We start from the raw sequence: 243207 nt of genomic DNA, 5'->3' as shown, positions 1-243207 counted from the left end.
AGGTTGTTTCAACTTTGGAAAAAGGTTGAAGTCTGGTGGACTCATGTCTGGACTGTAGGGAGCATGAGGTAACACCTCCCAGCTGTGTTTGTGTAGTTTTTCAATGACGAGTGGAGAGTTCCATCTTCTCCATGACCAAAAAAATTTCAATGAGCTCAATCAAAAGTCAAAAAATGATGATTTTTTACTTACAATCATGAAGGCATCATCATCACAGATAAAGTTCCATGTAGAAGAAGTGTCACAGCAGTGTATTATCGTAATTTCTTTTGCAAAAAATGCGCAGAAAAATGCACAAAGCTCGACCTTAGTTGCTCTTGGCTGGGCCACTCATTCGTAACATCAATACTTACCCTCACATAGGGAATGTTGTCATTGAAAAACTATGCAAATACGACTGGGGAGGATGTTATCGCATGCTCCCTACAGTCCAGACATGAGCCCACCAGACTTTGACCTTTTTCCAAAATTGGAACAACCTATGCGTGGACATCGTTTTGCATCTCTGGAAGAGCTTTCTTCCATCGGTACCCAAGCCATTTGGCAACTGAACAAAAGTGGTGTCTTGGCTGGAATAATGAAGCTTCCTGGACGTTGGGACTCAAGTCATTGCAAAGCAGGGAGATTATAATGCAGGATTGTAAAGAAATACTTGAAAAAAAATAAAACATATAAATTAAAAAAATTAGTGGGCATTATTTATGAAATGACCCTCGTAATATACAACACTTCCAAATGGACAGTGCAAGGTAAAGAGAAAAACACAGGCCAAAAATGATAAACTCAGGGGAAGAAAAAGCATCAGAAACAAACCCTCCCACCCCACAAAAGTGGTTCAAGGTGTTCTGGCAAAAACCTCATTGGCATAAAAAACCTCCCCTGGGAAAGGAAAAGGCTCGGTGCGGTGCAATCATCATGACAGAAAAGGAAATTTTTAACTTATCTCAAACAAACGATCGGTACATTAACGATGACCAGCGTTTCACAATTCTGCTGCCTCAGGGTGTGACTAATCCGATCACAAACTTTTAACGTGGGACTCATGAACGTGTCTCCCTGCTCATTTCCCCCTCCTCCCCTTACAAAACTGTAGTGTGGTTTTTAGTGCTAGCTGCGGCAGTAACAGCTCTGACGTTCTTAGGAATTCTATGAGTATTGGGGCTGTAACTGCCAGGGCCGGCGCTAAAAACCGCACTACAGTTTTGTAAAAGGAGGGGGTTAAAGAGGTCTCAAATGGCAGTGCTGAAAAAGTTTTGTATGGAAGAAAGGCCAAAAATTCTGCAAGGGTGGTGTAAGGCCTGATCAAGGAGGTGCCAACAATTATTGAATGAATGGTTTATCTACTTTTTCACACAAGGATGCTTACTGTTGAATAAATAATTAAAATATATCCTTTTTTTCTAGAGTTATGTTTTTTCTCCTATCAAGGTTTACACAGAAATGAAAAATGACAGCAAAGAAAATTTTGATTCTGACTGAGGGTACTACAGGGATAGAAAACTCATAGAGGACATTTGCATAGCTGCACTGTGTTCCTACTTCTACACCAGGGGTGTCCAACCTTTTAGCTTCTCTGGGCCGCATTGGCCGAAAAAAATGTTTCTGGGGCCGAGCAAACGCTGCAGCAAGACAGAGGAGGGAGCAGGCAAGACAGTAAACACCCGGGGGCAGCAGAGGAAAACACTGCATCACCCTCGACCAGGGCCGCACAAAATACTTCACTGGGCCACAGGTTGGACACCCCTGTTCTACACATTCACATATCATTATGGTTTGGAACAGGACCTTCTACTGCAACAATTTGGCCAGACAGCACTTTAGGATCCAGTTGGCTTCTAAACTCCAGCTCCTCTAACACATTCCCCTCTCTCTCTGGCCCATTTACTTTAGTTCAGTTCCAAGCTTTTCTTTTTTTTATTGTTTGTTAGTGTTGGCTCTTTAGCTCCCTTTTATTTTAGGCAGCTAGTTAGCTAGGATGACCCATATATGGCTGAGGATTCAAAGAAAGTACTTAACTGTAGCAGGCACTCTCCAAGGACAGCACAGCTCATAGTCTTACATACCGGTATGTCCTGCCTCTCCCCTAGTCATTTTATTTTTTTAACACCCCTCCTTTTTTTTTTTTTTTTCACAAAGCCAAAGTGCGGTAACAGCTTCAGCACTCGTAGAATTCCTATGAGCATCAGAGCTGTTACCACCATGGCTGGTGCAAAAACTGCGCCACAGTTTTGTAAAAACAAAAAAAGTTTGGGGTAAGCTAGTAACTTAACTGGCTAAGTCCCACATGATAGTGGCAGTTGGGAAGATGTGTGTGTATAAAGCACAGTGCAACATTCCCAAAAGTTTGTGTAAACAAACTTGAGGGTATTGCTCTCACAGACTGTTGTCATGCCATCACCTATAAGTAAAACTATGTAGCCTGTTGTCCTTGGAGAATGCCTGCCCCAGATCAATGATTTTGCTTCCCCCAATACTGATTGCTTGATATCGCACCTTGCAGACATATCTACAACGCATGATGCAAAACATCCACTGATTCAATTTCACTGCATAATACATAATCTGCGCCAAAGAAAGCAGCAAAAAACTTGACGATGTCCTCAAAGATGTAACAAAAATGGTGAACTTCATCATGGCGCGTGCTCTTAATTTTCGACAATTTCAAGCCCTTCTTGATGAGGCACAATATAACACTTTACTGATGTACAATAATGTCCGGTGGCTGAGCAGAGGACGAGTGTTAGAGAGATTTGTGGCCTGCTTGGAAGAAGTTAGGCTATTTATAAACGAAAAGGGGGAAGACTATCTTCAACTCACCAACATGGCCTGGCTTACCAACCTCATGTTCTTTACAGATTTTATTAACCACTTTAATGTACTAAACAAAAAATTACAAGGCATGGGAAAAACAGCAGAAAGCATGTTTAGTGACATCAAAGCTTTTGAGAGAAAATTGCATGTTTTTGAAAAAGACCTTGAGAGTGGACAGCTAAAATATTTTCCCAACCTAAAAATACATTTGGATAATTCTACAACATTTGTGGACAGTCATAAAAAACACCAAGAAATCCACAAAGCATATTCCACCATTGTAGCCGAAGCAAAGGAGAATTTTAGTAAAAGATTTTCTCAGTTCCGTAAGATGGAGACAACCCTTTCATTTATAACTTCCCCAGAAAAGTCCACATTTGAAGATCTTGATCTTTCCTGCTTACAGTGGTTGGATATTCAAAATTTGGAAATGGAGCTACTGGAATTTCAAGAAAGCTCTATCTGGAAAAGTAAATTCAATGACCTGCGGGCGGCTCTTGAACGTATTGAGTGTGAAAGGGTGACAAATGAAATCACCGCTAGCAGTTCTGAAAATGAAATCCTAAAAGCGTGGAATTCTCTGCCAGACAATTTTAAGTCCATGAAAGCACTTGGGATTGCTCTTCTTACTTTGTTTGGGTCATCCTATGCTTGTGAGCAGCTGTTTTGGGCTTTGAATCATACAAAATCTGATGCTAGAAACAGATTAACGGATGACATGAGTGCTGCATGTGTTGCTCTGAAATTAACGCACTATGAGCCAAGGATTGACAAGTTATCAGCATGTATGCAACAACAAAAATCACATTAATTTTTTTCAGAGCATGCCCAATTCATATGTTTACATGAAGCAGTGTTTTCAGTTTGCAGTTAAGATACTTTCTAAGTTATTTAAATATTATTTAAAGATGTTATTTAAAAAAGGGACTTTACATGGCCCTGTTGTATTCCAATCTGGAATTTCCAATAAAAACGGTTGGTTTAATTGAAAGCTCTTTTGTTTTCTTTACATCATATTATTAGAAATGTAATGATTTAACTATTTTCTAATTTGATTATAAATTTTACAAAAAAACATGTATAGACTCTTTGGGAATACACACCGAGTCTTGACACAGTTAACAGTTTTAAGAAGTTTATCTTTTTTTTTTACTCAGGATACATTTGACATGTTATGTGAATAATACATTTAAAATATATTGTGTAACTGAATCAAATTCTTCCTAAATTCATTAAATTGAATGAAATCATTAAAACATTATAAATTGCCAATAAATTGAAATGAAAACCAAAGGATTGTGAATCAAATTGATTCTCTGACAATACAAAGATTCCAACCATTAAAAATTATGTTACATAGTTCAGGCAACTTTATAAAGAGTTTTTAGATACTAAAATCTTGTTATTAAGGTTTAATTGACGTGCTGGCACTTTGAGGAAATTCTTTGGTTTTGTGCGGCAGTTTGGGCACTCGGGCTCAAAAAGGTTAGCCATCACTGTACTAGATGGAAGGGTTGGAGAAAGAGGGTACATGATGGAAGGAGAGGATAAACAAAAGGAGGGCACATGATGGGGAGAAAAGGATTGAGTTAGGGAAACACTGGAGGGGTGAGGGAAAGAGGTGGCAAGCCTTAGGTAGACAGTAAAAAAGGACACTGATGAGAGGGTAGTAAGAACGTAATCTAGACAGATGCAGTAAATAAATTAAAAAGGAATGCTCGGTCTTCATTTTTAAGTTCAGTCATAACATCTTTTTTTCAAACAAATGTTAGAATGAAGAAATCTTTAACAGTGAACTAACATTGGGACTCATACATCAGCCTTTCAAATTACATTCACTTCTCAATAATAACTCATAACATCGTTCAGTTGGGCAATTATTGGCCGCAGCTTTATTTCATATTGCAAACATTAAATTTGAAACTTTTATAAACATAAACAAACTCAGCATTTAACCATTTAAGATTTACTTCTAAGAGCTGCTCGGTACCGACACTAGCTCCCTTATCCAAACTTTCGTTTAACTCCCGGTGACTTACGGTGTCGTCAAGCCACCTCCACTCGTGGCGGTGTCGCCCACGAGGACATATTTACAATTCACCATCATAGGTCTTCAATTAAATTCGCCTCTAATAAAGGCTCTACCCTTAGGCCCCCCAAACCTAATGGCTGCGACCGACACCCCCCCCCCATCTTCACCCCATTCCAATACATCCCCTAGCGGTGGGAGGGAGGGAAACTCAAATCCCTATACTCTCCCCTTTTCTCTGTTAACTCTATAACTTTGGCCGCCAATTTCTTTCTCTCTTCACCTAGGGAAACTCCACCCCTTTCTTTCTTTCCCCCAATCCCCTCACTCCTATTACCCTCCAATCAAAACGATCCCTTGTTGCTATCCCTTTGACTCCTATACCTTTTACCCATCCTAAATAACAAAAACCCCCTTGCAGGCTTTGATGTCGCCCACTGTTAGTGGCCACCCAGTTTAACTGCGTGGCCTTTTTAACATTGGGACTCATACATCAGCCTTTCAAATTACATTCACTTCTCAATAATAACTCATAACATCGTTCAGTTGGGCAATTATTGGCCGCAGCTTTATTTCATATTGCAAACATTAAATTTGAAACTTTTATAAACATAAACAAACTCAGCATTTAACCATTTAAGATTTACTTCTAAGAGCTGCTCGGTACCGACACTAGCTCCCTTATCCAAACTTTCGTTTAACTCCCGGTGACTTACGGTGTCGTCAAGCCACCTCCACTCGTGGCGGTGTCGCCCACGAGGACATATTTACAATTCACCATCATAGGTCTTCAATTAAATTCGCCTCTAATAAAGGCTCTACCCTTAGGCCACTAGCAGTGACAGAACTTCTTGTTACTGCTCCCCCCCTACAGCTGCAGCCATCTAGCCCACTAAACAATGTTGTAACAAATCTTGAATCTCACTGAGAAAAATATTAACCCCAATTACAGATAAATGCACCCCATCTGGGCGAAATAAGCCCGGGCAATCCACAGAAATGAGGTCATGGACCAATACCAGACCCCCCATCATAGCTACAAATTTAGAAACTTCTGTATTCACTCGCCTGCGAAGGCGCTCAATCGCAGCAGGCTTCCTTGCTCCCTTCCAGCAACGACGAGGAAGAATATGTGACCAAACAACACGCACTGCTGGGAAGGAGCAAGCAACAGACAGTAAATCTTGTTTTATCTGCCGAATTAATGCCACTCCAGTTAAAGAGCATAGGTCATTACCACCCAAATGCACCAAAATAAGCACTGGAGATGAGAAACGATGAGCTTGATGCAAGGTAGGCAAGAGTTGCTCCCAAATCATTCCTCGAATGGCAAGCCAGCGAATTCGTATGCCAGCCTCAGCCAGTCCCAGATTGTGGCCCCATCTGGATTCACGGGCATGCTTATGAGCCCAAAACATGTGAGAATGTCCACAAAGCCAAACGCATATATCCTTAGACAAAGGTAGAAGTGGTCGAGGATCTGCAAAAAATAAAACCACACTAAAAACATCAGCATCACACCACTCTATTACAATGCGTCCCTCACATAACCCTTATATTGGCTGGAACGCCACCTTCCCACTCTTTGAATCAGTTCCGCAGAGGCCCCAGCAAGCGCTGCTGAAGTGGCTGCTCCAATGCGAAATGAATGTGTTCCAAATTCGCAAGGATCATAACCCAAGGCTGCCACACTCTTCTTTACTAGGGCTGCAAACTGATAACGAGTCAAAGGTAACCTATTCAAGTGCACCAACCAATAAAGACCCCCAGAAGGCCGTATTGCCCTGTACAGGTGAGCCAATCGAATTGGGCATATCACTAGATTATGCGATCTCCTCAATACAGACCATACTCCTCTACCTTCCTGATCCGTTTTAGACCTCCTGAAATATAACCGCAAGTAAGATTCTTCCAGCATGACATCTTGCAAAAGCATCCCAGTTTCACCCCTGGCTCGTTGCGATGGCGCTACTAACTCACCAACTCTACACGCCGCAAAAAATGCCACTACAAAAGCCAATTGAAACAATATGGCCTCATACTCAGAGTAGCAAATGGTTGAAAGCTGACTACACAGCGAAACCAAAATGTCAGAAGTAATAGGACGGCGGCATAAGCGCGGACGGTACACCACTCCCGCTCGCGCATAACCCTTCAACATCTGTTTGACTATAAATGTGCCAGTGACCTGAGGCCACTTATAAAGACGAGACACAAAAGCCAAACTTGCCAAAGTTTGAGACACCATCGCAAAAGACCAACCCTGCCGTGCACTATAAGCAATAAATTGCACAAGTGCCTGTTCTGATACAGGGAACTGCCAACTGTCTGGTCCTTGGTCCAAAAAGAACATCAAACGCCTCCATCCAGCTGCATAAGATTTCCAGGTATTCGGGGCTAATGATCGATGCAAGAGCTGCCAACTGCCTGCTGGAAGATCTCCCATAATTCCTCCCGCATGGGCGTCGGGAAGCCATCCGCTGCAGGAGCCAGCGCCCTGAAACGTGACCACTGCAAACGAGAAAGGGCATCAGCGATTTCATTGCACACCCCTGGCACATGCCGTGCCGATAAACAGACATTCAGCCGCAGGCAAGCCAACACAATCATTCTCAACAATGCCACCAATCTGGCGCATTTAGCCGACTGGCGATTAAGCGCCGAGACCACCGCCATATTGTCGGAATAGATGACTACTTTTTTGTTGGCCAACCTAACACCCCAAGTATCCAACGCTACCCATACCGGAAACAGTTCAAGTAACGCAATATTGTCACATAATCCCAAGGATTGCCACCACAGGGGCCATGGATGAGCACACCATGCCCCGCCGAAAAACACACCAAATCCTATCTCCCCTGAGGCATCCGTAAACAATTGCAGATCAGAATTAGATACCGCCGAAGCTTGCCAAATAGATACCCCATTGAAGGACAACAAAAATGAATGCCAAAGTCTCAAATCGTCCCGAACAGCCCGAGTCAAACGAACTTTATGATGCGGCTTCTTCAAACCCACCGACAATAATGCCAATCGCCGCGAAAATACTCTCCCCATCGGAATGACTCGAACAGCAAAATTGAAATGGCCTACCAATGTTTGAATGTCTCGTAAACTCAATTTCTTCCGTACACAGGCAGAGCCAATAACTTCCACCAAAGCTTGCACTTTTCCCCAAGGAAGACGGGATTCCATCCGAATGGAATCCAGTTCAATCCCTAAAAATATTAAAGTTGTCACAGGCCCTTCACACTTCGTGTGAGCCAATGGAATCCCTAATGCTTCTGCTACAGCTTGAAAAGCGGACATCAAAACAGCACATTCCTTGGAAGCCGGAGCTCCAACAAATAAAAAATCGTCCAAATAATGGACAATGGAACTCATCCCACTCACTTGCCTGACCACCCAATGAACAAAAGTGGAAAATGCCTCAAAGTAATTACATGAGATAGAACATCCCATTGGCATACATTTGTCGAAATAATATGCACCCTCAAATTGAAATCCTAATAAGTGAAATGCAGTAGGATGGACTGGCAACAAACGGAATGCTGATTCGATGTCGGCCTTAGCCATCAAGGACCCCTGACCAAATGTCCGCACCAATGCCACCGCCTCATCAAAAGAAGCATATTGTACTCTACAGAAAAGCGGATCAATGAAATCATTAACACTAGAACCCGCTGGGTAAGACAAATTGTGTATAAGCCGAAAACTACCGGGTTCCTTTTTTGGGATAATACCTAACGGGGATATTACAAACTCCTGGAACGGCGGAACCCGAAAAGGCCCCGCAATCCTACCCAAACTCAGTTCCTTCTGTAGCTTAGCACCAACCACATCAGCATGCAAAGCGACAGAGGGAGCATTCCGGGCGCGATGTTGCAAGTGCGGTCCCTCAAATGGTATTGGAAAACCCTCAGTAAATCCAACCCCCAAAAGATATGCATCCCCCCTATTGGGATACACATTCAACCATAACCGTAAAACCAAATTATTGATGGGGGAAGGAGCTTTGTCCACCACTCCGTGCCGCAAAAGGTCTGGAAGTTCCTGAAAACTGTCCACGACTGAATTGCATGTCTCCCGAACAACGAAAGGCAGGGTGACCTCCCGCACATTGACTACAACAGTGTCGGAAACGACAGGTAGTACGGGTACATCGTCCCGCATTAAACTGAAAACATGCTGGTGGCAAATTTCCCCCTTTTCCACTAACACCTCTCCCAGCTCCCAACTCTGCCCCGACACCCACTGCTGGCGGAGCCCAACGAGGACCTCCCGCTCCCGACCCTCCAGGAATATTTCCCCCCCCAAACTGTCCCTCCACAGAACCCTGTGCCCGAAAGGACGCACCCCGGGAAGGAGTCATTTCCACCAGCCACAGATCAACGTCCCGTACTCCCCAACAATCCGCTTTATCCCGGACCATACTTTTCCGAAACTGCTCGTCATAATTGAGCCAAAACCATCCCCCATACGTCCTGTAAGCCCTCAATATGAGATCTGCATAGCGCAATAACCCTGAATACAATTCCGGACGAGCCTCACCTAAAACACTAGCAAAAACATTAAATCCAAGTAACCAATTAAAGATATTCTTTGCTACCCGTCCCCCTTTTCTTTTTTCGTCTGTTTTACTGCCATCTTTATTCTGCACCCCCGTATTATCACGTGCTAAAAGTGTAAAGAAATCAATAAACTTTCCCTTTAAAATTTTACGCTTCCACTTCGGAGAAATATGACAATCCAAGGGGGCAATAGAACACAATGTGTGACCCTTCCTAGATAATCCCGGCACTCCACCCTCACTCGGACGAGACCCCCCAACACTTGGCAGCCCCGAACTAATTAACACATCCTCCTCCGAAGAAGAGGAGGAAGAATCCGAAGACCCCGACGTGTCCGTAGACTCCCACACCGACAACGGATCTGTCCCAACCAAACGCCGCTGACGCTTCTCCGAATCCATACGTTTAACTACATGTCTCAAACGTTTTAAAAATTTTTTATCCCTTAAACTTTTACGCAGCGCTTTTTTACCAGAATGCTTTAAACCCAAAGATTGCCCCTCTCTAGCCGAGTCCCCCTCCTCGCCTGCCCGAACCTCCCCTAAAGCAGTAAGTAATGAATGCACCAACTCACCAGATGTCCGCGGTATCGCTGCAACACTGGTACTAGCCACTGCCACTTCAGGAGTCCCCAAACAGACATTGGATGGTCCAGGAACTGGAGCCTCATCACCCACCGAAGCTTCAGCCACCTGCCCCCCGGTAACCATAACCGGGTGCATAGCTGCTCCGGGGCCTGTACCACCAGTCTTGCTTCCTTTAGTCTGTTGCTTCCGAGGAGCCTGCTGTTTCCTAGGAGTCTTACCGGCACTCAATGAAACCCCACTCCCCGCCCCTTTTGTAGCCTTCTTTCCTCCTTTCCCACTCTGGGCACCCTTATTACCAGTGTTCCGTGCCCCACCCATACCTCCTCCCCCCCTACCGTGCAAACAAATTGCTTCTCTAGTCCCCCAACACACACCTCTCACCCTGCCGCTGTAAACCACACAATCACTGCTCCCAAGGACCTGCCCCCCCTCAGGAAACACCAGCCACAGCAGAAGTCCTAGCACACCAAGCCCGTTTTTTTTTTTTTTTTTTTTTTACTGAAACTACTTGCCTAAATCCTCTGCAGTCCCCAACAACTCCCCCCCCCCCCTCCCAAACAGACAGCTCTTGACTCACCAACGCCGTCTCACCGGCAAACTAAATACTTAAGTTGACCCTCCGAAGAATAATGTAACTCCCGCCGTCTCAAACCACGAACTCCGACGACGCCACACAGAATCTGACGCTCCTCCCTCCTATCTCACTCGCGGTACACCACTGCCCGTTTTTTTTTTTTTTTGAAATTACTGCAAGCCACACGCTGCAAAGACCCGAACGGCAAGCTTAGATAAATGGGACCGCGAAAGCGAGGACTTACCCGACGGGGCCCAACAGACCACGAAGAGCAAATTACACTCTCCTCACCGAAACTGCCGCTACCAACCGCACTCCTCGACAAGTAAGGGCCAAAACGTAAGGAAAAAACCCCCAAGTAAATAAATGTCCCCCCCCCCCCAAACCTCCCAAAAACCTAAATATAATTAATTAAACAAACTCAAATCCCTATACTCTCCCCTTTTCTCTGTTGACTCTATAACTTTGGCCGCCAATTTCTTTCTCTCTTCACCTAGGGAAACTCCACCCCTTTCTTTCTTTCCCCCAATCCCCTCACTCCTATTACCCTCCAATCAAAACGATCCCTTGTTGCTATCCCTTTGACTCCTATACCTTTTACCCATCCTAAATAACAAAAACCCCCTTGCAGGCTTTGATGTCGCCCACTGTTAGTGGCCACCCAGTTTAACTGCGTGGCCTTTTTTAATGTATCATCTTCTTATTGACAAATTCTGTGTTTCTTTAGGGGACAAATATTCTTTGTGTAGTTTCTTCAACTTCTTAATGATGGCTCGATGCCATACTGCCATCTCTGAATCGCATGCCAACTTATAGCTTGCCAATAAAGGTTTTCCTATGGCATAGTGATGAAAACTGACCAGTTGAATATCCAATCCTCATGGCAGTCTAGCAGTTGACAGCTAACAGACTTGACTTCCCAAGCATTCAAGTTTGTAAAGATCTGGAATGAACTCCCTGACTCCATTAGGCTTATAGGCCAGCTATAATTATTTCATAAATCCCTGAAAAATTTGTTCTCGCAATTTTTAAATGGTTTAACTACAGTCTCGATGAAATGATAATACTATAGTTCTTATTTCTCTCATGTTTTTTTGCTATAGTCTTAATTATATGTGAACCGAGTCGAGCTCCATTGGGAGATGACCCGGTATATAAACCGAAGATTAGATTAGATTTTGGGCTCCAGCCCCTCCCCCCAAATCAGCTTTATGGCTACACCTCTGAATACAGTACAAAAATATATGTGATGCACATATACTACTACTACTACTTATCACATATAGCATTGAAAGGTGTACGCAGTGCTGTACATTTTGACATTTAATAGACGGTCCCTGCTAGGCACAGCTTACAATCTAACTTGGTGGACCACGGCAGAAAGAAAGCAGGGAGAGGAGTTGCAGGCAGCGGTTCAGAATAGATGAAGGAAAACGTGCCAGTCCACAGGGGCCCCCCTAGAGCCTTGGGACCCAGAGCAGTTGCCCTTTTACTCCCCATGGCTACATTCTACTGCACTGTTTAAAAGACAGTAACAGTGGCCTAGCAATGGTAGGAAGCACTCAGGGCAGTGGTACCCCCTGCTCCCTCCTCTGCACCCCTTGCTCCTTCTTCCTTGTGCCTCCCTCCCCTCCCCCAAACCTCTTTAAATCTTCACCAACGTGAGCAGCTTCTCTGGCCTGTTGCTCGTGCTGGTGTTGGCTTTCCTTCTGCTGTCACTTCCTGGCCCCACCACCTGGAAGTGATTTCAGAGGGGAGCCAGGCGGGCATGAGCAATTGGCTGGAAAAGTTGCTTGTGCTGGAAAAGATTTAAATCAGTGGGGGCTGGGGAAGGGAGGGTTCAAGTGTGGCGTGGAGGGGGTGAAGAGGTGCTGGCACCCCCCCAAGATGGTGTCTGGGGCGGTCCACTCCCCCCCCTTTATTATGCCACTGGAGAGTAAGTCACTTGCCTAGTAATCAGTTTAAATAAGTTGACCTGTTTACTAAAAATCACCTTTTATTTAAATTATTTATTTATTAAACAAATTTTATATATCGTTTAAAAACTAAACGATTTACATAATTTATATACACAGTATTTAAAATGAAGCCATAATAAAAGCAAATACATGATAAAATAGACAAGTAATAAAATAAACATTCATACAATCTTCTGGGAAATGACAAAGGGCTCCTTTTATCAAGGCGCACTACGGGGGTTAGCGTGTCGGACATTTCATCACACGCTAACCCCCGGGGCAGCCTAAAATCCTAACACCTTGTCAATGGAGGCGTTAGGTACTAGCCAGCAGGCGGTTTAATGCGCGGTATTCCATGTGTTAAACCGCTACCGCGCCTTTGTAAAAGGACCCCAAAGTGTTGCTGTTTCTTTTATCCACTGCCTGGATAAGCTACAGCTGGGGTTTTTTTTTTTCCTTAGCTATTTATGCAATTTTAAATATCTTACATATTTTTTTTTCCAATTCTTTATTCATTTTCCAAATTACAATAAGTGCAACAATATATTCAAACAAATTAACAATAATTATGTCACTTAACAATCTTCAATGGTACAAATGATATGCTCTTATCTCCCACCCCTCCCACCCTTTCTTATCCTAGAAACAATACTCAGGGATCTCAAAGTCCCTCCTTGAGGGCCAGCAATCCAGTCGGGTTTTCAGGATTTCCTCAATGAATATGCATTGAAAGCAGTGCATGCACATAGATCTCATGCATATTCATTGGGGAAATCCTGAAAATCTGACTGGATTGTGGCCCTCAAGGAGGGACTTTGAGATCCTGCCTTATACCATATATAAAATAAATTTACCCTTCATCCCTCACTCCTTACATATCTACATATCTTACATATTTTTAAATTTTTTTTTATTGTAAACCGACCACATACTTGTGATGGTCGGTAATGGTATATCAAATTACAAATAAACTTGAAACTTCTGATGGAATGAAGATGTCAGCAAGGACCTCCCTGTAGTGTAAACGGATAGCAGTTGTGGCAAAAAAAAGAAAAAAGAGGTCTGCTTGTAAAGGTAGTCCAGGATCCGTGCGATCCTGGGAACTTCTGCACATTCTTCTGCTTTGCTTTTTTTTTTTTTTTTTAAACAGTTCTGTAAAATGAGAATCCTGGATCATAGTCCTGCTATCCTGGTTTTACCTTGTTCCGGCAAACCCAGCAGCTGAGCGTTGCGAGGTGTCATATGACTTGCGAGGGACAGATCAGCTGACACAGACTCGAAGATGCGTTTGGTCCTGTGCACCCGGGGGCCGCTGATTTCCGGGGCTGCGGAGGACTGAAGGTTCTCTGGCCGGCTCTTTCCTGCGAGCGATCCGGGTCTTGGCGATGACTTGCCGCCGCCATGCACGACGCCTTCGATCCGGTGCCGATCCTGGAGAAGCTGCCGCTGCAGATCGAGTGCATGGCGGCTTGGGGTAAGCGCGGCCCGCAGGGGCCAGGGAGCGCTGGGGGAGCTGTGTTGAGGCCTGCTTGGAGGAGCAGAAAACACGCTTAGGAGGTCTTGAAGGGCTGGCTCTTATTTTTTCACGTCTAGCAAATAAAGCCGGATGTGTTTTTTAAACAGTTTTTCTGTGATCCAAGCAATTGAGCTTGACTTCCATAACACACAGATGTTGACAGTGCTGGGGAAAACAGGACATTTGACCCCCCCCCCCCTTTGCTTAGATTTTAATATTTATATGTTTTTGTAGTTATTTTCTATGATTTTGGTTTTATACACCCTATCTTGTTGCCCCTACCTCATCTCATCCTGGAAATCTTTGTGTGTCACTGTTACATTCCAACCAAGCTGTTTGGCGGTGTAAGGAATAGAGGTCTGCATAGGAACAGGGATCGCGGGGGTCCTGCGGGAATCCCACCCTTAACCCATGGGACTCCCACAGGGACCCCCCTCTGGCCAACGGGACTCCCACAGGGATGGAAGGCTTTGGAAGCAGGGTTCGTCCATATAATATAATGGACATGTCAGCCTTAGTAAAAGACGGAGTTTATAAGTTAATTATCTGAACAGAAAACAAAAAAAGGGTTCCACCAAAGAGATTCTTCAAGGAAAACAGCAGCGCAAACACAAAAGAAACTGTGGAATTGATGATCCTGTCGGAAGTAATTGCTGCTTTTTATGGGGACGGGCAGGGATGGAGGTAATTCCTTGCGGGGATGGGTGGAGACTGAGAGGATCCTGGCGGGGACGGAGAGGATCCTGGTGGGGATGGGTGGGGACTGAGAGGATCCTGGCGGGGATGGGCAGGGATGGGTGGGATTTCTGTCCCTGTGCAGCTCTCTAGTAAAGAAGGGAATGGGACTTGTATACTGCATTTTGTGGTTACACATTCAAAGTGGTTTGCATACATACAGGTACCAGGACAATGGAGGATTAAGTGGCTTGCCCAGGGTCATAAGGAGCAGACCCTACAACCTTTGGGTGCAGAAGCAGCAGCTCTATAGATACCCAAAGATGAAGTATGGCTTATGAAATTATTTGTGCTCTGTCTACCTTTGCTGGTTTTCCTATATTCTTACTATGACTATTAATTATTTTTATAGCTTTACATTAGGAATTACATGTAGTTTGCCAGATTTAGGGGTGGGGACCAATTTATTATTAGCATTCACAAAACTAGTAAAAGGTATGGAAAATTTGAGCTACAAAGAACGACTAGGAAGACTGGGACTGTTCACCCTCGAGAGGAGGAGACTGCGAGGGGATATGATTGAGACTTTTAAAATACCGAAAGGATTCGACAAAATAGAGCAAGAATCATCGTTGTTCATATTGTCAAAAGTGAAACGGACAAGAGGTCATGGACTAAAGCTGAGGGACAGCAGGCTCAGGACAAATGTCAGGAAGTTCTGTTTCACACAGCGGGTGGTGGACGCTTGGAATGCTCTCCCGGAGGAGGTGGTGACGGAGACTCTGGGTTTCAACACATCGATGGATACGGGTGACCAGGGTCTCCATCTGGGAGCACCTGGCTTGGCCTCCGCGTGTGCCGGTTGCCGGAATAGATGGACCTAGGGTCTGATCCAGCGAAGGCGTTTCTTATGTTCTTATATTCTTATTCATGACAATTAAGGAGGCTGCTATCTCTTCAAGCCCAACACAACTTAAGCCTATGCTTTTTGTTCCTTTTGTGATCACTGTTTTTTGGGAGTTTGTTTTTTTTTGGCACTGGTATTGGAATCAAATCTTGCATGCAGTTTCAGGTTTTATTAATGGTACAGAGATGGTATGGAGCATTATACACCTGAAGAGGCCTCAGCCCAGTCCTTGGGGCACACCATCCGGATTTTCAGGATATCCTCATTTGACATACATTTCTTTCTTGGTATGCAAGTCTATCTCATGCATATTCATTGTGGATTTGGTGTGCCCGAAAGACTGAGTTGAGAAGGCCTGCACTACAGTTTGGTGCAATGATTCCCAAACCTGTCCTGGTAGAATAATAACAGTTTATATACCGCAATACCGTGAAGTTCTATGCGGTTTACAAAAGATTAGAAAGGTACAGAATAGTTGGACTTAAGTGGGGAAAGAGGGAGTGAGTAAGAGGTCAGGAGGACCGTTATTGAGAGGAGAGAGAAGAATGGGTCAGTTGTCTAGGTATTTCAAGAACATGTATGTTTTTAGGCGCTTCCTGAATTCCTTGTAAGTAGTGGGCGAAAGCATTTGGTCTAGGTCTTTACCCCATAAGGCTGCTTGGTGTGAGAGAAGGTGTTCATGGTGTTTTTTCAGTTTGCAACCTCTAACCCACGGGTCTCAAAGTCCCTCCTCGAGGGCCGCAATCCAGTCGGGTTTTCAGGATTTCTCCAATGAATATGCATGAGATCTATGTGCATGCACTGCTTTCAATGCCTATTCATTGGGGAAATCCTGAAAACCCGACTGGATTGCGGCCCTCGAGGAGGGACTTTGAGATCCCTGCTCTAACCGGAGGGGAAACGAAGATTGAATGTGTGCTTCTCTTGTGTCTATTGGTGGAAAAGGAGAAAAGCTCCTCTCCAATCCATCCAGAATTCAGCTGCACAACTCATATTCGGAGAGAACCTCTTACTCAGCTGGTCAGGTTTTCAGGATATCCATTATGAATATTAAAGAGATAGATTTGCATACACTGCCTTCTTGGTATGGCAATCTATCTTGCATATTCACTATCTTATTCATAACACTACTACTTGTTATTTATATAGTGTTGCTAGACGTACACAGTGCTGTATATTAAACACGTAAGAGCTGTGTACTAAAAAAAGAGCTGTAGATATTCTGAAAACCTAGGGTTCCCTCCTACGACAGGTTTGAGAACTGGTTTAGTGTATTCTCAAAACTGAACTTCTCACTTTCTTTGGTGTGTTGTGGAGAGGCTTTTCTTGCAAAGTGGAATCTGTGGCTTATGGTTTTTTTAAACGTTAGTGTGTGTAGAAACCCTCTAGATTCCCTACTAAGTAATATGTTTCTGTTAAACAGGACACATTTCATGTCGTAAGGAGACATAAGAACAGCCCTTGGGGGAGGGAGTATTTACCAATATATATAATGCAGTAAGATATGTAGAGACCCTTAAAGCATCTGGAGAGATCAGCTTGTGCAGTGTATGGTTCTGTCCTTTTATGCCTTTAGACAGCATGGGAGTTGTTGCATGCAGGGACCTTCTGTTCATCCATCCATGCAGGGTCTGTGGGTTCTCTCCCTTTGGTTTGTCTGGGAAAGCAAGCCTGAAACTTTGTATTCTCACTTTCTTCTGAAGGCATTGCGAGTTACCCGTTTCCCAGAGGAAGATTTCTAGGACCGTCTTGGATTTCAGGCAACCTTATTTTGATATATTATGGGACCTGTAGTACTAATTTTAGAGGGTAGAATCAAGGTCTACATACCTCACTACTTTGGGATGTAAGCTCAAAACCAGGACTAGCTAAAAAGTTTCCTTCTTGGACATGGGTAACTTGGTAGCACTTTTTAAGGTCATGAACCAGCAGAAGTGAGTGTTTCCCAGGAAAAAATGAGAGCAGTTGATCACAGGATTTGTTACAGGAGAGCTTCCTTTCCATGAGGGTGGCCCTGTTGCTCAAAAGCTTTCCATGACAGTAAAACTCATTAAAGCAGTCTTACTGGCACGGAAAGCTGTTCTCCATGACTGCTAATGATCCTCGTAGCATCCACCGAGAATCCTGTGTTAATGCATTACAAGGAGCTTATTAGTATTAAAATGAGCTGTATGTGTAATGCACAGCAAGGAGTGCCTATATTTAGCATACAAACTTTAATGACAGGTCTTGAGTTCTTGTAGCCTTACTTTCCTGTCAGTGCTTGAGTGCTGATTGGCTCAGACACTGACAGTAAAGTAAGGCTAGAGCTCAATCCATGCCGATCCCCCACTTTTATCTTCTGCAGAAATCTCCTATACCCCCTCCCACCACCACTGCCATTGCTGAGCTCTCTGACCCACTCTCCTGCTGCTGCCGATGAGCTCCCGTCAAGCCCCCAAAACCTCCTAAAAGCCTGGTGGTCTAGTGGGCAGGGCTGGACCCTCCAGCTCAGAGGTCTGCTCCCTGGGCCTCTCAACCCCCCCCCCCACCTGGCTGTACAAGCCGGGACCCCCTGACTCCCACCTGCCTGTACGGAAGGTCACACCCTCTTGCCTCAAGGCCAACCTCTTCAAAATGGCAGCTCTGCCCCTGCCCGGATCATCCTGGGATGAATTGAGAAGGGCCTAAATACCCCTTATATGGTATTTAAGTCCCTTCCAGTGCATCCCAAGATGCACCAGGCAGGACTGCCATTTTAAAGAGGAAGGAGGGAGTGGGCATCCCTCCTGCCACTCTTCAATAGAAGGTTTGGGGATTGAGGGGTGTCAGGGGAGTCCCAACCCATTAGGCCAGGTAGGGGAATGGATGGGCAGACCCTTGAGCTGGGGGGTTGCTCAGCCCACTAGATAGTGAGAGGGGGGAGTTCATCAGTGGTAGCAGCAGGATAAGGGTTTGGAGGGCTTGCTAATGGCTGTGGTGGAGGCAGGAAGGAGCGTTGGAAGGCTCTGTGGAAGTGGCTCAGCTGATTGGGGCTTCCCCTGTTACACATGCACAACAGCTGTGCCCATTAAAAAACAAAATAAACCCCAGCTGATCGGGGCTTCTCCAGTGCCAGCAGGGGAAGCCCCAATCAGCTGAGCTAGCAGCTGCCGCTCTCCCTTTGCCAGCTTGCTGCCATCTGGGCAGAGGAGGAGAGCAGCGACTGTAGGCAGGAGGAGGAGCTGTGCCCAGTAATTGCTCTTCTGAGCAAGCGCCAGGCACAGTTCCTCCCCTCTTTTACAGGGCTATTCTGACCAAATAGCATGCATATGATTTGCATGCTATTTGTTTGTGCGTAGGATGGTCTCAGGACTCAAGGATCTCCTGTATGAGGAATGACTGGGTAAGTTGCAGCTGTACTCACTCGAGGAACGCAGAGAGAGGGGAGACATGATCGAGACGTTCAAATATGTCACGGGCCGTATCGAGGTGGAAGAGGATCTCTTTTTCCTTAAAGGACCCACGGCAACAAGAGGGCATCCGTTGAAAATCAGGGGCGGGAAATTTCATGGCGACACCAGAAAATATTTCTTCACCGAAAGGGTGGTTGACCGCTGGAATAATCTTCCACAACAGGTAATTGAGGCCAGCAGCGTGCCAGATTTTAAGAAAAGATGGGATTGGCATGTGGGATCTCTTCATGGAGGTAGTTAGGGGGTGGGCCATTAGTGTGGGCAGACTAGATGGGCCGTGGCCCTTTTCTGCCCTTCATTTTCTATGTTTCTATATTTTTTCTATGTTTCTATGTAGCCCTGTAAAAGAAAATCACTCTTACCACAGTATTTTTTTAACATGGTATCAGAGCATTATGCATCTGGCCCATGAGTTTAAACAAGCTCAAGGTGTCACTAATGGTGTCCGCTTGCCCCCTAAGAGGTCAAGAATATTAAGGAGCAGAATATTAATACCCAACTTGTAACAAAACTGTGAAAGAGAACCAAAAGCGTGAGCACATCTGGGCCTGACAATAAAAATAGTCAAAAACTCAAAGAAGTTCATAGATGAGGAATTTCCAACAGCAAAAGCTGCTGTGTCATTAAAGTCTTCTAACATAGATCTCAACACCAAAATAGGGCCTGGGTCCTCTGAGTCAGGGCGGAGTGGGACCAGCACCCAGAGTATTTAGAAAGTCCTGAGCCTGACGGGTGGTTTAAAAAAAACAAGTCACATCCCTCAGAATGCACTCGCTGCCTCGCAGGGACTAACAGTGAAAAGCGAATCTTCTTGGTCACCAGGACAGAATAAATAGGCACACATTCCCACCTGGCCATGGCCACTTTAGCAGAGTAATCCTAGAAACAAAGAATCTTGTGGCCTTCATAAGTAAGCTCTGTGCCTGAGCGAAGTGGCCCATGAGTTTAATTAAGAAAAATCCAGTTCTGGGTTTCCAGATAGAGATCTGAAATCCTAAGAACATAAGAATTACCGCTGCTGGGTCAGACCAGTGGTCCATCGTGCCCAGCAGTCTGCTCCTGCGGCGGCCCTTAGGTCAAAGCCCAGTGCCCTGAGTCTAGCCTTACCTGTGTACGTTCTGGTTTAGCAGGAACTTGTCTAACTTTGTCTTGAATTCCTGGAGGGTGTTTTCCCCTGCTATATTTTCATTTAATATAGTCACTCGGTGTTTATGGTGCCAACATGGCACTACACCTCAGGAGAGAAAAGGAGCTGTTGTGAACCAGGTACCATGAAGAAAAGGAAAATTTTCTGCTAAAGAGAGCTGAATCATTGAAGTTCAGATACACCATATGAGTTATCAAAGCTCTGGAATGTATTGTTAATCTGTGGAACTCATTGCCAGAGCAAGTAGTAAAAGCATTCCATGTAGCTGGGTTTTAAAACAGGTTTGGACAAATTCCTGGAGGAAAAGTCCATAAACAGTTAAGGAAGACCTGGGTAAAGCTACTGCTTATCCCTGGGATTGGTAGCATGGAATCTTAGTACTTTTTGAGACTCTGCCAGGAATTTGGACCTGTCCTGGCAACTGTTGTTAATAGGTTACTGGGCCAGATGGTCTGACCCAGTAAGGCAGGGTAGATTTGGTTTAAATGATTCAACTCTTTGATAGGTTGGTATCTTAATGCATTCTGCTTCATTTTTTCATAAGAACATAAGAAGCGCCATCTCCAGAACAGACCCTAGGTCCATCAAGTCCGGCGATCCGCACACGCGGAGGCCCCGCCAGGTGTACCCTGGTATAGTTTTGGTTCTCATATCGCTCCAAGCTTCTCGTAAAGAGAAGTGCATCTAGCCTACCCCTACCCATGTCACTTCATGCCACTCATAAGGAGATGTACATCTAACTTACCCTTTCAATCAAGTTCCTTATATTCAACTTGATATATTTTATCTGTTCTATGTATTACTTCTTTCCCTGCCATGCCAGTATTTTCTGCATTATATTGTAAATGCTTTCCGTCTTTATCTGTTTTTAAGTCCATTATTCTAATTTGTATTTTATCTGTATCCCAAGTATTAGCTCACCTTGTTGTGAACCGCCTAGAACTTTTTTGGTATGGCGGTATATAAGAATAAAATTATTATTAGTCAGAAAGACACGATTTATATCATGGTTTTTCTAAAGAAGGATTTTTGCTGTGAAGAAGCAGCATATTATTTCTGCAGACACAAGTTCACAGATTTGAGTCATGCAGAACCAAGCATCTCTGATAATACCTTCTAGAAAGAAAAATTGCCCTAGATATTATGAACAGATTAATGGAATTCATTTACCCAGAAATTTATGCCCCTTTTATGAAGCCACATTAGGCTTTATCACTGGCTGTGGTGGTATTAACTTCAACGCTCATAGGGATTCCTGTGAGTGTCGGAGCTTTTACTGCCGTGGCTGGCATTAAAAAAGCCTAATACGGCTTCATAAAGGGGGGGCATGGTTAAACATTACATGAATATACAGCCTCATGCTACATAATTCAAAACTAATTCATATTTCATGATGAATAACTTTTGGACTATAATGTATCTTAAATAGAAACGATCTTTAGATAGATTTTTTTTCCTCAAAACAGCATTTTATTTAAAATAATCCAATTTACATTTTTTAAAAAAATCAATTTTCCCTTTTTTAAAACATTGATTTTTTTTCCTTTTTCCTACCCTGCAGTTGGGCAATTCTCCCAAAGCTCATCCATGAGCAAGGAGATCCTGATTGTGTGCCTTGTACTTGTGCACATAGAAGAAACAAACGTAGCATTAAATACAAGTACATTTTCCAGATTGTCATAATACTACTACTAATCACTTATATAGGGCTGAAAAGTGTATGCAGCGCTGTACATTTTTACATTTATAGAAGATCCCTGCTCGGAAGAGCTTACAATCTAATTTGGACAGACAGATATGATATATAGGTATGGGGGTGTCGAACCCAAGGTGAGAGGAGTTAGGAGTCAAAAGCACTCTCAAAGAGGTGGGCTTTTAACTGTGCCTTGAACACTGCCAGAGACGGAGCCCGCTGTAGGGATTTGGGCTGATTGTTCCAAGCATACGGTGCAGCAAGATAGCATGGACGGAGTCTGGAGTTGGCAGAGGAGGAAAAGGGCACAGATAGGAGGGACTTACCAGGGGGAGATAAGTGAAGAGAGATAGTGAGGGGCAGCTGAGTGAGTGCACTTGTAGGTCAGTAAGAGGAGTTTGAATTGTATTCGGAAATAATAGAGAAAATCATCTGTGCTGTGAGAAATAAAGGTACCGGCATTGATGCCCTGGAATCTGTGTTGTATTTGGGTTTATGCTCATGAGGGACTACAGCAGTGATCTCCGGCCTTTTTCATATTAAAGGCCGCAGTGTGAATACGAGAAAGTTCTGAGGGCCACCAAAAGATTTCAAGCTTACACATACCACTAATTTTTGTAAACTGCTTTGACCTGCTTGTTCAGACTTGGCATTACTGTATTTCCCCGCATATAAGCCACACCCATGTATGTATAGGCTGCAGAAAAGGGCGGCCTATGTTTTTTAAAACTGGAAGATAAGCAGCCCCATGGTATTAGCCGCGGCTTATCTTCCGGTACCTCCCCTGCCTTTTTCATTCATGCCCCCCACCCCCCAGTACCTTTTTTGGAAGCCACCCCACCCCCTCTACCTTTTTCGGAAGCCCCCTCATTGGCACGCGACTCGGGTCTCCAGTGGTACAGAGCAGCCGCAATCTCTTTGGCATCCGGCCTGCCCCTGCACCGTCCGCTGAATGGCTGACGTCAGCTCTTGCAGGACTCGCAAGACTCGTGAGAACTGACCTCAGCCACTCAGCAAGCAGTGTGGGTGCAGGCTGGATGCCAAAGAGATCATGGCTGCCCTGCACTGCTGGAGACCCGAGCCACGTGCCAGCTAGGGGGCTTCCAAAAAAGGTACTGGGGGGTGGATGGGATGACTTAAAATTTTTATATAGGCCACCCCATATAACTAGGCTGCGCCCCATACATGGGTTTATAAAACCCATGTTTAGGCTGCGGCCTATATATGGGGAAATAAGGTAAACATTAATAATACTAATATAGATTCTACAACACTGCAAGGATGTGTTTTAAAAACTCCCTTTATTTTGGATTGTCAACAGTAGCAAATTCCTTAAATGTCATCCCTGAGTGACACACTTTGAGATTGTTTGCAGTTACTATATCAAGTGGGCAAGGTTGAAATGAACACATTTGCAGTATTTGAAGAGCATTTCAGGCAACTTTGAGGGCTGCAATAGAGGACTTTGGAGGCTATGGAGACCACTGGGCTATACTTTTTCTAGTTACTTGAACCACCAGTCCATGCATGGAGACTGTGAAGTCAAGTGCAAAAGAATAAACCCAAAATGCCCAGAAAACAATCCATTCTCTTTGGATTGGAACAAACCTATATGTGGAACCCCCTTTTAAGAGAAGACCAGGGTGGGGTGGGGTGGGGCAGGGGACGTATGCATAATGCGTTTGATGCTATTTCCCATGTTTTGCAACTGAATTATTGCTGCTTGGTGGATGTTTCATGTTGGATGTCGCTACAACTGCTCCTTATACAGTATATTTATAACACATTCAACAGAGTATTTTTGACTCCTGAGGTGGGCTGTTCCTCCACCAAAACAAGGCCCTGTGTTGAGTCTTTTTAAAGTGGGTACTTTATCATTTAAAAATAGTTTTTATCCTCAAATGCTGGAAATTCTTTGGTCCACTCTTTTTTTCTTCCTAGTTTTCTTCTGTAGGGTTTCTATTTCCTACCTTTCGTTCGTAGCAGAAGAGCTCAACTATCAGAAGATATGCCCTTCAGCCTCTTCCATGGATGGTTTTACAGACTTTGAAGATTGAGTACTTTCAGAGTGTAGCTTCTAGTAAAGTTTGAGTCTTGCCACTTCTGACGTTCTCCTGTTGGTATTCTTTGTGCTCTTTCAGGATGAGTTCATGTCCTTTTTTTTTTTTTTTTTTGTCTGTTTGTGGCAGGTGAGAGAAACGCAACAAACCTTAGCTCTGTAGTGCTTCATTAGTAAATTGTAATGATCTCCAACTGTATACAGTGGTGCCTCGCATAACGGACGCCTCGCACAGCGAACGCTGCGCACAACGAACTTTATGTCTTGATCCGTACAACGAACTTCGTTTCACACAACGAAGTCGCCCGAGCTGCATCCTTCCGCGCAGGCACTGCGCTTAACTGCCCTCTCTCCGCCTGGTTCCCTCTTGCCCCCCCGACTCCCCGACACGATCGGGGCAAAAAGGAGCCCAAGCCCTCTTGCCCCGCCGATTCCCCAACTCCCCACACAATATCGGGCCAGGAGGGAGCCCAAGTCCTCCTGGCCACGGCGACCCCCTAACCCCACCCTGCACTACATTACGGGCAGGAGGGATCCCAGGCCCTCCTGCCCTCGACGCAAACCCCCCCTCCCCCCAACGACCGCCCCCCCCCCAAGAACCTCCGACCGCCCCCCCAGCCGACCCGCGACCCCCCTGGCCGACCCCCACGACACCCCCAACCCCCTTCCCCGTACCTTTCTGTAGTTGGCCGGACAGACGGGAGCCAAACCCGCCTGTCCGGCAGGCAGCCAACGACGGAATGAGGCCGGATTGGCCCATCCGTCCCAAAGCTCCGCCTACTGGTGGGGCCTAAGGCACCTGGGCCAATCAGAATAGGCCCGGGAGCCTTAGGTCCCTCCTGGGGGCGGGGCCTGAGGCACATGGGCCCAACCCGACCATGTGCCTCAGGCCCTGCCCCCAGGAGGGACCTAAGGCTCCCGGGCCTATTCTGATTGGCCCAGGCGCCTTAGGCCCCACCAGTAGGCGGAGCTTTGGGACGGATGGGCCAATCCGGCCTCATTCCGTCGATGGCTGCCTGCCGGACAGGCGGGTTTGGCTACCGTCTGTCCGGCCAACTACAGAAAGGTACGGGGAAGGGGGTTGGGGGTGTCGTGGGGGTCGGCCCGGGGGGTCGCGGGTCGGCTGGGGGGGCGGTCGGAGGTTCTTGGGGGGGGGCGGTCGTTGGGGGGGGGGGGGGTTTGCGTCGAGGGCAGGAGGGCCTGGGATCCCTCCTGCCCGTAATGTAGTGCAGGGTGGGGTTAGGGGGTCGCCGTGGCCAGGAGGACTTGGGCTCCCTCCTGGCCCGATATTGTCGGGGAGTTGGGGAATTGGCGGGGCAAGAGGGCTTGGGCTCCCTTTTGCCCCGATCGTGTCGGGGAGTCGGGGGGGCAAGAGGGCTTGAGCTCCCTTTTGCCCCGATCGTGTCGGGGAGTCGGGGGGCAAGAGGGCTTGAGCTCCCTCTTGCCCCGATCGTGTCGGGGAGTCGGGGGGGCAAGAGGGCTTGAGCTCCCTCTTGCCCCGATCGTGTCGGGGGTGCCAGGGACCACACGGAGTCACCCACCGTACCACCCGATTCGGGTAAGCGCAGGTATCGGTGGGTGGCTTATTTGCGGGGGGGTGCCTTATTTTACATTTTTTTCTAAAAAGGGGGGGCTGTCTTATTTGATGGCCCTGCCTTATCATCGGGGAAACACGGTAGAAAAAAAAAAAAAAATGAACAGTTAAGTCCCAGTTTTTGCCGCTGAGACTCTGCCCTCTCACTGTAAAATTAGACTCTACTTAGTCTGTCTTTAAATTTAAAAAATGTGTGTTGTTTTAAAAAACAATTATGTTTTTAGATGTATCTAAATAAAAATAATAACCAAAAATTTATCTTTTTTTATGTCATCTTAGCATATTTTATGCTACAGAACGAATTATTTTTTTTAACATGTATTGTTATGGGAAAACGCGTTTCACATAACGAACTTTTCGCATAACAAACTTGCTCCTGGAACGAATTAAGTTCGTTGTGTGAGGCACCACTGTAGTTTTTGCTGCTGCTGCTGCTACTTGTAAGTATTCTGCTGTATGTGTATGAGATATAAATTATTTCAGCAAGAAAGACATTCCCTTCTTCTGTTCTTATAGAAACATACAAAAGAATCATTGTGGACATTACTCCAACCATCAAAACTTAGGTTAACAATTTCACCCTCTAAACCTGTTGTACAGTGCTTCTTTTCTCTGTCATACCCTTTATCTTGCAGTTTCCCTGCAACATTTGCTCTGCTTGATGGACTGTATCCTGGTCTCAGTAACTGAACTATATTAATGAAGTGTGGGTTTTCAGTCAGGTGGAAAGAAGAGTTTGATGAAAAAATTGCCCAGTTTGTTTGTACAACAATACCTCTTTTTCTAACCTGCGGATTTTATCACTAATTTGTCTATGGTGGTTCCTGGATGGTCAGACTTTTTTTTCTTTCTTTTAGGTGATGTACTTTGGATATGTGATGTATATTATGTGACTAAATCCACTCACACAATTGCTTATTCACAAAAATGTGTTAGATTAATTGAAAAAAACTTTTAAGGACCGTCGGAGGTGACGCTCTCAAAGCAATGTCTGTAGAAGTGTATAATCACCGTATCTCTTCATTAGTCCATATGTGATAGCATATTCAACTTTTTAGATATATCCTTTTAGCCATATTCCATCTTTTTAGCTTTTTGTATTTTATATTTACTATATGTGCTTTTTAAAGAGAAAAGAGGGCACTTATCTGCATTCGTATTGGGGGCCTATTTCTGCTGACATGAATCCATGTTTTGCCAAAGAGCTTGTTTCAAGGTCAACTCTCCCCACTAGAGTGTGCTTCATTCAAAAATGCTTGAGACTTCTGAGGTAGTTTGGATTGAGGGGGAGCCAATTAAATTTTAGTTAAAGTGGTCTTTTATCTGTTTTGTTACAGAAGAATGGCTTCTTGTTGGCACCAGACAGGGGCATCTGCTTCTGTACCAGATTAAGAAAGTCCCAGGTGAGTTATAACACAAGACCGGGCTGGGAAAGAAAATGATCAGTGATGTTAAGTTGATTTGAATGTGTAATTTTAGATAATATCTTTCATGTAGCCTAGTTTATAACTTTAGTAATTCATAAGGATGGGCAAAGGTGTTGAAGGACCTAGCTTGCTGTAACTTTACTGTCAGTAGCAGCAGTAAGGATGTACTGGCAAGCAAAATGGCAGTCATCGTGGGGGTGGGGTGAGATGGGGAGCGAGAGACAAATACTGGTTAACAGTGCCAGTCACCAAGGAAGGGTATAGGAGAGAGAATTGACTTTTAAACCAACAAGATCCCGATTTTTATCTTTTGGGGGGGGGGGAAGGATAAAATATATCGGCTTATAGTCAAATATATGTGGTAAGATTTAAAACAGTATCTTTTAAGTGTGGCTGCGACAGGGGCTAAAGATTTCTTAACTACAGTTTCTCCTTGCTTGACAGGCTGTAATCAATTTGAAGTTACATTGGAGAAATCCAACAAGAATTTCTCTAAGAAGATTCAGCAGGTAGGTCATGATGTTTGAGCTGAAATACTTTACAGGGTTTTTTTAAAAACATATATTTCAAGAATAGTCTATGGCGATGACAAGAGTTGGTGATAAGTCTCCACACCATGGGTCACTTAAACTTCTGCAGAGTAAAGCTGGATAGTCATTTTGCATTATTCTTATTCTGAGAAATGTGAGTAAATGTCTTAGACTTAGCAAATGGGCTTTGTACTTATTTGAGAAAGTAATAAGGGCTTTTCAGACAAGTTGTATGATCCAGTACAGCAGTACCAGGTTGGGTCTGTTCAGCTCAGTTTTCTTTGAAAAAAAGAGGTCTACAAGTATAGGCCCAAATCCATTTGTGATCTAACTTGAGAACTAGGCAAGGCAAAGAACAGATCAATATAAATTATATAAGTGACTTTTCTCGTAGGTGTAATTGTGGTGATGGGTCAAATGAGACTGGAGCTTCACTGGTTCTTTATTTTACTTCTGTATATTTCTTTTTACCTTTATTATGTATTGTTTTTGGTTTTATTCCATTGTCTGTGTTGTTTTTGTGTATTTTATTTTTAAAAATGATTTTGATTCTCATCAAAATAGTGTACAATGAATATAAACAAATAATCTAGCAGGGCAGGCAAACTATTTTTTCTTGGACTTAGCCTGAAACTTGTTTGTTTAGATTAACTGGAAAGTCTTGGTGTGGAAAATAGATAAAAGCAGTTTCTTGTAACAAAGAACTCCTACGAATGGAGGTTTCTCTGTTGTGAAAAGTTAAAGGAGAAATCGCTGTGCTTTTATTGGGTGTCTTAAACGGATTCGAGTTGAAAAATTTGACTTGTGTGTACGAGCAAAAAGATATTTCAGTACAGCTTCAGGGATCTCAAAGTCCCTCCTTGAGGGCCGCAATCCAGTCGGGTTTTCAGGATTTCCCCAATGAATATGCATTGAAAGCAGTGCAAGCACATAGATCTCGTGCATATTCATTGGGGAAATCCTGAAAACCCGACTGGATTGCGGCCCTCAAGGAGGGACTTTGAGATCCCTAGCTTAGATGGTATTTTTGTTGTGCAGACTGCTAGAGCCTTCAGAAGGATTGATGGACTTTTCTTTTCAAATTGGAAATCCATTTTAGTGTTCTGTATCCCTTTATCAGTTCTCTATGCATTGCAATCTAAAATGCCAGGCTTTTAACATAATGAAATGCCTTGCCCTGGATCGGTAGCATGGAATGTTGCTACTCTTTGGGATTTGGCCAGGTACCAGTGACCTGGATTGGCCACTGTGAGAATGGGCTACTGAACTTGATGGACCATTGATCTGACCCAGTAAGGCTGTTCTTATGTTCTTTTGTTTTTCAGATCCATGTTGTTCCTCAGTTTAAAATCCTTGTCAGTTTGTTAGGTAAGTACAGAAGTGTCTTATCATTTTGTAGTTGTGAAACAGAGTTGCGCTCCAGTTTTGTGGTTTTTTCTGCTTCTCATGGACTTGCATCTGTTCGATACTTAATCTCCTTTACCTTATCTTCTCTCCCTTTCCCATCCTCCTCTCTCCCCTCTTTTTCTCTCCCCTTCCTCTCCCTCTTACCTCTCTTTACAGTCGCCTTGAGCCTGTATAGGTATGAGTGACGCACAAATAGAAGATTAGATTACAGTGTAAACGTCCAGTAATAAAATAAAGTATGGATTGGGGGATTGTTGGTCTGTAGTACCTAAAAGTGTAACAAACTTTCTACTTACAGCTTGCACAAGTGTAAAATAGTGTTTATGTACTTTTTTTAATGTAGTTAAAGGCTAGGTTCAGACTCAGTGGTGTAGCGAGGGTGAGAGGCACCTGGGACAGTGGCGCCTCTCCCCCACCCTTGTCTTGGCCCACCCCCCGCTCCATCTTTTATCCTGCCTGCCACACGTATCCCCCTCCTTCCCTTCCTCTGTACCTGTAGTCTAAGTTGTTTGCGGCGGTCAACAACATGCTCCTCGCGACCCCGTCGGCTGTCCCTCTGATGTCACTTCCTATGCATGGCCCTCGGAAGTGACATCAGCAGGAGAGCTGATATTTATTTATTATCTGCCTAAAATCTAGGTGACTTACAAAAAAACATTCATAATCCAGTTGAACATTAAACAAATGCCACATCGTTTACATCGCCCATAAGCTGTAATAATGATACGGGAAACTCACCAAGTTCATGTTTGGTTTTTTTTCCCAGTTAAATCCCTTGGCAAAAAAATAAGTTTTAACAATTTCCTAAACCTCAAAACATTATTACATAAATGTAAATTCCCAGGCATATAATTTCACATAACTAGGCCAGCCACGGAAAAGGATTTTGCTGTATCAACATACCGTACCTCTTTGCGTCTTTCCACATCTAACAACATTCATCCAGATCACAATGTACATCCTGGCTTGTATTATATGTAAGATTTCAATAAAGTATCTGGACATAAAATCTGCAACAAATCAAACAATAGGATCCAACTTTTCAAAATGATTGGGGTTATTAAACCCCAAAAATTACTTTTCCCTGGACTTAATCAGGAAATATTTTTAGTATTGGGGGTGCTTAAGCATCCACAGAACTGGCATCCATGAATCAAACCCAGATTTCCCAACAGTACATGAGAAAACTCTGTTATGTTGCATGAGCTATGTAGATTCATATATCATTTAATGTCAAAAATAAAATAAAAGCAGCTTGTGAATGCTCATGCTATAGGCTCAAAAGGCCGACTCGTAAAGTATGGCAGCGGATTCTACACAATCAAGTAATCAGTTTCGAACTTTGCACCTGCCAAAATGTTTTGCTTCAAGACCCTCATATCCTTCTGACTCTAAGAGAAGCTGAGCTTTACAGGGTTCTCATAGATTTTGACCCGCTTTCTTCTGTATTTAACTTTCATTCTTGGACATACTCTAGTACAGTGGTCTCAAACTCAAACCCTTTGCAGGGCCACATTTTGGATTTGTAGGTACTTGAAGGGCCGCAGAAAAATTAGTTAATGTCTTATTAAAGAAATGACAATTTTGCATGAGGTAAGACTTTATAGTTTATAAATCTTTCCTTTTGTCTAAGTCTTAATAATAATATTGTAACTTGTAGCTAAAGAGACATATGATCAAGAAACTGTTTTATTTTACTTTTGTGATTATGATAAATATACCGAGGGTCTCAAAATAGTACCTGGCGGGCCACATGTGGCCCCCAGGCCGCGAGTTTGAGACCACTGCTCTACTAATTGTGCGATCTCTTCCCAATGCAGATAGTAATGTCCACGTCCATGACCTGCTGACATTTCAGCAAATTACTGCAATCTCCAAAGCAAAAGGGGCAACTCTGTTTACATGCGACCTGCAGGTAAGCTGGATCTTTGTTCTTTCAACCTTCTGGCACAGAGAGAATAGTAACTATTCTCATTACTGTCACCTTGTCCTTCCATACTGAACTTCAAGATATGTTTTATTCCAAAGTTAAATACAACTCATACTGCAAGCAGCCTGGGCTGTGTATTCTGTGCTTTAGTATTGCTAGACATCGGATTTCAAAAATGCCTCTGTACTTAAATTTTAGACATCCAGTTCTAGAGGTCTTTGGCCAAACTTGAAAGCAGGACTATGACCAACCTAACAAGTGCCCTAGATAGTGAAATATGGTGGGAGGGAGGGTGGGGATTGTTTCTCTACTTGTCCTTCAGTTTATCTGGTATTGCTTGGGAGATCCTTCCTCCCCCCCAAAAAACAGTCAGCTGATGTCTTGTTCCAAAAATGTGCTCAAGTGTATAGCGTGCTTTGGCCACATCAGTCCTAGCAAAAAGCTGGTGGTCTTACGACAGCCTTGCATCGTTCACTCTCCCCAGCATGGTGTCTAGGGAGAGTGTCTTCCTTCTCTACTTTTTTCGATACCCCTAATTTGTATCATGCATTTTTGACTGCAAATTTAACCTAAACTTAGGCAGCTAAAACTTTAAGAGGCCTACGTTTAGACTTGCAGTTCATTTGTCCAGACTTAGACTCCTATTTAAGTGCTTAGTACTGAAAATGAGTTTTAAGCACCTAACCTTTTCCCCCCTGCCTTAAATCTTTCCCCATACCTATCCCTCTTTTTGAGTGCCAGACATAGGAGATAAGTCAAACTGTGATCCTAAATTTAAGGCTCAACCATAGTCCGTTTTCATACTGGCCAATTTAGGCTACTGACCGCCATATTTAGGCACCTATTGTCTGTGAAAATTGACCCCCCTCCTTACTGTTTAGGGGCTGACTAATCAGTTGTTTTGAGGAATAGTCCTACACTTCTCCCTCTGAATCCGCAGATTCAGTTATTTGTGATTTTGGGGGACGAAAAGAAAAGAAACGCTCTATCCCGGACCTCCCCAGACCTTACCTGGTGATCTAGCGGGCTTTCGGAGCAGGGGCGATCTTCCTACGCTCCTGCCCTGTGCAGATCACTCCTACAAAATGGCTGCGGGGTGTTCCCGTCGTAGTCTCAAGAGACCTTTTTTAATCCCCCTATACTGTTTTAGAACACCCCCCGTAGTAGCTTTTTAAAACGACCCCCATCCCCTCCCCCCCGGTCATACCTTTTTATGTTCAAACAATTTTTAGTGATGACAACCAAGTGTAATAGAAAAAAAACAGCAAAAAAGAACAGGCATCATAGGCAACAAACCAAACACCTCCAAAGTGCAAATAGTCCAGGAACTATAGCCATAAAATGCATTTTTATGGAACAGCACAACACCTGCCCCCCCCCCAAAAAAAAAAAGCCTCCCACCCGATCGAACCACAACTACCCATACCAGCAACTCTCTTCGTCATCCCTCCCCAACAAGATATTAAAGTCGTAAATGAGCATTGTCTACACAGTCGGAGAGACCGTGCATGCAGATAGATGTGGGAGATAGTAACCCAACTATAAACAACCAGAAAGAAGTATAATACACCTCTGTCGTACATTTTAAAATGCCCCTTATGGCCTGGTGGTCTAGCGGTGTATCGACTGGCAGAAGCAAGCTTTCTGCGCTCCTGCCTGGGCCCTTTCCGCGTTCTGAATGGCTGCCTTCAGTTCTCGCGAGTCCTGCAAGAACTGACGGCAACCATTCAGAATGTGGCGCAGGCCCAAGCAGGAGCGCAGAAAGCTTGCTTCTGCCAGCCGATACATCTATGAGTAATCTGCTCATGGCAGGAGCGTAGGAAGATCGCTCCTGCCCCGAAAGCCCGCTAGACTACCAGGTAAGGTCTGGGATGCCAGGGGAAGGCGGGGGGTGGGTGGGTCAGAGCCGGCCCAAATGTTACTTGTGAATTTTTTTTTTTTTTTTTTTTTTTTTTTTTTTTTATAGTTTAAAATTTTATTAAACAAAATGAAAACAGTACACAGGCAGTATGCCAACAGCAAAAGTACATTGCCCATACGAAACAACAGAACCCCCCCACCCCCCCCACCGAGTGATACAATATAAGCCTAAAACAAAGGAAGATGCAAAAGGAAAAATAAGAAAAGTTTCAAAGTAGACCTCGCCAGGAGCTATAACGAGACCACTGTCGATGAAACGTTCCACAGGAATCATTATTTAAAGCAGTCAATTTGGACATCAAGTAAATTTGATCAACCTTATGTAACAGTTCAGTCCGAGAAGGCAAAGAGTCCCGCTTCCAATATGTAGCCACTAAAAGTCTGGCTGCCGTAGCAACCAGGGCCACAAAATGATTCTGATCCACATCCAAACTTCCCAAAGGATAGTTAAGTAAAAATGTGTCCATACGCAATATGATGGGTAAGCGTAACACATCAATCAGCAGTCGTTGAACCATCTTCCAAAAAGGTACAATCTTAATACAATCCCACCACACATGCCCAAAGGAGCCCAGACACCCACAATTGCGCCAACAGTGCCCGTTCCCACAGTGATAGAAACGATGCACCTTTTCTGGCGTGAGGTACCACTGAAATAGCATCTTATACCCCTGCTCCACTAAGGGAGATGCCAAGGAGACTCTCAGCAGTGTACCATAAAGACAGTCCCATTGCCGATAATCCAAAACCCTTCCCAGCAAGAGTTCCCAACGATGTTCATATGTGTGGGCCTGTGGTCGAGTGTATAAAAGAGCCCTATAAAGACGGGAAATAAGGCCCACCCCAGATCCCATCCTAAAAACTTGTAAGAAAGCAGAGTCTGCCCCTTCCCACTCCGGGACCACCCTCTTCACCATAAAATCTCGAAGTTGGACATAGGCGAAAAAATCAGTCGAGGGGAGATCATATATAGATTGTAAGGCAGCAAAGGGTACCAGTTGTCCACCCACTACCAGCTGACCTAGGACCCTAAGACCCTCCATTTCCCAACGCCGAAAAATCCCAGTATCTTTAGCAGGCAGAAAATCAGGGGCAAATCTAATGGGAGTAGCATAAAAATAGCGCTGACGTGGGAACCAAGCTCGTCGAACCCGGCTCCACGCATGCAGAGTACATTCCATCCCATAAGATGTCTCAGTTTGCAGATCCCGAAGGATATCAAAAGACAGCCAGGGCACTGCTGCCAAAGGGTAAGTAGGTTGTAAGGCCTGTTCAAGTGAGACCCAGCGCTGGGAGGGATATGCCCAATGAAACAGTCCCTGCAGTTGGGATGCATAATAATATGTAGAAAAATCAGGAACACCCATTCCCCCATGTAATCTGTCCCAGTACATACGTTCCCTCCGCACCCTAGGGGGTTTACGTGTCCAGATATAAGCAAAGGCCCGCCTTTGTAGCCTAAGCAAGAACCGTTTAGGAATTGAGAGAGGTAGGCAGGAGAACAGATACAAAAAACGAGGCAATACATTCATACGCAACGCACTAATCCTACCCATCCAAGACAATCTCAATCCCTCCCATCGGTCCAGATCAGCAAATACAGTTCTTAGCAACGGGGGGTAATTCAATTCAAAAAGGTCAGAAAGTCTTCGAGATATACGCACACCAAGGTATTTAATGGATTTAGCCGCCCATCGAAACGAGAACCTAGCACGTAGGTCCGTCACCAACAAGTCCGGAAGGGAAACGTTAAGCAATTCAGATTTTTCGATGTTGATTTTAAAGCCAGCCACCGCCCCAAATGTAGCCATAACACGAAGCGCCTCTGTCAGAGAGCGAAGTGGGTGGGTCAAGGTAAACAAAATATCATCGGCATACAATAAAATCTTATGCTCTTCACCACCCACCACAATTCCCTGAATGGCAGCATTCGCACGTATAGAGGCTGCTAAAGGTTCCATGACCAGCGCGAAAATCAGTGGTGACAAAGGGCACCCTTGCCTAGTCCCTCTACGGATCATAAAATTAGCAGTATATCTTCCATTAACTCTTAAACAAGCCTCCGGGGCAGCATATAATAAAGTCACCCAGTGTAGAAAAGCACCCGAAATGCCCATTTTCTTCAAGGCCGCTAACATAAACGGCCAATAAACCCTATCAAAGGCTTTTTCAGCGTCAACTGATAACAGGACTGCCGGAACAGAATTTTGATGGGCCACTCCAATAAGATCTAACACTCTTCGGATGTTGTCACCAGGTTGCCTCCCTGAAATAAAGCCACATTGATCTCCATGCACTAGGTAAGGCAGAAAACGTTGCAACCGGACTGCCAAAATACGGGTAAACAGCTTATAATCCACTCCTAACAATGAAATAGGGCGGTAAGACCCACAAAGGAGGGGATCTTTCCCAGGTTTAGGAAGAAGGGAAACCGCTGCTTGACGAAACGAATACGGCAGACAATCCCCCTCCAAAAAAGAATTAAACAATCTAGTCAGAGGATTGACTATATGGGCCTCCATTTTCTTATAAAACAGGGGGGAAAAGCCATCAACACCCGGTGCCTTGGAAGCAGCCAGATGACGTATAGCCGCTACCACCTCAGCGGGTTGAATAGGGGAAGAAAGCCACTCCGCATCCACTTCCGCCAAACAAGGCAAGGTGACGTTAGATAGAAAAGCATCAATCTCCCCCTCCGTGGATTCAGTTTCCGGAGTGTACAGAGTCTGATAGAAGGATAAAAAAGCCTGATGGATGTCCCCATCATCTACACAAAGCTGACCCGAAGCATTACGAATCCGAGTTATGGAGTGTTGTGCTTGGATTTGCTTAATCTGTGCCGCTAACAAGCGGCCTGCCCTACCACCCCATTCAAAAAACCGCTGTTTCCGCCTCTGCAGGGCCCAAGCCATGCCCTCTAAATCAAGTTCTTGTAAATCTCTCCGGCACTCCGTCAACGCAACCCTCCCAGCCACCGACGGGGCTCTCTTGTGAGCATTCTCTAGGCGTCGAAGGCGAGACACCAGTTCTAATCTGCGTGCCACTCGACATTGATTTCTGTACGACCCTCTCGAAATGCAACAACCCCTAAGGGTAGCTTTAAAACTTTCCCAAAGAATTGCAACATTAATGTCAGCTATGTCGTTGAATACAAAAAACTCCTCGACATCAGTCTCTAAAAGAGTCAAGGTAGTGGGATCTTTTAACAAAGAGTCATTCATACGCCACAAGCGACGGCCGCCTCTAACCTGTCCAACCTGTAGCTCCAGAGTCAAAGGAGCATGATCCGACCACACCCGGGGCTCAATACTGGAGGCTAGGGCTCGAGGCAAAGCAATACGAGGTAGCATCCACATATCAATTCTAGTATATGAATTATGTTTTGATGAATAAAATGTGTAATCTCGCGTGTCTGGATGTAAATAACGCCACACATCTATCAAATCATGCCTACGCAGGAAGCGCAGCAATGCTCTTCTGTCGCTTCTAGCGTAGCGGATGGAAGAATTTGAATTATCCTCCTGAGGATAGCAAGTAAGGTTAAAATCCCCACCCACAAGGAGTGTACCTTCTACATGATCTAACAGCATACGCTCTAACAACGTAAAGAAGGCCCCCTGACCAGCGTTTGGGGCATAGACATTCAGCAAGCTATACAAATTCCCATCCAGCTCAGCCTTGACCAATATGTAGCGGCCCTCAACATCCCGCACCACCTCTCTCAATACCACCTGGACACGTTTATGTATTAAGATGCCCACCCCCTGGGTCTTTTTCCGGACCTTATTAGAAGAAAGGAAAACGTGTGGATAGTTGTGGTGTGTAAGCAATTTCTCATAGTGAGATTGAAAATGGGTCTCCTGAATAAATCCAACCGCACTATTCAGGCGGCTCAGTTCCTTAAATAACAAGCGTCGTTTTTGTGGAGAATTCAGACCATGTACATTATAAGATAGCAAAGTGAGTTTATCCATTTGTACCAGAAAAGAAAAAGCACATTATTACCAAATCAACCAATAGTTCCAAAGCAGCCAAATCATCCAACCCCTGCAATCGCAACCTGAAAAAAAACATTATACAAACACACTTCCATACAATCATACAAGAAAGCACTCGGTTACTACTTTTCCCAGCACCAACACCCCCCCCTCCCCCCAACCCCCCAACAATACCCCACATGGTCCAGCCACCAAAGCACCTGGTAACCACGGTACAGGAAGTGTAGAGAGACAGTTCACAAAGGGACCCCCAGAACAAGCCTTATAAACAGTCTTCGCGACAGATGCCGCTCAGCAAAGAGAAGAGAAAACAGCCACAGCACAAAATTTCTTAATCACATTGCACAAATACAAATGTTCAAGTGGGTGAGGGTGCGGCCGCCTCCAAAGGGCGACGAGCTGTAGCCGATCTAGCCACTCTCTGCCATCCCAGCCCTCTTCCTGATTTGGGCACAGGTGACCTCTGCGGAAGCGGAGCCATTTCTGAAGCCGCCATCAAACCTGCTTCCACCAGTCGAGCCTGAACATCCACCACAGTTATTGCAGTGTAGGTCTTGCCCGCATGTGTAAAAGCCAGTCCAATGGGATAAATCCATCTATATCGAACACTGTGCTCCTGCAGTATACGGGTGCAATCTCTATACGTGCGACGGCGGGCCAGGGTTGCTGGAGCTATATCAGGATAGATATCAATGTCCGCTTCTTCCCATTTAACGGTTCCTCCCGAGCGCCTCACCGCCCTAAGCACATGCTCCTTATCCATATAGCGATGGAAACAGGCCACAACATCACGAGGGCGGTTCACATCTCGAGGGCCAGGGATGCGATGAGCCCTATCAAGCAATGGCTTTCCCACTTCCACAGGTAAGCCAGCAGTCTCTAGTGCCTGAATACAGATATGATCAATCACCTCCATACAGCGAGAATCGGAGACAGTGTCCGGCACACCCCGAAAGCGAAGGTTGCATCTCCTAGAGCGATTCTCCAAGTCCTCCATTTTTAGGGTGCTCACTTCAGCTCTCTCCTCCAGCGTTGCAATCTTGCCCTTCAGCTGGGCCAATTCAGAGCTGTGAGCCTCCACAGTAACCTCAGTTTCTCCCACTCTACTTCCGATCTCACCCACCTCACGTTTCAGTTCAGCCACAACTGTGTGTATATCAGCCCGAACCGCTGCAATTTCTGTTTTTAGGTCTTGAAACCAGCCGCGCATCTCCCGATGAAATGTCGGCAACTCTGCCTCCGACAGCGAGACCTCCACAGCTGCAGTCGGGTCGGGCGCCATTTTGGAGCTAGCTTTAGTCGGCCCATGCGGGAGCGGCGAGGAAAATGTCTTGATGTCCGTTTGTTTCTTTCGAGTTGCCATCAGAGTGCAGCAGACAGCTTTACAAGTGTGCTGAAGGAAAGAAGAGGTGCAGGCACGCAAAATCGCGCGAAGGCAGCGAAAAACAGCACCGGGGTCCGCGGAGCTATCGCTCTAGGCTGCCATGAGCCACGATGACGTCACTTCCTCCAGTTACTTGTGAATTTTCAATATTCGCGGGCCGGCTCTGCCCCTTGCCCCCACAAATATTGAGGGAGAAGTGTAATTGTTAAGCTAATGTCTTGAGAAATGATACCTTCTGTTGGGCTGAATTGCAAATGTCCAGGAGACTATTTCCTCTGAATTGTGTTTTGCTGCATGTGTGTGTGTCTCTCTCTCTCTGTAGCACTCAACCACAGGTGAGGAGGAGCTGAGGATGTGTGTCGCAGTGAAGAAGAAGCTGCAGCTTTTCTTCTGGAAGGATAGGGAGTTCTATGAACTGCAGGTAAATTGGTACCCTGTGCTTTTCTACCAAGCTAAGCTTGTTCTCTGTAAGAAAGCTGAATCATGGCTCTCTTTTCTATATTTCACCTCTGTAAGATTGCAATTAATGAATGCACTGAAGAGTGCTGCATTAGTTTTGGTAATACAGAGATTATAAACTTCTGTTTTGTAGAGAGATACATTTTTATTAGGAAAAGGTTTTTTTTACAATAATGAATACACCGTATGGTATAAAGCACACTATTTGTACCCTATGAAAGTCATGTAAAGGCACATGTATAAGAGGATCTGGTGAACTGACTTTATTATAAGTCTTATGTGAAGGATTGTTCAGATATTACTCCCCTCCCTTTAACATAAACTTTTCCTCTGTTCCTGTAGATAAGCTCTCCGCCTGTGTAAAAGGTATGACTTTGGTCCAGCAGCAGCTCACTTTCTCCTTCTTTCTCCTCTCTTTCAGGGGGACCTCAGTGTTCCAGATGTGCCAAAGTCCATGGCATGGTGTGAGAACTCAATCTGTGTGGGCTTCAAGAGGGATTATTATCTGATTAGGGTGAGGACCTGCTGTTTGGTTTGTAAGAAGGGGAGTTGTTAGAATTCTGTCTGTTGTCCAGAATCTGGGTTGGGTTTCAGATGAAAATGATAATGCAGTTTTGGCTGAAACTGGAATTGTCACTCGCTGTTACCCCCCTTTGGGTTGCTTGACCACCCATAAGCCCTCCCCATAAGCCCTGCCTTAAGAAGCTGTAGAGATTTAGTGGCCTCTTTGGAGGCAGGAACAAAACCCAGTTGAAATGGCTGCCGAGTCTTCCCACAGCAACCTTACAAGACTATCATGGAGGTCCTGGTGGCTATTTTGAGATTGGAACTGGCATAAGCAAGACTGATTAGATATAAACTCCTGCTTATGCCAGTTCCAATCTCAGAATTGCTGCTGGGACTTCCCACAGCAGTTTCGGCAGCCATTTTCACTGAACAGTGACATTGGGCAGGAATGAGTGTGGTTTGTTCCTGCCCCCAAAGAGGCCACTAGACCACCAGATCTTTTTAATATAGGCCTGAGGTGGATCTAAGGGTAGTTGGGTGGCTAGGGTTCTGCCGGGGGAAGGGGACACATGTTCTGGCAAGGCAGAGTGGGCATGACAGTTTCAACTGCGGATTTGGTTCCGTTCAAAGCCAAAACCACAAGTTGGCTTCTACGTTAAGTCAAGGCCTTTCTTTTCTTTAAAAAGTTTTTATTCTTTATCGTAAATTTTCTAGACAGAGCGCAATTCGACAGACATAAAACAAAAATCAAGACGGAACCAGTAAGAATAGCAGCTAGAATTCATAGAATCAAGTAAAGACTTTATAGGGAGTTTGTCAAGAAAAAGAAAGTGTGGAAAGCTGTAAACCTGGCTTGTCCAAGTTCAGTTCTTGAAAGCTGCAAACAGGTCATATTTTTGGGGTATCACTAATGAATTGATAGATTTGCATACATATTACTTCTATTATATGCAAATGTATCTCGTGCTTATTTTAGAAATCCTGCAGATCTGATCGGCTGGATGTTTCTTGAAGACTGAACATAAGAACATAAGAAGTTGCCTCCACTGGGTCAGACCAGAGGTCCATCCTGCCCAGCGGTCCGCTCCCGCGGCGGCCCATCAGGTCCGCGACCTGTGAAGTGGTTTCTGACCATTTCTATAACCTACCTCCAGTTCTATCTGTACCCCTCTATCCCCTTATCCTCCAGGAACCTATCCAAACCTTCCTTGAACCCCTGTACAGAATTCTGGCTTATCACCTCCTCCGGAAGCTTGTTCCATGTGTCCACCACCCTCTGGGTAAAAAAGAACTTCCTAGCATTTGTTCTAAACCTGTCCCCTTTCAATTTCTCCGAGTGACCCCTAGTGCTTGTGGCTCCCCACAGTTTGAAGAATCTGTTCTTATTCACTTTCTCTATGCCCTTTAGGATTTTGAAGGTTTCTATCATGTCCCCTCTAAGTCTCCTCTTCTCCAGAGAGAACAGCCCCAGCGTTTTTAACCTGTCAGCGTATGAGAAATTTTCCATACCTTTTATCAGTTTAGTCGCCCTCCTCTGCACTCCCTCGAGTACCGCCATGTCCTTTTTGAGGTACGGCGACCAGTATTGAACACAGTACTCCAGGTGCGGGCGCACCATTGCGCGATACAGCAGCATGATGACTTCCTTCGTCCTGGTTGTGATACCCTTTTTGATGATGCCCAGCATTCTGTTTGCTTTCTTTAAGGCTGTCGCACACTGCGCTGATGGTTTCAGTGATGTGTCGACCATCACCCCCAGATCCCTTTCAAGGTTACTCACCCCTAGCCATGTTCCCCCCATTTTGTAGCTGAACATCGGGTTCTTTTTCCCTACATGCATGACCTTGCATTTCTCTACGTTAAAACTCATTTGCTACTTTTTTGCCCATTCTTCCAGTCTCGTTAGGTCCCTTTGCAGGTTTTCACAGTCTTCCGTGTTCCTAACCCTGCTGCAGAGTTTGGTGTCATCAGCAAATTTGATAACCTCACATTTTGTCCCCGACTCCAGATCGTCAATAAATATATTGAACAATAGAGGTCACAGCACCGACCCCTGTGGAACTCCGCTCGTGACCCATTGCCAGTCTGAGTATTGGCCCTTTACTCCAACCCTCTGTTTCCTGCCTGCCAACCAGTGTTTGATCCATCGGTAGATATCCCCTTGCACCCCGTGGTTCCACAGCTTTTTTAGTAGCCGTTCGTGAGGTACCTTGTCGAAGGCTTTTTGGAAGTCAAGGTAAATGATGTCTATGGATTCCCCCTTATCCATCTGGCTGTTTATTCCCTTGAAGAAGTACAGCAAGTTCGTCAGGCACGACCTTCCCTTGCAGAAGCCATGCTGGCTCGCCTTCAGTTGTCCATTGTTTTCTATGTGTTCGCTGATTGTGTCCTTTACCATTGCTTCCATCATCTTTCCCGGAACCGAAGTCAAGCTCACAGGCCTGTAGTTTCCAGGGTCACCCCTCCTGGGTTGATGTTGGTTAAGGCTACAGCCTCTGCACCCTGAAATTGTGGGTTCAAACCCTGCTGCTTCTTGTAACCTTGGGCAAGTCGCTTAATCCCCCCCCAATTGTCCTAGGTACATTAGACAAATTGTGAGCCCACCGGGACAGACAGGGAATAAATTCATGTAAACTGTTCTGAGCTCACTTGGGAGAATGGTATAGAAAAATGAATGAATGAATCAAATATGAAGTGAGCTGCTTAATCCAGGCTTGTTAGAATTTAAGTCTTCAAGGACTAAACAAAGTCAGATTTTTAGGATATTACTAATGAAAAGGCATATGAGAGATTTGTATGTATACTACATTATGTGCAAAATATCTTGTTTATACTCAGTTATCCTGGACCTGTTTGTGGCTTTTGAGGACTGAAATTGGACAAGCCTGCTGTAAACCAATGCTGAGAAAGGGTTGAACTACAGGGGGCGATAAAAACTTAAGAAGATAACAACATTTATTTTTTTTTAAAAATGCAGTACCCCAGCTCTATGGCCCTTATGCATGATCCTTGTGGGTATCCTGAAAAGTTGACTGGCTGAGTGTCCTAAGGACTGGGCTGAAGGCTATTATAGACTAATCATCTGAGCCATACACTTTTAAGCTAGCAGCCAAATAACTTTTTTGCATGATTTTTATTGCATTAGCTCTTTACCGGAGGGGAAAACATACATGTAATCCCAAAATTATTTTATTTATTTAAAAATGTACCGTATTTTCACGCATATAACGCGCGCGTTATACACGATTTTACAAACCGTGCATAACCTTGCGCATTATACGCGTGAGCGCGTTGTACAAAATTTTTTTTATATAGTTCCCCCCCCGACGTCCGATTCACCCCCCCCCGCAGGACCGCTCGCACCCCCACCCCGAAGGACCGCTCGTACGCACCCGCACGCACCCGCACCCCCACCCCGAAGGACCGATGGGGCAAGAGGGAGCTCAAGCCCTCTTGCCCCCCCGACTCCCCGACACGATCGGGGCAAAAGGGAGCCCAAGCCCTCTTGCCCACCGACTCCCCAACTCCCCGACAATATCGGGCCAGGAGGGCGCCCAAGCCCTCCTGGCTCTGGCGACCCCCCCCCCCCCCCGCTAGTTGTTCGGACCAGGAGGGAGCCCAAACCCTCCTGGCCATGGCGACCCCCTACCCCCACCCCTTACTACATTACGGGCAGGAGGGATCCCAGGCCCTCCTGCCCTCGAAGCAAACCCCCCTCCCCCCAACGACCGCCCCCCCCCAAGAACCTCCGACCGCCCCCCCAGCCGACCCGCGACCCCCCTGGCCGACCCCCACGACACCCCCACCCCCCTTCCCCGTACCTTTGTGAAGTTGGCCAGACAGACGGGAGCCAAACCTGCCTGTCCGGCAGGCAGCCAACGACGGAATGAGACCGGATTGGCCCATCCGTCCCAAAGCTCCGCCTACTGGTGGGGCCTAAGGCGCCTGGGCCAATTAGAATAGGCCTGGAAGCCTTAAGTCCCTCCTGGGGGCGGGGCCTTGGGCACATGGTCACGTTGGGCCCATGTGCCTCAGGCCCCGCCCCCAGGAGGGGCCTAAGGCTCCCGGGCCTATTCTGATTGGCCCAGGCGCCTTAGGCCCCACCAGTAGGCGGAGCTTTGGGACGGATGGGCCAATCCGGCCTCATTCCGTCGTTGGCTGCCTGCCGGACAGGCGGGTTTGGCTCCTGTCTGTCCGGCCAACAACACAAAGGTATGGGGAAGGGGGGTGGGGGTCGGCCAGGGGGGTCGCGGGTCGGCTGGGGGAGCGGTCGGAGGTTCTTTGGGGGGGCGGTCGTTGGGGGGAGGGGGGTTTGCTTCGAGGGCAGTTGGGCCTGGGATCCCTCCTGCCCGTAATGTAGTGTGGGGTAGGGGTAGGGGGTCGCCGTGGCCAGGAGGATTTGGGCTCCTTCCTGGCCCGAACAACTAGCGGGGGGGGGGGGGTCGCCAGAGCCAGGAGGGCTTGGGCTCCCTCCTGGCCCGATATTGTTGGGGAGTTGGGGAGTCGGCGTGGCAAGAGGGCTTGGGCTCCCTTTTGCCCCGATCATGTCGGGGAGTCGGGGGGGGCAAGAGGGCTTGAGCTCCCTCTTGCCCCGATCGTGTCGGGGATGCCGCGGTTGGCTGGGGCAAGAAGGCTTGAGATCCCTCTTGCCCCGATCATGTCGGGGAGTCGGGTACGTGCGAGTGGTCCTTCAGGGTGGGGGTGCGAGCGGTCCTGCGGGGGGGGGGGTTGAATCGGACGTCGGGGGGGCATCAGGCTTTCAGAGTGGGGATAGGACTTCAAGGGGGAGAGGAGAGTCGGGGCGGACGAAAGGAGAGTTGGGCGGCGACGGGAGAGTCGGGCAGCATGCGCGGTATACGGGTGTGCGCGGTATACAAAATTTTTTTTACATATATTTGGGTTTCCCGCGCGCTATACCCGTGTGCGCGTTTTACACGGGTGCGCGTTATCTACGTGAAAATATGGTATATACTGCTTTAAACCAAAACAGTGTATAAAGAACATACAAAATAAGCAAATACATTTACACATCATACATGAATTTCAAACAAAATACAAGGCATAAAAACCTCTCTGGGTCAGCAATCTCACAATCAAACAACATTTGAGGTAAAAAAAGAACAACAACAAACCTCTCTCCTAGAAACATATAAATGCTGACAAATATCAGGAAGTTCTGTTTCATGCAACAAGTGGTGGAAACCTGGAATGCTTTCCCAGAAGAGGTAATTGTGGAATCCACCGTTCTAGGGTTTAAGGGTAAGTTAGATGTACACCTCCTTATGAGTGGCTTAAGGTGACATAGGTAAGGGTAAGCTAGATGCGCATCTCTTATGAGAAGCTTGGAGTGATATGGGGACTAATATTATGCCAGGGTACACCAGGCGGGGCCTCCGCGTGTGCGGATCGCCGGACTTGATGGACCTAGGGCAGCGATGGCGAACCTATGGCACGCGTGCCAACTGTGGCACGCGAAGACCTTGCAGCTGGCACGCGCAGGGCTGTCATCAGGGCAGTACTACCAGGGGGTGCACAGGAGAGAGAGCTGAACGGGGATGATGGGGGACCCGCGGGGTTAAATATAACTCGAGCCGCGAGGCTCGTCTTCTACTCCGACTGCCCTGCCGCTTACACAGCCGATCGGAAATCTTCACCGACGTCAGCGCTGAAGTCAGGGAAGATTTCCGATCGGCTATGTGTGCGCGGCAGGACAGGCAGGAAATAGAAGACAAGCCTATGCAGCTCGAGCTACATTTTGCTGAGAAAGTTGCTAAGATGGGATGGGAGGCAAACGGGGAACACAAAAGGGGGAGGGAGTGCGTTTTGGATACAAGGCATGAACTTGGGAGAAAGGAAGGGAGGGAAAGAGATGCTGAGGTGGGGGAGGGAATGGGTTTTTGGACAAGGCATGAACTTGGGAGAGAGGAAGGGAGGGAAAGAGATGCTGAGGTGGGGGAGGGAATGGGTTTTTGGACACAAGGCATGAACTTGGGAGAGAGGAAGGGAGGGAAAGAGATGCTAAGGTGGGGGAGGGAATGGGTTTTTGGACACAGAAGGCATGGACTTGGGAGAGAGGAAGGGAGGGAAATAGATGCTGAGGTGGGGGAGGGAATGGGTTTTTGGACACAAGGCATGAACTTGGGAGAGAGGAAGGGAGGGAAAGAGATGCTGAGGTGGGGGAGGGAATGGGTTTTTGGACACATAAGGCAAGGACTTGGGAGAGAGGAAGGGAGGGAAAGAGATGGTTGTGTATACGGGGAATAGAAGAAAGGAGAATTTTTGGTCATAGGGAGGGAGTGAGGTACAGACAGTGGCATACATAGTTCAGGCAACTTTATAAAGAGTTTTTAGATACTAAAATCTTGTTATTAAGGTTTAATTGACGTGCTGGCACTTTGAGAAAATTCTTTGGTTTTGTGCGGCAGTTTGGGCACTCGGGCTCAAAAAGGTTAGCCATCACTGACCTAGGGTCTGTTCCGGAGAGGGCACTTCTTATGTTCTTATGTTCTGATAACCTATAAGTATGTTTTCAGAAGTTTTCAAAATCTCACACTCAAGATGAAATCTAAACATGGAACCTCTCATGGATTCACATAAATGCTGACACATATAAGTATGTTTTCAGAAGGTTTAAAAAAAACCAAAAAAACATTTCTAGGCTTACACAGGCACAATTGTCCTGTCAAAGCATTCCAGGACTGCATAGCTGCTACTGAGAACACCGATATCCCAATCCTTGCATGAAAATTGTTACATACCCTATCTAGGGCCCTTCGCAGAGCATGTTCAGTTCATAACTGCCTAGTAAGACAGTATATTCTCAACATATCTTGAAAACAATCAAGGATCCTTATGGTATAGAGTCTGGTGTACAATGGACAAGGTTGGTTTGGGCCATATTGTCCAAATCTGTACCGAGTGACAATTTGTGCTCTCCTCTGTTCACAGGTAGATGGAAAAGGGTCAATCAAAGAACTGTTCCCCACAGGGAAGCAGCTGGAGCCCTTGGTGACTCCTTTAGAAGACAAGAAAGTCGCAGTTGGCCAGGACGACCTCACTGTAGTCCTGAATGAAGAGGGAACCTGTACCCAGAAATGTGCTCTGAACTGGACTGACATCCCCATGGCCATGGGTGAGAGCAGGAAGCTTTCTCATTATCTAGAAGTGTTAATCAAAACTGCACCATATACCTTTTACTTTGTATGAGAACTGTTTTTTGGTTGGTTTGGTTTTTAATCCTTTGAACTTCCAATTCAGTTGGAACCAAACTTTTTACCTGATAATAATCTTTTATCTTGATTTATAATCCCAATGAACCTAATCCAGTTGTGCCAGCCCTATTCTGTGCTCCATCTTCCCCACAGAGAGGGCGGCCTTTTTGAAGAAGGAGAAGAGAGGAAACGAATAGCTGATTGCTTGATTGGGAACCTGCACAGAGCATGTTCTCTTCCTTAGGCTGCCACCATGTCCTATATAATTTTTTTTTAATTTTTTTAACTAGACTACTTTAATTCTTTAGTAGCTAGCTCTGGAAAGCGGCACTCCCTTCATCAACTCAAAGCAAAATGCCTGTGTCTTTTACTACTACAAAAACAACCACCAGTAACTCAAACCTGTTTTTCCCTGTTGCAGCTATTGCCTATGCTCATAATCAAATTCACATAAAACATTAAAAAAAAAAAAAATTCATCACAGGGAGAAAAAGAGGCTGCTACTTTAGAGCACCAAGGCATGTTCATTCCTAACTGGTTTTCCCCAAAGACCAACTGAAATAAACAAGCTTTCACACCCCTATTCAATAAAAAAATATATATATTTATTGATGAAAGTTCAATGGAAGAGCATTCCAAAGAGAAGGAGCCATGCACATGAAAACTGCCTAGTAAATACACTCAGAGTGAACTTTAAAGGAATGTATTTTATTTATTTATTTTTTATTTATTCAATTTTCTATACTGTTCTCCCAGGAGAGCTCAGAACGGTTTACATGGGTTTATTCAGATACTCAAGCATTTTTCCTTGTCTGTCCTGGTGGGCTCACAATCTATCTAATGACTTGCCCAGGATCACAAGGAGCAACATGGGTTGTAAACTTTCTGAGGGGGGACTAAGGGTTAAAACAGCCAAGTATAAGAGTGTATCTTAAACCTGATCCAGTATTAATGGGAGCCAATAATGACCAGGTCATTTCCTAACAATTAATAATATAACTGTTGCATTAAGACTAGTTGCAAGTAATCTGCTGTATAATAGAAACATAGAAGCATGACGGCAGATAAAGGCCAATTGGCCCATCCATGATCTGTTACTCTCCCTAAGAAATCCCATGTGCCTGTCCCACGCTGTCTTGAATTCAGACACAGTCTGTATCCACCGCCTCTACCGGGAGACTTCCACACATCCACAACCCTTTCTGTATAAAAATATTTCCTTAGATTACTTCTGAGTCTTCATTCTATGCCCTCTCATTCTGGAGTATCCTTTCATATGAAAGAGACTCCTCCTTCCAGCCACTAATCAACATGGAGGGGAACTGAAACGCGCTGGCAGTTAGCTGCTGCCTGTCTGATCAGGCTTGGCCCTCCGTCCTCTGTGGCAATTCTCTTTGGGGACTGTAAGAGACCGGGGACTGTGATTGTTATAGTGAGTGTTAAGTTAACATTGTTTCTTTAGCACTCTCCAGACCAGTAGACGTTAATCTTTACGAATGGTCTCCAGCAGGTGTTGAGTGATCTGTACCCATCTCCCTTGGTAGGGCTGTTGGAATTTGTTTAGGGGGTTCCTAGTCCCTGTTTTTGGCCAGACAGAGCTTGAGCGGGCCCTGTTTGGGGGTCCTTCTGACCTTGGGAGTGTCAAACCCGGCGGGTCTCGAGCGGGGTCCCTCCCCCCCACTTCCTCCACCTCCCCACATTTTTTTAGAGGAGCCTCAGCAATAAGCCTTGCCCCCTAAATCAAGCAAGGCATATTGCTTTGAGAGCCAGTGGAGTCTGTTCTGAAAATAAAAAAAAATCCTGAGGTAGTGCTGGTCTGCAGGGTTGCTTCCCTGTCAGTTTACTGTATTTTTGCACTAACCGGCACTTTTTCTCCTAGCTAGGTCGTGTATGGAGCAATTGTGCCCTTCTCCAGGGGAGTGTGACACAATTTGGTCCAGCCGTGAGGCACTCGCGGCCGGCCTGAACTCGGCGGTTTGGGCCGGTGAGGTCATGGAGCTCTGTCGGCAGCGGCTGCAGGCATCCAGAGCTCCCCGGCCTTAGTGCCTCGCAAGCCAGCTGAAGGCAGTGAGGCAGCCCAGTCTGCTCTCATTACCTCCGGATGGATTCCCCGAACTGCCAACGGTAGGGGAAAAAGGATTCCCTCTCAGCTGATTTTTCAACAGCTGATGCCGGCTTGCCTGCTTTAGCGTCTGGGACAGTTTAGGTTTCCCAGCCACTACAGGCCCTGAAGGGGTTATTTTTGGCGGGATCTTCACTATTTTGACACAGTTCCCTCCATTTTGTCTGCAACCTCAGGTGACCTTCCCCCTGTATTGCAAACACAGGGGCAGGTTTCAGCAGGGACCTCGGGGGTTTTTTGCCCCCAATTTAATTTCTTTATTTGTGCAGACAATTGGGGGTCCCACATGCACCTGGGGGTTTCGGGGGTGGTTTTCCCTCCGCGCCCCCTGTGGCTTTGCCTCCCTCTTTTCATTTAGTGTCCCCTCTTCCTCCTCCCTCATCGGATTGCAAATTGGTGGTCGGAGGAGCGTGTTGGCGTGGATGAGGATCTGGCCGCTATGGCGGGCTTCCAGGATCCTCTAGAGGGGATGGCCACTGGCAGCAGGGCGTCGAGTTTTCCGTCTTTCGGCACAGATGCGTCCGTGGTGCGCTTTTTATTCAGAGGGATGTTCTTTTAGATCTGATTTAGCAGGTCTCCTCGGTGCTGCATTTTTGAAGTTGCGCCACCGGAGACCCCGCGTATGGGGGCCCCTCTGCTTCAGGGGGTCTGTCCTGTTTCCTGTTCTTTTCCTGTGCGTCAGGATTTTGGGAGATGGGTACAGATCACTCACCACCTGCTGGAGACCATTCGTAAAGATTAACTTCTACTGGTCTGAAGAAGCTAAAAGAAAGTAAATTAGCAGGTAAGAACCTAATTTCTCCTTATTGATTATCTGTGAAAACAGAGTCAAACAGAGTGTAGGGTCTCCTCATCAACTCAATCCTACCCCTTATCAATGCCTTACTATGCAAGGGAGAGGTACCAACTTCCTGGACATCATCCTGGACAAACCTCTACTGAAGAAGTCAACCTTGGATCCATCGGTCCCTAGCAGCTATAGACCAGTTTCCAACCTTCCATTTGTGTCAAACCTCTTGGAGAAGATAGTCCTAAATCAACTAACCACATTCATAGAGAACCAAAACATCCTAGCCACACAACAGTCAGGTTTCAGGAACTATCATAGCACCAAAACAGTTTTGCTCGACATAATAGATAACTGCTGGAACTACATTGACAAAGGCACAGATGTGCTGCTCGTCCTATTAGACCTGAGCGCAGCCTTTGACACACTGGATCACAACTTCCTGTTATCTAGACTAATGGAGAATTGGATCAGCAACACAGCACTATTGTGTTTTAAGGTCTAGATGCACTAACAGGATTTGTAAGACGGTGTGAGTCTGCTCTGATCCGATTTTTTGGGCCGATTCAAAAAGAGCTATTGATGCACTAAAAGGTTTGCATGCAAATGATTCACGTGGAGGTTAGTTGTAATCCCTTACTCTCCCATCCGATTGATGGCTGTGAGGACGACTCTCGCACATGCACAGAGCCGGCAAGGGAAAGCCTCCTCCCCCTCAGCTGTTCAGGGCAGGAAACCTTTTTTTTTTTAATGGGCACAGAGTTTGTGTGTGTTAAGCACGCACAATATCTTCCCCATTAAAAAAAAAGAAAAAAAGCACCCTTCCCCCTGCTGATGATGGCCCTCCCTGATGCACCATTAACTGCCACCTCCCCCCCACGGTAGCAAAAATGGCAGGAGGAATGCCCACTCCCTTCTGCCATCAGATTCAACCCGGGAACCCCCCCCCTCAATACCTTTCTCTGTTGGAATGAAGAGGGAAGCACGGTCCCTCCTCCTTCAAGGCCTAAGTGATGCATGGGGAGGGGCCTAAGGCCCTGATTGACTTAAACGCCTAAGGCCCCTCTCAAGTGGAGGGGCCTTAGGCATCTGATCCAATCAGGGCCTTGAGTCAGGCCTTAAAGGAGGAGGGACTGTGCTTCTCTCCTCCTTCCACTGGACAAAGGTACTGAGGGGGGGGGGGTGTTGGTTCGGGGGAACATTTGGTGACAGGAGGGAGTGGGCATTCCTCCTGCCTTTTTTTTTTTGGGGGGGGGAAGGGTAGGGGTTGATTTGGGGGGAGGGAAGTGTACGGGATGGTTCAGGTGTTCTCATCCTATTTATTTATTTAAAAAACTAAGTGGATAGCAATGAAACATACATATAATGTACACCAACTGAAACATATTCGGCAACACTTCTTCAACACATTCTTCACTCAACTGCTTATACGCCTTTGTGCTGTGTTCACGTGGACTAATGTAATGGCTTGTATGCTGGCCTTCCTACAAAGGATTAACATCAACTACAAAAGTCCAGAATGCCGTAGTTAGGCTGCTAAATAAACATCCCTGGTTCTTTTGATCCCTTTACCCCAGCACTGAATGACGTACACTAGCTACCTGTAAGGAGGCGAACCATTTTCAAGCAACTGACTATCGCCTTTAAAAGCTTCCACAGCATGACCCCCCCCCCCAACACACACACTATATGGCGGAAAAGTTCTCCCATCTACCCACCCAACCAGACCACTCAGATCCCGGCTGGAACACCAACTATGCATCTCACTGGCGCACCAGCTCCAACTGGTAACCGCTTGGAAATGATCCTTTTCTCATATTATGGTAAAACTGTGGAACCAGCTTTCCCCAGACATCCAAGCTATAGATAGCATGCTACCTTTCCGGAAAGCAGTAAAAACCATGTTCTGAAACCATCACATACCTGCCTTGAGACCCTAACGGCCAGGCTATAGCAGACCTTAACTGCAATCTACCATCAGAGACTCATTACTATGTGCGGTGTATTGCTCCAACTCCTGCTATGATCCCATTGGTCTAATGCAGTGTCTCTCAAACTGTGTGCCCAGGCACAGTGGTACGCCCCAAAGAGATTCTAGAATTTTACTTTATTTTAAAAAATTCCCTTCATAAGTATATACTAGAATAGATGACATATACATCACGTCTGTCAGTGTTATGAGCATCAGGGTGTGTAAGGATATAATTGCCCAGACAAGTGCATTCAAAAACAAGCACATCCATTGCATTGATTAGCAATTCTGTCTACTTTAGTTTCACCATTATTACAATTACCCAAACATAGCTTAAAGAACTTTAAATAGCTCTGAAATTAAATTTTTTGTTGGTTTTGCAATTTTATAATTTCAATTATAGTGTGCCTTGAAAAACATTTGCTCTGTTTAATATGCCAGGGCCAAAAAAGTTTGAGAGCCACTGGTCTAATGCCTCCAGTATATTGTGAATGCACCTCTGTAACCCTTAGTCCAATGCCTCCAGTATAGTATGAATGCACCTCTGTAACCCTTAGTCCAATGCATCCAGTATAGTGTGAATGTACCTCTGTAACCATTAGTCCAATGCCTCCAGTATAGTGTGAATGCACCTCTGTAACCCTTAGTCCAATGCCTCCAGTATAGTGTGAATGCACCTCTGTAACCCTTAGTCCAATGCCTCCAATATAGTGTGAATGCTCCTCTGTAACCCTTAGTCCAATGCCTCCAGTATAGTGTGAATGCTCCTCTGTAACCCTTAGTCCAATGCCTCCAGTATAGTGTGAATGCACCTCTGTAACCCTTAGTCCAATGCATCCAGTATAGTGTGAATGCACCTCTGTAACCCTTAGTCCAATGCCTCCAGTATAGTGTGAATGCACCTCTGTAACCCTTAGTCCAATGCCTCCAGTATAGTGTGAATGCACCTCTGTAACCCTTAGTCCAATGCCTCCAGTATAGTGTGAATGCACCTCTGTAACCCTTAGTCCAATGCCTCCAGTATAGTGTGAATGCTCCTCTGTAACCCTTAGTCCAATGCCTCCAGTATAGTGTGAATGCACCTCTGTAACCCTTAGTCCAATGCCTCCAGTATAGTGTGAATGCACCTCTGTAACCCTTAGTCCAATGCCTCCAGTATAGTGTGAATGCACCTCTGTAACCCTTAGTCCAATGCCTCCAGTATAGTGTGAATGCACCTCTGTAACCCTTAGTCCAATGCCTCCAGTATAGTGTGAATGCACCTCTGTAACCCTTAGTCCAATGCCTCCAGTATAGTGTGAATGTACCTCTGTAACCCTTAGTCCAATGCCTCCAGTATAGTGTGAATGCACCTCTGTAACCCTTAGTCCAATGCCTCCAGTATAGTGTGAATGCACCTCTGTAACCCTTAGTCCAATGCATCCAGTATAGTGTGAATGCACCTCTGTAACCCGTTCTGGGCTCCTGGGGAGGAAGGGCTATAAAACTTAACTAACTAAGTAAACAAACAGTCTCTTTGGAGTCCTCTAAAACAGTGGTATTCAATCCAGTCCTCAGGGACCACCTGGCCAGTCGGGTTTTCAGGATATCCACAATGAATATGGATGACAGAGATTTTGAAAAACCCAACTGGCCAGATGATCCCTGAGGACTGGGTTGAATGCCACTGCTCTAAAATGTGTTTATCGTGATCTTTAATAAGAACTTGGTAGAAGACGGTATATAACTGATACTCAGTGCATTGGATTAATACGTCCTGCCATGAGAGTTTAATCTTGTTAAAGCCAAATATCTGATTTAACCTCATCAGGCTATAATTGATTTGAACTTAGTTTTGAAAAATGCAGTGACCTGTTATGTCACATGGCTATGCATGTGCATGCTATATATATATATATATATATATATATATATATATATATACCTTTGTTTGTTCTGAGTGGTAATCTTGTGTTTTTGGCCCTTGCTCTCTGTCTTCTACAGAACATCAACCTCCATACATCATTGCGGTACTGCCAAGATATGTTGAGATCCGAACGTTTGAGCCGAGACTATTGGTACAAAGCATTGAGCTGCAGAGGCCTCGGTTCATTACATGTGGAGGGTATGAGAATTTCCAGCTTCTCTCAAGCCTTTTCTTCCATTTTTCTTAGAAACTTTTTATTTTTCTGTCGCAGAATACAGGGGGAGCAGGGAAGAGGTGCTGCTGGACAGGGGAGAGGTTAAAGGAAGGGAGAAGGCCTACTGCTGGACAGGGGGAGCAGGGAAGAGGTGCTGCTGGACATGGGGGAGGTAAAAGGAAGGGAGAAGGCCTTCTTCTGGACAAGGGGGAGCAGGGAAGAGGTGCTGCTGGACAGGGGGAGCAGGGGTGGAGGTGGACAGCCGAGGAAAGAGAGAGACAGAAAGAAAGACACACACACATCTATTCTAGCACCCGTTAATGTAACGGGCTTAAAGACTTGTATGCATATATTAACTATTGCAGTCATTGAATTATATTTAGCAGTGCAGAAATATAGTTTTAAAATTCCTATTGAGAAATAGTTATATTATTACTATATTCAGATGTAATCAGTAAATTTCTGTTGATTGCATAGAGCAGGGGTAGGGAACTCCAGTCCTCGAGAGCCATATTCCAGTTGGGTTTTCAGGATTTCCCCAACGAATATGCATGAGATCTATTTGCATGCATTGCTTTCAATGCATATTCATTGGGGAAATCCTGAAAACCCGACTGGAATACGGCTCTCGAGGACCTGAGTTCCCTACCCCTGGCATAGAGCAAGCTAAGTGAACCCCCAACTAAGGCCTCTATGAACCCTCTCAATATGCCCAGATCACTATATAAGACCACATAAATGCCTTGTTCCCACATTTTAGCCAGCATCTACCTAAGTATTGAGTTATAAACCCACGTGAACTTCTTTTTTGATGTGGAATCTGTTAATACGAATTAAGTATGCAGAAAGCTGATGCTAAGAAATAACACATTTTTCAAGTTTCTGTTTGTAGCCTCCCCTGATTTGTTGCTTTTTTATGGGGATAAAAGAGAACAGACAGAATAACTATCATGCTACATTATCCCTTCCTCTGTCTTGAAATCTTTTCTATACTGAAAAGTTTGTCATCAGCTCATTTCCCAGAGAAAAATGGGCAAAGAATGTGGGTTCCTGGTTTTCTGTTGGCATTTTATTGTTTAGGTGGTACGGTAACAGCTGTGGAGTGAGAGTGGAATCTTGAAAGTGCTGTAAAGAGCTCCTTATCAAATAAAATGGTTGAGACTTGAAGGTGAGAGGTCTGTCTGAAGCTAATACACTTCTCCCTCTGTATTTGCGGGGGATGCAGGCGGACCATAGGCGCGAATACGGAAAAACCGCGAGTAACTTTTTAAATGATGTTTGCGGTTTTTAGAAAAAGCCTTCCATTTTTATTATTGGAACCGCAAATAACTTTTCTACAGCGATTTTTGGGCAGGCAGGTAAGCAGCGATTTTTGGGCAGGCAGGTAAGCAGCGATTTCTGAGCAGGCAGGTAAGCAGCGATTTCTGGGCAGGCATGCTGGGAACAAGCCTTTCTCTCTATGGATGCTGCGAAGCAGTATTTTTCTCAGTGCACACTGGAAGCATGGAAGCAGCGAATTTGTGGGAGAAAGCATGGTAGCAGCGATTTTCAGAGTGAATGGTAAGCAATACACTTTTTTATCAGTACAGTAAAAGGAAAAAGAACTTTAATGATGATGTAATTTGGGGGGGGGCGGAGTCAGCTTCCGAAAAATTGCAAATAAGCGAATCCGCAGATACGGAAACCATAAATACGGAGGGAGAAGTGTACTCATTTTGATGGGATGGCCTGGCATATAAATGTGTTCATTTTGTTGCAGAAAACGTTACATTTCAAGTTTACTAGGGGCTGCTGAAAAGTTCTCAGTCCAAGCAAGAAGAGAATGATGTAGATTGTAGAGCCATGAAACTTACAAATTATTCCACACTTTTCTTGACACTTTTTGTTTCAATGATATGAAATGAAAAGTATCAAGAAAAAATGTGGAATAACTTGTAAGCTTCATGGCTCTACATCATTCTCTTCTTGGTTGGGCTGAGAACTTTTTATCTTATATTTGTATCACACAACCAAAAAGTGTGTTTTGTGATTATACGGTAGTTTAATTTGATCCTTGAGTCACCTAGCAAAGTTTTTTGCTTGGGGGCTCTTGGTGTCCTCTGTTAACATAACATAACCAATCTTTTTTCTTTCTTTCAAGCAACAACATTGTGTATGTGGCCAGCAACCATTTTGTTTGGCGGCTAGTTCCAGTCTCTATAGCAATCCAAATTCAGCAACTCCTTCAAGATAAACAGTTTGAACTGGCCCTTCAGCTCGCAGTAAGTATCCTGAACGTTCAGTAAAATTCCATCCACCCAGGAGTCTATAGCTGTGCAAGCCAAAGGATACAGTCAAATCAGCACCCAAAAATATTTCATCCTTAGTCCCTTGTGATTTAGTCACACCATCTATCTGTTCATCAGCACACAAAACAAATATGTATTCATCGATCATTTTGAGATTCCTTTCCCCTCCCTTCCCTGCTGTTTTATAGAACTCCCCAGAACTCCCCAGTACAAGCTTGCACCTCTTTTTCTATAAAGGCTGTGACAGAGAGCCCTTCTCAGGTGCTCTGAGTGTGTCTTTGGTGTCTTGGTCTCAGCATAGCCCTGTCTATCTGTGTAGAAAATGAAGGATGATTCGGACACAGAGAAACGCCAACAGATTCACCACATCCAGAACCTCTACGCTTTCAACCTTTTCTGCCAGAAGCGCTTTGATGAATCTATGCAGGTCTTTGCCAAGCTTGGGACAGGTAATCTACTGGAATAGAGGGTGAGGAATTGAAGGAAGATGAGCATTAGGAAATATAGAGCAAGGACAGGGAATACTGGGTGTTAGAGGGCATTAAGTGACAGAAGTGTGCTTGTAATGCTAGTGGCATATAGCTCTCTCTTCCATCTTGTAGACATGGATTTGTAAATACAATTTTCTCTTTTTATTAGTTTAAAATATTGTTCTTGAGCTTCTAAATTTAGGAACCTAAGTTAGCTGTTTAGACTTGGGAGTGAAAGTTTGCTGAAAATAAGTTAGGATAAAAACTTGTATTGAAAATCTTCTACTGTAACTATGACATATTTAACCTGTAACTGTACATTATGTATTAGATCCCTAATGTGTGTCTTGTTAGGATAAAAACTTGTTTTGAAAAAACTTGCACTGTTAAAGATAACTATGGCAAATTGTAACCTATAAACTTTATATTATGTTTATTGGTATTAGACCCCTAGTATGTATGGAATTAGGACGCAACCTTGTTCTGTAATTGTCATATTGTAACCTTTAACTGTATTTTATGTATGTTTAACCTGTAATCCGTTCTGAGCTCTTTGGGGAAACTGGGATAGAAAATGAAATAAATAAACAAAATATTTAGGCCTGCTATAACTTTAGGCAGGAAGTCAATGTTGAATGCTTAAATTCATCCTTACAACCTGACTCTTCTACTGGCTCCACCACTTTTCAGGACCTTGAATTTATGTACTCAGATGGAGAGAAGTTTCAATTTGCCAGATCTAAGTGCCGGAGTTCTTAAATTAGCTGCCTAACCCCTCCCACCCCTTTAGGATGCCGCGTTAGACTTTTTTTATCGCCAGCCGCGGTGGTAATACTGCCACAGCCGGCGATTTAAAAAAAAAAAAAAAAAAAAAAAAGCCTAAGGGGGCCTGAATCTTTTCAATATCAACCTGCTTATCCTGCATCTGACTTGTGAGTTTCTGTGCAACTTCCTGTCTTTTTTTTTTTTTTTAACCTACCTTTTAGATCTTCACTTAGTTTAAGATTTGCTCAGTTAGAGCATATGCCTATTACAGTAAGGAGCAGGAGATATGTGAAGCTTAATCCAGATCCACTTGGTTAACTTAGTATTACGCTAAATATCTTTAACATGAAATAAAATAGCAATTTTGCAAATGGAATACTATAAAAGAAACTTGTATGACTTGCTCTCATGTTTTAGATCCTACACATGTAATTGGTCTCTATCCTGATCTGTTGCCCTCTGAGTACAAGAAGCAGCTTCAGTACCCCAACCCTGTGCCTGTACTTTCAGGAGTGGAGCTGGAAAAAGCACATCTTGCACTTATAGACTATCTGACACAGGTAAATATGGCAGCTCAAAGCTGGATGGTGTGGTTTCTCTTAGGACCATTTGATCTGACATCTTTTGGTTTGTTTGTTTTTTTTGTATTGGTGAATTTTGTTTTTGACTTGATATACTGATATTTTATTGTGGGGGGATGTTATGTTTTATGTGGACGTCGCAGGGAAATAAGATTTTATGTATATGATATGGAAACCGCATAGTTGTATGCGGTATATAAATTTTTTAAAAATAAATAATGTTTCCAAATAGGTTTGTTTGCATATACCCAGACAGGAATGAATTTCACCCCTACGTCAAGATTTCTGCTTGTACTTGCCTCATGCATTTTTCCATGTTTTTTTTGAGAGTCTAGATCAATGGAGTTCTGAAAATGCTATATTTTATTAGTTTAACAAAATTAAACGTCGAGCAATAATATTTTGCATCAGTAATAGGTACAAAAATACAAAAAAGGGAAACAATTCCTACAGAAGGCCCAGTCAAAAGACCATCCAAGAGTACATCTAGTATCCCACAATGATAGAAGAGACCATTCTATTGTAGGAGAGGGTGTGAAGAATGGGAAAGCAACTCCAAAACAGGAAAAGATTTCCATGCAGAGCTAATGGAACTACAGGGGGAAACATGGCTAGTTACTGTGATGTTTTATCTGGGAAATATCTTACGTTGCTTAGAATTATAAAAAATGTGTCACACCGGCATATTTACGCAAACAAGATGGAAGAAAGAGGAAAAATTTTGCATCCAAATTAAGTTTCCTCCACATCTGCAGAAAGACCTTATGTCTATTTTGCATCTATCCATAAAAGTTGGAAAATACATGCAAAGGTTGATTCACAAAATGCAGTTTCTTTATCTATTTTAAACACAGAGGCAAGATGTGACATCCCCTCTCCTGATCTTTCCAACATTGCTGTGAGGTCCAAATATCCAAGGTCACTTGAAGTCCAGGGAGGATCTTTTGGCCTCTTCCAATTTAAGGGTTGATGCTTCATTGTCAAATAAAGCATGTTGTGTAAAAATGGAATAGCCTCAGATAGAATCTTGGTAGTTTCTCTTAAATATTCTTTAAATAAGTCCATTGGTGGCATAGTGGCAAACATGGAAAGTTGAACACACATGGATTCAGTTGTCTTCATTCTGTTCTCACAAGCTTCAAATTTCCTATGGATCACCCAGTATTATGTAACCAAGCAGAATTAACTTCTGAATCTGCAACTGATCCTCAACTTTAGTCTCCAAAGCCACCAGAGAGCCCTGTAGGTTTGAATATCTCAATTTGTGAGCACGCCACTTCCTCCAATGAAGTGATTAGAAGCCACATTGATGTCAGTGTGATGTTCTTCTGTGCAAACAAGGTAAGATGATGATGATGATATCAAGGAGCCACTTCATTCCAAGTCTGAGACTCCTCGATTCCGGATCCCTCCTACTGGGTTGGGCTTCTTTGGGCAGTACCCTAGCTTCAGGGCTGAGGGTTGGGCTTCTTTGGGCAGTACCCTAGCTTCAGGGCTGAGGGTAACCTTGCCTTCAAAGTGCTATGAGGCTCTCTCTTTCCCAGTCCATGAGGAAGATAATGCCCTGAAGTCACACTAGCAAGCACAAAATGAAGATAATGTGTGAATGAGATAATGTGTGAAACTACTCTGGCTTGGCCCAAAATTAGATCAGTTACCCACGGCTCATTCCACTACCTTCTGGTCCCTCACTGCAGATCGAATTCTCAAGGAAAGTTTTGGGCATCATTATTGACTCTACACTTTCCTTTAATGATCATCTCAACTCTCTGGTAAAAAAAAAAATGTTTTTTTAGTCTTCACATGCTGAGGAAAGTGAGATCCTGCTTCCGCCAACAACATTTTGCTGTCCTTGTACAATCAATCATTCTTTCCAGACTGGACTATTGTAATTCCATCTATTTAAGTCTAACCAAGAAAAATCTTCATAGACTTCAGCGGATCCAGAATACTGCGGCGAGGTTGATCTTCGCAAAAAGCAAATTCAGTCATGTTTCCCCGCTTCTGTCAAAACTTCACTGGCTTCCGGTGATTTCTAGGATTCACTTTAAATGTACCTGCCTAATAGTCAATATCCTACATGGCATTCTTCCTCCCCTAATTCCACTATCCTAGAATTCTTCGAGACCTGACACTACAAGATCCGCCCACATACTCAAACTCTCTTTCCCCTTGTTAAAAGGTGTCATGTATGCAGGTAAATTAGGAAAATCCCTTTTCTTCAAATTCATTGAGCTTTGGAATAACATCCCTGCCCTGCTGCGGAACCTAGGCGCATTACAATTATTCCAAAAGCATCTGAAAACCTGGCTTTTCTCCAAAATGTAAAGCTATGTATTTAAAATGTAAAACTAGCTATCCTCTTCATAACCTCTAATTTCTTATTATGTCCTTCCCTCATTTATTGAATTACCTGAAAACCATGTCAAGCTCTATCTTTATGGAGATGATGCGGTACACAAACTTAAGGTTTAGTTTAGTTTAGTGTGCTGGGCAGTGGGGACTTCAGATGGAGGAAAAACCTTCATCTTAGCTTTCTATCTGCCTATTATAAAAATTAAAAGTAAAAATGGCCTGGAGAGCCTGCTTTTGCACATCTGTTCACCAGATGCCATCATGGTCTGATCAGTGGTGTTTAAAACTTGCCCTGGGGGAGCATCAAGTTTTCAGGATATCCACAATGAGTGTACATGAAATAGATTTACATATAATGGAGGTAGTAGGCATACTAATATCTTTCATGCATATTCATTACGGATATTCTGAAAACCTGCTTGACTAGTGTTCTCCACAGACAGGTTCAAAAAACACTGATTAGAAAATTCTTACAGTCAATGTTAGCCTCAGGCTTGGGCTTAGTGAGTTCTGATCTTTTCTCAGTCTCAAACAAGGAAGTGTAAACTAGTTACAAAATATATTGAATTAGGATAATGCCAAAAAGGGTCTCTCATTTCTGATATCCTGAAAGTAGGAAAGTCCAGTATACCAACATGCTAATCCCATATGAATCAACTTCATTTCCTCTTCTTTTGAAAGGCAGATAGGTGGGTGAGAGGAAATTTAAGAAACATCTGTTTTATTATCTATCATCCCTTTTTCTATTGCAGAAGAGAAGTCACTTGGTGAAGCAGCTGAATGACTCTGACCACCAATCAAGCACATCTCCGCTCATGGAGGGAACACCCACCATTAAATCCAAAAAGAAGCTACTACAGATCATTGATACCACTTTACTCAAGTGCTACCTGCATGTGAGTACCCCAGTACTGACATTGCTATGCTGGAGCATTATCCTTCCAGACATAGAGTCCTGCTTGTAAGTTGTATACCCAGAAATAACTTAAAAGCTGACACTACCTTTCTTGAGCGTTATTTTTGGTTTGTGGTATAAGTTTTGATTTGGCTGCTTGAATCAGCTTTGCATGGATACATGTTTAAATTCTCAAGCCTCTGTTTTAAGTCAGTCTGGGGATTGGCACCTGCTATCCCATTGCGTGCTATATAATCTTGTGAGGATAACCAGGAATTGCAACTTATTTGCTTACCTGAAGATTTTAGGCTGCAAACTCTGGTCTTATTTAGACAGGCTGCTTGCTTTTCAAGCAAGCAAACAGTCCTGGTTGGGTAATTATATCAGTGGAGCCATGCTGTCCTATGGTGCTTTTAGAAAAGAAATCAAGACAATATTATTTGACAAATTTATCTCTTAATCTGTGCTTTCATTTTATTCCATTAATTTAAAATTTTTAATGTCTTTTTTTAATACAATAGGTTGTATTCATTTTTTACTATTTTGTATTTCACTGATTGTCCAGTTTTTTCTCTTTTGTGGAAACCGCCTAGAATTCTTTTGATTGGGGCGATATAGAAAAATAAAGTTATGTTATGTAATTGCCTATACCCTAGTGACGGCACATCTGCATATTGGAATCCTAGAACTGAAACCACACCGACATAATGTGATCTGTGTGTCAGTGACTGATTTGACATTGTCTGGCTTTATCAACAGTACGAGTTGACGTGTTCAGTACCTCAGTGTATCGCAAACTGTGTGCTGTGGCGAGATTCCGGGTATCGGAAGACAAACGGGAGAAACTGCCTTGACAACAGTGAGGGGCATGAAAACAACAACGAAGGAGACCAGATAGTGCTCAATCTGGTGTCCTTCGTTGTTGTTTTTTGTGCCCTCACTGTTGTGAAGGCAGTTTCTCCCGTTTGTCTTCTAAACAGTCTGTTTAAAACAAACAAAAAAAAAAGGATTGAGCACCATCTGGTCTCCTGTTGTTTTCGTGAGATTCCGGGTATGCCACGAGAGACATATTGTTTAGGCGAGTCAGCTGGCGCCTCTCCTGCTTTCCGCACCGCCCCACCGGCAGTCATTTCAGGATCAACCAACTCAGGGCCCAATCTGGAGGGCCTTTGCGCATGCATGGACATCGACGTGATGAAGTTGCACGTGACATCATCACGTTGACGTCTGCGCTTGTGCGGAGACTCTCACTAATGACATTCCGGAAAATGGTAAAGACCCTCCTCTTCAACTAAAGGTCACCCTCAGTCTACACCCAACCCCTTAAACCCCACTTCTACCCTTCTTTCTCTATTCTAATCTTCTGCCTAAATTTCTGTATAGTCTACTCTCAGCCTATACTCAAATAACTTGTATCTAAACTAAACTACTGTTCTTAATTTGCTGTATAGTCCCTATATTTACACTGCTGCACAGTCTCGTATGTCCAAGTATTTAAATCTACTGTATAATCTTGTATGTCCAATTCACTCCATTGTGAATGTTTACTTGTAAACCATTCTGAGCTACTAGGAGGACGGGATAAAAATCTAAATAAATAAATAAATAAGTTTAGTGTGCCATTACTTGGAAAAGTTTGCGAGACACTTCAATAACTCTTAGGTCTTGCTGGAATCAAGGACACTTAATGAGACTGCAAATTTTCTGTCTTCTCTGGTTGATTGTAGACTAACGTGGCTTTAGTGGCTCCATTGTTGCGATTGGAAAACAATCACTGCCACATTGAGGAGAGTGAGCACGTACTGAAGAAGGCACACAAGTATAGTGAGCTGATCATCCTCTATGAGAAAAAGGGTTTGCATGAAAAAGGTAATGGAGAAACTGTAAATGACCTACACCAATCCTAAACCTCTTAAGAGAGAATTGGTGAACCTCAAGAGAGGGGAAAATGGGACGTGATGGAAGGATGCTACTATTGATTCCAAGTCAAACTTATTTTTACCTGAAAGGAAAACCAAACTAAAGGGTGGGGGAGAGTACTTTGTTACACCAAATAAAATATAAAAATTAACCCCATCCCTACTCACAGGATGAAAGGTTTATTCTCCTCTCATCTTTCAAGCATTTATAAGGTAGTAAATTGGTAAGCTAGCTGTAATGCATCCTGGGAATGGAATAGAAGATATTTTTCTGAATCATTTTCACTTCAAGAAAAGGCAGTTTTTCTGTTTAAATAGATGTTCTCTTGAGAGTTTGGGGAGAAGAACATTCTCTCAAATGCATTATTTTTGTTGTTCTTGAAAGCTCTGCAGGTGTTGGTGGATCAGTCAAAGAAAGCTAATTCACCACTGAAAGGCCATGAGAGGACAGTGCAGTATCTACAGCGTCTGGGTGAGCTAAGTCAAAGAAGGGAAAGGTCGGATTTGATTTGTTCTTGAACTTGGCATGGTTTAAGCCTGCAATGATTGTTTTGAGAAACGTGTTAAATGACCTTGTAAAAACCTTTTGTTTTCATGTAACATTAATACTCTGCTTAGCTACTGGGTTGGTATACTTTCACTTTTTCTTATTAGTGCTTTTGTTTACACTGAATGGCAACTGGGACTGTTGTCATCTTCCACCGGGAGATGAAGTCCTTTGCCATCACATGCAGCCTTCTTAGTTGCCGTGATGGGGACACCCTTTTCTTTTTGGTTTGTGGTATAAGCAATACTTGGGCATTGAAATGATTTGGCTTTTAGGACAGTGTGAATCTGTAGATCAAGAAAAAAGAGTGTATCTGTTCTGTGCACCCTGTGAAAAACATGAATCGGACAAGCATCCACTCTTTGTGTGATCTGTTGAAAGCTTAGAGGGGCATAATCGAAAGTGTTCCTAAGTCTGAGGTTGGACATTTTGTGCAAGATGTCCACAAACCCAGTAGGAAAAATGTCCATTTTCAAAGCTGCCAAACGTCTATCTTTTATTTTTGAAAATGAGCCAGGTATATGTTTTGGTCCTTAGGACTTCTACCTTTTTTGCCCATTTTCAAAAATAAAAACGTCCACATGAAATACGTATAAAAGAAGTTTTCTAGACGTACCCACCAACTACCTTGTCTAATTGTAGCAGAAGAAATTCCCATCAGCTGAACCAATTTTGGGGATTCCTGGCAGCTCAGATGATGGGGATCCCCCCCCCCCCCCGCCAGGATCAGCTGAGCCTTGGAGCCCTATACCCCTTCCCCTGAACATTCCTGGGCCCTCTCCCATATCCCCGGATCCCCCTGTACCTTCAAATGAGAAAATGGCAAGAGGGAAGCTCACTCCCTCCTGCCTACAGGGGCGTGTGCTGCAAATAATGGGGTTCTCCTTCCCAATGCATCTTGGGATGCAGTGGAAGGGGCCAAAGGCCCTGATTGGCTCAAAATCGTCATTTTGAGCCAGTCAGGGCCTTTGGCCCCTCCCACTGCATTCCAAGATTTATTGGGAGGGAAAAGCCCCGTCTTTTGCAGCATGCGACTCTGTAGGCAGGAGGGAGTGAGCTTCCCTCCTGCCGTTTTCTCATCTGAAGGTATGGAGGGATCCGGGAATGTGGGAGGGGGGCCCAGGAATGTTAAGGGAGATGCCGCGGGAGGAGGTGTAGATGTCAGGAGATTTCAGGGGGATGTCGGGGATTTCAGGGGGAGGAGTGGAGGGCTTCGTAGCTCAGCTGATCCACCAGGAATCCCTGAAACCAGCTCAGCTGATGGGGATTCCTCTGCTGCGATCAGCTGATGGGAAGCCTATGGATTATTTTTTTGGGGGGGGTGGGTTGCTCTTTGGGAGGAGTAAGGGGGGGGGGGTCATGCCTTAAATCCTCCAGTGGTGGTCTTGTCAGTTTGGGCCCGTTTGTGGAACTTAGAAGCAACTCAAACAGGTCTAACTGTTGGCGTCCAAGTTCCCTCTAGGAAAGCTTTGATTATGGCTGGGGTATGTCCAGATTGAAGCCCCCCAATTCCTGTCTATAACACACCTCCCTACATGCCCCTTTGCTGCTGCACATCCTGAAAGTTAGTTTTGATCATCTGCACTTGGACATCCCTACTATTAGGATGTCCAAGTGCCAACTTAAGCTGCTTTTTGGACATTTTAAAGTTTTAATTATAAGCCCCATACTTTCTGCAGCCTGGAAAAATGATAAACTAGGAATCAGGATGACAAATGTCGTCATGGGGACTTCTGAAACCCTTGACACTTTTGCAGTATGAGTAAAAGATTCTTGTCTTATCTCAGGAACAGAGAATCTACAGTTGGTGTTCCCTTACTCCATGTGGGTTTTGCGAGACTATCCAGAGGATGGACTAAAGGTACAAATATTTGATTTCTTTGTCTCCTTTCTTGTTGTTGTCAGTGTCAGCAGTGTACAAGTGCTTTTTATCCGTATCCTGAATCCGTTTCTAATTATCAGTAAAATTGCTAAAAAAGAATATAGACAAAGGTAAAGATAAATCATTTAAAACAAAAGTTTTCAACATACTCTTGCCAGGCCATTGCTATCTTTGCCGTCATTGTGTGTGGTGTGCAAGCACACTTAGGGTCTTTTATATGCTTCCAAAGACCGAGGGAAAGAAGAACAACATCTGAAGGTCACACTGGTAGTGAGAGATGGACAAGCAAAAATCAGCTTTATAAAATGTGTGGGAGAATCATATTGATTTTTTTTAAATTACTTTACAGAGTAGATGTAAAAGTGGATAACACTAAAAAAAAAATTGAGTCAAGAAAGAAATGATGCTAGATAAAATTTCTATTACAGAATAAAAGCTCCACATTTTTGCATTTTAAATGTAGCTCTGTGAAGTTAAGAACCCATGGAGATTAATCTGCAACTTTGTATAGGTAATACTCATTCCAAGTCTTCTGTCCTAGTGTTCCTGAGGGGATACTATTTTGGCTGGAGTTCTTACATGCATCATCCTATCATCTTCTACTCCCCCTCCCCCCCTCACACAAACACTTTTACTAAGCTGCGGCTCGGAGTGCTAAATGCTCCGACGTTCATGGAATTCTATAAGCATTGGAGCATTTAGCCTTCCGGGCTGCAGTAGAAACCTCTATTGCAGCTTAGTAAAAGGGGCGGTGGTAATTATTTAATGATCATTTTGTCTTCTGTAGATATTTACTGAAGATCTCCCTGAGGTGGAGTCTCTGCCTCGAGACCAAGTATTAAATTTTTTAATGGAGAACTTCAGAGACCTTGTTATTCCTTATCTGGTAAGAAAAACCTATTGTTTCTCTGTTTCATGTGCTGCTATCATTCTAGATGTTTTGGGAGTGCGATTGGGAGGTTGGGAAGAGTTAATGAAAATCTGCACTAAGCAATTATGCTGGACTCCAGAGGTCCTTAAAATAAAACAAATAACAGCTATAAGAAAAGATAACGCTTGTGGCTGTGTCTAATTGTTAAAGCTACACACTGACTGCAGCAGTAGTAACAGTGAAATAATAAAATCCAACGCTCTTGAAATTTTATTTCTTTTTCTAACCCCCTATGTTTGATCATGAACACCAAAACCATTTCTAGTTGGGCTGTTAATTGTTTTGTCTTGCATTTACCCCAGGAAATATAGAAGAAAAAAAAAAAAAATCAATAGACGATACGTGTGGAGGGGATATTATCTGGGGAAAGAAATGAGGATAGTGGAGATGAGATTTATGGGTGAGGGTTCTGGATGAAAGTGTGTGCCTGATGATTCCCCAAAAAAGGATAAAGGAATCTTGAGTCTCACATCTTGGACCTTTTTCATGCGCAGGAACATATCATCCTCATGTGGGAAGAGACTGGCCCACAGTTCCACAACTGCTTGATCAAACTATATTGTGAGAGAGTACAAGCCTTAATGAAGAAATATCTGCCCTCCTTATCTGAAGGTAGAGTGTTGGCTGTGACCTAGTTATTTTTAGAAAGTTATAGATGTTAATGAAGGCACTGCTCTCCTCTTTAGCTGCATGGATTTCCTCAAGACTGCTCTTAACAATTCCTTTCCTCCCTCTCATGTTGGAAATTTTCCAGAAAGGACTCTTGAAGAGTTCTAAAGAAAGAATACAGTAGTATTTTAGAAAAAAAATATCAACTTTTTGATCAGCTAGTATACAAGAGTTCTTTATGAGTAGTGCAGTGTATCATGTGTCCCACTTCATGCTAAGAGAGAGAGTCCCTACAAAGCTAAGGCCCATGCTGCAGCATGAATTGAATTGCAGGTAGCATTTTGAACCTGCTTATTTGCTGTCCTTCCTAGGTACAAAATCCATTTGATTGGGTGTGCTGTTTGTTCATTCCTCATATAGAATATTGGAGCCACAGATTCTTGCTGAATTTAATGATATTTGTTTCCTAGAAAGCTTGTGGTAACTATCTCATTTCCAGATTGTTGTCCCATAGGTACACCGCTAGCCCCTGCTGGACAGGAAGGAGGAGAGCTAGGAACATACCGCTGCAAACTTCTTGGTTTCCTGGAGATTTCAGTTGACTATGAGCCTGAGCACCTTATCAGTGACTTCCCTTTTGATGGTGAGAGATGAAGACACAGGCTACTCGCAAGTTTCTATGGAACTATCAACGTATCTGAGTTTTATTAGTTTACACCCTTCTAGTGTTTCATTCTGTCTTTCTTCAACTATATCCATGCTATTCTTCTAGTTTTCTCACTAATTTCTTTTTTTGTCTCCTTCATAGAGAGGGAAAGTATAGTAAAACTCCCTGTTTCTCTTTCATGTTGGCTTCTTTTCTTGTAGGCCTGCTGGAGGAACGTGCCCTACTGTTGGGCCGAATGGGGAAGCATGAACAAGCCCTTTTCATTTATGTTCACATTTTGAAGGACACCAAAATGGCTGAAGAGTAAGTCTTGCTCTTCAAAGGAATATTTAATTTTTTCCCTTTCTTTCCAGTGTCCTTGCAAGCAATTTAAAGAATCATTACTAAATGTATTTCAGAAGATGCAAAGATGTTAGCCTGACAAAAATGCTAAAATGACTTAAAAGAGAAATGACAAATTAGGTGGGTGCATTTTATTAGGTGAAAAAATGTTTAATAATTCCCTGCATGAGGAAAAGGTATCACTGGGACTAAAAGCTTTCACCTTTAAGCCCAGTAAACTTAACTTACAGAAGGACTTTTCTGATGGTGGTGTAAGCAAACATATTATCTTAAATGCAAAGTGCATTCAGACTCCAGAAAGCAGCTTGGATTTTTAGGTGTCTGTCACTTAGAACAAATACCGAGACAACTGAAACACATCCAGGTATGGAAGATTATCTTGTTGTTCTGTTTCAGGTATTGCCACAAACACTATGACAGAAAAAGAGAAGGTAACAAAGATGTAAGTAACTCCATGCCCACAGCTTTGTGTGGTTTTCATTTTTCAGGGATGTTTTGTTTTTGCAGAGAATAGTTTGTGTGGCATTTTCTCATCAGATATTATGCATGTTAAAGAGGAGCATAGGTGTTATGTTTATTGTGGTAAAGCTGTGACTAAACGGTTTGTAAGCTTCAGAGATTGGCCATTTTTAACTTTGTATGAACAGAGAATCATCTATGATATTGAAATTATGAATAATTTAAAAATGCCTGGACCTAGTGCTACCAAACTTTGTGATGAGGCAGTTTTAGGGGGGATATCAAATTTCTCCACTTTCCAATGAATAGCAAAACAGATAAATAAAACATTATACAACCTATAATAACAACCCCCCCCCCAATATCAACCCCTTCAACTCCTGCTTCCCTTGCACCCTGTGTGGCTACACTGCCATATCACTTGCTATGGCTCTGGGCTCTAGCTTCAATTATAAATAGAAAAAAGTGGAGCAGAGATACATTCCAGAGATCTCTGAGTTCCCTGTCTTGCCCCCTTCTCTTTCGAGGTCTATTGAAGCCTCATTTAGAAGACAGAATTGTGAGTTTATGCTATGATATTTTCTGGCATTTTTCTTTTTTCCCCCAGTGTCGGTACTCTGCCACTGTGAGGGTGTATGTGTGCCTCTGCCCTCTTTGAAATATGGGAAGAACAATTTGTTTTACCTTTTCTTGTGGCAGACTAGAATAAGGACAGGATAGTTCAAATCTTCCTCTCCTTTGACTGTGGTAAGATGTATTTTTCTTTGCATTTTAAAACTCTGCAGAAGTAAGCAGCAGTTCTTCTGCTTTATTCAACTATGCAGCGTTTGGTACCGTTGAAGTGGGTGCATGGATCTGTAGAATTTTAAGATTTTCCCTCAACTTAGAGTGCATAGCACATGAAACTGTAGTAAATTGTACTTTCTCTGAGAACTACAGGCATAATATTCTCACATGTTTCTGATGTCATTCACAGAACCTGGTATGGACACTACCAAGTGCACTGTCTCTTAAAATTTTAAGACAGTGCCCATACAACTTGCATGCCTGTGCCTTCCCACCTGACATTGGCTTTCAGGACCTGCAGTTCTTAGTTTTCTGTGGAGCTGAGAATCTTGTCTTCATTGTTCTCTTCAGCATGTCAGACCTTTTGGGGGGGGGAGGGGGTTTATGCTTTCCCATCATTTATTTCTCATTCTTTTTGTCATACTTTTTTACCATTTCCTTTTAATTTTACTGAGTTTGGTTTAATTTGGTCAATTTTTATTTTTTTGGGCCACTTTAAGCACTTTTTTCTTTCCAGGAGCATCAATTATTTTCAGATTCGTTTTTACTCAAGCTCCTTGGGTCATTGAGCCCTTTCACTTGGCATCGGCCGTGTTCCCTTCTATGTCAAAATTGGTACTGAGTGGCTTTAAGAAATGCTCTCGATCTAACCTGACCATTTCAGGCTCTGATCCACACAAGAGGTGCATTCAGTGCCTGGGTCCTGAACATTGGGACATTAACTGTCCTCTGTCTCCATATGCAAAAGAGGCTACTTAAAGCCCACAAACTACATTTTGAAAAGCTTTTTAGTACCACATCAGCATCAACATCGAACATGGCTGGGGATTTGGAACCTGATGCTCAGCCTCTTGTGGCTCCAGCATCTGCATTGACACCATATTGTGAATGTCAAGCATTGGACTCCCTTCAGCGCCAGGACTCTACTTCATCTTCATTGATGCCTCAGGTGTCGTAGGACATAGCACTTAAGAAAGCTAAGAACCACAAACATTGTTCCCCTTCTAGGCATACCACTGCAGTCTTCCTCTTCTAGGCAATAACTTCATTCACGTTTGGTAAGCATTGATGCTTGGATCACCATTCTCCATACATCCAGATGGTGTTTTCACAGAGGCATATATCAACATTGAGGTCTCCCACCAAACGGTACAGCAGACTGCTTCCATGCCGCTGTCTCTTTTGGTACTGGCACAAGTCTCTCCAGGAGGAAATCTGGGCTGTGCTCAATCAATAATAATAATAATAATAACAGCTTATATACCGCAATACCGTGAAGTTCTATGCGGTTTACAAAAGATTAAGCAAAGGTACAAATTGACTGACTTCAAGAGGGGAAGAAGAAAGAGAAATAATTAGACAGGAAATTCATTGTTGAGGAGAAAAGTGATCAAAAGGACAGTAGGTCGCTATTGAGAGGAAAGAGATAAGTGGATCAGTTGTCAAGATGTTTTAGGAACAGGTGTGTTTTTAGACATTTCCTAAATTCCTCATAAGTAGAGGGCGAAAGTAATTGTTCTAGGTCTTTACCCCATGATGCTGCTTGGTGTGAGAGAAAGAATTCATGGTGTTTTTTCAGTTTGCAACCTCTCACTGGGGGAGAAACGAAGTTGGAATGTGAACTTCTCTTTGTCTGTTGGTTGAGAAGGAGAAAAAGTCAGTAATGTATTTGGGGGCAAGTCCATGTAATGCTTTAAAGCAGAAACAGGCAAATTTGAACTTTACGCGTGCCTTCATCGGCAGCCAATGTAGCTGCCGGTAGTAGGGTGTCACGTGGTCAAATTTTTTTAGTCCAAAGATTAGTCTGACTGCCGCATTCTGCAACAGTTGTAGGCGTCGCATATTTTTTGGGGAAATTGCCAAATAGGCGATGTTACAGTAGTCAAGCAGGCTTAGTACGAGGGATTGGACTAGGATTCTAAAAACCGATGTAACAAAATAAGCTTTAAGGCATCTGAGTTTCCAGAGAGTGAAAAATCCCTTTCTGATTAAGGAATCTACTTGGTCTTTCATGGTTAGGCATTGATCCAGAGTTACACCTAGTATCTTTATGGAGGGCTGGATAGGGTAACTAAGGTTATTGATACAGAGGGGTGATTTAATGTCAAGTGGATGTGGTGAAGCAATGAAAAAAGTCGTTTTATCTGAATTAAGTTTGAGCCTAAAGTTTGTCATCCATTGTTCCATCATGTTTATAGCTTCTGAAGCTTTGGGAATAGTTTCATAGCTACTGCAGACATAGCCCATGGGCTTTAAAGGCTTCCATACCTACCTCAGCCCAGCCTGAGGATACATTGAAGTGTCGATCGAGGACAAGGTCACGCACTCCTGCTCAATGTTAAGCATCGGAGTCTGAACGGGTATAGAATGACACGGGGACAAATTTTTCCCCATCACTGCGAGAACGCATTTTCCTGTCTTGTCCCAGCAAGTTCTTTTCCTGCCCTGCCCCATTTCTGCAAGCTCTGTCCTCATCTGCACAAGCCTCGAATACTTTAAAATCATAAGTGTTTGAGGCTTGTGCGATTAAGGCAGAGCTTACAGGACTGGGACAGCGACAAAACTCACAGGGACGGGATGGAGAAATTAAGTTCCTGTGGGGACAGGGACAAATTTGTCCCCCGTGTCATTATGTATGGGTTCACTCGATGCATGCACCATCAATGGAAGAATTATCTCCTGCATCACCTCGATGCAATGTTGGCACACTCCCTGATTTCATCTAGAAAGGAGCACTTTGAGGAGTCTGACTCGGAAATCTCCATCCACTCAGGTGATGAGTTACCAGAATACTCAGCAGAAGAGTCCTATGAGATACCTTTTGATCCTTCACCTCAATGATGCACATCTCAGCCTGAGAGTGTTTGTTTTATTGGATGGGGCAGGCATTGCCCACTGAAATGGAAACCGAGGAAGCATTTCATTCTGAACATTTTGAACTCCTTGACTTTGAAACACCACCAAATGAGTACATTAAAGTACCCTTACACAAAATCTTGAAAGATACTTTATTTAAAAACTGTGAAACTCCCTTAGCAGTACAAGTAGCTCCTAGAAAGATAGACACAATGTACAGAATACAGACGTCCTGAATTTGACAGAACTCAGCTTGAACAGTTGTTGAATCTGCCCTTAAGTATTCATACAGTTTATGATCTTATGCTTCTGCTTCTCAAGGCAGAGGAGCCAGAATCTCGCCGAGAATCTCGGCGAGAGGGAGAATTAGAAGGGCTTGAGCATGCGCAGATGCATGCTCAAAGCCGGCAGAGACTGGGAAGAAGATCTACAAGCGGAACCAGCACTTGTGGGCTGCGTACTGGTGCCAAAGGGGGGGTGAGTTAAAGTTGGTCGGGCGGGGGTTCCTGTTCTCGTGGGGGGGGGGTGCCGATTCGAGCGGGGGGGGGGGGCCTTTGCGAGCGGGGGGGGGGGAGCGGTTCTCGTGCCGGTGCCAGACGGGGGGGTGAGTTAAAGTTGGTCGGGCGGGGGGTGCCTGTTCTCACGGGGGGTGTCGGATCACGCGGGGGGGGGTGGTCTTTGTGAGCGGGGGAGGAGCAGCGCCCTGGCCTCGGAGGGGGGGGGAAACGTATCAAAGCGAGTTTCCATTATTTCCTATGGGGAAACTCGCTTTGATAAACGAGCATTTTGGATTACGAGCATGCTCCTGGAACGGATTATGCTCGTAATCCAAGGTACCACTGTATTCAGTTTCAAAACAAATTCTGATGAAATCTTGTGCCTGTGAAAATCATATTTGAGAAGGAAAATTTTGTTTCATGAAATGAAGCATCAGCAAAACGGACTGTCGTCTAGGTGTATTATCTGTGGCACATAAGCTCCTCTTGTGTAGATATAAATAATCTTGATGTATGTTTTCAGTTTCAGGACATTAAAAGAATATACAGGGGATCAAACTGTTTTACATAAAAAGGTCTTAGATCACATTTATGTGAAAGAAGGTCACATAAAACTGAATCTCCATTCCCCCTAACCTGCTTTCTTATAATAAACCTTGCCAATCTCTCTCTCTCTCTCTTTTTTTTTTGGTGCAGACTTTTGGGTTTGTTTTGTTTTTAACATTTGCTGTATTTTTTTTATCTGACCTTGATGAGGAATTGAGACATATTTCACGATTTGCAGAGATCCACAAGCCCTCTGCAGCTTTGATTATTTACTACTTTTTCTATTGTGTTGGTTTGCTCCAGGTTTACCTCTCCCTGCTTCGTATGTACCTGTGTCCTCCTGATGTTCACTGCTTGGGCCCAATTAAAATGAAACTGGTGGAACCTCATGCAAATCTGCAGGCAGCACTGAATGTTCTAGAACTGCACCATGGGAAACTTGATACCACCAAGGTAGGTGGGCTTTATATGAAAGAACAACTTAGAGGCAGTCAATAGAAGCAGTTATAGAATGGACCTTATAGAAGTAGAAGATAGAATCGTATACAGTGCTGAAAAAGATGGTGAACCTCGTGTATTAATAAGAATTACAAGTTCTTACTATGATTCTTTTGCTAACTTTATAATCCTTTTATTGTATAAGAAAAGATTAATTTCAATTAAACAATTTCCAAATTTCTTGAGTGACAGTAATGTAGAACTTATGAATGGCAAGACTAATTCAGAACCAGTGTGTGTGAAATAATTAGTGAGTATCCTACTTTACCTTAGCACAGTTATTTGACTAATTAAAATCAAGTGCTTAAGTAAATGGATAACTAGCAAACTACCCTGCAAAATAAATCTGCTGTAACTGCATTTGGACAATCTAACCTAAAGGTCCAAAAGGTTCTGAGTTTGGCTTTCATGATAAGTTAGCAGAAACTCATGATGCCACGATCAAAAAACATTTAGAGGACCTTTGGAAATAAGTAGTTGTTACTTAGCTATCTCGGCAACATTAGGATAATTTCTAAACATTTGAGGCTCCATCCTTCTACTGTCAGACAGTCTACAAATGGAGAAAAAAGTTGAAGACCGCAGTAACTCTACTGAGGGAGTGGTTGTCCTGCCAAGATACTCTAAAAACAAATTGGGAAATGACCCATGAAGTCACAAAATAACATCTGGGTGTCCCCCCACCATGGTCGGTGAAGGGAGATGTGGTCAGGGATGGCAGGCCATTGCATTTCTGTGCAGCTGTTATTTTGGAATGCTTTTCTGGTCCTGGTGCTTTCTCCCTTTCCTGGTCTCCCTGGACAGGAGCTTGATTGTGCAGTTTCTCCATGCTTGTGGAATGAAGCTGGTTTGTTCTCTCTGGGGGATGGTTCCAGCTGCTGTGTGGGGTTCTGGTGCTCTTTGCATTCAGAGCTCACTGTTTTTTATTCGTTGTTTGTACAGGCTTCCTGATACATTATCTATCGATAACAACAATAAAATAAATAAAACTTTTGGTGATTTATCCAGCATCCTCCTTTCCAGCCTCCAGCTTGCACTTGGGATGCAGTCTGCCATTCGGCTGTTTGGGCAGTATGTTTTGGAGATTGATCAGGCTCCTTCTTCCTTCCCTGTTTCTCCTCACTTTGTGCTGCCTGCCACACCATTCAGGTACTAGGAGTCGCAGTTCTTTAGCTCTCCTGATGCAAGTAGCTATTAAAAAACACGAGTAGTTCTCTTGTGGTGTGCTTCTTAGGAGTGGGGTCTTTGTCATGGCCTTTTCTGGCAGTTGGTGGCAGTCTGTCTCTGGGTGATAGGGTCAGCTATGACACCAGCAGAATGCAGGCAGATACATCCCTTCTCCAGTGGACTCCATTTTGAGGCCTTTGGCACATAGTAGTAGAACACACATGCATGTCTGTAGGGGGAGCTTGGTTCTTGGGGGCTGGCACTCATCTCTGCCTCTATTGATAGAGTACAGTTTTTCTTCTGCTACTTGGGCAGCACTCATGTCACATGGGCTGCTTTGGCAGACTTCGGATGTTGCAGTGGCTGATCTGACTGCGCACTCTTGTCACAGATGCTGCCCTAACACAGGAGGTGGCTCTGGCGGTACTCTTCCTGTTTTGGCTGCTGATTGTTTGGCACTTTTGTCTCAGTTACTGCGTTGCACAATTCCTCTGTCAAGGCTGCTCAGCTTCATATAGGTATATAGTGCAGGTCTCAAGGCTCTACAGCTTCATATAGGGACATAACACATGTCTCTATCTCTCTTGGTCCAGTACAGCTCTCTTTCCAAAGGTACAGTGTGACTCTGATTTGCCTGAGCAGTGTCCATCTTCCTCTGTTTATGGAGCACAAATTCATCTCTTACTGTGGAGCAGTATGTCTGTGTAGCTTAGCTTCATCATTGAGTCTGAGGTTCCTCTCCATTCTTTCTCTGCTGGCTCCCTCTCTGAGTGCGCAGTCTGTTTTACCTCTGCTTAGATGGCTTGCCTCCATCTTTGTATATGGGGCACATCTTCTGCTCTGTCAGGATAGCACACATCCATCTTTAATGGGGAGTATGACTTCTTCTATGTCCGTTCAGTCTAGTATGGCTTTGCTTCTGAGGGTGGGGAGCTATGCTTCTGGCGCAGCTCTATATCTGCTTGTAGAGGCTGCTCCACCTATCTGTCTGGTACATCTCTGTTTCAGGAGGGGTCAGTACGGTGCAGCTTCATTTTTGGATGTAGAGTGCTTCTCCTCATTCCTGTACAACAAAGCTTCCTCTCTGGCTGTTAGGTGCTGCTTCACCGTTACCTGGCTATACAACACGGTCCCAACACGGAATATAGGGCACAATACTTGTCTGTACGGCATGCTCCATCCCTGCAAGTTAAGTGTGACTGCTCTTGTGTGCACCACACGTCTCCGTTGTAGTTTCAAGTTTATTTAAAATTTCTTATACCGCCTAATCAGACTCTCTAAGGATGATGACAACATCCAGAGATATTTAAACCATGACAAACGGGAACAGAAGGTAAAAAGGCAAGAGCTACAATGTTCAAGGTAAAAGATAACATTTAGGGGAAAAACAATAAGGGGAGATACTGAGAGTATAATCATTCTAGATTGCCCTTACAAGGGCAGTTAGGTCTCAAAAGTGTCAAAAAATAGAAAAGTCTTAAGCTTTGTCTTAAATTGATTAAGGATAGATTCATCCTATAAATAAGCCAGGATACTATTCCATAAAGAGGGAGCATTCACGGAAAAAATGGAAGACCTCATTGCGTTAATGTATTTTAATGACGGAATAGAAAGGAGAGTCTTAAAAGGGCTGTATGGGACAAGAAGATTATTAATGAATTCTGGCTGATTATTTTGTCGGGTTTTGAATGTTGACAGAAGGATTTTATAGGTGATCCTATGTTCAACTGGTAGCATTTTTTTGCATTAAATATAATTTTTACTGCAGTATTCTGTACTTTCTGTAGTCTTATTTCTTTTTTTGTTATGCTCTTGTAGAGGGCATTGCAGTAATCTATACAGGAAATCACAAGAGAGTGGATTAGGACGTTCAAAGAGGCGGGTTCTAGCAATTTGGAGATAGATCTAATCATACGCAGCCAATAAAAGCAACGCTGGACTACTGTACTAATATAAAGATGATACTGTAGTTGAATTTGCTGTCAAAAGTGACTCCAAGTAATTTTAATGAAGGTACAACATTGATGGGGAGAGATTTGAGTTTGAGTGGCATCTGGGTATCTTTGATGGGAAAGATAATTAATTTGGACTTTTCTATGTTCAAGGAAAGCATATTAGGATCGAGCCAAAAGTTAGTCTTTTCTAATTTTTGGTTTATGGTTCTTACTTCATTTGGATTATTTATGTCTATTGGATGAACTAGTTGGACATCATCCGCATAAGCAAACATCGTAAAACCAATAGATTGACCTAGTAGGGGAGCCAAGAAGATATTAAAAAGTAGAGGAGATAAAATTGAACCCTGTGGGATGCCGTATTCAGTCGAGAAAGAGTCTGAGGATGTTGCATTAAAGACTACCTTGGATGACCGTTCTGTAAAGAAGGGCGAGAACCAGTCCATGACCTGGTCTGTGATTCCAATTTCAATAAGACGCGACAGAAGGAGTTTGTGATCTATCGTGTCAAATGCTGAGGAAAGGTCTAAGGAGATGAGCAAGACTGACTGATGGTGATCAAGATGATAAAATATTTTTGTGGTTCATCCAATAAGTGAAAGTTCAGTAGAGTGGTGTTGACGGAATCCAGTCTGATTTGGGCGTAAAACTTTAATTTGCTTGGTGAAATCAGAGATTTGGTGAAAGACGATTTTCTCCATAATCTTTGCCAAGAAAGCAATATTAGCTATGGGATGGTAATTAGAAACTTCTTTCACGCTGATTTTGTGGTCCTTGATTATTGGGTGGACGATTGCCTCTTTCCAAAGATAGAAAAAAAGCGTTTCAGAAGAAATGGTGGCATAATTTCTTATGTGGAACCTTTTATGTTTAGTGAGTTCAAAACATCTCTGGATGCCTTGAAGAGTGGGTAGAGTAAATCTCGAACATTTGGATAGAGGAAGATTTGTGAATGTAGTCGTGTTGTAGGATGTAGAGCGCAACTCTAGTCTGCTCAGCGTGGCTCCAGCACTGGATATAGAGGACAGCTTCTCTTGTCAGAGCAGCACGTCTTCATCTCTGGATGTACAGATCAACCCCATGTACCACCTCTTTATGTAGTGCATCTCCACCTCTCTGCGCATTCTAAGTTCTCTTGATGTAGAATGTTTGGTGACCTGAGCTTCACTTTGCCCTTGGAAGCAAGGCTTTGAATCAGTCTGTGGGACTTGATTTGGTGCTACTCAGGCATGCAATTCTTTTTGGAAGTCACATGCTGTGAGGTTACATGGTGTCTCTGGGTGAAGCTTACTGCTACCCTTGGATTCTTTGCTCCAGCTCACTTGATCCAGTCTCCTCTGTTCACAGTGGAACTGGAGTGGGGCGGACTTTCACTGTTTACTCTCTCTGCTTCGGTGGAGGTGGTGGTGTATTATAAAGAATGACACGGGGACAGATTTTTCCCCATCCCTGCAGGAACTCATTTTCCTATCCTGGTGAGTTCTTTTCCTGTCCCTGCCCCATTCCTGCAAACTCTGTCCTCACCTGCACAAGCCTCAAACACTTTAAAATCATAAGTATCCGAGGCTTGTGCAGTTAAGGCAGAGCTTACAGGAATGGGACATTCTCTAGTGTATTAACTCTTCCAGGGTTTTGGGGGCAGCGGTTTCCTGTTCTCTGGTTAGGCTGGCCTTTGGTTTCTAGGGTTTTCAATCTCTGGGTGCCGGCTGGTTTGCTATCAGGTCATTGCTTTCTCTGTATTTCATTTGCTATCTCGTCCTTCTAAGGTCTGACTGCTTTGCTACATTCCACACATCTCTGGATTCATCTGTTGTTCATGAAAGAGAAGGAAAAATTATGTCTTACCTGATGATTTTCTTCCTTTAGTCACAGCAGATGAATCCAAAGGCCTACACTTTCTAATTGGTTTGATTTCTCCTATCTTTCATAGGTGATGGGCCGTTTGGCTGCTTTGCATTGGACTACTTTTAAGTTTTTCGTCTCTGCCTTCTGTCTTTGGACTATGAAGAGGAAGTTCTATGAGGAGGGAGTTTTATGCTTCTTTGGGCTAAGTGATGGTCCTTTGCTTTATGTGGCGGGCTGACCGTGGAGCTTACCATCCTATAAGGCAGAGCTCAGTTTGGTTCTCTCTATCTCTATCTGCTGGTAGATGGTCATAACCCACACATCTCTGGATTCATCTGCTGTGACTAAAAGAAAGAAAATGATCAGGTAAGAGATTTTTTTTTTCCTTTTTGAGGTTGCTTTTTAATCTTAAACCTTGATTTTGGCATATGAGAGTATAGTCTCACATTGCTGATATTATACTTGATGTTTTCTATTTGATTTTTATGAGTGTTTTTATGTACTCTGCCTTAGGGATTTTCAAAAGGACAGGTTAAATATTGAAAGAAATGGGATTCTTAGTGGCATTACAGAAAAAGTAATGATAGCAATATCACATTATCATCACAAATGTACTAGATTAAATATTGATACTGTTTCTTTGAATAGTACTTTCATCTGAAATGACCTGTCATTTCATATCATTTTTAATCCAAAACAAGAATACCCTGAAAATTTCAGGGTTTCTCCTTTGTTGTCAAGAGTATGCACTGTTGCACAATAGCATATCTAGTATGATTTATTGTTCAAATAGTATACACAATTTATCAATAGGGTGTGATATTGACTTCCCTCCCACCCCTAAAACCCCCCCTGAATAAAATGAAAAATTCCATAAATGTAGGAAACTAAAGAAAGTGAACATTTGGTCTTGCATACTCCTAGTCTTTCCATTTCTAGTCTCCCAATTTATCTCCCTTCTCTCCGTAGGCGATAAGTCTTCTTCCAGCGAACACACAAATTGGGGAGATCCGAATCTTCCTGGAAAAGGTCTTGGAGGAAAACTCCCAAAAGAAACGATTTAATCAGGTGCTGAAGAACCTTTTACATGCAGAGTTCTTGAGGGTGTGTATTCAGTAATTCAGAGTTCACAAAGACATTGCTTCTTATACTTGTTCAGATTTCCTGAAGACTGTAAAGAATATGTCACTGGTGAAATAAGTATCTGTTGTTTACAGCACTACAAACTGACCTAGTTTACTATTTAAAGGAGAGAGCATTTATTCCCCCTACGATATCTCTGTAGAACACTGTCTCTATTTGGCTTCTTACTTTTTGGTATATTCAAATTTATTTTAAGAGAGTTTTGTTCTTCCTTGCATCTGTGAGATTCTGCCCTGATCTCTTCCTTTAAGTGACACCCTCCCTCTCTTTCCCTCTCCTAAAAATATTTAGTCTTTTTAACCTTGTGTGATCTGCTAAAGTGGAGAATAGCAAATCATGTTTCTGAGATGGGCATTTCAAAGTCTAGCCAATTCCTCTAATGTGATTTTTTTTGAATGCATCATCTTCCCATTTGCTTAGGTGCAGGAAGAGCGGATATCACACCAGCAGGTGAAGTGTGTCATCACAGAAGAGAAGATATGCAAGATGTGCAAGAAGAAGATTGGAAACAGGTGAATTAATAAGATTGTTGTTTATTTCCCTCTAAACATAAGTTTATCCCAGGACAAGCAGGCATGATATTCTCACATGTGGGTGACGTCATCTACGGAGCCCCGGCGCGGACAGCTTTTCAAGCAAACTTGATAGAAGTTTCAAGTTTGCACACTGCACCACGCATGTGCGTGCCTTCTCGCCCACTAGAGGGCGCATCCCACCTCGTGGTCCTCAGTTCAAATTTTTCCGCGGAGCAAGAAAGCCCTGTGGATCTGAGCTCCAGTGTTTTTGCCTTCTAGCTGCCGCGTTTAGTTTATTTTTCCATCGAATTAGTTCGCGGTACTGCTTTTTTCCTTTCGGTTCTTTTCAAAAAAAAAAAAAAAAAAGTATTTCGTTTTCGTCTGGCTCCGGGGGCTCCCGGAAGCCGTGGCCGGGGACGTCGGTACGTTCCCGGCCTTCTTCTTTTTCTTCGTGGATGTCCCGTCCTGTTACGGGATTCAAAAAGTGCAGCCGGTGCGAGAGGTTGCTTTCCATCACTGACCCTCACCGGTGGTGCATTGTCTGTCTGGGGCCCGAACATCCGACAGAGTCGTGTGATCGCTGCTCTACCTTCCAAAACAGGGCCCTACGTCGCCGCAAGGCCAGAATGGCGGATTTGTTCGCCGTCGACGCGCCGCCTAAGGCCTCGACGTCGGCCCCGGCTTCGGCCCCGGCCTTGACCTCGGCCTCGGCGTCTTCAGGGGCCTCGGCCTCGCCCCGACCCTCATCCTCGAAGGCGTCGTCAGTGAAGCAAGCTTCGGGTAAGTCCTCTGTTCCATCCCCTTCAGCAAAGAAGCCATCCTCGAGTCAGGCCAAAGCGGGTGGGTCGACCCCGGCCCCGCATCGGACCTCGACTCCGCACACCCCGAGGGAATACTCGAGACCGAGGTCGCCCTCCAGGGAGTGTGCCCCGGACTCGGAACTCCCCACCTTCGTGGGGATTCCGGCCTTCCAGGATCTCCTCCGAGCTCTGATCTCATCGGAACTATCGGGAGCCCTGGAAGTGTTGCAGCGTGCTGCGGTCCCGGCGGCATCGACCTCGGCCGGAGCGCCTTCGGTCTCGGAGGCCCCGGCCTCGGCCCCCTCGACCGCGGGAGCCCCGGCCTCGGCGACCTCGGTCTCGGGTACAGTGACCCCGTTCACCTCGGTCTCGGCCCCGCCCCGGACCTCGACCTCGGGGGAACCCCCTGAGCGGAGTGTAAGGCCCAAAGAAAAGTTGCGCAGAGTGCGCCGTCTTTCCTCCTCTTCCTCCGGGTCTTCCAGACACGCCTCGCCCTCGACGCGACCTCGAACAGGGCGTCGATCGAGGAAGTCTAAGCGACCTCGAGGCTCGCCTCGGCGCGACCGTTCCTCGTCGTTCGGGGGCGAGGCGCTGCAGGTGTCGGAGTTGCGCCTCAACAATCCGAGGCTCCTCCGCTCACCTCGTGGGAAGTCTTCCCGGGCCGCCTCGCCGAGGAAACGGGAAAGTGTCCCACGAACCCCGGGGTCCTCACCCAAGGGCTCTGCGAGGAGGACAACTTCCCCTTCCCCCTCGAGGGTCCTCGAGAGGGGATCCTGGGATTCGGGATCGGTTAGGGATCCTCATTATTCCCATGAGGCCTCCCCCCTCTCCTCGTTGGGGCGGTCGAGAACCCCGTCTCCCCAGGCTAGGCCGTCCTCATTTTCATCCTTCGTTCAGGACATGGCCCAAGCCCTGGGGATTGACCAGATGGTATGTTCTCGGTATTCCAAAGAATTTTTGGAGGAACAGGACCTCCCCACTCCTCCTAGAGAGGTGCCTAGACTCCCTCTCAACAGCGTCCTTCTGCAGACCTGGCTGAAGAACTTGTCAAACCCTCTTACAGTCACGTCTGTACCTTCAAAAATGGAATCGAAGTATAGAACGATTCCTCCTAAAGGGTTCGATAAGGCGCAGCTCTCACACCAGTCCCTTCTGGTGGAGTCAGCTCTTAAAAAATCACAGCCCTCACGGGTTTCTGCGACGGTTCCACCAGGCAGGGAAGGGCGGACCCTGGACAAGTTTGGCCGTCGCCTCTATTCAAATTCCCTGATGGCCACCAGGGTTCTAAATTACGCCTTCACCTTTTCCTCCTATTTGCGGGGTATGGTGAAGGATCTTCCTCAATATCGAAACTCGTTACCGGACTCCCAAAGAGCAGGATTCGACAAGTTTATGTCCAACCTGTCTCAATTGCGGTTGTACCTATTCCATGCAGTGTACGACGCCTTTGAGCTGGTTTCGAGGGTGTCGGCCCTCGCGGTGGCCATGCGCCGCTTGGCCTGGCTTCGCACCCTCGACATGGACCCAAACCTGCAGGAACGCCTGGCAGACTTGCCTTGTGTGGGGTCCGAGTTATTCGACGAGTCGTTGGATGCGGCGACCAAACGCTTGTCGGAACAGGAGCGCTCTCTAGCATCCCTGGTCCGCCCCAAACCTAGGCCCCCGCCTCAGAAACCCTTTCGGCCTCCGCCGCGCCGATACCCTCAGAAGTCGACCCCGGCTTTCTCGAGACCGCCTCCGAGACGTCCGCCTCAACGAGGCAGAGGGGGACAAACCCAAGCCCCGGCGCAGGGCCCTTCTAAGCCAGCGCCTTCCTTTTGACGGGCTGAGCGGACGGGGCGGGTTCCCCTCCGCACTTTCACAGGAACCCCTTCCTATCGGGGGCCGTCTCCGGTCCTTCCGGGAGGCATGGACCGGGATTACCTCAGACGCTTGGGTGCTCCGGATCGTCTCCGAGGGCTACTCGCTCAACTTTGTGTCCTCGCCACCGGACAGTCCCCCGAGTTTAGTCCCCTGCAACCGTTCGCAGCTGCCGACCCTTATAACCGAAGCCAAAGCCCTCTTGAAGCTTCGGGCGGTCGAGCCGGTCCCCAAGGACCAGTGGGGTACGGGGTTTTACTCCCGCTACTTTTTGGTCCCAAAAAAGACCGGGGACCTGCGCCCCATATTGGACCTCAGGAAGCTCAACAAATTCCTGGCCCGGGAGAAGTTTCGAATGCTATCTCTCCCGGTTCTGTATCCCCTCTTGGAGGAAGGGGACTGGATGTGCTCCCTCGACCTGAAGGAAGCATACACCCATGTTCCGGTGCACCCCGCCTGTCGAAGATTCTTACGATTCCAGGTGGGGGACCTCCACCTCCAGTACAGGGTACTGCCCTTCGGCCTGGCCGCGTCCCCACGAGTATTCACGAAGTGCATGGTGGTGGTTGCAGCAGCCCTCAGGTCACGGGGACTCCACGTGTTCCCTTACCTGGACGATTGGCTCATCAAAGCCCCGACCAGGGAGGGGGTTATCTCAGCGACCCGACAGTCTATTACCTTCCTGCAAACTCTCGGGTTCGAGATAAACTTTCCAAAGTCTCAGTTGAGGCCGTCGCAGTCTCTTCAATTCATAGGTGCGGTGCTGGACACGGTGCGCCTACGCTCCTACCTGCCGACCCAGCGGTTGGAAGCCTTGGTACGGATGAGCCGCCAGGTCTCTCAACTATCGAGGGTGTCGGCCAAGCGCATGATGATGCTGCTGGGCCATATGGCCTCGACGGTACATGTCACGCCGTTTGCGAGGCTACATCTGAGGATCCCTCAGTGGACCCTCGCGTCCCAGTGGCGTCAGGAGTGCGACCCGGTGTCTCGCCTCATTTCGGTAACTCCGCCCTTGCGGAAATCGCTGCGTTGGTGGACAGACTCTTCAAATCTGTCCATGGGGCTATTGTTCCGCACTCCGCCTTTTCGCAAGGTCCTGACCACGGACTCCTCGGAGTACGCGTGGGGAGCCCATCTCGACGGTCTTCGCACGCAGGGCCTGTGGTCGGCAGAAGACCGTCAGTGTCATATCAACGTGTTAGAGCTGCGGGCCATCTTCCTAGCACTTCGAGCCTTCGTTCACATATTGCAGGACCAGGTGGTCCTCGTCCGCACGGACAATCAGGTGGCAATGTATTATGTGAACAAGCAGGGAGGAACGGGGTCATGGCCCCTCTGCTCCGAGGCTCTTCGCCTCTGGGAGTGGGCGGCCTCCCGGAACATCTTCCTCCGGGCGGTCTACATCCAAGGAGAACGGAATTGCCTGGCGGACAAACTGAGTCGACTTCTGCAACCGCACGAGTGGACTCTACACTCAGCAGTTCTACGCGAGGTTTTCGCTCGCTGGGGAACGCCACAGGTGGATCTGTTTGCCTCTCCGGAGACACACAAACTACCACTATATTGTTCTCGGATGTACTCGCAGGACCGTCTGGAAGCGGATGCCTTCCTACTCGACTGGGAAGGGAGGTTCCTGTATGCATTCCCTCCGTTCCCTCTGATCATGCGAACGTTGGTACACCTAAAATCGTCCTCGGCCACGATGATTCTCATAGCACCTCGGTGGCCGCGTCAGCACTGGTTCTCCCTGCTGCTCCAACTCAGTGCCAGGGAGCCTCTCCCCCTGCCTGTCTCTCCTTCTCTGCTGTCTCAGAGTCAAGGATCCATGTTACATCCCAATCTGCAGTCATTGCACCTGACAGCCTGGTTTCTGGTTCCCTGACTCCTCCGGACCTGTCTCAATCGGTGAAGGAGGTGTTGGAAGCCTCCCGCAAGATCTCGACGAGGCTTTGCTATGCGCAGAAATGGACCAGGTTTTCCACCTGGTGCTCGTCTTTTCACCTGGATCCGGTATCAGTGCCGGTATCCTCGGTTTTAGAATATTTGTTTCATTTGTCGCGCTCCGGCTTGAAACCACTTCGGTGCGGGTTCATCTCAGTGCGATTTCTGCTTTCCACCAACCTCTGGAGGGACGCCCTCTGTCACTCCATCCCTTGGTGACACGCTTCATGAAGGGGTTACTCAGGGTTTGTCCCCCTCTTAAGCCTCCGCCCGTCGTGTGGAACTTGAATGTGGTCCTGGCTCAACTGATGAAACCCCCCTTTGAGCCACTTAACAAGTCCCTCTTGAAATTTCTGACTTGGAAGGCGGTGTTTCTAATTGCCCTCACCTCCGCCAGGCGGATTGGGGAGTTGCAAGCCTTGGTTGCGGACCCTCCTTTCACTGTCTTTCATCACGACAAGGTGGTCCTCCGCACCCATCCTAAGTTTGTACCTAAAGTTGTTTCTGACTTCCACCTCAATCAGTCCATTGTCCTTCCTGTGTTCTTCCCGAAGCCCCACTCCCATCCAGGCGAGACGGCGCTTCACACGCTTGACTGTAAGAGGGCGTTGGCATTTTATCTTCAACGCACCAGGCCTCATCGGAAGGTTCCTCAATTGTTTTTGTCCTTCGATCAAAATCGATTAGGGCACCCAGTTTCCAAGCGCACTCTGTCTAACTGGTTGGCCGCTTGCATTTCCTTTTGCTACGCTCAGGCTGGCCTTCCTCCCCCGGGTCGAGTCACGGGGCACAAGGTCCGAGCGATGGCAGCTTCGATAGCTTTCCTCCGATCCACCCCGATGGAGGACATATGTAAGGCTGCCACTTGGTCTTCGGTTCATACATTCACCTCTCATTACTGTCTGGACACCTTGTCCAGAAACGATGGCCGGTTTGGCCAGTCGGTGTTACGTAACCTGTTTTCATAAATTGCCATCCTCCCACCTACCCTTTTTTGGTTGGCTTGGAGGTCACCCACATGTGAGAATATCATGCCTGCTTGTCCTGGGATAAAGCACAGTTACTTACCGTAACAGGTGTTATCCAGGGACAGCAGGCATATATTCTCACAACCCGCCCACCTCCCCGGGGATGGCTTCCTTGCTAGTTATGGAACTGAGGACCACGAGGTGGGATGCGCCCTCTAGTGGGCGAGAAGGCACGCACATGCGTGGTGCAGTGTGCAAACTTGAAACTTCTATCAAGTTTGCTTGAAAAGCTGTCCGCGCCGGGGCTCCGTAGATGACGTCACCCACATGTGAGAATATATGCCTGCTGTCCCTGGATAACACCTGTTACGGTAAGTAACTGTGCTTTTTATTCTAGGATATTTCCTCCATCAGCCCACTTATCCCAAGGCTTCAGAACCTCTCCAGAACATATTACCTTCTTGATCAGTGCTGTCAGTCAAAAGAAATTTTTCATTGGACAGGCAGGAGAGATCTAATCTTTCTGGAGCTCATGTATATACTAGAGTAGATAATGGTAAATAAAAGACCAGCTGACCCATTCAGGGGCCAGTGTAATGAACCGCTGTAGCCTTTGTGCACAGCTTTATGTAGCTTTCGTGTACAATTTTGTGTACAACCATGAGTTTTGTGCATGAGTTCACTGCGAAAAGACTTGCAGTGACATTAATGCATAGCTCATTTAAATCCCATGCTAATGAAGCTATTAGGTATTAAACTCAAATACAGAGAAGTGTCTTATATGAGTCCCAGCTAAATATTGTCTGGCATCTGCATAAGGTCTGGAGGCTGAGTGGAGACAAGTGTGGTGCAGTGGTTAAAGCTACAGCCTCGACCCCCTGAGGTTGTGGCTTCAAACCCACACTGCTCCTTGTGACCCTGGGCAAGTCACTTAATCCTCCCATTACCCTAAGTACATTAGCTAGATTGTGAGCCCACCAGGATAGATAGGGGGAAAATGCTTGCGTACCTAAATAAATTCATGTAACCCGTTCTGAGCTCCCCTGGGAGAATGGTATAGAAAATAATCCTGTATATTTAGTACCGGTGCCTGCACATGGCCCAGCACTGACTATCCGGGGCTAATGTCATTGCTGACCACCGCCGGTTGAATTTTGGCCATTATATTTGTACACACAATAGCATTCTGGCATTTGTACATGCAACTTCAATTGTCAATACAATTGTTTTGCAGATTATAGTTGCTGCTAGCGAAAACCAGTGTGTGGATGGTTTTGGCATGCTGTCCCATGTTGGTGCACATTGCATACAACACATTTGTATACTGTTTGGTTACTCCATTTAGAAGAAAGAGTTTTCCTGTACACTTATATGGATACCTTGTGCTGAGCTTTAGTGCATGACTAAAACAAGACTATTACATCGGTCTTTCAGTGTAACAAGTTAATTCTGGTCTATGCTGCTAAGGATCTATCTTGGCTTTCAAGACTAGAAGGTTAATTGTCTTCCTCATTAGGTTTCTTATCTGTGCTACTTGCTTGTGAGTTGGCATAATGTCTCTAGTTATTGGGCAAGTTGAATTTTGTAGCTTTGAATATAACTCATTTAGTATTTGTTTTCTGGATTTTGGAAAGCAGATTCTGGCGTCCTGAGTATTTAAGCAAGCACCTACAGTGTGAACTGAAGAATTTTGAGATGGAGCTAGGTTTGATTTGGAATTGTTGATGACAAAGCCAAGAATTGGAGAGTGTTGTAGGCAATGTGTACAACGCTGGAAGACTCATACTTTGACTTGGATTAATAGAATTTCAGCTATTAGAATAAATGTATTATCTGGATTGCTTTATCTGTTTTAGGTTCTACTGGTGCCAGTCCCTCATCAAATGCTTTCTTCTTTTCACTGCCCCCCCACCCCATCCTACCTCTTAAAACACCCTTATATCCTGGTGGTCCAGCGTGTATCGGAACGGACAGGAGCCAGCTTTCCGCGCTGCTGTCTGGCCCGTGCCACTTCCTGAATGGCTGCCATCAGTTGAAGCTGGCTTCTGCCCGTTCCAATACACGCTGGACCACCAGGCTACAAGGGTGTCTTTAAAAGGTATTATGGGATGGGAGGGGTGTTTTAAAAAAGTATGAGGGGAGACAGGTTGCAGAGCCTGGCAAGGAGTGTAGGGTTGGGTGCAGAGCATGGATTCAGAATGGTTTTTTTTCTTGTCTTCCTCCTCTAAATCTAGGGTGCATCTTATGGTCAGGTGCACCTTATGGAGCGAAAAATACGATAATCAGCATTAGCCAGCGTAACAGTGGATTACATAGGTGCATTCCCTCTGTTGCAACCACAAAATTTAATAATTTTTTAGGGTCCAAAAAGATATACAAGATCCATGCAATACTACCAAATTTCTGCAAGGAAATTCTAAGCAAAATGTACCTCCCAGTGTAAGAACCCTGGTCCTCAGCACAAAGAAATCCATGTGTCTCTTCTAGGTTTCTCTAGACAAATCAGGAAAAACTTGAATTATTTAACACAAAACCAAATTATTCATAAAGGAGAAATATAATCAATATTATCTCTATCCAATTCTAGGCAAAAGACTCAATAAGGGTTGTTCCTTCAGAAACAACTTTTAAGGAATTCTCTAGAAAGTCAGTAAGGTTCATAATTTGCTGTACATTCGATGACTCTCCTCCAACCCTAGCCCCCTCTTTCTTATGCCAGTCAAATATTGTGCCTGTACTATAGTGTTAGATGAAATTTTTAACCCCTCCTGGAAGTACTTTTGAGCTTTTGTTGCTGGAACCAATGGGAACTTAAGAAAGTTCAAAAACCTTAAGTTATTTTTCTTGGTCTGATTTTCCAAACATTTCATTCTTTGCATAATTACATCCTTTTCTTTTATAGTTGATACTTGAAGTCCTGAAAACTTTTTAAGGATTCTTCAATTGATGATACCCTAAAAGCTTGTTGGTCAATAGCTCGATGTAATTGCTCCTCTTGAACTTGCAAAACTTTTAAATCCACATTAAATGTAATTGTTAAATGCATGAGAGAGATTTGTACTCTCTGGATTGCTTCCCATGCTGACTCTAAAGTCACTATGGCCAGTTTTTTCCAACTTGTTTCGACTCTTTATTGCACTATCACCTCCACCACTCAATGCAAGATCGTCTCTTGGCAGCATGCATGATGATCCAACAATGGGGGGGGGGGGAAATCACTGATATGGCTCTTCCAGGCCAAAGTGCTGCTGAGGCTCAGCAGGACTGCTTTAACCAGAGGGCTCAACGAAGCTGCACAAATTTATAGAATTAGGGGGAATGCCCTTTGTTTGCGAATTTTCTCTTTTGTAGGAACTTCTCTTTTTCTATGAGGAGCGGGAGAGGGTGCTGCCAGGTAGCTAAGTAGAAGAACATAAGAATTGCCACACTGGCATGGAAATTCTGGGGGGGGGGAGGGAGGGAGGGATTGCTTGTACTGTCTGATATGCCTTGTTTCTAAGAGTTATTTTACAACATTGTGTTACAGTGCTTGTTGTGTTTATATAGTTTAGAAAAATTTTAAATAAAACAAATTATAAAAAAAAGAATTGCTACACTGGAACAGACCAAAGGTCCATCAAGCCCAGTATCCTGCTTCCAATGGTGGCCAATCCAGGTTCCAAGAACCTAACTAGATCCAAAGTTGTAAACAGATTTTATGCAGCTTATCCTAGGAATAAGTAGTGTATTTCCCCAAGCCAATAATGGTCTATGGCCTTTTCTCTTTTACAAAATTATCCAAACCGTTTTTAAACCCAGCTAAGCTAACTGATTTCACCACATTCTCCGGCAACGAATTCCAGAGTTTAATTACACATTGTGTGAAGAAATATTTTTCTCCGGGTTGTTTTAAATTTACTCCTCTACCTCTAGTCCTTTATATTTCCTCACCTAAGTAACATATATAAGCTTTTGTTCTACATCCCTCTTAATTGGATTGTAAGTAGGGACCGTCTTGTGTGTTTGTTGTACAGCGCTGTATGCGTCTGGTAGTGCTTTATAAATAAATAGTGTTTAAGCCCATTAGATTAACGGGTGCTAGATGTGAAATGTGAAGCCTGCGGCACACTTGGCTGAGCCTGCCAGTACCTGCGAGTCGAGGTAAGAGAATATGAGGAGGAGGATTTCTTCGGGCAGGCCCAGGCCCAGAAGAGAGAACATGTCTGGCCCGCCAGCCTCCAGCGGTTACCTCTGCCTCCGGGCGTCTGTATCCTAAAGCTTGTGGGCAGCCGACCTTCCTTCCCATGGTGTTTTCTGAAACGGCAAGTCAGAAGTAGCTTGGAGCGGAAGCCATCATAATCGGAGCGTCTGAGAGTCCATGGCCTGGCAGCTGCCTGTCAATCAATGGTGCCTCTGCGCACAGGAGAACTGGAGCGGATCGCGCGTGGGGCCGTAGTAAGCGCACATGCGTACTCTTGCCGGCCACAGACCTACGGATCATGGAAGCACGCCGATAAGAGTGCGCATGCGCCGCTTAGGGTTTTATTATAAGAGATAAGTAGTAGTAGCAGCAGTGGTAATATTCATTAGGACCAAATGTTTGGGGGGAGAGGGGTGACCTATCAAATGCATTAATTCAGTGGTTCCCACTGTAGAATTTTGATCTGGTCAATCACCTGCTGCCTCCTCCTTTGCTGTTTTCTGCTGCAGTCAGTAGCCAGGGAATCTTGTAGTCTTGCAGGAGCCACCAGACCTACTTGTAGCAGCAGGTAAGAAATGCTGCTCACTGTTTTATGCCAGTAGGATGGGCTGAGGTTTGAACGCAACAAGATTGGTATTACTGGGGTATAAGCTAAGGGCTCCTTTTACAAAAGCGAGCTAAACCGCCGGACGCGCTAATCTCTACCGCCTCCTCTTGAGCAGGCGGTAGTTTTTGGCCAGCACGGGGGTTAACCCCGCTAGCATGCCTTTGTAAAAAGAGCCCTAAGTGTTTTGGGACATTTCAAAATGTATATTTACACTATCTTGGGGGGGGGGGGGGGTGAGGGAATACAGTTGTTTGCCTAAAGCCCATCAAAGAGTTAGCCTGACTTGCATTAACCACGATCAGGTAGGACATCGGGCATGATGGTCTGACACAGTATAGCTTTTTTTTGCGTGTGTTCCTTTTGTAATTCCAGGGTAGATGTTGAAAGTAACAAAAAGTACACTCTTTCCAGATTTTCTTAATCTTACGAGTTGCTTTCTCTCTGACTTCAACTCTAGTGCCTTTGCCCGGTATCCTAATGCTGTGGTTGTACATTATTACTGTGCCAAGGATGTGTGTACAGCGGACACTTGAACACCTTGAAAAGTGGTGCGAAAGGACTCGAGTACCAGCAACATCCACACGAAGTAAGATCTGGAGCAGGCATCCCAAGGAAGTGAGAGGTCTTTGCTGCCACAACATGTTCTGAGATGGATACTATTCAGATTCTTCTTACTCGACCTCTGGATGCTGTTCTGGCTACTATTGCAGCTTTTACCTGGCAATATCTGCATCTTAATGGGAAAACCAACTTATTCAGCTGCACTGTCCTGCACACCTTGCAACTGCATCTACCTTGTTTCTATTGCATTGTCAAAACACGAGAATGAAGTCTTTGTTAATGTATCGTGGCCTTTTTTTGTCTCCATCCAAATTTTTAATCTGTCTGGTCATAAGGGCCAGTTTACTTATAGCAAAGCTACCTTAATATCCATACATTATGGTATGTGGCTTACTGCAATATAGTCATTGAGGGGCTATCATTAGAATTATTTTTGCTTACCAGTGACAAGCAAAGTCCTTCCAAGTGACTCCATGTCTTACACACTGTATGGACCTTTCCTTCAACATCTCAGTTTTCTGTAATGATTCCAGTATATAATGGACAATTGCAATCCACTCCCAAGTGTACTGAGGTTCCGTGGACAGCTGTTGCCATAAGGGAATAGCATATGGTTCCAAAAGCAGCCATAGGCGCAGATAACAAGGTAAGAGGGAATAGCTGGAATTCAGTTCACCTATAGGTGAACCTATATCCTCTATATGACACATGACATGGAGGCACCATCCACTTTTAAGAAGGTCATAGAAGTTCGACTGGAAGTTAACATAAGGTCAGAGCATGCTTCCTTTTAGCTGCTGAGATTTTGTACCATTTTCTTGATAGGCCAGAGAAGTCTATAAATTTCCTGGGGAGGGGTGAAATACTTATTCTTTTTTGAAAGGTAGTGGGGAGATTTCATGTAGATAAACCTGGCATTCCATTAAAATCTACAGTTATTTATCAGAGGTGGCAGGGAGTAAACTCAAACCAGTAGCAGGAAATCCACTTTTGGTTTCAGTGGAAAGATAAACAATCCCCCTCTGGCTTAGGCATGGTGGGCTTCGCTGCTGATTTTACTTGCAACAGGTTTAAATTGGTATTTCAGGTTTCTTCCAGACTCTTATAGATACATTTCTTGCAACAGAATTAATTCTAAAACTAAACTAGTTTGCCTAATGTTTAAAGACATTAATGCTGGCTTTTACAAAGCCGAGGTAGAGGCTTCTACTGCGGACCAGGTGAGGTAAATGTTCTAATGCTCATAGGAATTCTATGAGCATCAGAGCATTTACTTTGCCGGCCTGTGGTAAAAACCTCTTACTGCAGCTTGGTAAAAGCCAATGTAAAATTTTATGTAAGACTACTACTTTTTTCAGACACACTGTTATCATTGTGTAACTATTATGCAAAGTCCATGGGACCTGCAGCCAGAAGATATTCACACACGGATGATCAAAATCATTTTGGGAAATTAGAGATTAGTAGTTTAAGAAGTTAGCACTGGTAAAAAATGGCCAGAAATCACAGTACCATGTTTCTCTTATACAGTTTCACTCATTTACAGACATTTTTTTATTCAAATCAAACAAAAATCTGGCTACAAATTTGTTGTTGAGTCAAGGTTTGAGAATTTTTGATAAAAATGAATTATCTTGAATATTAACGGTTGTTTTCTGAAGTTTGCTAAGGGTGGCTGTTCCTCTTTAGTTTACCCCATGGAAAGCTTAGCAAAGGATATTTGTCAAAAACAAACACAAAAAAATCTAGGGTGTAGATCCCCCCCCCCCCCCAGATATCACACTAAGTAGCAGAGTGGATGAATGCTCTAAGTCTAACCAGTTTTTATCTTCTTGACTTAGATTTGTCTTGCATGCTGCAGAATTAGCAACATTGTACAAGTCTGGGGATTTCACCTTGCATCTGCAACATTTCTTGGACCTTTGGGGTCTCATATGAATCCAGATCATCTGTGTGTCTGTCACTGACATTAAACAGTTATTAAATGTCTTATTCTCAATTTGACAAAAAAACAAAAGAACTGCAGACAAAATGTACAAGATGCAGGCTATGTTTATTATATCAGATATAGATGCGGTCAATGTTACCACCCTTCAAACAAACCTAAGGACCCAACACGGTCCGTGTTTCGGTAAACACGCCTTCCTCAGGGGTCCAGGGTTGATAAGGTTTGAAATAAACCGCAATATAAAATGGTAGTAAACATAGGCCTTGAATAATTGCGCACCAACACGCTGGGCAAAAAAACTTCCACCGAAGTAGTAGCAATCTGCTTTCAAGCTACAAATGGAAACCTTTTTATTCCCCTGCCATCTCCTGCAAACATTTTTTCCATTTGTTTGGCATTCTAATGCTGAGGACTTACAACCTTCTCTTGTTCTGTGTCTAGGGGTAGAGGAGAAGTTTATGTAAGGCCTCTAGGACCCTTTCCTATAATGAAGGCCAGATATTGCAATAACCATATGTGCTGAAGACCACTGAATCTTATGTAATTGTTCCCAGTTGTTTAGCCTATAGCTACTGCAGTATTGCTTTTGTGGGTGGCAGATTCTGTGGTCTTCAAATACTTACCTCTCCTCACATGGAAAAAGTTTCCGAAAGTTAGATTTATGAAGAGGTGAAGTTAGAGAGGGTAGTTTTGAGTCCCTGGACATACAAGAGAGGGGTAAAGCCACTATCCACTTTAGAATTGCTGGAACTGCTTTGTGTTCACTGTTTGCTGTGGAAGCAAAGTCTGAAACTCTTATGTTTTGTTCATACTGCTAGCTGTGTGGATTCAGCATTAACAGACCAAAGAGGAAATCTCAAGAGGTGATTAAGGAAGGCAATGTAAAAATAAAATAAATTATCTTTAGTAGTAGTGGCAGCAAGGTGTACTAGGTTCACAAGAGAGTGGCTCCCAAGGAAAGCAATGCAATATCAAATAAAATATTTGTTAGTGCTGGAATGGCTCAGCTCTTAAGTTTGAGACAGAGCCTGTTACAGTAGCCTTCTTCCTTCTTCTGTTAGGAGCAGTTGAAGATAAATCGTGGGCATCTTTCCTTATAACTTTAGAGCTGGTTCTAGAGGATCTAGGGCAGTGACTCTTAAACAGTGTGCCACGGCACAGTGGTGTGCCCTGAAGAGATTCCGGGTGTGCCATGAGAGATTCAGAAATTTATTTTTAAAAATTCCCTTCATAAGTGTATAATCAGAAGAGATAACATGTATGTCATGATTGCAAGAGTCTATCAATGTTATGAGCATCTGTGTGTGTAAGGATACAACCGCCCAGATGAGCATCATTCTTTGACGTGACTGGTCCTTGAAAACAAACTGCAGGTGATTTTAGTTTTATTTTTTATGCAGTAGTTGTACTATCTTGAGCAGCAAAACAGTCAAGGTTTTGTTAGCGTTTGGATCTTCTTATCTTTGCAAATTTGGATTTTCAGCTCTAACAGAAATTCAACCGAAAAAAGAGAATGACTGCAAATGGTCGACTATTGAGCTGCGTTTTGAGTTAATTTGCACTAAAAAAAACAAGCACATATATCGCATTGATTAGCAATTCTATGTACTTTAGTTTCACTGTTGTTACAATTACCCATATATAGCTTAAAAAACTATATATGGGTAACTCAGATTTAATTTTTGTTGGTTTTGCAATTTTATAATTTCAATTATAGTGTGCCGTGAAAAATATTTGCTCTGTTTAGTGTGCCAGAGCTAAAAAATTTGAGACACTGATGTAGGGGATCCAGAGGATATCCTTTGTTTCTTATTGTAATATTACATTGAAAGGTATGCCGTGTCTCTGAATTTCAAACGCACAGGAAAGCTACCAGTGATTACTAGTTTCACTGGCAAGAGCCTGGGCACATATTGGAAGGATGTATTTTATTTTGCATTGCTTTCCTTTGTCATGTATTGAGATTTCCTGGTTCTCGGTAAAAGCCAGATCTGCATAGTTGACAGTGAAAACAAAGCAGATGCAGAGTTGGTGGATAGTATATATTCCAGAGGATCTAGCTTCTACCCAGATCCCAAGAGAGGTTGCTGAGTTTCCCTTCAACACCTTGTTACTTTACTCATTTGTAAGGGTATGAGTTGATTTAGGGAGAGTATTCTGTACTGCAGTTTCATGTGCTTTTTGTTTTTGCAGAATAAATAATTTTAACAAATTTATTGTGTTTAATAAATTAATATAATAACAATAGAGTGATTTCCCATTATTGAAGTATGATGACTGATGCATGATATTCTTGCTATTGTCTATTTGGAGATGAAACTATTCATTCTAGTCTTTTCTCTTAGCAGCATTGACAGATCCCTGTGCACAAAAGAGAAAAAAGAACCTTGAAAAGCTAGAGTATTTGCACTTTATTCCAAGACTACAGAGAGGTTAAAAATGGACAGAGTTGGGTAGTACAGTTCTTGGGTCTGAAGGAGTCTTTAAACTTTAGTTTCTATCCCATATCAGCACCTAGTGTAAAGCTGAAGTAAGTCACTTTGAACCTAGGGCAGGCTGGCAACCTTTAAACAGGTTCCCTCTTGGTAAAGTTGAGGGAATGTCTGAGCCATTGAGCTGACTACTCAAATGCATGGGTTTGCTAAGTCTATCTTCCCTTTACTACAAAACTCTAATCCTAAAGTATTAAATCCCAGTTGGCCTTGCCTAGACTGTACAGTCCTGTAAAATAAAGATAGAACAAAAAGTCCAGATTAGAAATGATCTGCAAACACGAGGCCTCTGTGAGTCAACTCCTATTAACCAGCCTTGCAATGGTTTTGTACTCTGTGGCCAAAAGTCTGGATACCGGCACATAAGAAGAAGATTCAGCACAAAATAAAACTGTAAAATAGCGTTTATGTAAATGTGTGAAAGCGTAGTTGTGACTCCTGCATTTTTTCCTGCAGGACTCGTAACATTATAGAGGTGGGCACAGGAAAAGATAGTTGGAAAGGGTCTCATAAATCACAATAACTATTTTTAATACATTTGGTAGTTAGAATAAAAAGTGAGACCTGATTTTTTTTTTTTTAATTTTATTTTGAAAGAAAGAAGATTTTGTAACCTCTAGTAACTATTGACTGTTATAATTTTAAGGAACGGAGGTACTGTTGCGCTGATGAGGGTATTTTATTATTACAGGTCAAATATCAATATTGCATGGCCATGTACTTGGAACACTATTATAACCTTAAAATGCAGAGGATTGCTATTGATTGATTCTTGGGGAAGTGTAACTTTCACTAGATTACCGTAATAGCAGTCTTTTTCCTTCCAAATATGAGTATCTGCTTTCATGGAAAGGGAATATTTGACCAGGCTTGCATTTTGAGGAGCTCCAAAATGTATTTTGAAGGTCCTGAAATAAACAAATAAATTTTAAAAAATCATATACAATTAATTAATTAATTAATTAAATTCAAGACTAAGGGCTCCTTTTACTAAGGTGCACTAGTGTTTTTAGCGCACGCAGGATTTTAGCACACGCTAAACCCGCGCTATGCTTCTAGAACTAACACCAGTTCAATGCTGGTGTTAAGATCTAGCGCATGTGGCAATTTAGCACGTGCTATTCCACACGTTAAGGCCCTAACTCACCTTTGTAAAAGAAGCCCTAAGTAGCCTATAATAACTGTTTTCTCTATGTAGAGTCTTATTTTAATTGATGTAACAGGACCTCACACAAAGTATCTCTCTTATTTTCAGTAGTACAGTCAAGGTTTGTGCATCTTATCATATATCTAATTCTGTATATTCATTGTTTAAAATATAAAAAAATGAAGTCACCCCACACTTCATGCATGGATTGGGGTGCTAAATACAGCAAAAATTACACTTTACATTCCTTGGACATAAGGAAGGGGCTTGCTCAATATTTGGGATGCTAGCCCACATCTAATTTTTTTTAAAATAAAATCTAAATAGCAATAGGAAATGAAGCATGCTGTGGTCTATGATTGTTTAAAGATGAGAATTAGGAAAGAAATATTTTACAAACAATCAAGGAATTGGGCTGCAGCACTTGGAAACTGAAGTAAAAAAAAAAAATTGATAAGAATACCTTACTGAGTCACACCAAATGGTCAATCAAGTCCAGTAGCCCATTCTGACAGTGGCAAAACCAGGTCCCTAGTACCTGGCCAAAACCCAACAAGTAATAACATTCCATGCTATTGATCCAGGGTAAGCAGTTGCTTCCCCCATGTCTTTCTCAATAACATACTATGGACTTTTCCTCCAGGAAATTGTCCAAGCCTTTCTTAAAGCTCTTATTACATCCTCTGGCAATGCGTTCCAGAGCTTAACTATTCTGTGAGTGAAATATTATTTGCTCCTATTGGTTTTAAAAATATTTCCCTGTAACTTTGCATGTTCCCATAGTCTTTGTAATTTTTGATGGAGTGAAAAATTGATCCACTTGTACCCGTTCTATTCCACTCAGAATTTTGTAGACTTCAATCATATCTCCCCATTAGCTATCTCTTCCAATCTGAAGATCCCTAACCTTTTTAGTCTCTTCTCATACGAGAGGAGTTCTGTCCCCTTTATCATCTTGGTTGCTCTTTGAACCTTTTCTAATGCCACTCTATCTTTCTTGAGATAGGCAGACCAAAATTGAATGCAGTACTCTAGATGAGGTCGCACCATTGAGCGATACAGGAGCATTATAACATTCTTAGGCTTGTTAACCATCATTTTTAAAACTAATTCCTAGCATCCTGTTTGCATTTTTGGCCGCAGCCGCACATTGGGAGGTAAACATATGAATCATCAATCTACTGGAGTATAAATAGGGCATGATTAATTTTTCTGTGGGCCCTGGTACCCAAGTACACTAGGTCCCCTGTACCTGCCTCTCCATGGCCCTGGCTCCTGCCCACCTCTGCCTCCATTCTCTCTTCCTGTGAGAGTGTACCTCCAGGCCCAGCTCCAAAGGTCCAAGTAGCACCTTCTCCTTCCTTCATTATTCAGTGCAGACAAACTTGCAGTCTTCAAAAGGCTGTGGGCAGCGGTTTCTACATGCTGACCCAACAGCCTTCCGTCTGACGTGTAGGGATGTCACACAGGAAACACACACATGCAGTCTTAGAGTCAGGATGGAGGCGCTGCCAGGGGCTAGCTCTGAGTCCCTTTTATTGAGTTTTTTTATGCTAATTACATCAAAGTAACTCCCTCGATTACATATCTAATGATTGGAGGATACAAAGTCCATGCCTTTACAGCGGGGATACAAAGAAAGGTACATGCTTTTACCTTGTGATCATCCTCCAACTCAGCACTTATGCAGGGGCCTGATTAACACGTGGACAGAACCCGAGCGTCCTTAATGCCTGTCAGCTGATGGCCTTTCCAAATAAGGACTGCTTGATTAAGATAAGGGTTAATATGTGACAGGGGTCTTGTGACAAGAAGGGAGGAGAGAGGGAATGAGGAATGATTCAGTATTCTTACACAAGGCCTTAGATCAGTGTGCTGACCTTGCCTTGATTCAGAACTACATTCCTTCATTGACGTAGAATCCCAGTATCAGAGGAAAGGCTTCCAAGTCAACCGTGGGCAGTATGTAGGAATTGCTGCCTGTGGGCCTTTTGAAAACTGCGAGTTCAGCTGCACTGAATAATGAAAGAGGCAGAACTTTGACGTTGGGCCTGGAGGCAGGTACACATTCTGGCAGCAGGCAGCATTCCGGGCCTAAGCCTACCCTTTAATCCTGCCCTAGGTATAAAAATTAAGAGATTGAGCTCTCCAGAAACAGGTAAATATTTAATATACCTGAGCATGCGAGGGGCTGCTGAAAAGTTCTCAGCCCAACTAAGAAGGGAATGACATGGAATCATGAAACTTACAAGTTATTCCACATATTCACCCCCCTACTACGTGAAGTTGATGTCTTGGTCACTGAAATACTGCTCTGGTGCTGCAATTGCTTTCAAATCACTTGCAAATGGTCACCCTTTCAAATTCAAAATTTTTAAGGTTTGGAAACAGGAAATAGATGGAGCATGATCTGGTGAGTGGTCAATGCACTAAAACCCCAACTGTCAAAAACATACATTGTTTTACCAGCCTTGTGAGCAGGTGCATTGCAATAAGAGAACTCCTTTCTGCAGCTTCCCTCTCCCTTTTTTCTTTCCATGCCTCCTCTACTTGGCACAGCAAGTTACAGTAGTATTCTGCATTGTTTGGCCCTTTGGAAGACGGTCATAATAACACCTTGTGGCCATGACCTTTGAATTTCCTGGGCTTGGAGAACCTGAGTGCTGCCATTGCATGGTCTGTGTTTTGTCTCAGGATCATAGTAATGTAAGCATGTTTCATCAACAGTAATGAGTTGGTCCAAAATGTTGCACCAGCTCGCTGAAAATGCTGCAAAATCAACTTGGAAGTGTCCACTAGATGTCATTTCTTGCCAGCATTCAAACAGTTGGGTACCCACTTGGCTGACAGCTTCTGCATACCCAGCTGCTCATGGGTTATACACCCAACACATTCCCTGGATAGCTGTAGTGTCTCAGCAATTGTGTTAGCTGATATTTGCTGATCAGCCAAAATCAGGTCATGGACATTGTTAACAATTTCAGGTGCTGACATCATTTGAGACTTCCCAAATAGTGCTGCGTTTTCAGTCTCAAAATCTCCATGTTGAAAGTTTACACACCACTTCTTCATTGTGAAATATGATGGATATTTGTTACTCAATATTTGCATCTTACATTCACTGATTTCCTTTGGAGTTTTCTTCTGGAACTTTATGATGGCTGGGAGTTCCACACTTGAAAAGTCCATGCTTTTTGTTGACATGGTTCAATCAATGATCTGAAACAATGTCAAAAAAACATAGCAATATGATTCTGTAAAATTGGCACTTTGAAAAATAACACTTTTTCACCTACAGTGGCAAAATGCTCAAAATTTAGGAAGTTGGTTGGGCTGAGAACTTTTCAACATCCCCTAGCTCAGCTTGAGCTACTACTGAAAAAAAGATGTGAGCAAAATCCCCAATTAACTAAAACTAAATGCTATTGTATTATTGAGAAGGAAAGACTAGTACTGGAAAGGGGCTAAGCTAGTCACTGTGTTGTCCGCTTTTCTCCTGTGGTGGCGCTCTACAGCATCGGCAGGGCCGAGCATAGCATAGGACTTGGAGTCTTGGACAGAATACGGCTTCCCTAGGGGTCCGTGACTGAAAAGAAGCGCGCTGCCCTCATGCTCGGTCGGATGTCCTTCTGTCCCCGAGCGCTACCCGTGCTCGCCGCGGTGCTCTTTCAGCGCAAAGAGCGCAAAAAGGCAGCCGGTGGACGCCGCCCCCCTACCTGGAAGGTAAATGCGAGAAAGTGCGCGTGCGGCGCTGGCAGCTCGAGGACGCCTCCCACCAAGGGCTCGCACGGGCTGGTGGGGGGAGGGGGCTTTGTCTCTTTCCGCTATTAAGGGACAGAGAGGAAGGGGAGCAGGTGGCTATCGTTTCCCCTGTAGGCTTTCAGCAAAGTGAAGCGTGGCTAGAAAAGGACATACCTGTGCCATTATGTTGACTTTCTATAGTGGAAAGATTTTAGCACAGTAGAGAAATGAGAACGCACCTATAGAACTGGCCTTCTCTCCTACAAAATGGGTTTTCTTCAAGTGTTTGTATGTATTTATAAGAGAGCTGTAAAGGTTCTGGGATTCGGACGACTGGCAGTGCATAGGTCAAATGTTGGACTCTGCATAGTTTTCATAGAGATACTTCCTGGATGTCGGTATTCTGCGCAAACGACTTTACTCTTGCCGTTTGATTGGCTTAAGTGGAGAACAGGGAAGGGGGTAAAACGCGGACCTGACGGACCTTTTTAAGGACGTGCGGTTGTAGATCCGCGAGGTCCGTCAGGTCCGCGTTTTACCAGAGCACAATTTAATAAAAATAGCAACACTGATATGCAGTAAGCCGAAAGAAAGATCTCATTTTACAGAGTCCGTGATCTAAGTGAGGAGCTGTCAGCCACAGTCAACTGTGGAATTAAAAATCTTATATGGCTTTATTCCAGGGGTCTCAAAGTCCTTCCTTGAGGGCCGCAATCCATTCGGGTTTTCAGGATTTTCCCAATGAATATGCAATGAAGCAGTGCATACACATAGATCTCATGCAGTGGCGAACCAAGGGGGGGGGGGGGGGGGCGGGAGGGGCGGTCCGCCCCGGGTACCAAGCCCTGAGGGGGTGCTCCCGGTCCGGTCCAGTTCCCCCCCTCCTGCGCCGGGTGTCGCGTCTGGAAACAGCCTGCAGCAAGATCGCGATGCCAGAGATCTTTGCCTGCTTCGACTGTTTCCTCCGCCACGGTCCTGCCCCTCCTCTGATGTCAGAGGAGGGGCGGGACCGCGGCGGAGGAAACAGCCGAAGCAGGCAAAGATCTCTGGCATCGCGCGATCTTGTTGCAGGCTGTTTCCCCAGGGCAGTAGCGTACCAAGGGGGGCGAGGGGGAGGTCCATCCCGGGTGCCGCCTTAGGGGGGGGGTGCACAGCTGGCCCGGTCCCTATCGCGCTCCTTCCCTCCCAGCGAAAGCAGCATCGGCGCCATTATCGAAAAAGGTAATGGCGCCAGGCCTTGGAGCACCAAGGCAGACCGCTTCTCCCCCCTCCCAGCCGAAACCCCGCTGACCATCCTATCTCTCCTCCCCCAAGTGAACCTTTCCGACCCTCCCAGCGAAAGCAGCAAACCTCCCTCCAGTAGCGTCGGCTTTATCCTCCCTCTGCCGCATCACTGATGACGTCATCAGTAACGCGGCAGAGGGAGGAGAAAGCCGCGAAGGAGGTTTGCTGCTCTCGCTGGGAAGGTCGGAAAGGTTCACGGAGGGGGGGGGGAGATAGGAGGGTCAGCGGGGGTTCGGCTGGGAGGGGGGAGAAGCGGACTGCCTCGGTGCTCCATTACCTTCTTCGGGCAGCAGCAGCGTTTACAATTCGCTGCTGTTGCCGGCTTCAGGCCTTGTTCTCTGCCTGGTCCTGCCTACTTCCAGTTTTCATGAAGACAGGACCCGACAGAGAGGAAGGCCTGAAGCGGGCAACAGCAGTGAATTGTGAATGCTGCTGCTGCCCGATGAAGTTCAGGACATCAGGACATCGGGGAAGGAGCAGGAAGAAATCGGCTGCTGGCTTTGTGCGGGCTAGGGGGAGAGAGAAAGAAAGGAAAAAATAAAGAGAGGGGGCCAGGGGGAGAGAGAAAGAAAGGCAGAAAGAAAGAGGGGGACCAAGGGGAGAGAAAGAAAGGCAGAAATAAAGAGGGGGTCAAGGGGGAGAGAAAGAAAGGCAGAAAGAAAGAGGAGGGCCAGGGGGAGAGAGAAAGAAAGGCAGAAAGAAAGAGGGGGACCAAGGGGAGAGAAAGAAAGGCAGAAATAAAGAGGGGGGCCAGGAGGAGAGAGAAAGAAAGGCAGAAATAAAGAGGGGAGCCAGGGGGAGAGAGAAAGAAGAAGGACCAGAAGAAGGACCAGAGACTCATGAAATCACCAGACAAAAAAGTAGGAAAAATGATTTTATTTTCAACTTAGTGATCAAAATGTGTCCGTTTTGAAAATTTATATCTGCTGTCTATATTTTGCACTATGGCCCCCTTTTACTAAACCGCAATAGAGTTTTTTAGCGCAGGGAGCCTATGAGCGTCGAGAGCAGCGTGGGGCATTCAGCGCAGCTCCCTACGCTAAAAACCGCTATCGCAGTTTAGTAAAAAGGGAGGGGGAATATTTGTCTATTTTTGTATAGTTGTTACTGAGGTGACATTGCATAAAGTCATCTGCCTTGACCTCTTTGAAAACCCGCGGAATATAAATGATAATTAACATTTTCTCTGCGTACAGCGTGCTTTGTGTTTTTAAAATTTTATTGTTGGTAGATCATTTTGACTTGGCCACAAAGGTAAGGGGGAGGGAGGGAGGGGAACTGCTGAAAGACATCTAGTAATCCTTGTAGGCTTGACTGCAGGGAATTATTTTTGTAAAATCATGTTTTGTTATGTGACTGGCATTATCTAGACTTTAATTTCTATGAATGAATAGAATGAAAATGATATAAAATTACTTGCTTGTTTTTATGTGCGTGCGCTGAAGGAAAGTGGAGAGAGAGTGGGCTGAGGATGCTGAAGGGAAATGGGGAAGAGAGTGGGGAGAAGACGCTGATTTATAAATTGACAATTGTACAGAATATTGTTTCTTTTTATACTTTAATATAAACAATTCAAGGCTTGTGTGGATGGAATCAGGTGGTTTGCGGGGATGGGGACCGAGCTTACGGGGATTAGTCCAATAAAATGGTATTTTTTTATTTCTCATTATTTGTTTTATTTTTATTTGTTAATTTATAAAGTGGTGATTGTTATGTATCAGGTTTTTCAAATTTACATCTACTGTCTTTATATTTTGCACTGTATTAGAGGACATGTGTTACTGTTTTTTGTGGTGTTGCATTGTATCCAGGGTCTGGTTTCTTGGCGGATCAGTTTAACTTTTGTCTACATATTTCTATTTTTAGTTTGTGATTATTCCATTTTGGGCGAGGGTGTATCTCTGTTCTGTGTGTTCTGAAAAAGACATAGATTTCAGTTGGCATTGACTACAGGACCAATTGACTGTGCGGGATCTGGCTTGTTTAGTTTTACAATGTATGTGTTGGTGTTCTAGTGCTCACTGCAATGTTTAAGATGCAGCCTTTTCCTAGGTACACTCTTGTGGTGCGATATGTAGATTGGTACTAAAAATCATATTTTTCATATAGATGGGGGGGGGGGTGTCAAAAAATGATGGGCCCCGGGTGCCACATACCCTAGATCTCATGCATATTCATTGGGGAAATCCTGAAAATCCGACTGGATTGCGGCCCTCAAGGAGGGACTTTGAGACCCCTGCTTTATTCTGTTGAGTTGTTTTTGCCTTTTGTGAGGGCCTGTTACTGCTTTGGGAAATAGTTGTTCAAGTGCACCACATCAACTACTTTAAGTAGAAAAATAGTGGGAATGCATATTTTTGTTAGATATATTTAGAGGGAATTTAAAAGGAACATATAGAATAGGTACAGGAACTACAAGGTGGGAAGAAAAGATATTAAGAGCAGCAGCATTAAAAGAAAAATTTCACATAACAGAATATTTCATTGAAGAATATACTTTCATTGATTATTTTTCATAAGAACATAAGAATTGTCGCTGCTGGGTCAGACCAATGGTCCATCCTGCCCAGCAGTCTGCTCACGCGACAGCCCCAAGGTCAAGACCAGTGCTCTAAATGAGTCCAGTCTCATCAGTTTAGGATGAACTTGTCCAACTTTGTCTTGAAATCATGGAGGCTGTTTTCCCCTATAACAGACTCCGGAAGAGCGTTCCAGTTTTCTACCACTCTCTGGGTGAAGAAGAATTTCCTTACGTTTGTACGGAATCTATCCCCTTTCAACTTTAGTGAGTGCCCTCTCGTTCTCCCTACCTTGGAGAGAGTGAACAGTCTGTCTTTCTTCAGGGATATTGACAGGCTTTGGAATTACATATATAGTATATGAAGTACAGTTTCTTATATAAAGCCATCTTATGTAATTTCTTCATGTAGTACATATCTGATGATTTTGAGCCTAGTAAAACAAATAAATTGTAGGATTCCATTGTGTTTTCTGCTAAGATAAATACAGATTTGTCACAAAGGGTCATATGTAGTAAATATTTACTTATTTACAGTGTATATTCTGATGTGTTTTTCCCATTTAAGGAGTAATTTTATAAAATAGGCATGAGCATTTTCACACCAATTATGCATATAAATGATTAAAATAATGGCATATATTCACACGTGTACATACTGTATTGGCCTGGGCTATTATTAAGAAACATTAGTTTTTCTGAAGTCTATGGTGGGCTATTATTGGAGACACTTTAGTTTCTCCTTGCCTTTTTCTCAATACAGCACTGCTTTCATGCATTATCCCCCCTTATTCCAGTGTTTCTTTCCCTCTCCCTGCCCCCCTTGTAGCATCTCTCTCTCCTTGCCCCCACCCCCTCCATGCAGCAACTCTCTCCATCCTTGCATTCCTGAATCCAGTGATTAATGGATTACCTGGTCTCCCGCTCCCGTGTCAGGCCCGCTGCTTCTCCAGGTCTGAAAAAGTGGCTGCGATGTTGGCATCAGAGTGTGCTGACGCTGACACTGCAGCCACTTTTTCAGACCTGGAGAAGCAATTGTTCCAACACAGGAGCAGACGACCAGGTAATTGTATTAACTGCAATTAAAATTTTTAACAAATGTTAAACATTTAGGACTTCTTTTACTAAGGTGTGCTAGTGTTTTTAGCACACGCAGCAGATTAGCGCACGCTAACCCTGCACTACACGGCTAGAACTAACGCCAGCTCAATGCTGGTGTTAGCGTCTAGCCCGTGCGGCATTGTAGCACGCACTATTCCGCTTGTTAATGCCCTAACGCAGCTTAGTAAAAGGAGCTCTTAGTGCGTTAAACACATTATTACTGAGCTAAATCTGAAGCCCTAGTAAGGAAAAATTTGTTTATCTTATGGGAGGGGTGGAGGAGAGCAATGATAGGGATGGGATGTTTCAGCGCAGCCCTTTCAGTGTGGGACGTTTCAGTGCAGGATGTTTAATCATAGCCATTCATTGCAGCCCTTTAAGAAGAGGCTGTTTCATCACACTGAGTCGGCCCCCACCCAGCTCACCTGAACGGGCAGCTCGTGAGGAGTCTGACAGATGCTATGCCAGGTTGACCTCATCATGCTGAGTTGCCGTCCCCCAACCCAGCTCTCCTGAAGAGCTGAGGAGTTTGACAGATGCTGCCCCATTCTGAATCTGATAGGCAGGGAGGGGGGGGGGGGTGGAGGGCATTGTCCCCTTTCAAATCTTGAAGTAATTGGGCCTGAAGCACCGTTTGGGGAGGAGGTTGCAATGCCCCCTCTTTCACCTGTTCAATTGGGCATGAAGCATTAGTGGGGGGCAATGTCCAATTGGGACTTAAGCACACAATATTTGTCCAATGGAACGGCAGCTTCAGCATGGTACGTGCTTGCCAGCGATGAAACGGCCATGGTGAAACTGCTGCACTCAACTGTCCTTGAGTCATGACAGGTTAACATGGATTTGGGGGGATGGGCAATTATTCGAGTAATTAAAAGTTGGATGTTAGACTCAATTTAAAAGGGGGGAGAGGGATTATTAGAGTGAATACAATATATGCTCTTTAAAAGACAAAATTCCACCTAAGTGCTTTGCTGTATATCTAACATAGTGTGTATTTGATAGATGTATTTACACATAGATTACTGTAAGTTATGTGCATATTTCTGGCATTTAGGTGTAATCACTTATACCTACTCTACACCTGTTATGCTTATATACTAGAAAGGAAAATAGATGCCCCATAGGTCCGGTGACCAAGATGATAAAGGGAATGGAACTCCTCTCATATGAGGAAAGACTAAAAAGGTTAGGATTCTTCAGCTTGGAAAAGAGACAGCTGAGGGGAGATATGATTGAAGTCTACAAAATCCTGAGTGGAGTAGAACGGGTACAAGTGGATTGATTATTCACTCCGTCAAAAATTACAAAGACTAGAGGACACTTGAAGTTACAGGGAAATACTTTTAAAGCCAACAGGAGGAAATATTTTTTTCACTCAGAGAATAGACAGAGGGGCATAATCAAAAGAAACATCTAAGTCCGTTTTGGGCCTAAGTAGCTAGTCGCCCAAAGTTGTTAGTGTCTAAAATCCATTCCCCAAAAATATGTCCAAAATAATTGGTTTTTGAAAATCGTTTAAGTATACATCCAGTCGTTTGGTCGGCCAGGTCACTAAGTCATCTATCTTTATACTCCATTCTCGTCCAAAAATTCATGCAAATCAAAAACGCATAGAATAAAACCTTTTGGACATGGGAGGGGCCAGCAAAGTAATGGACTGGACACCCAGACTTGGCAACACAGTCGTGGGGCACCTTACAGAGCAGTGCTATGAACTTCACAAAAAGGGTGCCATATACATATCTCACCACAACTCCCTTATAGGTCATGGTAAGCCCCCAAATCATACTAGACCCACCTGTCTACAACCCCAATAGTACCAGACTACTTAAGCCACCTCCGTGCTGTTCTACTAGGCTTTCGTATGCCAGGTGCTGATGTTCCGGAGGCAGATATGTAAAGTTTTTATTACGATTTTTATGGTTGGAGGGGGGGGGTCAGTGATCACTGGGAGAATGTGTGGGGGACTGTACTTTGTGTTTGCATATCTGGTCACTTTGGAGACCTTCTGGGCACTTAGACCTGGTTTTCAATTGCCTAAGTTGCTACATATAAGTTCCTTCTGGGCAGCCTCGTTAAACTTTTGGTTATACTTACAGTATGATTAAGTCTAGGTCGGCCCACATCCCACCCAAATCCCACCCTCACCAGTCCTCCTAAAACGCCCCTTTTAGCTCTGGGCATACAGCAGCACTGAAAAGGCCTAAGTCGTTTTAAGATACGTCTAAAACCTGATTTGATTATCGGCACTTGGACGACTTGTTTTACTGATCATCCAAGTGCCGATTTAGGCCGGTTTTTAGACGTATTTCTGTTTCGATTATGAGCCCTTAAGCTCTGGAACGCATTGCCAGAGGTTGTGGTAAGAGCGGAAAGCATAGCTGGTTTTAAGAAAAGTTTGAACAATTTCCTAGTCTGTTATTGACAAAGACAGGGGGGAAACCACTGCTTGCCCTGGATCGGTAGCAAGGAATGTTGCTACTCCTTGGGTTTTGGCCAGGTACTAGGGACCTGGATTGGCCACTGTGAGAACGGGCTACTGGGCTTGATGGACCATTGGTCTGACCCAGTAAGGCTATTCTTATGTTTTATGCAGATGCCTAAATACAGGCATACTGTTATAGAATTACCCCCTTTGTGTATTTGGATGTGCAAACCTTTCTAACCAGTGATTCAGGCTTCTTGGATTGCTTGAATCACTAAAGGCATCCATCCTTGAATGAACTGCTAGGAAAAGTATGTAACCTGGGCAGTGATTGGTAAGGTACCAGAACAGGCTATAATATAAATGTCTGTAAGGCTAGATTTACTTGCATACCTATAGGTGTAGGGAAGGTCCTCTTTAAAGCTGCAAAGAGGTACCCCTTGTAAGGTGTATGATCAGAGCCAAGGAAGGGGACCATAAGATACATCATGATTGATGGCTGATCATGTGATATGTTATTTACCAAATATAGGTCTCTAGCTTCTCCATTCATTCAGAAACACTTCATGAAGTCTGCAAACCTTAATTCTCTTTGTAATATGTAAATCCATATTCAGCTACCTGATTTAAATAGTCTCTCATGCCGAACCATACTTAGTTGTTTATGAATACTCTAAGTTACTTTGCTCTGCTTAAACTATATCATGTTTATTTCTTAGTATTGTATACCATCTGGCCAACAGCTGGTGTCATTGTGTAGATAAGACAGAGCTACTTGCTGATACATGAGCGGACTGTTGGGCATGATGGACCACTGGTCTGACCCAGCATATGTTGTTATGTTCTTAGCGCCTAACACGACATAGTAAAAGGACCCTTATTACTGTACCTGAATGATAGAGGTTTGTAAAATCCTGAGTGGGGTAGAATAAGTAATAAGGAAAGACAAGTTACATTCAGGTACAGTAATAAGGGTCCTTTTACTATGTTGTGTTAGGCGCTAAGAACATAACAACATAAGAATTGCCGCTGCTGGGTCAGACCAGTGGTCCATCATGCCCAACAGTCCGCTCATGTGGCGGCCCTCTGGTCAAAGACCAGCGCCCTAACTGAGACTAGCCCTATCAGTGTACATCCTTGTTTAGCAGGAACTTGTCTAACTTTGTCTTGAATCCCTGGAGGGTTTTTCCCCCTATAACAGCCTCTGGAAGAGCGTTCCAGTTTTCTACCACTCTCTGGGTGAAGAAGAACTTCCTTAAATTTGTACGAAATCTATCCCCTTTTAACTTTAGATAGTGCCCTCTTGTTCTCCCTATCTTGGAGAGGGTGAACAACCTGTCTTTATCTACTAAGTACTTCATTATCTTGAATGTTTCGATCATGTCCCCTCTCTGTCTCCTCTTTTCAAGGGAGAAGAGGCCCAGTTTCTCTAATCTCTCACTGTACGGCAACTCCTCCAGCCCCTTAACTATTTTAGTTGCTCTTCTCTGGACCCTTTCGAGTAGTACTGTGTACTTCTTCATGTACGGGGACCAGTGCTGGATGCAGTATTCCAGGTGGGGGGCGTACCATGGCCTGGTACAGCAGCATGATAACCTCTAGTCTGTTTGTGATCCCCTTCTTAATCATTCCTAGCATTCTGTTTGCCCTTTTTGCCACTGCCACGCATTGTGCGGACGACTTCATCGACTTATCAATCAGTACTCCCAAGTCTTGTTCCTGGGGGGTCTTCCAAATACTGCACCGGACATCCTGTATACGTGTATAAGATTTTTGTTACCGACATGCATCACCTTACACTTATCCACTTAAACCTCATTTGCCATATCGCAGCCCATTTCTCGAACGTGTTTATGTCACGTTACAGATATTCGCAATCCTTCTGTGTCTTCACTACTCTGAATAACTTTGTATCGTCTGAAAATTTTATCACCTCGCTCGTTGTACCAATTTCCAGGTCGTTTATAAATATGTTGAAGAGCACAGATATAAGCACCGAACCCTGCAGCACTCTACTCGTGACGCTTTTACAGTCCAAGTATTGTCCATTACCCCCACTCTCTGTTTCCTATCTGCCAACCAGTTTTTAACCCACTTGAGTATTTCACCCTCGATTCTATGGCTCGCAATTTTTCGAAGTAGTTGTTCATGCGGGACCTTGTTGAATGCCTTCTGAAAATCCAGTTATATAATGTCGACTGGGTCACCCTTGTTTATCAGCCTGTTAACTCCCTTGAAGAAGTGCAGCAAGTTCGTCAAGCAAGATCTTCCTTTGCTGAAGCCGTGCTGGCTGGTCCTCATCAGATTGTGTCCATCAAGGTGGTCAATGATGCGGTCCTTTATCAGTGCCTCTACCATCTTTCCCGGTACTGAGGTCAGACTCACCAGTCTGTAGTTTCCTGGATCTCCCCTCGAACCTTTCTTGAAGATCGGTGTAACATTCGCCACTTTCCAGTCTTCCGGAATCCTTCCTGATTTGATTGACAGATTGTTTATTAGTTGAAGCAGTTCAGCTATAACCCCTTTTACTAGAGTAGATCAAATTGGAGGAGGGGTATGTTGAGTTATATGTTAAAGAGGGAATTGAATCATGACATAGACAGCTGTGTGGAATCCTTATGGATAGAAATTCCATGTGTGAAGGGAAGGAATATACAGGTGGGGCTATACTAATCTAATCTAATCCTTAGGTTTGTATACCGCATCATCTCCACATTTGTAGAGCTCGACGCGGTTTACAGTAGGAGAAATAGGAAGGAACTACAACAGAGGGTTAGAGGTAGAAGTGTGAAGAAAATTCCCAGGACAGGATGAGCACATACAGATGAAGAAATGTATGCAGAGATTAGGAAAGCTGGCAAATTGGGCAACAGTATAATAATGGGTGATTTCAATTACCACTTTATCTTAGGAGAATAAGCACATTCAATCCAACATTCTATTAAGCAATATCAATACACTCCAGTTTGGTTATAGAAGCCAACTCCCTGGCCCAATCTTAAAATTCTCACCCCAAATCTATGAAAAGTGGAGAAAAAGACCTCAGTTCTGCTTCATAGATCAGACCAAAGCTTAATGAAATGTTGGAATGATTTCAGTTACCCCAATATTGACTGGATAAATATTACATTAGGGAGGTAAAATTCCTAGACATTATAAATGACTGCTTTTTGAAGCAACTGGTCCAGGAAGCAACAAGAGGTGGGAGCTGTTTTAGATTTGGTCCTTAGTGGAATGCAGGGCATACCATGAGAGGTAACAGTGTTGGGTCTGCTTGGAAACAGTGATCATAACATGATCAAATTTAAGCTGATACCTGGAGTGAAGGCTCTAAAGAAATCTACTGTAGCAGCATTTAATTTTCAAAAGGGCAACTATGATGAAGACTCCCTTTTATCAAGCTATGTTAGGGTTTTTTTAAATCACAGGTAAAAGCTCCAACGTTCTTAGAATTCCTATGAGCGTCAGAGCTTTTATCGTAGCAACTCGTGATAAAAAACTAATGCAGCTTGATAAAAGGGCAAAATGAGGAAAATGATTAAAAAGAAGCTAGCAAAAGTTAGGACTATAAATCAGGCATGGACATTATTTAAAAATACCATCATGGAGGCCCAGACAAGATGTATTCCTCGTATTAACAAAGGTAGAAAGATGAGCAAATGACAGCCGGCATGATTCAAAGGTGAAGTGAAAGAGGCTTTAAAGAATGGCTAAATGATTCAAATGAAGAAACTAAGAAGCAACAGAAGCAGAAAACCTGTGAGGAAGTCCAGGGGACTGTTGGATCATCAAGGAGCAAACGGAACACTCAGGGAAGATAAAACAATAGCAGAGAGACTGAATGAGTTCTTTGCTCTGGTCTTTACAGAAGATTTAAGAGATCTTGTCTGACATTGCTGCTTGGATGTCCTGCCATCGCTTAAAACTAAACATGGCCAAGACTAAACTACTTATCCTTCTGCCCAAACCGACATCTCCTCTTTCCCCACTCACTATCTCAATGAATAACACTCTCATCCTCCCTATCTCGTCAGCTTGCAACCTTGGTATCATCTTTGATTCCTCTCTCTCCTTCTCTGTGCAGATCCATCAGATTGTTAAAACCTGTTGTTTCTTTCTGTATAACATCACCAAAAAGCACAGTTACTTACCGTAACAGGTGTTATCCAGGGACAGCAGGCAGATATTCCCACACATGGGTGACGTCACCAACGGAGCCCCGCAGCGGACAGCCTCGAAAGCATCTCGCTTGAAGATCTCGAGCTCTCGATTGCTGCATCGCGCATGCGCGCGTGCCTTCCCGCCCAAACTAGGGGGCGCATCTCCTGAGAGGATCCTCAGTTCAGATACCAAGCTAAGAAGCCAACCAGGGGAGGTGGGAGGGTTGTGGGAATATCTGCCTGCTGTCCCTGGATAACACCTGTTACGGTAAGTAACTGTGCTTTATCCCAGGACAAGCAGGCAGCATATTCCCACACATGGGTGACCTCCAAGCTAAATCAAAAGGGAGGGGGGAAGTTGGCAATTCAAGAAAAAAGATTCTGTAACACAGATTGGCCAAAGTGGCCATCCCTCCTGGATAAAGTATCCAGACAATAATGAGAAGTAAAAGTGTGAACCGAGGACCAAGTGGCAGCTTTACAAATTTCCTCAATAGGAGTTGATCTGAGGAAAGCAACCGAAGCCGCCATAGCCCTGACTTTATGGCCCGTTACTCGACTCTGTAGAGGAAGACCAGCCTGAGCATAACAGAAAGAAATACACGCAGCCAACCAGTTGGAGATAGTACGCTTCGAAACGGGATGACCCAATCTATTTGGATCAAAAGAAATAAAAAGTTGAGGAGAACTTCTGTGAGGTTGAGTACGTTGAAGATAGAAAGCCAACGCACGTTTACAATCCAAAGTATGCAAAGCCGCCTCACCAGGGTGAGAATGTGGCTTAGGAAAAAATACGGGAAGAACAATAGATTGATTGATATGAAAATCAGACACTACCTTAGGTAAGAATTTGGGATGTGTACGGAGTACCACCTTGTCATGGTGAAAAACAGTAAAAGGTGGATCCGAGACCAAAGCTTGTAACTCACTAACTCGACGAGCTGAAGTGAGAGCAATCAAGAAAACAGTTTTCCAAGTAAGATATCGAAAATGAGCCAAGTCAATAGGTTCAAAGGGAGGCTTCATCAGTTGAGCCAAGACCACATTAAGATCCCATACCACAGGAGGAGGTTTGATCGGTGGATGGATATTAAAAAGACCTTTCATAAAGCGAGAAACTAGAGGATGTGCCGAGAGTGATTTCCCCTCTAAAGGCTGATGAAAAGCAGCAATTGCACTAAGATGAACTCTAATAGATGTGGATTGGAGACCCGACTGGGATAGATGAAGTAAATAATCCAAAACAGAAGCCAAAGAAGAAGAAGTTGGCTGAAGATTATGAGTGGAACACCAAGAAGAAAATCTGGTCCACTTTTGTCTATAACATTGACGAGTGGACAGTTTCCTGGAAGCCAGAAAAACATCCTGAACAGACTGAGAAAATTCAGCAGAATCCATCAGGTGGAAAGGAACCATGCTGTCAAATGAAGAGACTGCAGGTTTGGATGAAGTAAGGATCCCTGACTCTGAGTGAGCAGAGAAGGAAAAACTGGCAGAAGAAGAGGTTCCTTGATGCTGAGTTGCAGGAGAAGAGAGAACCAATGTTGTCGGGGCCACCGAGGAGCTATGAGAATCATTGTGGCATGATCCGACTTTAACTTGACCAGAGTTTTGAGAATCAGAGGAAAAGGAGGAAAGGCGTAAAGGAACTGATTCCTCCAGTCTAGTAGAAACGCATCCGCCTCGAGACGAAGAGGGGAGAAGATGCGGGAACAAAACAGAGGAAGTTTGAAGTTGTTGGGTGACGCAAAAAGATCCACCCGAGGAGTCCCCCATCGGTTGAATACTTGACGAAGTGTGGGGGAGTTGATCGTCCATTCGTGAGGTTGAAGCAGACGACTCAATTTGTCTGCAAGGCAATTCTGAATACCCTGAATATAAACGGCTCGAAGAAAGATGTTGTGTGAAATCGCCCAATGCCACAACTTCAGAGCTTCCTGACACAGAGGAAGGGAACCCGTTCCCCCCTGTTTGTTGACATAATACATTGCTACTTGATTGTCCGTCCGAACAAGAACTACTTGGTCGTGAAGGATGTGAAGAAAAGCTTTGAGAGCCAGAAATATCGCTCTGAGTTCCAACAGATTGATATGACATCGACGATCTGTGGCCGTCCATAATCCTTGCGTACGGAGACCATCTACGTGGGCTCCCCATGCGTACTCGGATGAATCTGTTGTGAGAACTTTCTGATGAGGAAGATGGTGAAACAGCAAACCTCTGGAAAGATTTGAAGAGAGCATCCACCATCGGAGAGACTTCTTTAAAGAAGGCGTCACCGTTATATGGCGAGAAGGTGGATCTAGAGCTTGCTGCCATTGGGATGCCAGAGTCCACTGAGGGATGCGAAGATGTAGTCTTGCTAAAGGAGTCACATGTACTGTAGATGCCATGTGACCGAGAAGGACCATCATTTGACGCGCTCTGATAGTTGATAGGGAAGTTACATGATGACAAAGGTTTAAGAGAGTATTCTGTCGATTGAGAGGAAGAAAAGCTCTCATGTGGATGGAATCCAACACCGCCCCAATAAATTGAATCGATTGAGTTGGAACTAACTGAGATTTTGGGAAGTTGATATGAAACCCCAGACTTTGAAGAAAAGAAATAGTCTGAAGGGTCGCTTGCGTAACCCCTGAAAGAGAAGGGGCTTTTATAAGCCAATCGTCGAGGTAAGGAAAAACTTGTAACCCTTGGGCTCGAAGAGCCGCGGCTACCACAACCAGACACTTGGTGAAGACCCGAGGAGAGGTTGCTAGGCCAAAAGGAAGAACCTTGTATTGAAGGTGAAGGTTCCCCACCTTGAACCTGAGATATTTGCGAAAATTTGGATGAATAGGAATGTGAGTATAAGCCTCTTTGAGATCCAGTGAGCACATCCAATCCCCTTGATCCATGAGGGAGTACAGAATCGGGAGAGAAAGCATGCAAAATTTTTCTTTGACTAGAAATTTGTTGAGAGCTCGTAGATCCAGTATGGGTCGCAAATCCCCCGTCTTCTTTGGAACCAGGAAATATCTGGAATAAAACCCCTGGTTGCGTTCGTGAGGAGGAATTTCCTCCACTGCTCGAAGGTGAAGAAGAGCTTGAGCCTCCCGAAGAAGAAGAGGGAGTTGCGAGGAACTGGAAAGACACTCTCTTGGAGGGTGATCTGGAGGCACCTGAAGCAGGCGCAGAGAGTATCCCTCTCGGATGATCGTAAGGACCCAAAGGTCCGATGTAATGGTTTCCCAGACAGATGAAAAAAGGGAAAGACGACCTCCGATTGGTAGGGAGGAATTTGGATGTAAAGAGGTTGGAATGCTCATCACTGGACCGTCAAAAAGACGGAGCTGTTTTGGTTGGAGCAGGTGTCTGAGGCTTTTGAGGACGTTGCTGCTGTGGCCGTCTAGGTGGAGGCCTAGAAAAAGCCGGTGTAGACTTCATGGGGTAACGACGAGCTGGAGGTCTGTAAGCTCTAGTCAGAGAAGGTTTTGGTTTCGGACGAATCAGAGAGGCGAAGGAACGCTCATGCTCAGAAAGCCTTTTAGTAGCTGCTTCAATAGAGTCATCAAAGAGCTCAGAACCTTGACACGGCAGGTTTGCTAAACGATCTTGTAAATTGGGATCCATGTCTACAATCCTGAGCCATGCAAGACGTCTCATGGCCACTGCAAATGCCGAGACTCTGGAGGATAGCTCAAAAGCATCATAAGATGCTTGCAACATGAATAGACGTAACTGAGACAGAGATTGAATAATGTTTTTATATTCAGAAAGGCGTTCTTTGGGCCAGTCTGGGCAAAAAGATGACAACTGCTTCAAAAAATGATTAAAATATGAAGTAAAGACATAGTTATAATTCAAAATTCTATTTGTCATCATAGAATTTTGATAAAGTCTGCGCCCAAACTTGTCCATAGTACGCCCTTCGCGTCCTGGTGGAACTGTTGCAGACACCTTAGATGGGTGAGCCTTCTTCAGGGAAGATTCCACCACTAGGGATTGATGAGAAAGTTGGGATTTCTCAAACCCCTTACATGGAACAGTACGATACCTAGACTCCAGCTTTGATGGAATAGCTGTCACAGAATAAGGAGTCTCCATGTTACGTAGAAACGTCTGCTTCAGCACCGGTGTCATGGGAAGACGTAAAGTCTCCTTAGGAGGATGAGAAAGTTCCATATCCGCAAGGTATTCAGGCGTGTATTTTGAATCAGAATGTAAATCAATATTAAGAGCCTGTCCCATGTCAAAGACAAATTTAGCAAAAGAAGCAGATTTCGAGGTCGAGGCTTCCTCAGGAGAAAGAGAACGAGAACGATGTGTCACTGAAAAAGATGGAGAAGCCTCGCGTGAATACTGAGATAGAGGCTCAGATTCAAGATGTAAAGTGATGGAAGATGTTCCACTGCCTGTCAGAGGAGGAGTGGCTGAATGTTTCCGCTTAAGGCTCCGAGTCGGAGAAGTGCGCGGAGTACGAGGTTTAGTAAGAGGAGATTTTTCTCGAGACAAATGCCTCGAAGGTGGTGTCCTCGACCTCGAATGCCTCGACGATATTGAAGAGGCAATGGTAGTATGAGCTTTAGAAGTAATATCAGAATGCTTCGAGCTCTTTGTGGAGGTAAGCTTCGAAGATCGAGACCTGTGCTTCGATCGAGGCAATGCTTGTTTAGCTCCATGTTCAGACGAGGAGTCTGACGAGGAAACCCTGGATCGAGACCTGTGACGAGGAGATCGCCGAGAGGGTGCCGATTTATGCTCAGGCTGGTGTTGCGCAGACAGAGTCGAGATCGGTACCAACTGAGCCACTATTGAGGAAATTTGCGTAGTCAGAATTGACTTCAGCATATCCTCAAACATGGGGACGGAGACCAAAGGACTCGGAGTCACAGGAGGTCTCGTGCGTTCCAAGGAGGGCGACCTCGATCGAGAGTATTCCCTGGACTTGGAAGCACGTTTTGAAGGTCTGGAAGACGGAGTCAAACCTGGGGCCCCAGGTTGAATGGAGGTAGACTCTGTCGGCTTCTTAGAGATGGTACCTGAAAAGGAAGCAGGAGACTTACCCCCCAATCCAGGCTTCGAGGACATCGTCGAGGCCTTCGAGGCCGAGGACCCGGAGGTCTTCGAGGCCGAGGCCTGTCGAGGAGGCGAGGTCGAGGCTTTAGTACTCGAGGTTGGACCCGGAGTCGAGGATTTTACAGATGCCTCGACCGAGGCCACAGCTTTTTCGGGCTCCATACGAGGAAAAAGCTCCAAAAATCTGTCGCAGCGGCGTTTAAAAGCACGAGGTTGAAGAGTGAGACAGCGAATACAATCTTCGGGGCGATGAGTCGACCCAAGACAGATCATACACCGACTATGTGGATCAGTGATGGAAATAGTTCTACCACACTGATAACACCTTTTAAACCCGGTAACAGGCCGGGACATAGATAGGACAAAGTCCGTGTCGAGAACGGAGAAGAGAGGCCTAGGCCTCAATCTACTAATCCGACGCTAAAGAAAACAAAAAGATGTATCTTTTTTTTTTTTTTTTTTAGAAATAAAATATAAGGAATACAATTACGAACACAGCGACCGAAAACAATAAAAAGTACTCAGCCGCGGTGAAGAGAAGGCACAACGCTACGGGAACCAAGTCGACAAGTCTTCTCGGCTCCGCGGAAAACGTTGAACTGAGGATCCTCTCAGGAGATGCGCCCCCTAGTTTGGGCGGGAAGGCACGCGCGCATGCGCGATGCAGCAATCGAGAGCTCGAGATCTTCAAGCGAGATGCTTTCGAGGCTGTCCGCTGCGGGGCTCCGTTGGTGACGTCACCCATGTGTGGGAATATGCTGCCTGCTTGTCCTGGGATAATCTGACCTTTCCTCTCTGAGCACACTTCTAAAACCCTTATCCACTCCCTCATCAACTCTCGCCTAGACTTTTGCAACCTGCTTCTCACTGGCCTCCCGTGTAACCATCTCTCTCCCCTTCTGTCCATTCAAAATGATGCTGCAGTACTTATATTTCACCAGAGTCACTCTGCTCGCATCACCCCTCTCCTCGAGTGACTTCACTGTCTCCCCATCCACTTCCACATACAGTTCAACTCCTCTTATAACCTACAAGTATATTCACTCTTTAGCACCTCAATATCTCTCCTCTCCCTATGCTCCTCCCTAGAAACTCTTCATCATACACTGTCGGTGGTTGTCGCTTTCTTCAGCGTCACGGCAGGAGATTGCTTCTGTACCAACTGGTAAGCTGCTGACTGGAGGGGGGTGGATATGCAGGATAATGGTGCCAGTATTCATTGGGAAAGGGCCTGTACCAACCGGTAAGTGCTCTTTTCCAGTGATCTTGTAAATCGAGGCTATGTGAGCACTAGAAAATGTTTATTTCTTTTAAAGAATCCGACTTTTCTCATAAGGTTCTTTAAGTGAACTATGAGTCAACAGGTCTGTGATGCACAGAAATTTTGACCCATTTTCTTTTAATGGAAACATTTTAATATATTTAAAAATCACTGAGATACGAGAGGACTATTGCTGTATTGTACTGCCTGTTCTTGATTTATGATTTAAATCTCATTTAAATTAAAAAAAAACTGTCTAGAACTCAGTCATGGAAAGTAAAGAAGATTATTCAGACTAGACTACAGTGTTTTGCTTGAAGATTTTATGTTTTGGGCCTTTTTACCTGTCCTGAAGAATAGACTTGAATAAATGGTGTATTTGTTTCTAATAAAAAATATTTAAAGTTTAAAAAGTTGTGTTAAAACTTATGGCAAGGAAGTCTAGTCTTTGTAGACTTTCTCACCAGGATCACCTAAATTTCTAATCTCATTTTATATTTGAGTCAACCTTTTTCCTCTTTTTTTGGGGGGAGAGGGGTGGGGAGAAGTCACCTTGGTTTGTGTTTGGATGCATTTATATTCGAATATATACAGTAAATTGTTTCATCAAAAGAAAAAATCCAGAATGTATTCTCTCCATACCATTTTACCACTTTAGCTCAAAACAGCTGGATAACATCTCTGGATCTCAAAGAGGCTTGCACTCATATTTCACCTTTCAAAACGACCACTTTCAATAACGAAATCCTACCATTTAGCCTTTCTTCAGCGCCCAGAGTCTTTAAACAGCACCCAGATGGTGCCTGACTTAAGTTGAAAACACTTTTTAAAAAGAAAAAAAAGGACATTTAAAAGAAAAATATAGGCACCTGCAGGTGACTAAAAAAACAGCACCAGAATTGCTTCTATGGAGGTGCTTTATGATGCCTAGCCACTGTAGACTTGGCATTAGGGAATGGGGACTTGTATGCTGCCTTTGGCATTTCAAAGTGGTGGGCACTGGAGGATTAAGTGACTTATCCAGGGTCACAAGGAGCAGCACCAGGATTTGATCTCAACCTCTGAGTTCAGAGGCAGCATCTCAACCAATGAGCCACAGCTCTTCCTTGTAAATAGGGTTATCAGATTTTACTTTAGTAAAATCTGGATCCCCCTAGACCCGGCCCGCCCAGTTCCACCCATGCCCGCCCTGTTATGCCCTAGCTGTGCATCCAATCCTGCCCTAGCCCTGTTCTCGCTGCCTGCTCTTGTCGGGCAGGAGGGCATCCATGCATGTGCGGATGCCCCCCTGCCCGACACAATTTCAAGGAACCTTTTCAAAATCCGGACAAATTGCCGGGTTTTGAAAAGCCATCCAGACCCCCGGACATGTCCTTGAAAAGGAGAACATGTCTGGAAAAATCCAGACATCTGATAACTCTACTTGTAAAGTGCCTCCGTAGGTGCGATTCACATAAAAGGTGAAACATAGAAACATAGAAAATGACGGCAGAAAAGGGCTATAGCCCACCAAGTCTGCCCATTTCAAGTATCCGCCCCCCTGAATTCACTCCCTTAGCGATCCCACGTGAGTATCCCATTTTCTCTTAAAATCTGTCACGCTGCTGGCCTCAATCACCTCCAGTGGGAGTTTGTTCCAATGATCCACCACTCTTTCGGTGAAGAAGTACTTTCTGGAGTCGCTATGAAACTTCCCTCCCCTGATTTTCAGCGGATGCCCTGGTGGTCGAGGGTCCCATGAGACAGAAGATATCATCTTCCGACTCGATACGTCCCGTGATGTACTTAAACGTTTCAATCATGTCTCCCCTCTCTCTTCGTTCCTCCAGTGAGTACAGCCGCAATTTTTTCACTCTTTCTTCATACGTGAGATCCTTGAGCCCCAAGACCATCCTGGTGGCCATTCGCTGAACCGACTCGATCCTCAGCATGTCCTTCCGGTAGTGTGATCTCCAGAATTGAACGCAATATTCCAAATGAGGCCTCACCATGGATCTGTATAACGGCATCATGACTTCAGGTCTCCTGCTGACAAAACCTCTACGGATACAACCCATCATTTGTCTTGCCCTGGAGGAAGCCTTCTCCATTTGATTGGCAGCCTTCATGTCATCACTAATGATCACCCCTAGATCACGTTCCGCCGTGATCCTGATCAAGGTCTCACCATTTAATACATAAGTTCTGCACGGGTTTCTCTTACCCAGGTGCATTACTTACACTTTTTAGCATTGAAGCCTAGCTGCCAAGTTGCTGACCATCGTTCCAATAGCAGTAGGTCCTGCATCATATTATCAGGTAAAATGCTTTTACCTACTATGTTGCAAAGTTTGGTGTCATCGGCGAACAGTGATACCCTTCCACTAAGTCCTTGCGTCATATCTCTTATGAATAAATTGAATAGAATCGGGCCCAAGACCGAGCCCTGCGGCACTCCACTGATCACTTCTGAAGTTTTGGATGGGGTACTGAAAACCATGGCCTAAATTTCCGGTGCCTATCTTTCCTGAAAGTGCAATTCTATAAATGGCACCATCACATGATAGACAAGAGATCGATTGCAGTTTATAAGGCAGCCGCCGACACCATTTATAGAATCCTGGCCAAAGTGCTTAGCGGTTGTCACATCCTACTATATCTAAGAAGAAAGGAACCTTTGTATTTCTTCATTTAGATAACTAATTCATCTCTGCACCATCAAAGCAAGACTTATTAACCCTCCATTAAATTCAAATGACAACTCTCTCTTCCCTTAGTTTAATTTCCAATCTGGAAACAACACATCTCCAGCTTATATGGGCAGTTTATATGGGCACAAATAGATATTCTACAAGCAAACGCTTTCCTTCATCAGAAACGCTGCATCACAATTCAACATCTCTCATCTTGCTTTCTTCAAACTTCTTGGTTATTATACGGCAGCTTGCTCTGCAGTTCCCTCTGTTTCAGTTGTAGCAGAGAACGCCTTAAGTATACACTGTAGAAGATTACACCAGGAACAGAAGCATGACACGCCCTGGTCAGTTTAGGGTCACTACTAGCTCCAGGTTATCAGAATCAGTTGAGTCAGATCTGGTTTTTCAACTTTAGTTTCAAAGACATGTATATGGAGAAATTCCAGGAATACATTAAAAGAAGTGTTGACAAACCACTCTTGACTGTTCTGCTCCTTTGGTATGGGAGGAGGGAGCAATGCAACAGATTTTATCAACAAGATTTTTTCTTTATTCCCAGTGGGAGTCACACCCATTCTACAACCTGAGTGTAAAAATCCTGAGAGCCAGGAACATCAGGACCACAGACCTATGTAAGTCACTCATTGTCCTGTTGCCTGTTTAAAAAAACATAAGGTATGGCATGTTAAAAGCGATCACTTTTTTTGTGCATTGGGAAGCCGTGTTAGAGCATCAATTGCTCTACTACCGGTAGTTAACATTGCATTTCAGGAGTAATAACCTTATTTGCATGGCTGGATTGGAGAATGGGCGATTGTGCACAAAACCACACAGTGAGCCGTTTTGTGCATAAGGTCAGAAATCCAATCGTCGCTAAACCAGTCTAAACTGGTTTTGTATTTTATATTTTGTTCTGGTACCTAAAGACTTCTGCTAAAATGCCTCTATTTACCCATCACTTACCACTGTAAGATCTCGACAACTCTTTGGTAATTCTTATTAACCAACATTTATCACCTTAAGATAACGACAACTCTTTGATAATTCTTATGTAACTCTTATGACATCTCTTATGCTATTCCTGTAAATTTTTATGTAAACTTTTTATGTAGTCTCTGAAAACTTTTATGTAATCCGCCTTGAACCGCAAGGTATTGGCGGAATAGAAATCACTAATGTAATGTAATGTAAACATTTCATGCATATAAATCTTTTCCCAAAATCCCAAAAATCTTTACAGAAATTATTCCTAGAAAAAGAGTTCCAAGGCAGTTTCACAACTTTGCTTCACTAATAGTCTCTCACAACATTCCACAGAAATCTGTCATAGGACATCTCATTAACTTCTCCAGAAATCAGCACCACAGACTTATTACACAGAGACTGAAAATTTCTCCAGAAATCAGGTTTCAAAAGCAGTTCACAAACTTGCTTCACCAATATTTCTCTCACAACATTACACAGGAATCTCACACAGGATCTCTCATATAATCTTCTCCAAAAAAATCAGAACCACAGATTTGTTACTCAGAGAATCTCTCAAAACACTTTCCAGAAGATTCTCACAAGATTCTCACAGACTATTTCTAGCATCAAATAGTTTCACAGATTAAACTATTCTTCACATCAGCCAGAAAGAAATGTTTCACCCTTGGATAAATACCAGAATCTATATATCAAACCTCAACTTCAACCAAAACCTCCAATTCCTATTCAAAATTCAATAAAACCAGCTATAATTACCTTCTCACAAGGCACAAAAACCAAACTACCTGCACACAGATCCAAGTCATCCTCCCAACTGTCAAATCTGACAGAATGTTCAGACAGCTGATCTCTGCACTAAGGGCTATATTCACTAAGCAAACCAATCGTGTACCGATCAGTTTGCGACCATTTAACTATCAAATTTCCCTCTGGCCTGATTCACTTACCTCTCCTGCAATCCGCTTGGAATCCTTGCATGCAAATGAGGTGAAATGCATGCAAATTGGACAGCAACCCAATTCACTACCCAAAATTTCGGATTCGACTGGGCTGGCCGCTCAACCCAAGAAGCGACTGTTGGAGACCAATCGAAAACGTCTTTCCGACTTTCCTGCTCCATAGAAGCCCTGCTCTGCCCCATGTCTCCTGCCTGCTCGCAGGAGGCTGCTTCTCCTGTCACTACTGTAAGGGTGTGCGCATGAGCGTGGATTGCTCTGGCTGTGGGTAGGGGGCATGCTATCGATCGTCCCCATTTGCATGCAGGCCTTTACTGAATCAGTCGCCCGGCATACAATAGGAAACGGATCGTGCACGGTTTGGATGTTTAGTGAATCCTGCCTTAGGACAGCAAACCTGTGCAGGAGATCAGCAAAAGAATACCAAAATTGCACCAATACAAAAAAAAATACACAAATCAAACTTCTCAAAATAGGAAAAAACACAGTTCTTACATTCCATATCCTCTCTGCTTCAAAAACCCTTCAAAATCTTCTTTAAACCCTGTTTTTCACACTCAAGTAACTTTTAAACTTTTATCCCTGGTTATACTATGTCTACCCTTTATTTTCCCTGCTTCCCTATCAATTTCTCATTCCTTTCCCAGTAAAGTCTCCTCCTCTCTAACAGTGTTGCCAGATACTTTTTTATAATTCCACCCAATTACCTTGAAAAAGAAGCCCCAAAACAGTCCAATGTATGAAGGGGTGTTGAAAAGTTCTCAGCTGAGCTAACCTCAGTTGGGACAGTCTCCATCGAGGGCTATACACTTTGTCCAGCGAGTTTCCACTTTTTTCATTCTGTCAGAAAAGTATTGAACAAAAAAAGTGGAAACTCGCTGGACAAAGTGTATAGCCCTCGATGGAGACTGCCCCATCTTTGTTGGATGGGCTGAGAACTTATCAGCACAACACAAATACTTTCAGAGACGTACTGTACATGTCCCAAAATAAACAGAAAACATCCAAGCCCCCCCCCCCCCAAAATGAGCTTGTGGACTTACATGCTCATTTTGAAAGAGAAACTGCACATGTAGAACAAAAACACTCGATCACTTTGTACTTGACTTAACTAAGGTAAGAGCTGTATTTATCTGCAAATCAAAGGGGAGAATGTGACAGTGGTTAAAGCTACAGCCTCAGCACCCTGGGGTTGTGGGTTTAAACTATGGAGTCCAATGATCTTGACATGATGTTTATTAAGATACAATAAAGTATTCAAATTTGATCAAATCTTCCACTAAATAGAGTGACTGATGCAACAGATGGTGGTCCCCTCCCCTCTCCTTCCCCCCCCTGCAGGTCTAGCATCCATGTCCCCTCCTCTCGCCCTCCCACTTTCAGTCCAAGTTCCATGTCCCCTCCTTTCCCTTCCCTGTTTGCAGTCCAGCATCCATATCCCCTCTACCCCCCTCGGGCCTAGCATTCATGTTCTCTCCTTTGCCCCCCCTCCAAATTGTGGCCCAACATCCATGCTCCCATCCCCTCCCCTTCCCCATATGGATCTCGCTTCTCTCTGACTGATCAACTACCCCCGTGAGATCAGATACTGTGAACAGGCTTCTTGTGGCCGGCCCTGACGGGGTCTTCTCTCTGCTGCATCATCTATCTGTCTACAGGAAGTGAAGCGGCAGAGGGAAGGCCCTAGTGTGACCTTCCACAAGCAGCCTGTTCACAGCGCTGCCTTTGCCAGACAGCTGCAGCGCTGTGGGAGGTCGGTTGGAGGTAAGGAGGGAGGCCAGGCCCACGTGGGGTAGAAGGAGGAAGAGGGGATGGGAACAGAAAGTTTGTGCAAAATTCTGCATGGATGGGGAATTCTGCGTAAATTCTGTGCTGCGCAGAATTCCACCAGGGGTAACCTTGTAAACCTCTCTCTTCCAATTGGCATATCCTGATACATGATTCATTCCTGGCGCACTTCCTATCTATATATTGCTCTTTAACAACCCTGAATTTTTTCTTACTGTGAGACACCCTGTTATCAGAACTACAAATAAATGAAAGAGGAGTTTAATCAGTTACATCAAAAGTTAGGGTGACCTTACCAAAACAAAGTCCTAATCACTAGATCAAAGAATAATGGGTGGGAACAGTTTTTTTTTTTTTTTTTTTTAGCACACATAATGTTCTACAGCTGCCCATCTCAGTGAGCCAAGTCTTTACAAACAGAGAACATGAGATGAAGGCTCTCCATTTTTGTAGCTGATGGTTATAAGACACCATTCAGTATCCCAAGATGGATTTGAATGATGGAAAATAATATTTATTCTTTTCTTTGCATGAACTTTGAGGACCTGGAGGATTAAAATGACATATACTATTCCCCTATACTTGTGACATATGCTTGTAACATATACTATTCTTGTGACATATACTTGTAACATATACTATTCCCTTATACTTGTGACATATACTATTCCCCTATACTAAAAATGACATATACTATTCCCCTATACTTGTATTGATACCTGTACCCATGGTATCCACATTGTACCTCTCCTTTACTGTACACCGTCTTGAACTGAAAAGGTATGATGGGATATAAATAAAGCTATTATTATTATAGTACATACATAGAAGCCATCAAAATGAGCATTTCCTAATGTTTAGGAGAGTGAACATTGATTCCTTGACAATCCTTTTAATACCGCTATGGCCCAAGAGTTGAATATTCAGAAAGATTTAAATGAATAGAAGAGAATAGTATGATTAGGGTAATAGATTTTATTTAACTAGAATGGAAATTCTTGAAACACGTAAAAGTTCCCTGCAGTTTTTTCATTGTTCCAGTTGGAGCATTTCTTGAATGCAAAGGAGAAATTATTTCTGAGGCAATTATATCCTTTTGGAAAAAGAGGAGGGGGGGTCTTATGGGGGAAGCATACAAAATAAGCATTCATAAAAATATTTGGATCAATGCTCAAAGTGATTTAACCAGCCAGAAATGGCTCTTGACCAGTTAAATTGTCTGTTCTGTTCTGTTCTTGATATTTATATCCTGCCTATATCAACAAGGATTCCAAGCAGGTCACAATGATATGAAATACAAAAACATTTAGGCCAGGTTTCTACAAGAGCCACCCTATCGCCACCTAACTTAATTGATTTAATTGCCATTAATCAACACGATAATTGAATGCATTGTTTAAAAGTAAACAGTCGTAAAAAAATAAAAAAAGATGGTACCTCCACAAACAGAAACAGAACCATGACTACAGAAGTGCCTACCAGTGCCTAAGGGTAAAATAGGCTTGGTTAACACCAGAAGGGCCCTTAGGTGTTGGTAGGGCCTTCGTATGTAGTTGCAATTCTTGTCACAGATAGGCACTGGAAATGTAGGCCTTGAAAACCTTGACCTACGTTTCCAATGCCTATCTGTGACATGGTTGTGATTCTATAAACAGCACTGTTGCATGATTTGCATATGATAGGCACGGCTTTTGTGAGTGGCTGCTGATCCCGGCACCTCTTATAGAATCGGGGCCTTAGTTCATTTGTAAAATCACAATCTGTAGAAACATAGAAAGATGACGGCAGAAAAGGGCTATAGCCCATCAAGTCTGCCCACTCTACTGACCCACATATCAAAGAAGTACATTTTCTAAGCATTGCGAATCATGAAATATTCTGGAAGAGTTCGAGTTTGCTCAGGAATAGAATTACAAATTTTACTAGACCGATAAATAAATGAACTGTAATTCGAATTGTAAGCCGCCCAGAATGGTAGATGGTGCAGGATAGAAGTTATTTTTTAAATAAATAAAACTGTCTAAAATTCTTCTATAACAAACCTTCTTAATATTTGGAATAGGATAGAAATATTTTTTAAATAAATAACCCCCACCCCTTTTACAAAACCGTAGCGTGGTTTTTTGCTCCAGCTGCAGCGGTAACAGCACACAACACTCATAGGAATTCTCTCTTGATTTGATGGCCCATGATTTTTGGTTAAGATTTACATAATCATGATATCACTATAAATTATCATTGTGATTTTTCTGGGTGCATTGAGAAAGAAGAATTAAGAATTTTTGAACTCGACTTCAGATATTGATCTAGAAATATGGAACAACACCAGGAAAATTACTACTTGCTTAACACACCTATACAAGCAATATAGAATTCTTTTCAGGATGTTTCTCACACCGTCCTAACTTCACATATTCAGTAAACACTATTCTTGCTGACGAGAACATGAGGAAAAGGGAACTATTAAACATATGGGACTGTGTTAGATTGAGACCATTTTGGGAGGAGGTGATTAAGGAAAGTCATAAACTGACAAAACCTTTAATGCCTATTAATTGGATGCTGATGGTAATCTACAGAGTACTTGTTTGAAAAGATACGAGTTATCTAATTACCTCTTCTTAGCTGTAAAATTGTGTATTTTGGTCAAATGGAAAGATGCCCTTCCCTCAATGAAATAGGAATGGATCATGAAAACTGGCTCAGCTTATCAACATGAAACAGTTCATGGCAAGAATTTAAAGAACTTTTCAGAACTTTGAACAAATTTGGCAGCCTGTACAAACATATTACATTACATTAGTGATTTCTATTCCACCATTACCTTGCGGTTCAAGGCGGATTACATCCAAACTAAAACAAGAATTACATTCAAAATTTGAAGGAATAGAATAATATATCTGGAAGAGAGTGCGGAAAAATGGCTGACCTGTTTAGAATAAAGTAATTTGTAACTGTTGGGTTTTTCCTCAGTGTGTGTGAGATTTAGACAGGAGGATTGTATAGCCTCAGTGGTGTAATAGGGGAGGGGGGTGGAGTGGACAGCCCCAGGCGCCATCTTTGCAGGGGACATTGGCGTCTCTCCTCCTCTCACCCCCCTCACCCCCGCCCATGTACTTCTTTAAACGTTCACTGGTGCGAGCAGCATCTTCCACTTGCTGCTCGTGCCAACCTTTGCTCCCTTCTGACGTCACTTCCTGGTTGCGGGACCAGAACGTGAAGTCAGAAGGGTGCTGATGTTGGTGTGAACAGCAGGTGGAACATTTCAGCGAACTGAGTTCTCGCGGGAAGTGGCACAGGACCAGGCAGGCAACCTGATGCGCCGCTACGCGAGAGAACGGAAGAGGAATCAGCCGGCAGTTCTCAGAGGAAGCGGTGGGAATCAGGCAGCCAGCCTGGTGCGCCGCTCTCAGCGAGGCGCCGCGTCCAGAAGTTTTTTTTAAAAAAAAGGTACGCGCAGGAGGCGTCAGGGAGGAGGAAGAATGTCAGGGCCTGCCTTGTGCACCGCTTCCAGCGAGGGAGGGCGGCCGCATTAGAATAAGGTAAGGGGGGGGGGTCGCACTTTGGGTATTCGCTCTATAAGATGCACCCTAATTTCCACCCACTTTTTTTGGGAAAAAAGTGTGTCTAATTGAGCGAAAAATACGGTGTGTGAGTTGTCCAGGGTCAGAAGGAGCAGCATGGAATTTGAACCTACAACCTCAGGGTGCTGAGGCTGTAGCTGTAACCACTGTGCCACACATTCCCACTAGTTGTTATTATCATTCTTTTCCTCCATATAATTTCCAAACATTTCAAGTCTTCAAAATGCTTTACAAAATGTTTCAATTTTCAAAACCTATCTGACTGCCAGGCAGTCAGAGGCACAATTTTGAATTCAGGCACCATCAGGGCAGGAATGTCCTGAATCATTCCTGTCCCTAACTAGTGCCCATGGAAAACAGGTGGGGAATTTTATACTGGATGCTGGGGAGGAGGGGTGAATGGTGATCTTTACACAGTCCGGAGGAAAGGTGATATTGTGCTGAGAAGAGATTAGGGGGCTAGGGTGGGTTGCTTTATCCCACACTGGCCCCTATAAGAGATGGAGGACCTGATTTGGAACCCTCTATCGAGCATGATGAATTAGTGACAGTAGCACACTTTTTAGGGCTCCTTTTACTAAGCTGTGATAGTGGTTCTAGCGCGCGCTGAATTGCCACGCGCACTAGACCCTAACGCCAGCATTGAGCTGGCGTTAGTTCTAGCCACGTAGCACAGGTTTAGTGCGTGCTAAAATTCTGCATGCGCTAAAAACGCTATCGCAGCTTAGTAAAAGGAGGCCTTAGTGTGCTTATTTTTAAAATCACTCTTCTTGCTGGATAGCTACCGAATGCCTTTATGCTTGTCAACACCCTTTACTATTTTACAGAGACTCCATATTCAGCAGAGCCTTTTGTAAAATTCAGGGAGAATTGAGCAAACCCCTACCTAGATAACTGAATTCCAATTTCAGTGATCTAAAATGGGCCTTCACATTTACTTAATATTTTCTCATAGACATAAATTGGAATAACCTTTTAGTATATGTGGCCCTAATGATATGTGTGCATGTATTCAAAAATATATGTTTACCGGTTATTTCACTGTATATTTGCAAAACTTATACAGATGGCAGTGGGCTGAAAACCAGTCTTTATGGTTTGATACTATCTCTATAATAAAGAAAGGGAGAATAGGTATGTGAGCAAAAAAATGTCATAAATTAAAGTTTACCCAAACCATAAGGTATTGTAGACAGGACTTATTGGTACAACCTCTGGCTCTTTTCCTCACAACTTGTTCAAGTGTAGAAACCGTTTAAGAGGTCATTTTGAAAGCAATTTACCCATATAGATTAGCTATCTGAAAATTGCTCTCTGCAAATCTGACTAGAGAGGTTTCCATTACATGTATACTTGTGACTCGATTTGGGGTGAGGCATTGCATGGGAGCATGTTTTCAAAATAATGCCTGTAGACCAGTGGTCTCAAACTCAAACCATTTGCAGGGCCACATTTTGGATTTGTAGGTACTTGGAGGGCCACAGAAAAAATAGTTAATGTCTTATTAAAGAAATGACAATTTTGCATGAGGTAAAACTCTTTATAGTTTATAAATCTTTCCTTTTGGCTAAGTCTTAATAATAATTTTGTAATTTATAGCTAAAGAGATATATGATCAAGAAACTGTTTTATTTTACTTTGTGATTATAATAAATATACCGAGGGCCTCAAAATAGTACCTGGCGGGCCGCAAGTTTGAGACCACTGCTGTAGACTTAATTTTCAAATCTATGTGTGCTATTTTGCAGCAGAATTGTGCCTAACTGATACTGGTGTTCATGGCAGTTTGCAAGGTGAGACTCTATAGGTGCATCTCTTGTGAATTTTGGTGCAGAGTGCCAGGACCAACTCAACCTGTGCCCCAGATGGCACACTGACTAAGGGTGCTGGTGATAAAGGGTGCCAAAATCTCAGACTCCTAGAAGGATAAATGCTGGACTAGGATTTTGGTGCCCTTTATCACCAGAACCCTGAGCCAGTGCTCTACCTGGTCTAGCAGGAGGGAGGGGGAGGCACTGGATCAGAACCAGGAGGGGGTGTGGAGGGAGAGAGAACCAGATTCCAGGTTGGGGGCACTAATGAAAAAGTTGGCTCAGGGTTCCAGTTCCTTGAGCCAGCTCTGCAAAGTACCTGTGGACTTTACAGCAATGTAGGCATTTTGAACATTACCCCCTAAAATGTCTTTAACCCTCTCAAGTGACAAAGAATTCCGTTGAACTGCCCTTGCTAGTGATTCTGTTTCTGCTGTTCACATGCTCTGCTGGATCATTTTCATGGAGTTTTATGAGGCTTTCAGCAATTGTGGGCAAACCCGCTGTTTGGTTCCCTTTTTGACCTTTTATAGCTGAAGAGGCTTGTAATTGGTATCTATAGTATGTCCAGACCGTCTGAGATAAACAATCTGGGTTCCAAGATGAACATTCATATCTGTACAGAAGCCTCACCTGGGTTCTAATGTAAGGGGAAGTAGAGAGAAGGAAAAGAGGGCGAGGGAAGTGAGCAGCTGGGCTGAAGAATAGCAGGAGCTCCTGCAGGTGGCAGGTCTTTAACTTTTCTTTCTTTCTTCCTGTTAGTATCCAAATCGGACTGTTATGTGGCATTGCGACTCCCAACAGCAACTCCAATCACATCCCAAACCAAAGTTGTTTACAATTCCAGTGATCCAGAATGGAATGAAACTTTTCATTATCGAATCCATGGTGCTGTGAAGGTAAGAGCCGCTGGAATATACAGATGACGGTTGGGTTGCTGCACTATGTATAAATACTTTAAAGAAAAGTTTTGGGTTTCCAGAATATATTAAAATAATACCTCCCCCCCCCTCCTCCCAACACAGAGTAAAATATGTAGAAACAAAGGAAATGATAGCAGATGAAAACCATATGACCTATCCAATTTGCCCATCCATACCAACTACTAATCTCTACTATCCTTTTCTCTCCCTTAGAGATCCTCTGTTCTTGTCTTATGCTTCCTTGAATTCAGATCACATATGTATACTCAATTTAAGTATACACTAATCATCTCAAGATTTTACATTTACCACAGAACCTCAGCGACACCACTCCAGGCTCAAACAGTTCATAGCCTTAAGCTTGACGTGTCATTTCGTCATCGGTTCTTTTTTTTTTCAGAAGGTGCACTTCATAATTCATAGTTCACCATAAATACCTATAAATACCTTTAAATTTTGGATTTAGCTATAAATTTACTTAGCTTTGCTTCGTGGTCACACAGGTAGAGATTATTCTGCCTACAATTGGTGCCTGCACATGTTCCATACAAATACGGGATTTATGCTCATTTAATCTAATTTGAATCGGATGTTTAGTGCGCCCTATAAGGGCATACTATAATATAAATTACTTCCGCTGTCATGCACTCTGTATTAACCTTAGCTATAAAAGGCAGAATATATTTCATATCTTCCTCTCTATTCTCAATATCCAAAAACTCTATCTTCTGTTTATTATATGTCGCTTTGAATTGCAGGTGTGTATTCACCCACTAGACAAATTCATTTAGTTTTTGTTCTGTCCCTTTCCACAGGAAAAAAATGTCATCCAGGAAACGCTTCCACATTGGTATAAATTTTTAGTCAGAAGTGTAAATAACTGTGGACTCATCATGTGCCACATACAATGCCTTGAGAAAGCTTATGGCGAAACATGTTGGCAGAATAATCCCTACCCATGTGACCACGAAATAAAACTAAGGGGTCCTTTTACAAAGGCGCAGTAGCGGTTTAACGCGCGGAATACCGCGCGTTAAACCGCCTGCCGCGCTAGTACCTAACGCCTCCATTGACAAGGCATTAGGATTTTAGGCTGCCGCGGGGGTTAACGCGTGATGAAATGTCCGACGCACTAACCCCCATAGCGCACCTTGATAAAAGGAGCCCTAAGTAAATTTATAGCTAAATTTAAAGGTTGAAAATATTTAAGCTATTTAAGGTTATTTATAGATATTTATGGTGAACTATGAATTATGAAAAAAAGAACCAATGACAAAATGACACATCAAGCTTTAGACCACAGTTCTTCAACCGCTGGTCCGCGGACCGGTGCCAGTCCGCAAGAAAATCTTGCCAGTCCGCGAAGGATTCAGGACCCCGCCGCAGCAAAAGGTGCCGGCGTCAGCTGACATGCAACTTCCTGTTGCCGTCACTATGCCGGCACTCCTTCCTTCCACCACCGACTCCTGCCGCTTATGTCTCCGCACCCCCAGAAAAGCAGTGGCAGGTCTGTGTGCTTTTAACTTCGGCACACAGCTGCCCCTAGGCAGTATTTTAGCGCGGTTTCATGAGGCAGCCTCGGGGCCTTTGGTAGGCCGGCCCACATCGCATCATCGAAGCGGGCCGGCCTACCAAAGGCCCCGAGGCTGCCTCATGAAACCGCGCTAAAATACTGCTTAGGGGCAGCTGCCACTAGCCTACATCGAGGAAACATTTGCTGGAGAGGGAAGGGAGTAGAGGTGCTCCTAGACAAGGAAGGGAAAGGGGCTACTGCTGGCAGGGGAGAAGAGAAAGGGAAGGGATGAGAATTACTGTTGGATAAGGGGAGAAGGAAAGGGAGAAGAGGTACTCCTGGACAAGGGAGGGGAAGGGGCTACTGCTGGCAGGGAAGAAGGGGAAGGGAAAGGGAAGAGAGTTACTGTTGGATAAGGGGAGGAAGAAAGGGAGAAGGTACTGCTGGAACATTGGAAGGAAACAGTTGGCAGGGAGATTAGAGGAGGGGAAGGAGTCAGGATGGAATGGAGAGATCAGATGAGGGAAAGGGGAGAGACAGAGGAATGACAAGGTAGAGAGAGATTGATGCTGGGAAGGGGGGTCAGATGAAAAATAAGGAAAGAGGGACAAAGATGCTAGATCTGGTGTAGGAGAGAGGGGCATAGAAAGAACGCAGATACCATATGGGAGGGGGAGGGGTAGAGGGCAGACAGTGGATGGAAGAGGCAGATGCTGGATTGAAGAGACAGAGGGCAGACGCTGGATGGAAGAGAGTGAAAAGACGATGAAAGCAGAAACCAGAGACGACAAAAGGTAGAAAAAAATAATTTTATTTCTATCTTGTGATTAGAATATATCAGATTAAAAATATATATCCTGCTAGAGCTGATGATAGACATAACTGGGGAGTGTAAAGCCCAGGCAGTGCGTCTTTAGCTTCCAGCTGGCTTAGGGCTTTCTCTGACCAGGAGGCAGTTGCCCTAGTTGCACTCCCCTAACACCATTCCTGTCATGTGTGACTGTGGTATTCTGTTACATGATATTTGTGTAGCATTCTGTAATAATTTGGCTTATTTAGTTTTCTTGATAGTAGAGGGGATATATGTGAAGGGGAGGGGAGATGGGGGTTTTGTTGATCCTTGCCCTGTATTATTTATATTTATAAAATGACAATTGTACAGAATATTGTTTCTTTTTATACTTTAATAAAATATGTTCAGTATAAAATCATAACTATTTGAGGCTTGTGCAGATGGGATCAGATGGTTAACGGGACCGAGCTCGCGAGGACAGGGCGGCAATGGGTTTTTAAAAAATTTCAGTCTTATTAGTTTGCCGGTCCACGAAATAATTATTTTATTTCCGCCGGTCCATAAGTGTAAAAAGGTTGCAGAACACTGCTTTAGACTATGAACTGTTTGAGCCTGGAGTGGTGTCGCTGAGGTTCTGTGGTAAATGTAGAAGCTTGAGGTGATTAATGTATACTTAGGGCTCCTTTTACTAAGCTGCGATAATGGTTTTAGTGCGCGCTAGACACTAATGCCAGCATTGAGCTGGCGTTAGTTCTTTTTTTTTTTTTAAACGTATGTTTATTAACAGCGAGAAAGATACACCGCCCAGCCGGGCAGAACAATGACCATCAAAGTGACAAATAGCAGTCCATCACACATAACAAGCAGGAACAATAACAATACTTTCCCAATGGTACCCCCATATAAATAAAATATACATAAACAGAACAATACTATAAGAGCAGCGGGGGCAAAAGCTGTGAAGTACAATTGTAAAGGTAAACCGCCCAACTGGGGCTGTGATCTCCCGCCTTTTTCCATTAGAAAAACCCCCCAACACCACACAACACTCAGAGCACCATTCGCACACAACATCAACCACCCCATACAGACCTGTCACTCATATCCCGGGCATCTCCCTCCCACCCCCACCCCTCCCCCCCTCCCTAGGGCACCAAAATATGAAAAGAGAAGAAGAAAAAAGAGAGAAAAAGATATAGAAAGCCAATTAGTTAAAACGAACTACCGGAGGCGAACCAAGAAAGCGTAGAGTGAAATCCATTCTAAGAGAGCCCTTGTTCCCCCTCCCGTGCGTTCGACGGCACCAGGTCCCGCAGTCTCACCCATAAGCCAGCGTAGTGTTGCTTAAGCACGCTCGGTGCTCTAGCATGGGATCGAATTTCAAACTGAGCCACCTCTCGAAGCCGACTCCTCCAGTGCGGCAACGGAGGGGGCTCTTCGGACATCCAGTACGTCAAGATCAATTTCTTCACTACCAAAATAGCGTTATAAAGAAATCTGCATTGGGGTGTAGTGAAACCCTGGTCTTGGAGGGAGGTCTGCAGACCCAGGAGTATGAACCCGTAGTCCCACTCCACAGTACGTTGCACCGCTCGTTCCAACAAGGGGAGGGCTTCCCTCCACACACCCAGCCGGGGGCACTCCAAAAAGGAATGAATATATGTACCAGCACTGCTCTTGCATTTAATACAAAAACCGCTCTCCCAGAGACCCAGGCGCGCCCCCCTCTGTGCCGTGAAGTACGCCCGATGAAGAATTTTATACTGGAGTTCTTGGAAGTCTGCAGATTTAGTGTATGAGTATAGTGTAGCGAAGCAGGCAGCGAACTGTGGCTCAGAAATATCCTGTCCCAGATCCCGTTCCCAGGAGTTGCGCACCGATGTGAGTACCGATGTGGCGAGGGACAACTTCAGGACGCGATACCAGTGCGCAAGAGAGTTCAGTGCGGGCTGGGTGACCGAAAACAGGGTATCCAGAGGGCCCCTATCCCAGGCCCCAACCACTCCTCTACGCTCCGTCTCCCAGTAATGACGAACCTGAAAATAGGAAAACAAATAGCACGAAGGGAGGCCCCACGCGTCCCGAACCTGCTGAAAGGTAGGAAATCCAGTAGGAGACAAATCAAGTATGTTTTCCATCGACCTACAACCTTGGGCCGTCCAGTGCTGAAATACAGATCTACCCCTGCCTGGTGGGAACCTGGAGTTGCCCTCTAAACGCAGAAAAGGGGAAGCTGGCGTTAGTTCTAGCTGCCTAGCGCGTGTTTACTGCACGCTAAAAACGCTATCACAGCTTAGTAAAAGGAGCCCTTAAATTGAGTTCAGGTTTTTCTCGGACTTTGTCTGAGTTTTTTTTACTGAACTTCCCACATAATATGTAAGAGGAGCCAATGATTAAAGACATGCTGCCTTATTGGCTAAAAGTAACTGACTTGAAATTGTAATATTCAGTCAATGCATCTGAGGATCGTTTGTTTAACTTTTTGTATGCAGTGACAGTTCACAGGGTAGTGATTTTTTTTGTCTACTAGTTGTATACTTAAATTGAGTATACATATATGAGTGGAGATATAATACTGAGAGAATCCCAAGCGCTAAAATATGTGCTGAACGGATTATCCTTGAATTCAGATACATCTTGTCTCCACCATTGAAAAGGATTCAGGTCCCAATTCCTGCCCCATACTTTCTCTGTCTCTGTCATATGTAAGTCAGGTACCTGGGGACACATCTTAAAGACCAGAAACCATCTTTCAAATATGTCCGTCTTTTATTATGAGTTTCACATATTTATACGAATCAGGTTTGTCAGCATGTGATGGCATGTGACGTAAGGTCACATGAAACTTTAAACACATCAGCATTTTTCCTATCTAGAGATTGAAGTCCAAAAGGTAAGAAAAAGCCTTGACCAGCAGAGCTTCTTAACTAAAGCTGTCTGTAAATACGGCTTAACAAAACAATTGAATTCACTTCACATTATCTCTGTTTAAACATTCATGTCAAAGAAAGAAAGACAAACATAGATGTCCTTATACCATCTTCAAAGAAGGGAAAGATAAACAGGGCCTACCTTTGCATCTTTAAACAACATATGCCTAAGGACACTTACTAAAGTTCTGATACGTGTCCCTTCAAATCCCCTCTTACGTCATGTAAATGACGTCACAAATACACAGCATGAGCTGGAAGGGAGTGATACTCTAGGTATGTCTCTCAAGGAGGGGTCTTTTTAGGAGCTGTAATACGAATAACACAGTACATGAGCAGTCAAGACAAGAGTGCAAATAATAAGAGATTATGCATTCAACTAAAGTGCTGATCCCAAAAATTAGATAAATAAGAGTTACATTTGAACTCAGCAAAGAGGTCTGCTAATTTCTGAATGTCCATAGGAGGACCTATATTGTCAGAAAGAAAAGTACAACAGCTTAAAGTACTGAGAAGAATTTTTCAGAATTCTCAGCTAGAATCATATCTAGGGCCATATGATTTTGAGAACCATCTGAGAAGTGGAGCCTAATTGATCAGTAATACTTTGCAAGGCGTTCCTAGAATAGTTCACAAAGCGTTGCTGATTATAATAATTTTAACTAATCCGATCAACATTCTTATTAATAGTAATAAAGGGAATAAGGAACTCAAACCCAGCCTTAACCTGAGCTCGGGCCTTAAATTCATCTGGGACCCCTCTTGGGACCCCTATAGCATCTATGTATACATGTGATCAGATTTATATCAAGACAAAAAAGAGGAAAAACCATGTGAATAGGAAGGATGCCTTTCAGAAAAATATGCAGGAGCATAGTAACCTTAACTAAAGTGCACTGGCCTATCCACTGGCTGGGTAGCTTAACAGGGAGCCAAAAGTCTCCATAAAGCCAGTAAATATCAAATCTGATGCAGCAACAATGGGGCATACCTATGAGCCAAGACAGAACAATAACCTGGGGGTAAATTACCTACAAAACTACTCTGTGTCAGATTAGAAACATGACATGTGTAATTGCCCTTATAGATGATAACGGCAATATCAAGCTTTTGCTGTCCTGGCAACAAAAGGTATTTAGAACACTGCAGTGCACAAAGAGGATAGGTAAAATTAGAGGAGATACTGATAAATAACCCAAAAAAGCATGGTTGGATACCAGGAGGGAGGTCCAGATGTACGGTTCCTAGATGGGGTCTAGCTTGAGCACATATGTAACAATTACTCTTATTATGTTGATCAGCAGTGAATTTCATCCATTCTAACCAAAGGTTACGTTCTGAAAACCCTACCTCAACAGCCACAATATCTTCAAAAGTGGGATTGGCAATAGCCATCATGTCAGTAAGTATATTGAATGTAGGGGCCAGTGGGTTAGCATTTTTTGGGGCCCCCACAAAATGGCGGGAGAAGATGAGTGGAGGTAGATAGATCCCGTAAGAAAACTGATGATAGCTAGACCCACCCTTAAACCACATGTCCATAATGTACATACCTTCATCAGTAGGTCTAGGGTTGTCAATAGTAAGAGAAAGCTTAATAATTTGTGCAGGAACACTTTTCCTATAACAGTGTCCAATCTTATGAAGGGTCATACAAGTAAGCAGTGATTTACCATTTTGGTCCACTGTTTTTCAGGGTATTTTCTAGTTTATAAGCCCAGTCAGTATTAATATTCCACCCTACCACTCCCCAGAATGCACACTTATCCCCCCAACGTAAGTCAGTAACATATACATATATGTCCTTAGTTTTAGGAATCTCTGAGGACCAATGGCACAGCCTTGGGATATCAATTGATGAACAGTCCACAATGTCACAATACTCAAAGGAGAAGGTGGCAACTTGCACACTGCTGGAATTATACCAAAGGGTAGCATCGGTCTTTTCTGGATTCCAATTGAAGGACAGCCTTTGCGAGGGAGTAGTCCAGCTTGACGTCGTGTTCGCAAAGAGGTGTCGGGGGTGCTGTTTACAGCAGGAGTGTCATTTACAGATGGGTATGGGCAGAAAGTGTCGTGAACCCAGAACACATCATCCCTGTAGACCCAGTTAGAAATGATCCATACAGGGAGAAAAACTAGCAGCAGCGGTGCCAGTAAGAGAATGATAAAGTTGGTAGAATGCTGCAATGAGATCATTATGTTGTTCCACTGGAGGAGGTGAAATCTGCGCAGGGAAGACTTGCTTCTGGGGTTTTAGGTTAACCCTCTTCAAGCGACTTGCGTGGATCCAAACAGGAAACTCCACAGTGAGTGCAGCGGGCCTGGTCACAGCGATCACAGTAGTGGGAAGGCCAAAGGGGAAATCCGTCTGCTTCCGATCCTTGGAAAGCTGCTGGATAATCACCAGGCTGAAAAAAATGGGTAGGAATCTGTGGAGAGAAAGGAGAAGTGCAAGACACGTTTCTTTGAACAAGCCCTAATATTTCAATTAGCTTTTGGACGTATTCCTCCTGTATCAAGGGAAAATCTACCCATGGGGCGGGGAAAGGTCATCCCGTGAGAATCTCAAAGGGAGAGCAGCCAGATGTCTGTGCATACAGAAAGAGATACTTGAAAAGAAATGCTTGAAAAGCATTCCAAATATCATTCAGCAGCTGTACTCCAATGTGATCCAGATAAGAGATAGAAAACAAGAGAAGCCATGTTGCCTGTACTGAACGTGGCAACATGCAACAATACCAATTCATTCACTTAGCATAGCCATGGCAAAAGAGAGACAATACTCAGTTACTTAAGGTTCTTAATTGAACAATCCAAAAAGATATGTTTTTGTGTGCTGCATATAACTATTATACACCTCAGAGAGACCATACTGATGTACTGAATGTATTCAGAAATGTATATTGAATGGATCATATGTAGGGAACACCACGAAATAAACGCTGCATAAAGTAAAACTTTTTCTTATAACCCCTAACTAAACTATATGCAGAATATAAAAGCTAAAAGTAAAAGAACATTGCGCAGTTAGGCTAGTAAGAAGTGGAAAAAGAGCTCTAAAAATGGCCAATATTATGTATCCTGGAGTACCCACTAAACTAAAACAAGTAGACATGACACAGACAAAACATAAAGTTTTAAGCGTGGAGCTATTTCTCCATCTGTCAAGTGTGCAGGGCTGAATTTAACTCTGCAAATAAACACATTGATATAAAAAAACCCAAAACTACAAATAATGTATATCATAACCATCTCATATTTGAAAAAAGGCATAAAGCTAATGTCTCTTTGGAGCGTCTCTATCTCTGCAGTGATAAAGAGGACCCGTGGAAAACATTAGAAATATCTGTGCCAAAACTGATCTGGGATGGCTATGTATAAATCCGGAAAAACCCATTTTAAATTAGCAACATCCTAATTTCAGCTAAAACACTAGAAAGGAATTGTATTTTCCAATTTATTTTCAATTCACAACCGTGCCAGTTGTAATTATTGAGCTATATATCTCTGTATCAAGGAGCAAAAGGTCAAGAATGAAAATATCACTAGCAAGAAGTTAAAATGTTGAGCGAGCACTACGATAACCAATACCATGATATTGGGCAATGAATAAGGGAGAGCTAGCAGCTGGTATCCAGGGTTTCCCCTCTTTGCACCAAAGTCCGTCCAAAAGGGCGGCTTTGGGCACCTGCCAAACGCCAGGCAACAAATTCAGAGGAAGCTGTGAAAAAAGAGAGGAAGAGAATCCTGTTCACCCTTGAGACCCAGAAGCCTATTTAAAAGAAGGGCTTGGACATCGTGAAAAGTATGAAGGGTAATGGGGTGACCTAGGATCAGAAAAGTAACCATCTCTACCACCATAGCACAAGCAGCCAGGGAACTTGAACAGGAGTGACTATATAAAAAAAGGCAACAGAGCGTAATTTACCGCCATGTTCTCCCTTCATGGTGTTACAATAGTCCCAAACAAAGAGATAAAACATGTGGGCATAAGCAGGAAAACCCAAACTTGAGCTAGAAACCAAAGCACATCTTAAATGTCCAACATTTCATAAGTCCATCTGATAAGAGCAGTCATTTCAGAAACCAGGGTCTGTCTCAAAATCTGGTCATAGAAGGAACAAGCAGAGATCCATTGGCGGCAGTGACCAATCATAGCAAGAAAAGTAAGCATGTCTTTCTTGGTAACTGGGAGGGGCAGACCCAGAATAGCAGCAATGCAGAAAGTGCAGATTTTCCTCTGACCATGAGACAGGACAAAACCCAGGTATTTCACTTCAGATGTACACCAGTGCAGTTTATTTCATGACACCTTGTGACCACACACAGACAACCATTATAAAAGATGCAAACGATCAATCGGACAGGTCTCCTGAATTATGGAACACAAAAAGTTGTACAAAATGAGAATAGGACCATGAGGGGCAGTGCATGACTTTGTAGAATAGCCCGAAGGACATTCCACACTAGGTATACTGTTGCTTAAAGGTGAAGGCAAAAAAAAGAGCTGAAAAGCCTCACCAAAGGGACTAAAATAAAACATTCTTTAGGACAATGATAGAAAAAAAAAATCATTGGCTGCCGGTGGAATGGTGGAAGAAACATAAGTGCAATGAGAATTACCAAAACTCTAACAGCCCTAATAATGCCATCAGCTTTGGCAACAAGAGCGACGGGCGTATTATAAGAAGAGATGGTGGTTTTGATAATGCCGGAGAAAAGTCAAGAGACAAGCAGTGGAATCTCACCTTACTGCTTAATAAAACCAAGAATGAGTAACTTCAAAGAAGCACTATAGGGGGTCAGTGGAAGCCCAAACAGAGAAGTCTGGGGGAAGGGACAAAAACATTCATGCACAGACCCTGATAATGAAAGCAAAGAACAGATTAGCTTTGCTCTGCACAAGAAAGAAAACCTCTAAAACGGAATTTTTTCTTTTTCTTTTTTCTTTTTTTAACTACAAGGGAAAGATCTTAGACTGATTCAAACAGCGCTTTCAATTCATTCCACATAACAGCATGTCCTACCTCAGTAGTAAACATTGGTGACACAGAAAGATGGGAGCTGAAGGAAAAATGTCATACACACACACAGCCGTACAAGTCTCATTTGTCTAGGAGTAACCTAAGTGCCTTATTACTCATTACAAAGCCAATATAACAATGCAAAAATATTCGCTTATCTTACCTTATAAGCGAGGTACAGTAATAAGAGACAATAAAATCTTATACTCTATAAAAGTTTTAACCTTACAAATGACAGAGTGGGCAGGGGGGTTCTATAAATAATTTCATTCTTCCCGAAAGAATGGCAGCTGCTTATATATATGAGGGGCGCTTACCGAAAGTACCCCGAGATTTTTCCCAAAAAAACTCCATAATAGAACCCAAAGCTTGAACTTAAAATAAAGGGTGGGTACAGGTCACCACTACCCAGTGAGTATTAAAGAACAGAAAAAATTCAGAAATACTCACAAAATACTGGTGATATCATCTGCCCATCCCGGACGAGCCCCCAACTGAAAAGGATTCAGGTCCCAATTCCTGCCCCATACTTTCTCTGTCTCTGTCATATGTAAGTCAGGTACCTGGGGACACATCTTAAAGACCAGAAACCATCTTTCAAATATGTCCGTCTTTTATTATGAGTTTCACATATTTATACGAATCAGGTTTGTCAGCATGTGATGGCATGTGACGTAAGGTCACATGAAACTTTAAACACATCAGCATTTTTCCTATCTAGAGATTGAAGTCCAAAAGGTAAGAAAAAGCCTTGACCAGCAGAGCTTCTTAACTAAAGCTGTCTGTAAATACGGCTTAACAAAACAATTGAATTCACTTCACATTATCTCTGTTTAAACATTCATGTCAAAGAAAGAAAGACAAACATAGATGTCCTTATACCATCTTCAAAGAAGGGAAAGATAAACAGGGCCTACCTTTGCATCTTTAAACAACATATGCCTAAGGACACTTACTAAAGTTCTGATACGTGTCCCTTCAACCATCTCCACTGAGAGGTCATCCTACACATTTGCCACTCTTTCTATAAAGAAGTATTTTCTCAGATTACTCCTGGGTTTATCCCTTTTATTTGTCCCCTTCTTCCTTCAGAACATTCTGGAACTCACACTGTATGACAAAGATGTTTTGCTAGATGATGATTTCTCTTCCATCATTTTTGATGTGGGAAGTATTAAACCAGGGCGACATTTGAAACGTGTATTTCAGCTGAATCCAAAGGTTAGTCTGTGTTATTCACCCCATGGTAAGCAATATCAGGAGATCACAGTTAGCCATATTGAAAAACTTCTGTGTAGAACAGTGGTTCTCAGCCCAGCCAGTCAGGTTTTCAGGATCTACATAATGAAAAGACTTGAGATAGATTTGCATACAATGCTGTTGGTGTCTGCAGATCTGTCTCATGCATATTCACTCTGGGTATCCTAAAAATCTGACTGGATAGATTTATCCTAAGGATTGGGTTGAGAACCCCTGAAGTGTAGGTATGTATGATGTTGTATGTGTGTGTTAAAATGCTGCTCACAGAGCTACTATATGGTCCAGCTCATAAGGGAACTAGTCAAGGTTTTGACCAGTTGCACACAGAGCTAATTCTTCTGAGTACTTGTGGGAAAGAGACTTGTGCATTCTTCTTCTGAGTACTTGTGGGAAAAAGACTGGCAAAACCTGACTGAGCTGGAATTCTTTGACTGGGGGACAGAATTCTCCACTTCAGGGCCCAATGCATTGCATTTCTAATTCAACAAGACACTTCAGGCAAGGCTAGACTATTCCTAAGTAAAAGTCTTTACTGAATAAATTTCTTCAAAGTAAACAATCTGTGGTAACAGGGTCAGATGCAGATTCACAACATATACAGAAAGTACAGAATGAAGAATGGGGTTCTGATCTTTTCTGTAACACACTTCTGAGTGGCAAACAAAAATGGCTGCTGTATGTTCCGGTGGTCTCATGAGACTACAGTGGGAACTCATGGCAGCCATTTTTGTTTGTGGGGAAGGAGTGTAGGAAGATCGCTTCTGCCCTGCATCACCTGTAGACCACCAGACTTTAAAAAGTAAGTGGAGAGGTTCAGGAGACGGGGGTGGATCAAAGTTGGCCCTAATGTTATTGGTGATTTTTCCTTATTCATGGGTTGGCTTGCACCTAACCCCACGAATATGGAGGGAGGAGTGTATATACAGGATTTGGGGACGTGCACGTAAATGTCTAGATAACATAAGAATCGCCATCCTGGGACAGATCGAAGGTCCATCAAGTCCAGTATCCTGTTTCCAACAGTAGCCAACCCAGGTCCCAAGTACGTAGCTAGATCCCAAGTAGTAAAACAGATTTTATGCTGCTTATCCTAGGAATAAGCAGTGGATTTCCCCAAGCCATCTCTTTTAGGAAATTATCCAAGTTTTTTTTTTAAACCCCACTAAGCTAACTGATTTCACCATATTCTCTGGCAACAAATTCAAGAGCTTAATTACACATTGTGTGAAGAAATATTTTCTCCAGCTTCATTGCATGCCCCCTAGTCCTAGTATTTGGAAAGAGTGAACAAACGATTCACATCTACCCTTTCCACTCCACTCCACTTAGTATTTTATAGACCTCTATCATATCTCCCCTGAGATGTCTTTTCTCCAAGCTGAAGAGCCCTAGCCGCTTTAGCCTTTCCTCATAGGGAAATCGTCCCAAACCTTTTATCATTTTCTTCGCCCTTCTCTGTATCTTTTCTAATTCTGCTATATCTTTTTTGAGATATGGTGACCAGAACTGCACACCGTATTCAAGATGCGGCCTTCCCGTAGAACAATACAAGGGCATTATAACATTTTCATCTTTGCTTTCCATTCCTTTCCTGATTATTTCTAACATTCTATTGCTTTCTTAGCAGCCGCCGCACATTGAGCTGAGGGTTTCAATGTATCCTCAACAATGACACCTAGATCCTTTTCCTGGGCAGTGACTCTTAATATAGAACTCGGCATCACGTAACTATATTTTGGGTTCCTCTTTCCCACATGCATCACTTTGCACTTGCTCACATTAAACGCCCAGTCTTCCAGTCTCACAAAGTCTTCTTGTACTTATGTGGGCATGTGTGCACTTGTCATATTGTATTTCCTTTGAACTGAACTGAAGTAATGTTCTCTCTGCATTTCATTAGTGAGCTTTTTTATGAGTTGTATTGTGGAAGCCTTATGGACTGTTATATTTTCTTTTTTCTTGCTTTTTTTTATGTGGGCTATGAAGCCCAAATAGCTTAGCTCATGTCCAAATGTGTTTAGCCTATATGGAATATGGATATTCGATAAGTTTATTGAAAGTTGTTATAAATATGTTGAAACACAATAGTGTATATAAAAAATAATTTTAGAAAAATTCTATAGATATCATCAAGCTTTTATAATGCGTCAAGGTATGTATTGGATCCTTCCTGAGCTCATGGAACACCTCCCTGATTGGCGATTCTATCACATTTTAAGTATCAAGTTGCCAAGGATTTATAAGGACAATAGAATTTTATTATCTACATGGCAGACATTAAAATTTATTAATAACATAATACCTATTCCAATTCATCAATCCACATGTTAGTCCTTATGGTTAAACTCCAAGATTCAAATTGTCGAGTCTAAGATCCTCTTGAAGCACTGGCTGCAGGCGGTAATACATACACTGGATGATGTGTTATTAGATGGAAAGCTGCTTGACTTTTCACGACTGCAACAAACATTTGGTATAGCAAAATCTCAAGTATATAAATGGTTGCAGTTGAAGCAGGCCATTCAGAAAGGGTTCCCTGAATGGTGCAATTTAAAAACTCAGTATAGCTTGCGAGGTCTGTGCTTCCAGACAGATTTACTAGGGCATCAAGCAGCTAAGTGGTATAAATTAATATCTGAGTATCTGAATAAAAAACCAAAAACTAAGAGACATTTGGACCATTGAGACAAAGCAGCAAATTTCTGCTACTCAGTGGCCACGAATTTGGACTTGGAGGATGAGATGCACAGCATCAGCATCTATGAGGCAAACCTGGTTATTTCTGTTATATAGAATTTATTGGACCTCTGTTAGATTACAAAAATTAGATAGCTCTAAGTCAAATAGATGCTGGCACTGTCATCTCGATATAGGGACACTGGATCATCTGCTCTTCTTTTGGGGTCAAATAAATAAGATACTGGAAGTTCCTCTGGCAATGACATATGATTCATAGAAACATAGAAACATAGAAGATGACGGCAGAAAAGGGCTACAGCCCATCAAGTCTGCCCACTCTGCTTACCCACCCCCTGTCTATGCCCTAATGACCCAATTTCCTTATCTTGACCCTCGTAGGGATCCCACATGGGTATCCCATTTATTCTTAAAGTCTGGCACGCTGTCTGCCTCGATCACCTGTACTGGAAGCTTGTTCCAATGATCAACCACTCTCTCTGTGAAGAAATACTTTCTGGTGTCGCCATGAAATTTTTCGCCCCTGAGTTTGAGCGGGTGCCCTCTTGTGGTCGAGGGTCCCTTGAGAAAGAAAATATCATCTTCCACTTCGACACGTCCCGTGAGGTACTTAAATGTTTCGATTCAGTGCTGTTTGGTACATTATTAATGCCCAAAAGACCGATAACTCCACATAATAATAAATAATTGCTCATCATGACAGGAGTTGCCATTCAGCTTATTATGAAGAACTGGAACAGGTTAAATTACAATTTCTGGTGGGAAACATTGTGCCAAACTTATAAGTTTGAACGCATGAGTTCAATGCATTTGGGACATTATAAGAAGTTCAAGGAAATTTGGGACCCATGAACAAAATTTTGCAAGAATTGATTATTAGTTTTGCCCTTTTTTTTTTTTTTTTTTTTTTTTTTTTTGGGGCGTGGCTTGGAGCGCGCACGATATGGCAGCCTAACCGCAGCGCTCCCGTATCCAGGCAACAAACGGAACAAAAATAAAACTTCTACTTTATCATATCGATATTAAAAAATATATAAAACAAAGTCGGAAATGGCTAGCATGAAGCAGGGGAAAGCTGAAAAACCTTCAACATCGGGAATATCAGCAAAAAGAACAAAAGTAACTCCCCTGTCACCATCGAGTGTGCCGTTCCCGATGGAGACTGAAGAACTCACAGAAAAGTCTGATATTATGACTGAACTATTCAAAATAAAACTGATGCTGACTGAAAATGCCAATAAAATATCTGAGGTAAAAGAAGAGCTTCTTAACATGAAACAAGAGATCCAAACGGAGAGACTGAGAATGACAGTGCTGGAAGAAAAAATGGAGAGGTTTGAATCCTTCACACAGGAATATGACAAAGATAAAAAAGAAGTAGCAGCTTTAAAAAATCAAATGGTGGACATGGAAAACCGAGGAAAAAGAAAGAACATCAGAATTTTGGGGCTGGCTGAAAATATTGAAGGGGGAGATCCTGTACAATTCTTGGAAAATCTTTTACCTAAACTGCTTCAGCTCAATTCAAAATGGCCGTTAGAAATTGAAAGAGCCCACAGAATCCCCACAAGAAAGCCAGTAAATCAGGCTGCTCCAAGACCTTTGATATTCAAGGTTTTAAGGTATCAACAAGCTCAAGAAATATTAAAAATGGCAAAAGCAAATAAAAACTTGAACTATAAAGGATCAAAACTGATTTTAGTTCCGGATTTTGCTAAATATACAGCAAACATAAGAAAACAATTCCTCACATACAGACAGCAGCTGAAAGAAAAAGGATACATATATGGACTATATTATCCATCTACTATGAGAGTATCCAGTGGAAATAAATCCATATATTTTCAAGACCCTGCAAAACTGAAAGAATTTTTGTCACAAAAAGAACCTATCTTTACATAAAAAACAGAATAATTCAGCTGAAGAAAGAAGAAAGAAGATGGAAAAAAGGGAAAATAAAGAAGATTATAAAAAAAAAAAAAAATTTTTAAGACATAAGAAATGTTATTAATTGGAAAATAATTCATTGATATAGTGGATGCAATAATATAATATTATTTTATTAAATTAATAATTAATGGATTAATAAAATATTAACATCCACAATCATTAATATTAAAAAAAAAAATAATAATAAAATATAAAAAAAAAAAAATAATAATTTTTTTTAATTATTAAAATATAAATAAATGAATTATTTACTTAAAGATTTATATAAAATACACATTTTAATCAAAATATAGAATTTATTCAATTATATAGCATATTAATTTATTATGATTAATGAATAATGAAATGATTACAATGAAAATATCATCAAAAATATTGAAAGGAAATTTTATTATTGCTATATTGAGAATAAGATAGAAAAATGAAATATATTAATTTATTATAAATACAATATTTTAATTCTGTGTAAGAAAATTATAATTTTATGAAATATATACAATAAAATAATTTGATTATTGACAGGATTAATTAATAAAATAGATGTCTACTATAAGATTTTTATTTAATTCAATTATTCAGTCACATTAACTTGTTATAAAAATAAGAAATTAAGCTATTGATTGGTAGATAATTAATAAAATATGAATTTATTATAAAACTTATTTATTGATATAAAATGTATATTTTGTTCAAATATTTATTTAAATTAATTTATTATGAAGATGATCTAAGAAATGATTGAAATGCATTATTATTAATAATAATATTTTTATAAAAATGGATATATTTAATTCACATGATGAATAACAGAATATATAGAGAATAAGAGCTATAGTTGTAATATATTTATTTATTCAGAGTATTATATTACATATATGCATGATATTGAATTTAATTTTATGAATCAAATATACATAATTCTCAATAGATTTATAAAATTTTATAGATTAAATGGACATAATTTACAATGATATAAGGGTGGAAGTATAAAGAATATATAGAATTTAGAAATATGTTTTTGAATGATATAATGAATTATTAGTTGCCTGGGAAAGGAGATTTAGGTTTTGCATGACCAATGCGTGTTCCAAATCAGAATATGATAATGGGTGGGAAGGGAGGGAAAATAATGGGTGGGATAAGAGATAAATTTTTATTGAATGTGCTGGGAACTAATCTTGTAAATTATCATAGAATATTGGTTACAACATAATTATTAATTAGATGGACATAAAAATGTATTCCCTGAATGTCAATGGTTTAAATCATCCTATTAAGAAGAAGAAATTATTATCGTTCCTTAAAAATCAAAATGCGGACATTTACTTCATTCAAGAGACCCATCTTTCAGAAATTGAATCAAAAAAATTATCTGGAGGTTGGATTTCTAAATGTTTATTTGCACCGGCTTTAAAAAAAAAAGCTGGAGTGGCTGTTCTAATAAACAAAAAATGTAATGCAGATTTTAAATTAATTAATTATGATCCCTTAGGAAGATGGGTACATATCGAAATGGTTCTGGGAAATACAACCCTGAATTTATTCAATTTATATGCTCCTAATACGAATCAAATGGAGTTTTTTAAACAAATTCAACAATTACTTTTACCACTGGCTACATCTAATTTAATAGTAGCAGGGGATTTCAATGCTGTAATGGATCCGATATTGGATAAAAAACCAAGTAAAGTTATAAAATCATTAGGTTTAGATAATTTGATTCTATCTTGTGATTTAGTAGATATATGGCGAATTCTTCATTTTAATGATCAGGAATTTTCTTTTTGTTCTCAGGTCCATAAATCTTTTTCACGAATTGATTATATATTTGTTTCTAATAATATAGCGCAGCGTGTACTAAAAGCAATAATTGATCCCATTATAATTTCAGATCATGCTGGTGTGTGGATTAACCTTCAAAATTATGATGTTGAAAACTTTGATTCAATATGGAGATTTAATAATGATTTATTAGAGGATTCAAAATTTCTTGAAGATTTTAAAATAAAAATGCAAGAATTCTTTCAATTTAATGAATCAGATGATATTAATGCTGAGATCTTATGGGATGCTTTTAAAGCAACTATGAGAGGAAATATTATTTCATATTCAACATTTATTAACAAACAAAAAAAAAAACAATTTCTTGAGATGGGAAAGCAAATTAAATTATTAGAAAATAAATTAATTGAGAAATGGGAAAATAATACATTACAAGAATTATTAAAATTAAAAGTTAAATATAATGAGATTTCTTCTCAAATTGTGAGGAAAGACATTTTCAACAAACAAGTACAATATTATGGAAATTCAAATAAAGCGGGGAAATTATTAGCAAACTTTCTAAAAGCAAAGAAAAGAAAATCTAAGATTATTGCAATTAAAGATACACAAGGTAACACACATACCAACACAAAAGATATTATAACACAATTTCTTGATTTTTACAAAGAATTATATACTTCCAATTCTTATAAAAATAAAGAACAAGACGGATTAACTTTTTTAAATTCATATATTGGACCAAATATTCCAGATCATATAAAAGGAAGTTTAGAAGAACCTATATCTTTAAAAGAAATAGAAACAGCATTGAAGTCTCTTAGAGTTGGATCCGCTCCAGGTGGAGACGGGTATACTGTTGAATTTTATAAATTTTTCCAAAATATCATATTACCACATCTGTTAAATTTGTATCAATATCAAATAAAGAATGAAAATATTTCTGGTACTATGGCAGAATCGATAATTATAGTCTTACCAAAACCAAACAAAGATCCTACTCTGGTTTCAAACTACAGGCCTATTTCATTATTGAATGTGGATAACAAATTAATGGCAAAAGTATTAGCATTAAGATTGGCAAAAGCTCTCCCTTTCATTATTGATGTACATCAAACAGGATTTATTGCTAAAAGACATTCATCAAATAATACTAGATTAGCATTCCACTCATTAAATTTAGCAAAAAATATAAATGATCCAGTTTTTTTAATATCTTTAGATGCAGAAAAAGCCTTTGACAGAGTGGAATGGAATTTTATATACCAAGCTTTACAATGGTTTGGTATAGGATCCGGTTTTATTAAAATGATTCAGACATTGTCTAGCTCTCCTGGAGCAAGATTATATATTAACAATAATTTATCAAATAGATTTAACTTGCATAGGGGAGTTAGACAAGGATGCCCTCTGTCTCCTTTACTTTTTGATATTGTCCTAGAACCTTTATTAATTGCAATAAACAAAACTAAGGAGATAAAGGGAATATCATTTACCAGTTTTGAATTTAAATTATCTGCATATGCAGATGATATATTATTATATTTAAGAGAACCGGAAACTACTATTCCATGTATACTTAATTTAATAGAAAAATATGGTACTTTTTCTGGATATAAAATTAATTGGAATAAATCAGAAATTCTCCCAATAAATGTTCATTGTACCAAAGGATTATTTGAACCATATTCATTTATTTGGAAAGATGATGGTATAAAATACTTAGGAATTATGATCAAAAATACAATTGAAGACACACTCAAAGAGAATGAAAAACTTTTATTGAAAAAAATAACAGAAATGTGTGAGCAATGGAATCCATTACATCTTTCTTGGTGGGGAAGAATTCAAACAATTAAAATGATGATATTGCCTGTGGTTTGTTACCAATTGAGTATGATTCCAATATTTTTTCAGGGGTCATTTTATAAAAAACTTAACAATGTTCTTACAAAATTTGTTTGGTGTGGGAAAAGACCAAGAATCGCATTAGTATCATTACAAAGACCAATTGTGGAAGGGGTGGTAAATTTTCCAAATTTTTATAGGTATCATCAAGCCTATATCTTAAGACAGGGTATGTATTGGATCCTCCCAGACCTTTTAGAAAATGTACCAGATTGGCTGTATTTAGAATGGCGGCTCCTGTTCCCTTTATATCCAGAACAGTTAATAACTATAACAATGCCTAAAAGATACAAAGACCACAGAATTTTATTTGACACTTGAAAAACATTGAGATATATCAGTAATCTATCACCAGAACCTATTGCTAAATCTCTAAATCAATCAATATGGATAAACTCCAGGATCAGAATTGGCGGAATTAAAATCGTCTGGAAACAATGGATAAATGCAGGAATAAGAACATTGAATGATGTTATATCAGAAGGATCACTGCTTAGTTTTTCACAATTGCAAAATAAATTTGGATTAAATAAAACACAATATTTTAAATGGATGCAATTGAAGCAGGCCATTCAGGAAGGGTTCCCTGAATGGAAAAATCTAAATAATCAATATAGTCTACAGGTTCTATGTTTCCAGACGGATTTTTTGGGTCACCAAGCCGCAAAATGGTACAAATTGATATACGGATTTTTAAATAAAAAAAAGAAAACAGGTCTTAGGGATATTTGGAGTATTGAGATTGGTCAGACAATTTCTGAATCTCAATGGCCACGATTTTGGTCCTGGAGATTAAGATCTACAAGGTCAGCATCTATGAATCAAACATGGTTGTTTTTATTACATAGAGTGTTCTGGACCCCAACGCGCCTGCAAAAAATAGATAGTACTAGATCTAATAGATGCTGGCATTGTAAATTGGAAATTGGGACGTTAGATCATTTACCGTATTTTCACGCAAATAACACGCACCCGTATAAAACGCGCACACGTGTATAGCGCGCAGAAATCACGATGATAAGCACAAAAACTTTGGTATAACGCGCTCATGATTATACCGCGCATGCTGCCCGACTCTCCGTTCACCCCCCTGACTTCCGTGCACTGCCCCGCCTCTCCGTGCGCTGTCCCGACTCTCCGTTCACCCCCCCCTGACTTCCGTGCACTGCCCTGAATTTCCGTGCGCTGTCCCGACTCTCCGTTCACCCCCCCTGACTTCCGTGCACTGCCCCGCCTCTCCGTGCGCTGTCCCGACTCTCCGTTCACCCCCCCCTGACTTCCGTGCACTGCCCCGCCTCTCCGTGCGCTGTCCCGACTCTCCGTTCACCCCCCCCCCTGACTTCCGTGCACTGTCCCCCCTTGAAGGTCTGTCCCCATCCTGAAAGCCTGATGCCCCCCCCCCCCGACGTCCGATACATCCCTCCCCCCGAAGGACCGCCGACTCCCCAACAATATCGGGCCAGGAGGGAGCCCAAATCCTCCTGGCCACGGCGACCCCCTAACCCCACCCCGCACTACATTACGGGCAGGAGGGATCCCAGGCCCTCCTGCCCTCGACGCAAACCCCCCTCCCCCAACGACCGCCCCCCCAAGAACCTCCGACCGCCCCCCCAGCCGACCCGCGACCCCCCCCTGGCGACCCCCACGACCCCCCCACCCCCCTTCCCCGTACCTTTGGTAGTTGGGCCAGAAGGGAGCCCAAACCCTCCTGGCCACGGCGACCCCCTAACCCCACCCCGCACTACATTACGGGCAGGAGGGATCCCAGGCCCTCCTGCCCTCGACGCAAACCCCCCTCCCCCCCAACGACCGCCCCCCCCAAGAACCTCCGACCGCTCCCCCAGCCGACCCGCGACCCCCCTGGCGACCCCCACGACCCCCCCACCCCCCTTCCCCGTACCTTTGGTAGTTGGCCGGACAGACGGGAGCCAAACCCGCCTGTCCGGCAGGCAGCCAACGAAGGAATGAGGCCGGATTGGCCCATCCGTCCTAAAGCTCCGCCTACTGGTGGGGCCTAAGGCGCGTGGGCCAATCAGAATAGGCCCTGGAGCCTTAGGTCCCACCTGGGGGCGCGGCCTGAGGCACATGGTCGGGTTGGGCCCATGTGCCTCAGGCCGCGCCCCCAGGTGGGACCTAAGGCTCCAGGGCCTATTCTGATTGGCCCACGCGCCTTAGGCCCCACCAGTAGGCGGAGCTTTAGGACGGATGGGCCAATCCGGCCTCATTCCTTCGTTGGCTGCCTGCCGGACAGGCGGGTTTGGCTCCCGTCTGTCCGGCCAACTTCCAAAGGTACGGGGAAGGGGGGTGGGGGGGTCGGCCAGGGGGGTCGCGGGTCGGCTGGGGGGGCGGTCGGAGGTTCTTGGGGGGGGGGACGGTCGTTGGGGGGGAGGGGGGTTTGCGTCGAGGGCAGGAGGGCCTGGGATCCCTCCTGCCCGTAATGTAGTGCGGGGTGGGGTTAGGGGGTCGCCGTGGCCAGGAGGGTTTGGGCTCCCTTCTGGCCCGATATTGTCGGGAAGTCGGCGGTCCTTCGGGGTGGGGGTGCGAGTGGTCCTGCCGGGGGGGGGGGATGTATCGGACGTCGGGGAGTCGGCCGGGCAAGAGGGCTTGGGCTCCCTCTTGCTCCGATCGTGGATGCGGGTGCGGGTGGGAGCGCGTGCGAGTGGTCGTTCGGGGTGGGGGTGCGAGTGGTCCTGCTGGGGGGGTGCATCGGGCGGGGTGGGAACTATGTTTGAAAACTTTCGTATACCGCGCTCACGCATATAACGCGCGAGGGGTATGCGCGGTAGGTAAAAACGCGTATAACGCGCGCGTTATATGCGTGAAAATACGGTAATCTTTTTCTGTCCCTGTGTAAACGCATTTTGGAATTCAATTTGGCCCCAAATTAATAAGTTACTAGAAAATCATGTAGGACTCTCATATGACACTATATTATTTGGCACTGCAATGAGAACTAAGAGTCCGATTTCAGCAAACAATAATAAGCTATTACTAATATTAACAGGAGTCGCCATGCAACAAATTACTCAAAATTGGAAAGATTATACCAAATTAAATTATACGTTCTGGTGGAATTCTGTCTGTCATATTTATAAAATGGAAAAAATAATAGCGTTACAACAGGGAAATCTTCCTAATTTCAAGAAAATTTGGCAACCATTGACAAATTATTCTAATGATTAGTTTCTTAGCACAATGATAAAAATTATATATGAATGGGGTGGGAATTGATTAATTAATGGAAACATATTATATAAAAAGGGGAAGGGATTTATATTATATATGTTATTGTATAATCTTTATCATATTATATTTTAAATAATATGAATTATTAATGATAAAATTTTGATATGTAATAATTGATAATATTATATATGAATCAAATATTGTAAGAATGGAAAATTTATAAATAAAAATTTAAAAAAAAAAGTTTTGCCCTTTTTGATTTTGCACATCCAGGATAGGGTGGGTGGGAGGGGGGAGGATATGTATTTAATTGTTAATTACTTGTAAGGTTGTCTATTTTGTTTTATACTTTTAAAAAGAGTGGATGGTGCTGGGGAAGGGAATATGTATTTACTGTATCATTTGATGGTATTGAACGCTATCTAATTTATTAACTGTGTGAACTATATGTTGCACTTTCTGCTGGTTTTAAAATGAATAAAGATTAAAAAAAGCGAATACTGGCATGGAACTGCCTTTCACCAGTGGGGAAGATTTGTAGATCAGGAAGCAGAAAGCTACAATACTTTTACTTTAACCAGTACTTCCACCTAATCTTTGTTTCTTTTCTCTCTCTCTCTCTCAGAGTAATGAAGAATTAGAGGTAGAATTTCATGTTGAGAAATGGTAAGCAGCATTTTTTACTATTCTTTACAAAATCATTGCTGTGAGGAGTCTTTTAGTTCTGTAATCCAAATGTTTTGTCATGGGCCATGTACCGTATTTTCGCGGATATAACGCGCACCATTGTAAAACGCGCACAGGGGTATAGCGCGCAGAAATCACGATGATATGTACAAAAACTTTTCTATACCGCGCTCAGGCATATAACGCGCATGCTGCCCGACTCTCCTTTCGCCCGCCCTGACTTTCCGTGCGCTGTCCCGACTCTCCGTTCACCCCCCTGACTTCCGTGCACTGTCCTCCCTTGAAGTCCTGTCCCCCCTTGAAGGTCTGTCCCCATCCTGAAAGCCTGATGCCCCCCCCCCCGACGTCCGATACATCCCCCCCCCCGGCAGGACCACTCGCACCCTCACCCCGAAGGACCGCCGACTCCCCAACAATATCGGGCCAGGAGGGAGCCCAAACCCTCCTGGCCACGGCGACCCCCTAACCCCACCCCGCACTACATTACGGGCAGGAGGGATCCCAGGCCCTCCTGCCCTCGACGCAAACCCCCTCCCCCCAACGACCGCCCCCCCCCAAGAACCTCCGCCCGTCCCCCAGCCGACCCGCGACCCCCCTGGCCGACCCCCACGACACCCCACCCGCCTTCCCCGTACCTTTGTGTAGTTGGGCCAGAAGGGAGCCCAAACCCTCCTGGCCACGGCGATCCCCTAACCCCACCCCGCACTACATTACGGGCAGGAGGGATCCCAGGCCCTCCTGCCCTCGACGCAAACCCCCCTCCCCCCCAGCCGACCCGCGACCCCCCTGGCCGACCCCCACGACCCCCCCACCCCCCTTCCCCGTACCTTTGGAAGTTGGCCGGACAGACGGGAGCCAAACCCGCCTGTCCGGCGGGCAGCCAACGAAGGAATGAGGCCGGATTGGCCCATCCGTCCTAAAGCTCCGCCTACTGGTGGGGCCTAAGGCGCGTGGGCCAATCAGAATAGGCCCTGGAGCCTTAGGTCCCACCTGGGGGCGCGGCCTGAGACACATGGTCGGGTTTGGCCCATGTGCCTCAGGCCGCGCCCCCAGGTGGGACCTAAGGCTCCAGGGCCTATTCTGATTGGCCCACGCGCCTTAGGCCCCACCAGTAGGCGGAGCTTTAGGACGGATGGGCCAATCCGGCCTCATTCCTTCGTTGGCTGCCTGCCGGACAGGCGGGTTTGGCTCCCGTCTGTCCGGCCAACTTCCAAAGGTACGGGGAAGGGGGGTGGGGGGGGTCGTGGGGGTCGGCCAGGGGGGTCGCGGGTCGGCTGGGGGGGAGGGGGGTTTGCGTCGAGGGCAGGAGGGCCTGGGATCCCTCCTGCCCGTAATGTAGTGCGGGGTGGGGTTAGGGGGTCGCCGTGGCCAGGAGGGTTTGGGCTCCCTTCTGGCCCAACTACACAAAGGTACGGGGAAGGCGGGTGGGGTGTCGTGGGGGTCGGCCAGGGGGGTCGCGGGTCGGCTGGGGGACGGGCGGAGGTTCTTGGGGGGGGGGCGGTCGTTGGGGGGAGGGGGTTTGCGTCGAGGGCAGGAGGGCCTGGGATCCCTCCTGCCCGTAATGTAGTGCGGGGTGGGGTTAGGGGGTCGCCGTGGCCAGGAGGGTTTGGGCTCCCTCCTGGCCCGATATTGTTGGGGAGTCGGCGGTCCTTCGGGGTGAGGGTGCGAGTGGTCCTGCCGGGGGGGGGGGATGTATCGGACGTCGGGGAGTCGGCCGGGCAAGAGGGCTTGGGCTCCCTCTTGCTCCGATCGTGGATGCGGGTGCGGGTGGGAGCGCGTGCGAGCGGTCGTTCGGGGTGGGGGTGCGAGCGGTCCTGCTGGGGGGGTGAATCGGGCGTCGGGCGGGGTGGGAACTATGTTTAAAAACTTTTGTATACCGCGCTCAGGCATATAACGCGCGAGGGGTATGCGCGGTACGTAAAATCACGTATAACGCGCGCGTTATATCCGCGAAAATACGGTAAATGACTTAGGGCTGGATTCTTTAATATCATCGGTAAAATCCGACGGGCCGCTGTTGTGGCTGTATTTATATAATGATTTCCAAAGATGAGTCGTTCACGAAGAACCATGCATGCAGATGAGGTTCAAGGAGGTTAACGAAGGGTCACCAAATTTACATGAGATGAGTCACTGGTGATGGTGATTGGCATATGTGTAGAATAGTCCACGGAAAGAGGTGTAAATTTACGCATGTTCTGGGAAAAGCTACGTTGTAGGCATGCATATCATGGGTGTGCCTTATTGGAGCGTAATATATACACATGTCATAGGCGCACAACACATGCGGCTTCCCAAGTATGCTTTGAGATTCCCCCCCCCCCAAAAAAAAAAACTATTATACTACTATAATTCGTGTGTAAGGTGTATTTTTTAAAACATGCTTGAGATGTGCTTTTCACCCCCGTACCAGCCAGTAATTTTTGGTCGTCGAAAACCGGCGCTGCGCTTGAAGTATCACCCGGCAATGATAGAGAATTGCCTGGGGTACTTGTTTAAATATTAATGAGTCCATTTTATAACAAAGTGGGACGTATGGAGCTGGGAGTTGTATCTGGAAGTGTACTTGAAAGAAATTTGTAGGAAAACAGCTCTCCACTGTCCACCAGATTTATTTAGAAGAAAATGCCTCCGTGACATTCCCAGCTGACCCAGGGAGTGGGGGATATTATTTAGGGCTCCTTTTACTAAGCTGTGCTAGCGGTTTTAGCGTGTGCTTAGCATGTGCTGCATTGCCTCGCGCGCTAGACGCTAACGCCAGCATTGAGCTGGCGTTAGTTCTTGGCGTGTAGCATGGGGTTAGTGCGTGCGGCAATGCAGCGTGAGCTAAAAATGCTAGCGCACCTTAGTAAAAGGAGCCCTTAGTGATTGAACTGTGTACCTTCCTCATGAGTCCCTGATCCTGCCTTTTTTTTCTTCTTTCTCTATTATATCTTTTATTCCATTTAATATGGAGATTATAGGGAGAGTGTCAGATTTTGAAAACAACTCCGAGCAACTTCTTCATAGCATCCCTTTTTTCACCCTTTACACAATAAAAGCTAGACACAGGGGTAGGGAACTCCGGTCCTCGAGAGCCGTATTCCAGTCGGGTTTTCAGGATTTTCCCCAATGAATATGCATGAGATCTATTTGCATGCACTGCTTTCAATGCATATTCATTGGGGAAATCCTGAAAACCCGACTGGAATACGGCTCTCGAGGACCGGAGTTCCCTACCCCCGTAGAGTGTTCCTACTTTTCTCAGTGAGAGCTCTTCTCAGGTATGTCCTTATAGATGAGATCCTTCTTTTTTGAGTCTGGCCTTTAATTGTCCTAAATTATAAGAACTGTTGAAGGTCTGGCCTGGTGCATGTGACATAAATTTTAGATGTATGTTAGTTTTTCTTTGTGAAGCACCTAGACTCGCACGTCAGATTACGGTAAATAGTATATCAAACGTGCAATAAACGTAAACACACATGGCCGTGGCCATCACAATAAAAACAGGATTTAAGAGGTTAACTGAAAAAGTATAATTCATTCTTAATCCTTTCTTTCACAGCACAGACCCTCCCATAAAAGTCATCACCAATGGTGTCCTTGTGGTGAGTGAGAAGGCTTATGGGTAGACTGTGGGCAAATTTAATACATTATTATAGGGTCCTTTTTTATAAAGTTGTGGTAAGCACTAATGCATGCATATTGCAGCAAAAAAAAAAAAAAATGGCAATACCACATGGCATACTGTATGCACACTACCCACACACTAAAAAAAAAAAAAATTATTTTTCGGTGCAGGGGGCGTGTCATGGAGGGGGGGCAGAGAGTGGGCATGTTCTGTGCTAATCGATTAACATAGTTACATTGCCATGCACTAACCAATTAGCACATGTTTGGCACGTGAGCCCTTACCACCTACATAAAGGATGGTGGTAAGAGCTTTCATATTAGTGACAAAATTGTTGTATGGCCATTTTATCCTAGTAGTAAAAATGGCCTTAGCGTGTGGGAATAACCTGTATAAGGATGCACTAAGGCCTCTTTTAAAAAAAAACACCATAATTTAAAAGGGCCCCTATAAGAATAATTGGCTGTTAGGTGGTGTAGCAAACCCTCCACTCCAGATTTGCCCTCATTATGTCTTTTCAAAGCTTTTTAATATGGCTACTGACTTGCCTGAACAGTCATGCTTGGTGTCCTGAGACTTGGACTGAAGCAGGAGCATAGCTTCAACGCCTACTACTTTGTGTGCAGAGTTTTATATACTGTGCACCTGTCTTCCAGTGCATATTTAGAAGTGCTATGGTGATGGGATGGGCTATGCGGTGACTGTGTGGAAGGGTAGTAATGGGGTTGTCTGAAGAAAATTGGAAAAATTTCCTGAAGAATCATTTTATGGTGATTTTAATTTGTCTTTCCTATATAAGCCATAATCCTGCAGTCTTCCTCTTGCATCACTTGTAGTTGTTTTACGACATTCAGCATTGCAGTCAATTGGTGCAAATGGCCTCTTCTGACCATTATGAATGCTTGTATATGTTCTAAAACAAAAGCAGCACACAAAGCAGTCTGGGAGGGAGGGAGTGATATAGCGGCAGGGTTCCCTAAGAACACTCTCTCACCGGTGTTGAAGTTGAGCTACTTTAAGGCAGGTGGCGCTAACCTGCTGAGTCAGAGGGCCGGGGCTCAGGGAGGCAGATGGTTAAATGCCAGATTAGGGAGGCCCTGAGTGAAGGAATCCTCACCAGGGTGTTCCCACTGACTGCAGTACCTGGGGAGAACCTAGAGAAGAAGAGCATTGATAACCCTGTGTTTGCCAGAACAAGAGGGCTTCTGGGAGGTAGGACAAGTTTTCTTAAAACCTTAAGTTGAGAAGAGTGAGTGTTGGCTAAAACTGTGAAACTGTGTCAGAGAGAGAGAGACTACAAGAGTCTTGAAGTTGAGGAAAGTGACTGTGTATTGTACCCCGAGATACAAGGGAAAGGTAGCATATACTAAACTGTGGAACCTGTCAGGGACAGGGCTCAAAGGAACTAGAGTGAAGCTCCAAATGATTGCTTGCTTAAGCCTATAGAAAGAACAGCCAAGGGAAATCCTTGTTGTCTACCTAATAAAGCTGTTGTGTTACTTACAACCCTCGTGTGTGGATGTATTCTTGAGGGTTCCACATCTGGCTGCAGAGCCCTGTTACCATACAACCCTAGTCTACAAACCTTTATTCCCGATAAATAAACAAATCCAAATATTACAGACCAGTGTGCAGTCTCTTCTCATGTACCAGTATTCTCTCAGCCCGACATATTTCAGCATCTTTCCTGCATCAGGGGCTAACTTCATAACAGTTCTACAGTACCACTGGTAATCTGCTCATGCTCAAAGCACTAAATCTGAGCGAGAACGGTGCTAGTGGCAATCATAGAAAGAATAAATCCAATATCCAATTCCAAGCTTCCAACCTTTAAAGTATTCTTTCTATGTTACACCTTTAGATCCTTATCTGGTGTTGCTGCTTCTGTTTTAGCCATAGACCTCAGAAACACCCCTCCTCCGTCCCATACAGGTTATGTTCTCATAACGGGGAGATTCATGTGTAACCTCCTCATCGGTCAAGGTTTAAATTTTAATAACTAATGCTCAATACCTTTATGTTTTTAAAAAAAACTTTTTATAACTTTTAAACAACTAATGAAGTATGTGTACTTATCTTCAAAAGTGTTGCTGTACTAGGCTGGTGGACCCGACATGTTTCGCTGCCGCTTCGTCAGGGATCCACTCATGCCGTTAACCACCATCCCACATAGACTCTTCAAATACAAGATCTTGGAATTGGATTTATGCTACATGGTGATAATTCCAGGAATAAGATTTTAAATAGTGCCTTATAAGGTTGTTTAATCATAGAAAGAAAGCATTTTTTAAAAACCTCACAAAACACAAATGAATAAAGAAAAAAAAACCCACACAAAAAAATCAAAACTATACAAGAAATAGGAAGAGCCCACCCTAGCCATAATAAAGCAGTCTCCTTAACTAAAAGGTATAAATAGCTACATAAAAGGACCTCCCTTTCTAAATTAATCCACTCCAGCAGCTGAAAATGCAAATAAAACAAATAGGAACGATGGAGAGAATTCTATAAATGTTGCCTAAACTTAGATCCTCTTTAACGAAGCCGTTTAGCGTGGGCCGCTGCGGTAACGGCCCCGAAGCCCATAGAGATTTAAAGGACTTTGGGGCTGTTGCCGTGCGGCTTTGTAAAAGAGGGGGGGGGGGTTAGGCGCTGATAGGTAAACTCGCGCCTCTGGAGGTGCCTACCGGTTTCTGATGCCACTATGGGCGTGGTGTTAGGCGCCTACGTAGGCATGATTCACAGCAAAGAGAGGTGCTGGAAATGTAGGCCTGGAAAACCCTGGCCTACGTTTCTGTCGCCTTTCTTTCCTAGAGGCGTGGTTCTCTATACAGCGCCGTTGCATGATTGACATGCGATCGGCAGCCGCTTTGTAGGCGGCCACCAATATCCGGGCCGAAATGTGTAAACTATCATTTCAATATTAACTGGAAAGTGTAGAACAGGTTATATCTTTCATATAATTGATATAGGGCTCCTTTTACTAAGGTACGCTAGCGTTTTTCGCGCACGCAGGATTTTAGCGTGCGCTAAACCTGTGCTACGCTTCTAGAACTATCGTCCCCCTCAGTGCTGGTGTTAAGGTCTAGCGTGCGGGGCAATTCAGCGCGCGCTATTCCACGCGTTAAAGCCCTAACGCTCATTTGTAAAAGGAGCCCATAATGTCCTTTAGTTAAAGGGCCCCATAGTTTATACATTTCTTCATGTATTTATTTATTTATTGAGAATAAATACTTATACAGTTGGATTGCTTTTGTTTTGGATTATTTTGCCTCTTTGGTTTGGTTTGTGCCTTCACCCCTTCTCTCTTGTGTTGACTCTCAGCAGTTGCTGAGCTATCAAGTCCTCAGTCCATACAGAAAGTCTTAATGATGAAAGCAATGTGCCACAAGAGAGGTTGTATGGTGGGGTAGACTTCATTCATGGAAAGTGCGGTCTAATTTGCATGAGACTTGCTGTCATAAAGACGCTCTGCAGCCAAATAATGGTAAAATAACATTATTCGCCGACGACGCTAAACTATGCAATATAGTAAGGGAATGTACTTTACAGGATAGTATGGCACAGGACCTGCTTACATTGGAAAGATGGTCCTCGACCTGGCAATTGGGCTTTAACGCTGGGAAATGTAAGGTTATGCACCTCGGTAGCGGTAATCCATGCAGAAATTACACCTTGAATGGAGAAACTTTAACTTGTACTTCGGCGGAACGAGACCTAGGAGTAATCATCAGTGCAGACATGAAAACTGCCAATCAAGTGGAGAAGGCTTCATCTAAAGCAAGGCAGATGATGGGATGTATCAGTAGAAGCTTTGTCAGCAAGAAGCCTGAAGTCATAATGCCATTGTACAGAACCATGGTGAGACCTCATCTGGAATACTGTGTACAATTCTGGAGGCCACATTACCGTAAAGATGTGCTTAGAATCGAATCGGTTCAACGGATGGCCACCAGGAGGATCTCGGGGCTAAAGGGTCTCTCGTACGAGGAGAGACTAAACAAACTACAGCTCTACACTCTAGAAGAACGTAGGGAGAGAGGAGACATGATTGAGACATTTAAATACATCACGGGACGTATCGAGGTGGAAGATGATATCTTCTTTCTCAGGGGACCCTCTGCCACTAGAGGGCATGCGCTCAAACTCAGAGGCGGGAAATTTCATAGCGACATCAGGAAGTATTTCTTCACAGAAAGAGTGGTTGACCGTTGGAATGAGCTTCCAGCGCAGGTGATCGAGGCCAGCAGCGTGCTGGACTTTAAGAATAAATGGGATACCTATGTGGGATCCCTACGAGGGTCGAACTGGAATATCGGTCGCTAGGTATAGACTTAAGAGGATGGGTCAGTAGGGTGGGCAGACTTGATGGGCTATAGCCCTTTTCTGCCGTCATCTTCTATGTTTCTATGTTTCTATGTTTCATTTAATGTAAGCATTTCTGTAAGAGAGCTCCAGGGTTAAATGTGCTCTGCAAGGATAGTTTTAATAGAGAATTTTTCTTTTAATGTAGGCGCACCCCTCTCTGTGTCTCCAGGGCACCATTGACGCAAGTGATAAGCCAGAGCAGAGGGAGAAAGGTAAGTTTGGGCTCTGAGAATGTAGTAGGGGCCAAACCAGTGACTCAGTGGTACAGCTGTGCCCCGTGGGCTGCTTGAGCTGCAGATGTTGCAGAAGCAGAGTTTACAGCTGAGACCAGAATAAAATGGAGGACGAGCTGTGAATTCAGAGGACCTATTTCAGCTGAACTGGAGCTCCAAAAGGCAGGAGGGAAACTACTGGGCCAAAAAGTTACTAAAAAGCAGACAGCATAAATTAGTATATGATTTACATTCTGAAATTGTTGAAATGTTTTAGAAACAGCTGATATCAGCTCTAGTAGAAGCCAGAGGTTGGAGAATCTCAAAAGCAAGATCCCTAGTTTTCTGCAGCAGTTTTCTGCTACAGATTCACATACATTTGCATGTAATTTACATTTATTTTTCTCTTTCTAGAAATTAAAAATGTTTCCTGTGTGTCTGGATAATTGCCTTTATTCATAATTTCTTTCCCCTATATCACTTAATTACTTTTCAGTCTTATTTTCACTTTCTTCTGTCTCCTTCTGTTACTCATTTTTCAAGCTATAACCTGTCCTACCAAAATGTAACATTTCATAGTCTGTTTTGCTTCCTTGCTCCCACAGTCTGTATTTATCTTTCAATCTGTCCTGTTTGTTGTCCAACTCTCTCCCCCATAGCCTATCACTTCCCTCTTCTCCTCCCTTCCCTTCCCCAGGTGGCCAGTGTCTTCTTTTACCCTCCCTATTTCCCTTCCCCCGAGTTGACTATCATCTCCTCTTAATGTCTCTACTCCCCCTTTCCTTGCTGGCCAACATCTCCCATTTCTTTCCCTACACTCCCCAGGGGCCAGCATCTCTATTTCCTCTCTCTCTAATTACCCAGGTGGCTAGCATCTCACCTCCCCTTCCTTACCCCCTGCCAGGCCTACTACAGCCACCGTTCTTCCTTATTCTAGGGCAGCAGTGGTGGCAGGTCCAGCAGGGGGAGAAGAGGAAGGAGATGCTGGACATAGAGTGGGGGTAGACTGTCTCTCATTCTAGAGCTGTGTCAGTTCTGCTGCTGTAATGGCAGAACCAGCCATGTTGCTCTTTTCCAATTCTCCCTCTTCTCTTAATCTCAACTGCTTCTAGTTCTTTTAGTTTCTCCTTTCCCTTCATTCTCCCTTTCTAAATTTTCTTTCCCTCATTCCTTCTTCTTCTGTTCATCTCTGTGCACCTCACCACAGTGAATACTTCAGCTTACTTTCTGCTGCTGGCACTAGGAGGGAAGCTGTAGCATATTGTAGCATAGTGTTTCTCAACTTTTTCAAGCTAAGTACCCCTTAAGCTTAACAAATACCAACCGAGTACCACCGCCCAAGCTCCGCTCCTGACTCCACCCCAATAATAATAGTACTAATTGTAATGCAATTTCTTCCATCCATTTTTCATATACACACAATATAACCTTATTAATACATAATGGTAACCACAAAATTAAAAAATCACAAAGCACACTGTACACAGAGAAAATATTAATTATCATTTATATTCATTTTTTTTTCAGAGGTCAATGCAGATGATTTTAAAACATGCAATGTCACCTCAGTAACAACTATAGAAAAATAGACAAATATAGTGCAAAATATAGACAACAGATATAAATTCTCAAAACTGACACATTTCGATCACCAAATTGAACATTAAATAATTTTTCCTACATTTGCTGTCTGGTGGTTTCATGAGTCTCTGGTTGCACTTCCTTCTGACTGTGCATCCAATATTTATTTATTTCTGCCTCCTGCATGCTTCCTCTCCTCCAGTCCTCATTCCCTTCCCCAACCAACATTTCTCTATCTCTCTTCCTCCATGAGTTCAACTTTTGACTCTCTGCCATCTCCCCCTTTCCCTGAATGTGATATTTCTCCTTCCATTCTTTCTTCTCTCCCCATCCATCTCTCACTCTCTCTCTCTCCATGAGTCCAACACTTTCTGTCGCTTGCATGCTTCCTCTCCTCCGGACCTCATTCCCTTCCCCAACCAAAATCTCTCTCTGTCTCTCCATGAGTCCAACTTTTTTTCCTCTTTCCTCCACCCCCTACTGGCAACAAGTCTCCCTAGCTATCTTTCACTGTCCATCTGTCTTGAGAGATCCAGGCATCTCTCCCACCCCCTCTATGTAAGTTCCACTCAATTTGTAGCATCTTTCTAATCATTGTAAACCGCATAGAACTTCACGGTCCTGCGGTATATAAACTGTTATTATTATTACTGTCACATCCATTTTTCATCACTGCCCACCAGCCCCATGCTCATTTCTCCTTCTATCACCCCTCTCCTGCACAATGCCACATATCTCCCTCCATCACTATGTCCAACATTCTTCCCCCTTGCATCCCCTTCAATCTGTCCCTCTGGTCCCTCTCCACCACTATATCCAATATTTCTCCCTCTCATCCTTTTATTCCCCATGCATCTCTACCTTACTCCTCTCTCCCTCTATGCCCAATTTTCCTTTCTTCCTTTCCCCGTGTGCACCGTCTCTCACACACTCATGCCCAACAATTCTTCCTTTTTATTCCTTCCTTCCTATGTCCCAAGTTAGTGCCTCTTTCCTCCCTTTCGTTTGTGTCGAGTTTGTGCCCCCCTCCCCATCCCTACCTTTGTCCCAAAATTAAGTTGTACTCCGGTGATCCCTGCCTGCCCGCCTGACCCCACTGAAGCTGCTGCCAGGGATCCCTCCCTACCTGCTTGAGTAGCGTCCCTGCACTGAGTTCACTGGGGGCGGAGGGTTCGAGTGTGGCTCCATCAAGTAACTGGGTTGGCTTCAAGGGGGGGAAGTTGCAGGCGGGCAGGCAGGGAGGGATCTCCAGTAGTGGCTTCAGTGAAGGGGCAGGTGGACAAGCAGGGATCCCCGGTGGCAGTGGCTTCAACTGATGGGCAGGGAATATCCTCCGCGGCGGCCAGGCTGAGTACCCCTAACAAGCAGCCTGTGTACCCCTAAAGGCATGCATAGTGCGTTTTGAGAACAGTGAAATAGAACAAGAGAACTATTGGACCGAGTGATTGTAGACAACTAGAGGGAAGGAGGGAGAGAGAGGAGGATGTGGTGAATTCACACAGTGAACCTCATATATTAAAAGGCTCCATGTAAACTATTGACAGGCAGCTAGCTACAGAGTGAAATATTATACTAGACTCACATAGAAAAATGTGTTTCTGCATGTAAGAAAATAATTTTGGGCATGGTAATGGCAGAGTCTTACTTCCAACATGTGTTGTGAGGAAAAAGGTCAAACGCTTTCAGTCATATCTGAGTATCAGTACACCATTGCCTTGATTTCTTCTCATATTCAGTGGCTTATTTCAAGTTCAAGTTTTATTAAAAAATTTGATATACCTTATTTATTTCCTTTTATTAAAAAAAAAATAAAAAATAGCTTGCACTATCCAAGCTTCTAGGCGGGTTACAAATGTAAATGCACATTATTTGAAACATCAAAACAAATTTTCAATTATTTAAAAAGATAACTCTCTGTGGGCTAATAGGTACCTGCATTTCCATTTGGTTTCCAGATTTCTGTTCAGTGGCAACTTTACTTGTTCAAGATATGCCTGGCCTTGCTCATAGGTTACTTTGAAATCATATGTCAGGCCCATTTCAGAAATGATAGAATGAATGGATTTCGGATTTTCTCAGCTATGTACTACAATGCTAAGCATTTTTTCTCCCCAAACTGAACATTTCATATTGTAATGAGAGACAAAGACAAAAACTGCAGTGGTGATGTACAAGATACCAAGTCTTTAATGAACAATCATAAAAGGACAAATATAGTCATAAAACAGTTTGTATCCAAAAGGATTAATGAACCCGGACCCGACACGGTTTGTGTTTCGAAGAAACACTCCTTCCTCGGGGATCCTAAATGGATGACAACTGGAAACAGCTGAAGAAACTGAGGGCTTCTTTTACAAAGGTGCGCTAGTGGTTTTAGCGCGCTCTAAAATGCCACACACGCTAGCCGCTATCACTTCCTTTTAAGCAGACGGTAACTTTTCAGCTAGCGCGCGCTATAGCGCACGCTAATCCGGTGCGTGCGCTAAAAACGCTAGCGCACCTTTGTAAAAGGAGCCCTGAGAGAGCTCCTACGCGGTGCAGGACAGCGTAGGAGCTCTCTCAGTTTGTTTGGCTGTTTAGCGCTGTTTCCAGTTGTTATCCATTTAGGACCCCCGAGGAAGGAGTGTTTCTTCGAAACACAGACCGTGTCGGGTCCGGGTTCATTAATCATAAGAACATAAGAAGTTGCCTCCACTGGGTCAGACCAGAGGTCCATCGCGCCCAGCGGTCCGCTCCCGCGGCGGCCCATCAGGTCTATGACCTGTGATGTGGTTCCTAACCATTTCAATAACCTACCTCTGCTTCCATCTGTACCCCTCAATCCCCTTGTCCTTTAGGAACCTATCTAAACCTTCCTTGAACCCCTATACTGTGCTCTGGCCTATCACAACCTCCGGAAGCGCATTCCATGTGTCCACCACCCTCTGGGTAAAAAAGAACTTCCTAGCATTGGTTCCCCACAGTCTGAAGAATCTATCTACCTTCTCTATGCCCTTCAGGATTTTGAAGGTTTCTATCATGTCTCCTCTAAGTCTCCGCTTCTCTAGGGAGAACAGCCCCAGCATTTTCAACCTGTTAGCGTATGAAAAATTTTCCATACCTTTTATCAGTTTAGTCGCTCTTCTCTGGACCCCCTCAAGTACTGCCATGTCTTTCTTGAGGTACAGCGACCAGTACTGGACACAGTACTCCAGGTGCGGGCGCACGATACAGCGGCATGATGACTTCCTTCGTCCTGGTTGTGATACCCTTTTTAATGATGCCCAACATTCTGTTTGCTTTCTTTGAGGCTGTCGCACACTGTGCCGATGCTTTCAATGTTGTGTCCACCATCACCCCCAGGTCTCTTTCAAGGTTGCTTACCCCTAGCAATGATCCCCCCATTTTGTAGCTGAACATCGGGTTCTTTTTCCCTACATGAAGACCTTGCATTTCTCTATGTTAAAACTTATTTGCCACTTTTTTGCCCACTCTTCCAGTCTCGTCAGGTCCCTTTGCAGGTCTTCACAGTCTTCCGTGGTTCTAACCTTTCTGCAGAGTTTGGTGTCATCAGCAAATTTAATAACCTCACATTTCGTCCCCGTCTCCAGGTCGTTAATAAATATATTGAACTGGAGCGGTCCCAGCACCGATCTCTGTGGAACTCCGCTCGTGACCCATTGCCAGTCTGAGTAATGGCCCTTTACTCCAACCCTCTGTTTCCTGCCTGCCAGCCAGTGTTTGATCCATCGGTGGACATCCCCTTGCACCCCGTGGTTCCCCGTGGTTCGTGACTTAAGTAGTTGTGGCTTTATGGATACAAACTGTTTTATGACTATATTTGTCCTTTTATGATTGTTCATTAAAGACTTGGTGTCTTGTACATCACCACTGCAGTTTTTGCCTTTGTCTTTCGACTTGATATTTTACTGCAGTTTTATTGGATCCTTTGTTTGTTGCATATTATAATGAGAATCAGGAGATGTTGCTGAAATGGCCAAATATTGCACCTTTAAATCATAAAACAACATAAATCATGTCAAGTGGTAAAATTGCAAGTGACCTTCTCACTGATACTCAGGTATTACAATTTGCTGTCATCCTCGGTTTGGGGAATAGCCCCTACCTATGTCTGATAGAACTTTCATGTTTCAAGCAAGCAAACAGCAGTCTTGGTTAGGCAATTACATCAATGGAGCCAGGTTGACTTATGGCGCATTTCGGAAAGAAATGAAGACTGCATTGTTTGACAGATTTATCTCCTAAACAGAAATCATTTTAAAATTAATAATTCTATACTGATTATTTTTGAGAAACATGTACTTTTAATATTTGTATTCTGTAATTCGCTGATTGTACAGTTCTCTTCAGTGTAAGCCGCCTAGAAGTAAGATGGTGGCGGTATAGAAAAATACAGTTATGTTATTATATTATAATACCAGTGAGTCCTTGGTTTAATACTAGTGAGTTCTATGGCAAAGCACTGACTGGATTATACACAACTATACAAAGTAGGGTAAATATAGAAAATTATTGATATTCAATTCATTAAAATGCTATAAAAAGAATACCATAACATAAAATTAATTAAATATTTAATTTATTGATTTCTTTAATTCAATTCATATCCTAAAGTGCAAAGTGCTACTAATAACAAAATCATAGGATGGGGAAAGCTACAGGTACTATCTAAAGCTTTAAAATAGAGTCCATCAATCAATCTTCAAGGTTCTTAATGATGTTAAGTTTTGAAGCTATTCAGGCCCAATGAAGCTCACTTAACTTGATGATGAGTCAATTAAAGTCCCAGTATCTCCTTGAGTAGTAATCTGTAGGCTTGACCAGAGTAGTTGTTCCTTATATTAATGATCCAATTAGACATGTTTAATCAGTTCTGAGGTTCTCTCTTCTTAATCCTTAAAGTTTTCCAGTTTCAGTTACTTATATTGTTCAATCAGCATAAGCCTCCAACTCCAGCTGAGTTTCAGTTGAGTCCATCGTCAGGGAGGTTGAAGATATAAGTACTGAAATTACTTCTGATACAGATCTCTGGCTGAGAGTTCCTTCTGGTATAGCAAAGCACTGACTGGAAACTGATCCCTTGTCATCCCAGAACTCGCAACTCTATAGTATAATTTAGTGGAATTTAGTGTCCATTTATTGCCTAGATCAGTGTTTTCCAAGTCTGTCCTGAAGTATCCCTGTGCCTGTCAGGTTTTCAGGATATCCACAATGAATATGCATGAGATTGATTTGCATACACTGCCTGGCAAGGGGGTATAAGAACATAAGAACATAAGAAATGCCTCTGCTCGGTCAGACCTGAGGTTCATCTTGCCCAGCAGTCCGCTCACGCTGCGTCCCAACAGGTCCAGGACCTGTACAGTAATCCTCTATTTATACCCTTCTATTCCCTTTTCCAGCAGGAAATTGTCCAATCCTTTCTTAAACCCCAGTACCGTACTCTGCTTTATAATGTCCTCTGGAAGCGCATTCCAGGTGTCCATCACCCGTTGGGTAAAGAAGAACTTCCTTGCATTTGTATTGAATCTGTCCCCTTTCAACTTTTCCGAATGCCCTCTTGTTCTTTTATTTTTTGAAAGTTTGAAGAATCTGTCCCTCTCTACTCTCTCTATGCCCCTCATGATCTTATAAGTCTCTATCATATCCCCTCTAAGTCTCCTCTTCTCCAGGGAAAAGAGACCCAGTTTCTCCAATCTCTCAGCATATGAAAGATTTTCCATCCCTTTTATCAGTCGTGTCGCTCTTCTCTGAACCCTCTCGAGTAATGCCATATCCTTCTTAAGGTACTATAAGACCGATTTGTAAAACATTGGTTTAGGTGAACAGTTGAGTATACTGCTACTTTCTCAACTCTTACAAAAATTGCACTGTTGTTTCTCGTAAGCTATTACACAGCAAGAAAATTACTAACAAATGAACTAATGTATAGGTTAAAAAACTGAGAATAGAGGTTACTAGGTGGATTTAAGAGTTTTTGAAATAGTGAGCAATTCATGAAGATAATGAAAGAATTAAAACGTGCCTTACTGGAAATCATCCTGTAGATAGTATGAGGTCTTACAGCATTAAGGGGCCAATACAGTAAGCTCAGGAACTCATCCTCCTCTCTTCCCCCCCCCCCCCCACTGCTATTTCCCTTCCTCTGTACCTCTGTAATGTTCCTGGCATGAGCAGCAACCCCTAAGCTGCTGTCACGCCAGATTCCGATTGGCCAGATCCCTTAGGCCACCCCCCCATAGGAGGGGCCTAGGGAATCTGGCCAATCGGAATCAGGCCATATCCATTGCATCCCAGAGTGCACTGGGAGATGGGTCTAAGATTCCAGTTGGCCCAGGTGCCTAAGGCCCATCCCTGGGAGGGTTCATAGGTTCACGGTAGGAGGGATTGGGCATCCCTCCTGCTGCTGATGCTTGTGGGAGGGTTTGGGGGATCATGGCAGGAGGGATTGGGTATCCCTCCTGCCGGCAAAGATTGTGGGGGCCCAGGAGTGTCGGCAGGAGAGAGTGGACATCTCTCCTGTCATGATCGTTGTGGGAGGGGTAATGTTGAGGTCCGGGCAAGAGGGACTGGGCATCTCTCCTGCCGCGATTGTTGCGGGGGAGGGATAATGGTTCCACAATTCTCTAACCGGTGCTTATGACATATGCCAGTTAGAGAATCGTGCTTTTAGGTGCTTTTAGGTGCTGGTCCCTCCCACATCTAAAAGGTTTTGTTTTTGGTGTTTGGGACTTGGGCAAATTTTTTTTTTCGAGAAGAGGGCTTAAAAGTAGACATAATAGCAGTCTGGGCGATTAAACTCCTGAACGTACAGGTAGGCCATTCTAAAAAAAACCCCACATTTTGGATGTTTTTTTCAAGAATGGACATTTCCCTGCTGCCTATTGTGGGCTCCTAGGGCCTTAGGCCAAAAGAGGGATGTTTTTTTTATTATGCCCCTCTTAGGGTATTAAAATCAATCACACAACCCAATCATTGCACCCCAAGTCCATAGACTTGAAGAAATTAGTTAAGTCGGTTGACAAGAACGACTCTGGGGAGGATACTTGAAAAAGCTTTGAGTGAAATATGTTGGATTTAAACTTCCCAGATCGTGAGACTATGAGAGTCTTTAAGCCTTAAGTTAAGTAAAAGTTATTTTAAAAAATATATTAAATGCTATAGACGCTAGTTAAAGAAAAAATTTAAGCAAATGTTGAATAAGTGAGGAATATATAAAAGGACCAATGACGATCTGACACATAAAGCTTATTGCTATGAAAGAATTTGAGTGTCAAGTGGTGCCGCTGAAGTTCATAACAAAATTTTCTTAAATATCATCATATGATTTCTATGGACTTAGGGTGCAATGATTGGGTTGTGTGACTAATTTTATAAAAGCCATTTATGGTGTTGCTAAAATGACTTTAATATAGTGAGGAGTGTGTGGCGCAGTGGTTGGATCTACAGCCTCAGCACCCTGGGGTTGTGGGTTCAAACCCCGCGCTGCTCCTTGTGACCCTGGGCAAGTCACTTAATCCTCCATAGCCCCAGGTACGTTAGATAGATTGTGAGCCCACCGGGACAGATAGGGAAAATGCTTGAGTACCTGATTGTAAAAAACGCTTAGATAACCTTGATAGGCGGTATATAAAATCCTAATATTATAATGTGTTATGCAAAGAATTCATGTAAGAAAGAATGTTAATTAGAGCAAACCTAAATAAGACATCAGTGATAGGACCTGGAGAGAGGTCATAGGCTGAGGTTGGGGGCTGGGTAGAAAGAGACCTCTCCACAAGTAAAAAAGCATTCTGCTCAGTGTCATAGTAAGGGGGTGGAGGGACAGAGTGCTCTGGATGCCGGCATATCTTCTATCAGCAATGGGGAGGATCTCTTAAATACATTCTACTCTTCCCAGTACCTTTTAAAGTCTTCTTTTCTTCACTGGCAGTGAGCAAGAACTCCTTCTTGTTGCTTACGCCTCCCTCTGGCGCAACTTCCTGTTTGCGGAACCAGGTCAGAGGACAAGCATGAGCAGTGTGTTTGAGACCTTGCTCACTGCCTTTGAAGGAAAGAAGACTTTAAGAGGTACTGGAGGGGAGGGGAATGCATTTAAGAGAGCCCACCCATTGCCAGGGGAGGGGATGGAATGCTGGGTGCCAGGCTGCTCCCTCTAAGGATTGGCTGGGTTCGTGCAAATTTTTTCTCATGTGAGCGACAAGTTCTAAAAAAAATTTTGTGTGTGAGCAACAAGTTCTTCAGATTTGCAAGTATTTGTGAACAACCATGTAAAATCTGTGAATGGCACTCCTAGAATGTATGAGCAATTGCTCATATGCTCAGCTTAGAGGGAACATAGGTGCCAGCGTCCCTTGCTATAGCTCTGTCTTATATTCCATTTTCTAATTTCTTTGTTGCACTTCTAGGAGATAGATATTTCAAGCTGTCTGTTCCTGGAGCCTATGAGAAAGAGGCATGTATTCCCTGTAGACCAGATCCAGACCAGCATACACAGTCTCAGTTTGTCTTCCACACAGACAGAGAACAAGGTCCCCAGTTGGAAGTGCAACTTCAGCAATCTGTAATTGTGGTGCAGGTGAGTTACACCAGTGTTTCCCAACTTCTTCAAGCCAAGTAACCCCTAGATCGAAAATTTTTCAACCAAATACCCCCGAGCTCTGAGCAGCAGAGATTTTGAAATGGACGTCATTGTTAAACAGTAACTAACTAGGCGATATATGTAACAAATACAGATCACTTCAAATGGCGTACAGACCAAGACATATATCATGATCTCTTATACAGTCAGTCCCCGGGTTAAGTACGAGTTCCGTTTTATAAACTCAGATCCTGTACAGTACACAGTCTATAATAAAAAAAACAAAACATTAAACATTAAAGAAACCAACCTCAGAACAAAGTACTGTCATTTAAATAGAAAGAAAAGATAGGAGGTTTACACTTATTTCTGTTCTTCATCCGTCCCACTATTCCCTCTCTATCACCACATCCAACATTTCTTACTCTCATATCTCTCTTCCCCATGCATCTGTACCTTAGGCCTCTCCCACAGCCATGTCCAATATTTCTTTTGCCCTCCCTATGTCCTCTTTCTTCATTTCCCCATGTGCACTGTCTCTCTTTCCCTCTCACTCAGGCACCAATACCCACCTTTTCTATTCCCTCCTCCACTTCAGCATCTCTTTCTCTCACTCACTCCATTGTTCCATCTTATCTCCCAAGTTCATGCTCCCTCCCTCTGTTCTTCTTTCCTTCCATCCTTTATCCAAAGTTTGTGCTGCCTCTCTTCCTTCTGTGTCCCAATGCAACCCTGCTTCTCCCTTCCTGTTCCTAAGTGCCCCTTCTTTCTCCCTTCCGGTCCAAATGTGACCCTCCTCCTCCCTTCCATGTCCCATCATGCCCCTCGTCATTTTTCCCTCCGTTCTTCGTCCCAAATTTGTGCCTCCCATGGGTGTTTACCTATTCTGGCCAGCTCCCTCCTCTCCACCATCCAGGTCCAGCAGCACCTCCTCCCCATCACCCAGGTCTAGCAGCACCACCCCCTACAACCTCCTCCTTACCACCCAGGTCCAGCAACACCTCTTCCCAACCACCCAGGTCTAGAAACACCTCTCCCTCTCACCTTCTCCCCACCACCCTTCTCTCTCCTTTGCCTCTCTCCAGCGCCCCATCTACTTACCTACCTTTTCAAAACTTTGCCAGCAGCATCTCCTATCTGCTGTTGCTGCTAGCCTCAACTCTCCTTCTGATGTTACTTCCTGGTCACGGAACCTGGAAGTGATGTCAGAGAGAGAGTAGAGGCTGGTGCAAGCAGCAGGTAGAAGACGCTGCTCGCTGCTGGCAAAGTTTTGAAGAAGTATATGGTATCAGTGTCAGAGCACGAGGGTAGGGGGTTAGTCACGGCAGTAATGGTGGTAGGGCAGACATGGCAGGAGGAGGGAGAGATAAGATGTTGCCTGTGGCAGCCTGCAGTGCGTACCCTCTGGGGATGTCTCATATACTAATAAATTATGCCCTATTGGAAACCATAGGAGGGACCTACCTAGACACTACCAGGTCTACCCACTGCACTCATACAAAGACCTACTCATTCACTTAACACAAAAAAAACAAGAAAAAAAGTGGAGAAAAAGCCTCAGTTCATCTTCATATGGCAAAAACCTCCACTTATAAACAACCATTAAGCAAGGTCCAAAATGTATCAATTCATTCAGCAGTGAGAAACACTATAGTAGCGCCTCAGCTTCTATGTGTGTGGATGTGAACAGTTGGAGCACTTGGAGAGCCTCTACAGTTGCTGGTGGAGTAGGCTGGAATCATTCCTCTGACGCAGCTCAGCAAAACGGAGGCTTCCCCGTCGGGAAAGAGTGGCTGCAGGGCCAGGCAGGCTTGCACTTTTTGGATGCATGGAAGACAGCCTGGACACTGTCTGAAGCTAAGTGTTTGTTTATTTTGTCCTGCTTTCCATTGACTGTGTTTGAGACTCATATATGTGCTGCTTGCTTTACTCACATTTTTGGAAGTTTTGTAATTTGGCATGCTAGAGTTTTTTTAAGGTGGTTCCTATGAGGGCTACTATAGTGTTTCTCACTGCTGAGTGAACTGATACATTTTGGACCTTGCTTAATGGTTGTTTATAAGTGGAGTTTTTTGCCATATGAAGATGAACTGAGGCTTTTTCTCCACTTTTTTTTTCTTGTTTTTTGTTTAAGTGAATGAGTGAGTCTTTGTATGAGTGCAGTGGGTAGACCTGGTAGTGTCTAGGTAGGTCCCTCCTATGGTTTCCAATAGGGCATAATTTATTAGTAAAATTAGGAGTTTTGTATGTCCTTCCTGAGATTTTTTTGGATGTCTCATGTACCCCTGGGGGTACACGTACCATGTGTTGGGAAACTCTGAGTTACACTACATGGATCTGCAGAAATCTTGTTCCTATCAAATCTCAAGCTATAGAACTAGCCAAACACCAACTGAGCTTAATCTTCCCCATTTGGCACAGATTGTCATGAAGAAATTTAGTTATTATATTTGGAGCTCAGCTCCTTAACTGAGTCCCCCAGGGTGTGTAGTTTTTAAAAGCTGCTACTGTTTGCAAAGTGCTGCATTTACATTTGAAACCACTTTTTTGTTTTGAATATATATATTCTTGAAAAATAGCTGTTCTCTCCTATTTGTTTTAAATGTGCTACTGTGTAACTTCATGGTGCATCCCCTAGTGTTTGCACTTTTAATTTGCATTTACCTTTTCCATGCCATTCAGGATTATAGACCTCTATCGTCTCCCCTAAGCCATCTCTTCTCCAACCTGAAAAACCCTAACCTCTTCAGCCTTTCTTCATATGAGAGTCCTTCCATCCCCTTAATCGTTTAGGTTCACCTTCCTTGTACTTTTTCTAACTACACTATGGGCTCCTTTTACTAAGCTGCACTAGCGTTTTTAGCGCGCGCTGCATTGCCGCAAGCGCTAACCCCAACGCTACGTGCCAAGAACTAACGCCAGCTCAATGCTGGCGTTGGCGTCTAGCATGTGGGGCAATGCAGCGTGCGCTAAGCGTGCGCTAAAACCGCTAACGCAGCTTAGAAAAAGGAGCCCTATATCTTTTTTTGAGATGCAGCGACCAAAATTGTACATGAGGGCACACCATGGAGTGATACAGAGACAGTGTAATTTTTTTGTTTGTTTTATTCTCTCTTCCTTTGCTACTAATTCTTAACATTCTCTTTGCATTTTTGGGCCATCGCTGCACATTGATCAGCAGGTTTCAACATATTGTCCACGATGATACCTAGATCAATGTCTTGGGTGGACTTAACTAATAGGAACTTAGTAAATTATAGCAGATAAAGACCTGAATGACCCTTCCAGTCTGCCCATTATGTGGAACCTCGCATCATGTAACTATAATTTGGGTTGTCGTGCTCCCTCCCTAGCAGCGTTCAGATCCAAGCTAAAGGCCCACTTTTTTGAATCTGTTTTCAACTCCTAACTCCCACCCACTGCTGTCAGATACCTAGACCCACTGTATCATTTCCTCTACCATAATCTCCCCAATCCCGAAATGTCCTGTCTAAATTAGATTGTAAGCTCTTCTGAGCAGAGACCTTCTATTGTGTGTTAACATGTCAGATACCTATACCCACTGTATCATTTCGTCTACCATAATCTCCCCAACCCCGAAATGTCCTGTCTAAATTAGATTGTAAGCTCTTCTGAGCAGGGACCGTCTATTGTATGTTAAAATGTACAGCGCTATGTACGCCTTTCAGCGCTTTAGAAATAATAAATAGTAGTGGTTATTCCCGGTGTGTAATGAGCCAACTAGTGCCAATAATTGGGTGCTAATTGGCACCAGTTTGAATTTGTACGCACATCTCACTACTGCTATGTGCTATTCTATAACCATGTGAGCTCAATTCCTATAGGGGCATGGCCGTGGGAGGGGCATGGGTGGATCAAGAGTGTTCCTAAATTTTGCATGCAGTGTCATAGAAAACCAGGGACGTGTATCCAAATTGGGCACCAGGAATTACACCTGGTTTTCAGCAGGTGTAAGACCTGGTACCCAAATATGGGTACTGAAATCAGCATTCAATGCCATTCTATAATGGGCACTCATCTTTTTATTCTAGGGCTATGATACTAGAGAAATATTAGTACTAAGAACCAATGGTCCTAAAATCTTAACAGTGGTGAAAGGGGGGGAGGGGGGGAAGGAGAGTGGATTGCCCTGAGCGCCGTCTTGATGGAGGCACCAGAATCTCTCCCCCCCCCGCTCCTCCCCACCCCATTCCTCTAGCTCATGGGTGTCAAAGTCGGTCCTCGAGGGCCACAATCCAGTCGGGTGTTCAGGAATTCCCCAATGAATATGCATGAGATCTATTTGCATGCACTGCTTTCATTGTATGCTAATAGATCGCATGCATATTGATTGGGGAAATCCTGAAAACCCGACTGGATTGCGGCCCTCGAGCACCGAGGCTTTGACACCTGTGCCTAGCTCTTCACCAGCGTGAGCAGCATCTCCAACCTGCTGCTCACGCCGGCCTTGGCTCTTCTTCTGACATCAGTTCCTGGTCCCGTGACCAGGAAGTGACAGAGGGAGAGCCGAGGCTGGCGCGAGCAGCAAGTTGGAGATGCTGTTCGTGCCGAGGAAGTTAAAGAGATATGGGGGAAGGGGCATGTGTGTACGGTGGGGGCGGGGAAGGAGCAGGGGCTGGAGATGAGGGGTGGCACCAGGCACCTCCTGCCCTCGCTACGCCATTGAATCTTAACTATTTTCTGTTCTGTAATGGATAATTACTTAATAACAAATGTGTTCACCTCTAGGATGGAGTAGTCCCTGAAGAAGAAAAGCAGACCATGGTGTTAGGTACAGGTTATCTGCCCATTTCATCCCTTCCCATTGGTAAAGAAGTGGATTTGACTGTTCCACTTGGAAAGGTAACCAGATTTCTTTTTAACAAAAGATTTCTCACAAAAGATAGATACGGTGTTGTATTACAGCCCATTGCTGGAAAAGCTATATTGCTTAACTCAGTTCTTCTATCCACTCTGCAAAGTGAGACTGTGCTGGTGTCTTGACCTCTCTCCCTCCCCCTCATTCTATAACAGGTCACTTAAATTTACGCATTGATTACATGTGTCAATTTATAGCATACTGTCATCCATTCAAGAAAGTGTATGCTCACCCATGCAAATGGCAGCATCGAGCCTAAACGATATTCTATAATTGCACACTCAATTTTAATAGCTTGTAGATTGTTAGGGATGGTTCATAGGTGGGGGCTGACATTTACACAAGCAACTCACAGAATGCTGTTGTTTGTGCATGGAGGTGTGAGCATTTGTGCAAGCCATGGACCTGTCATAAATGTTCACGCCAAACAAAGAAAAAAACTGTGGAACCGATGGTCTCGATGTAAAAGTTTTTAATGAAAATCTTCCCAAATCAAAGTGTTGCAGATTAATTGGTAAATCCATATAAAACACAGTCAGAAAATTTTGTGGTGTGGACCCGACATGTTCCGTGTTTCGGTTATGAGTAACCTTCTTCTGGGGTCCTATGATAATATGTAAATGTATAAGTTTACAAATAAAATCATATTGATTGGTGTGATATAGTGATAGTGAACATACCATCAGAGTGATTGAAATTAAAATACAAAATCTGAGTGACTATGTTAAGTGTGAGTGTACAAGTGAAATCATATTAAATGATATGATATAATGATAGTGAATATGCCCTCACAGTGATTGAGATTAAGATGTGAGTGAGCATTCCCGCGGCGTCTTTTAGACAGCGACTTGTTGCATGAGGTACTTCACGCTGGTAGCTCTTTGATTCCCAAGTAAGTCATTTTCTCTTGCTTATTTTGTTGCCGCTAGGATTTCCAGGGCAAGGTGTTTCTATTATTTTGTCTGTACTCACTTTCACATGGTCACATGCCGATAGCCCCCTTATCCCAAGCTGGTCTCTTCTTTGTTTTTTCATCATGGACGTTTTACCCTATTGACTGTTTACCATTGGACTGAAGGGTTTTTTATGGACACAGAAATCGCATGGACCTGGCTACTTCTTCCTGTTGTACACCTCTCTCTTATACACTATTTCAGACATTTGTCTTAGTTTCATCACTTATGATACATATATTTTTAAGTACTGTATCATTCTCTTTCATTTGTGTTTTGTGACACACTCATGTTGTATCTAGGTCCCTCTTTATTCTGTTACCCTCCCGGTTTTTCTGTTAGCTCATTCTTAGAATCTGTTTGTTTTTTTGTTGCCCGTCCTGAACTTTCTGGGAGGATGGGAAATAAATAAATGAATAAATAATGCTCCCACTTGGCACTACGTCCTTTTAGCGCCCTAGTTGTCTTTCGGTCACTTCCAAGTAAGGTGTTAGTAACAACGCTTCCTTAATTTTGAGTCATAGTATATAGTACATCATATATAATATATCATATATTATACATACATTTTTTTTTTTACTCTTTCTTGTGTCATAGTTACACACGCTTGGTTTTTTAGTATCATGTCCTCCTAGCGGTTTAGTGATTCCCGTTCACTTTTTTTAAACAAGGCCTACATTTACGTACTTCTTTGGTCTGTATAAGCATTATTTCATTACACTTTCACCTGCTTATGGATTTTTGTTATATCTCAATGGAGAAGTCGTGAGAATGAGATGTCAATAATTCAACCACGGGTGTAAAGTTCAAAGTTCACTTTATTAGTAGTAGCACTGCGAAGACTCAACACTAACAGTGTTTCGGCATCTATGCCTTTGTCAAGAATCTCGAAGGTTGATTTCTCTATCACACAAATAGAGCATTAAGCGCAAGTCAATGTTTGGAGTGAGCAGAGAAAAAATTGGTGTCGAGTCTTCACAGCGCTACTACTAATAAAGTGAACTTTGAACTTTACACCCGTGGCTGAATTATTGATATTTGATGTTCATGTTTGACGTTTATGTTATTTAGTTATGTGGCTTTTGAATATATGCAATTTTTGTTATTTTATTGTACCCAAGCTTGATATTTGCAATTAATAGATGGTGATTAGGAAATAGTTGAGTAAAGAGGAACCAGAACCACACTAGCCCCAGAAATGTGAGTTCATTTCACATCACCTCTGACCAAGAAGTTAAAGCATGTTTAATGTTTTTTCTTTTTTAAATCTGGAAATTTAAAACACTTCCTGAGCTTGGGAGTAATAACTAATCCCTTCACTTAAATTTGCATTTAGCTGTGCTATTTTTAGCACATTGTTTCAGTCCCATTTTGGCATATCCGCTTCATTGGTGCTTGTGGAATATTTCTTCACTCAGTATGTCATTAAACTCTAGAATCCATTGCCAGAGAATGAGGTGAAAGCAGTTAGCTTAGCAGGGTTTAAAAGGTTTTGGATAATTTCCTGAAAGAAAAGGCCATAAGTCATTATTAAGATGGACTTGGGAAAATCCACTGCTTATTTCTAGAATAAGCAGCAAAAAAATCTGTTTTTACTCTTTTGAGATCTTGCCAGGTACTTGTGACCTGGATTTGCCACTGTTGGAAACAGGATACTGGGCTTGATGAACTTTCAGTCTGTCCCGGTATGTTCTTATGTAGTAAGCCTGTTGTTGTGCAGTCATGAAATATCTCTTCATACAGGTCATTTGCTGCTTTTCAGGATCAAAGTGTAGACCTGAAGGTGAAGACTGAAGAGAGGTAAGCTAAAAGGAAATATGCTCTGAGATTTTTTGTAATCTCAGTATAAATCATCTGTTTTAGTCTTTCTCTCATTCTCTATTCATTTCTGGAGATTTTACTACTTTTTTTTCTAGCAAACAGGCCCTTGTCATGCTGAAATAGCATAGTCTAATAGGTTTAGATCTATTGGATAACAATCTAGTTTTTCACATATTAAATCCCAAAGAAAAATAAAAATAAAAATTCTAGTGAATGATCACTATCTGTACTGGTTTCTCTGGATTTACATTGGTGCTAATAGGATCAGCGTGCTTTTCTACATAGGACGAGTTTCATCCCATTTGGGCCTAGGATAAGACAGAGCAACAACAGAAAGTATAACAACAGAAAGTATGGATGTCAGTTTATCTGCCCTTTTCATAGGATGGAAGAGAGAAGATATTTCCGACTTTGCCAGCTCAGTGCAGGAGAAATCTAGTAGTAGCTGAGAGGAGTAGTTCTGAAGCTGATTTATTCATCTGCTGGGGGCTCATTTTCAAAGCATTTAAACGCACAAAGTACCATAGAAACCTATGGTACTTTGTGTGTCTAATTGCTTTGAAAATAAGCCCCTTACTGTTTTTAAAACCAAACCAAAGGAGCACCTAACCAGAAAAGCACTCGCATCCACCTGAATGTTAGGGCTTCCCCTTCTTTAGGTATGAACAGTTTCCTTCAGTGCATTTTAAAATGTTAAGGTTATCTGTTCTTGCCTTCCAATTCTCTTCATTTTTTTTTCACAAAGCTATAAAGATCTTGATGTGCGCCTTGGCTTTGACCTGTCCAGCGGTGAGAAAGAGTATTTGGACAAGAGAAAACAACGAGTTTCTCAAGCCCTGAAGGAGGCACTTAACTTGAAAGAGGTCCCCTCTAAGGAGGAGGTAGGAACCTGACCAGTGTGAGCATCATCAGGTGTAATAATTTTGGAAGTAATATTCAGCCTATAGTGTTAATGGCTTGTAAGCTGCTCATAGCCATGGGCTGAACTAACCACAGATATTCAGTGCTCTTGACATACACAGCTCCAGGCATTGAATATCCAGATACGGGTGCTGACCCAGAAGTTTATTGGGCATCGGCCGGTATTCAGCCCAGCCTGATAATATGCAAAGGTGATACAATCCACTAGCCAAGTGGAAATGGTTCTCTTGGTAATTGGAACTCCAAGCCTATTGGGGTCAAATGCCACAAATGCCATGCCTCCTATGGGAGAGGCCTTAGGCACCTGGGCCATTCAGAGCCTTAGGCCCCTCTCTGGCGCATCCCAGGATGCACCAGGCAGGGGGAAGGCCCACCATTTTGAAGAGGCGGGCCTGCTGGCCAGAGGGAGTAGGCATCCCTCTGACCGACCTTTGTGAAGAAGGTGGGGAGGGGTGGGGGATCATCAGGGGCACGATGACGGCAGCAGGAAGGAATGGACATCCCTCCCGCTGCCAGGGGGGAAGTGTTGTGGGGGTGATATTGTTTGGTGGTGGCAGGAGGGAGTGGGCATCCCTTCTGCTGATCTTTGATTTGGGGTTTTTTTAAAAAAAATTTGCTGGGGGGTGGGAGAGGTCTGAGCTGTCAACCCTTACTTTTCTGTCAGTGCCTGAGCCAATCAGTGCTAAGGCATTGATCAGAAAGTAAGGCCAGGAAAGCTCAGACTGTGCCGAAAAATTTGCCTGCAAATGTATTACAACGAAAATAAGGAATCACCTGGCAATGACAGAATCGTCTGAAGTGCTCATTTTAATATTAATGATCTTGTTGTACTATATTTGCATGGCAGAGTCAGAGGAAGCTCAGAAAACAACTTGGTGAACCGTTCTGATAATTGACCGATAAAATACTTCCCTGCTAAACCGGCTGTAGCAGGTATAGCAACCATGCTAAAGGCACATTAAGTTTTTAGAATCTCTCAGTCAGTCTCCTGTGCAGTCCTGCTAGGCCTTTAGGTTGTGGCTGTTGGAAGGGATAGGTGTCCTTTTCTGGCCCTGTTCTTGTCTGGACAGAGCTTGGGTCCCACGGGGAGCCCTCTTGTCCTCAGGGGTGTTGTACTCGGATGGCCGAGTCCCTCCCCCCATTTCCCTCACCTCCCCCTCCATGTTAGTGGTGCCTCAGCTGCTGTACGCCTTGCCTGAGGGCACTGACTACAACTTAGAGAGCCAGTTGGGTCTGCTCCTTTAATTTAGAAAAATAAAGAATGATATTCAGCGGCACTACCCGGTTAAGTGCAGCCAACCAGATCAGCAGGGTTTAACTGGGCTGTAACCTCTCCTTCCGGTTAATCCCCTTTGAACATTGGGCCCTTTCTCTCCTGTATAGCATAGTCAGTTCAATTTAGTCTACAGTGGACCTTAGCTGAGAGTGGAAACCTGCTAGAAGCTGAAACTAGCAGCTGCTTGGGAAGGAGATTTGTGACGGGATCCACCCAAGGGTTCTGAAGGAACTAAGACAAGAAATAGCGGGCACAATCCAGCATGTTTGCAACCTATCCTTGAAAACTGGTGAGGTACCAGAGGACTGGAAATTGGCGAATGTCACACCTATCTTCAAGAAGGGATCGAGGGGTGACCCCGGGAACTACAGGCCGGTGAGCCTGACTTCAATTATAGGGAAGATGGTGGAAGCTATGATCAAGGACGGCATTTGCGAGCACATCGAGAGGAATGGCCTACTGAGAACAAGCCAGCACGGATTCTGTAAGGGAAGGTCATGCCTAACGAACCTTCTGTACTTCTTTGAGGGAATAAGCAGTCGGGTGGACAATGGGGAACCCATAGACATCATTTACCTCGATTTTCAAAAGGCTTTCGACAAGGTGCCACATGAAAGGCTGCTTAGGAAGCTGTGGAACCACGGGGTGGGAGGGGATGTGCACAGATGGATCAAGCACTGGTTGTCGGGTAGACTGCAGAGGGTCGGAGTGAAGGGACAATATTCTGACTGGCGGGGAGTCACGAGCGGTGTGCCACAGGGATCGGTGCTGGGGCCGTTACTCTTCAACATATTTATCAATGACCTGGAAAAGGAGGCAAAGTGCGAGGTTATAAAATTTGCAGACGATACCAAACTGTGCGGTAGAGTTAGGTCCAGGGAGGAGTGTGAGGACCTGCAAAGGGACCTGGACAAGCTGGAAGACTGGGCAAACAAATGGCAAATGCGCTTTAACGTGGAAAAATGCAAGGTCATGCATATAGGGAAAAAGAACCCGTTGTTCAACTACAAATTGGGGGGGGCATTGTTGGGAGACAGCAGACTTGAGAGAGACTTGGGTGTTCTGGTGGATGCATCACTGAAGCCATCTGCACAGTGCGCAGCAGCCTCGAAAAAAGCCAACAGGATGCTGGGCATCATAAAGAGGGGCATAACAACCAGGACGCGGGAAGTCATCATGCCATTGTATCGAGCGATGGTGCGTCCACATCTGAAATACTGTGTTCAATATTGGTCGCCACACCTCAAGAAGGACATGGCGGTACTTGAGAGAGTCCAAAGGAGAGCAACGAAACTGGTAAAAGGGCTGGAACACTGCCCATACGCCGAGAGGTTGGATAGGCTGGGGCTCTTCTCTCTGGAAAAAAGGAGGCTCAGGGGAGATATGATAGAGACCTTCAAGATCATGAGGGGCATAGAGAGGGTGGATAGGGACAGATTCTTCAGACTGAAGGGGACAACAAGTACGAGGGGGCATTCGGAGAAACTGAAGGGAGATAGGTTCAAAACAAATGCAAGGAAGTTTTTTTTCACCCAAAGGGTCGTGGACACTTGGAATGCGCTACCGGAAGAAGTGATCAGGCAGAGTACGGTACAGGGATTCAAACAGGGATTGGACGGATTCCTGAGGGATAAAGGGATCGTGGGATACTGAGGGAGGAGCTGGGATGTAACACAAGTATAGAAAGCTAACCAGGTAATAAGTATAGAAACCCAACAGGTCGTGCATGTGCAAGACCGGAGGATTAGGACTACGATGGGAAGATAGGACTTCAATGAGAAACCAAGGTGGCAAGGGAGCCCCTTCTGGTGATTCAGACAGGTCGTGACCTGTTTGGACCGCCGCGGGAGTGGACTGCCGGGCAGGATGGACCTATGGTCTGACCCGGCGGAGGCACTGCTTATGTTCTTATGATCGTGTGCTGTTCATAGGGACCTGAGGAAAGAGCGAGCCACAGGGCCCGAAGAAACAGCCGGAAGAAAAGGCTGGCAGGATCTATCGAGCAAAAAAAGCAAAGAGGTTAGAGGCTGAAGAGCAGGTGTAAATGTGTCAGCATTTGCCCACTACTGGGACTGCTTCTGGGCTCAATTTTATAAAGGTACAGTAGGATATAGGTTGATTAATAAGCTTCATTTTGAGCTTCTCCTATGACACCTGTTATCATGTTACTCTCACTTGGCTTCCACAGTTTTGAATAGCGCATCTTTTGCTTCAAGAACTGAATTTCCTGTAACATTTTAAACAAATGAATTCTGTAGAAAAATTATACAATAAACAAACCTTTGCATTTTCTGTAAAGAGTGCTGTGGCACTTTTATCTAGGGTAAAGTTTTCTGCAAAGGTTTAGACTTCTACAGGTTTAAAAAAAAATTTCCATTGATACTTTTTCCTCTCCTGAAGTTTTGGAAATTAAACCCTTTACACAACAGATGCACTAGTTCAAACTTATTCCAGCTTTTTGCCCAAAACATAATTCGTCCCATAATTCCCAGATTGTCCATAAGTCATCCTTTCTTACTTTTCTTCTTCCCTAGGTGCCAATAGTAGCAGTAGTGTGCTCAGGAGGTGGGACAAGAGCTATGACCTCTCTCTTTGGCAATTTATCAGGGCTGCAACTGCTTCACTTGCTGGATTGTGTGACATACCTATCTGGAGTTTCAGGATCCACCTGGTATGTAATGAGGAGCCTTACTTACACCTGATTATGTTGTATCAGTCCAGTAAGTATAATTGTGAAAGATGTAGGAAGTTTCATTCCAGAATGATGTTTAGGTATCACTGGATGTTGGCTAAGGTGGGAAGTGGTAGATAAAGTGTACTGATTTGCAAAGTTATAGTCATGGACAACATCATTTATTTAAACAAAAATGACTGTCACTCTGATGTGTGTGCATTCGAGCACCTGGGTTGAAATATAGCTGTGGAAATCACTGCAAATTCAATTGATAGTCTCAACCCAGTACAATAGGGAATGTTTTCCTATATCACCAGCCTACTTATGGAGTACCGTTATGTTTAAACAATTTAAAGAATCACCATCATACAAATACACAATATGATACATCACTCTCGGCCATAAAATGTACACAATCCAAAAAAAAAACCTTACAATCACAAGAGAATCGCCTGGCATTGGACAACTTCCTCATTCATTGGGGTCACAAATCCCTCTATGCATTTCCTCTGATACCACTCTTCAGGATAACTTTACTCAAACTTCGCCAGGATCAATGCACCATGATCGTCATTGTACCTCATTGGCCATGTCAACCTTGATTCCTACTCCTCCAAGAAACTGTGCAAACTTCAGTCGTTTTCGACGCTCCTGATGCAGAACAATGGATCTCTCCTACATCCCAACCCTCACTCGTTAGCACTAACAGTGTGGTTTCTTTCTCCAAGCAAGTAACTGTTTTTTGCCTCTTGGCTGCAGTCTCTGATGTTATTGAAGCATCTAGAAAACTTTCCACACAATGCTGTTACCATTTCAGATGGACAAGATTTTCTTCCTGATGTCTAACACATTCACTTGACCCAATCTCATGTCTATTTCCATCCATCCTGGACTACCTTCTACACCTCTCTAACTCTGGTTTCAAAACCAATTCAGTTCGAGCCCACTTCAGTGTTATCAATGTGTTTCACTCTCTCTTGGACAAGAAACCTATCTCTATTCATCCCTTAGTATCCAGAATCATGAAGGGACTTTATCACACCAAACCACTTTTCAAATCTCCACCTGTGACTTAGGATCTTAATGTGGTAATACCTGCTCTTATTAAGTCTCCTTCTGAGCCACTAACAACTTGTTCTCTCAAACGTCTGACCTGGAAGGTTGTTTTTAGAGAATGACACGGGGAAAAAATTTATCACCATTCCCGCACTGTCCCCGTGAGCTCGTCCCCGTCCCTGCCCCGTCCCCGCAAGCTCAGTCCCCATCCCTACTCCATCTCCACAAGCTCAGTCCCCATCCCCGCGAGTTCAGTCCCCGTCCAAGCCCCGCAAGCTTGTTTCCCGTCCCGCAAATTGTCAGATCCCAGCCACACAAGCCTCGAATAGTAGACTATTCTGTACAATTGTCATTTATAAACACAAATAATACAGAGCAAGGATCAGCAAAACCCCTGTCTCCCCTCCCTTCCACAAATAGCCCCTCCACTACTGTGAAAACTGTACAAACCAAATTACTACAGAATGCTACATAGAAAAATCAAGCTAATAGAATACTTTAGTCACACATGGCAGGAACAATGTTAGGGGAGTGCAACTAGGGCAACTACCCCCTGGTCATAGAAAGAGCCCTAAGCCAGCTGGAAGCTAAAGAAGCACAGCCTGGGCTTTGCTGTTCCCAGTTATGTCTAATACCAGCTCTAGCAATATACATATTTCAAATCTGGAATATTCTAATCACAAAATATAAAATGCATTTTTTTCCCTACCTTTTGTTGTCTGTTAATTTTATTCTTCAAATCACATTGGTCTCAGGCTTTGGTTTTGAGTTCCTTCTATCTTCATCGTGGCATGGCTGGCTCCTGAAGGTAAAATAGGCCCAAGAGGAGCTGGGGAGGAGATGCCAAGTCTGACACGGGCACAATTTTCTTACCACAGGAGCAATACTTTTCACCGCTTCCATGGGGAAGTGAAAGGTTTTGTCCCCATTCCTGTGGTAAGCCAGTTGCAAATGTCCCCATTACTGTGGATTTACCGTGGTGACCACAGTTTACCGCGGTAAATGGTCCCCGTGTCATTCTTTAGTTGTTTTCTTCTGAACACCTTGTGAGTGAACATCAAGCACTTGTGTCTGATCCTTCCTACACAAGATTCTACCATGACAGAGTAATGCTCTGAACTCATCAAAAATTTTTACCCAAAGTCATCTCAGAATTCACTTCAACCAGTCCATCATACTGCCTGTTTTCTTTCCAAAGCCACATTTGCATCCGGATGCAGCAGTTCCTTACAACTTAGACTGCAAACACGCTTTAGTATTCTATCAGACAGCAAGTTTGGCTGAAAAACTACATAAACGAACCCAACCTGTCTTACAGTGCATTCCGCAAATCGATCAAAACCGCCCTATTCGAAAAATTCACGGACTAAAATCGTCCCCTCCCGCACTAGGACTCCCCTCCCTTTAAACGCCTTTCTTTCTTTCTCAAGATGCCCCTCATGTACTCAGATATTCGCTATCCATAGTACTCCAATTCAAATGGAAGTTCTAAAGAAATACTCAGTTACTCATTACCCATTGAACCCCAATCTGTAACTTTCCCCTCTTCACTATTGTATTATATTTAGACTCATTGTACGATACTGTATTAGACTTATGTGTGGTGTTGTCTTTAGACTTATTGTATTGTATTATATTTAGACTCGTTGTATTATATTGTACTGTGTGGTATACACTCATTGTATTGTATTGTATTGTTTTGTCTTGTATTGTATGTTGACTTATTGTATTGTATTGTGACCTTGTTATTCGCTGAATGTCCAGCCTTCTTACAGTGTGAACCGCCTAGAAGTCACCTGACTATGGCGGTATAGAAAAATAAAGTTATTATTATTATTATTATATTATTATTATTATTATAAACCTCACAGAGAAATCCTCCTAGCTCTTTGTGGTGTTTGACCTTAATAGGCTCGGAGTTCCAGTTACCAAGGAAACCATCTCCACTTGGCTAGCGGACTATATCATCTTTGCATATTCTCAGGCTGGGCTGACACTACAGGGCCATGTAACAGCCCATAATGTCCAAGCTATTGCTGCCTCAGAAGCTCATTTCTGCTCCCCCTCTATTAAGGACATCTGTAAAGCAGCCACTTGGTCCTCAAAACATACCTTTACCTCTCATTGTTGTTTGGAGCAAAACTCCAAAAGAGACAGTCGGTTTGGATAAGCAGTTCTGCAGAATCTTATTACTTTCTGAGATTCAACTGATCCTCTAGCCCTCTTGGGTTTATCCTTTTCCAGAGTTATGAACCTGGCAGCTAAAGAGTCCCTCATGTGAGAATATTATTCCTGCTTGTCCTTGGGGAAAGCTGATATTTACCTGTAGCAGTTGTTTTCTGAGGACAGCAGGCATATATTCTCAGATGTGGGACCCAGTACAGACACCGCCAAGTGCATTGTCACTTTAAATCTTTTAGACAGTGCCCATACTGCGTGCATGCAGGTGCCTTCCCGCCCAACACCCATACGCGGGACCATCAGTTCAGTAACAAAGCTAAGAAGACAACTAGAGGAGGTGGGCGGGTTGTGAGAATACACTTTTCCCTCTGTATTCACTGTGATAGGGGATTAACAGACCCGCAAATACAGAAAAACCACGAATAACTTTTTCATATGTTATTCGCTGTTTTCTATTAAAAACCGTTATGAATAAGGTCCGTGAATAACATGGTGGGGGACCTGGCCTGTTCCTGGAGAGGCAAAACACGGTGAAGAAAGTGCGGGGAATCAGCGATTTTCTCTGTAAATGCTTGAAATCAGCGATTTCTCTATGCAAGCTGATGTAATTTGGTGGGAGGAGCCAGCAAGCTAAAAACCGTGAATAACTGAAACCGCAATTGCTGAAACTGCGAATACGGAGGGAGAAATGTATATGCCTGCTGTCCTCAGAGAACACCTGCTCAGGTAGGTATCTTGGCTTTTCTCCTATTTTAAATATGTTACTTAGTAACTTCATGGCATTTTGCCCTAGTCTTTGTGCTTTTTGAAAGCATAAGCAATCAATTCATGTTTACTTGTTCTACTCCACTTCTTATTTTATAGGCTTTATCATACCTTTCCTCAGCTGTCTCTTCTTCAAGCTAAAGAGCCCTAACTTCTTTAGACTTTCCTCATAGAAGAATCATTCCATCCTTCTTTGCACCTTTTCTAATTCCACTATACCAATTTTAAGATGCAGCCATTAGAATTGCACATAATACAGAGGCATTATGATGGTATTTGTTTTATTCTCTATTTCTTTCCTAATAACTCATAACATCCTGTTTGCATTTTTGGCTGCTGCCACTTACTGAGCAAAACACTTCAAAGTACAGTACCCCCCCAGTATGGAACCCCCTCAACATTTGCGGGGGTTCCGTTCCAGGAACCCCCGCAAATGTTGAAAAACTGTGAGTACGTTTTTTAGCAGGAGAGGACAGCCGGAGAGGCAGGAGAGGGCAGCCAGAGCGCCAGCGAGTGAAGGAAATCACTCACGATATGCTCCAACCGCCTCTTCCTGTACTAAAGTTGGGCCTCACCAATCAACCCTATAAACCCCACCTCCCCTCCATCACCTTACTTGGTTTTTTTTTTCTATTTCCTGATCATTTATAAATTTGTTAAAAACCATTAATCCCAGTGCAGATACCTGAGGTACTCCATTATTCACTTTTTTCCATAGAGAATGTTGACCATTTAAACATATCCTGTTTTAGATCTTTTAACCACTTCCAGTCTACAACAGAATATACCCTCATATCCCATGACTATTCAGTTTCCTCAAGAGTGTTACATGAGAGACTTTGGGGCTCATTTTCAAAAGAGAAAAACATCCAAAAAGTGGCACAAAGGGGCAGATGGATGTTTTTCTTGCTATTCCCTTCCAATTCACTATTTTCAAAACCTATTTTCTAGATGAATATCAATGGTTTTGATCAGTAGTTCAGATGAGAGTGTGGTGCAGTGGTTAAAGTTACAGCCTGAGCACCCTGAAGTTGTGGGTTCAAACCCATGCTGCTCCTTGTGACCCTGGGCAAATCACTTAATTCCACTATTGCCCCAGGTACATTAGATAGATTGTGAGCTGGCCGGGACAGACAGGGAAAAATTCATGTAAACCGTTCTGAGCTCCCCTGGGAGAACAGTATAGAAAATTGAATAGTTCAAGTTCAAGTTCACGTTTATTTGATAAATCGCCTATATAAAATATTCTAAGCGATGTACAATAAAAACAAGTTATGGGGAAACTAACAATCTTATTAATAATAAAAACAAAAATTAATAACAGCTTTTATAAAAAACAAACAAAAAAAAAAAGGTAAAAAAAAAAGAACACATAAATCATTAACAGCATGTATAAAGCAAAAATGTTTAGAAATTTAGTAATTTCTCTGTACATATAATTTAATGACAAACATGACAAAAAGGAAAGGGGGGAAAAGTTACAAATATTTCTCATGATAGGAGAGATAAACATAAGTTAGGGAAAAAAACAAAAGGAGAGGGAAAGGGGGAAAAAAAAAAAAAGGAATGACTACTTAGTCAGTAAAGGCGTCATTGAATAAAAAAGTTTTTAAAAGTTTTTTAAAGGAGATAAGATCTTTGTCTTTTCTAATAAAAAGAGGCAGAGTGTTCCAGAGTTGGGGAGCTAAAACAGAGAACATATCATTTCTCCTTGTTCCTACAATTTTTAAAGAAGGGACCGATAATAAATCTTGATGAGAGGATCGAAGGGGTCGAGTTGAATGATATGGAATAATCATTCTAGATATGAATTGTGGCGCGTTGAATAATAATACCTTGAAGACTAGAAAAGGTATTTTGAACGTTATTCGGTGGTTAATAGGTAGCCAGTGCGATTTGATGAATAGGGGTGTTACGTGATCGTATTTTTTTGCTTTATGTATAAGTTTTATGGCAGTATTTTGGATTATTTGGAGTCTTTTTTTTTCTTTTTGGGATATATTATATAGTAAAGAATTACAATAATCTAATTTAGAGATAATCATGGAATGAACAAGGATATTAACAGATTTTGTTTCTAGAAAAGATGAAATAGAACGTATCAAACGGAGTTTATAAAAGCAGGATTTAACAGTTTGACTTATGTGGTCGTGAAAAGATAAGTTCGTATCAATGATTACGCCTAAAATTTTCACGGTAGATACTGATTCAATTGGGTTATTATCAATCACAAATGGAGAGATTGGTGTAATGTCTTTTTTCCATGTAAATAGCATAGTTTGTGTTTTCTGTGTATTTAATGAGAGTTTATTGTGGCAGAGCCAGTTTTTTATTGTGTCCAATTTAGTGTTAATAGCTTTAATTTCGTCATCATTTTCAGGGTCAAACGGGTGAAGGAGTTGGATGTCATCAGCATAAGAGAATGAGGTAAAGCCCAGTGATTGACAGATAGTAAGTAAAGGAGAAAGAAAGATATTGAATAAAAGAGGCGACAGAATAGAGCCCTGGGGTATACCAAAAGGTGAAGAGTAAGAAGTAGAGTACGGTAATCGTCTTTGACTGTAACAGTTGAAGATCGATTGGAGAGAAAAGATGTAAACCATTTTAGTACCTGTCCACCAATACCAAAAGATTCCAAACGATTGAGTAGGAGAGCGTGGTCTATAGTGTCAAAGGCCGCTGAGAGGTCTAAGGAAAAAAGAGCAACCGATTTGTGATGGTCTAGGTAGTAATGGATATTGGTTACAAGGCCTAACATTGAATATTCTGTGTTATGGTGTTTTCGAAAGCCCGTTTGGTTAGGATGCAGTGCGTTCGATGACTCAATAAAGTCCGATAGTTGTTCAAAGACCAATTTTTCAGCTACTTTTGCTAGGAAAGGTAAGTTTGAAATTGGGCGATAATTGGCTACATCATTGCGGTTAGCATTATGTTTTTTCAGTATTGGGGTAACGGTAGCTTTTTTCCAATTGGAAGGAACAGTGGCTGTGAGAAAACTATTTTTAATAAGCGAATGAATGAAAGGACCGAAGCAAGAAATAAATTTTTTCAGATAAAACGGAGAGATTAGTTCTGATCGAGAATTTTTTAATTTAATTCTTTGAAAGACTCCTTCTATTTCTTTTAGAGATGGGATTTTGAGGTTTATGCATTTGGATGTTGGTAAAGTGAGATTAGTGTTATTGTGTAAGGGGTCGTCTATTTTATTTGTAGCAAGAGTTTTTCGTATTTGAGCAATTTTTTCACAAAAATAATCGGCCAAGTCTTGAGCTTTGGGAGTGTATTCTGAGTTTAAATAAATAAAATAAATCTCAAGAAGGCAGGACTAGGATGGGCTTATGTCATTGATTTTTTCTGCCATAATCAGACATTTAAGAAAACATCCAGGGCACAAGTTAAGACATCTGGAGCTAGACCTGTTTTAGTAACGAATAAGTGCTAAAAAGGTGCCCAAACTCACCAGATGACCAATGAAGGGATAATCATGAACCCCCACACTCCTCCATTGGTCACTGACTCCCTCCCATCCCCTAAATATGTGAATGAAACAGTACATACCTGCCTGTATGACAGCTTCAGATGTTATGGTTAGTCCTAGTAGAGCAGCAAGCATGTTTCTGGAGTAGCCTGGCGGGCAGTGTAGTCAAAAAGAAACAGGAAAGTCGTACCCCACGCAGTAGATGCACAAGCAGAAAAAAGTGAGGATGAAAGGATAGTCTTTCCTTAGGAATACACAAACTTTATTGGAGAATCACATAAGACGGATTACAGCTCAGCTCAGCTCAACACGACCAGTGTTTCGACACCTAAAACATGTGTCTTCATCAGGAGTCGTTAGGAATCCTCTCAAAGATGTGAGAATGATAAACAGTAAGCAGTAATCCACAAACTGAGCAATTCGCCAGAGCAGCAGGATGTGATTCTCCAATAAAGTTTGTGTGTTCCTAAGGAAGGACTATCCTCTCGTCCTCACTTTTTTCTGCTTGGGCGGTGTAGTCAACCATAGAGATGGGGACTCAAGCCCTTTCTCCATTCTAACCATTACACTTATGGTGGAATCTGTGAGCCACCCAAATCCTACATATGAGGTGTTGCCTGCAGGCATAATGGCTATTCGTGTGTTGTACAGTTGGGTCAAAATAGGTTTCGGGTGGGTTTTGGAGGGCTCACCATATGCCATTAGGGGGTTATGGTAAGAGATGTGACTAGGACCTTTTATGTAAAGTTCACGAACAGATCGGAGAAGGTTATCATGCCGTTGTACCGGGCTATGGTGCGCCCTCACCTGGAGTACTGCGTCCAGCACTGGTCACCGTACACGAAGAAGGACACGGTACTACTCAAAAGGGTCCAAGAAGAGCGACTAAGATGGTTAAGGGGCTGGAGGAGTTGCCGTACAGCGAAAGATTAGAGAAACTGGGCCTTTTCTCCCTCAAACAGAGGAGATTGAGAGGGGACATGATCGAAACATTCAAGGTACTGAAGGGAATAGACTTAGTCGATAAGGACAGGCTATTCACCCCCTCCAAGGTAGGGAGAACGAGAGGGCACTCTCTAAAATTGAAAAGAGATAGATTCCGTACGAATGTAAGGAAGTTCTTCTTCACCCAAAGAGTGGTAGAAAGCTGGAACGCTCTTCCGGAGTCTGTCATAGGGGAAAACACCCTCCAGGGATTGAAGACAAAGGGCTCCTTTAATCAAGCCGCGCTAGCGATTTAACACGCGTAATAGCGCACGTTAAACCGCCGGCCACGCTAGCTCCTAATGCCTGCCTTAAGCAGGCGGTAGTTTTTTGGCCAGCGCGGGGGTTAGCGCGTGATTAAAAGTCGCGTGTGCTAACCCCGCTAGCGTGGCTTGATAAAAGGAGCCCAAAGTTAGACAAGTTCCTGCTGAACCAGAACATACTCAGGTAGGACTAGTTTCAGTTAGGGCACTGATTTTGAGGGCTGCCGCGTGAGTGGACTGCTGGGCACAGTGGACCACTGGTTTGACCCAGCAGCGGCAATTCTTATGTTCTTATTACAGTGTCCCCTATTGTGCCCCACTGCTCTACTGGGATGTCTGTGTAGCCAGTCTAGTACAAATACTGGCCCCTCCTATAATTCGGTGGCTTGTTCTATGCATTTTTCATTTGGATGTGGTGGTGTATTTTTTTAATGTTTCAAAAAGATAGATGTACAGAGTACAAACACATTAATTTTCAAAAAAACAAGATAGATGTTTTACAGTTTTGGAAAATGGGCATGTTTGGTACTGGATTTTTGTGCATGTTCTGCAAAACGTCTAAACTCAGATTTAGACATTATATCTAAAATGCCCCTCTTTGTCAAATCCAAATATATTAGGGGAGTCGTTTTCAAAGCTGTTAGACACACAAAGTACCATAGTAGCCTAAGTGCTTTGGAAATGAGCCCCTATATCAACTGTCTTATCTTTACATGGTTATTCATGCCTTCCAAAAAATGTAGCAGACTGGTGAAGCAAAACTTTCCTTGCCTAAATCTGTGTTGGTTTTGTCATGCTTTCTAAGTGCTTACTAATTACATTCCTGATAATAATTTCTATAGTTTTGCCCAGCAGTGACACAGGATCACTGTATTTCCTCAGATCTCCTCTGAAACACTTTTTTAAAATTGGCATTAAGTTTTCTACCCTCCAATCTTCAGGTACTTTGGACAGTTTTAATGATCAGTTAATAATAGCTCTATAATTTCATTTTTGAGTCTTTCAATCCTCTGGTGTATACCATCCAGTCCAGGTGATTTGCTACTCAATGGTTTGGCAGATTGTCCTATTATATCTTACAGGTTTACTGACGTGTTTAGTTCCTCTGAATTGTCACCATTACATACCATTTCTGGCATGGATATCTCAGAATAGTCTTCCTTAGTAAAGACCAAAGAATTAATTTAAGGACATTATAACTAATGCTTAGAGCATGCTAACGGAATTAGCATGTGCTCAGTGTTAAAAATTCCATTTTATACCTATGGGCTTCTTAGCATTAGCATGCACTAAGCTATAGTAAAAAGGGCCCCTTAGTCTCTTAGCTATGGTTTTGTCCTCTCTGAGTGCCCTTTTAATCTCTCAATCATCAGTTATTGTCAAATAATTTCTATATATTGAAGAGTTTTAAAAAGCATTGTCTAACAAATCCTTACATTCTGTTCAGTAATTAGGCACTTATGGATACATTCAAGAAAAAATGTTTGACAGTTTTATTAAGTAATTCTCTAATGATTCCATCTATCTGTTTATAACTTTGAAAATTTTGCCAGGTGTATGTCCTCCTTATATGAGGACCCAGACTGGTCTCAGAAGGATCTCCAAGGTCCAATCAATAGTGTCCGGAATTCTGTGACCTTTGGCAAGAATGGAGCATTTTCTCCAGAGCGTATGAAGTATTATTTTCAGGAGCTGGTTTCTATGGAGAAGGATGACAGAAAAGTAACTTTTACTGACTTGTGGAGTCTGGTCTTGGAATATTTCCTTTACCAAAAGGTAGGTCTTTGTCCATAGTGATAGAGACAGCCTCCAGGACTGTATGCCCATTGTCTGCATAAATGTATATGTAATCTTTCGGCACATAATACTTTTTGCACATATATGCAGATGCTCAATTTTATAAAAGCCCCTTTTCACATGCAAAATATGCTTTACATGTGTAAAAACAGCTACAGAATAAGTCCCAACATTTGTACACATAGTCAGATGATGTGAAGTAGATCTTTTCAGCCAAGACATCCAATGGATCAGAGCATTCAGTACTTTTTTTTTTTTACAGTTTTGCCATCACTTTATAGAATTGATCCCACACTGTACACAGCACCTCTTCCCCCCTCTGATCCTGCTCCTTTCAATCCTACCAGCCACCAATGGGGCTTTCAGTGCTTCTCTAGCATTTCAGACAATACATAAGAACATAAGAAATGCCTCCGCTGGGTCAGACCTGAGGTCCATCGCGCCCAGAAGTCCTCTTACGCGGCGGCCCATCAGGTTCCAGGACCTGTGCAGTAATCTTTTATCTATACCCCTCTATCCCCTTTTCCAGCAGGAAATTGTCCAATCCTTTCTTAAACCCCAGTACCGTTCGCTGCCCTATAACGTCCTCTGGAAGCGCATTCCAGGTGTCCACCACACGTTGGGTAAAGAAGAACTTCCTAGCATTCGTTTTGAATCTGTCCCCTTTCAACTTTTCCGAATGCCCTCTTGTTTTTTTATTTTCTGAAAGTTTGAAGAATCTGTCCCTCTCTACTATCTCTATGCCCTTCATGATCTTGTAAGTCTCTATCATATCCCCTCTAAGTCTTCTCTTCTCCAGGGAAAAGAGACCCAGTTTCTCCAATCTCTCAGCGTATGAAAGGCTTTCCATCCCCTTAATCAGTCGTGTCGCTCTCCTCTGAACTCTCTCGAGTAACGCCATATCCTTCTTAAGGTATGGTGACCAATACTGGACGCAGTACTCAAGATGCGGACGCACCATTGCCCGGTACAGCGGCAGGATAACTTCTTTTGTTCTTGTTGTAATACCCTTCTTGATTATACCTAGCATTCTATTCGCTCTCTTAGCGGCCGCTGCGCACTGTGCCGTCGGCTTCGTTGTCATGTCCACCATTACCCCCAAGTCCCTTTCTTGGGTACTCTCATTCAATAACATCCCTCCCATCGTATAGCTGTGCCTCGGGTTTCTGATTCCCACATGCAATACTTTACACTTCTCAACATTGAACTTCATCTGCCATCTGTCTGCCCATTCCCCTAATTTGTCCAAGTCCCTTTGCAATTTTTCGCAGTCCTCCTTTGTCCGAGCTCCACTAAATAGTTTGGTGTTGTCCGCAAATTTTATTATCTCACTCTTTGTTCCTGTTTCTAGATCATTTATGAATATATTAAATAGCAGCGGCCCGAGCACTGAGCCCTGCGGAACACCACTCGTGACCTTCCTCCAGTCTGAGTAGTGTCCCTTCACCCCTACCCTCTGTTTCCTACCCACTAACCAGTTTCTGATCCATCTATGCACGTCTCCGTCCACCCCATGGTTCTTCAGTTTCTGGAGTAGACGTTCATGAGGCACCTTGTCAAAGGCTTTCTGGAAATCTAGGTATATGATGTCTATGGGGTCTCCTCTGTCCATCTGTTTGTTAATTCCCTCGAAGAAGTGCAATAAGTTGGTCAGGCACGATCTCCCCCTGCAGAAACCATGTTGGCTGGTTATCAGAAGTTCGTGTTTTTCAAAATGTTCATCGATTTTTTTCTTTTATCAGTGCTCTCCCCCTTGCACATTGCCTGTTTCATGGCGATTGATGTGCCTTGGGCTCGAAGAGGTTGGAAAATACTGGAATAAATCTTTTCTGTCTCTTATTCTGGTAATATTCAGGAGAACCCATCGAAGTTGTCTGATCAACAGGAATCTGTTCGGAGGGCACAGAATCCCTACCCAATCTATGCCGGGGTGAACGTCAAGTTCAATGTCAGTGGTAGCGATTTTGCAGGTATAAAACAAATCTTTCATCCTTGTTGCACATCAGGGGGGTCACAACTTCCTCTCATTATGAGTAATTTAAAGAGAGCCGTTTTCAAGTTTTAGATGGGCTTTACCTGCACAACTTTGTGAGTTAGGCACCTAGCACTGCATAACTCAAAAGCTTAGTGGGTAAGAAGTATGTGCATATTTCACAATGGAAAGAATTCAATAAATGATGCTAAACTAAACTAAACCTTAAGTTTATATACCACATCATCTCCACAGATGTGGAGCTCGGCACGGTTTACAAGAACTTAAAAAATGCTGAAGAAATAGAGCGCTAAGCCCTGTTCTATAAAGGGAGTTTTTGGTGCAGGTCTAGCACCTATATTTTGGGTGCCATACTTATGCCTGCTAAAAGCAGGTGTAAATGCAAGTGCCCAACTTAGGTACACTTTGGGCAAATGTTGTAAATCTGCCTGCGAAACAAACAGGAGAAACTGCCTTCACACCGGTGAACAGCATATAGTAGTGTTCTGTCTCTTTTATTGTAGTGGACTCGATACGATCGTGTTTTGGCCCATGAAGGGCCTGCCTCAGGAGTATCACTCACAAAAACCCCGGGGGTTTTGTGAGTAATACTTCTGAGGCAGGCCCTTCATGGGCCGAAACACGATCATGTTGAATCTACCACAATAAAAGAGACAACACCAATTGGTCACCTTTGTTGTATTTGCTGTAAATCTGCCTGCAACATTTTGGAATGTCCCTGACATACCTCTGGCCACGCCCCCTTTTCAGGTATACGAGATTGAAGTTAGGCACCCTGCTTTATAGAATAGCATTAAGTGAGATGTGTGTGCAAATATTTGACTGACAAAATCAATAATTGTTTGTTAGCACCCAGTCGTTGATGCTTTCAAGCTCATCAGTCAGTTTGGGTATGATATATAGAATCCGGGGGAACAATGCCCATATTTCAATTGCATAGCTTTAAAAAATACATATGTATAGCTTATCTGAAACCAGTTTATGCAGTCGGTGTCTGCTGAATCTGGTTCACCATAAAGTTGATCAGTGACAAACTAATACTAACACAATTGTGTTTCAGAAAAATGTCTCCTTCTCCATTTGCTTCCTCATTCAGAAGGTTCATACTGACTTTCATGGACTCCTCAGAAGCTGTGTCCTTAGGAGCCTTCACTTCCTTCAACTCAATGCCCAGAATTTACCCAAAATGACTAAACACAAGCTAAACACTTTGATCACGTAACACTATCTCCATTCTCTATCTTTGACTTCGTATCACATACCATATACAATTTAAGATTCTTACTCTCACTTTCAAGGCTCTCCATCATGGTACCCCCCTCGTACCTTGCTGCTCTTGCCATACCATATGCCTCTCTAAGGCTTCTCCACTCCCTTTACAACTACCATCCCAAGTAAATCCAAAACTCTAGACTACCCTCAAAACTTTTTTTTTTTTAATCTTTATTGATTTTTAATCTAAAACAGTGTCATACAAATGAACAAACAGTAGGTATTATATACATTACACTAATATCTGTACAGGTAACATATATATCATTCACTTTTTAAAAAAAATTTCAGAAGACATTGGAGATATAGCATCAACTGGTGATACGCCATTTCAAATCTACTGACCCACCGGGTTCTAATAAATACTTCATTAGTTTCCTACTCCCACTTTCCTCTACCCCGGCCTCTTTGTTGTATGAATGGTTTGCTTTCCTATTTCTAATGGTGTTCCTTTCTACTTTTTAAACTTTTAATGTTTGTCATTTTTACTCGTTTGTAACCCACCCTGTAACGCTCACAGGAAGGACAGTATATTAAGTTTAAATTAAACCAGAAGGCGCTACGTTCAAGTAGTGAGTGGCAAGATGGTGCATAGTTGGCAATATTCTAGTCACTGATGTGAGGTACCAGACATTGAGTGGAAGTGGAAGCTCCTGAGGAAAAAGCTTCTGAATGAGTCCATAGAGGTCAGTATGACCTTCTGAATGAGGAAGCAAAAGAAGAAGGACAAAGTTTTCCAAATCACAGTCATGTTGGTATTGGTTTGCCACTGATCAACTCTATAGTGAAAAGGATCTAGCAGAGTATATGACGGAGTGATATTGACTGCATAAACTGATTTCAGATAAATAACCTTTTTTTTCCAGTTACATATATCTTTTTTTTAAGTTAAGCAGTTGAAATATGGACATTGCTTCAAATTACGGAGACCTATGATTGATATTTGACAGATGCCAGTGATGCTTCTTTTTTATTCTTTATTTCAATAAATCAGAGATACAAGATAACTCATACACAGCAATGAAAGGAAATTTTTCAAAAAGAATACAAAAAGTTTAAGGAATTAGAAACAATCTTTTGTAGACCACAATATAGGGGAGAGTGACAAGAAGGATAAGGAGATCCAAATAGGAAATTTTTTTTTTTAAATAAGTCTTTATTCATTTTTAAAACTTTCAATAAGTGTAACATAAGATACAATCATTTTATGCTTTCACATCACTTAATATACCATCAAAGTTTAACTCACATCAAATATCCCTCCCCCCTTATACCCAACAATTGTACTTAAGCATAAGAAATCATAAAGTATTCCCTCCCCCCTCCTCACCCTGGACGTATATGAATAAAGGGAAAAAACAATATTCATTCTGTACAATATTTTGTTAATGGCTCCCAAACATCCCTAAATTTCTTAAAATGCCCCTGCTGTATGGCTATTAAATAGGAAAAATTTCAATAAACCATCATAATTAAAATAGAATTAAATGTTATAGATTGAGAACATCTTAGGATCTATGAGTTGATAGCTTTTATATAATATAGGCATAATGTTCCTTTGTGCCTTCTCAGCCTGTGTGACTTTTTGAAAATTACATACTATGTCAATTCCAAAAGTATGCTGGCTATTAATGGTGCAATTTAAGAAAAGAGTTTTCAAAATGATTATAATTATTGGTTGCAGTAGTCATAACAATAATTTTGTCGTTACAATGTGCCTGCAGAATGGTGTGAATTTACTCCTCATGAAATTGGTTTCCGCAAATATGGAGCCTTTGTTCGCACTGAAGACTTTGGCAGCGAATTCTTCATGGGACATCTAATTCGGAGACGTCAGGAGCCTCGGATTTGTTATTTGGAAGGTAGAATCTAGTCCTACCGGGACAGAAGGGAGATTCAAGAAATAAGGGAGGTTGAGCTTCCAATCAGAATTTAAGGTTGTCCTTGACTTGAGGTCAGACTCTGTCCATTCCTAAACTTTCTCTCCACATATTAACTGGGAATTTATGTGGAGTTGACCATTCCCAGATTAAATAAAGGCAGGCTGAAAAACTCATTGACACAGAGCTGGATATTTTTCACAGAAGTGCCTTATTTATTTAAACTTTATGACATAGACCACAGACCATTTTAGTAGCTTTCCTCTGAACCAATTCTATCCTGTTTATATCTTTTTGGAGGTGCAGTCTCCAGAATTGTACACAGTATTCTAAATGTGAGTAATGGATGCGTAAATATTAGCGTCTACTTTATAGAATTACCTATGTTAGTCTCTTGATTGAAGCTGGTGCTGAAACTCTTCAATATAGTAGATTCCTTGTGAAGTTTCAGACTATTTTAAGGAAGCTGAGCTTAGCTGTTACTAATTATGGTAAAATTATCACTTGGTCTTCAATCTTCCCTCCTTGGGTAAGTCAACTTACAATGGAATAGGAGGTTAATAAATGGATTAAAAATTTTTTTGTTGTTGTTGCTAAGAAAGTTCAGAAGTATAAGAAAATTATTTCAAAAGCCTGTATTTTGATAGAAGAGTGTTTGAACACTCACGAAATACAGACCTTTGCAAAATGGTATATTCAGGCTGTTCTAAATCTCTTATACAAAGATTACAGGCAGTTCAGTCCATACATTTGAAAAAATTTCCCCTTTATTTCTGAAACTTCATTGGCTTCATGTAGAGGCTTGGATATGATTTAAACTTTGTATTCAAAATTCTGTATGGTATTGCATCATTGTTTATGTTATTATTTATTTTACTATTTATATATCCCAGGTACATTAGACAGAGTGTGAGCCCACCAGGACAAATAGGGAAAAATACTTAAGTACATGAATATAAACATTGTATAGCTCCCCTGTTGCAAAACTGTATATTAATAATAATTTTTCTGAACGTTTTAATTTGCGGAGGGGGATTAGACAAGGTTGTTCTGCCGGTCCGCACAGGGCCGGCGAGATCAAGTCGGCAGTTAAATTTCCTGCCGATTGTGGTTCCTCCCGACTACGTTTCCTCCCAGCCTCAGGCGATCAAGACAGGCTGCCGACGTCGGGGCCTTCCCTCTGTGAGTCTCACCTGTTAGGAAACAGGAAGTTGAAACAAAATAGGCGGGACTCAGAGAATGAAGGTCCTGATGTCGGCAGCCTGTCTTGATCGCCGCCCCTGCCGAGTTGTTGAAGAGGGCCGCGGGGAAGTTGCATTTAGAACGGAGAGAACTGCAGATACAGGTGCAGGTGGAGGGAGATGGTCAGCGTGTGGGAGGGAGATGGTCAGCGTTTGCGAGAAAGATCCTAGGGAGCCTTCACAGTGGTTGTCTCCCCTCCCACCAGCTCTCCTACTTGCCAGGGCAGTGATTTACCAGCAACTTCCTGCAGGCAAGTACTGAGAGCTGCTGGAAGGGGAGGAAGCCACTGTAGGAGGCTGGGAAGCTGCTGGATAAGGGGAGAGCTGTTACTGGACTTGGAGGGAGTTAGTAGGAGAGATGCTGCTGGGATGGGAGGAGGGAAAGGGATGGGAAGAGAGTTAATGTTGGATAGAGGGAGGAGGGAAGGGAGAAGGAAAAAAGGAAGGAGGGAAGGGAGAAAGAAAAAAGGAAGGAAACAGCTGGCAGGGAGATTACAGGAGGGGAAGGGGAGAGAGAGGAATGAGAAAGTAGAGAGACATTGATGCTGGAAAGGGGGTCAGCAGAGAAATGAGAGTGGGATAAAGATGCTAGATCTGGTGTAGGAGAGATAAAAATGAAGGCGGCAGTGAAGCTGGAATGAATGATGTAAAAAGGAGAGAGGAGGCACAGGCTGGATGGACAGGGGAGAAGGGCATAGAAAGAAGTCAGATACATATGGAAGGGGGAGAGGGCAGACATTGAATGGAACGCGCAGATGCTGGAAGGAAAAGAGTGAAAAGAAGATGAAAGCAGAAACCAGAGACAACAAAAAGTAGAAAAAAATAATTTTATTTCCATTTTGTCATTAGAATATATCAGATTTGAAATATATATCCTGCTAGAGACATAACTGGGGACTGCAATATTCTTTTAACATGATATTTCTATGTAGCATTCTATAATAACTTGGCTTGTTCAGTTTTCTTGATAGTAGAGGGGATATATGTGAAGGGGAGGGGAGACAAGGGTTTTGTTGGTCCGTGCTCTGTATATTTGTATTTATAAAATCACAATTGTTCAGAATATTGTTTCTTTTTATACTTTAATAAAATACGTTTAATATAAAATCATAACTGCGGCTTGTGCAGATGGGATCAGATGGTTTGCAGGGACCGAGCTCACGGAGATGGGGCGTAAACGGGGTTTTTTAATTTTAGTCCTAGTAGTTTGCCGGTCCACAAAATAATTCTTTTATTTCTGCCGGTCCACGGGTGTAAAAAGGTTGAAAAACACTGGCTTAAATGGTACCAGTGTACCCAAAAGCCAAACCAGTTTCGAAAAGCAGGTCATCATCCTGAGCCATCGTTACTGGTGAAATCTTATATACATTACATCTAATAAACAGATGAATACAACATAGTTAAAATGCAGTTTCAAACACACTTCAGTAATACCTCAATTAAATACAACTTAATTAAAAAGGAGGTTAAAAAACCCCAATTTTAGTTGTACAGGAAAGACATTGCCTCTGTCTGGAAGGGATTTGAGGGAGAATAGCAGTCTGCTTGCTATTTTCAGATCTTTGAAGTTGGTGGCACTTGCTGCCCAGTTTGTATGTTATTTCTACACCTAAGAAGTATGACTCTGGGAAGTTGTACCCAGAGGATTTTGAAAGAGAGATGAATAATCTAGAGTTGTGTAGCTAGTTATGGGTTCTGTAATGCTGGGTGACCTAATGACCTGAAATACAGTTTGGTTTCTCCCTTTGCCTTTTCTTTCTGCAGGTATATGGGGCAGTGCCTTTGCTGCCAACTTAGATGAGATCTGGGCAGAATTAGTCGGAACAGGAGTGGCTTGGATAGATTCTCTAAAAGATGCCATCAAAGTCATAGGTAAGGGGACATTGCATGACTCTACTGGCTAGCTGTAGCATGCGTGTCTACTTGGCTCCAAAAGGACCTGCACTCCGTGTTCATGGTTGAATGGCATGTCTATGATGGCGGTTTTAAGATGGGTGTCCTAATTTGTTAGTTAGTTGGGTTGGGAGAGTAATAGTGAGTAAATTGATAAATTTCTCTAACCCCTTCCCTCACGACCAAACTACCAAACTCTAACCATCTCTCCTCCTTTTCATGTCCCTCCTTGTAATTGAAAACTGGTTACCAATACACTTGACAATTACTCTCTGTATCTTCGCTGTATATATACAGTCTCTTCCCCTGTAAACCGCTTTGAACTGTTTGTGGTATAGCGGTATACAAAAATAAAATTGTTATTATTATTATTATTATTACTGGTGGGGCGGGGTGAAGAGTATCATTGGGAGGGAGGAGGGGGGTTGAGGAGGGTGAATGGGGTGCATTGAAGGTTCTGGCAATTAGTCAAAGATAGGATAAGTGGTTCAGGTGGGGGGAAGGGGTGGCGTGACATTTTTGGGGTTCATAAGAGTACAGGGCTTTGGAGTACCTTTCCACCCTCATTAATCTCACTTGCCCTAGGTAGAGAAGGAAGGGGAGGGAGTTTGGTTGATGTTACTCTTTTATTGTATATGTTTGTTCTATTATTGTATATGATGCATTATTATTTGTACTGTGCACCTTTGGGGTGCGCTGGTGTTGTATTTGCTGTGTTTGCATCAATAAAAATTGTTTGAATCTAAAAAAGTAGAAACTCAGTCAGTTGAAGGGTCATGATAGCAGTGGCAGGGACTGTCTGAGGCAAAAGCTCAGAAGTGAGTAATTGAAAGTCACCAATTTCTCAGGTTCCTGTAAAAGTCCCTAAATTGATCCTTATATATTTAGGCTCTGGTTCTATGGGATCCTTTTACAAAGGCGCGGTAGCGGTTTAATGTGCGGAATAACGTGCATTAAACCGCCTGCCGTGCTAGTACCTAGCGCCTCCATTGACGAGGCGTTAGGATTTTAGGCTGCCGCGGGGGTTAGCGCGTGATGAAATGTCCGACACGCTAATCCCCGTAGCGCGCCTTGATAAAAGGAGCCCTATATATGCTGCCTAAAAATTGGCACCGACTACAGTGATGCTAAGCGTGGTTCTATAAAAGTGAGACGCACTGTAGAATCACGCTTCGCGCCGCCTAAGCATCACTAGGTGTCCTCACCTTTAGGTACACCGTTTTTAGGCCTAAATGCATGCGGCTAACTTAGGCGCACAACAGTGCCGAACTCGAAAACATGCCCACGATCTGCCCCCCCCACCCCCCGTAACCACACTCACTTTTAAAAATGTGCTTTGGACTAGGTGCCTACTTTTTATAGAATCGTGTTTTTCGAGTTAGGCGCCCAACTTTTAATCAATCCCAATTAATTGCAATTAGGTATTAAGTGCCAATTATCAGCGTCAATTAAGCCTCTTAATTAAGTTAGGTGCCTACATGGGCTAGGCGTGCCGATGTAGATGCCTAACCTTTAGGTACACTTTATAGAATTTGGGGGTGAGTACTCGCTTCACTGTCGAGGAGTATTAGGAGAGCGCTTGGGTGCTGATCTTAGAGTTTAATCGTTCTAACCTGCCTTGTGTTTACAGATGACTCGCGGAAGAAATATTGCAAGGACTCCTTGCAGTTGAAAACCCGGCTGGTGATGCCAGGTGGAATTTTATCACAGATATTTAAGGACTTTATAAAATCGCGCTTTACTGCCGGAGAGAGCTACAACTTCACCCGTGGCTTATACCTCCACAGAGACTATGTTGATGTCACAGAGTTTGTAGCCTGGAATGGTAATTTATTGCAGAAACCTAATGTCTGCAGCAAGTGATAAATATGCATTATAGGGGTGGTTATTAATGGATATTAGGGGCAGTTTTCTGTCAACAAGTAGGACTGAGTCAGGCACACAGTGGTCCTGAGACAGAACTGCTCTCCCACAGCTCAGAACTTAATATAATGTTAGCATATGCCGCCTTAACCATTCACAGCAAATCCCACTGCAGTTCCTTGGACAAGTCCCTTAACTTTCTTTTGCCTCAAGTACAAACTTAGCCCTCCCCCCCCCCCCCTTTATCGAGCTGCGTTAAGAGGTTTTTAGCGCAGGCTGGAGATGTAACTGCTCCAATGCTCATAGGAATTCTATGAGCATTGGAGCATTTACCATGCCGGCTCGCACTGAAAACTCTAGCGCAGCTTGATAAAAGGGGCCCCTAGATTATAAGCCCCTCAAGGACGGAGAAATATGGAATCTGAATGTAACTCACCTTGAACAACTACTGAAAAAAGATATGAGAGAAAATATTGTAAAAAAAATTCAATTGGTCGCTAAAATTAACAAAATCATTTAGACACCTGTGACAAAAGACACTTTGCTTGCTCTGTTTTGTTTTCAGAATAGACTGACAGAATTGCTTTGTAAATTTTTTTATTGGCACCACATAATGGTTGTGGGGAAACAGAGCCATGCTGTGGAGATTACCAAGCAATAGCAACCATGTTAATTAAACATACACTAGTCAATATTTAAATTCCGTGGTTAGTGGACTTTTAAAACTCTAGCCACAGCATTCAAATAAAAAGTAGATGCTCATTGTCAATATCCAAATAGTGGTTGGAGTTTGAATACAGCCTTTGTGCTATACTATCTTTATCTAGATAGTTACCTGGCCAGCAGACTGAATGTCACTCTGCCCTAGCTCTCTCCTCGGACTGCCCCAGCAATATCTAGATAGTGCCAATATGGTCTATATCAGGGATCTCAAAGTCCCTCCTTGAGGGCCGCAATCCAGTCAGGTTTTCAGGATTTCCCCAATGAATATGCATTGAAAGCAGTGCAAGCACATAGATCTCGTGCATATTCATTGGGGAAATCCTGAAAACCCGACTGGATTGCGGCCCTCAAGGAGGGACTTTGAGACCCCTGGTCTATATGGATATTCAGTGACAGGGCCATACAATCCACTGACAGCTCAGTGTCTTTCCCCCTCCTCCTGTATGAGAGTGTGCTGAAAAGTTCTTAGATTCTTAAATTCTGAGCGCTATTTTGCGACTGTAGCTGAAAAGAGTGTTATATTATTTTGTTAAGTGCCAATTTGCAGAAACAAAATTCTAGGTTTTGACATTTTTTCAGATCATTGATTGAACTATATCCATGTCATTCTCTTCTTGGTTAGGCTGAGAACTTTTCAGTACCCCCTCATAATTCAACATCTCTCCTTTCCCTCTCTACCGCCCATTCCAGATGATCAACATCTCATCTTCCTTTGCTTACTCCCGCCCTTCCCATGTCCAGCATGTCTTCTTTCCTTATTCTATCCTCAGAGGGGTAGCTGGGGAGGGGTGCAAGGGGATTGGATGCTCCCCCAAATGGACTTCCAATTAAATTAGTGCCTACTCACACTGGTGCCTATTTTTTACACTATCTGCTCCCCCAACATCACAACCTGGCTATGCTGCCTTTCCCCCAGTTGTTTAGTGGTTAGTGCAGTGGCCTGAGAACCTGGGGAACTGGGTTCAATTCCCATGGCAGCTCCTTGTGACTCTGGGCGTCATTAACCCTCCATTTCTCCAAATACAAAATACATGCCTGTGTATAATATGTATACTGCTTTGAATCTAACCACAGAAAGGCAGTATATCAGTTCCATCTCCTTTACCTTTCCATCTAGCATCCCCTCTTTTCTTCCAGCCCCCATGTTCAAAATTCTTCTTTCCCCATCCTGCATTTTCCCATCTCTTCCCCGTTCTCCACTGTACCCAGAATTTCTCCTTCACCCTTCTTCCCATGTAAGTATCTCCCCTTCCTTTCCCCACCCCTCCCTGTCCAATATATCTCTCTTTCACTTACAGGCCCTATTCCCTCCCCTTCTCTACTGCTGCCACTGCCCTACCTCTGTCCAGGCTGCTCTGAAGTGTTTGTAAGTAGCATACATGGTGTAAGGTCTCGGAGTACATCCTTGCACTCAGAGACCCCACACGGTACACACTGCTTTCAAGTACTTCAGGAAGGCCCGGACAGAAGAAGGGCAGCAACAGCAGATAAGGGAAGGGAATAGACCCTGTTCTACCATACTGCTGACCTTCTCCCCCCAAATTCTGCCACCACAGGCACCATTTGTCTGCCTAGCAGGCTTTCTCTGTTCAGTGATGCTATCTCTGAATACTGTATATACTTGAATATAAGTCGGGCGGCTTAATATTCAAGGGCCCTGCCCTGTCAGGCTTTGCACACAGCCCCCTCCCTGCCAAGCTCTGCACCCAGCCCCCTTCCCTCCCTCCCCTGCCAAGCTCTACACCCAGCACACTTCCTTCCCCTGTCAAACTCTGCACCCTCCCTCCCTTCCAGGCTTTGCCCCCCTGTCCCCCCTCCCTGCCCTATCCTCATACCTCTGCTGATCCCTGGTGGAGGTGCAGCGGGCAGGAGCAAGCTTTCCAAACTCTTGCCCCGCTGCTAACCAGCTGCCACAGATCCAGTTTCTTTGGCTGAGCAGCGATAATTCGCGGGAGCCAGTAAGGAACATAAGCCGCGCCTTAGCTGGGTCAGACCTGAGGTCCATCATGCCCAGCAGTCCGCTGAGTAGCAGCACCAAATTGCACTCCTGCTCAGCAGCTGAAGAAACTCGATCTGCGGCAGCCGGTTAGCAGAGGGGCAGGAGTTCAGAAAGCTTGCTCCTGCCCGCTGCACCTCCACAAGGGATCGGCAGAAGTATGAGGATAGGGCAGGGAGGAGGGCAAGGGACAGAGCCTTGCGATGGCAGCGGCCTGCAAAATTCTGAGGAGGCATTGGCTCGAATATAAACTGGGACCCCCATTTTTGGGCCAATTTTTTGGCCCAAAAAGCCCAGTTTATATTAAAGTATATATGGTATCCTGTTGAGCAGCACTTATTGGATAGCTGGTATCTGGATAAGTGTTGCCTAATATTGACCCAACCAAGTTTTGTCAGAATTGTCAGGACTGTATAAATCAGAAGACCATGCTTTCATCTGGTCCACTTTAGTGTTGTTACAAAGCAGTTTTCGGAATGCTACCAGATTATCTTGCCTCTCAGTTTTCTTTGAACTATTCTAATAAGAGTACACGTAGAATAAATCTATTTAATTACCCTTCTCTAAAGTCATATCAATATAAGAAGTTTTTTGACAGAATTTTATCATTCCAGGCCCTAAACCGAACATATGGCTTGGAAAACCTATATTTGAGGCTACTTCTTATTTTGATTGCCTGTTTGATATGTTTACATTTTAGTTGTTATACTGTTTTAACTTCTTGCTTTTTAATTGATGTATTCTTTTTTATCGACTGTGTTATTATGTACTTTATATACATTGACTTTATGTATCTTTTCTGTTGTGAATTGCTTTGAACTTTTGGTATAGCGGTATACAAAAAAATAAATTATTACTATTATTATTAATCTTGGAATCAAGTATGTGTTCTTCAGTATGTTATCTCTTTTCTTGATTCTGTAGGTAGTCACCTAGATGCATTCCCTAACCAACTGACTCCCATGAAGGAGAACCTGTACCTAGTAGATGGAGGATTTTCTATTAATTCACCCTTCCCTCTGGTGCTCCAGCCAGAGAGAGATGTGGATGTCATTTTGTCATTCAACTATTCATGGGAAGATCCATTTGAGGTGAGCTGCAAAGGGTAATTAGTCAACCTGTGACCAAACAAAATTATTCATTTAACAATCATTAAAAATAAAAAAGTTTTAACAATTTTCTAAAAGGCCAGAGAATTATAGAAAAACGGAGTAGGGCTGAAATATTAAAGGCATGAAGGGTGAAAATTAGAAAAGTACTCGGAGTTGTACAGTTTTTCTTTTTGGCTCCTCTTCCTTTCCCACTATCTAGAGCAGAGGTACACGTACCCCATGGGGTACATGTACCTTGTCAGGGAGTATGCGCCATCAGTGCTGTATGTTTCCCAACTTCCTTCTGCCATTGTGTATCCCCTGCCTTCTTCGTCTTCTCTTCTCAGCCTCCCCCGGACCAGCAGTGGCATTTCTGCCGCTAGTGTTAGTTTAGCCGGCGATTCCATCAGGCAGCCTCAGGGCCTTTGCTAGGTCAGCCCACCTCCGATGATGCAGCTTCCTCTTTTATCAGAGCGGACCGGCCTAGTAAAGGTCCCCAAGGCTGACAGATGGAACCACAAGGCTGACAGATGGAACCACAGCTAAACTAACGCTAGCAACAGCTGTCTGGGGAAGTTAAAAGCACACAGTGAACTGCCGCTAGGGAGAGGAGAAGTACTACTGGACATGGGGAGAGAGAGATGTGCTCCTGGATATAGGGGAGGGGAAGGGAGAAGAGGTACTGCTGCACGTGGGGAGATGGAGAGGTGCTGCTGGACAGGGGGGAGGGAAAGGGAAGAGAGAAGAGCTGCTGCTGGACCTGGCAGAAAGGGAAGGGAAAGGTGCTGCTGGACTTGAAGGAGAAGGGGAGGGAAAGGAAAGGTACTGCACACTTGAGGGGAGGGGGAGATGATGCATGGGGAGAGAGCATATTAGTTGTGAGTGGGGTTGTCAGGAGGGAAGGAAGGAATGAAAATTGTTGTAGGAGGAGTAAAAGTGATGAGAGAGGGAGAAGTGGAGATGGGGTGCAGGAGAGGGAGAAATGGTGCTTGGGAAGAGAGCATGTTAATTGTGAGTGGGGCTGGGAAGGAGGGATGTCACATTTGAGGGAAGGGACGAGAAGGAAGAAAGAAAGTAATAAGTCAAGTTTGTCCATGTCTATATTAATCATTGTTTTACCTATCTTCCCCATATTTTATTGTACATCGCTTTGAATTTTTGAAATTGTGATTTTATCAAATTTTATTAAACTTGAACTTGAACTTGCAGGAGGCAGAAAGTGTTGAACTCATGGAGAGAGAGAGAGATGGATGGGGAGGGCAGAAAAGAGGGAAGGAGAAATGTCACACTCAGAGGAAGGGGGTGAGGGCAGAGCGTGAAAAGTTGGATTTATGGAGGGAGAGAGAGAAAGAGATGTTGGTTGGAGGAGGGAATGAAGACCAGAGGAGAGGAATCATCCAGGAGGCAGAGAGAAAGAAATGTTGGACTGGGAGGGGGGCCAGAAAGGAGGAAGGGAGGAGAGATGTTGGGACTACAGGGGGCAGAAAGGAGTTAGGGAGAGAGCAATGTTACACTGTGGAGGGGGAGAGATGACTCAAGGAAGGGAGAGATGCCAGACCAGGAAATGGAAGGGAAGCAGGGGAGTCTGGTAGTGCTACAGAAATAATTAATAATAATAATAGTAGTAGAGAGAGATGCCAGACTGTGGGAAGGAGTGATGTCAGACCACTGGGAGGAGGGAGGGAAGGAGAAAGATGTTGGATCATGGAAACAGGGAGGGACGGAGAGAAATAGGAGGGAAAGGGAAGACAAGGAAAAGATTTTTGAGAAGAAAGCAGAAAAATGGAAAAAAGTTGAATGTTAAAAGTTAATGCCAAAGATGGATGCAGTGCAGAAAATGAAGAAGAAGAGAAAAACAGTCAGTGGATTAGAAGGCCCTGGAAACACAGTTAAGAGCACAGACAGAAGGAAGTGCAACCAGAGACTGGGAAAAGATGATTAGAGAAATAAAATCACCAAACAACAAAGGTAGGGAAAATTATTTTATTTTCAATATATTGTAGTGATTGAAATGTGTCCGTTTTGAGAATTTATATCTGCTGTGTGTACTGTATATGAAAAATAAATAGAAAAAATTGCATTATAATTAATAATGAGGTGGGGTCTGGGGCAGACCTTGGTGGTTGGGTGACTCAGTTGATATTTGATAGACTTAGGGGGTACTTGGCATAAAGAAGGTGAGAAACACTGTTCTAGAGGATTCAGAGCCACTATTGAATTTCAGTCTGCAAAACTCTTCTGCTTCAGTCAGGCACCACAACTTTCTGAGTGCTTAAGACTTTCTCAATAGAGAACTAAGCAAATACTGAAATGCTAACAGAAACTAATTAGTTTGTTGACAAAACATAATAGAAGCACACTGTAAATAAAATTATCTCAAATTTAAAACTTTGTAGCAAATATTTATCCCTTTTGTTCCTCAATAAGGAAAAATAATGATCACTTCTCATATAAATCAGCATACTCTTTTCTAAGTGTGATTTTCACACCCTAACTTTCATGAAGAATTAAGGAGTGGGCTGGTAAGAGAAAAAGAAGTGTATGTCACCAGTCTAAAAGCCTGACCTGGCTATCCTCTAACCTCAGGTCCTAGAGCTGACCACAAGGTACTGCAAAGAGCGAGGCATCCCCTTCCCCCAAATCCTTCTCAATGAAGAAGATGAGAAGAAACCTAAGGAATGTTACATGTTTGTGGATGCTGAGAACCCCAAGGCTCCCATTGTGCTTCATTTCCCACTGGTCAATGATACCTTCCAGATATACAAGGCACCAGGTAAGGCTACTAGTGACCTGGATTGGCCTCCGTGAGAACGGGCTACTGGGCTTGATGGACCATTGTTCTGACCCAGTAAGGCTATTCTTATGTTCTACTGACTATGGTTATATGCATACAGAGAAGGTATGAGATAAACATTAAGGAAAGAACTAGGCATTTCACACCAAGTGACTTTTTGGAGGGAGATTTGCCTGAAAACTTCTTGTTAAAACAAATATACAGTGATGTGAAAAGTCCCCTCCCCCGCCACCTCTTGATTTCATCTATTGCATATGACACCCTGAATGACTTCTGATCTTTAAAAAAATGTAAAAGGAACCTGAATAAGCACAAAACACATGTTTATGTTTGTTTATTCATTTATAACCCGCCTTTATCCAAGGCAGGGAACAGGACAACATGCATAATTAAAACATACAATACAAAGCAATAGACACAATAGAAAAACTGCAGTATTGGTCCAAGCAAGAATGGGGTCCCAGCAAGTCATAGGCCTGACTGAGTAGGTGGTGCTTCAGCATCATTTGCTGTCTCAGCACCAAAGCAGTGTATTCCATTTTCAGGGATCAAAACAAAAATACTATCAAAATGTAAGACTGAATAAATATATCAGTTGTCTAACATAGTCAAAAAATTAAGAGCAATGGCAAATTATTCCATTAAAGGTTAGATAATCTGTGGCAAGGAGGAAAGGCCTCAGACCATATTTCCATTTCACAAACAGTATCAAATGTAAAAATCCACTTATCTTAGTTGTATCAGGCAACTCGTTCTAGAAACTCATTCTGATTCTGACGAGCTCGTTTCGCAATATCTTCAGAGAATCAGAACAAACATCAAGTGCCTAAATATAATCCAAAAAATGCACAATCATCATAGTGTACATTCACACAACCTCAGACGATATAACCCATACTATCAACCCATATGTTCACATAACCTCAAAAAGATAACCCATAACACTGAAAAACCCACCAGCTGCTCAGCACAATACCAAAATAACTTCATCCATTGACCATGTAGCGATGACAAATTTAAATTAAACTGCTCCTTAAAATTTTTCCACAAAAGTTGCCATTAGCGATCTAGCAATGGCAAATCCTATACATCTTTAACAGGTCAGGCTATCATAAAATGATCTCAACACCAAAAGTATCCCGTAACAAGCAAATGTCCCATTCACATCTGCCCACTAAACATCACAACTCACACACACACACAATACTACATTCATACAACAAACAGCAATGTCATATTATCTGAGAAACAAAGATCAACTTGTCCTGTCCTAAGAAACAATAACATAGCCTTACATTACCAATCGCACTTAAACCATAACAAATACTCACAACAACGGAGCTGCACCTCAAAAGCTCACATAGCCCATATCATCCTACAGAGATGTTTGCATAATGGCGTCTGCACAACTATCCGACTCCACGGGAAACTTAAACCCTGCCACGCCCTGTGTTTGTCCAAGTTGATTTTAATTAATTTTACTTTTTGGGTTTTCTTTTGTCTTTTCTTTTCTGTTTTTTTATGGCGTTCTTTTCGTTTCTTGTTTTTATATATTTTGTATACCATGCTGTTGATAAACTGAAGTGCGGTTAAAATTTTAATAAATGTAAATGCTGATAATTAGGCACTTTGGGGCTGATTCTATATAGGGTGCCTAAAATTAGGTGCCTAACTTAATTGGCAAAATAGCCTTAATAGCCTCGATAATCTCTAAAATTAAAAAAAAAAAGAATTGTGCGAAAGGCATCTATCCGATTCTGTAAAAGATATGCACCTATCACATGGCGCTTAGAAACATAGAAAGATGACGGCAGAAAAGGGCTACAGCCCATCAAGTCTGCCCACTCTACTGACCTACCCCATTAAGTCTGAGTGCATATGACTTAGTTCCTTAGCTCGACCTTCGTAGGGATCCCACGTGGATGTCCCATTTATTCTTAAAGTCGAGCACGCTGGTGGCCTTGATCACCTGCACCGGAAGTTTGTTCCAATGATCCACCACCCTTTCTGTGAAGAAGTACTTCCTGGTGTCACTACTAAATTTCCCTCCTCTAAGTTTAAGCGGGTGCCCCCTTGTGACCGAGGGTCCCTTGGGAACGAATATGTCGTCTTCCAGCTCTACACGACCTGTGACGTATTTAAATGTCTCAATCATGTCACCCCTTTCCCTGCGTTCCTCTAGAGTATAGAGCTGCAATTTGCCCAGTCTTTCTTCGTATGAGAGACCCTTGAGTCCGGAGACCATTCTAGTGGCCATCCGCTGGACCGACTCGGCTCGAAGCACATCTTTATGGTAATGTGGCCTCCAGAATTGCACACATTAGTGGCACCTAATGCCTAAGTGGGCATTTCTATGGGTGGAGGATGATTTAAGCGCCCCTAAGAGCGATTTTCCCAAAACGTAAGCTCCTGAAATGCAGGCCTTTAAAACTTTCACCTACAGTTCAGGCGCCTAAGGGCTCCTTTTATCAAGCTGTGGTAGGGGTTTAACGCGCAGAATACCGCACGTTAAACCGCCTGCCACGCTAGTCGCTAACGCCTCCATTGACGAGGCATTAGTTTTTTGGTTTGCTGCAGGGGTAAGCGCATAATGAAATGTCCGACGCGCTAACCCCCGTAGTGCACCTTGATAAAAGGAGCCCTAAGTTTTTACATAGGCGCCACTAGTCACGATTCTGTAAATGGCGCCTAAGTGTGATTGATATGCAGCCAGTGCCATTTTGCAAGGCACCAGCTGATTTAGGCACCATTTATAGAATCAGCCCCTTCAATTATACAAGCTTGCAAAGACTGCAAAGGTGCCGATTGCCATGCAATTAAAAAGACAAATCCTGATACAATCCAAGACGGACAAACAAAAACAGCTTGAATTTAATTCATTGGGCCATAGACAACCAACGCAATTTTTTCTGGAAAGGGGTCACATATTCGGAAGAGGATAGTCCATACAATAATCTGACTGCAGAATTCTGCCCTACTAGCAAAACTTGTACACAAGGGGCTGGTAGACCCAAAAAAATAATATTGTAGTAGTTAGTCCAGAGTATTCAAAATCGTGGCTTGCAACACTTTCTGAAAATCAATATGTGTCAGCAAGGAACATAATTTACTCAACAAGTGTAATTTAAAATACGAGTTCTTAATCACTTGCTGAATTTGAAACCTAAATGATAGAGCAGAATCTAAACCAATACCCAAATTTTGAATCTTGCTTGAAATTTTAATAATAGTACCTGAAAGCAAAATCTCTGCTGGGTATGGTGGAACTGGATTAAATGCAATCTACAAGATATCTGTTTTAGAAATATCCAACCACAACCGATTGACAGTTATCCAGTCCAGTTTCCTTGCAAATATCTGCTGTAACTGAAGCAAAGCAGCAGGTGTCGATGGTATCAAAGGAACAAAAAAACTGAATATCATCTGCATAAATTATCATGTTATTTATTTAAGGAACAAGGTTAGCCATCACCCATATGACCCATTTAAAAAGGTAACTGCCTCATAGTTAATCGACTAATTGACCATATGTAATAGATAGATTCAGCTGATTGAATACAGACAGCCAGGCTTAATTGCAGTCAGCCCTATTGAATTTAAACCTCACCATATATTGAACCTTACCTTGAGAGTGAAGTAGTCACCACAGCATCTTTACAAAAATGTTATGCCATGAGAAGAGAGGAGAAAAATAATTGTTGAAAGATGAGTTTGAAAAGGGTTACAAAGCCTTTTCTAAAGCTCTAGGATTTCAACGAACTGCAGGGAGAACCATTACCTCTGCATGGAGAAGACTTGGATTAGTGGTGAAACTTCTCAGGAGTGGTTGGCCTTCCAAAATGACTCCAAGGGCAAAGCAACAACTCATCTGGAAAAGTCACAAAACATCCCAGATGAACATCCAAAGAAACTGCAGACCTCTTTAGCTTCAGCTGAGGTTAGTTTTCATGACTCCATGATGAGAAAGACTGAGCAAAAATAGGAAAGTGGCAAGGTGGAAACCGCTGTTTAATCAAGAGTAACATCAATGCTTGTCTCACATTTGCAAAATCACACCTAGATGATCCCCAAGCCTTTTGGGATAATACTCTATGAACAGATGAGGTATAATGGAACTCTTTAGACAACACAGGTATAAAGCAAATACAGCATTCAGCAGTATGAACATCATACCAACTGTCAAACGTGCTGGTAGTATGATGGTGTTAGGATACTTTGCTGCCTCAGGACCTGGAAAACTTGCCATTATACAAAGAACCAAGAGTTTTGCACTGTACCAGAAAATTCATAAGGGGAATGTCCGGTCATCTGTCCATGAGCTGAAACTGAAGTGTAATTGGGTTATGCAAAAAGTCAATGGTTCAAAACACAAAAGCAGATCTTTACATCTGAATGACTGAGGAGAAACAAAATTAAAGTTTTGGACTGGCCTAGTCAAAGTCCTGAATTGAACCCAATAGAGATGTTTTGGCAGGACCTAAAACAAGCAGTTTTTGCACGAGAACCTATGAATTTGCCTGAATTAAAGCAATTCTACAAAGAAGAATAGACTAAGGGGTCCTTTTATCGAGGTAGGGGTTTAACGCGCAGAATACCGCATGTTAAACCATCTGCCGCGCTAGTCGCTAACACCTCCATTGACGAGGCGATAGTTTTTTGGCTTGCCGCGGGGGTTAGCGCGTGCTGAAATGTCCGATACGCTAACCCCCGTAGCGCACCTTGATAAAAGGAGCCCTAAGATTTTTCAGCAACAATGTGAAAGACTGCTATCATATTATACAAAGCTTTCGGTTGGCAATTATTGCTGCTAAAGGAGGTGCAACCAGTTATTAATTTAGGTTGCGGTTACTTTTTCTCATGAGTAATATGAGTGTTGGATAACTTTGGGGCCCATATATACGTAAGATCAACAACAACAACAAAAAAAGTACCCAACGATTCCACAGAAAAGGAAGGGGAAGCCAAACCAAAAATAACACTGTGGAATAGATGTTCTTGACGTAAATGTTTATTTAAATCCTGCAGACCACATTATCCATGGACTTAGGGTCTGTTAAATTCATGGACATCATGTATACTTCCTGAATAGTTCTGATCTGCAGGATTTAAATAAACATTTACGTCAAGAACATCTATTCCACAGTGTTATTTTTGGTTTGGTTTCCCTTCTAAACTTAAGGACATTAAGCACCTAATTTATTTATTTGGTGTTATATCCCATCCACCCAGGGGAGCTTAGAATGGGTTGCAAGATTACATACATATTAAAGTGTTTTTCTACAAGGTGTTGGCAAACATGGCATGGCAGGACATTGTCTAATGTGTAGTTAATATGCATAAATAGGCCACCGCTTGACCGCAAAGTCTACAGTATTTTGCCTATTTCCCTGCATTAAACTGCACATTGCTGGAGTTTTCAGAATTTCTCTTGGAGGCGTGGCTTGGATAGAGAGAGGGCATGAAATCATTAGACAGCATGTTACACTTACTGTGTGCTAGCTGACTAATGTAGGGGACCGCTTACTTCCTCTTAAATAGGAGGAACTGAATGCTTCTGCGCTAATCTGAATGTTAACACATGACCTGCAATAAAAAAATAGTGGGACACTTTGTTAGTTTGGGGTTTGCCGCATGTTAAAATTCTGTATTATAATGCGTGAAGCCCAGTACCTAACACATTTTTGTAGAAGGACATCTTTGTTCCTTGTATAAATAAAATAATTATTTAAAAACTGTATCAGGTGTTTACTCAGATTTCCTTTGTCTACTATTGCATTTTATTTAAAGATCAGAAGCCATTCAGTATGACATATGTGCAAGTAGGAGGGGAAAAACGGTTTCACATTACTGTATTTCAGGGGTAGTGATGATTTAGCAGTGGTATTACTGCAGTACATGCTTGCTTCTTGTCTTTAGTTTCCCTCTGTTTATATTCCTAAGTCTCTTGTCTATTTTCTGAAAGAAATCACATGGAAACTTTTCGCTTTTCGAATGGGGTGTATTTTATGCACAAGTTAGATGTGTCCTGTGACCTTCCTTATGTTTTCATTGGCCATAACATTGTGTAAAGCAGAGGAGCAAACCCTTTAGAGATCCATAAGAGTGTCAGGATCTCCCGAGTTGAACAACATGTAGTCATTAAACAAAAAATAAAACAGAAATGTACCTGGTTAATTATCTAGTTCAGATACTGTATATACAGAAAAAATAGTGGAGGGGAGGGGGACCTAAGAACCTTCTGATATCATCCACAGCAATCGTTATCATCTGACATTTTATTATAAATTCTTCCCCTGGGGACCATAATTAGCTGTGTAAATACCCCAGAGTCCTAGTAAGATTTTGAGTTTCTGCATTCTTTCTATCCACAGGAGGGGAATTACAATCTGAAGAGGAAAAATCTTTCAGAAATTTTGTGATTGCAGGAAGGGAGTCTCCTTATCGCACTAAGAATTTCACCTACGAGCCCTACCACTTTGACAGGCTGGTAGAAGTGAGCCGTTACAATGTTCTCAACAACAAGGATGCCATCTTGAACGCCTTCAATTTGGCCCTGACTAGGAGAAAGCTCAAGCAAAAGAAAAATTGAGCCAAATCCTCTAGTAAAGGCTAGTCATGACTGCAGGACACCAAAGACTTAAAGTATTGAAGAAAAGCTACTGAACATTTTTTACATAAAAAGACAACCATCAAAGCATCCCACGTAGCAATGTCAGCTTCTCCATCATTCAGTTTGGAGGGCAGTTAAAGAAAGCAGTGACATCTGTTTGTGTAAAAAATATTGAAAAAAATCAGATGACCGAAACTTTGCATCCTTTTATTTTTTTTTCCCTGTGATCTTTTACAAGTTTGTCAGTGCCAAATTAATTTTTTTTTAATTATAAAATACATTGGTAGCAGAGTGACTAGTTTTATACTTAGACTGAAAGAAGACCAGTGATCCATTGTGCCAGATCTCCAACTTGTCCAACAGCAAAAAGAAGTCCAGAGAGAACTGTGGCCACTTTCTGCATCACAAGAGAAAAGGAATTCTTTCCTGAGCCTGACTATGATAATTGCTGTTCTATGCCTACTTCAGTTTAATTTGCTGGGTTCTAATGTTTCCTTATTATTTAAATACGTTGTGCCACTGATTCCTTTTTCCAAAACTGTAGAGGATAATGAGGAAAAATGCCAAAAAATAGATTAAAATAAGGTCAAAGAACCTGATGTTCTTAAAGTGTCTTTTAACCCTTCTGTACACACCTGGGGTCATTTTGACCCCAGCCTGACAAATTAATTTAGTTGCTTACTTATAAATTGTAATTTTGATTTCAAATTCCAGGTACCTTTTCAATAGTAACAGATAATGTGTTTCCTGTTGTCTGTGATAAATGCAGCTTTTGAATTTTTTTTGTTTAACCTACGGCCTCTTTTACAAAGCCGCGCTAGCAGCTGCTGTGCGGCAACAGCCCCATAAGAACATAAGCAATGCATCTGCTGGGTCAGACCTGAGGTCCATCGTGCCCAGCAGTCCGCTCTCACGGTGGCCCAACAGGTCCAGGACCTGTGCAGTAATCCTCTATCTATACCTCTCTATCCCCTTTTCCAGTAGGTAATTGTCCAATCCTTTCTTAAACCCCATTACCGTACTCTGCCCTATTACATCCTCTGGAAGCACATTCCAGGTGTCCACCACACGTTGGGTAAAGAAGAACATCCTAGCATTCGTCTTGAATCTGTTCCCTTTCAACTTTTCCGAGTGCCCTCTTGTTCTTTTATTTTTTGAAAGTTTGAAGAATCTGTCTCTCTCCACTTTCTCTATGCCCTTCATGATCTTGTAAGTTTCTATCATATCCCCAAGTCTCCTCTTCTCCAGAGAAAAGAGACACAATTTCTCCAATCTCTCAGCGTATGAAAGGTTTTCCATACCTTTTATCCAATGTGTCGCTCTCCTCTAAACCCTCTCGAGTATCGCCATATCCTACTTAAGGTACGGCGACCAATATTGGACGCAGTACTCCAGATGCGGACGCACCATCGCCCGATACATCGGCAGGATAACTTTTTTTGTTCTGGTTGTAATACCCTTCTTGATTATACCTAGCATTCTATTTGCTCTCTTAGCGGCCGCTTCGCACTGTGCCGTCGGCTTCATTGTCATGTCCACCATTACCCCCCAAGTCCCTTTCTTGGGTACTCTCATTCAATAACATCCCTCCCATCGTATAGTTGTAACTCAGGTTTCTGCTTCCTACATGTAATACTTTACATTTCTCAATGTTGAACTTCATCTGCCATCTCGTCGCTCATTGCCCTAGTTTGTTCAAGTCCCTTTGTAATTCTTCGCAGTCCTCTTTAGTTCGAGCTCCACTAAATAGTTTGGTGTCGTCTGCGAACTTTATTATCTCGCACTTCGTCCCTGTTTCTAGATCATTTATAAATATATTAAATAGCAGCGGTCCGAGCACCAACCCCTGCGGAATACCACTCGTGACCCTCCTCCAGTCCGAGTAGTGGCCCTTCACTCCTACCCTCTGTTTCCTACCTTCCAACCAATTTCTACCCATGGTTCTTCAGTTTCCGAAGTAGGCATTCATGGGGTACCTTATCAAAGACTTTTTGGAAATCTAGATATATGATGTCTATGGGGGTCTCCTTTGCCAATCTGTTTGTTAATTCCTTCGAAGAAGTGCAATAAGTTCATTAGGCATGATCTCCCCTTGCAGAATCCATGTTGGCTGGTTATCAGAAGTTTATTCCTTTCAAAATGCTGATCGATGTTGTCTTTTATCAGTGCTTCCACCATTTTCCCTGGAACCGAGGTCAGACTCACCGGTCTGTAGTTTCCCGGGTCATCTCTTGATCCCTTTTTAAAGATGGGCATAACATTGGCTATTTTCCAATCCTCCGGGATCATGCCTGTTTTCAGGGATAGATTGCAAATTTGCTGTAGTAGTTCTGCTATTTCCTCCTTTAGTTCTTTCAGAACCCTTGGGTGAATTCCGTCTGGACCTGGGGATTTGTCAGTTTTTAATTTTTCTATCTGCCTGCGTACGTCTTCAAGGTTTACCTCCATGGTTGTTAAAGGATGTGGCGCATGCACACATTCGGGGCTGACATCGGGGAGAGAAGGAGGCGGTGGCTACGGAGCTAGGGGAGAGAAGGCCACAACCACTGCCGCTCCCTGGTCACACGGCCTTCTCCTCTGCCTCCACTCTCTCCTCTGGGTCAGAGCATCTTTGCAGCTCGCAGGAGCCGTGCTCTCTGCCCGCCCGGCAATGAACCAACACCCCTTACCTCTGAATTTGTTCGTTGGGCAGGTCGAGGATGAGCATTTGTTTATTTGCGTTGGAGGCTGGTGGTGCTGCCACAGGGGGGGAGGAAGGGAAAGAGACAGAAAGACAGACAGACACAGACAGCAGCCAAGGAAAGAGAGAGAGAAAGAAAGAAAGAGACAGAAATACATACAGACAGTGGCCAAGGAGAGAGAGAAAAATAGAAAGACACACAGACAGCGGCCAAGGAGTGAGAGAGAGAAAGAGACAGAAAGACACACAGACAACAGCCAAGGAGAGAGAGAGAGAAAGAGACAGAAAGATACACAGACAGCGGCCAAGGAGAGAAAGAGACAGAAAGACAGACAAACAGACAGCAGCCAAGGAGAGAGAGAGAGAGACAGAAAGACACACAGACAGCGGCCAAGGAGAGAGAGAGAAAGACACATAAAGACACACAGACAGCGGTCAAGGAGAGAGAGAGAGAGACAGAAAGACACACAGACAGCGGCCAAGGAGAGAGAGAGACAGAAAGACACACAGTGGCCAAGGAGAGAGAGAGAGACAGAAAGACACACAGACAGCAGCCAAGGAGTGAGAGAGAGACAGAAAGACACACAGACAGCGGCCAAGGAGTGAGAGAGAGACAGAAAGACACACAGATAGCGGCCAAGGAGAGAGAGAGAGAAAGAGACAGAAAGGCACACAGACAGCGGCCAAGGAGAGAGAGATAGAAAGACACACAGACAGTGGCCAAGGAGAGAGAGAGAGAGACAGAAAGACACACAGACAGCGGCCAAGGAGTGAGAGAGAGAGAAAGAGACATAAAGACACACAGACAGCGGCCAAGGAGTGAGAGAGAGAAAGACACACAGACAGCAGCCAAGGAGTGAGAGAGAAAGAGACAGAAAGACACACAGACAGCAGCCAAGGAGAGAGAGAGAGAGAAAGAGACAGAAAGACACACAAACAGCGGCCGAGAGAAAGAGAAAGAGACAGAAAGACACACAGACACACAGACAGCAGCCAAGGAGAGAGAGAGAGACAGAAAGACACACAGACAGCGGCCAAGGAGAGAGAGAGAGAGACAGACAGACAGAAGGACACATAGACAGCGGCCAAGGAGAGAGAGAGAGAGAGAGACAGAAAGACACACAGACAGCGGCCAAGGAGAGAAAGAGACAGAAAGACAGACAGCAGCCAAGAAGAGAAAGAGAGAGAGACAGAAAGACACAGAAAGTGGCCAAGGAGTGAGAGAGAGAAAGAGACATAAAGACACAGACAGCAGCCAAGGAGAGAAAAAGACAGAAAGACAGACATACAGACAGCAGCCAAGGAGAGAGAGAGAAACAGAAAGACAGACAGACAGTGGCCAAGGAGAGAGAGAGAGAAAGAGACAGACACACAGATAGCGGCCAAAGAGAGAGAGAGAGAAAGACACACAGACAGCGGCCAAGGAGTGAGAGAGAGAGAAAGAGACATAAAGACACACAGACAGCAGCCAAGGAGAGAAAGAGACAGAAAGACAGTGGCCAAGGAGAGAGAGAGAGAAAGAGACAGACACACAGATAGCGGTCAAAGAGAGAAAGAGAGAGAGAAAGACACACAGACAGCGGCCAAGGAGAGAGAGAGTCAGAAAGAAAGACAGACAGACACATCTATTCTAGCACCCGTTAATGTAACAGGCTTAAAGACTATGCATAAATAATTTTCTGGCTATGTGCTATTCTGTATGTATGCGCCAATATTTCATAGTGCATACTTTACAGATCAGCAGTCACATGGATGTTTGGACGGAGCATAGCTGGGGCACACGTTAATATGCACAGATTATAAAATACTATGATCTATGTGCATACTTTCACATTCTAGGCACGAGTATTTATATCAGCTTGCTTGCAACTGAAACAGGCACTTATTTGACCTGTTATGCTAGTGATTTTATAAAGAAATGCACTGTTGGTGTGTTAAAAGTAGGTGCCCTTTATAGGAATTACCCTCTTTGTGTTATTTTTCATGCAAAGCATTTTTGTGGCAACACTTTGCACTTTAGTATGTGAGGGCCCAAGAGTGGAAATGAAAGCATTTCAATAGATATTAGTCTGAGCTTAGATTTATTAATAGCTTTGATTTAACATTGTCCAGTTATCTTTTAAGCCTCAATAATATTTTTGCTAAGAACATTCTTAAATATGTGCTTGTCATTATTGTGTTATGAGAATCTTCTGGTAACCTAACATTCAGCATTGACCAAGTCAAAAAACAAGAGCATGAAACATAAGAACAGGTCCATTGAGTCCAGCATCCTGTCTCCCACAGTGCTTAGTCTGGGTCATATGTACCCATCAGGACCCCAAAGCATATATTTGTTTCTTATCGGTCACTCCTAGGAACAAAGAATGATGTTTCCAAGTCAACCTGGTTATTAATTGTTCTCCGTGTGCAGGCACCCTTCATTAAGTTCTCCCTGAGCTGTTAATGTGGAAGTGCCCTTTCTAGCCTGATAGTAAAAAATTGACCAATAGAGCACTTCCTTACCTTCTCCATCCTCTCTTCCTATTTCAGGGGAAGGAAATTTTTCTTATATCACAGTTTAAAACTAATGATGTCCTGGAGGGCCTATCACACAGAGAGCTCACTTATGTTCCAAGACCATAGCAGTTCTCTCCCATCGGGCTCAGCTCGAGTACTAATGGAAGCCAGCACAAATACTTCTGCTTCTGTTGGATCTCCCTCATGATTAAAGCCACAGAAAAAAAAAAGGCTGCTTAGGCTGACCACCACTTTGAAAACCTCCAAGAAACTGGCAAGTACTGTCAACCCTGTCACAGCAGGTCAGTTTCTTAAACCAATAGAGTCTCGAGCAAATATCACAAAATCTAGGACGTTAAATTCAGCCTCTTGCACTTCCACTCCATCCCTGAACACGGCGCAAACAGATATGACAATTGTGCCTTTAGCAAAAAAGAAGAAAAAAATCCTTCATGGCTGACACACTTTCGCTTGTGTTTCTTTCTCACTAGTCACAAACTCCCACACCTGTTTCTGTTGCAGCCTCTGCTCCTGATATCACTGCACCTCAAATGACTCAGGATGTGACTTTTCTAATTGATGCAATTATTCGGAAAAAATATATTGCAGCAGCAACCCAGGTTTTCCTTCAACCCTGAAGCCTCAACCATCCCACACCAGACTTCCTCATAATCCTTCATCTTCTCTCTTATTTCTTCGGATACTGGATTCTGATTGGTCTGCATTAAAGTTAGTGCTTCATACTGTAGAGAAATGGGTTCCAACCCATAAGTTGAAGATAAATATAGACACAACCAACCCCCTCTTTTATGAAGCCCTGTTAGAGTTTTTTGTCCCAGGCTCTGACGCTCATAGAGTTTACTGCTGCAGCTGGTAATTTAAAAAAAACCCTAACAGGGCTTCATAAAAGTGGCGGGAGCAAGTTTCTTTGGCTAGGCCCTCTAGTAATTACATTTTGTATATGCAACCTAGAGATTTAGGCATTCAATTAGATAATTTATTGAGCTTGGAGCATCAAGTTAATCTGATTAGTAAAAAATCAGTTTTAGAAAACTTTTAAAAGTCATTCTTGTTTAAAAAAAATTTTATCTTGAAATTTATCATCTTCTACTGTTAATGTTCTATTTGAATATTTGTCTTTGTGTTATGTTTAACTGGGTTTGTTCCCAGTAATAGAAAAATATTGTTATCCGCCATGAACTCATAAGGACTTTGCCAGAATATAAGTCAGAATTTAATGTAATGTAAAGTAAGCAATCATGCTGTCATGGACTTTCCTTCCAGAAACTTGTCTAAACGCTTTTATACCCAGTTGTATTGGATACCTTAGCTATATCCTCCAGCAGCAAATTCCACAACTTAAGAGTGCAGAACATGAGCCAGGAGACCACCTTGCCTTTCCCCTGACTTTTAGTTTTACGTGTTTTCCAATTCAATCATAGTTACTGTAGTAATCTAATTAGACTTGACTAAAGCCACTGAAACCAAATTCTTTTAACAATTCTTTAAACCATAATGAGAACTGAAGTAAACTGTAAGATAGAGAATGACATGAGGACAAAGTTTTCCCCATCTTTGCAGGAGCTCATTTTCCCATCCCGTCCCTGTGAGTTCTTTTCCTGTCCCTTCCCCATTCCTGCAAGCTCCGTCATTATTTGCACAAGCCTCAAACAATTTAAAATCAGAAGTGTTCAAGGCTTGTGCGGTTAAGACAGAGCTTACAGGAATGGGACAGGGACAGCGACAAAACTCATGGGGACGGGATAGGGAAATTGAGTTCCTGCGGGGACAGGGACAAATTTGTCCCTGTGTCATTCTCTACTGTAAGACTAATACCACGGAAGCTGGTAATAGCTATTATAAATGATGTTCTATTTTCATTGGACAGTCAAAGGGGTGTAGTGGCATTGTCATCCCAGCAGTATGTGGAAAAGCAGGCTTTTTACTCTGGAGAAGGTTGCATGAAACAAGAAAACACAGGTGACTCACTTTCTGTCAGATTTCTGGTTGTGATTCTTGTGGCTCGGAGAGGGTGACACGCTCAAAGTATTTTTTATTACTGTATACTGTAGGAAAATAGGAGGAGAACACACCACAGGAATGTCTTATAGCTATTGATAAAAATACTGTGAGAGGTGTACATCTCACGTAAGTGCTGTTTCCTTTTAACTTTTTGTTTTCATAATGTTTCCTGCATCCTCTGAGAGGTTTATACCTAAAGATATAATAAGATCGGAATTTTTGTTTTTTAAGAGTTGTATAAATATAAACCTAGCTCTTATCCTATACCTCACGTGTTTGTCTAAACCTGCCAGGCGAATATATATGTCATGCTTAGGAGGCAACAGCAAACAAAAGAATGAGGTGCCTGATTGATGGATGCTAGGTTTTTTTCCTGATACGTCAGGTTCCATTATGTGGGATGCAATACCTGCCAAGTTTCGACTGGGCCCAATGCTTATGTCGACATTTACACCAAACTCTTTTAGTTAAAAGGTTCGCTGAAGAACAGTTATTAAGATTAATCCCTAATATGTCTCAAGAACATTTGTCAACCTTACTATCTCCTCAGCTCATAACCATAGAGTCATTATTGACTCCTCTCTCTCTTCCTCTGCACTTTCTGCAGCTCCCAAAAGTATGGCCTTTACATCTTTTTGTATGCTACCTTAACCTCTTCCTGTACTGGTTAGTGATTTTGCTAAAGCAGAAAAGGGAAGTTTAGGGGTTTGGGCCATTAAGCTATGATGAGATCATCAAGGATCTATCATGGGAGTACAGGATAAGATTGACAGTGAGTGGGGGGGACCTTTTTTTTTTAGTTTGTTCTCTGTCTTTTCTTGCTTGTTGTAAAGTGTGAATGGAGAGAAAGCAGAGATCAGAAGACGAAAAGGCTCCATTCCCCCATGTAGTGTATTCCACAGACTTGGAACCACGTGGGCCACTTCTGGACTTGCCAAATGAATTCCCTTGAATCGCTACAGATTGTGCTGATACAGATTGATTTATTACTTGCATCTTTTAAAACTTTTATTTAAAATGAACTATTACCTTGATGGTTATAAGGTTAATTTTGTAACTGGCTGCCAATGTGTCAAGGCAGAGTAGATGCCTATTTGAAGCCTGCTTTACAAAGACACTTGGGCCCTTTTACTAAACTGCGATAGGTTTTGCACTTACTGCACAGTAACAGCAAAGAAGAATGTGTGGTGCAAATCCTGTGCAATAAATGCAGAGGGCCATACACACAGCGGTTAGTGCATAGGCACTGAATGACATGCCTGGGCCTCTATTGGGCCCTCCATGCTATCAGACCATCCATATAAAGCAAACCTGGTACTAGCTGTCAAAGTGATAGCTGGTTGTGGCAGCACAACTGAGATAGGATTGGAACTTGTATATCACCTTTTTGTAGTTTTACAACCACACTCAAAGCGATTTACATACAAGTCCTTCATGCATTTTATGGTTTGTGGCCACCTAAGACAAACCCTCCATTTGAATCCCCCCTCCCCATCACAGCTCCCCCATTTGGTCTTCTCTGATCTTAATTCCATAAGGTTACTAGATTTTACTTGTGTAAAATCCAGATCCATAGACCTGCCCCCCCCCAGGCCTACCCACTTCCACTCAGCCCTGTTACACTTCAGCCTTACCCCTCACCCCCCCCCCCCCTTAGCCTGTTCTTGTCGGTTAGGAGGGCCTCTGCGCATGCTCGGATGTCCCCTCCTGACACAATCTGAAGAGGAAGTTTTTCAAAACCCGGACAAAGTGCAGGGTTTTGAAAAGCTGTCCGGGTAAATACAGACGTCTGGTAACCCTACAATTCTCAATACATCCCCCCCCCCCATATGATCTCCCTATCACAGCTCCAACCCCCTGATATAGCTCCCTTTGCTGCACACCAAACTCCAGCCCATTCAAGAAACCCCGCCTCTGACAGCAAAAACCTACCCCCTGTGTTTTTCAAAATTTTTTTGACACCTTGTTAAAAATTACACCTTAATTTGACCCTCTGGAATCGACTGCCACCACAGATAAGATCCCTTTGAATGACTACACAACTTTAGGAAAGCAATAAAAACATACCTGTTCACCAACCCCCCCCCCTCAACTGATCAATTACAAAGAAATGTATATTGAAACAAGATCCTCCATATGTGTTGTGTTCAATCTTGTACTGTAACTGTGACAATTTTAACCTGTAAACTGTACATTACAGATATGGGTATTAGATCCCTAGTTTGTGTTGTGTCTCACTTCTGGCTCACCACACAATTGTTTCTCACGTACTCACCTTTATAGGACCTCCAGGGACCCCTGAAGAAGACTTTTTGTCGAAATGCGGACCATGTTGGATCCTGTATCCCTAGCGGACTAGGTCCTCTTATGTGGATGATTTACTTTTTATGTGGATGGAATTATTAAATGTGGATGATTTCAGTGTACCTTTGGAACTTTGATACTTTCAAATAAAGTCTATTTAGGAACATCGTCACTCCACAGAGTTTTTTTTGGTTTTCTCTTGTGTTGTGTTAGGACAAAATCTTGTACGAAAAAAAATTGTTCTATAACTATGGCAAATGTAACCTGTTAACTGTATTTTATGTATGTTAACTTGTAACCCATCCTGAGCTCTTTGGCGATTTCGGGATAGAAAACAAATTAAATAAATAGTGCATATCCCCAACCAATTTTGTAATAGATCACTTTAGAGACTTACTTCCTTTAGTGGTAGCCTATACTGGCCAACACTCATTTTTTGGTGCCTCAAATGTTAGACCTGTTTCTGGGTATATTTGACCTGCTGATTCCAAAAATGGCACCAGTTTTCTCCCATCAGTGCTAGTTTTTGAGATACAGAACATGTGCCATATATACCACTCTTCATTCTGTTTGCCCATTAGAAAATCAGGATATTTTAATGTAATGTTTAAATTAATATCTTTTAAGCATGAAGGAAACCTATTAAAAATTAAAGGAAAAGTATACAACATGAAAATCTCCTTATTTCATACCAAAAGCACAAGTTTATGATACAAACTTTCCAGTCATTCGACACACAAGAAGCTCCTTTTGTAAACCTTCCAAGATTAGGATCTGCCAGGACAATCCCACATAAGATTCCAACAATAGTGTGCCATCATGTGTGCATCCCATCTTCCTTGGTATCTGGCTTCCATTGTTTTTATGTCTTGGTGAAATCTTTCTCCTTGCTTTTCGCTTAAGTCACCAAGGTTCTCTGGAAAACAATGAATGTGACTGTGTAGGTAATGGACTTTAACACTCATGTTACAGCCAAGCCTGTTGAAATGAAAGAAAATATCCTCTACTAATTGTGTGTAGGTCTGTCGTCTTGTTGCCAAGAAAGTTTTTCACAACAAAAACAAATGAAGACCAGGCACATCATTCGATTTAATTCATTGATGCTATGAACTGTGGGTCATTTATAAGTTGTTTGACCATCGAAACTTCCTGCCTTCATTTTTTCCATAGTAAGTCCAGATAACATATGCGCTATGGGGGCTCATAATCGAAACAAAAATACATCTAAAAACCCATCCAAGTGCTGACAGGTCTTCCAAGTGCCAATAATCAAAATAGGTTTTTAGATGTATCCAGAGACTTTTAGGCCTCTGAATCCCACTGTGCACCCTGAGCTGAAAGGGGTGTTTTTGGAGGAGTGGTTAGGGTGGGATGTGAGCCGACCTAGACTTAGTTGTACTGCAGGGATAATCAAAAGTTTGATAAGGCTGCCTAGAAGGAACTTATACGTTGTGACTTAGGCGATCTAGGTATAAGTGCCCAAAAGGGTATAAGTGCCCATAGTGTCCAGATAACCACTGTAGATACAAAGTAAAGACCCCCCCCCCCATGTTCACTGACCCTGTTGCACCCCCCACAAAGTTCAGAATAAAAACGTACATACCTGCCTCCGGAACATCAACACTTAGCAAGGAAAGTCTAGTAGAGATGCACAGAGGTGGCTTAAATAATCTGGGGGGTGGGCCACTGAACCAAAGAGAGGAGTACCCAAGCCCATAAGCCACTCTAACCACTACATTCATGGTGGAAAATGTGCGCCCACCAACCACCCAAAACCCTACTGTACTGCCACATAGGTGCCACCTGCAGCCATAAGGGTTATTGTGGTTATAGACGGGTGGGTATAGTGGGTTTTGGGGGCTCACCATGACCTGCAAGGGAGTTCTGGTGAGATGTTTGTGGCACCCTTTTTGTGAAGTTCACAGCAGTGCCCTGTAAGATGCCTCATTGCTGTGTTGCCATCACTTTGCTGGCCACTCCCATGTTCAAAAGGGCATCTGGGACTTGGACAATTTTTTGGATGAGAATGTGGTATAAAGATAGACATGATGGTGGTCTGGATTTAGAAATAGATTAAAAAAAAATATATATATATAGGACATACTTTTTGAGAATGAACATTTTGCTGCTGCTGGCTTTGGGCGACTAGCATCCCACGTTCAAATCAGACTTAGACATCTCTTTTGATTATGCTCCTCCACATATTCAATGCATGAACCATCTATATTCAAAGCCTTTACAAATTGTTTCATCAGGCCTAGCTTTATATGTAGTGGTGGCAGTATGATTCTATCTCGTGCTACCAAAGGTTCATTGATTACATTTTGTCCTCCAACCACCATATATTCCCTTGGAGGCCAATCTTTTTTTGCCCAATGTTCATGTTTGGCTCTACTATCCCAAAGACATAAAAAGCAAGGATATTTTGTGTAGCCTCTTTGTTGACCAAGAAGAAAATTAACCATCTTCAAGTCTACTTAAATCACCCATTGATGTTCTTGGTAATTTATCTTTTCCAAGACTAAAGAGATGGCCTTGTACTCTTCTTTCATTCTTGTGGAGTGACTGATTGGAATAGAACCATAAATTCAACTATATCTAAGAACCTAGAGTTGATCCGGTATAGCCAATGCAATTTTCGGAATCAGCACTCCAAATAACCCCAGGAACAGGTAAAAATAAACCAAGGCACCAAGAAAAAATTTATTGTTGTTGACCTGCGTTATCATTGGGTAATGCTGAAATCTATAGATGAACTTTGAGGGCAAAGGTCAAAATGATCATCACTTACAACTTCCCATATACTGTACATTATTACCAAAGGAAGCATGACTATTATGACATTAAGTTTACATAATTACATTAAAGTATGTAGATTGCTCCATTTCCAAACTTAGAAGAAAGTTGCCTTCTTTTACCAAATACATTTCTATGATGCTTGTAGATTAATTATTGGGTTCTCCTCTTGACATGTATAGTGCTGCCACAGAGAAGAAGGATAAGGACACAGAAGAATTCTGCTGAACCACAGCAAATCAATTTATTAGGAGCAAAGATTTGATCCCTCTCTTCCTTTGTCTACTGTCCCAGTTTCATCTTCAAAGAAATATTTCTTAAGCTTTTGGATCATTAGAAAATGCATACTTAGAAACACAGAAATATGATGGCAGAAAAATGGCCCATCTAGTCTGTCCATCCACAATAACCATAAGAACATAAGAACATAAGCAGTGCCTCTGCCGGGTCAGACCACAGGTCCATCCTGCCCAGCAGTCTGTTCCCGCGGTGGCCCAAAAACAGGTCAAGACTTGTCTGAATCATCAGAAGGAGCTCCCTTACCACCTTGGTTTCTCATTTAAGTCCTGCCTTCCTATCGAAGTCCTATCGAACCATTATCTCTTCCTCTCTCTAAGAGATCCCATATGCCTATCCCACACTTTCTTGAATTCAGACACAGTCTCTGTCTCCACCACCTCTTCCGGGAGACTGTTCCATGCATCTACCACTCTTTCTGTGAAAAAGTATTTCCTTAAATTATTTCTGAGCCTAACACCTCTTAACTTCATCCTATGCCATCTCATTCCAGAGCTTCCTTTCAAATGAAAAAGACTCGAATCATGCACATCACATTAGTATTTAAACATCTCTATCATATCTCCCCTTTCCCGCCTTTCCTCCAAAGTATACATATTGAGATCTTTAAATCTGTCCCCATACGCATTATGATGAAGACCATGCACCATTTTAGTAGCCTTCCTCTGGACCAACTCCATCCTTTTTATATCTTTTTGAAGGTGCGGCATCCAGAATTGTACACAATATTCTAAATGAGGTCTCACCAGAGTCTTATAGAGGGGCATCAATACCTCCTTTTTCCTACTGGCCATACCTCTTTCTATGCACCCTAGCATCTTTCTAGTTTTCACTGTCACCTTTTCAACCTGTTTGGCCATCACATACAATCACACCCAAGTCCCGCTCTTCTGTCATACATATAAGTTCTTTACCCCCTTTGGGTTTTTGCAGCCCAAATGCATGACCTTGCATTTCTTAGCATTAAATTTTGGCTGCCAAATTTCAGACCATTCTTCAAGCTTCGCTAGGTCTTTCTTCATGTTATTCACACCATCCAAGAAGTCTACTCTACTGCAGATTTTGGTATCATACGCAAAGAGGCAAATCTTACCTGCCAGCTCTTCAGCAATATCTCTTATAAAAATGTTAAAAAGAACAGGCCCAAGAACAGAACCTTGAGGCACACCACTGGTAACATCCGTTTCTTCAGAGCAATCTCCATTGACCACTACCCTCTTTCATCTTCACTCAACCAGTTTCTGACCCAGCCTGTCACTTTGGGGCCCGTCCCGAGGTGCACTCAGTTTATTTATTAGATGTCTGTGTGGAACACTGTCAAAGGCTTTGCTAAAATCTAAATACACCACATCTAGTGCACTGCCTCTATCCAATTCTCTGGTCATCCAGTTAAAGAAATTGATCAGATTTATCTGACAAGACCTACCTCTAGTGAATCCATGTTGCTTCCAGTCCCGGATTCCAAAATTTTCACCATTCTTTGTTTTAAAAGCATTTATATTAATTTGCTTACCAAAGAAGTCAGACTCACTGGCCTGCCATTCCCTACTTCCTCCTTACTTCCACTTTTGTGTAGAGGGACCACATCCGCCCTTCTCCAGTCCTCCGGTACCACTCCCAACTCTAGATAAACATTGAAAAGGTCAGTCAGAGGAGCTACCAGAACTTCCCTATGTTCCTTCAGCACCCTCGGATGTACACCATCCGGCCCCATCGTTTTGTCTATCTTTAATTTAGCTAGCTCCTCACGAATACAATCCTCTGAAAATCAATCAGGGTCTACCACTACTCCATCCCTATTCGTGTTTGTCTTCTGCGGTCCCACTCCTGGACCTTCAGCCGTGAACACAGAATAGAAATATTTGGTAAGCAATTCAGACTTTTCTTTATCGGTTTCTACATATTTCTCCCCTTCACTTTTCAGTCTCACAATGCTACTTTTGCATTTCTTCCTATCTCTGATATATCTAAAAAATGTTTGTCTCCCTGTTTTACTGTATCAGCTATTTTTTTTCTCCCATTTGTATCTTTGCTTTCCTGACCACTTGTAGAGATAGGCAGCATCTCAAAACTTTAACCAAACTAATAATCACTACATTTTTAAAAGTTGAATATGAAATGCCCTTGCAAAATCTATGTGAAAATATTGCATTAAAAAGACTTGTGTTTGACCAATTGATTTTCAGACAGCAAGTCTGAAGATCGCAGAAAGAGGAAGACAGGCAAAAATATCTGGAAAAGTTAAGAGAGGCTGGTTGAGTAGTCAGGAAAACAAAGATACAAATGGAAGAAAAAATAGCTGATACGGTAAAATGGGGAGACTTTTTACATGGTCTCCAGTATTATGATGATGTCAGTCATGTACTTCTTACTCGCTTCTTCACTCCTTCAGACCAAGATTCATCTATACAGGTAGTGATTGAAGGTGGGCACTTGAAGTGAGACATCAGAGAGTGTGTGATGGGGGGGGGGGGGGTGATCTACTGTGATTGTGTTTCTTTTGTGGTTCCTGGTGCAGGTACCTACCTTGAAGAGTGTAGCCAGCAGCCTGAACTGTTTCTAGTTGGACAGGGTTACACTAGCATAAGTGCTTGCACCTATGTGTAGATTCTAAGCATGTATTTTACCTGTTATGCTGCTATTCTGTAAAGGAAATCCAATACCTAAATATAGGAGCATTGTTATAGAATTGACCTCATAATGCTGAGGTGATCAGGATGGATTTTCAGTGGCATTCTATGAACAAAGTCACTGCCAATTGCTCACTGGGTCTGGTGAACACTAGTTATCAGGTTTGGATATTGGGTCCTATGTAACCCACAAATTACATGAAGGATGAGACTTCTGCTGTGATTTTAAGATCTTGTTCTATACCAAATGTAATAATTTCATCATGTTCCATGCAGAAACAATACAAATGTTGCTTTTTCCTACATTGTCTTTCTTGATACACTCATTTCCTCTTACATCATCTGCCCAAGAGAAAAATGGACCAAACTGAATCTCACTCATAAAACTAAAATAACCAAATACTGTTAAAATGAATATCCATCTGTTCTCTACCACCCTCTATCCCCTAATGTTTCTGAGAAACAAGTTTGGGTGTGTGCCTGTTCTGCCATATGCAAGAATAATTTTGTCTGTTTTACTATTAAGCAACTTGGCCTGTTTCCATAAAGGGTAAAGGTGTTATTATGACAATTAAAGAAACATGATGACGTACCCTGCTCTTTCCCAACAAGGAAGGGAAACAGTAATAGAAATAGAGAACAGGCTATGAATTTGCAAAAAAGAAAAAGTAATCTCAGCTGAGGCAGTGAAATATTTAGTCCAGACTCAACTCTTGAATTACGAGGGGCCTTTGAAAACTTCTCAGCTCAACTAACAAAGTTGGGGCAGTCTCCATCAAGAGCTATACACATAGCCCAATGATTTTCCACTTTTTTTTGTTGCACATTTTTCCGATGGAACGAAAAAAGTGGAAAATCACTAGACTAAGGGCTCCTTTTATTAAGCCGCACTAGCGGGGTTAACGCATGTGACTTTTCATCACGCGCTAACTTCTGCGCTGGCCAAAAACTACCACCTGCTCAAGAGGAGGCGGTTACGGCTAGCATGGCCGGCGGTTTAACGCATGCTGTCATGCGTGTTAAACCGCTAGCAAGGCTTGATAAAAGGAGCCCTAAGTGTAAAGCCCCGGATGAAAACTGCCCCAACTTTGTTGGTTGTGCTGAGAACTTTCAGCGGTCCCTTGTATTGTTGCAAAACCACCTTTTCATATTTAAGAGCATCAAAGTGACCCAATGTATCTGCAAATAATTCTTGCTGTCCTCAGCTAGTACTGACACATGATTCCCTCAGAAGCCATCAGTGATATAGGTACAGTAAATAGTGTTTCCACAAAACAAGCAAAATGCCGGATGCGAAGGGAAGTGAGCCAGAAAACTGCCCTTGGATGAAAACTGACCCCTTGTATAGATAAATATAAATGAGTTTCACTAGGTGGTTATTAAGGAGGCACAAGGGAAACATTGTCAGTTTAAATTTGGGATGCTTTCAGAATTTTTGGCCAATTATCAGACATCTTTCCAGTTTGTTTCAAAGTGTGTCCAATGCCCTTATGTTATGTCATAAGTACAGGTAATTAATACAGCATAAGCAGGAAGAAATAAGTAAGTGAAAACTTCCAGATTTTCTTCTACGTATTATGAGTCTGGATCAAGGAAATTTTCTAGACGTTATATACAGCCCTGCCTTGCATCCAAAACACAAGGGTTTGCATGATTTAACTGAAGTGGCTGGATGTTGGAGAAAATTAATTTTAAAAAAATATATCCAAAAATTGATGTGGCCAGAAAGTTTTGAAAATGTTCTTTTGCTCAGTATTTACAAAAGAAAGAGGGATTGTCATTAATCAATGTAAAAATGGTTATATGTTGGATTCCAGAAAAGAAATTATTTGAAGTAGTTTTGTGACTGAGAGCAAGCCATTGGACATGTGAAAGACAAATCTATAAAATATACATGATTATGCAGATATGTTATTAGAATAATATGTGCACAAATCCATATATGCTAAAGTTCTGCCTAAGCACTATTTTTTAAATACACCTGTATTTTCTACAGCACGTATTTTACAGGTGAGCATATACACAGCAGGAGTCTATGTGGGACTCCCACTTACACACATGCGAGGGCCATTTTCGACAAGATGTCAAAGTCTGACTTTGGCGTTTCCCTTAAGACGTCCAAAAGATGAGACAGGGAAATGTCTATTTTAGAAAGTGCTAGACATCCAATTTTTTTTCAAAAATTGCTTACATCGATGCCTTGGCTGCAGGATGTCCAACCTTAGGGTGCTTAACTTTTTAGGGCATTTTTGACCACAAAAACATCTGGAGTTCATAACATCCAAATCCAGATCATTTGGACATAGGACTGGCCACATAGACATTCCAACAGAGCAGCAGTGGAGTACCTTAGAGGGCACTGCTGTGAACTTCACATAAAGGGTGCCAGAAGTACATCTCACCATAACCCCTTATAATGTATGGTGAGCCCTCCATAACTTGATTCACTTTTACCTGTTCTACACTACTCAGGATTTTGTAGACTTCATCAGCTGTTTCTTTTCCAAGCTGAAAAGCCCCAACCTCTTTAGTTTTTTCTCATATGAGACGAGTTCCATTCCTTTTATCATTATGGTTGCTCATCTTTCAATCTTTTCTAATTCCACTATATCTTTCTTGAGATATACAATACTCAAGGTGAGGTCATACTATGGAGCGATACAGAGGCATTATAACATTCTTGGTCTTATTTGCCATCTCTTTACTAATAATTCCTAGCAACTTGTTTATTTGGCCTCCATCGCACAATCGTCCCCTCAAACTCTCCACCTATCTCATGTCCAAATGAGAGAGTGCCAGGAATTAGAAGTAACTCAATTCAGGTGTAAATGCCAGTAGGGGAATTTTCTGGGTAATGGAGGTCATTTTATAAGGAACTGCCTGGATTTAGGTGGCAGAAATGAATGTATTTACCCGTATGAGTGGCTATAGTACATATGTAAATGGCCTTCTATAGAATATCAACCAGAATAAGGTGATGCATATACTGGTGTAGCAAGGGTGGGAGGTGTACCCTCTCGCCCTCTTCTCCACTCCTTCCCCCCCCTCCCCCCACATGTGCACACTTGATATACTTGGGCCTCTCTGTTATCATATGTCTTTGTCTGATCTGTCTTTGATATTTTAACTATGAATGCCTCCCCTTTCTTTTTCTTTTTAAAGTTTAGTATTGTAAACCGTCTAGGTAATCTTTGATAGACGATATATCAAATACTGTATGTAATAAACTTGGATACCTGTTTAGCTTTCCCAGCGCGAGCAGCTTCTCCAACTTGCTGCCCCCGCCAGCTTCAGCTCTCCCTCTGATGTCACTTCCTAGTCATGGGACCTGGAAGTAATGTCAGAGAGGAGTGCAGAGCAGCAGGTTGGAGCCCAGTGAAGAGCTAGAGGTACAGTGGGGGGAGGGGGGGAATGAAGGCACACATGGCGAGGGATGAGTGGGAAGCAGTGGGAGGGAGGAGGAGAGAAGCCAGTGCCCCCACCATGATGGTGCCCAGGGCAGTTGCCCCCTCTTACTACGCCACGGGGTGCATACATTGCTAGCGGATGTGCACATGAGTGGAATATGTGCATAAATTATCATTTATCTGCATTCGGGCTAAGATTTTTTTTACACCAGCTGAAGGGCTGGTAAAGTAATTGCACCTTAAATGCCTGTGCATTTTCTGCTACTTGCACTAATATTCAATAAGATAAGGTAGGTACAGTCCGTTCTCGCTATTTGCAGCAGTATCGGTCCTGAAAATCTTTGTGAACCACAAATTCGCGAATACCAAAACACTGAATCTATGGGAAAATAGAGGTTCGGTTCTAGCTGTACATGTGGCGCCTCAAAACCACAGAAAGTGAATAATGAAACCTATAGGAAAACGGGGTTAGTTTTTTGCATGGGACAGCACTTAACAAGAAAACATATACAGCAGAGTATTCAGAATGTTGCAAACATATATATATATATATATATAATTTTTTTTATTTGCAGTACTGCTTATAGAAGTAACATTCTTTAAAGAAAAAAATTTCACAGAGCAGTGCTGGAAAATAAATACGGTACATTAAATTTGCAGTTAACAGCAGAAACAGACTTGCCAGAACAAAGCCAACACAGATGTGTCACTAATTTGTTTGTTTGTTTGTTTGTTTCCTTTTTCGAGCTTGCAACTTGCTCCCTTGACACGTGGTGGCCATTTACAGAACTGCAGGCCCACAAATACGTGAATTCAGCGGTGCAAATGGCAAATAGCGGTCACAATCTGTGCAACCGCAGATATGTGAAATCACAAATATGGGATGTGCAAATAACGAGAATGGCCTGTGGGTAGATATTTACTTTAATTTATAGGCATCATAAATAGCACTGATAGTAGGCACCCTGTCATAGAATTACCTTCCAGATGGGTATTGCAGCTCTAAAATATACAGTAGACTATGCATATCCTCTGAAGAAGCTCCCAGAATGCTCCTCCTTTAGATCTCTGTGTTCTGTGGTATATATGTAGAAAAAGTTACTTTTCTAAAATTGTTACTTCTATGAGGGGCCGCGGAAAAGTTCTCAGCCCAACTAACAAAGTTGGGGTAGTCTCCATTGAGTGCTATACACTTAGTCCAGTGATTCTCCTCTCTTCTCTCTCTCCTTATACATCTCCCAGAGAACTCCGTTCCTCAGTTAAGTCACTCTTAGCTGTACCTTTCTCCTCCATTGCCAATTCCAGACTTTGTTCTTTTCATTTAGCTGCCCTCTGCCTGGAATAAATTACCCAAGTTTGTCCGCCAAGCCCCTTCCCTTCCCTTGTTTAAAAGCAGACTGAAAACCCATCTTTTTGATATACAGTAGCCTTCAATCCATAACCCTACTCCCCACTGCCCACCAACCTAGCCATTAGATTAACCGTTCCCCTTAACTGTATCCATGACATCCTGCTTGTCTGTTTAGATTGTAAGCTCTTTTGAGCAGGGACTGTCTTCTTTATGACTTTGTACAGCGCTGTGTATGTCTGGTAGTGCTACAGAAATAATAATAACAGTAGAAGTAATAGTAGTTTTTTTGTTTTGTCAGAAAAATGCAGAACGAAAAAAGTGGGAAATCCGCTGTATAGCCCTTGATGGAGACTGCCCCAACTTTGTTGGTTGGGCTGAGAACATTTCAGTGGAACCCTCGTACCTGGGAACTTATGAGTTGTGGTCACCCTGCAGTTTGGTGTGAATTAGTGTCAGCTTTCTCTCTTATGCGCTCCAGCCCAATAATCACATACATGTAGAGATGACAACACTTGAGTAGGTTAAGTTAAGGTTCCTTTATAGTTGAGTTTCTTTCCCTTTACTGACCAAAGATGTAAATATCAAAAGCATTACACAGATCAGAGTGGGAATTCTTACTCATATGCCCATAGCCCAACACAATAGAGATACAATAAACTGGCTACGTGGAGGACAGACTTTTGAATTCCACATAAGGTGGAGACAGGAAAGGTAAATACACCTTCAGTGTACTGCTGCTGCCAAAGAAAGCAAATACAATACGAGGGATAATTTGAAAAGGAATGGGGAACAAAACAGATCACACCTCTGTATGGGTCTGTAATGCAACTGCACCTTGAGCATTTTGTGCCATTCTGGTCATCCTATCTTAAAAATAAGTAGTACTAGGAAAGGCTCAGACTAGAGCAACAAATGATAAAGGGAATGGAACAGCTTTCTTATGAAGAAAGGCATGGTGAGTTAGGGCTCTTCAGCTTGGAAAATAGTCAGCTGACAGGGATATGATGGCAGCTTATAAAATCACAAGTGTGGTGGAATGGGTAAATAGGAAATCCAAAGACAAGGTGTCATGATGTACAGTTGGATTGAGGAAAATACAAACCAGTCCTGGCTTACCTGACTGCTTTTATTTTCATAAAATATATATCTCAGCAATATCCTCATTCAATAATACATTCATACACACCTGAAACGTTTAAATACTTTCTATAATATATCTCTAGAGTTCATAGTTATTAGGCATCTCCTTGAAACAGCACTTGCGAAACGTAGATCCATGTCGGAGTCCCGTTAACTGCCCAAACGCTATGAAAAAGCTAAGTTAAAAAATGAATTTATTGCATAAAAATAACTTATAATATAAAACTATGAATTAAGAATATTTAACATAAGAGGGAATAAGGACATGACCGATGAGGAGGCCAGCTACGTTTTGAAATCTGCACTTAACAGACTTGATCTTGTGCAGTTGTAGCCACTGAGGTCTGTTCCCTTAATGAAAAACAAGAGGCGTTGAAAAATTGAAAAAATGATGAATAATAACTATGAACTGTAGAGATAGATTATAGAAAATATTTAAATGTTTCAAGTTTGTATGAATGTATTATTGAATGAGGATATTGCTGAGATATATACTTTATGAATTGGACCTCATTATAATTGGACTTTAAAACAAATATCCATTAACAGATACATGCTTTTATTTTCAGGCATTACACACTCATCATTTCACTACTTTTCACTATAATGGATTACTGCGATGTCGCTCTCATGGGTCTTCCTAAATAACAGCTTCAGGGTCTTCAACTTTTCCAAAATATCACAGCCAGATTACACTGGCCAGCACTCATTTTGGTGCCCAAATGTTAGACCTGTTTCTAGGTATATTTGACCTGATGATTCCAAAAATGGCAATCCGAAAACACAAAGAGAGGAACACAAGTCTCTGGATGTCCAGGAGAAATAATTTATTCAAAACAAATCAGTTTAAAATAAAAAAAAAATAAAAGCAACTTCTGGATTAAAAGGTACAGATTGCGTGAGACTCAGACCCTACACGGTCCATGTTTCGGCATGTGAACAGCCAGGGGTCCTAATTTGGCTGACACAAATGTATGGTACCTAATGCCTCAGGCAAAGCTGTCACAGACACATGGAACCACCATAAGCTCTGCTGACATGTTTTTTGGTTTTAGACAATCTCATCAGAACTTTGGGTCTAATGACATGGACACCACACATTCTTCCTGGGCATATGTCACATGCTGACTCAGGTGCCTTCCCAACTTTTTGGGTATAAATGTAGGCAAATCTGTTACCTGGTGTTTGGGACAGTCTGATTTTACTGGATGTTGTATTGTAGGACAACCTATGATGGTATGTCAGGCATTGCACTAGGATTTATTTCCGCAGCCAGTAGTGCCATCTCACCCACTCCATAGACCTCAGCCTTCTCCTAACACTCCCCTGCCTTCAGTGCCGTATGCTGCAATGATGGGGTTTCCCCCTCCCAATGCATCTTGAGATGCAGTGGGAGGGGCCAAAGGCTCTGATTGGCTAAAAATTGTCATTTTGTAAAATATGCACATACATCGCACGTTCCCAAACACCTATTCGTGGTCCTGGGAGAATTGACAGTGATTTGGGCCCTTGGACAATAAGTGTCATGGGCTCCTAACCACCTATCAAAAGTGATTAAATTAGATGGAAGCTAATGGTGAGTGCGCCCCTACTGCTGTGGGCCCTCAATGACCATTCCACCCCTTGTGCTGTGTGAAACTGATGTGTTATCTTTTGGTACATATAATTATGTAATCATATATGGCCATACAAACAGATTTTTTTTGTTGTTGTTGTTAATTCAAGTGGGTTTATTGGTCAGAAAATAGTACTGCGTACTAGAGAAATTCTTTTTTTTAAACTTTATTTAGTTTTTAATGCCAACAAAAAGTGCAATACAATTTATATACAAATAATGATAATCAACCAAGCACTTATAATCAATCAGTATCTATACAAAAGATAAAAATTCCCTCCCCCATCCATCATTACCATCTAATATAATAAAGAGCTAGCCACGCATGCGCAGTCCTATTTGCGTGTTCCGTGCGCTGTAGGTCTGTGGCCGCAGGACTGCGCATGCGCGAGTCCCCAGCTTTACTTCTCTCTGACTACGGACCCACAAAGCCACCACCGCGACTCCTCTCTCATCTTCCGACGCAACTGCAGCTCATGAGAGGAGCCGCGGGGGCGCCTTTGAAAACGGCTCCCTTCTCCGAGTGCCCACCCCCTCCTCCTTTTTTTGTGATCCATTGAGCGGCTCCCCAGCCTTCTTCCACCACCTACCGAGCCCCCAGCCCTGTTTTCAGCTCCTCCTGCACGGGCCCAAAACAAAAAAGGAACCGCGACTCTTCCCCACCCGAAACACTATGCCGGCTCCTCACAAAACCAAAACTCCCACGCAGCCGAACTTGCAATATCGCACGGGAGCCCCAGCTCGATCCACTCCTCCAGACCGACGATGCACACAACTTGAACCACATGCAGACTTACATTGCACGCCCGAACTCACAGCCAAACGGCGTATGCGCCAGTTAGCTGCATCGGGCGACAGGAGAGACTCTGGCAGCGGATGGCGGGAGAAGGGCTCATGGTCCTGCCGCCGCTGCCGCTCCTGTTTACAGCGGCCTGCACGTTGCCGACTCCCCCCCTCCCTCAACAACCGCTACCGCTCCTGTTCTTCCCCTCCCTCCAGTCACCGCTGCCATTCCTATTTAAAACGGCCTGCTGAGGTTCGCGGCCGGCTGTAGTGAACCTCGCAGGCCGCTCTCCACGTGGTAGCACGTTCCCTCTGACGCGATCGCGTCAGAGGGAACATGCTACTGAGGTGAACAGCGGCCTGCGAGGTTCGCTACAGCCGGCCGCGAACCTCAGCAGGCCGTTTTAAATAGGAATGGCAGCGGTGACTGGAGGGAGGGGAAGAGGAAAAAGAAGGGCCATGGAGCAGGCAAGAAAGGGGGCTGTTTTGGTGGGAGGGTTGTGCAGATAGCAATCATGGGGGGGAGGGGGGGCGGAACAGAAAGGGGCCATGGAGCAGGCATTGC

At 43.2% G+C, this 243207-nt stretch overlaps 2 protein-coding genes across 6 annotated transcripts; both read left to right on the top strand.

The window, feature by feature from the left end:
• Positions 1-13768: 13768 nt before the first annotated feature.
• On the top strand, positions 13769-94962 carry VPS39 (VPS39 subunit of HOPS complex). The gene is made up of 25 exons (XM_033951426.1): positions 13769-14004; positions 26893-26958; positions 27427-27491; positions 28838-28880; positions 30740-30834; positions 38474-38572; positions 39032-39124; positions 46066-46249; positions 53193-53313; positions 55470-55590; positions 55937-56066; positions 57270-57412; positions 60541-60684; positions 62411-62552; positions 62988-63074; positions 64937-65010; positions 65819-65917; positions 66457-66574; positions 67086-67214; positions 67439-67541; positions 67977-68022; positions 73028-73177; positions 79159-79293; positions 79753-79844; positions 90664-94962. The coding sequence occupies exons 1-25, from the start codon at positions 13932-13934 to the stop codon at positions 90737-90739; spliced, it is 2628 nt and encodes an 875-aa protein (XP_033807317.1). The 5' UTR covers positions 13769-13931; the 3' UTR covers positions 90740-94962.
• A 4966-nt stretch (positions 94963-99928) lies between these two features.
• LOC117364044 (cytosolic phospholipase A2 zeta-like) lies at positions 99929-219985 on the top strand. Of its 5 annotated transcripts, XM_033952802.1 has the most exons (20): positions 99929-100077; positions 121140-121212; positions 130469-130605; positions 141985-142113; positions 154301-154341; positions 157907-157949; positions 162486-162552; positions 172542-172711; positions 177464-177577; positions 180309-180346; positions 181113-181248; positions 185099-185235; positions 195519-195741; positions 197618-197732; positions 200752-200889; positions 203913-204020; positions 205672-205866; positions 209548-209714; positions 212301-212487; positions 218880-219985. In XM_033952802.1, the coding sequence occupies exons 1-20, from the start codon at positions 99964-99966 to the stop codon at positions 219095-219097; spliced, it is 2550 nt and encodes an 849-aa protein (XP_033808693.1). In that variant the 5' UTR covers positions 99929-99963; the 3' UTR covers positions 219098-219985. The 5 variants fall into 5 exon arrangements, with proteins under 5 accessions (XP_033808693.1, XP_033808694.1, XP_033808696.1 ...); XM_033952803.1 differs by lacking the exon at positions 141985-142113; XM_033952805.1 differs by lacking the exons at positions 99929-100077; positions 121140-121212; positions 141985-142113 and adding an exon at positions 127473-127761 and having other exon boundaries at positions 157912-157949.
• Positions 219986-243207: the final 23222 nt, after the last annotated feature.

The sequence above is a fragment of the Geotrypetes seraphini genome, chromosome 7 (genome assembly GCF_902459505.1).
Source record: "Geotrypetes seraphini chromosome 7, aGeoSer1.1, whole genome shotgun sequence".
Taxonomy (NCBI): domain Eukaryota; kingdom Metazoa; phylum Chordata; class Amphibia; order Gymnophiona; family Dermophiidae; genus Geotrypetes; species Geotrypetes seraphini.
This window is presented reverse-complemented; position numbering and strand designations above follow the sequence as displayed.

What these genes read in the sequence shown, in the direction of transcription:
- LOC117364044 (XM_033952802.1), top strand. Translation starts at nt 99,964, where the DNA reads ATGCTCGGTCGGATGTCCTTCTGTCCCCGAGCGCTACCCGTGCTCGCC. An exon ending in AATCTGTAATTGTGGTGCAG is followed by an intron (nt 172,712 to 177,463) that starts GTGAGTTACACC and finishes GTTCACCTCTAG; the next exon opens with GATGGAGTAGTCCCTGAAGA. An exon ending in AATATTTCCTTTACCAAAAG is followed by an intron (nt 195,742 to 197,617) that starts GTAGGTCTTTGT and finishes GGTAATATTCAG; the next exon opens with GAGAACCCATCGAAGTTGTC.
- VPS39 (XM_033951426.1), top strand. Translation starts at nt 13,932, where the DNA reads ATGCACGACGCCTTCGATCCGGTGCCGATCCTGGAGAAGCTGCCGCTG. An exon ending in GGGAGTTCTATGAACTGCAG is followed by an intron (nt 38,573 to 39,031) that starts GTAAATTGGTAC and finishes CCTCTCTTTCAG; the next exon opens with GGGGACCTCAGTGTTCCAGA. An exon ending in AAGAAGAAGATTGGAAACAG is followed by an intron (nt 79,845 to 90,663) that starts GTGAATTAATAA and finishes CTTCAACTCTAG; the next exon opens with TGCCTTTGCCCGGTATCCTA.